We start from the raw sequence: 288,358 nt of genomic DNA, 5'->3' as shown, positions 1-288,358 counted from the left end.
ACTACACATAACAGTCCAAATTTTATACACTGTATCAGTACATACATCAGTCCAAAATTTTACAGACTTTATAAGTACACATAGGAGTCCGAAGTTTTACATGTTATCACTACAAACAACACTTATATTTCTCGGAAGAGGGAGAATCCTTTCTTGAAACACTAAATTATTTATTCCCTCCCCCCAATAAAGACTTATTTTGAAGAAAATGCATAGAATAGGCAACATTAGGCTCTGAAGCCATTATTTGGGCAGGAATGGGCGAAGTAGGCAAAATAGGCAAAGTAAAATTGGCTTAAATTTAAACTATAACTCCTCATATAAACTTTAAAACGTTATTTTTGATCATATCTTTAATACTAAAGAATAAGCATTTTTGCCTAACATCCGGTCTCTAGTAATCAATTTTGAATGTGAGAGAATTAATTTATCACAGCAAATGTTGAAATTCTTCATTCTCTGAAAACACAAACAAACCCGAATCACAATTTTCTGTCAAGTTTGCTGAAGAACATAAAAATAACATTAATTTCATCGCTGATTGTTTCGTGCAGTTCATCTAGCATCCTTTGGGCGATTTGTATCCACATTATCTTTCAAGTATCCTCATAAAAGAATGTCAGTAAAATCCTAGTGAGGTGACCTAGGACAGTTTATTTGAAATTACCTAGGTAGTATAGAAATTATAAACTGATAAAGTGATTGCAGGAATACAGAAAAGAGCATTTATCAGCATTTAAAAATAAGCAAATCATCGCACAACACGCTCTAATAATAAATATTGTTTAAATGTTGTATCATATCCTTCATGGACCTCTCGTTATGCAGAAGGATTCTGGTAACTTTTACATGAAATTAAGAAAAAACATCAAGAATTAATCTTGAATTAATCTTTGGGGCCGCGGTGGCTCAGTGGTAGAGCGTTCACCTCTGGTGTTTGGTGTCTCGGGTTCAAACCCTGCTCCCGCCAAGTGAACTTTGGGGTGGACAAGCACCGTGTGCGTGGGTTTTCTTAGGGTTCTCCCGTTTCCTCCCACTTTCTTCATTTCACCGTTTTATTCATCTCTCTCATCATCACCTTCTCCTTTAGCCTAACCGGCATAAGCGTGGGACGTAAAACTCAAAAATTTCATTTCATTTCATTTGAATTAATCTTGAAGAAATTAATCTTGACAAAACGAGACGAGATGACGAAAGCTTTTCGAGACGAGACGAGATTTCTACAACATTTACGAGGGGAGGTGATAAAATCTTTTCGTCAAATTAGTGCGTTTTTCAGTAGTTAAATGAGTGCTGTTTCGAATATGACGTAATATGACGGTTGAAATTATCCGACTTGTCTGTAAATCGTGCTTTGGAGGGCTTTTCTTAAGAGTACGAGGGATCTGAAATCATTGGCAATAACTCACTTGCTTTTAGCTTATGCAGTATCGTCAATCAATACGTTGTAATGGTCGGGAAATTATTTTGTCATAGCAAATGATGAAAAGTCCTGCAACTTTCTGTAAACTCAACCGAACCCGTCGCGAGGGTGTCTATAAAGTCACTTAACATTTTCCATTTACACAAACTTTTGCTTAACGATATCAATAGACCAAAAAAAAAAAAAAAAAAAAAAAAAAAGCATGTTCTTTATTTTTCTACTTCCGAACTTCTCTGAAATGGTCTCATCCTCTGAAATCGTATATATATATATATGAGGCTAACTTGAGCTCATCTCTTTTTCGAAATGGATTTTCAGTTAATATTAAAATTTTGATACGTTTCTACTTTCGTCCATCCTTTTATTGAATCCATTTCAGAAACTTTTTCCTCGAAAGTGAACTGTAAATAATTGTATTTTATTTTTACTTTTTTACATGTTGTTCCCCCACGATCGCTTCAATGGGTAGATGACATAATCACTTTGTTTAACATTATCTTTAATCTTAATTGCACTTTGTTTTAGCTGCTTAAAAAAAATAAAATAAAGCGTACTAGAATCACAACTTCTAAATAAGGATGACATAACTATATATGGATTCAGGATGATGTGGCCTCGTAACAGGGCGCCTACAGCCTTTCGCATGACTTACTCATGCCACCGATAAAAGCCAAACATAACTGAATTAAAATCAAAGTAACATTTTTTTTCTTTTAAATATTTGAATTCCTCCCGTTTCCTCTGCAAATGCCAATGACTGTCTGTTAGGCAATATCCATAACACAAACGTGTTATAACATGCAAATAGAAAGAAAACGAAAGACCACACCGGCTTCAGGATGAGTAAAGGATTTTTCGCCTCGAGTCGGCTTGAATCAGAAGATAATTTTGTACGTAAACAGTTCAAAACACTCTTCTTACTGACTTTAGTGGTTGGTTTGGTTGGAATGGAAAGTGACAAACGCATTCACTTGTGTGAGGAGGTGACGTGTGTGTGGGTTGCGTGGCATTCTTTCGTAGTGACGCACAAGGTTGAATGCTCGGTCGCTCAGTACGAGTACAGACACATCGCCTCAACCGTCAACACAGTATACTGTATTCCTTTTGTACTAATTATAATAGTGTTGTAATAGAGAAGTTAGAAGGGGTGGGGGGTCTGGTCACGCCGGTTTCAGAAGTCAGCAATACCACTTTTGGTGGATGATCTAAGTTTAAACCCACATTGCACTGATTCACAAACTGCAAATAATATTAAAAAAGAAGAAAAAGATACTCTGGACACTGGACATGGTTATAAATTATCTAAGTTCATGGCTGACAAAAATTCATCATCTCAGTAACAATACTTTTTCATTGGATTTTATTCTGTGCTAAAAGACAATCCATTCTAGATTGTAATTACTAAGGCCCGAATTTGTATTAAAAAAAAAAAAAAAAAAAAAACAGTATATGCAGGAAAAAATTGGAAAATACGCAATATACTGTAGGTAAAATCACGTGCACTTATGAAACAGCATATTGATTTCAAATTCACTTTTTATAATGTTTGCAATGTGCAGAATGAATTTTCACAGTACATTTCTTTTAGGTTTTCTAGTGTCAAACTCGTAGATGTCAAATATAGAAGTAGGTGGAGAGAAAATAGAGTAGGTGATCAGTTTTCGATACCTGGTTAGCATTATTAGTTATGATATAAAATGTGAACGTGAAATAAAAGCAAGGGTGAAAGAAGTCTTTAGGAGGAAAAGATTACTATTTTGTGGAATCTTGAATAAAGAGATGAGAGAAAGACTCATAAAATGCTTTGTGTTGAGTATTGTGCTGTATAAGTCAGAAAGACGGACATTACGCAAAAATGATGAAAAACAAGTGGAAGCTGTTGAAATATGTGTGTGAAGAAGAATGGATTGAATTAGGTGGATCGAGCGGAAAACGAATGAGAAGAAAGGGTAGAGGAAAAAATAACAATTTTAGATATTATTAAGAAAATGAAGATAAACTGGTTGTGACATTAGCGAAGAAGGAACTGTATTAGAAAGTGTGGTCGTGCTAGAAAGTGTGGTGGCAGAAAAGAGAGGGAGAGGGCGAAGGAGACTGAAATTAATGGATGATATCAAAGCAGAAAAATAGTACGTGAAGACGAACAAATTAGCGGAAGACAGTGGAACGTAGAAGCTTCTCTTGGTGCGGCAAGTGACCTGCCAATAATGGCACAGTTCCTGTGATGATGATGATGATGATGAGATTCAAACTTCGTATATTGTCTGTTAAGTTTATTGGCAAAAAAAAAAAAAAAAGCTCTCAATATCAAATCACGTGATTGAACAATATTTGTTAAATGAGCAAAGATTTACTGACTCCACACACATATTGTTTGATCAACTCGATCTTTCCTAATTCGTGAAAAGGTGAACACCTTATCCAACTTCTCTTTAACCATTTTTTCCAGTTTCACCTGGGACAAAATTTTAAGTTTTAAAGAAGTTGTTTTCTTAGCAAGTTGGAGAAACCTGTAGAGAAATGCACTTTGAGTTTCCAGACGTCTAAATGTTTCAACCAATATTAAGGGAAAATGAACATAAATAATATTAATATCTTGATAGACAGTATCATTTTCTAATGCTAAAAAAAGAGAATTCCAAATGGTACTAGGAAAAATAGTTTTAAAGGGATGTACAATACACACGAATCTGCTGATTCAGAACGTTAAGAATATTAAATGATTCATAACTTAAAGTATATGTAGAATATGCGAATACTCGTAGAATATGGACTAACTTTCAAAATACTCATTTGCATATATGGATAGGTATGCATTTTTAAAAAATCCAAGCCCTAGTTAGTCCCCACTTCATTAACATCCTATTTTATATTTCCCTCCATCTTCTTTTAGTCTACTCGAAAACCTCTTTTATCTAGACAAGCGTTTCTCAAAGTATAGTTCGCAGACCACACGTGATCCTCGTGGTAAGCTATTATTGTCTTCCATTTAGATTGAATATTGGTCAAAAGAAAGACAGAAAAGGTAAAATTGAAGAGAATTTGGTATATACATAGTACGTAGCAGTTGAGAATCTCAAACGGAATTAGGAAATTGCATTTAGTAAATGTCTTCGACTTTCTCTCCCAGGGCTTACATTTTATTACATTTAATATCTTATCTACTTTGTAAACTATTATTAATAGCTTTCAATTATTTAAAAAAACAACTAATACGTATTTTCTGCTATTTACATAATACAAAATAAGGGATTTTAATTATTTCTATTTTTTTAAAAAAAATATAAGTATATTTGTACTAACATATGATCAAAATATTTTTTAAATGATAAATTTGTTTCTGAAGGTGATAAGCCTATTGCCTTCCTAGTAATAAAAGTGGTCCTTATTTAAAAAAAAATACACGCCCTGTATTAGTCATGTGGCCGTCGTGGCCGGCACTCCCGTCATTTTACACGCCTGATTGTTCAAATACTATGGCATTTTTAGTTTTAGTCTCTGTAGGCTAAAAGAAGATTGTTAATGGATACAAATATCTTTTATTGCCCAAACTAATATCAAAATATCGATCCTTTCTTTAGGATCTTATGGCAAACTTTAGAGATAAATCTCAAAACACCTTAACGGATGTTGTGTTCGAGTTCGTAATAAAGTTTTTTTATTTCACGTACAGTACAGTACAAAAATAAATAATCTGGTCCAGTATAACAAACATTATCAATTATTCTTGGCAACGAATGACTGCACCTTGTAACAACTTGTTTAAGTTTAACGTCCTACAGTTATGTCCTTTAGACTAAGAGAGACGATGATTAAGGCAAGCGAATGATGATGGAAGGAAGAATTAGTGGAATGAGAAAGTGGGAGGAAACAGAAGTATCCCGAGAAAACCCACAGTCACAATGTTTAGTCTTAAGAGAATTTCCTCTTAAATGTGTCAGTTTACCCTCAAACCTCTACGTTTTGTTCAGCTCGACGTAATATATTGATTGATGTTATGTCTTATCTTAGGACACTTTTTTTTTTAGTTAAATAAGAATTAAACTTAAAAAGAATCAATTTTATGTCTCATTTAACCATACTACACTAACCAACTCATTTAGCCATATTGCACACAGTTTTGTTACTACTGTCATAACAAAAAGCTTTATGTGAGTACACTCCAGAATCAGTTATATCTTAAAATATGACATGATCAAAGTACAGCATACAATTTTTACGTTCATAAACAATTATTTTCTTCTCGATTTTCTCAAAAACTACGCATAAGGATTTGCACTCGTCTTTATCATTTTGTTCAGGATAATCTATCGGTTGGTTTAAGTCGTAGGATAACATTTTATTCGTTAAATGCTAATAATTCTGTAAGTTTTTTTTCTTCCTTTCCAAAATATTCAATTGTAGTTTATGTTGGCTCTATCTGGGAGCATTCTGGCTGTCAGTGGCGGTGTTTCCGGTTTTAACCCCTCTATCTTGAGGAAGGTATTATGTAATAAATAAACATTTACAATATTAAAATATGTATGCAAAACGCCTAAAATATGAATATGGGAGCTTGAACTTCCCTTGATAAAATTCTGCGTACGCCACTGTTTGCGGTGCATTATTTTCATAAGATTTGTTTTTGGCTAACGAATTCAGATCTCAGCATTTTATGTATTATCGTCTATTGTAACATGCTACAATTATGTAATAAATAAACATTTACAATATTAAAATATGTATGCAAAACACCTAAAATATGAATATGGGAGCTTGAACTCCCCTTGATAAAATTCTGCGTACGCCACTATTTGCGGTGCATTATTTTCATAAGATTTGTTTTTGGCTAACGAATTCAGATCTCAGCATTTTATGTATTATCGTCTATTGTAACATGCTACAATTATGTAATAAATAAACATTTACAATATTAAAATATGTATGCAAAACGCCTAAAATATGAATATGGGAGCTTGAACTCCCCTTGATAAAATTCTGCGTACGCCACTATTTGCGGTGCATTATTTTCATAAGATTTGTTTTTGGTTAACGAATTCAGATCTCAGCATTTTATGTATTATCGTCTATTGTAACATGCTACAATTATGAATTGCGCTTGTACTTTTTTTATTATTTCTTTACGTGTAAGACTCAGAAATCTTTGTTTCACTTTCTAAACTGATTTCTTACAGTTTCTTGCATTTTTGTTCATTTACTTTTTCCTGACCCAATTAATTTTTAAGTCTCACTTTCCACAACTTTCCCCTGAAACTTCGTTTCCAAATTACTGGAAACTCGCCTGATTTCCCTCTACTTTATACGTCGTGTTTACAGTGACACTCATTTATACGGCTCAAATATGCATCATTATGAGTCTATGGTATTATGTATTTCTTTTCTCCTGATTTTCCCGTTCCCTCTTAATTATTTCATCCTGCTATTTCGTTTAATATTTTCATCAGCGTCTCCCTTAGAAATAATAGCGGAAGGTTAAACTAAAAAAAAAAAAAAAAAAAAAAATCACTTTAGGTTATCATTTTTCTGTAAAATGAATTACGTCATTATTAACTTTTCAAGAGGAAGCACGGTGACTCAGTGATATTGCGTGCACTTCTGGTGTCTGAGCTCCTTGGTTCTATCCCAGCTCGCGCTAAAGTGCGCTTTGTGGTGGACAAACACCGTTTGTGTGAATTTTCTCGGGATACTCTCGTTTTTTCCCCACTTTCTTAATTCCACCATTTTAATTCATTCTCACCATCATTTGCCTCCTTTAGCCTCGACGCACAATCGTGGGACGTAAAACTCAAAGATTTCGGGGCCATGATGGCTCAGTGGTAGAGTGCTCACCTTTGATGCATAGAGTCCTTGGCTCGATCCTCGACCAAGTAAGTTTGTAATGGACAATATTGCTCTCGTGGGTTTTCTAGGGATACTCTTATTTCCTCCCACTTTCCCATTCCACCAATCCTTCCATCATTATTCACTTGCCTTAAGCATCGTCTTCCTTACCCTAAAGGACATAACCATGGGACGTTAAACTGAAATATTTCATTTCAAGGATTTCATTTCATTTCGTTTTCTACTAATCATTTACCCTTCTCCGTTATGCAACCAAAAATGTTCCGAAGTTGGCATGTACAGTATAACATCCAGGAGATCCTGATTTACTCCTGTTTCATATTGTAAAACTACAATAGACTTGTTTGAAGTGAAAGCATCTTGTAATAAAAAGTGTAAATTAAAAACTGTAAAAAAAATGTTTTTATAAAATGCAGTAAAATGTAGATCTTTTTGTGGAATAAAATGAAGAAATACGACTAGGATTAAAAGCGTTGAAAGCACAATTAAATGTTTGAGAGACCTCCGAATATACACAAAAACTTTAGCCCTTAAGCCTAAGAGAGTTCGATGTTTTTAATGTTCTGATATTGCTTTACTTTAACTCCTCTCCTTAAAAATATAATAATAATAATAAAATTAAAGAAGTTTTTATAGCAGTTATTTGCCTTACTTTATCTATTATGAAACAGTGATTAATATTTTCATAATTAATTCCTCGTAATTTACACTTTTGTTGGTGTCAGTGTTATATACAGAAGTCTGTTAACGAAAAATTATTCTCGCCACATCATCATCATAGGTATTCTGCAATCATTGGCAGGTCACTTGATGCAACTGAGAAGCTTTCATGCTACACGCTCTTCGGCTAACCTCTTCGTCTTCACGTACGATTTTTCTGTTTCGATTTTTCTGATTTTTCTGTTGTGCATTAATTGTAGTCTCTTTCATTCCCTTCCTCTTTTTTCTGCCACCATACACTCTAGCACTCCAATATTTCTAACACCCTCTCATTCGTTTTCCAGTTGATCCAGCTAATTCTCTCCATTCTTCTCCACACCCATATTTCAAAAATTACCAGTCATTTTTCATCCTTTTTGCATAATGTCCATGTTACTGATCCATACAGAATAATACTCCACATGAAACATTTTATGTGTCTTTTTCTCAACTCTTTATTCAAGTTCCCACAAAATAATATTTTCTTCCTCCTAAAGGCTTCTTTTGCCATTCCTATTCTTGCTTTCATTTCACGCTCGCACTTCATATCGTCACTAACAATACTATCTAGGAATCGGAAACTAGTCACCTGATCTTTGTTCTCCCTTCCTATTTCTATATTTGACACGAATAGCTTCGTTCCGATTACTATGACTTTTGTCTTTCTAACATTTATTTTCATCCCATATTCTTCACAGCCCTTCCCCAAGTTCTCTGACGTCTTATTGATTTTCTTTTCAGATTCCGCAACAAGCGTCATATCATCTGCAAACCGTATACACCTAATCATTCTACCTCCTGCTGCAGTGCCGTTTCCATTATGTAGGCTCTTTTTCATTTTCTCTTCTAGAGTGATTTTAAATACTGTTGGTGAGAGACAGACAGCATTCCTGTCGAACTTTCCTTCCAATTGCACTCTCCTCTGTCATTTCCTCGGATATTCTAACACTTACTTGTTGATTCATATGTAAGTTTCTTATGAGTTTTCGATCTTTCCATTCCAAACAAACATTGCAAAATTGAAAAGAAAAAAAATCATATTTGTGAAATAAGTTTGTCCAAATGATGTACCTCTCTGAAGCACACATGGCATAAATCCCACTAGTATGGTACTAAAATCTTAATTCCATTTTTAATAAAAAAAAATAAAAAAAATAAACAGTGTTGTTGGGGTAGTATTTATTTACAGGCTCGGATATATATTTATTTACAGGCTCGGATTCAAGGGGGTACTATAGGGGCTATAGGCCCCCCTTGACGCTCAGGTATACACTTGGTAAGATGAGCTTCAATCCTGCCTTACACTGGATATAGCTGCAAACTATGGTTTAGCCCCTCCCTTGGTCATATCCTGGATCCGTCACTGTATATATATATATATATATATATATATATATATATATATATATATATATATATATATATATATAAATTCATTAAAATTTTTAACTAATTCTAAGGCCTATGGAACGCGGAGCTTGAATGTCACTTTCACAAGAGTTCTCCATTGACTTCTGTTCTTAGCCAACTGGATCCAGTTTCTACTTTGTATTTCTATTTGACTATAATCTCCATAACCAAATTGTTTAATCATGATTTGGGACTATAATCTCAATAACCAAATTGCTTAATTATAATATTGTGTTATAATCTCAATAACCAAATTGTTTAATCATGTTTTTGGGCTTTAATGTTAATAACCAAATTGTATACTTGTGTCACAATGAAAAATTTGATTAGTATACAGTATACTATCAGTTTCATATTTATAGGTTGACGTAGGTTATCTTACAGCATCGATGTTTAGGTTTACCAAAAACTGGGTTTTTCTCTATTTTCTCAAAAACTACGCATGAGTATTTACATTCACCCAAATCATTTTGTTCGGCTCAATGAAATCTGTCGATTGATATATGTTTAATTTTCGGACTTTTTTTTTTTTTTTGGTTAAACAATAATTTTGTAGAATTTGTAATAAACCTTGCTGCAATAGGTGACTGGGATCTAGACTTGCACCCAAAAATTTTTAAGGTGGTTCAAGCTTTGAAGGAGGGTCCAATACTACATCTATGGAGTATTGAACGGATATTATTCTGCACTTGAAAAGACGATAAGTAATTGTAAAATACTTCCACCTTTATTTTCAGGGGCAAAATGATAGAATTAAGATTGTTTTTATAAGAGAAAGAGTACAGATGAAGTGTAAGATAAAATTTTAATGCTACATCAATTAGGCCTATTTCCCTGTTAAACAAGTATAGTTTTATTGAGAAGTGAACAAATGTATGTTAAATTAGGAAGTTTTTTAGTGGGAGGCGGAATCGGTGGACCCCTCGCCCAAAAAATTCACAACCGGAATTATAATTTGTTTGAAAGGAAGAGTATATAATAAGTGGCTCTGTTTTCTGCCTCAATAGCAAATGAAACTAGACATTGTCATGTTTTATTAGCTGACTAAACTAAGCATTTATTTATTCTACATAATACCAATTTCAGCATTCTGATTAAAGGTTCATTATTTGGCAATACTAGAAACAAAAAAATATGAAAAAAATAGATATTGTATCTGTATTTTTCAATCATAACCTTCGTAAAAACTTTTCTTTTTATCACGTTAGAATTACGTGCTTATTTATGTTCTCAGTCACCCGTGCAACTACTCACCTCACACAGTAAGCTATGTGTCATGTTATGCGTCATTGCTAAGGCCTATTCACATGCGTGCTCATATGTGCGTGACGAAGAATTCACTTCATTCTTACTTACTTGCGCAAATCACACACGTATGGACGTAAAACGTAATACACTACATACATACATACAGGTATTTAAAAACAAGCACTTGTAATGTAGAGGAACTTTTTACTGTAGCAGGTGTTAACTAAAACAGGAAAACTATTTTAAGTTATAATATAAGAACTATCATCAATGTAATTTCATTTCTGAAAGATAATTTTAATAGTATGTTTGAGAAGGCCATATAGAATACTATTTTTTTAAAAAAAAGAATTATAATAACAAAATTCATATTACGCTTATGCTATTTTACAACTTAACCGTTTTCGTAACCGTATTTTCGTATTTTACAACTCGTTATTATTCAGACAGAGAAACGTAACCTTGTCCTTCTCAAGACGAAATATTTTACGAGGGAAGGCAAGGAAGTTCTTACTGTCACTATGATAAAAATGAGCTACGAATCAGCAATTTGGTCTGTGGACGCGTTCTTCTCTACATATTCACCTCCTAAAACCTTACATTTCTTACATTTATAGATGAGCTGGTAACACAACTGCATAATATAGTAAACGAAGTTGGAAGCAAACCAAGTTTCCAGTCACCGCATTAATGACCTAATAACGCACAAAATGCCACCCCACAAATGTCTTTTTTGAATATACGTGGGAAGAGAAAGTAACCCGAGGGAGCTAGATCTGGCGAATATGATGGATGGGGCAAAGATACGTAGCCACATTGGGCCCCAAAAATGAGTGAGTCTTCTGCTAGATGCGTTGGTGCATTTGTCTGCTAGCAGCACTTCTGCCCGGAAACAAACTCCGTCCCTTTGCTTTGATCTCGATGTTGCAGCAGGTTCCTGTAATATTCCTGTGATTGTAGAACTTTTTGTGAGTAATCAGTCACCATAGCACCATTATAGTTCCACAACATGGACAACATGAACTTTCTGGATGAATGCTACATTTTAGTTTGTTTTTTTTTTAAGTGGGGGAGGAGAACATCCTATATTTTCCTCATTTCTTTGGTTTCAATCAAAGATACACCAAACATTCATCCATAGCCACTAATTTGTTTACAAAAGAATCGTCGTCCTTGTAAAATTACTTTGTGCTCATTGCCGCATTGCTGTTTTTGAGAAGATGATAGCAATTGGGGAAGCCACCTTGTTACCATATGCAGAATGTGATGTAATATGGTGTGAATGGATCCCCTACTAAATGTTTACCTCCTTAGCTAAACAATCAATAGTCACCTATCTATCTTTAAGCAATAGCTGTTCAACTTTCGCCAATATACTTGAGTATGTATCCGCTGAGTTAGGGGTCTTCTCTTGTATCATCCTGTACAATTAATTCTTACCAGTAGGCACTGTGAGCGATTGTACAGTTAGTGACAAAAGTTCTTTCCGTTTGGTAAAATTTATTTTACGAATAATGGTGGTATGGGTGGAACGTACAGAAAATGATATTGTTTTTAATTTACTGAAAACTGTGCTCAAATTGTCCTTCCATTCTGAAGTTATTTACGGAACTATGTAGTTTCATGAAACAGAAATAACTTTTTTTTTTTTTTTTTTGTCGCTGACTGCACCTGGCTTAACCCACCACTGCTGAAGTACCGCAATCAAGCATGGCATTTGTTCAATAGGGAATGACATATCGACTCATATTAATGTGTTATCTTTGGCCAATATTATATAGGTAATTGAGCAGGAACTAAAGTTTTAGTTAATCGTACTTTTGGGCCATATATCGTTCTTCAATACTGATTGTCTTGTAGCATCAACTTTTAGGCTACAAAAAGTTTTTACTATTTTCTCGAGAACTATGCATGAGGTTTTACACCGACACACATAACTTTGTTTGGCTGGATGAGATGGATTGGTATATATATCTTATCTTTAGACATCTTTAGAGAAAGTGATGATTTATACTTTCATATATAAATACTTTCAAATATAAAAATCAAAATCATATTCACGAAGAAATTAAATGTCGACTAAAAGTAGGAAATTGATGTTACTATTTAGTTCGAAATCTCTTTCGTCGCGAATTCTGTCGACGGATTCTAAGCTTGAAATATATAAAATGGTAATCATATCTGTTGTGTTGTATGGTTGCGAAACATGGTCGCTTATTCTGAGACAAGAACGTAGACTGAAAGTATTTGAGAATAAAATCCTGAAGCGAACGTTCGGACTCAAGAGGAATGAGAATCGGGAATGGAGGAAACTTCATAACGAGGAACTGCATAATTCATACCGTTTACCTAACATTCTTAGGGTCATCAAATCTAGAAGACTCAGGTGGGCAGGTCATGTAGCTAGAATGGAAGAAAGTAGAAACATTTTCGAAGTTTTAACTGGAAGTTGAATCGGAAAACGACCATTAGGCGCAAATGGGAGGACAACATTATGATGGATCTCTCAGAAATAGAAATACAAATTAGAAACTGGATCCAGTTGGCTAAGGATAGAAATCACTGGAGAGCTTTTGTGTATACGGCATTGAACCTCCGGGTTCCATAGGCCATAGATTAGTTTATTTATTTATTTAACCGCTAATAATATTGCAGAATTTAATGTTTAATTTCAATTTAATGTTTTACAAATCTGTTTCATATATTTTCTTCTAATTTGTGTTCAGAATAGCAATTAGTGTTCTCTCTCCCTCTCTCTCTCAAAACTTTGACGAAGTCCAAACCTCAACTGAAGGTCTGCACAGAAAGCACGTATTTCACAAGTTTACTAAAGTAAATCAGGTTATTTTTTTTATTTACCTTCATGCTACGTTTAGTCAATATTTTGATAAGTTCTGTAGATTGTGTGGGGCAGGGAGTGTCCATAGGCGGTTTCAATATGCACATTGCACCCTGATAATATATTTGGTGAACATTTTTTTTTTCATTGAAAACGAAAAACATACAACCAAACTAAAGAATGGGGAGGGAGAAAAGTAAATTTGCAGCTGGCTGAATGGTAATTTTGGGGGATTGAATAGTAAATTTGAAGAGAAAATGATAATTTTTTGCCCAGAATGGTAAATTTATGGGGAGTATGGTAAATTTGTGCCCAGAATGAACATTTGGAGAGAAAATTGTCAATTTGTGCTCAGAATGGTAAATTTAAGAGGAGAATGTTAAATTTGTGCCCAGAATTGTAAATTTAGGAATCGAATGGTAAATTTGTGCCCAGAATGATAAATTTGGAGAGAAAATGGTATGTTTGTGCCCAGAATAGTAAATTTAAGAAAACAATGGTAAATTTGTGTCCAGTATGACAAATTTAGAGAGAAAAAAGTAAATTTTAGAGAAAAATGGTAAATTTGTGCCCAGAATTGTAAATTTGGAGGCAAAATGGTACATTTGTACCCAGAATTGTAAATTTGGAGGCAAAATGGTACATTTGTGCCCAGAATGGTAAATTTGGAAGAAAATGGTAGCTTTGTGCTCAGAATGGTAAATTTGGGAGGAGGATGGTAAATTTGGGATGAAAAATAGTTAATTCAAGGAGACACTCCGGAGCTCTTAATGGAGATGTGCACCCTTTGCGTAGGATATGCACTGTTCTTGTGATTAAAAAGAAAAAAAAATCAAATGAAGATCGAAGAAGCAGATCTGAAGGAAATGGCGTAAGAAACATGATTGAGGTGGTTATGAGAAGAGTCAAAGACTAAGAAAAGCGATTATAGGAAAAACAAGAGAAAACGAAAAAGGTGGAAGATTTACACTTAAAATGAAGTGGAGAGAGGTGATGGACAATAACATCAGGGAGAAGAATGTAGATGTTGAGTGGGTGAAAGAAAGAGAGTTGACATATGCTCATTATAAAAAGAGAAACAACAGGAAAAAAATAGAAAAACTGATAGAAGAAGTTATCAGCATTGCTACGCGACCGATCCGTGTTGATTACAGCAAATTATAAGTCTACTAAGAACAGTAAGTAATGATTCATATTTTTCCACATCAAATAGTTCACACAAATGAATAATAAATTAAACTTAATTATTATAGAATGTACTCCAACAAAAAGTCTCTGTTCCGTCCCAGGTTCCCAAATGAATGGTTGGGTAATGACTAGCATACGTAGCTTCAGTGCGTGTAGTCACGTTTCGGTAATCGGAAGGGACACATGTGTTTCACAACCACGTTCAACACGTGTCCATATTTTATATAATGTTTGTTTCTAAGTGACTGAAGGACATCAGCAACTCTTGGAGCATCCATTATACGTATATACGTTATTCCACTATTCGTAGTGAAAATACAGGATGCTCCAGTAAAGTAAATCCTTATAGGCCCTACACGTAGGCTGATCCATGTCCGTAGAATAAGTATAACTTACGAGGGCAATACAGAATGTAGCAGGCAATGGCCCAATATGTGTGTAATTTAGTGTTTACTAAAACACCTTCACTTAATTAAACGAAACTTGAAATTTTTCAGCAGGAGAGGACGCGGTGGCTCAGTGGTAGAGCGTAAACTTCCTTCTTCGCGGTGTCTCAGTGGTAGAGAGTTGTAGAGTATTCTGAGGAAGGAAGTGCTATACTTCCGAAACCGTTACCTTTCTAGTTTTTTTTTTTTTTTTTTTTAATAATAAATATTCCAGCCAGCCTTGTAAGAAAGCTGTGTTTTTCTTTATTCAACGTAAACTTCTGGTACGTGGGGTCTCTGGTTCGATCCCAAATCACGCCTTTATGGAGGACAAACACCGTGTGCGTGGGTTTTCTCGAAGTTCCCCGTTTCCTCCCACTTTTTTCATTCCACCATTTCATTCATTTCTCATTGTCACCGTCTCCTTTAGCCCACACGGCATAAGCGTGGGACGTAAAACTCAAAAATTGCATTTCATTTCATTATTTTTCTTCAGCAGGAGGTGATATAAGACTCAATTGAATAAAATTATGGTTACATATCACTCTTGAGCAGGGCACATAGTGTACCAGAGTACTCTGTGCACATTTTGATTCCTCCCAGCAACTTTCGGGGATTTTTTTTTTTTTTAATGGCAACACGTAACAAATTAAATTACATGAGCTGTCATATTGTCATAACAGCATGTTTTTATACCTATACATTAAAATATCAATACATACACACACTAAACTGTAGTGATTACTATTATAAGCAATGTAATACGGATAAAATCTGTAGTCTAATAAATACAAATTTGCTCAGATTGCTTAAACTTGAGAGGCCTAAACCTCTAGTTTACTCTTGTTATATAAAGGTAACCAAGCAAGTTCTATCGATTTTCCCCCCACCACCTTCGAACATTGATATCTAACCTAAGACGTATCAGGAAGATCAAAAATAGTCCCCATCAGCATCGACGACCTTCTGCTAACGTTCTGGAAGGCAATAGAGCTTGGTGGGCCGAGAAGCGAAGAACGTATCAAGTTCAATTTTCACCGCTACTAGGGATTTGAACTGGCGTCCTCGAAGGTGATTGTCCAAGGAATGGAACAGGTGATAATAGGACGGTGCAATGTCTGGTAAGTATGGCGGATGCAATAGTGTTTCCCATCCAAAGCGTCGGGTCTGTAACAGGAGGACCCCTTGGCGAGTCCTGGCTCCAGAGTTTTGAGTTTTTCTTGAACACAGCTCAACTGGTGACAGTATACAGTTGCATTAATGCTCTGAGCAGCTGATAGCAGTTCCCGGTGCACGATGTCGCGCGCAGTCCAACAAACACACAAGAGGACCTTTTTCTGCAGTGCTGGCTTCGGTTGTTTTGGAACCGATACATAGGATGCTAACCAATGATGACGGCGCCGTGGAGCTTTGTACAGGACCCATTTCTCATCACATGTCAACATCCTGTTCAGAAATGGCTTCTTCCTCACACGAGACAGCAAAGAAACACAGGTGTCTGCTCGCATTGCCTTCTGGCCCGGAGTCAAATCATGTGGGACCCATTGACCCAACATGTAGTGCTTTCAAGTTGATGGAGGTGCTGTTGAATGGTTTCTCCACTCACACTGAATTGTAATCTCAGTTCCTCACATGTCTGGCCACTGTTCGCCTCAATTGTTGCCTGAAGATCTTCATTTTGTACGTGTTGGTATTCCGGCACGTTGTGCGTCTTTGAATGTTTCGTCACCGTCCTTGAACTTGTGAAACCAGCGCTGCACTGTCCGCGTAGTCACGACACCCCCACCGAAGGCCTGGCATATGTTCCACCCCACTGCAGCCGCGTTTGACCCCAGTTTGAACTCATACAGCATACACGTCCTTATGACACTCTGTAGAGGTCCCATGTTCATTGTGTCCTTACGCAAGTTCACGGTGCAACTGAACTGCCACAACCAGTTAGTTTGTTGGATATATCCACACCAACAAGTGACCTTCGCTTTATTTCCATTCGCATTCACCTCACGATGTGATGGTCAATTGAACACAAACCTCAACAAAAAGAAACAGAACTTTCTCGGTTACCTTTATAGATCTGTCCTGGACGGTATATCATTGGGTGTTCTAAAGATGGATGCAGGGTCGTACCCACCGGGGCAGCGGGTCCGGACCCCTCCCCCCAAAACAACGCCATAACTCGGCATACATTTGTACACTTGCTTAATAAAACTATGGTTTTTAGCAGAGATATATCTGATATAGACTAAAGATTTGACCTTACTCATCGTCTGTATTATTTCTTTTCTGATAAAAACAATCTAATGTTATTATTATTTTGTGAGAATATAGGGTCAGTAGTTAAAAATTAGTTATCTTTTTTTCTTTCCGCTGTAGGATAACATCCGTTTGATACTACATAAACATTATTAGACTCCTCCTAAAAAAATCTGCATGGATGTATAGACTTGGACCTTATGATACAATCTTAGTAGTAAACAGTAAGTAGTAGTAGTAATAGTGGAGAAGTAATAGTCATTGTTATTATTGCATGAGAGATTTTCCTTTCATATTTAAATCGAGCATTGAAGATCAGAGAGCGAGAGGGTGAACTGGGAGAAAAAGCCAACGAGATCGCGCCTGATATTTAGAAAGCTGTCTGCTGTGAATTGTTTCACACTAGAAATTCCACGGTGTCTAACCACGGGGTGAATGTACGGCCTTGTTGGGTGTCGGTGCAAGACACGCGCACTCGGCTTGCACTCTCTTACTATTGGGCTGATGCTGTTGTAATACTATCCATTATTTTACGTATTTTGACCGTCGATTGTTTCAAAACACTAAATCTCATCTTTTCAAAAAGAAGAAGAAGAAGGAAGAAGAAGAAGAAATATACGTATACATATTCCGTGCTCTATCAAACCTGGTTCCAGCTTGTGTTTTCATATAAATTATCCCATGTATAAAATAAATATGCGAACGTATATTGCCAACTTCAGGACACTGCATGTAACAGCAACACAACAGGGGGCAATGCTCGTGGGAAGTTTCTTTTCGTATAAATTGTTTTCTTTTTTATTCTGGTGGGAATTTAGAAACAAGGTATTGGAAGGGAGAGGAGGGAAGCTGTTCAGAAGATCAAGCCACTGAGCAAGAGTTTAAGTTTTGTAATCATCCTGAGCTTGCTACGCTGAGGAATGGATAGTGATTGCACAGCAGGTAAAAATAAAAGGCACTAACCTCCATAAATACATGAATTACCAGTTACTTACACACAAATCTAGACACAGCATCATCTTCAATAGTTGCATTGAAATAATCTTTCGTGTTTCCTCTTTCTTTTGCATAATAGATTATAAACTGTTATATATTCCATTCGAATTGAGTACATATTATAACGTTACACATAAAGAACTCGCGTGGCCCCGTGCAGCATAGTTGTTAAGAAGCCTTACACCGCCGAAATTAAAATACCGCTAATTTTACAGTAATTATGTGATATCTTCAAATAGATAAAAGATAATCGAAATGTGGAACAAGAGCGCCCTAGACAATATTACTTTGCGTGAGGTACCGTTATCGCAAGTCACCTAATGGCTTTCCGTTCTCAGCCGTTTAGAAATAAATACGCGAAAATAAATACCGATTTTCAAAATGTCTCGAAATCAAAAGTAGATAAGTGAATCGTGATAACGGTATCTTACGTGAAATGATATTGTCTAGGGCGCTCTTGTTCCACATTTCGATTATCTCGTATCTATTTGAAGGTATCACATAATTGCTGTAAAATTAGCGGTATTTTAATTTCGCCGGGCCTCTTAAGGTTCTCAAGGAGTCTCAGATTCGAGTCCCTGTGGGGACACTTGGCCGAAAAAGTGTGAATGCTTTATCAGACCAGTCATCCTGAATGAAAATTTTCCTCATTCCCACCAGACATGCCGGGATGGTACTTTACATAATGGTCCCGGGCAGCTTCCTTCTTTCCCATTCCTTTCTATCTACCTCCCTAATTTATACATATTTCTGGGTATCACAGGCATCTACAGGTCCGTCACTTATGAAGGATGACGTCTCTCAGGGAGCACAGTATACGGGAAACGCGGGAAGTAAGAAAGGAATAGGCGAAAATAAAGCGAACTGGGACCTGTATGTTAGGTAGTACCGGCGTTGGCCTGGTGTAAATGAGGAAAATATAGAAAAAAATCTCATTTAGGTTGGCTGGCCTGGAAAAAGTTGTTATAGCTTTTCGACTGTGTCCCCACCGGGAATCAAATCCGGGACCGCTCCCACTAAATTGCGAAAATATCAGTGACTACGCTACGCGGAATAATAATAATAATAATAATAATAATAATAATAATAATAATAATAATAATAATAATAATAATAATAATAATAATAATAATAATAATAATAATAATAATGTGAAGAAGAAAAATTTAACAATACATTACTTTTTTTTACTGGACCATTTTTATTAACAGGTACTTCATGAACTTCATTAGGCCCATTCTAATACTAATTGACATTCAACAACGGTCTTTAGTATTATATTTATCTACTGTTTTACTATTTCTCAGCAACAATTTGTCTGTAAAAACATTAGAAATTGATATCACGCCTGAAATTACGAGCTCTTCGTCATTCAATATTTAAAGTGTGTCATAACCGCACCATACATTACTAAAGAATTTGAAAACTAGAAACCGCTGAGAAGTGTGAGGGAAGATGTTTCGCTCGTTCTCAAGTATCAATTTCAGAATTCGAGTTCCAGATGAAGCTCGATTAAGATAAAAGAAATAATTTAGAGAGTGTGATGTTACAATTCTTCTAAGAAGTGAGAATACCCTCTTTGGTACGGTACGGACGAAAAATTTTGATTTTCGATACTAGTAAGCAAATACAGGACAATCCTGAATACACAGGACGTCTGGCAACCCTAAAATTATGTACGTAAGAACTAATTGAAATATTTATTTCAAGTCAAAATATTAACATTTCCTATGTACGATTGCAAGAATATGAGCTTTTAAAGACAAGTGTATGGCTACTTAAAAAGAAAATAAATAAAAATGGCTACATTCACCCCTATTCTGATTAACAACCCTTGTGAACTAAGCTGTTTAATCTTAGTTTCAAGGGTTTTCCCTCATATTTTGTTTTACTTTTAAAGAGAAAACATGAAGCCTAACAATTTGATTGTACAGTGTTTCAAGGTTGACTAGATTGTTGAAATGTCACTCGCGACTCACATGCACGGTATATCGCTCTGCAACACTGACCCTGAACCTTCTCCTTTAGTACAATCAATGTGGTGATTTCGAGATCTTCTCTGAGGGGAATTTCAATACACTGCGGGGGTGAAAAATGGTATTACGAAAATACTGGGAATTCACATGGAGTACGGTAGGTTATATGGTCCCGGGAGGGGGGAGGATTTTGTGGGCCGGGAAAATCTTCCGCGGGTCAAGGCCCTGAAATAATCACCGACTACAATCATTAGACCGCATGGGCTCTATAACCTCGCTCTGAGAGACAAAACTGCACATAGTTTGAAACAGGAATACTACACACGGGCCGAACTAGAATCATTGTCACCCGTGGCCAGTGGCGTGAACAAGGGGGTTCAGAGTTAATCGCCCCTTAAGCAAGATGATATGGAATAATAATGATTAACTACGTATATTATGTAATATATATAAACAAAAGTCACGCTTGTCCTGAAATGATATGAAATTAAGTATTTCAATCTCTTTGATGAAATTCTGCACATGCCACTCCCATGACATTATGGTAATTCCCGTATAGTTGAGACTAATGTTAATTTTTTAGTTTTCTTTAATTCACGGCTATTTGTATTTTCTTTATTAGAAACTCAGTTGGTAGCTGTCCTTTCCAAACTGAAAGTAATTAATTACATGTTCATGTAAGTGAAATACTGTATTAATTTTTAATTTTATATTTTCTAAATAAACATTTGTGCAATTACTAGTGTTTCTATTTCTATTGTTAGTTACATTTTGTCAGCTGAACGCTGAATACTCCTAAAGTTGAGATTCCAAACCAATGAATTACCTACTTACTGAACTTTAGCTTGACCAAGCATAACGGATACCACTGTCCGATTGTAAAAATCAAGCAAAGAAAATGATCGAGTTCAACTTTACATACCCATTAAAATGTCCACAACATGCAGTCGTAATTTCATTGTAATCGAACAGGGATTTCATATTCAATGCATATTTCTGAAGTCTTTTATTATTTGCATAAGGAATTGTTCATGATTCTTCATTAACATGACGAATGAAAGCGACATATGACAGAGGTACTTCATGAGTTGACTCTAAAACGGAAGATACAGGCCTGAATTTCCCCTCCCAGCTCCGCCTAAAATAATAAGTTTATTAACTTTTTTTTTTTTTTTTTTTTAATAACAGAATTGTTTGCATGCATTGTCTCTGTTTGATACGTCTATCTGTGTTGGCTGGAGCATTGAGAAGCAGCATAAAGTAATAACACAAGCTACTCTGTTGTGCAAAAGAATCTTAATTTCTCATTTTGCAGAAGGATTGTATCAAATATCTGAAATATGCTTCTATAGGGCACGTCTCACTGGTGGGTAAACTCCCAATTGTTCCTTCACTTAAAGTTCATTTTCGCTTGTTTATAAATTTACCATTTCACTTGCTGTTTAATTTTGTTATTTATATTTTTTATCGATTTTACTAGCTTACAAGAAATAATTGCTAAAGAAGGGGGGAATAAAATTACTTTCGTAAATGTTGCATTGAGATGATGTTAAATACAGATACCAAACTACTTCCTTATTCTTTTTTCACGTTTTTTTTTTTTTTTTCCTTACCGACATATCACGCCGTGTGCCATATTGCCACACAGTGGATTATATTATGAAGCTTGCACAACCTCAGGGATTTTGATTTCGTAAGTCGAAAATGTGGTAGAGCAGGAAGTGCGGTCAACGTATACAGTATATAGCACATAGCCTACCCAACCAACACAAACCGAGTCGAAAACACGTTCCGATCACTGAACTGTTGTGTTTTGTAGATTGTAGAATGTAGACGCAAAGGAAGGGTCTTAGAAAAAAAAAAAGCTCTCCCCGTCCGCAAAATAACGAGAGAGAGAGAGAGAGAGAGAGAGAGGAAAAATTTAAAAGACTTTCACTTCCAATCTGGCAACATTGCACCTTTCCCTATAACAGCTGCCGATCTCACTGTATATACTTTTAAAAAGTAGTAGATCGGCTTTATTATTACGACGTAGTAACCTACATACACGGTTTGTACACACACACACACACACACACACACATAAACATAAGTATATGCACATATAGACAATGTATATAATGGCATCGTTCATATGCGTAAATCGAAAAGCTTTTCTAAAAAGTGCATTTTGTTTGGTTGCAAGACAAAACGAATGGAATAGATTCACTCCGAGTGACCTTCAAGTATATATACTACGTACTTATTTCAAAGTGAAATCTGCAGTGAATAATTTTCATCAAGGATAAATGAGTATGAATCACTAAACGTTAAATCATATAATGAAACAAAAGAAGAGAAAGAAAGAAAGAAATGACCGGAATAATAATAAAAAAGTTACATCTCTAATATGAAGTGTGGCAACAATTTTATGACAAAATACAACTTAACTGCCAATGTGAACTCTCAATATCATAACTGAAATGACTGTTGTTAAAATTGTCCAAGTAAATTACACCAACTAACGCAAACCGGGTCGAAACACGTTCAGATTGTTGTACTGCTGTTGAGGTTTATAGAATAAATTCTTCGAACCATTCTCCTTTTTATTCTAAATCTATGTATTAAACAAGAATTTTAGGATTCAACCAAAAAATGGATTAAAAGATCGTCATCTTGGCCAAAAAATTTTAGGAATGATAAAAATGCATCAAAAATTGCGATCTTCGCCAATAATTACTTTTTGGACCAGGGCTACAAAATTTTTGAGCGGCCCCTAAATCGAGTTTTTGTATTTTCTACGGAATAACCACATCATACTGAGTTAAGTGATAGTTTGGTTTGCCTACACTATATGTAATTCTCCAGATATAAGATCTACAAGAAAATTTTTGATTCATTGGATCTTGGATCAGGGGCCACAACATTTTTGAACGGCCCCTATTTTCTACGGAATAATCACATCATACTGAGTTAAGTGATAGTTTGGGTTTGGCTACACTATATGTAGTTCTCCAGGTAAGGCGTACAAGAAAATTTTTGATTGAGATATGATGGATCTTTTGATCCAAAAAAAAAGTTCATGAATTGTAACAGAGTAAACCTAAAGTATACCGTGTTAAGTTTAGATGCAGCTTCCCCAGTTAATAGCTCTTTCCTCCTCCTCTCGGAATAACAGCCACTCCCACTGGTCTAGTGGCTATGCGGGCGCCTTTGGTGTACAGGGCCCTGGGTTCGATTCCTCGTTAGATACGCTTAAAATTTGATTGCATTATGGTGGTTCGGATTCCATCCTAAGCTGCAGGCCCATGTCTCATATAGATCATTGGCTTTGGAAAGGGCCGCTGAACTACAATAAAATCAACCAACCTGTGAATAATAAGAATATGTAACAAAACAAATATGTCGTATTCCTATGATGTCATTTATTCACTAAATCGTAGCAAGCAAGATCAACACATCCATAGTTACTCATTTAATCACCTTTTCTTCATCTTTAGAACCATTTAAACACGTTTTTAGAATTGTTCGTTGTATTATATCTAGTAACTGCTCGGCTTACATTTCATTAAAGTTATAATTGATTTAAGTTTACCATTCGTTTTCAGCACCGAGCAGGCGCGCACCCAGAACAGTAGCGTCATTTCAGATTTGGCTTGGGGGGGACAAGACCCTTGATATAAGTAAAATTTCGCGTTTTTCACTGACTTACTACTATTCTATTGATAAAATCTATATAAATCTCAAACTTAGGGGGGGCAAATGTTCCTCCCTGCCCCCCCTAAATGACGCCCCTGACCCAGAAACCTTTTTGAGAGGAGTGCAATCTTTGGTGGGTGTCCAATACTACAAGGCACTACGTCCATGTAAACGGCGTGACAAACAAACATCTTGGCATTTAAAGGCGGCGCTCCAAGTCCCCTTTAAATTCTGCTAGTAAATGAGAGGCCAGCGGTATTGCCACGTTTATTTTGTACACATCCTGGTCTAGCCTCTTCCACCTGATCGCGCTGTAGTTCGTCCGCTTAGCCATAGCCACTCGCCTTAGTACTCGGCAACATCGCGTCAGAGCTTGCGTTTTATTCGAATATCTGAAATGCCAAAATGTTTGTCACAGGCTTTAGTATTGAACGGATATTATTCTGCACCCGAAAAGGCGGTAAGTAATTGTAAAATACTTCCGGTTACAATAGATTTAAGAAAAAAAAAAGAACTAAATCGCTTTTGTAAGAGAAAAAGTACAGATGAAGTGTAAGATAAAATTTTCATGCTACATCAACCATTTTCTGTTAAACAGGTACGTACATCTGTATTGAGAAAGTGTACAAATATACAGTGTTCGAAGTGGTATGTTTTATCACAATTTTAACTCGACATACCCGCTATCTAAATGTTGAAACACAGTGATAGTATGTTGTCTAAAAGATTGCATTGCTATTTACATAATGACTGAAAACCATCAGAGAGCTTCTCTTTAGTTACGAAGGGGGCATAGAGAGATTTCGATCCTTCGTCAATTACTTTCTGAAAGAAAAAAAAAATCCTTATGTTGTATTGTAGAGAATTATACACGAAAATGCTCAAAAACCGAGTTTTTATATTAAAAAATTTCCTACGGGAAAGCTCCCGGAGCCCCCACTCGACTAAGGGGTATTACAAACCCCCGGAAGAATCGCTCCTATAGCAGACAAGCCCAAATACGCTCATGCTCAAAACACGACATTTGTATGAATTAAGACAAGAAGACACACATATATACATACGAAAGAAACAATTCAATATGACACATCAAAATATAAACTAGATGAACTTCATTGAAGACATCTCATTTTAATAACAAAAAGTAGGAAAAAGATAACAAAAATGTTGGTGTTAACTTAGAAATTACTCCTACATAAGAAATAAAATCTCTTTACGTGCAAAGCTATTCGTAAATGACGGTGTATAAAAATTGACTTATTAAAGGTATTTGGCATCTACTCTCCAGTGACGGTATGTCTTGATCACTGAAATACCAGAGGCGGTATGCCTTCATCAATGAAAAACCAGAGGCGGTATGGCATACCACCGCACACCGTCTCACACTACAAATATATGTTGAGTTACGAAGTTTTGAGGGTGTCCAGACCATGTACACCTCTGGCACAAAGGCTATATAAGACAGTGTCTATTAGAATTACCAGATTTTACGTTGTTCCCGTAATTTTTACGTTATACATTTTCATTCGTCGTAAAATGATTTATTCCAGCTTTTTCTTTAATAAATAAAAGAAATAGTACTCCTGTACACAAAACGTTCTTATAAGTTAGTGCGAAAATTTCTTTTCTTCTTTAACTCAGAGGATTCGATTTCACACACACTATTAACAACGCAACTCAACGATGTGGCTAAGTATTCAGAGAGGAAATGTAACAGGTTGCGTTTTTATCTTTTGTTTAACCGGCACCCCAACCAATAATTTGCTTTTAGCATCTTAACCTTCGTCTGTCAACACTGTCTCGTTCATATCGTAATTTCAATCGTGATATACTGATGTCAAGAACAGAAGCTATTGTGAACTAATAAAAGCAGAATATACTGACGTCAGGAACAGAAGCTATTGTGAACTAATAAAAGCAGAATATACTGATGTCAAGAACAGAAGCTATTGTGAACTAATAAAAGCAGAATATACTGATGTCAGGAACAGAAGCTATTGTGAACTAATACTGATGTCAGGAACAGAAGCTACTGTGAACTATTAAAAGCAGAATATACTGTTTTGAGGAGCAGAAGCTTCCTTTACTGCACCATATCTACAAAGTCAGGCAAGCGACAAATTACGACCTAAAACACTTCATACATTCCATATAATGATGCTATGACACGAAAAACTTCAGACTCAGATGAAGAAACGATGGCCATTTCCTGATGGGATTGTTACACCCAGGCATCAATCAATTTAGTCATAGCACGATAAGATAAAAGAGAAACCATAGAAACCTATATTTACGCTTATTACAAACTTTTGTGTAATGCACTATACATAATCAGTGGCGTACGCAGAATGTCTTCAAGTGGAGGGGGTTCAAGCTCCTTGAACAAAGTGATAGTATCTCTGGTCTAGAAAACATAAGTAAACGAGGTACGTCGATGTGCTGACTATACTACGGAACTGCAAGACGTCTGTCTGGTCATAGCTTCGTGAGCTGTAACGCCAAGGACTTAGTCTGAAAAAGATAAATAAACGTAATTAGTTTAATTGTTAGTAAAATTGAAGAGAAAAATAACTATGTAGTTTCAGTATTCTTTCTATATCTCCAGAATGCAACAGAACATCCATCTTTCAATACAATACACGGGTAGATACTAACTACATTTTCCTCCACTAGTAGATACACAATCAACAAAGAGTTTCTATGTATGCATTCTGACAACTCTTGCAGGTTCTAAAACAAGAGTACGGTATAACATGCATATGATTATTGACCGGTTTTGCAGCTGCATCTAGTCTTTCGAAGGTCTTTTGCAGGTGTAAATGGCGTGGATACAAGTTCAAACCTACTATGTATTAATTTTGAACCAGTGTAAACAGGTAAAGACAAGGGTGATTTCGATTTATTTTCAGCTTCATTGCCCATTATATCAAAGCTGGCAACTGGAAAGTTTTGTTAGTTGACAATCATAAATAGAAAATACAGTAAACTCGCTGCTAATCGATCATTACAGAACCAGGACCTGGTCGGATAATAAAATATCACCATTTCATAGCCCCTAAATTGTATAGCATCTCTATAGTGGGTTTTAAAAGGCATCACAGTATGATAACTCAATAGATTTTTAATCTACCAAAATCAGTAGTTTCAGCCACAAGCTTCACTCATGGCAGTCAGTTGAACGCAACACTTTATATTGAATAAAACACACTAGATTATCATACACTTATTTATGCTGTATGTGTATTGATTGAAGAAAAACACAAAATTGAATAAGTACTACTGAAACTACAATACAGACTGAAGTACGTTACTGTATATTTCTTTAAGATGGTCGGTTAAGATGACAGGCAGTAAGAAGACATAGCCCATTGTGGGAAAAGACAGAAAAGCAGCTTTTGTGAAAAAGATTTCACACAGTACTATACTATCAGCATTGTATGAGTTCGTTAATAAAATGGTGGTGGTTATATCTTATACACATAACCTGATACCATGAAGTTTAACTGACAAAACGGCGTGATGACAAATATTCAGGGATTTCGAACGTTAGTCACCGTAATGCTCTCCTTCTATAAGTGCAATAATCCAAAATTAATGAGGTCTTATACTCACATCTGAACAACATAAAGAATTGATACTTAGAGGAAGATATATTTCATTGTTGCCGCATCGTTGCGAGTATACTGCTAAACCATCCTCCGTAACTGGCCATTGTGAGAAAGGGTAGTTACAGTGGATACCTGAAAGGAATATCCGTGATATGACGACAGAGTAACTGGTCCTAATCTAAATATTAATTTGTTCCTTGTTTTGCTCCAAGTATAGCCTGTTTTCGAATACTCTCAGAGCTGTTTCAAAGATATGACTTAAAGAACTCGAGATCCCTAAATTGCGTATTATTAGACCGAAGTTAGAATCAATCACTTAAGTTATAAAGGCTAGAATTATAAAATCATTTTTCATTAACACTTTATTGACATAATAAATTAGTATCTTCTAAAGTTTCTAATACGTTTGTAATAGCTTCTTGTACATAACAAATATTTGTACAGAGGACATATATATTAAATATTCGTTAGGCCCATTGATGGTTTTAGGAAGTCACCCGTAGAATTTCCTCCAAGGAATGTAATCCTCCTTGGGCATACCTTTGATCGTGTTCAACGTGGTTTATCAGTATTTTTGCACCTCTATTTTAACCCTTTGTGCATAACCCTCCCCCCCGCGGGAAAATCTTTTGAAATCGTCACTGGTCAGGACTTCTATTGAGTTGGGATGGTTAGTTGTCATGACATCTGTAGTCGAAATAAGATAATAATCAGAACATAAAGGAAGAGAGTGGATGACAATAAGAAAACATGCTGTTCTATATTGTATTTTACACATAAAATACATAATTTAACATTTAAAAGTCCGAGGTTTGCTCGGTGGGACAGGATAGCAATTTAAGTAAGTCCAAAATCGTTTCCAAACTGCTTGCGCTTAGCCTAGATGAAAGGTGGCTTTCAGGCAAATCGTTACGACTGAATTCAAGATAAAAATTTACAGACAAACAATCAAGAATTGATTTCAGAATTTTTTTTATATACATATATACATGTATAAGGGCCTATTTAGGGAAAGCAGAATCATGTCATTCTAGTTAAGATATGTAGTATAAGTGGATAATAGTATCAGCAACCATGCCAATTCTTATTCATGTATGCGTACTCGCCTTTGGCGATTCCGGCGGGAGCTCATGTGGTTCGGATTCCACGTTAATCAGTAGGTCCACGTCTCATATAGCCTCGCTGCTGAAAGGGACGCTAAACTAAAATCAACTCAACTCAACTCTTATTCATGTGTATGGTGATCATAACTTCTGACAGCGAAAAGTGATATGCGTACCTCTTCTTCTTGTAAGTCTTTTCCCGTCAGCTAGGGTCAGCTTTTCGGATCGTTGTCCTTTCCCTGTTTCTATTTTGTATCATATGCACTGTGACATCACACTGGACCATATTTCCTCACTTATTCTTTGGCCACCCTCTCGCTCGCTTCTCGTTCAGTTCTATTAGCATCCATTCTGTGAGCTATGTATTCCAAATGCCTTCTTCTTACATGCCCAAACCGTCTCAGTTTACTTTTTTTTTTCTTTTTTCAGTTTTTCTACTACTGGTCTCATCTTTACTGTTCCGCAGACCACTTCATTCTTAATTTTGTCCTTCCACTTTACTCCACATATCTAACGCAGCATCTTCATTTTCGTAGCATGCAACTTCTGTTCCTCTCTCTTCTTCGTCGTTTCGTGTCCGTGGGTTTTCTCGGAGTACTCCCGTTTCCTCCCACTTTCTCGTTCCACCAATTCTTCTATCATCATTCATTTGTCGTAAATCCCCCGTCTCCCTTAGTCTAAAGGGCATAATCAAGGGACTTTAAACTGTAAGATTTTATTTCATTTTCTTCCCCACTGTCCAACATTAAACACGCTAGTTTTACGTTTTCCTTTATGGGTGTTGGTACCTTAAGAGTCTTCATCCCGGCGAAATTAAAAGACCGCTAATTTTACAGTAATTATGTGATATCTTCAAATAGATAAAAGATAATCGAAATGTGGAACAAGAGCGCCCTAGACAACATTATTTTACATGAGAAACCGTTATCACGACTCACTTATCTGCTTTCGATTTCGAGCCATTTTGAAAATCGGCATTTATTTTCGCGTTTCTAAACAGCTGAAAACGGAAAGCCGCTAGATGACTTGTGATAACGGTACCTCACGCAAAATAATATTATCTAGGGCGCGATTGTTCCATATTTATATTATCTTTTATCTATTTGAAGGTATCACATAATTACTGTAAAATTAGCGGTATTTTAATTTCGCCGGGATGAAGACTCTTAAGATCACACAATACTCAACCGCTTCTATCCAACCGAGACACTTGAAAAAAGCTTGTTTTGAGTAATACAATACTACTAAATGAAAATGTGTAACGACGCAGTGTTTATTCTGTCCTTGGAAATGCAATAAAGCAGTTGGTCGGAATTTAGCATTCTTTTTTCAGCACAAAGACTATATAAGACGTGGAACTACAGTTCGAATTTCAAGGCTCTCTCACCGGGAATCCGAGACCTTGAAGTAGCAATGCTACATAATGAACGTATAATTACATTACAATAAGTTAATTACGGTGCTTTGTAGTGACAAAAACGTGTGTCAAAATATTGCCATTAGTTCATTAATTATTGAAAGCGAGTTACGTACATTAAGTATTCCAATTATACTTGCTTAAAATTTCTATTTGTATTCAGTAAGTTAGTTTTACTAAATAACTATGAAAGCTGTTATAACTATTATGGTATTTCCTAAACTTGAATCAGGTGACCAAAACCCAGTTACTTAATTTTCCTAGTAATGAACCTGTTTCTCTCTCATCTGTAGACTTTCTAGTGTGGTTATATCAAGAGTAGATATAGCAGGCATGTGGCATCTAGATTAATTACTATAAGTACTGTGTAGTGTTTCGAGCTAAAAAGTTGTTAAATTCTGATCAGTTTCAATTAATAATTGTGTCAAACTAAATTACAAAGATTACACTGTTCATGTAATTTAAAAATCGGTACAAAATGTTATTCTTGAAGATTAAAAAAAAAAAAAAAAAAAAAAAAAAGATCAGGGCAATATTTTGTGCTCTGAAAATCGGAAAATCCCGATTAATCGGGATCAATGGTCACTTGAGTTAAAGCCAAATAACTTGTTCATGTGGAACAACCACGGACTCCCGCATAAAATGACTTTATAAAGGGAAGTAGGGAAATACCAGAGAATCAAATCATTACTTTTTATAAAGAAAAAGCGAACAAAGACGTCAAAAAGCAGCCAAGTGACCTTGAATTAGTGGACGTACCCAATAGTTTCTCCTGAAGCTGATTTTTTTTCTTATTGTGCTTGTGTGCGTGGTTGTTGGTGATGATTGCATCAGTTTGATTTTTATATATAGTGGACGTGGACACAAGCAAAAGCAAGTAAGCAACAAATGCCATTTGGCAACTGTGTATAACGTCATGCACCATCCGGGGAAATCACGTACAACGACCTGTTTCTTCAACTCAACTTCCCCCCCCCCACTCCTACCTATCGCTGTTGCTTGGTGAAATTAGCGGAGAGCGACGGGTTGGACGGGGCGGGTCAGAGCATGACAGGACAGGCAAAGAGGTGAAGAGAGAGAGACAGAGAGAGGGTAGAGGATTTCAAAAGAAACATGAAAGGTAGGAAAGAGAAAACAGAGGTCGGTGATTGTAACGCTTAGGTCGATGTTAGATTTATATAAGATGCATTGCAAATACACAGAAGTAAATATTCAGTAATGCAGCATATTATAAAATCAGATTACGTGTGCATATCTATTTTTTAAAATCCTACTGATTAAAAGAAAACCTCATCGATATCTTTGTAAGAATCGATAAAATGGTTCACTATCACATTTGCATACGTATGTAGGTTCTATAGAGGATTAACCAAGAATAGCATAAAAGATTAAGTAAGATGTGTACAAATTGTATTAATAGAGCCTGTCTATTCCACCTGTGCCCTCGGAAAATATGCGAACTACACTTCGGCCCCACCCCCGCCTACCCTCAATCCTCTCTTTACTTAGGAAAAAAGTGAATGACCTCAGCCGTGTTGCCAATTTGTCATTCAGTTGCTTGGTCTTGGCGACTGAAGATCGTAGGCTACTTAGAATGGCTAATAAGACAGATCACAGCGAAGTCCGTGAAATAATTCATTGTGACAAACTTCCGCATCCAACAATTGAAAGAAAGATCTCGGGCACAGCAAATTGTTCCTCTTCTTTCGAGGAGGGTGCGGGAAACCACATATCGACAGCAGCGCCAGCAAGGGCACAGTTGAAATAGATAGGCTCTAGCGTTTTTGCTTTTAGTTTAGTGTTTTCGCGTAGCGAATTTGTTGAATTTATGACTTTCAGGTGTCAAAAAGCTAATCTTCGTAACTAGACCTCGACTTTGAAAAGTCATTTAGGAAGGAGGGGGGGGGGCTTGATAACGTTCTTTTCGAGATGAAGAGGAAGTTACTGAGTTCCGTCAAATAGTTGTCAATTGTCATCAAATGAGTTAATGTATTGTTTCCAGGTGGCAGAGGACTTATTTTTTGAAGCGGAGGCAGTGACGACGCTAAAGGGAAAGGGTATAGGCGTCTCCCAGTGGTATCGTCCGCATGCTTGACTCCACTCAGAGATGCTGTATTGTTAGGTTAAATAATATAAAACTAACGATTTACAAAATATAATAGATTCCCACAAAAGTCTGCCTCCCCACTTGCCCCCCCCCCCCCCAAGAAATGAAATCTGGCGTCGTGACCGGGGAGAGGGAATCTGCGTCACAAATTATTTTCTGATTCAGAAGAGAAATATTTTCCATTTATTTTATTTATCTTGTATGGATCGAAAATGGGTAATTCTGCTCATATAATAAATATATTATGGTAAAACATTTCGAGAAAGAAACAAAACTGCAAATAAGAAGATACAATGGACCTGCAAAGGGATTTAATGTTTATTGTTCTCAGTAGCTCGCATTAAACGTGACAAAATTAACACGTAGATTGATATTAAAAACAATATGTGTGTTTCAACTCGAGTCCAACTAAGTTGGTTGGTTATGAAGCTCCGAGGCTATATGGGTCGTGGATTTGCTGAAAATCCTGGGTTCCCCGCTCCAAGTGTATACAACCATGAGAGAACTTGTGAGCTTCAAACGTAGAGCTGGAGCCAACATGTTCACTTTATTATGTAGTATTGAGCTTTCTTTTAGCTATATGGTCATCATACACGCTTCTGGAACGAGGAGACTCAGGTTCGATTTCCGGCGAAAGCACATTCGGTTAAATCCCACAATAAGCTGTAAATCCAAGTCTCATTTAACCTCGGTGCTGAAAGGGACGTAACTAAACTCGAATCTTACAAATTACGTCTATCTTATTATTACGAAACGATAGTGACACCGTGTGAATATATTTTATATAGTCGTAAAAAAAACGAGTGTGTACCTAGGTATTGTATTATTGACATACATTATCGCTACCTTAGCAATTTCCGATTTTGAGTTATTGTTAATACTATTTTAAAATATTTGTGAATGTAGAAAATCATAGAATGAAGCTCCTAAAATTATTCTTGATCTTGCGTTTCCCGCTGGGTAAACAAGAGGGCTATTCCCAGCCAGAATGCCTTCGGTTGGATGACATGCGGTCAGCACATACGTAGGATCACATGACGATCATTATTCCTTATTTTCTACAGCGAAGTTCGTTATGGTAAATAATGCCATCATCCAATCACATAACAACGAAAGTATCAAAATTTCATGTTTTATTATGAAATGAAATGGGAAAAATTCACTGAACTGCTTGAAATTAAAACAATCATGTCTTATTGTTATTCACTTAGTAACATGTGAAAGAAATGAGCTTCACCGCGATCTGCTCGAACCTGCTTACTATTACGCGGTGTTAAGTGACTAAAAGAAGGGTGATATAACACATAGTTTTTGTGCTGAAGGTGTGATGGCAAAAACTGTTTGGCAAGCATCACTCGTGCTATGCAGGTCATGGCGCGTGCTACACACGTCAAACTCATTTTAAAACACATTCACACACTACAAGACTACAACTACTATTTACTACGCTAGTCGCCTTTGCGGCAGACCGTGGCAGCGGGTTTGCCCCTGTCTGTCTATTCGTATACAAACAACCAGTTAGCTCCTTTTACTATGGACGGTGTATCGTAGCAAAGTTTGTTATGGTAGCGCGCGTACCGTAGTTTCAACAGATGTTCCACAGATCACAAGTAGTGTATCCAACGACGGGGCAGAAAATAAAACTAAACAGTTCATTTTGCATGTTCTGTGTAGCGCGCGGTGTAGGTCTAAGTAGTTCAACAGCCTTATAGTAGGCCTACAGTATATGGAAGTATATTACGTATTTTTATAGCTCAGCTCACGAATCTCTGCCGCGGTTGACGGCAAAAAAGAATTAAAATCGCGGCAGAGATTCGTGAGCTAAGCTTTAACATTTGTGAGCCAAAGGAAGCATAATGTTAAACTATTACTTTTTTCATCATAATATCCTAAGTGTTCTAGCAACTCGCTTTCTAGCTATATAGTGCACTGCCGCCCTCTTCTAGTCTCTTGTTTTTTATCTAAGTGGAATATTCTTCTTTCCTTCCCCTTTTACCTTACATCATTCTGGACATATTGTGGACTCAGTGGTAGAGTACTCACTTCTGATGCAGAAGTATCGGATTCGATTCTAAACCACGTAAGTTTGTGGGAAGGCAACGTAACCTATAATATCCACGTGTTTTTTGAGGTTCTTCTATTTCTTTAATTCTTCCATAATAATAATTTACCTGAAATTAGTACTTACCTGCTTCATTTAGCAAAGTGGCACAAACGTCGTTATAGTACCAAATATTAAACTATATTTTTCTGTCCTATCTCTAATAGAAGACAACTTCATCACATTTCTTCTCAGATACTGTCCTAACCAGCTTATCTAGTATTACTCTTCTCTCCTTTCAACTTTTCCTAATTCTTAGTCATTAGTTTTTCCGGTTTTGCTGATCTGATTGTCTCCATTCTTCTCCATACCCAAATTTCGAACACAGTTTTCGTTTAAATGATTATTTCATGGAATGACAAACCTGGGAACACTAGAATGGTTCTTACTCTTCAAAATGGAGGTTGTCAACTAATTATAAATAACCCACAAAAGGACAGAAATTCCGGATAAACTTGATGTTGAGATTGAAAATAATTTACTGAACATACGAGACTGATTTTTAAAGATATTGTGGGATAATATCTCAAGCTAAGCTGCAGGTCTTCGTCTCCTATAGCTTTAGTGCTGAAAAAGGATACTAAGAACGGCTTATGACTGACAACACAATTTCATTTAGTACAGCATCAAGGCTATATTAGACAAACCTAAAGTTTGACGTGAGATCCAAATTACATGAACTTCCGCTGGAAGCGAATGCAGGTATTTCACACAAAAGTCAAGAACTATTACATATAGCCAGCCTAATAATGCTAAACATTTTTGATGGGGGTATACACTAGACTGTTTTCAAAAAATAAAATAAAATAAAATAGTGTACTTCCGTTCCATATACACTAATTCTTTTGTAAATGTAAGGTGAATATAAGCTGGACTATAGGTGGATATATGTCATATAGGCTACGTTCCATTACATCTTTGCATATAACAGCGAGAAAACTTATTACATAAAGGTATTTTGGTTTTCAAATCGTTTTATGCCTCAGGGATTAACGCGCATAGTTCCGGTGCCGGGTTCTCCAGTTGGAATTTTCTTTGAATACAAGCAATAGTTAGTTATTCGGTACAGAAAAGGGGCGTTAATTTCAATCAATCAATCAAGTTGTTCCATCAAGAATAGAAAGAAAAAATACACGTGGCTCATTGATTAATGGAATTGACATCTGCACAGTTTATTGGCATTACTTTCCTTATTAGCACGTTACCGTGATGTCTACAAAACGGAAATATTTAGATGAACGTTCCACGGTTAAGGAAAATTCTTAATTAAATGGTTACCGAAATATTAGTTGTATAAAAACGTGGAAGGTAATGGGAGAACTGATAGAAACAATATTATCCAAGGAAAGTTCACTGGCTTAGAACTGAACCAGGAACCCCTCACAGCAGAGATTAACTGTCTCTACCACTCACCGCCATAGGACTAGTAGATAAGCTCCCTTGTGATTAAATTATGTCCTCGCGTTTGATGTGAAGGAGACCCAACTTCAATTCCCGATTGAGTCTCCGTTACAGATAAGAATGCATACATGTTTATTCTTTCTTTTTTGTGGTCCTCCCACTTTTAGTTTCCAGCCTAAGATTCAGATTCAACGTCGCGTACAGCGTTCTTGAGACAAACTCCGAAGACGCAGGTTATTAATAGTATCATAAAAACTCAGTTTGCACCACTGCACGTACTCGGATGCAAGAAACTACATGCTTGCCATAACTCTGGCACGGGACACGCTTGAAGCAAAACAAACGCATTTTATTCAGTCACAGTCAACTCAACATTCAAGTCTTTTTCTCCACCCTACAAGGCAATCCAGTTCCCACTCCTGTATGGGCAGCGTCACTCCAAATATGGCAACACAGGTTGCTTGCTTTTCGGATTTTTTTTTTTTTCTTTCGTGTTCTCCAACAGTCCAGAAAAGTTACCAAAGAAGCCGTCAAGTTAGGAGAGTTTTCTAGACAGAAACTGCTCGTGACGTCACGTTGAAGCACGTGATCCACTTCACCTCAGCGTCACGCACGCACGCAAAGGGAAGAGAACGGAGAGGAAAGGGATAGCGAACTGGCAACAGTGTGTTGCGTCATCACTTCGACATGGTGCAATGTTCTTTGGGCTTGGAGTCACGAGCGGCTATTAGTTAAACTTTTATTCCCTTCTCGCCCCTCGCTCTTTGCTTTCTGTCTGTCTACTGGGATATTTAAATCATTCTTCCACCCAATAATATTTCAATAATAATAATAACACTCAAATTTCTGTTAGTATAGTATATAAAACTTTATAAACACCGCAATTCTCATGCATACAAAATGGTTGGGGCTGAAGTTGTCTCATTTGTATATTTGAGGCCTATATTTTGATAGAAATCAGACATAGTTATTTTGATATTGCCAAAATGTTGCACAATCTTCTTCCCTTCTCTTATCACAATTAAATGCAGAAAATATAGTGCATAATCTGAATGGCAGTTATGATCATCTGTATTTTTATTTATTGTGTACACTCTTCAATCTCATATTCTCAGTGTTGCTTGAGTCTAGGTTCAAGAACTATACGTATCTATACCGGCTTGGTTTCAATTTAGTTTGAGCTTAGCAATTGAGTGCAACCAATGGCGTACGTAAAAGTTAATCAAGTGGTGTTTGTGCACGTGGTAAGTGATTATTTTTGCCCTAGGGGTTAAAATTTCGAACTGCTTTGCGTACAGCACTGAGTGCGAGTGCTATAAATGGATAGAGACCACTTCCAATCTCCCAGCATGAGTGAATAGGTTGCAGTTTAGTCTCTTTATGCACCGAGGCTATATGAGACGTGGACCTACGTTTTAAGTTGAAATCTGAAACACTACAATGCGTTTAAATTTTAAAGTTTTCCCACCTGGAATCGAATCTGGGACCCTATGTTCTGATGGCGCGCTCGCTAGCTATTAGACCTGCAGGGAGGGCTCTTATTCAAGATAATCAACCCGAGCCCTTAGTGAGCGTAAATTTCATAGAAATTAGTGAACCGAGCCACATTCAGAATAGTGAGCCTGAGTGAGATTAGTGAGAACAATCTAATTGTGAATACTTAGCCTATTTGAGATTAGAAAGCGCGAGCCTAATTGAGATTAGTAAGCGCAAGCCTAATTGAGATTAGAAAGCGCGAGCCTAATTGAGATTAGAAAGCGCGAGCCTATTTGAGATTAGAAAGCGCGAGCCTAATTGAGATTAGTAAGCGCAAGCCTAATTGAGATTAGAAAGCGCGAGCCTAATTGAGATTAGAAAGCGCGAGCCTATTTGAGATTAGAAAGCGCGAGCCTAATTGAGATTAGTAAGCGCAAGCCTAATTGAGATTAGTAAGCGCAAGCCTAATTGAGATTAGAAAGCGCGAGCCTATTTGAGATTAGAAAGCGCGAGCCTAATTGAGATTAGAAAGCGCGAGCCTGTTTGAGATTAGAAAGCGCGAGCCTAATTGAGATTAGCAAGCGCAGGCCCCGTCGAGAATAGTGAATCCGTTTGAAATTAGTAAGAATACTGAGTCAGATCCTAGATGAGTGTCCGAGTGAGCCTTGATTATGCTGTGGAAGTACAAGCAAGACCCTACTATTTATTTCTTTAGCCGAAGAAATAATAAATATGTATAGTTACAAGCGAGTATGTACACCATTATGCAAGTTCCTTTGTGAATGATTGCAGAACGAGTTAAGCAATGTTATTGAGCTGCCAAAATGTCTTGAGCCGTGGAAAAAATGCGAACTAAAGCTCACACCCTCACACACCCACGTGTTGAGCCAATAAGGGTTCAGCTGTTGCTAAGCGAGATAAAGCGAGTGGAATACCTTCAGCCGATAGCAGCGCTTGCAACGGAAGACTAGTGATCAAGTCAATGTGGTATATTTATAGTCTGATTCTCTTTCATGAAAAAGACATAAATCTTCATACGTTACATTAAAATGTAATTCTAAATGCTTTATTTCGTCCGGAAGTTATTTCCAAGAGAATTGGTCAAAAGGTGTAGATATCTACCTATCTTTTACCGGTGACTGTACTCACACAATCGCACTCAAAATTTTGTTGAGGATTATACGTCCAATTTCTTTCTAGAACCCAAGAAACCTTTTGGACCACTTATCAGACAGCAAAAGTGCTTATCCATCGTTATATTTAAATTATCTTCTTTTGCCAGCAACTTCGTTTAGCATCCCTTTTCAGCAACGAGACTATAGCTATAGGATCAATAACTTTAAATTACGGGTTTGGATAACGTACATGGAATCACGTTTGTCCTGTGATATTTTCATACGTAGAGTGTCTCAGTGAATTTGTGCCAAGGTTGGGAAAGCGATATATGATGTTAGATTGTAATATGTTTCCTGATAAACCCATATCCACTAGCATATCCTCGAGGCGCTACAGACTCTTAAAGTTACCAGCAGCAATCAGTTCGACAGCAGAGAACCAACACTCTTTGTCGTTTTACAGTTTGGACTCAAGCAAAGCGCCTGAAATGTCCGTCAACCCACTATACGTAGCTCTTATACTGGTTGCCTAAAACAATGACTGCATCCTGCTTGTTACAAACGTGCACACTCATACATCCCAGGGATATGAGTATCAGTTTGATTGAGTAGTTGAAATGGAATAATTCACTAATGGGACGTTTAGAGCACAAATGAATCTGGTCACATTGCCAGAGTTGTAAGAAAAAGAGACATTAAGTTCGTACGGAACGCTTAAGTGCTTGGAAAAGTTTACAGTTTTTTACATTATAAGAGTTATTTAGAATATCTGGACATGAATCTTTTAAGCTATGAAACGAGCTTCAGAGAGAGATCTTAAAGATGAATATGTACAAAATGACCATAAATGAACTTGACTCCCTTGTACGCTGAACGCCCCCAAATGCAGAACTTGCAGAGATGTATTTGGTTTATGGCAAAAATAATTGTAACAATAGCAGATAGTATGAGGGCCTATTGCGCTGCTATCTCCTTTCTCATACCTCACACCACTGATCTATTTTCGGTAGAGCTATGTGAAGAGTTTGGTGTATGAAATCTTTGTAAACAATGGAGAAATGTTGGTAGCCAAAATCATTCACAGAAGTCCAGGCACTGTTGAACGTGTTCAACAATCGAGTATATAGCGATACAATGCACGTAACGATAAAGATGGGCGCCAGTGTAAATACCTCTTCAAAATAACAATGGTGTCAGCTGTGCGTGCTATGTGCTTACATGCGTATTCAATTTGTACATAGCAATTGTTGTACTACGCAAGAATATGTTCGTTACGTACTTAAGTTTTTTGTACTCGTATGTGGTATATTAAGAAGTTTATGCATATTCATTGATTTGACTATTGCAACGACACTCGTGTGGAGATGCGCATTGCCATGATGCAAAATGATTTTTTTCTGATAAACTCGGTTTATTTTTCGTTATTTTCCCAGTAGTTCTTCACAGTACTCAGTGGTCATAACCATGAAAAATAGGCGGTTTCTATCTGAATACTAAAAACTAGTTGACTGCCAATCTCGGTGGTCGAGAAGTCTTCAGGAGGCAAGGAAGGACATCGTTCACGAGATTCTGGGTTTGAGTTCTGAAGGAGCAAGTATTTGAGCTCGATCCAAAAGTTGTTAAAAGTTATAGAGCGCCGACCAAACATGTTCAAAACTGCTCGACCCGGGTTTAGGGTTGCAAACGGATAGAGTGGCTCGGCTCACAACTTATTCACAATCGAGCCGGCTCGAACCGATGGTTCACCAGCGAAGAACTGAACCTAGCTGATAGCTCACTCCAATCGAGCCAGTTCGAGCCATCCACTCAATTGACCCGAGTCGAACTGAGCCGACGGACTCATTTCAACGAAGCTGGCTGGTGCCGATGGCTCACTGAGCCGAGTCCATGACTCATCCCAACCGAGCCAGCTCAATTGAGCGTAGTCGGTGGCTCATCCCAACTGAGCCGACTCGAGCTGTTCGCTCAGTTGAACCGAGTCGAGCCGGTTGACAGCACTCTGCCTCAAAAATTCGATCAGGGTGTAGGGTTGGGCTTCTGCTTGGGTTCAAAATGTTGACCGTGTAGGTCTCAGCCTTGATGGTAAGAGCTACAGTATATACTTACATTGGTGCTCACGATATTTGAGGCTGTCTCGTTATAAAAATCTATCGATACGAGGCGAGATGCGAGTGAGGAACACTTAACAGTATTCCACATGACGCTTACATTTCTCATGCCTTTCGCTTTTCAGTCTAATCAGGCCATGATTTCAAAACGAGATGAAACGAGCTGAACGAGTGAGCCATTTATCAAACTCGACTCGACTTCAAAAACAGTGACTCGGCTGAGAACTCGACTCGAGAAAATTACCTTTGACTCGATTCGAAACTCGAGTCGAGTCGAGTTTGAGCTCGACTCGTGCCCATCCCTAAGTACTGTATCTTACACAGAAAAGGTCGTTCCTCGAATTTCAAAATCAAGTAACCTTTTGTCATACGGGGCCTCAGTGGCTTAGTAATAGAGCCCTCACTTCTGGGGTATAGGATCCCTGGTTCGATTCCAGCTTGCGCTAAGTGCGCTTTGTAGTGGACAAACACCATATGCGTGGGTTCTCTCGTGTCATCCCACTTCCTTCATTCCACCATTTCATTCGTTACCATCATCACCGTCTCCGTTGGCTTTGGTGCATAAATAAATAATAATAATAAATCTTTTGGACTCAGTAAGTAAGAGAAAATAAACACTGCAATTTTCAGTTATGGTTATATTAAAACCAAAAATTTTGATGACTTTCCACCTTTTTTCTTTCTCTTTCTTTAGTAGAAAAAGAAACAATCCATTAAGTTTTCATTCTTGCTCTTATAATTTTAGGTACTGTTTATGTAGATTCTTGGACATGGTAGGGTATTAGAAAATATGAAGAAGTGGAGGCAGATGTTTACGGAGGCGAAAGTTCACGTAAAAGTTGTACTGCTGTATTAGGAGGTGAAAATCTAAAAAGGAACGCAAATATTTTCAAACTGACAATTTTCAGTACGGTTATATTTTATTTTCAATATCTTACAAACTTATTTTTTCTTTATTATTTTTAGTAGTTCTGTAGAAACCAGACTAGAATTCGTTGCACTGTACTATATAAAACACACATTCAACTGAATTCAGTTGTCGAACTTATGCAAACCGCTGTTTAACATCCTTCATGATTAATTGTTACAGAAGGATTAGCGTTTGCCAGCAAAATCTAAAAGTATACGAGAAGAAATCGTTGAGAAAGACAACAGTAAAAATAGCTTTGGAGGGTACGTTGACACCACAAGAATTGGACAAAACGGAAAAAGCTGCGATGGTGGGACACGAATATATATAGATAAGTTTTGAAAACTGCTTCCAGATGTGACTTCTTGTGGGTAACATTACTCATTTGGCTATATTTACATGTATTTCTTTGCCTCTTATCGCAAGATGTGCAACCGTCTGTCTGGTAGCGAGAAACAGTAAATGGTTTTCCCTCTTCTTACCTAATTGTTTTTATGTTGATTGTAGCCTGTTTTAAAATCCATTCCAAGACAACAGCCCTAACCTCATTTTACTAATTTTCTTTAAATATTGCAAAAGGCAAAGGAAAAATCTTTGAGTTTTACGTCCCACACTTACGTCGTGTAGACTAAAGAATATGGCGATGATGAAAAGTGAATAGGGATGCACTCGAGTCGAGTCGAGACAGAATTTTCCTGACAAAATTCGAGTGGAGACAGCTCTTCCAATAGAAAAATATATATTTTTCGAGTCGAGACATCACTTTTACAGCACATTTTCGAGACGAGACAGTCTCAATTCTTGTTTCGTGCACATCCCTAAAAATGAATGAGATGGTGGAATGAAGAAAGGGGAGGGAACGAGAAAACCCCGAGGAAACCCACGCACGCGGTGTTTGTCCACTACAAGGCCTATTTGGCGTGAACTGGGATTGAACTAGGGGCCCCACGCACCAGAGGTAAACGCTCTACCACTGAGCCACCGCAGCCCCCAAAAGTAAAAAAAAAAAAAAAAAAAATCGACAACAATATTATTGTATAATGAAAAAGAGTTTAAAGATGGAACCCATGTATATCTTGCATTTTTCACGCTCAAACCTAGCCATAGGAACTAAATACAGGTTTCTGATTGGTTGCATGGGGTCAATGTGGAACAAAACGAGCCCTGCGGGGCTTCTAACCCATTCCTCCTCCTCCTCCTCCTACTACTACTACTTCTACTACTTATATTATGGAAAATGAAATGAAATCTTTTGAGTTTTATGTCCCACGGTTATGCCGGTTAGGCTAAAGGAGATGGTGATGATGAGTAATGAATGAAATGGTGGAATGAAAAAAGAGGGATGAAACGGGAGAACCCCGAGCAAACTCACGCACACGGTGTTTGTCCACCACAAAGTTCACTTGGCGGGGGCTGGGATCGAATCCGGGTCCCCTGGCACCAGAGGTGAACGCTCTACTACTGAGCCACCGCGGCCCCTCACTTATATTACCGGTATGGATTCGTATAGCAAGAATGCACGCATAACCTAAGTAAATAACTTTTTTGAGTATTATTTTATCTTATGTTAATGAAAAAAGTGTTACTTATGAAAATTTAAAAAAAAAAAAAACTTTCCTTGGACCAGATTTGAACCCACGTAAAAAGCGATTATGATTACTAGCCTATTGCGCTAGTACGCTCGACAGCTAGCCTTTGATTTCTGCTATATGTATGCTACGTGGTCAGAAACAGATAATTTCATCCAATCAGAACAGCGTATTTAGTTCCTATACATAGAGTCGAGCGTGAATAGAGTTCAAGAAAATGACATGTTTGATGGTTAATCCTTTTGGGTAGCTTTCAAGAAAATCGACAAAAACGAAATTTTTACGTCATTCGAGGCCAACAAAACAGGCTCAAAAATAAGCCACCCATCAAGGGGAACTGATATTAAATTATATCCCACATATATATTAGTGTGTGTAATAAATGTTTATTTTTCCATATATCTTGATCAAGGTGGTTTAAATCCAGAAACCTCTTCCTTGTATATGCAATTGATGGGAGATATAAGAATGATACTAGGCTCAGTCTTATCTAGCCTTGGCGCTGCAAGGTTGAACTTCGATCAATCAACCTGAGAAATTTATTAGAAATGCAATCATAAAATACTGCGACTCAAAATATCATTAATACACGTGTTATTGGTACTCATACAATACAAGGATGTTTAACATATATCCATTTTTCGTCTCAAATATTCATCCTCGATGCTGACGTCCCCATTAATCCTCAATCAATAAATATTCATGTACATGATATTGATATCTGAATAATGTAATTACTAAGCTCCTCCACGATTTTCTGTTGACATTAACAAAGCACAGAAAGCAATACTAGTTATATTTTAAACAACACAGTTCTTGTTCATGACTATATAGTGGATCAATAATTCGAAGAAAGAAAAAAAATGTATCACTTGCGCAGAATTTCCTTAATTACAAGTCAGCTGCACCATTTCACAGCAATGGCAGTCATATGACCTAATTGACGACGAACTCACAATGTTTGCTTTATTAGAAGTAAAATGTTCTTTTTGATATGATTATGATATTTTAGGTCTATACCAACTGTATCAAGGGTGAAATGGGTAATCAGATACCTCCACGAAATTTTCAAGTTTACATTAAATAATATACCATTTTAAGAAATTTTAAAATTCCTGTACAAAGGTTATCCCGAAAATAATGCTTCATTTTTTATTGTTGTTTTGCAGAACACGAATAGCACGAATAACAGAGAAAACTGAAGAACACGAATAGCAGAGAAAAACAAGGAGCTGTGATTAAGTTCTTTGCAAATACAAAGTTGTCAAATTCTGGAGATCCATAGCAGGCTACAGGTAAAATAGGGTGAGGATGCAATTTACATTAACAACGTTAGAAGATGGATGAAGAATTTCGAGAAGGGAATCCCGGTGGTGAACAAACATCTACATGGCAGACCTGCAACCGAAATGACGGATGAAATCCGAAAAAAATATTGCGTGTGGTGTTACACGCTGCGATAGAGAGAGTGTAATCTGTACGTAATTATTTAAAAAAAAAAAAAAAAAAAAAAAGCGACGACGAAGAAAGCACATTTTCTTGTACAGCTTTATTCGCGACAATTCTGATTTATCCTCACCTGATTTCCAGTTGTTTACTTCTCTCCAAAACAACTTTTGTGAATAGAATTTTCAAGACGAGATTAAAATAACTCGCATACATTAAAATCATTGTGAATGTATGGGCCAAAAAAATAACCTTTTGATTTTTTCCGAAACGGATTTCGGCATTGGGTTGAACGTTGGAAGAAATGTATCGAAAGCAAAGCAGAGTATTTTGAATAGCCTTAATAGCTACCCATCATATGCAACTGTTTCGCATCTACCCTCTGTAGTAGAGGAGACATTACCTTTGTAATAACAGTTCTTACTTTTTGATATATCTCTGCGAAAATGGATGTAAAAGATTTCCTTTGAGTCTACACTTTACACTTCCATTTATTTATTTATCTTAGAAACTTCTAGATACAACCTATGATACCAATTGTATACTGTTATTAATAATCAAGAGCAATAACTATGAAATCGGGAAGTATCTATATTTAAAGGCATCATACCGGCATTCACTTCGTAGGAATTGAGGGAGAACGGCCAATCACCGGATTGGAGGCTGAAACCTGCCAATTGCAAAGCAGGAACGTTCAACCACTAACAATTCACATGATTCGAATTATATGAGCTTACAACTGAAATCAAAACATGATCTTACGCAGAAAAAAAAAAAAAGCATATAGCTAATTTAATCTCCTGTCAGACAGAAGATGGGTTGGTTTCGTGCATAATAAAGATGTAAACAACATTTCTACTAGTGAATCAATTCACGATATACAACAAAATTATGGAGTTTACAAGCAAATATGTTTAAATCAAAGTTTGTTTCTATAAGCCGACCTGTAAAATCAGAAGCAAACTAGTGTACGGCACAACTTAAATGTTCATTAGTAAGCTGTAGTATTTGTTTAGACAGTTAACATTTTTATAATTCTAAGATGAAGGAGAGCTATCAGAAACAAATTAATAAACTTTATTCTAGAATTTTGTATGTATTGAACAATTGATTAAACAAGTAAAGTTGTGTTTTTGATTTTACTTTTCGAGTTGTGTACTTGTAAGTAATTTTAGATGCAGTACAATCTCAATTCATGAATATTTGTTACCTGCAGGAAACACAGATGTAATTTCCATGGAAAATTTCTCCCACTATTACGATTGGTTGTTCTGTTCTACACCAAAATCAAACAGCATCAACAATTTTCTTCTGACATTACACATTCATTAAAATAGCGAAATGTTATTCTGAAATAAAGCTACAGAATCTTCGGTACTCTTGAAGAACATCTTTTAATATACATAGGGTAGACCATTCATGTGGAAACCTCTCTGTATTTTTTTTTTTTTAATCTATGAAACTTTGTACTACGTAAATATCGACAGGAGGTAATCTCCATCTATATATTAAACGAAAACTTCAAATAGTACAAACTAAGGACGCTACACTATCACAAACATGCAAAATTTGGAGGTCTTTATATTAATAATAACGCAAATGAGGCAGACGCAAGATTAAAAGTGGTGGGAAACACGGTAGGACGCCGTTCCCCCACTTCCAAAAATGCATGTGGCGTCCCTGCACTTCCTAAAAATTACAATGGGCAAAGATAGGCACGAGGAACGGCGTAACGTCATCTGTCCCCCTACCTTTTCAGATCCACTTTTATCCGTGGACAAACGTATCAATAGTATTGACTACTATGAGCATGATAAGACGTATTTCTAATGAGTGGTAACAAAGTTACAAGCGATTCAAAATTTTACATTCTCTTACTTCGAAAAAATAGCATTTTGATAATTATCACATCTAATCATAGACTATTTCCAACAAACATAAAGATCATAACGTAGTTTACAGCAATTTGAGATGTCAACCAACTCCGAAGATCCGATGAACATTGGAAAACTTCGCAACACTTCTTAAAATTATGAAATTGCGACAAGTATTACAACTATCAAAAGCTATTGATGTAATGTTATAGAAGCAGACAAAAGGAACGTTAAAAAAAAAATCCTACAAGTAGTCATTTTAAGCAGAAGTTCTATCGATGTTTTTCATATCTACGAATTAATTTTAGATATCAAGTTGCTGTAAACGGCATTATCGTCTGAAAACTATCTGTGATTAGATATAAGCACTTTTTCAAGATAAAATCTTTTGAAGAAAGTAAACTTTTCCATCACTCGTAACTTTGTTCCTAGATGGTAGAAATGCGTTAGATTATGGTCATAGTATATGAAATGAAATATTTCAGTTTAACGTACTAGAAGTGTGTCCTTTAGGCTAAGGGAGAGGATGATTAAGGCGACAGACTACTAAATATTTTTGAAAAACTAACATTTTTTTTTTCTATTGCCCATTTTTCGTAAGTGGAAAGAGGTAATAAAATGTAACTCACCACAATAATAGATAATGTTATTCTACACCCGAAAATATGAATCGGAAGAATTTTCAATGTTGCCATCCATAGAAATTACAGTGTGACCAGAATTTGAATTACTCAAAAATCTAGCTTAAGGCAGCAACGAGAAAAATGAACTCAACGGTAATTGATGACATATCATGCTATCTATGCTCCTTATTTATTAATTTTTAAATAATATTTATATTTATTTTATAAAAATTACATTAATAATTACAAAATAAATAAGTTATTACAAATTAAATAGAAACATTATTTAAAAAGTAGTAAACAAGAAACATAGACAGCATGATAAGTCATCAATTACCGTTGAGTTCATTTTTCTAGTCGCTGCCTTTACCTAGATTTTTGAGTAATTCAAATTCTGGTCACACTGTAATTTCTATGGATGGCAACACTGAAAATTCTTCCGATTCGTATTTTCGGGTGTAGAATAACATTATCTATTATTGTGGTAAGTTACATTTTATTACCTCTTTCCACTTACGAAAAACAGGCAAAAGAAAAATTATTAGTTTTTCACAAATATTTAGTAGTCTGCCCCCTTAAGGCAAGTGAATGTTGGAAGAATTGATGGAATGAAAAAAAAATGGGAGAACCCTGAGAAAACTCACAGATATGATGTTGTCCACCACAAACTTACTTGGCCTGGGATCGAACCAGGGACCCCACACAAAAGAGGTAAGTGCTCTGTCACTGAGCCACTGTGCCTCCTATTTTGGTCATAGTATTTGACACTAAGATACTTTCAGTGCGCAATGACATGATCTGCTCACTTGCATTATTAGTACTGTTGTATTATTGAGCCTTCCAAAATTTGGATTCACGGATGTTGGTGATACTGTAGTAACGTCAATTTGTAATTTTAGTAGTGAAAACTAAATGTAATATTATAAGTTTTTGTTTATTGTATAGATATGTACTAGTCTAACGTAATGCCATTTAAAAAAGATAAGTTTATGTTAGGTTGGTAACACTATTATATTTTTCAAATGGTTTTGTGAACTATATCAAACAATATCCGCCCCCCCCCTCCCGTTGTCGATATTTGGATGATACTAAATTTCAGCGGTTTGTAACCATTAGTTCCAAAGACAGTTCAAGATAAATGTCCCACTCTGTATATATTCTGTATGACATATACATAACCATATTACAAACACACTCCCAGGCACATACAAAACTGGTATCCTTTAGAATTTTTTTCCTAAACTTCCAAAGATATGAATCGATTTTGTATACACAATTGTACATAAATTAATACATTTTCTTTTTCTTCTTCTTCTTCTTTTTTTTTAATGTATAAGTTAGTGAAAGCTGGCACACTCTTGTCAGACAGTTTACTTAACACACTTGTATATTACCAAAATAAATCTAATAAAAATGAAAATAACTTTTGGTGTCATTGTTCATACAACGAAACGAACAAAAATGCACAAAGATAATCTACACACAATAAATTGGAGAAATTTGTCCAGTTTGTACTGTTTAAATAACGACATTGAGCGTCAGTGGTAGGGATGCGCACGAGACAAGATTTGTTGCTGTCTCGTCTCGAATATGTGCTGTAAAAGTGATGTCTCAACTTGAAAAATGTATATTTCTCTATTGGAAGAGCCGTGTCTCGACTCGTCTCGTGCGCATCCTTTGTCAGTGGCGTACAGGGGACTTCATCAGGGAGATTAAAGCACTCAATTTCATCTGAACCAATGGTAAACTCTACTATGGGCAAATCTCACGATCTTCCGGAAACTCAGTTTGTTAATTTATAGATTTAGTTGTCAAACAGTCATATCTGGCATGACTAAATATCTATTACTACTCCGTCGATGGTAACATACGTAAGCATTACTTGTCCTCTACTAAAACTTAACAGGATTTACCAAAAGCTCATACAGGGGCCGCGGTGGCTCAATGGTAGAGCGTTCACCTCTGGTGCATGGAGTCCTTGGTTCAATCCCAGCTCGCACACCATGTGCGTGGGTTTTCTTGGGGTTCTCCCGTTTCCTCCCACGTTCTTCGTTTCACCATTTTCTTAATTTCTAATCATAGGCTTCTTCAGCCTAATCGCTATAATCGTGGAACGAACAACTTAAAGATTTCATTTCAGAAGCTCATACAATTGGCACCAAGTACATGTTTCTGTTGGAACTAAGGTAGGTACTCTTTTTATTCTACGAGTATTCCTCTCACATACCTTGCTGACTTTGACTTCCTTAGATTCACACGTCGGACCATAATTTTCCATAATTTCACACGTCGGAGATAATATAAGGAAGCTCATACATGGGGAAGTGATTAGCACACGCGGAGCCGAAACGCTAGGTTCGATTCTCAGTGGGAGCTCACATATGATTCGGATCCCACGTTAAGATAGCTTAGGCCCACGTCTCATATATCCTCAATGCTGAACGGAACGTTAAACTTCCAAGTCAATCAACCAAATAATAAGCAAGGAAAGTAAACTGACTTAATATCCAATCAAAAATTGAGTTAAAGCTCTTCGCTCAGCTGCCTCCTCGCTTATACACTCTTCTGAATTTTTGTGCATAATATAAAAACAGTGAAAAGAACGTCATTATTTTATGAGCCTGATAGTAACTACAAATTCTTAAAGATCAGAAATTTGAGGGTTCTTTTTTTGACGTTATAAATACTACACTAAAGATCCCGAAAACTGTTATTAGTTCACGTAAACGCCATTAATAGTGTTTTACAAATGCTATCTGGATCACTCTAAATATTTGATTCTTTTTTTCTTTGTCTTCAACTTATTCACTACAATTCAAAACTGTGGAGCTAAGCTTAGCGAACGTAGTTTAGGTACGGGTATGGTATTGCCCAATATAATCTAGAAATGAAATGAAATCTTTCAGTTTGATATCCCACGATTGTGCCAGTTAGGGCTAAAGGAAACATGAATGATGGAATGAGAACGTGATAGGAAACGGAAGTACCCCGAAAAAAACCCACGGACACGATGTTGTTTACTACAAACTTACTTGACCAAGGGTCAAACCAAGGACCCCACGCACCAAAAGTAAGCGCTTTACCACAGAGCCCTCTCAATATAATCTATCGTCAACCTTAACTTAAATTAAAATACAGCTTATGGTACCGAAGGAATGCATTTGTCTTTCCCTAGTGGAAAGTAATGACAATCTTTCGAATGCCTTCTCTATGGTTTTATTTATAGTGTATAAATTCCATGAAGTAAACTCATATTTTTGAGCATATGCCTCTTAAAAATTAGTTTGTATTTTCACACATTTAGAAAGGCACTTCCAACAAGCAGTTTAACAATTTATCTTTTTCTAATCACACATACTTTTATATAAAATTACTCTTAACACAATTAATCACAAATCAAACATTCGTATTTACCCAATGAAAATAAAAACGTACACTTATCACAGAAATTAATGACTATCTGTACATATCGCTTTTTCAAGTGCTTGCATTATATGATCAGCTTTTGTATCCGCAGAAAGGGCTTTGTGAATCACTTGCATTAGTTCACTTTTCACAGTCATACGGCGAGATTCAGAAATTTTCTTAAAGTCTGCCAAAAGTGATAAAAAGAACATTCTGTCACCATCTTCTTCGATTCTTCGTTCTCGTTCTTCGATTCTTTTCTCAATACTCGAATACAAGGTAGTAAACATTTCCTGATCTAGTTCTTGTCCATAAGGACGTTTCTTTCCACGCCTCACCACCTTCTCCGTTGTGGACGATGATGTAGACGGTGGTTTGGCTTCATCTTCCACTATTTCACTGTCCAAGAATTCAGCCGGGGACGGTTCTTTCTCAAAATCTCGATAAGATGATTGGTCGTTACAATAACTTTGTTCTGACGGTGGGTTATTGTTAAAATTTTGTTGAAACGGCAGCTCCTGGCTAAAACTTTGAGACGATGACTCATTATTGTCATTGGTGGAAGGTTCACTTTTCACAACGATTGGTGATGCTTGATATTCAGGTTCAGGTGGCTCTGGACTGTCCTCTTTTGGCAGAGAAATCGAGCTACTACCCCCCAACGACGGCCTCCCTTTACTAAGAAAATGTAACTGGCTAAAGTACAAATAGGGTCTTCGTTTAGTATCACCAGGTTTCGGATTTTGCAGCCGGTTCAGCTCTCTGACATAACAATCTCGTAGGCTTTTCCATCTTCTTTGTAGGTTTCGACCTAAGAAACAGAAAAAAAAATATTGTATTAGAACACCTTCAACATATACTTTTCAAACAGAAAATATCCTTTTTTATGTATTCTAATAAATTACGTATTTAAATATTACCTCACTCATTTCTTTTTAAACTGCGATTTTCGGATATTTTGGGAAGTTATTACTCGTGTACAAGGACTTTATAAAGAAGTGGATATCCAGAATTTTCAACATGTTTACAAGCTGCTGGAGATTAAAGATAAAAACCAACAGAGAAGAAGTAGCAGCCTCAAATGACACTCATACTGCTTACGGCACAAGTATGAAAGAACTACATTCAGTGCTCTATACGATAAGTGAAAGTGTCACAAAGATCTAGAAGAAAATCCTGAGGTCACATAGCGCAGCAGCGTGTATGTCCACCGTGGTTATTCAGAACAAGTGCTTCAAGATGAGGCACTGAATGTCTTCTTGGTGTATTCAAGCCATGCTTCTTCGACCTGTTGCCAAAATTCAACAACAGTAGCTGAGTGGTCTCTAATGTGCAAGGAATTATGGACTCATGGACCAGATGTGTTCGATCGGTGAGAAAGCATAAGAATGCGCTCGCGAATGAAGCAGTGAAAGATTGTGCCTATCGAGAAAGTACAGGACGTTGTGTACCACATACGTTCCGCATCATTCTGTTGGAAAAAGACTCCCTGCAGGGTGGGTCCAATGTGGGTCCAATACTTCATTGATGCATTATTGGTGGTATGCGTATTAGATCGAGCGGGCATGGAGCCAAAAAGTACCGCTTGCCATAACGCCACGTGACGGCCCAGTATGTCGATGAAGATTGCAGGCACCGCCCAACTTCTTGCCAGAATACCGACAGGCACGAATGTGTCCACATGATTCTGTAGGCAGAAGAGGAATTCATCTAAGGAGATAACGTTCTAATATTTGGTTCACCATGCACGACATTGATGGCACCAGTACAACTGCACACGCCTATGTTAGCAGTCAAAGGGAGCCACAGCAACGGGTGCTGTGTAGGAACGCTCTGATTCACCAAACTACGTCTACCTCATACAGTTGTGAGGCTATTTTATGGTACACTGATCACTGTAGGCCTACAATAAAACTGAATTCCTGCTCGAGAGTTCGCGGTATGATTGTTCTATCTGTCATAGCCATACGCACAGAAGTCTGTCTTTCTGGTCCGTGGTATATCCTCCTAATCCTCAATCTCGTTGTATATTGGATTCCTGGAGCCTTCGATTTCACCTTCGCATCATTGTGACTCAATTCCGTCCAACACGAGAATAGGTGTCGTGGAATAATATTCCGTATCACGAAACGAGGTGAGAAACAAAGAAGTATTGTTTCACTGTTCAGACATACACACGTCACGCCGAAGGTCCATCACTACTGAACAGTGTCTCTCTCTTCTGTTGCTGTTTCCAGGCTGCGTCGCTGGCACAAGTGATGTGTTACGGAGCCAAACTGATAATTTACATTTTTTAAATTCTCTCCAAATGTGTGGTTAATCAGACTTCTTACTCTTGGCGTTGCGCTTTTAATGATTAGCAGTATAATTTGCTCCTCGATGCCTTTATGATGTAGAGTTATTATTATTTTTTAAAAATTTCATTATCTTAGTGTACTGTTTCTTAAACTGTTACCCGTGGATCACAAATCGACCTTGAGGCCTGTCCTTGTGGTCCTCTTAGATTAAAAAAAAAATCAAGGGAATTGTGTATTGTACTAGTAGTATGTTAAGAATCTCAAATATATATATATATATATATATATATATATATATATATATATATATATATATATTAGTAGTACTCCTACTACGAAAATACTGGTAAGCAGGGTTGAGTCCAAGCGCACAAATGCCCAGAAAGAAAATTTCGTAGCCCGGGTGGGAGGAGTAGTTTCCACCGAGCTGCCCCCTGAAATCATTACTGCTTTAAAGAAAAAAAAACGAAATATAGGATCCTTAATTGGCAATAAAATTATATTTATTCGGACACTAGAGCAATATGTCAGAAAATGGACCCTCTTTCAAGTTAACTGATAAGTTATCACTCTCTCAAAAGCTTAGGATACGAATTTTTAAGCATAAAATTTTAAATAAGCTCTACGTCTTATATACCAATGCTGAAACTCAACATTAAGAGCGTACTTTTTAAATATAGAGTATTTCAAAACAACACGGAACAGCACTCAAAAGGTTTGGGAGATGATTCCTGGCATTTACGTGCGCTATCCACTGCATCTTTCAGAATCATGCGATATTCACGCAACAATTTTTACAGAAGTTTGGTTACGGGCGTATAATTTGAAGTATTCACCAACTACCTCTATACAAATTGTTGCGGAAGTACCGCAGGATTCTGAAACGTGGATATTTGGATAGGGCACATACTAGTTCCTAAGTGAAGTCTTGATCCGACTACGCTAGGTCCCATAGTATTCGAGCTATGGACCTTTAAAGTTCATTTTTTTCATATTTTAAGCATCTTATAACTCCGAAAGGAAGCATGTGTGCACCTAGGTTGGTCTATACTTTTTGTCTTATCTTGGTGTCAGGTATCACTTCCCAAACGTTGTCGGTGTTGTTTTGAAACACTTTGTATATTGGTGCATAACTTAAAAGATAACGAATTAAATATTTAGAAAGTAAGCTTAAACATTATCTACAAAATGAAGTTAAATGGTCTTAGTAGTTAGATGATATTAGTTCACTACACAGCATGTTATAAGCACGAGTACTAAGTGATCTATTTACTAACAATCATATTCTGTGTTGTTATCTTTTCATCGTTATTTATTTATTTATTTATTTTTTAATGGCGAAAAACGTAGTGAAGAGAGACTTCTAACTCAATAGTTAAGTTACAAAATGAAACTTTTCGATTCTACTTAACTAGCCCCTTTTTTCTTTCTAATAAATAAATAAATAAATAAATAAATAAATAAATAAATAAAAGCTTTTACCTTCCTCTCTTCTCAGTGCGAGGGTTAGTAAAATGCATTATTATTATTATTATTATTATTATTATTATTATTATTATTATTATTATTATTATTATTATTATTATTATTATTATTATTATTATTACTAAAGCTATATTTAAAGGGAGATCTCAAATATTCTAGATTTTTCTCAGCTCTCTTGTGGCTATATGGCTTGTATACGTCCTTTGTGAGGGGCAGCTTGGGGTTCGATTCCCGAATGAAGCTCATGTGGCTCGAATATCCTATTCCGTCTCATATAACCCTGAAGCTTAAAAGGCATGCTACATTCAAAAACAATCAACAGTCAAGGCAGTATGTCAGAAATGACACGTGGTATAATGCACAAGCCAACCATTCCTGGTAATCTATCATTCAATAAATTAGATTTTTGATATTCTATTCGTGCCCCCCCCCCCCCCTTCCGACGTTTCAAACGCACTGTCTGTGTTTATCTTCAGAATTGTACTAATTTGGGGACTTGTACAATTATTGTGGCATAATTTTAATTTTTACATTCCTATAAATTTATATTTCAATACTTAATAATTAAATACTGAAATAGTTATAGTATAAATTCAAGTTTATATTAACCGTTTTCTTAATGTTGCTACTGCTTTTTTGTGATAAAAATATTCCAAATTTCAGTTAATTTCAAATCTTCTTTTCTATTCAACGTGTAACAGTAATTTTATTTCTATTGCATCTCTAAATATTTTTTTTACATCCATGAGTGGATCTACAGCACATATCAACGACGAATATTGAAACAAAATTTTATGATTTTCTTTTATTATATGTTGAAACGAGTTATCAAGGGAAGAGTTTTATAAAAGTAAATGTGATGATAGAAAAATTAGAAATAGTTGGGAAAGGAAGTATACAAGGAGGTGAAATCTATGGAATTCCGGGTATTACTATGGTGGTAGAAAATAAGAATGGGAAAATAGTAAGCGAAAGGACTTGAAGTCTTAGGAAGATGGAAAGAATGTGTTGAGAACTTGCACGAGAGTAGGGATAGACCCTAGAAAATGAAGTGCGCAGGATGATAAAGGGTTTAATATTCCTCGGAGTTTGAAAAACCTATATCCGAGATTTGGAATGGAAAGGCATCAAAAGAAAGAGGTGTATGTGGTGTTTGTTGATTTAGAAAAGGTTTTTGACCGGGCGAACTGTAAATTATTGTTGGGAGTTCTAATGAGAGTTGGGTTGGAATGGGAAGACTAAAAATTCATAAGAAACTTATACATGAACCAAAAGGTAAGTATTAGAATAGGGGAAGAAATGACAGGAGAGTGTAAGTAGAAGAGGAGTTTCACAGAGATGTTGACATTCGCCAAAATTATTTAATATTTATCGGGTGAAAAAGAGTCTGCGTACCAGTATTCCGGTAGGCGGTAGAATTAGGTGCATACGGTTTTCAGATGATATGGCGCTTGTTGCGGAATCTGAAAAGAAAATTAATAAGATCTTAGAAAACTTGACGAAAGGCTGTGAAGAATATGGAATGAAAATAAATGTTAGAAAGAAAAAAGCTATGGTGATTGGAACGAAGCGGTCGGTCAAAAAAAAAAAAAAAAAAAAAAAAAAAAAAAAAAAAAGATAGGAGGGAAGAAAATAGAACAGGTGACTAGTTTTTGATACTTGGGAAGTATTATTAGTGATTATATGAAGTGCAAACATGAAATAAAAACAAGGATAGGAATGGCGAAATAAACATTTAGGGGAGAAGAAAAGTCTATTTTGTGGGACCTTGAATAGAGTTGAAAATTAGACTCATAAAATGCTTCGTGTGGGGTGATGTACTGTATAGGGCACAAAATGGACATTACGCAAAACCGATGAAAGAAAAAAAACTAAAACCTTTCGAAATGTGGGTGTGGAGAAGTATGGAGAGAATGAGCTAGATCGAGCGGGAAACAAGTACTGGTAACAAAAGTGTTAGAAAGGTTGTGAAGTAAAGAACAATTTTATAGGTAATTAAAACGAGAAAGAGAAGCTGGTTGGGACATTGACTGAGAAGGAACTGTATTATAAGGGACATGCTTAAGAGTATGTTGGCAGGAAAGAGAGGGAGGGAGCGAAGGAGGCTACAGTTGATGGATAGTATCGAAACAGAAAAAATTGTATGTAAAGACAAAGAGGCTTGCTGAAGACCGTGGAGCACGGAAGCTTCTCAGTTTCAGCAAGTGATCTGCCAATAATAATAGAGCACCTATGATGATAATAATGATCTCTGACTTCTCTAGTTGGTTTAATCGTATCTGGTACATGTCTTATAATGTTCCTCATATCTAGTGTTAATTGCATGTGCCGTTTGTCCAAAGTATGTTAGTTCAATTCACATGGGATTTCACGGATGGAATATCAAGTCTTAATTATTGAATTATAAACATCCCTGTGAAAATTATATGGAATATACGAATTATCTACGAATTCATCTCTACTATTCGTTCTCATCTAGCCGTCGATTGCGTAAACGCTCTTTTACAAAATAGGCTAGATACTAGACCTAATTCAGTCCAAAGTGCATACAAAGAAGTTTAGCTTTACTTCTTCTAAACAGAGATAAACAGCAATACTAGCATCAGTACGCTGTTTAAAAATTATTGGCTAGTAATGCATTACTTTCACTCTCGCACGACGAGGAGCAAATTATACACATTAATTTTTAATTCTTGTACATCGTGGAAAGCAGACAGTGGCAGCTTCAGCGGGTAGGCCGGGTACGCACGGGCCTACCCCAAAATTTTTAAACATATATAAACGCTAAAAGATACAATTAAGAGAAAAATATATTTTCCACTATTTATATTGATGGTAGATAATTATTTAAAGTTTTTCCAGGAACACGAACTTTGTGGCGCTCTCTAAAGAGGGCAATGCCATCGCGGACTGACCGCGCACTCTGTGGCGTTTTTGAAAAGTTTTTCAAAATGTGTTAGGAGTAAAAAGCTAAGCGTTGCAATCTTAAAATCTTTCCACCAACACGGTCGAGTGTTGATCAAAAACACATGCGGATGTCTGAAACAACATACATTTCAAAGTAATTTGTTTTCCCACTCCCTCTCCCGTTGTTGGGAAGGAGAACCGGAACCGGTTTCTGGTTTCAAAGCATGTGGTAAAGAATAGGAAGACTGTGTGCGTAAAAGTATATGAATGGCATGCGAATTGTTACGAACTTATGAGTCTTGTATTGTTCCTGTGCTACCACTAACGAGGAGGAGAGTGAGTGAGTCCAGCATGCTGTGTCTTGTTCAGAAAATGGTGGTGACTTCAGAATTCTTTTCCATTATAAAAGTCTTTCTTCGATGCATAGTGTCTGATAAACATCGTTGCTCTGCGACAGTAGCGTAGCCAGGATGTGTGTTTGGGTGGGGGAAAAGTGCTGTTAGAGGTACATATAGAAACATTACAAACAAAAATATATAAACATAAAAATACATAAAAAATTACAAACATCAAAGTACATTGTCGGACCTCTTTGGGAGTGCCCGGCCCCTCTGGCCCCCCTTCCCTACGCCACTGCTGTGCGATGATGTACACCACAAAGTAGATGTTATTGGTAGTATTAGTTATAAGAAATACGAAATGAAATGAAATGAAACTTTAACGTCCCACGATTATGCCGGTTAGGGTAAAGGAGACGGTGATAATGAGAAATGAGTGAAATGGTGGAATGAAGAAAGTGGGAGGAAACGGGAGTACTCCGAGAAAACCCACGAGCACGGTGTTTGTCCACCACAAAGTTCACACGGCGCGAGCTGGGATCGAACCAGGGACCCCAAGCATCGGAGGTGAACCCTCTACCACTGAGCCACCGCGCCCCCTTATAAGAAAAACGAGTCAAAAAAAACTTTCGATGCACATAGAATTATTGCATATGGAACTAAAACCAATATTTTCATCTTCCAATGTAAATCACATTACACAGAATATCTACCTATATGTGCAATATACACTGTAGGTATGGGCACGAGACAAGATTTGTGGCTGTCTCGTCTTGAAAATGTGCTGTAAAAGTGATGTCTCGACTCGAAAAATGTATATTTCTCTACTGGAAGAGCCGTGTCTCGACTCGAATTTTGTCAGGAAAATCCTGTCTCGTCTCGTCTCGTCTCGTGCGCATCCCTAGTGCAATACTTACGTCAAGATGACAAGAATAGCACAGGACCGAAATGCCTGAAGGGTCCAGAGGCGTAGCCAGAAACTCGTCAAGGGGGGATTCACAAAGCATATTCTCTCTCTCTCTCTGTCTATATATATATATATATATATATATATATATATATATATATATATATATATATATATATCCAAACGCTGTGGGGGTAAGACACCCCAGTCATCTCTACGGGAGTTACAGGGGAATAATAAAAGTAAAGTATGTATGTGTATCCGTATGTATGTATGTAGGGGAGACCGGGGTATTCACGAACACTTAAGCTTTGATTATAAATAACTCCTTTGTTTTTAGAGATAAAACTTTAACATTTCTTGTGTATAGAAAGCTTGGAGCTTTTCCTTTCTACTAAAATGCAGAGGAAAGTCAAAAATAACATTTTTCAATAAATCAGTGAGATGTTTTAAAAATGTTCATATGTTCGGGATTGCCCCAGTGGTCGGGGTAATCCCGAACATACTGTTTACTTTAAACTTTCCTTTGCGAATGAAGGGAAATGCATTAAAATACATTAAAATTATACTGTAATTTAGTATTTTAAAACTTTAATAGGAATTATAATTACAAACATAACTCAAATTAATGAGAAATGTGTCCAGACCTCATTATCTTTGAAATTATTACACATGAAATCAATAAATAATAGGCTAAAGAAATGCAATCTTATGAAATAAATTCAGAAATAACGGTACATTAAGGAAAATATTCATTAAAATGAAAACATTATTTTGAACTGTAAAAATCACATATATACGCATTTATGTTTTCTCTCAAAGACAGTATTCTTTATTAGTCCAGTGTTGAAATGCGGTTAATGGCTGAACAAAATTAGCTAACTGCTAATGAATGCTACTAGGCTAAATAAATGTGTAAAACACTCTGTGAATCACACACAGAGAAAAAAAATGCAGCCTATGATGAAAGATCAGATATGTAAAATAGGATTACTATGAAATAATGAAGAAATAATTCTAAAAATAATAAATATAGTAAACTATTCTAATTAACAAAGCTAATAACGCTCAATACCAAGACATGATGTATTTCCCAAACCAATTTCATTAACGTATTACTTACATTTCAATAAGGAAAAACTATTTAAAAATTTTTGATAATTTATTTCACACTATTGGGCAATCCCGAACACTCCAGGTAATGGTGAACATTCTGTCTGTCGTTTCCCCATGAAGCGTCATTTTATTGTTAAAATTGAAACTAATTGTTGACTGCATACTGGCTAGTAAGATTACAAAAAACTAATGCTCAAATATAGGGAAATATATAGTCTTATCTGTAATAATACAGATAAGAGAAGAGCCAAGTTACGTTGCGCAGATTATTGAATCAATTTCATAAGTGAATCGACAAACACAACAAAACATCTTCTTCCTGGTAATCCACTCAATTGACTGTCATCAAATGTATGCTACACTTGTTCAGGTCTCTCCGCTAGCATGCAGCAAAATCACCTGTTTTCTTACAAGTTTCCTTCGGTGTAAACTTGGGTGTTCGGCATTACCTCAGTGTTAGAGAATATCCCGGTTTCTCCTATTCAGTCATGATTTCAGGGGGTGGTCCGGGGGAAATTTCCGTTTTATTCAAGTTTCCCTCTCTATATATATACATATACGAGAGCAGTCTTAGGGAAGTAACGTAACGCAAGTAACGCGTTACTTTTTAAGTAACGTTTCCTAGTAACGCGTTACATTTTTTCCAAAGTAACTGTAACGGTAATGCGTTACAAATTTTTAAGTAACGTACCTAGTTTGCGTTACTTTTTTCGCGTTACATTTCGGATGAGTAACTACAATATACTGTATGTATATTTTTTTCGGAAACAAATGTTTCTTTCCTGTAAGTGAATTTCTCAGAATGGAACAATGGAGCATGAACGATGGCAGTGAGTAACTACAATGTATGTATATTTTTTTTTCGAAAAAAAAATGTTTCTTTCCTCTAAGTGAATTTCTCAGAATGGAACAATGGAGCATGAACGATGGCAGGGAGTAACTACAATATTTACATAACAAAATATAGTGCCACTTGCTGTTTTTGGAAGATGAGGACAGCCTCAGGGAAATCACGAGTACTGATTGCAAGCACCTGGAAGATTTTGTCTTAGATTTTGAAAGTTCCAAATCAATACATTCAGTGAGTGAACTACGAGTGCAATGGTACTGGAAGTCTATTTTACTTTGATTGGTGTTGTTTTTATAAAGATGGAGAACGAAAATATTTTATTGTTCGAACATTTGAAAGAATACTTTTTCTTAAAAGCTGAAGATGATAGTGAACAGAATTTAAAAATAGTGCCCCGGCGGGAAATATTTATCAAGAACTAGGGTACCATAATTAACGACATTCATTAAGGAATTAATATGAATAAACTGTGTTCTGATGAGCAGGCCTACTTTGTTGATGTAATGTTGATGGTATGTAATATACAAAGTACAATATTACTCTTCATTACAATTTAACACAAATGTCTAAAAGAAGAAGAAAAAGTATAAAGAACAGAATGTGTGCGGCTATATACATATTTCTTGTTTTAAAATTATGTGAAACATATTTCACCATTTTATTGGTTATAATACTCCTTTTAGCACAGGGCTACAGAATACACATAATTCTTTTAAAATGCCAAACGACTGTCATTTTGGTTTGTTGGATCATGCTGATTCTCACATTTAACTCAGATATTGTACATACTCACTTTTGTGCCAAGTTTGGTTCCGGTCGGTTAAAAAAATGTAAAAATTACGATTTATAAAAAGTTCCACCTGTTGTCCAAGATATATGTAGCGTGTGCAGGAAAAACAGTATGTCAGAAAACAGTACGTTTTTCAGAACATGCTTTTTTCCCCTCTCTGATATATAGTGAAGCACATATACTATAATTTTCAAGACTTGATTATTCAATTCAGGTTTAGAATTAACTTACAAAAATTGGACCAAAGTAGGGAACCAGTTATAGATATCAAACATCGATTTATCTCATTTTGGCGAATTTCTAACATACTCGTTTTCCTCCGTACGCGAGATGTATGCAACTAAATTTTACGCCAAATTTGGTTCTAACCCGTTAAAAATTACGGCAGTTATCTAGTTCTAAAAAAAAAACATGATATATATCGACCCTCTCAAGAAGGTGGTATCTACTTGGAAAAAATCCTGAGAAAATACACATATCCAAGAGAAATAAATATACCTTTTGGCACACTGCAACAGCAGATGGATTTCTCAGAAAATTTTAAAAACAGACGCTATTTTGAACGTTTCTCGTCAGGTTGTATTTCTTAAAATAGTACGACCGGTGTGAGAATTATCAGGGAGGAAGGAGGGGGGAATCTTCCTGTCCAGGATTAGATAGCTTCCATAAGTTTGAATTTCCTCATGTTAATTTTCTCGGATGTGCACTTTATCTCCTTTGTAAAATGTCCTCGCACACTGAGTCTGGCATGAAGTAAGTATGTATATAATACTGGCCCGTTTTATCGATGTCCCGTATAATTAGCCTACAGGAAGTCAGTCACATACATTTTTCATTGTTTTGTCAAATACACTGACAACAGTTAAACATTGATATTTTCTTTCTTCCTAATGTTACTCATATTCAGTTATTTCCTTCATAGCTTCCTATGGCGAAGGGACAATCTAAAATGTCCCTTATAAATAAACAATAAAAATTAGTTACAGAAATTATTCTGCAAAACTGGATATCATGTTTTCCTTTGAAAATTTTATTATTATTATTATTATTATTATTATTATTATTATTATTATTATTATTATTATTATTATTATTATTATTATTATTATTATTATGTCCGTGTCTCAAAAGCCCATGTAGGTAGTAAAGCTTTCCGCGCAACCCCATCACTGAGAAAGTAGCTCAGACTTTACTTTTCAATGTAATACCGAAGATGATGGAATCATTTATCTGACCGCGTTTGTGACAGAAACTAGAAAACAGGTCTCTGCTCTTAGATTTACTTCGTGGCAGCTGTTTGGACTTCATCGTTTCGCGAGGATCTCCTAAAAATACACAACAAAGAAACCTTTCCTTGAAAGTTACAATGTCAGTGAATAGCTTGTCAAGAGGTCAGCCACCTTCCACCCCAAAAGAGAAGACGCCCTCTTCTCCCCCTCTTCACCTCGTTGAGAAAGGACGCCTCCTCAGTAGGTAATAGTTTGTGACGTCACTAAGCATTTATTCCGGGTTTGAAAACAATTTCTTTGTGTCTGACTAGGCCAGAAAAGGAGTTTTCTGTCCCTATTTGTTGAGTGCTGTATATTGAGCAAAGCCTTAGCTAAAACTGTTACTGGAGTGAGGCTGTTTTTATTTGCGTAAAAACCAGCCGAACACTTGTTTCTCCATATCAATGAAATGTTTATACCTATATTATTATTATTATTATTATTATTATTATTATTATTATTATTATTATTATTATTATTATTATTATTATTATTATTATTGACTTCTCTCTAATAGACCTCACATGGATACATTGGTATTAAAAGAATTAGGAAAGATACGAAAACTAGTTCGAAACTGGTATGTAATAAAAGTCATATAATTCTTAACTTTGCAACTTACAGCAGCATGGCGAAAATATTTGGTATTATGGTTCCATATTACAGCTCTAATGAGCAAAGAGAAAGAAAATTATGGTTCTTGTTATATACATACGGTACCATACTATGGTGGGAACAATAATAATTCTTATAATATACCAGTATGCTATTACAAGAATTTTCGCACTAGAAGGTGATAGTACCGTATATTTGTAGCACGAATCATAATTTCTTTCTTCGTACTCATATAAAGCTGTAATATCAAACTATAATACTGCATATTTTCGCCAGTTACTAGCGTTTTTGTTAATAATCAGAGTTACATAATTTATTGCTAATTTAAAAATCGCTCCGAATCATGGTGGGTGGGAGTTACATCTCCGGAAGTAGTTTCGGATTACGTCTTCAGAAGTACAAATTCTTACTTACAAGTAACTCACACTGGCTCTCTTCGCTTCAGTTGCATAATAAACAGGATATGTAGAGTCTATATGAAGTGATAATAACCACTGTTGTCCAGTTTTGTGAAACTCACGATAATAAACAATGGCATAAATGGAATTAGAAAAATACAGAATTTAGACTAGTGTAAGACGCCGATTGTGATAAGATTGCACAGACATAAAGAACATCGAAAAAGAAGCGACACCTGTTATATATATATATCGGCCAACAAGCACATTGAAAGTGTCAAATGGGGACATAAAAATGGGGTCAAAATGAGATTATGTGGAATATAGCGAGAACGAGAAGAGATATCAGAAAAGTTTAAATGTACGAAATACTACCCATAGTCGACGCATTTCAATGAGGTAGTAGGCACCCATGAGAAGAGAGCAGAACATCCGAAAATGGACAAATCACGTGTACAACATTGTCACAATGTGTTGCGGAAATGAGCGAAAAGGGTGATAAGGAGCAAGAAGAAAGAAGAAACGAAAACAAAAAATACCTGTTTTTGCTTTGGGTGCATGTTGCCCGTATGCGAAAGAGACGCAGATTTATCTCAATGCCCAAAGATGGGATAACACGCAGGAAGGATGCAAACGCCGTTCATATAGACAGCCAGCGAGACAGTACTGCTTGGTGGGTTGCATATATCGCGTAATGAGAACAACGATGAGATGGATGTTGGAAACGAAAATGTGTGTAGGCAGTAGTAACACAGAAACAAAATTGTTACTATTACTGTTATGTTGTACGCGTATTTTCGTAATGATGTAATGTTGATATTCATGTGTGGTAATGATATTAATGTTGTTGTTTATCTTACGTATGTGGACCACCTGCGATTACGTTCTACTGTGGTATGAATTTTTGTTTCCATTACCCGGTGTATCACAATCGGTGTGTTACACCTGTGTACTAGGGATGCGCACGAGACAAGATTTGATGCTGTCTCGTAACGAAAATGTGCTGTAAAAGTGATGTCTCGACTCGAAAAATGTATTCTTCTCTATTGGAAGAGCTGTGTCTCGACTCGAATTTTGTCAGGAAAATTCTGTCTCGACTCGCCTCGTGCGCATCCCTACTGGGTACCCTGCCTTGTAAGTTAATGGTAGAACAACTTACCATTCCAGACATGGGCGGCGATTAGGGAGGCACGAGGGGGCAGCTGCCCCCCACTTTTTTGAAGTGACGTCCTAATTTATATAATTTCATTTGGAAATGTAAACAGGATGTCCACACAATTTGGAGAAAAGATCTCTGACTTTTCCCTTACTTTCCATGACGAAAGTTCCAGATTTCCCTGACCCCTGAATAAGTTAAAAATACAGAAAAAAGAAAGAAACCCCAACCTCCACACTTCCCATAGTTGGCATTGTTCTCTTCCGCTCCTGTTTTTCTTTTTTTATTTTCTTTCCAAAGGAATGTAAATTTACAAACATATGCATTAGGTCGATATTGATTAGGCCTACATATTACACAAAATGTAAAGTTTCAAACGAAAGTGTGCAGTATACAGAGTACTTAAGGTATAAAAAATACACATTATAATACCAATTACACAGCATTATAATATTGCCTATAGTAATAAACAGTTCATACATGATTTTACTGATTATTAAAAAAACACACACACACACACATTATGTAACACATACTTTTGCTGGTGCAGTTTAAATGCAACCCATTTAGAAATTTGTTTTCATACTTTCTCGCATAGTTTTCTTCTCATTGATTTGAATATCCTTGTCTTCGCAGGTTAATTTTCTTTTCTTCCTCCAGCTCCTTTAGTTGTTGCTGAATCTTCCGTTTCTCTCTCCTCTTCTCGTCTCCAGCATTTATTTCTCTTTTCCTTTCCAAATACATCTGATATTGTCTCATTGGACTTCTCACTGAATTTATCATACCTCTTGTAATTGTTAATCCTGATGATCCACCTATTCTCATCACAGAATCATATATGATCCGTTGAGCCACCAGAGATTCTTCTTGTAAGTTCTCAACAATGAGAATTTTATTTATTGTGAAACCACTTTCAAAAAATGCGTTTCCGTGAAAGAAGATAAAACACAATTTCATAACTGACCATAAGTCAACGAAGTTCTTCCCATTTCCTAAGACTAAGTAAAAAACTCATCAAGTCGAATACCATCTCTGTCATTGGCTATGAATTCATTCGAGTGTTCCTTAAATTCTTCAGTCTGAGCTTTCACTGTGAGCCGGAGATACTATTTCTTCGCGTTCTCAGCCACTTATCCAGATATTCTTTTTGCACCATGCAATTCTTCTAGAACAGCGTCTACCCTTTTGAGCAAATATGCCAGGATGCACTTAGATATGTGTTTCTCGCAGAAAATTAGTTTCAACAACTATATCAGAGAATACTATCGCCTTCAATATCATTATTGAGAACACTACATTTTACATCCAGTAACAGGAAAGAAATCAACCCTATTTCATAAATTCAGTAATTGAACAATGGACCTAAATCGATTTTTCCCTGACTTTCCCTGACCAATCTGCCATTTCCCTGACTTAACTTGATACATTCCCTGACCTCTCCCTGACTTTCACTTATTTTCCAGAATGTGGACACCCTACAGCAGATTTCAGATGAGAAGCGGCATGGCCTTGAGTTGGCTTTACGCGGCGTCCAATTGGCTTTGAGCGATGTTGACAATTCGCGACAAGCAGTTCTGCACATTGACTTCTCGCGCTACTGCGAATCTTGACAATAGCAGAGGCGCTTATTAGAAATATTGTATTAGCACATTAACTGCTCACTTTACGAAGTAGAGAAAAGAATTACGAACACATACGTGAAAACTACATCTTTTTATGACAACTGGTTGTCATGATACACGTTTTGAAAGGTTTCCATATAAAACAATTAGTAAAACGAGCGTTGAGTCCCGTCTAATTTCCAGTGGATTTTTCTTCGATTTGGAAATGGAACTCAACTTTTATTAAAGGATAATCAGGGGTGTAACCAACAGGTTGTTCTAGGGGAACATTACTTTCAGGGGGAGGAAAGCTTTTCACACATTAAAAACAGAACAAATGACCTCTTTCAGAATATGAAAGCATTTTAACTCACCATGTATACTATACACATATTATGTTTTCTCGATGCTACCTCAACAAAAGACGGATCTTGACAGTACTGAAGTTGAAAAGCGGATTGTAAGAGATAAACCAATAAGCTATTCATAAGAAAACAAATGCTGTTTCTAGCAGTCTGTTTATCCGACTTTGTGTTTATGTAGGTTAAAATACTAAAGGGAAAAACCTCGAAAAAATATCAACTCAGATATTATTATGCAATAATATAGTAGTGAGAGATCCTGGGGGGACTGAGGGAGCCAGAGCCCCTCATTTTATTTGTAAATGTGCAATATTAGGCATAATTTGAATGCAATTTGTCTTAAAATCATCATACATGCTTTCTGCATCTGAATGCACCCCCCCTCCCCCAATTTACAGAGAAATCAGCGTCCTTGTAATTAGGTACAGAAACTGTATTGATGATGTTTTCTTTTTTCTTTTTTTAAAACTCGTATTTTATTATAAACGTTCCTAATTTGCATTAACTATTAAATAAGTTTACTAAACATATACTAGATGAACCTCATTTCGGGGCTGGAAATAGTTTGGAAAGTCAAGGCCCTCTTTTCCCCCGTTTCTACACCCTTGAGAATAGTAAGCGATCGAATTAAATAACAAGCCTCTGCAATTTGATTCATATATATATATATATATATATATATATATATATATATATATATATATATATATATATATATATATATATATATATTCGATTCCCGGCGGGAGCTCATGTGGAAGAACAGAAGGTATGGGACATTCGTAATATTGTTTTGAAATTGCCTTCATGCAAGATTCTTCCTTATTCGACAGAAGAAACGCAGTATGATTTTTTTTTCTTCGTTTCAATACCTTACGTATGTGTGGCCAATTACGTACTCCTTGTTTACTCCTCTAGCAGGGATGCAAAAGCATCAGGCGTCTGAGTGATGTCATAAATTATTGTAACCCAAAACAAACTCGACCATATCGTGTTGCTTACGAATCAGATGGATTGTTGTTGTGAGACCTACATCAAGTATAAGAGTATGTTATTATAGGAACAGACATGGAAGCAAAGGAGCTGATTGTGTGTAGGAACGCAACTTCTCTTCTAGCATAAACAGAATTCATCAGTGTCTAGGTTGCTTTCTTTCGTGGTAGTTCATTTGTTCTCCAAAATTATAGTTGACAATGTCTTTAAGGAAACCGAGTACAAGTGCGGAATTTTCTTAAAAAAAAAAAAACAAAGTGCTACGAAGTGAAGCTCGAAGAATTATTTTTTGTGTTTACAATTTTTGGAACTTATAATAAAAAATTTACAAGAGTCAGATTCAGACAATGGCGAAATATTAATTGACATAGACAATAGTGAAAGTAGTGTTGAAGGCGAACGTTTAGCAGTTCCACTGGAATAAGTTAATAGGTATGTTATTCAGTTGCTATATATACTTCTAGGATACACAGCCAAAATCTTTGAGTTTGCTGGAATAGCATATTTACATTGTGAATAATGTTGCCAATGTATGTGTAATAATCTCAACTAGAGGAAGAGCGAGAAGGGAAAGGGGAGTCCGAAATCCGGCAACACCGCGCGGAATATCGCACAGCATTGGCTACTGCCCGTGATGCTTTACATCTGAAAAACACAATAGTAAAGGTTTCGTATGTATTACTGTTCCATAGAAAAAAAATGGTGCCATATGATATTTGCCGTTGCGTGAATACGTATTGGATATTTGTCTTCCCGTGGAGTTAAGAAAGCTACAGGAATTGCGTTTTAATTGCAATTCAAAGCAACTAATATTGCAATTGCATATTTCTTTAAATGCCATAGCATATGCTTGCAGTACTTATTGTATTTCATTTTTTAAGAGTAAAAACATTGATTTAATGGCATGTGTGGAATTAAAAGTATAAGTTGTTCATTAATTCTCAGTTTCAATATAACTTCTGTAAAACAAAGCGTCATTATTCATTACTATGATTAATATTATCCCTTCTATTTATTTGTTTTGCAAATTTATTAAATAATCTGATCGCACAATTTTCCAGACAGAATTTTAAGATGTTCATGAGCAAGAACTCAAATCTCTTCTTACACTTTCGTTGTTTAAGACTATAAAGAGCTACTACCTACCTGTATTGCTCTCATGAATTTACTTAATAAAATAGAAATACGATATACAGCATTTTAAGTGAAAAAAGATAGTATCCTGTTAGTTATACAACCTTTCATCAAACAGTGTTAGAAACAACCAGGAAATCTAACATTGATATACAATTGTTAAGATCATGTCTTGCCCCCCCACTTTTAACGTCCAACCGCCGCCACTGACTCCAGAAACTGCATTATGTCCATGACTATAACTCCTTTCACTCCAGCCACCATCAACGTACACTGTTATGTATGGAACACCATCGGGGTCAACATGTCCCTTCTCGATTGCAATTTGTCTTTCTTTTTCTCCATTTTGTTTCATTTGAGACCATAGACTATCAGCCCAAACCTGCAGACAATTAGAAATAGAAAAATAAGGATGACTTCCTAGCACAAACTTAGTCGAAAGGTTTGTGACATAAATCCAAAATGCGTTGAAGCAATTTTGGTGTCTTTACTGAAAATGTAAAATCAACTACATATAAATAAATACAAATAAATAAATAAATAAATAAATAGAAAAATAATTTAAACTTTGGAACAACAATTCCAGTTTTCCATTATAATTTAAGAAATGTAAGTAATACAGATCTAGAAAGACAATTGCAAACGTAGTAATTATAATAAATTTTGAATGTTCAAATTTACAATGTTGTAGGCCCAAAATAAAGTTTAAGGAAGTATTCTAGTTTTCTTCAGAATGAGTTATTGTTAGAGGGAAATTGTAAGCCTATTCTTATTGCATATCAAACAAATGTATTACTTACCGTTTCTAGGTGCTGTTCAGTTTTACTAAACAGATCATTACTCATGCATGGAATGTTCATTACACTGAGTAGCTCCTGAAGATGGGAATAACCACTTCCAATTGTTAGAGTACCCCAAACTGCACTTTCATTTATTGTCATAACTTTTGACCTGGGAGTTTCTTCAGTTGAATGACTATTTCTCTGTTGCATACCCTGCACTTGAAATTGATATAACTACGGAGACCAACACGTCTTTCTTTGTGATACCGCAATTTCCCTAAAGTGCAGACTTCACGGTGTTTATCTTGTAATGTCATCGACCACCGAAGGACGTGTCCCAAATCAACAATTCTGCGGCCACTTAACTCAGATTTCTTGGTGACTTCCGTTTCAGGCTCGATAACATAGAATGGTTCGATTTCGGTACTGTGGAGGAAAAAGAACTCAATATGAGAATAAGAAACTTTCCCAATTTTATCATAAAGACACAAAATGAAATGTCTATAAATTAATAATCACAATCCGAAATTTAAATTTTAAAATGATTTATTTTTATTACTTAATCTGCTCTTATACCTTCCCTCCATGGGCACCCTAAGGGGGGACGGGGGCACGGTCCTCCCTTGACTCACGAAAACGTATAATGTATAGACCCAGCATTGCGACCCGGGGTTGCATTTTTCCCCATTCCACCAGCTCCAACTATACGCCCCCCCCAGAAAATTTTCTTCGGGAGTCGTTGCCCCCCTCCCCTTGTAACAAAAAATAAACATATCGCAGACCCGCCCTCTCTCCTAATCTGATTACGTAATAACTCCTTTGTACGTACAAAAGTATTCTGTGACAGTCTTTGTATGAACATTTAACTTGTTCATATACAAAGTTACTTTCTTGACAGGATATAGTTCTCAAACAGATATCCGAGTCCGGTGTGAACACACCACTGTCTACATACGATATGTAAAACGTAGTGCTGTAATTTTACTACATAGCTGTTCTCAGTAATATAATAAGCATATTATTATTATTATTAGTTTTGAAAGAAACATAATTCTAATCTGCTTTTTTGTGTAGAAAATATATAAACTATTAAGTAAACATCCTTACCTCATATTAAAACTATCTTCCTGCTGAAAACTTCTAGAAGAGCTCGTAGATTCTTCACCGATGTCTTGGTCTGTCCGAAGGCTATTGTCTCCCTGTAGTGGAGTATCTTCCAAATTCTCTGTAACGGCATTTACCGGTACATTATCACATTCAAGTTTTCGTAGTTTCCACGCTAGACGACGTGCTTTAAATTGCTTATTTCTTTTTCTCGTTTTTGACAGTAGTCGTTTCTTTCTAGCCATTATCACGGATAGAAAATCACGCACCACCTTCACAATAGAAAAGAGCAGCAAGTGGTTAGTAACACTGATGCTTTCTACGCTTATGGACGAAGTATGGCTACAGTTCACATGGCGGCGCCACCGTACGACGGGAAATTCAAAATTATCGAATGTTGTAATAAATTCCTACTTTTCTCGAAATACGTACAATTTTAAAAGTAAATAATTATTGCAAAAGAAAGGACAACACTCAGGCTATAGAACTATATATATTAATTCATCAACATATTCACTATCTTAGTGTAACGGAAAGTGAAAAAAGAGTGTTACTTTGCAGCGCGTTGTTTTGCCGAGAATTGTTGTAATTGAATTGCGCACTTCTTCAAAGAAAGTCACATAAAAGTTAAGTAAACAAGAACAAAACTTTGTAAAGTTACTAGATCTCTTAGAGAAAGTGTAGGGAGTAATATATTTTAGTTTCACTGTTCTTGCTTTATTAATTTAGTGGAAAAGTAGGAATAGCTTATCGTTAATTAATTGTTAATTATTTCATAATTAATTAATTAATCTTCGGAAAAAATATTTAGAAACGATATAAATATCATCATTATCAGTCTTCCAATAAAAATCAGAAATATTTTCCCATTATTTTACGAAAATCTTGAACGTCGTGTATGCCCTTAACAAATAGCATCAACCACTACTGTAAAAGTAATTTCCAGTGGCGGATACAGAGAGGGAGGGATCGCCCCCTCCAGAAGAGGAAAATTTCTTACCTTATATATAAATAAAACCCATCCCAGAGTTGGAGTTCCTAACTCTTTTAAATTATGGCTTTTTTGAGGTATTTTGTAGACTTTCACTCAATCATCTATTGCGTCAAGACCACCGCCCGCTGGAGTCACTCCTCTCGCGAGAGGAGAGTGACTCCAGCGGGCGGTGGTCAAGACTATTTATCGTACGATCATGGTTCATACCCCGTTTTGTTTCTAGTAAAGCAGTATTTCCAACTGCGTCCGTAAAATTTCCCTAAAGTGTACCAAATGCGGGAAATTTCCGCTCAGAGTGGGAAAAAGGGTTTTTCTTTTTAAAAAATCCTATTTTATCGCGAATATCTCCCCTTTGGTAAGGATACGATCGTGCGAATGCGACTAAAAAAACTTTGTTTTACGGTGAAGAGAATGAGATACAAGTGGCCCTGGGATGAATAGTTTTGATGCTTCAGCCGATTTACATATTTTCCCTTGATAATACCTTTTTAGTGAATTTCTATATTATCATCATCAGCAGGGGTGCCCACAAGGGGGGGGGGCTATGACGCAAACTGCGTCATTGAAATATTTGGGGGGGGTTAAAATCTATATAAATATGTTTGAGGGGGGTATAAAAATTAATCGAAAAGATTTTTTTTCATGGAAGAACACCTATGGATAGAGAATTGCGGGGGGGGGTGCGTCATGGACATAAGGGGGGGATGGGCACCACTGTCATCAGCATCAAGACTGTTCATTGTGGGAACATGAATTGTACCTCGTTTTCTTTGCCATAAACCAGTCTTTCAAACGGTACCACTCGCATGTCTCTAGCATGTACCATAGTAGAGAAAATTCGCGAAAAAGGGAAATTTTTGTCAAAAAATCCCTTTCCCCCGATTTTGGGCCCCTCTGGCCGGCTCCTGTGTCAACGCACAGAGCCCTTAAAAATCTCAAATATACTACATACTATGTGTAATAACTTTACGAAGTTTCAACGTTATATCTTGAAAAATAAGAGAGGACAAAAATATTGTCCCATGTGCAAACAGTATCAGCTTTCCCCCACGTGAGCAATGGATAACCCATTTTTATATAAAAATTTCCCGACTCATCCCTAATTATCGTAGAGACATGATTGATACCGGTACATCGTTTTGTTTGGCCAAAACCAGTCTTTTAAACGGTACCACTCGCATGTCTCTAGCATGTATCATGGTGGAGAAAATTCGCGAATCGGGGAAAAGGGATTTTTTGACAAAAAATTCCCTTTTTGCGAATTTTCTGTCGAGGCACTCCCGTTTGCTTCAATATTCCCATTCTATCAATTCTATCATCATTCACTTACCTTCATTATTCGTTCTCCCTTAGCCTGCAGGGCACAATCATGGGACGACAGGAGACTGAAGACACAAGCTATATAGTTAGAGCTTTCATCAAACTGAGTGATGATGATAGTTTATGTAACCAATCAAGGATCCACTGAAACAGCGCAAATCTGTCTTCCTTCAACACTGGGGGAGGGGGAGCTAAGACCGTTCCTATAATATTTTTCTTCTTTAAGCGATGTTCAGAATTTTTATGAAGTTGAAAAACAATGCTGTGGGGGATCAGGAGAGCAGAGTTATCTTCAACATTGAGAAGCGGGCAGATTTTAGGCTTATTCTGGGGTGACATCAATTTAATCTCACTTTTGTATGTGGCAATCGAACACAAATCATCACATTTCTTATCCAAAACACATTTCAAATCGGATTAATGGGGGGACAGTCCCCCCAGTTCCAAGATTGGAGGACATATCCTCCTCATCCCTCCGGGATTTGCGCCAGTGCACTGAAAGTTTCTCTTGATCAGTGTCGAACCCTGCTTTCTGGGGGGGGAGAGGCAAACGCGGGGGGAGAGCAATCTGAAAGAACAAGTATTGTTTTGTATACCGAAAAGTATAGTTTTATATTTCTAGAATTACATGTCGGGGGGAGGGGATTGTAGGGAACAAGCATAGCCACCTGAGAGGAGTACTTCCCTCCCCAAGTCCCCACTCTGGAATTCTCATTGCTATCATGGGAATTCTAACTTTCTCTCTTGGCACTGCTACTGCGACATGAGCCTCTCATGGTCTGGATTTGGATCACAGGTGATATCCAAAATCAAACGCTTGTGCTTTGAGTATGTGTGGTTATGGGTTCGAAAAATACAAAGTGACTGAAAATTCTGGTGCCTTGTCACCTGATATATTGGCATTAAAATTTGAACGCATTACGCTGGTTTCATTTTCACTTTGAACTGCAGGACCACGTCTCATACGGTCCAGGGGCTGAAAATGGACACCGAACTGCAAGCAAGCAATTGAAATATAATACAATGTCTTCCACAATCCATAAGAACGCGTTATATAGGATTACTTGCATAATTTCTTAGTATTTGTGACTAAGAATCGAGAGAAAAACTTTCCTGTGGTTAAAAAAGAATCGGACCGAAGACCTCTTTCTTGAATTAAGGTGATTTACTAAACTCCACAGAATTTACAGTAAAACTGGCGTAAGATTCCTTTATATTTGTGTCATGTATATGTATATTCCGTTAAGTGCATACTAATCAATACTTATTCTATCGCGGCATGACACGTTGCTAGCCTTGCTCCATACGTCTAATACCATTAACTTACAGTGGCTAGATTTTATGGGTTACAGAGATTTGCGACTGTATTTAAAGCCCAAGACAAATAACTACTTAAGAAATTGCTTCTTCCACGCAGGGTTAAAAAGAAAGAAAAAAAAATGCATTTAAACATTATTCGCGATCATCAACACAAGCCCAACAGTTTGCTTCCGTGTAGAGATCATGCGCAGTTAACACCCGTTTGTTTTGGTAAAGTGGCTTGATGCTCACACTGAGGGTGATGGAGGGGTGTAAAGGAGGCAAAAGAATCAAGAAACACTTACGCCCCCAATCTGATCTTTGCAATCCACTCGCCGGAACCGAGAATTAGAAATTACACTGGCAACACTGCACTCCCTCTCTCTCTGAGAGTTGAAAATGACAAGCACTCTTTTCTCCTCGGTCAGTAGCGAAAGAGAGAAAAATATCGCAGTGTCTGCTTGTTTTCAAGATTTGATTATTTGTTTTAAAAGCTCCTACATTGATTCAGTACTTACCTAATTCATTTTCTTCTGCTTCTGACAAATCTGTTAAACTTCCGTAAAATATCTCAACAAGGTCTTTCCAACATTTTCGTCGATTATTTCTATCTGCATAATCTGGTGATCTAACATCCCACAGGGCTGGACGCTGTTGCACTTCTTTAATAAACTTTACATTATCGAAGAGATCCATTTTAGCACACAACCACACATAAAATAACTTCCGCATAACACATTGTAATCTCGCTCACAGTGGCGCCACTGTTTCTAATTCCAGACGATCGGTGTGGCGCGGTGTTCTAGGCTCGGGAGTTGCAGAATATAGCCACCAGAGATAAGTGGCGCCACTAACGCGACTGAATTTTCTATATCACACAACGATACAAAGTACAGGAAAGCCCTGTTGCCATATTGTTCATTGTGTTGCGCGATTGCCGAGCGAGTATCTATCATTGCATGCGTGTCTTATCATATCGCATGGATTACGTTATGTTTAGACAGGAAATACGTAAATACGTGTTTTATTAAATTATCTGTAAACATATTATCATATAAAAGTTTTAAAACATTTTGCGTTTATTTATACTTATTAATTTTTTAAGGGTTGAATCAACTTGTAATGGGAACATAATTTAGTGGTCGCGTGCTCCTAGTAAATTTCTTTCGTGGTACTAAAAATTAAAATATAATAATAATAATAATAATAATAATAATAATAATAATAATAATAATAATAATAATAATAATAATAATAATAATAATAATAATAATAATAATAATAATAATAATAATAATAATAATAATAATAATAATAATAATAATAATAATTTGAAGTACATGCGCTGAGGACTGTTCACGAACACATACAGGTTTAACTAATTAGGATAGCATAAAATCCCGAAAGTTCAACGCAGCAGAAAAGGAACACTAAATCGGTGTATACCTTGTACTAAACCAATCCAGTTCGGATTGTTATTGCCAACCTCTCTAAGATCCTACTTTTATATTATTGGTGGCTTAGTGGTAGCCAATGAATGTAGTCGAGCGGTATGAGGTGTTCAGAGAAGAACATTTGGGGGTTCAAGTTTCTCCGTAGTATCTGCCAATGATGATTTCAGGGGATGGCCCGGAGATAAATTCCCTCCTAGAGCTACGAAAATCCTCCTACTGAGCATATGTCAACATTTCTAGTATTTTTGTAGTACTATTTTTACCCTTTGCATTGAAATTTTCCCCGGAGGTAAATCTGAAATCAACATTCAACACTGGTGTCAAAGGTGAATTCTACTTTTGTGTTCGTGTTCCTGTTGAGTACGCTAGTCCTTAACCATAAAAAGAAAAGTCAGGAAGTCTTTTTCTAACAGTAGAGCGGGGGGGAGGAGGGTAAGACCTCACTGGCTCAGTGGTTGAGTGCTTACCTCTGCTAAGTGGGGTCCCTGGTTCGAACCCCGGTCACATAAGCTTGTGGTGGACAACATCATGTCCGTGGGCTTTCTCGAGGTACTCCCATTTCCTCCCTCTTTTCATTTCATCAATTCTTCCATTATGATTTACTTGCCTTAGTCATCATCTCCCTTTAGCTCCTAGGGCATAATCATGGGACGTTAAACTGAAATACTTTCTAATGATAGAACACTCTCCTCTGGTGTGAAGGGTCCAGGTTCGATTCCAGTTCATGCCAGTTTCTAGTTTTTTCGGGGTTTTCCATTTGCTCCCATATTCTCATTTCACCAATTTTTCTCACAATTAACTTTTGTTAATGATCCGTCTCCAATTAGCTTACAGGGCTTAATCGTGGGACTTAAATTACCGTATATACTTTCTTTTTTATATTTCATTTTCTTGCTGTATTTACGTTCATATCCGTCACTTCACATGTTTTGTAGTCTACTCGGTAAGGATGTTGGCCTATGGAGATGCGTTAGCGTAGTCGATAAAGTATGTGCCTATCAACTGAAGAGCTCGGTTCAATCCCGGTAGCGGCGAGAATTTTTGGTTGCTCTACTCTCGGTGACCTTGTAAACCTTCATATTGTTGGAGATCTGTTGAACAATATGAACTCTCAGCGGGAATCGAACCATGGTCTCCCGAGTAGAAGAAGGACATGTTAATCATGACGAGGAGAGAGAACTTCCTTCCTTCCAGACAAATGTGTTTAGGCTTCGGGTTCCGTGCATGTAGCACCCGTAGATTTAGCGCCCAGTGTTTCTGGTTCACAGAAGGAATTTTCTATTGATCTTATCTCATAATCAGGGATGTCCAGTTCATTTTACCACTCTTTCCACAGGTCGTTAATTCCTGTTATTTTCTTACATCCATGTTCAGTGTACTTAGCGTCCACTAAGTAAAACTGTTATGAGGAGGGAGAGAGAGAGAGACACAGAGAGAGAGTAACCGATAGCACTGATTATGACGCTTCAATGAATCATCACCTCCGGGGGAGAGTGTGACATGCAGACAGGCTTGCAATAATCGGAATTAGACGGCAGTAAAACATCATAGTGTTCTTCTTGCCTCCATTAAGTTGTGTGATATTCCTGCTGCTGAATTTTGCTTTTCTCGAAACAACATAAATATGGCATAGCACTATGTTGTCCCAAGCCCTTAATGACCCCCGATATATATAATCATTTTATGTATATATGGAATAACATATAATTTTCAATAACTTTGTGGTGGACAAACACCGTGTGCGTGGGTTTTCTCGGGGTTCTCCCGTTTCCTCCCACTTTCATCATTCCACCATTTCATTCATTACTCATCATCACCGTCTCCTTTAGCCTAACCGGCATAACCGTGGGACGTAAAACTCAAAATTTCATTTTCATTTTCATTTTTTCAATAAATATTTGGAGGGAGAAGACAAGCTTTGGGAGGACCGTGCCCCCTATATATATTGTGTGTGTGTGCCTGTACTCAGTTCATCATTTTATTTGTATTTGGTATCGTCTAGCTTAACAATACAGGTTTTTTCTTTCTTCACTTGGTTCAGGAATTGAAAGAAAAGGGTTTTGATCTGGTGACAGAAGTTTGGAGATATGAAAATGTTAAGTCTGGTCTCTGCAAATTAAGAAGAGAAGCTTTAGGTACAGATCAAAATCCTGTAACAAGTTTGGACATGAGTTTTCCGGACGAACTTTTAAGTCTACCTGATTGCAGTAATTTTCTTGTAGTGGACGACGTTTTGGAAGATCAAAGAATATTAATATTTGCGGTTGAGGACGCCAGTATACTGCTGAATCGTTTTTCTATGGATGGAACTTTTAGTAACTGCTCCCAACAATTTCAACAATTATATTCCATCCATGTGGAGCTAGATAATACTAACGAAGTAAACAGCATTTTCCCCGTTGTATTCGCGTTACTACCAAGCAAAACTGAATTAATATATAGGAGATTCTTCAATTTGCTCAAGAGATGGGCTCCAGAGTGAAGTCTTCAGCTTTTAAAAATTGATTTTGAAGCGGCTGTAAAAAAGGTTCTTAATGATCTCGTCCCACAAACAAAAGTTTTGGGATGTAATTTCTATTTCATGCAATGCTTGTGGCGAAAAATTCAAGAGCTTGGACTTACACAAGATTATAGAGAAAGTGAAGAACTTAAATTATTTTGTAGAAGATGTAGAGCTTTAAGTTTTATACCCAAAGAAGATATAGATGAAGGATGGTTGATAACCATGTCGAACGCACCTGACTCGCCGAAAATGGTAGAGTTTGCAAATTATTTTGTAGATCAGTGTTTGGAGAACACTACATGGCCAATTGAGAGTTGGAATTTCTATAAAGAAAAGCATAGAACAAATAACGTTGTGGAAAAATGGAATGGAAAACGTAATTGCATCATAGGGAGAAAATATCCGAACATTTTTTGATGGTGAAGAAGCTGAAAGAGGAAGCTGTAAACACTACCTTTATGCGGAGGAGAATGAAATTTGGAGAGCCAGGCACCAAAAGAGCAAAAAGGTATATCAACATCGACAAGAGAATAAAGAATATTCTAGAGAAATACGAGGAAACAAAGGATCTGTTTAACTGCTTTGGCTTATGTTCAGAAGTTCGAACAAATTGCTAACTATGTAATTTCACTTTGACTGTAGTCAGAGACAATATGCGAATAGGGTAACAAATGAAAGCACGCTTCCTGTGAATATCATCACTGACAAGGGTAATATCTGCAAATTATTTTAAGAAAATTAATACATAAATATAAAGAAAATGCGTTTGATTGGCTAAAACAATAATCAAAATAGCATGGCAAGGTTCACTTAAAAAAAAAAAAAACTAAACAAGCCTATATTCCTGTAAGGAATGTAATCAGTCCTAAGTCTGGAGAAAGTGTGAAGGGAGGTTTATGAAATGAAATCTTTGAGTTTTACGTCCGATGGTTATGCCAGGTATGGTAAAATGAGAATGAATGAAATAGTGGAATACAGAATGTGAGAGGAAACGGAAGAACCCCTAGAAAACCAAGCACGTGGTGTTTGTCCACCACAAAGGACAATTTAGAGCGAGCTGGGATCGATTAGGGACCCCAGGCACCAGATGTGAACGCTCTACCACTGAGCCAGCGGGACCTCAAAGGAAGTTTATGGGCATAATTATCAATAACTAGTAACTAAACTATAATTTCCTGGCGCTATGATCGACCAATAACGACGTCAGCTTTAACGTCTTGGGGGGAGGCGGAGAAAATTTTAGGAGGGCAGTAGTTTATATATATATATATACCCAAAACTATAAGTTATTGTAACTTTAAATAAATTATGATACAACATGTCTGAAAGAACAGGGGCTGAGGGACAATTTGCCACTAAAATTCGACAAAGCGCACTATTTGCCACCACTTTTCATCGACAGAAGCAGTTTAAGAGACATTTTTATTTAATTTCTATCGAATGTATCAATGATGATGATTAGGAAAGTAACAAGCATATTAGATCCAAAGATTGTATAACTGTACGCCATGGTATGCAATGCTCTACCAATATTTAAATGTACTATAAACCAAGATAACATATGTAGCTTTTAATGTGAAAAATATGTAAAACAGACGTAATCTAGAATACTGCAATGAGGATAAGGCATACAAAAAACGGTGAACATATTCTCACGACTGAAAACCGGGACAAAATGTAAACTGGCGAAACACCGGGATAAGAGTCTTCATGGAGGCCACGGTGGTTCAGTGGTAGAAGCACTCACATCTGGTTCATGGGGTTCCTGGTTTGATCCCATCTTGCGTCAAATGGGCTTTGTAGTAGTCAGACGCTGCGTGTATGGATAAACTCGGGGTTCTCTCGTTTCCTCTCACTTTCTTCATTCCACCACTTCATTCATTCTCACAATCACCGTCTCCTCTATCCTACTCCTATCTCCTTAATCGTGGGATGTAAAATCCAAAGATTCATTTCATTTCAAGAGGTTCCAAATCGGGACTGTCCCGGTAAAAACCTGACATATGGTAACTCTGACTATATAACAACATCGGGTTCGATACTAAAAAAGAAAGTCATATTATCATATGGTATTATACAGTTTCAGAAAAAAACATCTAACAAGCTAGCCGCATTAAGCCTGATACTATAACAAAATACTTTGGCTTGTGTAATATTTACCTGTACCTTGGGCAGAAAGTACTCATACATATGCACTATACTTAGTAGAATGTTCATTTCATATTAACAAAAGAAGAATGTTTTTTTAATATATGTATGAGATTATTATGGGATAGTTGTTGATATGGATATGTTTTAAGGTTACCTAGTCAGTGAGTTTGTGTACTCAACAGTTTTAAGAAAAGGATATTATAAGTTATATCAAATAATAAACCAGTTTAACATCGTTTATAGACGTTGTCAGTTTTATTAAAAAGGTGAGATTAATGGTATTTAAATATCGAAGCTAATGTTTTTAATGTCAAAGAAATACTACCACTTCGAATTTTTACCTCAGCAAACGAACCAGGTTTACGACTATCATTTTGATAAGTCGTTGTAAAAATTTGGTTTACCTCACCCGGGAATCTGTAAATTCAATTCCCGAAGAAGAAGAGTAAGGTTGAATTTACTTTTATATTACAGTTAATGAATACGAACTTAACCATATTGCGAAGTGGTAAAGTAATCATAAGAAAAATGGACAACGAAACAATGCAGCAGGAATCAAATACTAGTGACCAAGGTGAAACTAGTGTAACACCAGGTTTGTCATCAGAGGATCGACTCTTGTTAGCTGTACAGCGACAAATAATGCAAATGTCTACCGAGATAAAGCAGACCATAGAGCAGAAGTCTGACGAAGCTAACAAGCGATACGAAGAATTAAAGCAGACCATGGAACAGAAGTTCCACGAATCTAACACGACCATGGAACAGAAGTTCAACGAAGCTAACAAACAAAATGAAGAATTAAAGCAGACCATGGAACAAAAATTCAACGAATCTAACAAGACCATGGAACATAAGATAGAACTGAAGTTTGACGAAGCTAACAAGCAATATGAAGAATTAAGTAGACGGATAGAACAGAAATCAGATGAAACGAAACAGACAATTGTCCAAGTGGTGAACGACATATCCTCACAGTTCGAGGAAAAGTTAAAAAGGATATCCGATGATTGTCAAGAAAAGCACAATCACCAAACCCAAGAAATTGGTGCTTTAAAAAAAGATTTAGAAGTAATAGAATCTTCCATTAAACAGCAAAAGATCCAGGTTAGCAACAACTCTAATAACATACGTGTAAATACACAGTTGTTAGCTACTATTCAAGAAGAGATTAGAACGTTACAGGCGAAAGACAACATTTACCGTAATAACTTGGGTAGTGATCGCTTTGAATTTCCCCACTCACCAGAGATGAACTCGCCTTCGCCGGGGTTTGATGAAGATATTATACTAGAAGAAAGTTGTCCGAAGAGTACTGATGAGCGAAACATGGATGGTGTGACGACACAGCATGCCACGGATAGGAACTATCACTCAACAAGAACAAGGAATGAGAAAAAGAAGGTCAAATTAAGTGTCAAAATGAGTGAAATTCGAGCTATGAGCAAATTCAGTAGTAAGTGTAATGAGAATGCTACTTCTTTCTTAGAGAAATTCCAAGACGAATGCAATATAATGTCTATCGATCGATCCCAATATATGAAATTAATACCCCATGTATTACTCCCACCTTGTTCCTTATGGTTTAAGGCAATACGTGATCACATTAGTACATATGAGGAATTCAAAGCGGCATTGATCGCTAATTATGAAAATGACTTTTTGCTGGCAAATAGAGATGCCACCCTTAGAAATCAACACTTCAATCCTCTATTGCACAAATCTGTTGTAGAATTTGTTGTAAATGTCTACAACGAATTAAAGGTCGTTAATCCTTTGCAATCGGAATCGAGAATAATAGCATCGATTCGAAATTTGCTTCCATTTAAATTGCAACAGATCTTATTTTCCACACAGTGTATGAGTTTCAGTCATTTATTGATGCTTGTCCAATGCTACGAAACTCAATACCATGCCATGAATCCACAATCAGGAATAGGTAAAAATAAGAATAATTCAGATCATTTGGTGCCTGTTCGGAATTTAAATATCCGAAGTGTGAATAATACAGAACCTAACCTAAGCCGAGTATACTCTAGCAATCCCAATGAACAAAATAGACAAGGTTATGTAGAGAATCCGCCTAACCTAACTAATCATGGTAATTATGATGTCAGATCACCCAACAGCAGTAGATATAAAAATAGTCGAAGTACTGAGCGAAATTCCAGAAACACAGCGAACTACGTGTATAGACGTAATTGGAGATCAAGAGATGGGACTTCATACCAAAATCAAAATCACTATGAAAGACGTGTACGACATGATGTAGAACCTAATCATGATAGCGCAGTACAGTGTACGTTATTAGAACCGTATGCAAGTTCGAATGTAACCTGATTACCGTTACTGAAATTAGGTTAAATTCATGTTAGTTATAGATTCTTGTAAATTTCATTTTAAAGTTTATGTGTTAATATCAATAATGAAAACGATTCTTAAAATTACTTGAAATGCTTAAATAGAGTTTTAAGTAGACTGGAAAATTGATTTTCAAATGATTTTTATTCAATTTAATTCTCTTTAATTCTCATTAATCAAAATTAATTTTCAAATGATTTTTATTCTTTCTTGTTAATATGAGGAATTATAATTCGATTTATAATTAATTAAAAGCAAAGATTATTTATATTAGATTGATTTGTGTTGAAAATTTAATTGTCAAAGATTATGTTAATAATAAGATCCATTCTATAAAATCAATTATTCAACGACTACCTTAAATAAGATTCTTCTTTATTATAACATCTTAGTGCCACTATGTATACCTTTAAATGCAACATCTGACTTGTTTGTTATTTAATGCGCCCGTAAAGATTAATATTATTTGTAACCCACGTTTGTCCTTTACATTTTTCGAAATCGCAACCTTCGACGACTAATTAAATAAGCGACGATATTTTTAATAAGAAAATGTAATAATAATATAGTAGATAATAATGAAATAAATATAATTAATGTAATTAAAGATAAATATTGATGAAATGAAAGAATTGTTATGAATGTATTTATATATATATGTATATGTGAAATATAATGAATAGATATATAAGGTGCGATTAAAATATGATGGACATATGTTATGTAAAAACACTAATGTAAACGGACCAGTGGTTCTTGAAGATAAAAGCCAAGCCTACTCATGACTTTTATATTCAGTCCCTTTGTCGAGCGACATTTTATATAACAAAATACTTTGGCTTGTGTAATATTTACCTGTACCTTGGGCAGAAAGTACTCATACATATGCACTATACTTAGTAGAATGTTCATTTCATATTAACAAAAGAAGAATGTTTTTTTAATATATGTATGAGATTATTATGGGATAGTTGTTGATATGGATATGTTTTAAGGTTACCTAGTCAGTGAGTTTGTGTACTCAACAGTTTTAAGAAAAGGATATTATAAGTTATATCAAATAATAAACCAGTTTAACATCGTTTATAGACGTTGTCAGTTTTATTAAAAAGGTGAGATTAATGGTATTTAAATATCGAAGCTAATGTTTTTAATGTCAAAGAAATACTACCACTTCGAATTTTTACCTCAGCAAACGAACCAGGTTTACGACTATCATTTTGATAAGTCGTTGTAATACATATTTCATAACTTTATGCGTAATATAAATCTATATAGTTAAGCAATTGATATCATACACTGCAAGCACTGAAAAACAACGTAACGTTCTATAATAAAAAGAACGTTACTTTACGAACCAATAAGTTAATCGCTTTACGAACCTTATTGTACACATTATACCCTAAAGTTACAGCCTTATGCAGTAATCAATTCCAATCAGATATTGAACGAGTATGGTGTTTCCTTGAGAATAATCCATCACTAAGTTGAACAAGCGTCTTTGAAGGCTAGTCGTCTTCCATTTTACTCTCTTCTTCGGTAATTCATCTCGCTACACTTGTTCGATGCAGTTGAAACCATGGCCTCATCCTTTTCCAATGTCCATCCACAAGGAAGGATGGACAGGTTCAATCTTTTGGAATTTCAAATTCGAAGCTTCTGTCAATTTACTCGTTCGTGTCTCTTTCTGTAATGTTGCTATATGAACGGGTATGTTGCGAGGAAACAAAAGAGGCTAGCGAAGAAATCGAAACGTAAGATCACCATAAGATGAAAGTCGCATACTCCAGAAACTACCTGATACGTAATGTTGGTCAAAATAAATTAGGAATTCTTCAGTTTCTTCTGGTACGATTTGCTGTAAGTAATCCATCCCTTCTGACCCTTGTCAGAGAGAAGGAAAACAAATCCGTCCACCATTCCATAGAAATCGAACTTTCTCATTCTCCCTGTAAAAATTCGCCAATCCCAACTGCTGCAGTATGTACTTCGTGTTCGTGTGACTTATTTCTTATTTCCGCGTAACAAAATTTAAAATTAATTAGTCACAGGTAATTGTTTTATTGCATTTGCGACAGAAAGTTCTTGTTTTGTGGAGAGACTTTCTTAGGCTGTTTCTCTTCAGTATGCTGGGAAGCTTCTATTCTCCGTGATTTCTTCTCAACGTTGGCGAACTGCTAACCAGACGAAATGAAGAATTTACGGCATTTCAAACTTTTTAATGCTTGTTTCTCGTTTGAAATTACGCTTTGATGATACAATACCTTAAATGTTGAGTCCACTTACATCAGTTATGTAAAATACTGTCATAGACCATTTTGTTCATTGTTTTGTAGTGTAACAGCGAGCTATATGATTGTTAGTGTGAACGTCTGATTTTGTTGTGCTGTAATATATGATAACTGAGTTTTAACCTCCGCTCTAGAAGTGACCACTTCAGGATAGTTGTGCATTGTGTTTTGCAATTGTAAAATGGCTCGCACCCAAAAAATGAGAAGTTGTTCGTCTACAGTCATATTATATGTAAGAATAAAATTATATTGCAGAGTGTGTGAAGAATCTGCAACTTCACGAATTAGGAACAGTTCGTCATCAGATATTCTAATAGCGCCGATGTTGTCATCAAAACATAAGGCAGCCCTTGTAGGATCGCTTTTCTCCGGAGTTTTGCTTTTTGCATTAGCACGTGCTTTTTGCATTAGCTATAGGTGCTACGCTTCAAACTTCTAACCCATTCTCTGAATAAGAAACTACTCAACGTCTCATTTCAATATCGGTACCTGAACAAGAAACTTCAGTTGCATTTGTATATAAGTCTGCTAATATCTTATCGTCTGTCGGGAATCAATTTCTTCATCGTTTATTGATTTACCAAAAATGTTCCCCCTCTTCCATCAATAGTGACGTGTATTGTTAGTGAACTGTTAGTCTACCACGTGCAATGATCAAAACACACTAACAATAAACAAAACTTTACATACAATTAGTGGCAAAGCCAGGATTTCTATTCGGGGGGTCAGTGTCCTACTCCGGAAAACTCTTTTTTGTCAATGTGGAGACTGAAAGCGCAAATTTAGGTTTTATTCTAGCAACTTTTTAAAATGTTGGTTCTTGGGAGTTCAGATCCCCGGAAACTCCCCCTGGATACGCAACTGCATACAATGGAAAAATTAATACAGTTTGATAGACAAAAGCTACTATTATGCTTCTGACAAGGGACTTATATAAGTGAATAAATAAAGAAAAGCTGCTACTAAAATAAGCAAAATTGCAAATAATTAAATCATTCAAACTACATAATAACACACAAAGTTGCAATATGTTATATCTGACTTCATTCGGACAGTTAGAAGTTTATCAGAACATTAACTCCGCTACGAGCCACAATCTCAATCTATCCTCATATTTCTTCATTAAGGCTCGAGTTTAATGGACCCACTCTGTACCCAATGCTATAAATTTTAAAAAACTATTACTTGACTCACGGAAATGAAAAAAAATACTTAAATGACATAATACAAGAACACAACCAGGGAAATGTCATAGAATCTCAACACTTACTAAGAGCAGCTCCGTGGCTAAGCGGTTAGCGTACGCGCCTTTGGCGCGGGAGACCCGGGTTCGATTCCCGGCGGGAGCTCATGTGGTTCGGATTTCACGTCAATCAGTAGGTCCACGTCTCATAGGCCTCGCTGCTGAACGGGACGTAAAACTCAAAATCAATCAATACTTAGTAAGCCTTAGTAATTATTAAAGAAAGTATGCGTACGAGTGCAATGGACCCACCTGGTAGTCCTAGGGTTAAAAGTGTATTCTTGTATGGATATTTAGATAGAGGAAATACTAGTTGTTGCCGAATTTCTTTAACTACTTGCGATATGTTCCATTATTTTCAAAGTAGGGTTTAAAATGTAATTGATTGCGTTTAGGGCGGCTTATAACAATGAAAGGAGTCGTTTTATAACACATGTTTATTAGAACGTTTTATTTTAATTTGATATAAAGAATTACCCAGCAAATTTTGGCAGCTGAATTTTTTAACACCCTGTATTTACGATAGGAAATGAAGTTATGCAATGTGCATAAATAATTGCTGTTTTCCATGCAGTAGTATTTGCATTAAGGTGCGTGTAATTATTATTATTTAAAACTATATAAATTTTAAAATAACACTGGCACATGAATTCATATCCATAGCTATATGAAAATCTCATAGGTGATTTGGTAATGCTCTTAAGGCGTAATTAAATTGTACGTAATTACAGATGTACATGAAAAGTCAGAGTGTTAGAGCTGACGGTGGTGATCAGAAGAGGAAGAAAAGAACCTATTTCTTTAAACTTGCCTAAGGGTTTTAAAAGTGACATGACAATTGTGCAGCAAGAATAGCAGGATCTTTCAAGTGAAAAATCTTTGTTCTTTAGTCGTCAAAAGAGAGTGGATGGGGATAGATTATATGAGTACGAAATTACATCTATACATATAAACTAGTTATCTCTTTGGTCAACCCTAGCACAATGATAAGCATCAAATATTTTCTGGGCGCTAAGTACACGATATTATATGTGGGCGCTAAATCTACGGGCGCTAAGTATACTCCACGAGGCTTCGTCTGTGAGCTACAGTATGTGCAGTAGTGGATCAGAGTAGTAGGTGTGTACCGCGTAAAGCATACAGAGTTGCTCTGGCAGTATGAGGATCCACGTTATCCTGCTGGAAGACAGTGTCATGCAAAGTGGTCAGAATTGGCGATGTCATGAATGTACGTAGGACGCACTAGTCGTTCTCCTCTGAATGAAGACAGGGATGATGCGGCCGGGATGTATAGCTTATTGATCACATATTAGATGCCAGGTGTGAGTCCTGTTTGGCGACTCCAAATATATTCTGAATTTTCTTGCTCATTTGTACCTCTACGGACACTTACACTGTCGCTGTACCCAAAAGAAACACAGTTCTTACACTGAATACCATCGCCCTACATTCATTTCGCCACTGTGGCCTCTTATGTAGGGTTGCCAACTGGCCGGAAATATTGCTGTTATTTTGATTAAAGCCGGTGACCGGTAATAACTTCTTTACGAGCCCCTGTATGACCGTTTTTTTTTTTCAAATTTGTATCTAGTTCGAAATATAGATTTAAAAAGCAACTTTCATTCTGTAAATCTAAAATTGTCACCTTTTTCCATCTATCAACGATTAATATACTTTTGTTAATCTGTTTCGATAATTTTAAAGAAATGGTAGTTACTGGTAAACACAATAAAATGATCAATGCCAATTTCAGTTTCTCATTTATAGCAAAATTAATGTTATTAGTGAATGTACTAAGGATATGCAGAAAACAGACTCCAATGTACTTTTGTTCACGATAGTACATTTTCTTCCCATGAATGGGTGCGAACAGAGATACTTCACTCTTAGATCTATATCATAGGGATTTTTGAGGGGGTGCCGGTTTTTTTTATTTTCCAGAGTTCGCAACCCTACTCTTATGACATCAACGACGACTTTCTTGGCGATCAAAAAAATGAAATGAAATTTTTGAGTTTTACGTCCCACGGTTATGCCGGTTAGGCTAAAGGAGATGGTGATGATGAGTAATGAAGGAAATGGTGGAATGAAGATAGTGGAGGAAACGGGAGAACCCCGAGAAAACCAACGCACACGGTGTTTGGCCACCACAAAGTTCACTTGACGGGAGCAGGGTTTGAACTCGAGACCCCTAGCACCAGAGGTGAACGCTCTACCACTGAGCCACCGCGGCCCACTCTTGACGATCAAAACGAGTCAGGAATTAGTTTATAACAATGACCATATGACATTTGCAACTTAAAAGGCACAAACATGGAACATTAAATTAAATATATATAGGGACGGGTTAATGTTACAATTGTTATATTTTCTTTTTTTTTCTTTCTTTTTTTATAAATTAACACGAAAGGTACTGTAATAAATTCGGGTACAAAACAATTGTTTTCTTTATCACTACAACCTCAGTGCAACCTCCACTCTCGGCAATTAAATGAAACTTTAGATCTAGGTGCCTAAGTACACCTACCTATGTGGGTACAGTGATAACTTGCACCACTGTAACGCTTTAATCCATATATATATATATATATATATATATATATATATATATATATATATATATATATATATATATATATATATATGTGTGTGTGTGTGTGTGTGTGTGTGTGTGTGTGTGTGTGTGTGAGGGAGAGAGTCATTTTGAATGAGGACGAATGAACTACAGCCCAGAAAATCAGAAGTAATGTCATTGGAAGATAATGCGCTGACCATGCAGTAACCAGTTGAATATGCTCTATCTGGTCAGCTTCTATCACTTTATGAGTTTATAAAACGCCACAATTTAATTTTATGTCTAGTCTCACGTGTAGCCGTAGGCCCGTAGGTTAGATAGCATGCCTTTGGTGTTCCCGCCTTCAGACTGGACATGCAACTTTCGATGTTGACCCAACAACATGAGGAAATAGGAAAGCTCGTACTTGTGTTAAAAGCTTATATTATTATTATTATTATTATTATTATTATTATTATTATTATTATTATTATTATTATTATTATTATTATTATTATTATTATTATTATTATTATAGTCTTGTAGTTCCAAACAATCACCACTCGGACCCAAGAGCATGCCTTAGTCACCCATTTAGGAAGTATCCAGGTTTACCTACCCTAATAAGGGTTACAGGGTCCCAACCTCTGCCTGCCTCGTTTTATGGAAAATGTATACCGTACATTACCAGTACGGTAATGTAGATCGTCTGTATCAAGCAGATATTCCCGGTTTGGAGGCGCCAATCGCTCTTCTCTGGTAGACGTGGCTGTCTCCTAAGACACCGTGGTAAGCTACCAAGCGCACTCCTGGGCCTAATGATCCGTGTCATTGGCCCATTTGGGAGCCTGACAGCCTCTTCCGATTTCTTGCATCTCCTTGTAAGGGATCTCATCACCACCTACACATGTCCATCGCTTGTCATCTCTGACTCAATGAGGAAAAGCCGAGCACAGAAGGTGATGTTTTAATTCTCATCAAGCCCTGCGTAATCAATTTTACCGGGAGTATTTGGCATGATGACCAAAGCATATATAGGCTTGAGTTTCCTCTTTTCTCAGCACGGGCTTGGGACCGGCTATGACGGGGTTGGAACAACAGCAATATAGAAGGACGACATTCGTTTGGCAACTTACAAATGTAGAATGTAAGAACAACGCTTCAACTTGGTAAAATGCAGGAAATCGCCGAGTAAATGCAGCAACACAACATTGAAATACTAGCAGCACAGGAATTAAGATTGGCATGTTACCGAAGAATCGATAAACCAAATTACATTCTTGTTTACAGTGAGTGAGAGAAAAAAGAGAAACCAGGGGCACCGGATTTATAATTAGCAAAAAAATGTAGCAAGCCGTTGTTAATATTTACTCCATTAAATGAGAGAATGTGCAAGGTTATATTGGAAGGAAACATTTAGAGTCTGTCGATAGCTTCAGTGTAGATGCTCGCAAAAGACAATGATGTCAATCAAACAGGGGCGTAGTGTCCATTGAGGCTATAAGGCTTAGCCTATCCATTTATTGATACACCAGCCTGAAATGTTGCTCTTAGACATTGATACAATTAATTTTATTAAAATGGATTTATTCTATAATGCGCTGTTTAAACATCACGCAAGAATAGATTGAAGTTTCTGCAAGAACGCATTGTAGGCTATGGGCCGCTAGCCTTCCGCCTTTCTCATGTACTCTTGAGAATGGGGCGGTGACAATCGCTTTCCCGTCACCCTCAGCAGACGAAAACCATGTACATGCTTGGGATTCTCACTCACTTGTTGTCCAGCAAGTTATTGGCGATTGAAGGAATTCAAATGTAGAGTAATTTTGTTTCATATTATGATAAATATAGCCTTCCTATACGTATAAAGTAAACATAGACTTTTGGAAATTTCATGACGGCCTTAGGGTGAGGTCCAGAAAATTGACCTATTACCCTTCTCCGCCCATTACATGGTAGTGAAACAGATATTTTTTCTGAAATCCGATGTTGTCAACAAATTCGAACTCCATGACAGCTCTCAGCTAAAATAGGAGGGGGTGAGTAAAAGCTGATCTCCGTTACTTGAGTAAGGAATGGAATGTTTTAAATGTTTTGGCGAAGAAAAAAGTAGCCTGGAAACTGCTAGTCCTTCGTGTTGCTTTGTTATTTGACACTTCAACAGAATATCTTTCTTCTTCCGTTAAGAAGGAGCGAACCATATGTGCAGGAGAGTTGGTCAATGTTTGTTCATCTCCCTGTTCTCTATACAGAAAGAATAAAATAAACAAAGAAGGCAAGAAATACATTTTGGCATTTTTTAAAAAGATAAACATGAATGCATCTATTGAAAAAAAGCACGAGGAAGATTTTAATCTATATAAAAGTATCTTCAATTCTAGTCGAATAACAATATCTGAAATGCATGATGAAGTAACTTTCTCATTTACATAATAGATAAGGCAACAATATATCAAAAATTTACGAATAGTGTATTTCAATTATATTTTACATTTTATTAAATTACATTATTTTTAATTATTTTATTACATAATTACACTATATTTTACATCGATTATTTTTATAGAATTCTTCACTAGAGCATAGGCCGTCTAAATTAAATTTCTTTTACTGAGTTTTCCTCATGACACCGGAAGAACATAGACATAATATTAAATTTTCTTCTTTCTCTTCGTTAATTGATAGTGTTATGTCTAGGCCACGGGGTATAGATCGAGTTACCCAGGATGACTATGGTTAGTTATTAGCGGAACAACTATTCTCATCTATTATATTATTATTATTGCTGAGAGGTATTTACGTATTTAATAGAGATCTAGGTATAGTTTGAATGAATTTTAACATTATAATGAGAAATGGGGGAAAAATTGGAAAGGATGCTGACAAATAATAAGTAAAAGGTAGTATCTCACAATTCGTTTGAGAGGAAAACGAAAATCGTGGACAATTCTGTCAAGATTTCTCGTTGCATAATTCTGTAAACTTTCCAATTGTAATGTGAAATTTAGCACCAGGAAATGTTGTTTTACTATTATAGTTAATTTAATATGCTTTGTTTCGGATTGATTCCCGACCAAACACAGAATTTTCAGTTTTTAATCTACATCTTTAGATAATTGAATTAAGAAAGAGGGAACCTTGGCCTAGAACAACAATCAAGAAAGCAATGTGATAACCACACATGACACAACTTGCCTTCGTTGTAACTAAATTATTATTTTTATTACCGCTAATCATAAAATTATTTATTAACTGGCTGAAGAACCGGCGTTCACGGGAAGAGTAGATTTATGGAGAATATTTGAAATGTGAATCATATTTGAACCCTTTTTTCGCATTTAGAACAGGTATTTAAATGGAAATTAAATTATAAAAGGTTAGACGACCCAAGTGCTATTTTCAAAAATAGATTTTAAACTGTTTAACAGCTTTTGACATATTCTATATTTGAACCTTTTCCCCCTAGGATACGCCTTTAATGAAAGTGACATGAAAGAAATCCGACTCTTATAAAAAAGTTCATGTATGTACACTTCTTATGAAAAGTGTAGGTAAAGTCACTTCTTATAAAAAAAGTCCATGTAGGTAATTTTCCTCGAATGAAATTTCCTCAAAACATGTCGCTCGTATTTCATGTTTAAGCAATAACTGCAGCATAATATGATATACTTTAAGAAATTGGAGTGAGAAAATTTAGTGGAGTGGCCTGTATCTTTTATTACATATTGAAAAAATAGTTATAGAATTTTTCCTCTTAAAGTGGAATTTCACAAAATGCTGTAGCAAATGTTCACTTACTTTTAATACTGAGTTTATATATTGTTTCATCTCCCTAACATGTCGCGAAATATCCTATTCTTGACATACATTTTAAACCCTATTCCTCCACCTTAGCATATACATTTTGATGACATAACAAGTGACTATCGTTTTACTGTAATTAAAACTTTCAAACTATGCGAATTCAAGAAGGAGATTAAAACATATTCTTGGGACACTAAATCGATTGCAAAAAGCCGTTTCTTGTTTTACTCATTTAAGAGCAAATATTTTACTCATTATTTAATTAATATTCTTAATTTTATCGAAACAAAGTTGAAATAAGCAAAATAAATAAATAATAACAGAATTCATTCTCCTTAATAGTTGAAAGTGGTGTATATTTTGTATTTTAATACATACTTTTTAAGAATAAATTATGACATTTGCATTAAATAGTTAATATTACACATGATTTCTTGCTATAGATAGATCAGACAATAAAAATATGGTGTACTCTGAAATATTAATGGTCGTGTACTTAAAAATCTTTTTTTTTTTTTTTTTTTTACTGGCATTAACAGAAAATAGAGCATGTACCTTTCGTTGGCGAGGGGGAGAAAAGAGCAAAGTGGAATCCCAAATCCACGGCAAAGGGGAAAAAGAAAGAGAGGAAAGTGACCTCTTAAACCACGTGTGTAAGTCATAAATCAGAGTATAACAGAGACCAAAACTATGGCAACGTTGGTGGATACACATTTACTTACAATGTCACTAGTAAGAGGATACGAGTGTTCGGACATTGCCGAAACCACCCACGGAGAGCTTTCTTGTTCTTTCTACGACTTTATTCACTGCTATTCGTGAAAATGTAGCCTTTTTTCATAATTTTAAGTTCGTCTTTCACAAGACTCACAGCTGCCACATACAACGCCATTGAAACTCCCTTAGCAACGACCTTAGCAACAGATTGTTTGTAACCAATATGGCTGCGCCCAGTAAAATTCACAGCAGACGACTTCAGCAGCGTATACACAAATTCAACACGATGCAACGAACGTGGACGAATGTTGTCGAAAGGCTAGCCTTTCGGGTGCTTGGGGAAACAAAAGCGACAGGACACGGTATTGCAAGAAAGTATAAAACAGAGAAATTTAGAAGCTCGCATTCAGTAACAAGTTCTGAGAAAGAGAAAAGAGAAAAGAGAGAGAGAGAGATTAAAAATCTTACTATGAATACATTAGGGATCTTACTGCGTACCAGTTTCGCTATCGAAGCGTAAAATTTGCATTTTAGTTGGCGATAATTGACATAGCAGTAATAATTGCTTGTAGCATTTTTTGCGTTGCGTTGCGACCCGCAAGTTTTGCGAAGATCGATATGAATGAGGCCTCAGATGAGTTATAGTGCCTTTTTTTGTATTAGCTTTTTCTGTAAAAAGTTCCTCTAAAACTAGATTTTTCTGTAAAAAGTTCCCCTAAAACTAGCTTTTTCTGTAAAAAGCATCAACTGACTGTGAGCTGCAGTACTACTGTTTTCCATTAGTATGCTGATAGATGTTGTTGTGGGTGAAGTGCTTAAGTTTGTGTCTATGATTTGGAGAATTTTAGCCCTATATCCGTTCTTATTTGTTTCTCTGAAATAGTAATACAGAGTATGTATGATGTGCGAGTATCGCATATGTAAGGAAACTGTATATGTAAGGGAAATATGAAGCAGAACTACTCTTATACTTTTTCTTTTATTGTATGAAAAATTTATTGCATGAATTAGCATTTTTCTGTCAAACATTACAGCCAGGTCCGTAGTCAGAACACTAAGACGTGATCGATTAAATAAGGGCGGGATAGTTTTATTTGGGGGGGGCGCAACTTGAATACACTTTATTATATACATACAACAAACAATTACAAGTTTCAGGAAACTCGGCTCCTCCTAGCTACCCTCTAGCTACGAATCTAAATTCAGCCTACCTATTTCAAAACTTCACGCTACGTTACTGCAATCAAAAGGATGAATTTTAAGGCCAACTTCAAACAGTAAGGGAAGGACTTGAGATCACAATAATAGCACGAGACTTCGACGAAAAATTCGGCAAAGAACCACAAATAATTTACATCACTTGCAAGAACTCACCTCATCGCGAGAATGAGTGAAGACTTGTACAGTATAATTCTGAGAAAGAAACAAAATGAATATCTGCAGTACACCCTTGGAAAGAAAAGATACATAAAGGAATATTGAAATCACTGAATAATAATACTGTTAAGCAAATTGATCATATAATAACAGACCATAGGAATGTAACTTGAACAATATACGTAAGGACATATCGAGAGGCAAACTGTGACAGCGACCATTATTTGGTGAGAGTAACAGTACGACAAAGATTAGCCAACATAGAATATGAGCAAAGGGAAAAAGAGAACTAAGTGGAACAGTGACAAAATAAAAGAAATGTCAACAGAAAAGCACACGAGAGAAACAGTGAGAAACTTAATGACACTCAAACCACAGAAAGTATTGATGAAATTGCAATGTTCCCTTTTCTCTTTTTTATCGAAAGGATAATGTCTTCTGTAATCTGACTCCACTAAGCTTCTTTTATATAAATCTCTTTCGATAGCACACTATAATAAAAGCTCGTATGGACGGGTTAATTCGTTTGTATGTTAAATTGATGCTCATTAATATATTATATAATTATATTTTGGCGTTAAATATTACAATTGTTACAATGTCGCACGGACGTCTTAACACTAGGATCATACCTCTCCAACTAACTTATTAGTAGAGACCGGATGTTTAGGCACTAAAAACCTAGAAAATAGGCAGGCAAATAGGCACTAAAAATTTAAAAAATAGGCACTAAAATGTAGCTCGAAATAATGAATATAAATACTCAATACCATTAAAAAATAGATTCAAGTCATAAATAATGCTCAAAGAATATAGAAACATACGTCTTTGACAATATTTTCTTTTATTGTGTATATATAAAAGCGAAGTTTGTTATGCATTCCATATATACTGGGTGAACCTGGAAGATGTGCACATACTTTGGGAGGTAATTCGTGACATCAAAAGAATACAAAGAGTCCTTTTGCAAGTTGTGGAATTCCACGTCGTATACGAGTGACAGGGGGGGGGGGGCAACTTGGAATCGAAAATCGAATCCTGACAATTGGAGCGAGACATAAAAGTGTGCACATACTTTGGGAGGTGATTCGTGACATTCAAGAGGACTTTTTATCTTCTTTTCAAGTCACGAATCACCTCCCAACGTATGTGCACATCTATCTGTTCCGCTCCAATTGTCAGGATTCGATTTTCGATTCCAAGTTGGCACCCCTGCCACTCGTACAGGACGCGGAATTGCACATGCAACAGAACTTTTTGTCTTCTTTTCATGTCACGAATCACCCCCCAATGTATGTGCATCTATCTGTTCCATTCCAATTGTCAAGATTCGATTTTCGATTCCAAGTTGGCATCACTATCACTCGCACACGACATGGAATTCGACAAACTACAAGAGAACTTTTTGTCTTCTTTTGATATCATTAATCACCTCGGAAGTATGTGCACATCTTTGAAGTTCACCCTGTGTAAACACAAGCACGTGTAACGTGCCACGTGCTTGTCTTTATAAACACCTAATATATGTATATATGTATGTATTATTTATGTTATATAAATTATATATTTTCCTAATGAAGGCTTATTTTGAAAAAAAATGCATAGAATAGGCAACATTAGGCACTAAAGCAATTATTTAGGCAGTAAAGGTCGAAATAGGGAAAATAGGCAAAATAAAATTGGTTTAAATCGAAACTATAACTCCCTATATAAACTTTAAAACGTTTTTTTGATCATATCCTTAATATTAAAGAATAGGCATTTTGCCTAACATCCGGTCTCTACTTATTAGACTAACTTTTCACACTCAGTGTATCCAACTACAATATAATACCACTAATTCATTTTTTTCTTTTTTTATGCATACAAAATAATTCAACTGATCTTTACAAAATATTAAACACTACAGGCTCTCCCTGCCTGAGGAAAATTTACGTAGTTAATTTTTCTTTTTCTTTTACTTCTAAATACTTTAAAACAATATTAACTTTACTATAAGATACAATAACAATTATATAAGTCTACATATACTATTATACACAACTTCCTTATAATCTATTTATCTTTTCTTTAATCTTTACCCAAAAGTTCAAGTTTTCTCTCCTCTGAACAATTAAATTTCTTCAAATTCGAAAAGCTATATGTTCCTAATTGCTTTTTACCATCCAATGATACCAAAGCTGCTGAATTTTGAGACTTTTTAATACCGAAAAAGGACCAATATATTTCAATAGGTATTTCTTAATTTTCCTGTTCACTGCTGAACTCAACTCACGAGACTTCACAAAAACAAGGTCTCCTTCTCTTAATTCTACCTGACCAATACTTGGTTTACATTTGTTCTTATTTCTACTATTGCACAAGTTGGATTCAACCAATTGATATCGTTGCTTTTCATTTATAAGAGACAATTCCTGAGGCCAATACATACTTCTTTTGTACGAATCTAAAGCATTAGCATTCAGAAACAACTCACAAGGTGCATAACCAGTTACCAATGAGACTGAATTATTCAACAAATGTTGAATCTCCTGTAACGTTTCACTCCATTTAGTATTATCTTCATGACAATACAACCTTATAAGCCGGGTTACCTCTTTATTTACACGTTCACATACATTTGACTTTGGATTGAAAGCAGTAGTCGTAATGTGTTTGATGCTATGTTCTTTACAAAAACTGTCCCACAGTTTTGATGTAAATTGTGCCCCCCTGTCGCTCGATATCTGCCTCGGAATGGCATAATGATAGAAATATTTCTTTTCCATCACTGTCATAGTCTCTTTAGTACTTACTCTTTTTAATGGATATAAAGGTACAAACTTACTATACACATCAGTCACATTTAAAATGTAATGGTAACCCTTAGAAGGCACTAATTTACCAATCAGGTCTATAGAGAGCTGCTCATTTCCTGACTAAGAATATTTTTTGCTACAACCTTTGTTTTTGAACACTCCAGTTATTTACAAATCGTGCTATATCTCTGCGCATACATTTCCAAAAGTACAATCTTTTACAATGTTTGTACATTTTCGCTATCCCAAAATGCCCTCTCTTATGCTCACATTCCAAAATTCTTTTAATTAACTCTTGAGGTACAACTAACAACCAACTTCCGGTATTCCTTTCGAACTTCATTCAAAGGACCCCGCACTTTTCTTATGGAAAGTGGCTTTCGGCTAATGTTGTTGAAACTTCGCTGGTTGATAGTTCTTAACATGTGGATCAAAAGTCTCAATGGGCACAAAGACCGAAATCCACTCCTTCCCCGCCAAAAACCGCCTCCAAGTAGCTGGGGGGGATTGAACTGATTTCAGCATGTAAAACAATTTGTTGTTTTAATCAACTCAACAAGGACCCCAAACAACCACATGTTAGACTATCAAACTACCCCACTTGACACCGCCCTTTGCCCCCCCCACATCCCCCCCCGCGAATTACCTTACGGATGTTCCATATTACTGTAGTTTATAGTTGCGCGTATGTGTTGAAATACCTACAGTTATGGTCTCACCGACGATATAATGGGTTTCACGTATCGCTGATTACGAATCTGAGGTGAGAGTTCTAGAATTCAAGATGGATGATCAATATGGCGGATTAAAAACACGAAACTCCTGAATGTAGCCACAAATAGCTGTTTACTAGGGTATTTTGGGTCGTTGGTTACGAATCTGACAGTGAGATCAAAATTCTTGAATTCAAGATTGCTGATTCAATATGGTGGATAAAAACGTCGAAGCCACAAATCGTAGTAGACTAGAGTGTTTTTAGATCGCTGTTTAAGTACGCAACATTCCTTGATACTTCAGCCACCATGTAGAATTATTCTGCACCCTTGTCCTTTACCAAAACCCACCACAGATATCTTAATGCTGAACGGTGTTAAAATAATTCATCAATTATCTGTTCATTATTTTCATCATTTCGGTTTGCAGCATCTAATGTGTTACTTAGCAATGAGTCATCGGGATATCTAATATTCTGTAAATGTCGTGCATGGCCTAAATACCACAAGACACTTGCAACGTGCGCACATGTACCTAATGTACAAGCACCGCTTTGACATGTACAGTAGTAACCTTGAATAACATTTTGATCATAATCCTGGTCATCTTCATCATTGGTTACATATGCTATGAAAACTTGATGCTTAGTTGCATTGCGGAACCTTGAGTAGAGACGTATGCGCAGGAATCCCGGTTCAGTTACGTTTTCGTCAAGCTGGAATTATCTCGCATTAGTTTATCTTGGACGTAAGAGGATGAGAGATCTACTTGATATGTGCCTACAGTCAAATCTCGTAAGTAGTTTAAGTACAGAGAAATCAATTAGGCCTTGATCATTCAGCGGTACCCATTGACTGTTCCTTCTAATAAGATTATCTACCTCCGCTCTTGCTTTAACAACGTTCGGCATGATTGATCTATTTCTCATTTCTCTAGCTAATTCAATGGTTGTATCTTGCATGAAAATAACGGGATGATATCTGTTCAAAATAGGTCCAGCTATGCGATAGAAACTATTCAGTTTCTTTGCATGTTGCAGATTCAACGTCTGTGCTAGAAACTTAAAAACAGATCTTAGATGCCCGTTTCTTGCCTCGAGTATCCATCGACTTTTAGTAACTAGTCGAGAAGTATTCGCTTCTTTTGTTGATAGTTGTCTTTCACGTGGTAGTAGGAGTGCGGGCATTCTATGATCAATTCCTAAATATTCCAGTAAAGGAACTGCATCGCGGTATCCTCTGTATACTAACACAATGACCAGGATTATGATCAAAATGTTATTCAAGGTTACTACTGTACATGTCAAAGCGGTGCTTGTACATTAGGTACATGTGCGCACGTTGCAAGTGTCTTGTGGTATTTAGGCCATGCACGACATTTACAGAATATTAGATATCCCGATGACTCATTGCTAAGTAACACATTAGATGCTGCAAACCGAAATGATGAAAATAATGAACAGATAATTGATGAATTATTTTAACACCGTTCAGCATTAAGATATCTGTGGTGGGTTTTGGTAAAGGACAAGGGTGCAGAATAATTCTACATGGTGGCTGAAGTATCAAGGAATGTTGCGTACTTAAACAGCGATCTAAAAACACTCTAGTCTACTACGATTTGTGGCTTCGACGTTTTTATCCACCATATTGGATCTGCAATCTTGAATTCAAGAATTTTGATCTCACTGTCAGATTCGTAACCAACGACCCAAAATACCCTAGTAAACAGCTATTTGTGGCTACATTCAGGAGTTTCGTGTTTTTGATCCGCCATATTGATCATCCATCTTGAATTCTAGAACTCTCACCTCAGATTCGTAATCAGCGATACGTGAAACCCATTATATCGTCGGTGAGACCAAAACTGTAGGTATTTCAACACATACGCGCAACTATAAACTACAGTAATATGGAACATCCGTAAGGTAATTCGCGGGGGGGGGATGTGGGGGGGGGCAAAGGGCGGTGTCAAGTGGGGTAGTTTGATAGTCTAACATGTGGTTGTTTGGGGTCCTTGTTGAGTTGATTAAAACAACAAATTGTTTTACATGCTGAAATCAGTTCAATGCCCCCCAGCTACTTGGAGGCGGTTTTTTTGGGGGAAGGAGTGGATTTCGGTCTTTGTGCCCATTGAGACTTTTGATCCACATGTTAAGAACTATCAACCAGCGAAGTTTCAACAACATTAGCCGAAAGCCACTTTCCATAAGAAAAGTGCGGGGTCCTTTACAATATTCTCTTTTATTTTTGTACACAATTTATCTTTATTCTGCTCGTCTCTCCACAACTTAATTTCATCATCTTCTTTCATTTCACTAAATACCAGGTTTACGAAAAGTTCCTCATTTTTACCCACAGAATCGTTATAAGGATAGCGTGACAATGTATCGGCAATAATATTCTCGCGTCCAGGTAAATGCTTTAATTCGTAGTCAAATCCTTGCAATCTGATAAGAAGTTTGGTTGTTCTAGAGTCTAAGTTTAACATAGTTTGGGCTCTCGTTACAGTTTTGTTGTCCGTATATATTACAATCTTTCTACCCAATACATAATCTGCAAACTTTTCACACAAAAAGACTAAAGCTAAAAGTTCCAACTGAAAAATAGAAAGTGTCATCTCATTATTTTTAATAGCCCTACTAGCATATGATATTACCTCAATCTCATTATTGTCATTTCTCTGCGCCAAATAACCAGCAATTTGATACTCACATGCATCTCCATAAATTTCAAATTCTCTAGAAAACAATCAGGTTGTGTTCACGCTGGTGCTGTTACTAACGCATTTTTCAAAGTATTAAAAACTTTCCTTTTCTTTTCGCCAAATACAAAGTTCACATCTTTACGTAACAAATTCACCAAAGGCTGACTAATTTCTGCAAAATTATCTATATGTCTCCTCCTCCAGGTTGCTAAACCCAAAAATCTACGAACGTCTCTCCTATTCCTTGGTTCACAAAACTTCAAAATAGTGTCATTTGTTTTCGGATCAATTTTTATCTCTTTACCATCAACAATGTGACCCAAGAATTTTACACTTCTAACAATAAGCCTCGTCTTAGCAAAGTTTAAAGTTATAGGCTATTTGCCTTACGATCAAAACTTAAAAAATACTCAAGATGTTCCAGATGTTTCTCATAGCTATCAGAAAATATTAATTGGTCATCTAAGTAACAACATAGTAATTTGGTAGTCTCTAACCCAAATAATTGATTCATTGCCGCCTAAAAAATCGAGGCGCTACTTTTTAACCCCATGGGTAGGCGTGTCCATACATATTGTCTACCTTCATAAAGAAACGCTGTAAATGCATACGAATCTGGATGCAAGGCTTGCTGCTAATACGAATCCTTCAAATCATAAGACGTGTAAATCTTACTACCTGATAATCGATGTAACAAAGTCTGAATAGGCTCAACCTGCACTTTAGGTGCTTCCGCTTTCTCATTCAAAAATATACAGTCAAGAACAGGGCGAGCTGTACCATCGCTTTTTCGTGTTGGGCAAGTTCATGCATAAGTTCGTGTGGGTTTCTTTTGGGCTGGCAACTGGGGTGTCATTTCCAAGGATCTTATAAAATAGAGGATCTGCCCTTACAACAAAATCTTGAAGCCATACGTCACAGTTTCGCCACCCCTACTCTGCCCCCTCCGCCCAATAGGATCGCAATGGTTTGAGCCAACAATCACGGCGGAAACGAAAGTAGCCAATCAGACGATGGCAGAAACGAGAGTAGCCAATCAGACGTACCGATGCTCGGTTGTTTTTTGGCTTCATCGATTTAATAGGATGAAGATACATATGGGCAGATCCTCTATTTATAACATCCTTGGTCATTTCAGACTTCGCTTGAGGGGGGCAAAAGCGCCACAGACATAAGACTTTCTCGTCTTGTACCAGTATATAAGTAGACAATCGATTAAAGTATATGTATTCCTCAAACCCTTGGGGGGGCAATTGCCCCTCCTGCACCCCCTAAATGACGCCCCTGGTTGGCAACAATGCGGCGTGACGAGATTGTTTATCGCTATTCCGTTGTTTTACCGTAGTTTGGAGTTTGTGTGTTGTGAAACCCAAATTTCCTTAATTGTGAACGTATTATTGTACGTATATATTTCAGATAAACTAATGTTGAATATCAAGTTGAGAAAAGTGATCATTTCCGTTACATTTTACTCTTAGAGTTTAACCGAGGATCCAGTGCAGCAGAAGCTGCGAGAACAATTTGTGCAGTGTACGAGAATGAAGCAACTGCTGAAAGAACAGCACAGAATAGCTTCTCTTGACCAACGGCTAACAGATTGCTTCCAGTCAAAACCAAAACAGTTCTACAGGCGAGGCATTCAACTGCTACCTGAACGTTGGCAGAAGGTCATAGATAGTGGAGGTGAATACGTCACTGAGTGATTGTGAGTTAATGTGAGTGACAGTAAAATATATGCAATGTATTGTTACACTCGTAGAATATCTTATTGTTATGTCTATGTTGTATTTGTATTTGAATTAACAGAACAGCAGAATAAAAATAAAATATAAGGACCGCACGAAGTTATGCATCGACCCTAGGTTAGGGTGACCAGACATACTCTTTTTAAGAGTATTATACTCTTTTCGAGGTTCATATACTCTATACTCTTTTTTCTTCCCCAAAATATCGAATTATACTCTTTTATGACATTTTCAATTTCATTTAACGTTTAATGCATTTTCCCATTGAAAATCGCATTTTTTCCCTGTAAAAACTCGGACGTTGACAGCACTGTTTAGTACTACGTAGTAGCAGACCCGATGCTCTGTGCTGCGTTTCTCGTCCTCGTTGCATTGTAGGGTTGCCAGATTTTCTTTTTGCAAAAGAAAAAAATAATAATATAACTGAACTGTTTTTATTAGTTAGTACTAAAACTATAGTAAAGACGGCAAAATTAAAGTGATCGATTTATCCAAACTTTAAACGTTTTAATTATTACATTGTTAATTAAATTGATTTGAGTACCTGGAATGATTTAGATTTTCGGAATTTATATCTGTTATTCCTACAGTTCATGGCAGTTTTGATTTCCCTTTAAAGTGAGTCAGTTCTTGGTAGTGGGAATCAGCAGTGATTATTATTCTAATTAACGTGCGTACGTACACTCAATCAATTATATTATTCGAGGATTGGAAGGATTTATTTTATTAACAATGTCGTGAGGAAAATGTCAGCATAATCAAGCGTTTGAAATAAGCTATCCTTGCATTAAAAGGGCCCGCAGTAACGATGTTTACAAAGCATGGTGCACGGTATGTAAGAAGGAGTTCTCTATAAAAATAAATAAATAAAGGTAAATATGATATACAACAATGTATAAAATCTAAGTCCCACACTGAATGCTCATCAACTTCCGAAGCAGGTAAGTTGGATAGGTTTTTTCACCACAGAATCTTCAGAAGAGCTAGATTTAATTCGACTAGAACTTGTGTGATCATACCATAATGTTAAACATAACCACTCTTTTAGAAGCATGGACTGCACTAGCAAACTTTTAAAATCAACAGTGAATAAAAAATTTGCATGTGCGAGAACGAAAACGGAGGCTTTGTTAACAAATGTGGTGGGAGTGTGGTCAGAAAATATTTTAAGTAATAGTGTTAAAAAGGTTCCTTTCGTTGTTGTTGCTTGTGATGCTTCCAATCGTAAAGCAACCAAACTCATGCCTGTTTTAGTTAGGGATGGCCAGAACCGGTTCCTAGTGGAACCGGTTTTCGGGTCTGAACGGATCCGGTTCTAGAAGATCCGGTTTTTCGGATCCAGGTCTGGAACCGGTTTTTCGGATCCAGGTCTGGAACCGGTTCTTCGGATCCAGGTCTGGAACCGGTTTTTCGGATCCAGGTCTGGAACCGGTTCTTCGGATCCAGGTCTGGAACCGGTTCTTCGGATCCAGGTCTGGAACCGGTTTTTCGGATCCAGGTCTAGAACCGGTTCTTCGGATCCAGGTCTGGAACCGGTTCTTCGGATCCAGGTCTGGAACCGGTTTTTCGGATCCAGGTCTAGAACCGGTTCTTCAGATCCAGGTCTGGAACCGGTTCTGAAACAGAACCGGTTCCGCTGGAACCGAAACTTTGTGACCATCCCTACGCTAAACCCGAGCTGCTGGCAAGCTGTGAACAGTAAGCTAGATGAAATGGTGGAAGCGACAGGCAGGCGCCCAGGCGGCGGCAGCTTGTCTCATTTGGCTAAATAAACTGGGTAACTGGCAAACTCATTGGTTAAACAGGCAAACTGGCCAACTCATTTGGCTAAACACCCACTGGTGGACCAAAATTTTTTGGGGGGGGCACAAGCGGGTCTGGGCGAGGAAGGCACAAGCGCATGGTCCTCTTTGCATTATTTTTGAAGGTGAACTTTATGCCTCCTTTACGGGTCTTTGGGGGCTTTCGGATCCAGGTCTGGAACCGGTTCCTAAGATCCGGTTCTGGAACCGGGTTTTCAGATCCAGATCTGGAACAGGTTCCTAAGATCCGGTTCTGGAACCGGGTTTTCGGATCCAGGTCTGGAACCGGTTCCTAAGATCCGGTTCTGGAACCGGGTTTTCGGATCCAGGTCCGGAACCGGTTCCAGAACCGGTTCTGAAAACCGGATCTCCAAGAACCGGTTCCTTGCGGAACCGGTTTCGCCGGAACCGGAACTTTGTGGCCATCCCTAGTTTTAGTGCGGTACTGTGAAGTAGATACTGATATTAATGGAAAAACATGTCTTCTAAAAATTCATAGCATGTCAAATGAAACCTCGGAAACTATGTCGAACGTATTAATGGGTACATTACGTCAGTTTTGTTTGGAAAATAAGGTCATCGGTTTTGTAGCTGATAATGCACCAGTAAATTTTGGAATCATAAAAAATAAGACAACAGGAAACGTGCATAGCGAACTAGAGTGCAGGTTGAAGAAAAATGTTTTGCCTATCGGGTGTGGGGCTCATATCCTTCAGAATGGAATTTCTGTGGCGTGTTCGAGAGTAATACCGATCGATGTTGAGAATTTGTTTTTTAAAATATACAATCATTTCAGTATTTTTACTGTAAGGACAGAAAATTTGAAAAACTTTTGTGAGTTCATTGGCTGTCATTATGAGGGTCTTTTGTATCACTCAAAGACGAGATTCTTGTCTCTGCTTCCGTGTGTAGAAAAAATTATACGTCAGTATGAACCACTTAAGGGGTACTTTTTGAGTGAAATATTTACTACTTGACACATCGGTTACCTTTGAAGAATTTCAGGAGTCGTTTGCATATTTCTATGAGCAGGTAAAACATGTAGACAGTTCGTTGGAATTCAGTGATAATGATAATTTTGACACTTACTGTGCAATACCCAGATGTGTTAATGAACACCTTGAACAATGGGGAGAGAAAAGAGAGACAATGATGGGCATATGGAAAATAGTGTACAAAGATTTAGTGCGGGCTGGGTCAAATTTAAAAGTGATTGTGTCACTCGTGCAATTCTTGTTTACTTTACCGGGCACTAATGTTGATTGTGAGAGGCTCTTCAATGCTATTAACACTTACTGGAGCGAGGAAAAAAGTCAACTCACAGTGTCGACACTGGAACAAGTAATGAAAGTGAAGTTCAAAGTAAGCATGACCTGTGAAGAATTCAGACTGGCAATAAAGAATGACATTAACTTACTCAAGGAAGCAAGATCGTCGCAGAAGTATGAATGATGCTGAAGTATTTAACTCATTTGCATGCGCTTTGGATAAAATACTGTAATTCATCTTGTCTTTATACTTACTGTCATTTTTTTTATATACTCTTTTGGATTTAAAAAAATCTGGTCACCCTACCCTAGGTGAAAATGGAGTGAAGCGTTTTTGCCTCTTGTTTAAAGATAGATGCACAGAGACGTTCATGATGAAAACCTAAATGAGGGACAGAGCATTGTGACAGATGAACTGGTCGCAGAAGTGAAAGACAAGATTCCTGAAAATCGCCATTTTATGATAATAGAGCTCTCGTTTGAGTTTCCACAAATTTCACGAAGCTTATTGCACGAAGTTGTGACGCAAAAGTTAGGTTACCATAAGTTTTGTGCAAGATGGGTTCCGAAAATTTTGACAGAGGAACACAAAAATCATCGGATGGCAGTCGCCGTGATATTCCTTTGGGCTTATAACAAAAACGGCGATTCTTTTACTGATCTTCCACAAGATGATCGTATCGTTATTGAGGACGAGACAGGTTAAGCACGTTAATTGTAAAAAAAAAAAAATAAATAAATAAAAAAATAAAAAAATAAATAAAATAAAATAAAATAAATAAAATAAAGAAAAAGAAAATGGTACATGGAGTGGAGATACCCCAATTCACACACACAAAATGCTTGCGAATCATGTCTGCAAGAAAACTTCCGTTTACGGATAGGGAAGGTGTATTGGGTATACTGCTAGTGGGCTTTTTGGAACGTGGCGCAACAATTACCGCTCAGAAAATATGAAACATTACAGATGTTGCAAAGATAAATTCAAAAGAAACACCAAAGAAGAGTGAGTGCAAGAGTTTTGCCGTTTCATAACAACGCCTGCCTGCATTCAGCCAAGCTGACTCAGGAACCCTTACAGACCTTGCATTAGGTTTTCGATCATCCGTCATATAACCCGGATCTAGCACCATGTAACTATAATTTGTTTCCCTATATGAAGACCTGACTAGCAACACTGCTTTGATAACGATGTAGTTTGTCAGGCTGGCGTGTAGGAAGATTGTAGTCGCAGGCGGTAACTTTTTATGATGTTAGCTTTTACACCGCTATGATAAGCGCCTAAACTTGTACGGGGACTATGTCGAAAAGTAGTGTAAGAATAGTTTAAAATGTAATTTAAAATGTATACTTTCACTTATCTTCTTTTTATTCCAAAACGTGAGTTGCTTTGTGGATGACCCTCATACTATCGAAAGAGAGAGAGAGAGAGAACGACCCAAGAGAAGATGAGCAGAAGACGAATGGGAAAACCTACGGGCAATGAGCGTTCTGGGATGGAAAGACAGAGCTAGGAACAGAATTCAATGGCGAGGCATTGTTAACTTAACGTTAAGGACGCCCTAGTCCACAATCGGCTGTAGCGTAACAGAAGAAGGCAGTGATGCATTGCGTATATGTGTGAATCTATAATTCTCAGATGATCTAAGTTCGTGCTCGAACTCTGAGTACGTTCGCGTTTACCTGCGTGTAAACGTGGCCCAAGGAGATGTAGGTCAAATGTCATGTAAGTGATTTGTTTTCAAGACTTGCTCAGCTATCGCAGTAACCTAACAATGCTGTTTTAAAGACGAAAAATAAATGACTCTCACTGCAACCTACGTACGAGCCCTGGAATGTTGATATTTTGTCACCATGGAAACGTCAGATACAGTAGGTTATAGCGTAGCGACGAACACGCTCAGTATGGTTGATGTATTTGAGTTCAAAATCAAAGAGAATATAGAAGAATCTCTTTTAATAATATAAGAACCTTTCACTTTCTACCATGTGTTATTATCTGATAATTCATTCCAGAGAATGTACTTGTAAAATTAATTTTATTAGCTATTCTAAAGATAACAGTAGCATTTTTGCTAAGCAGCACAAGACATTATCAAGAGTTTTATCACGTTTCTGGAATGACTACATCTGATGGCGGTATTGTTGTATGCACTTGATACTACACTAACCTTACTATAATAAATCGTAATTTTCTTCAAAACAGATTTTTGAAGAGAAAAAATTAAAGATTAATATAGTAAGAATGTGAATATTAATATTCACATTTTCCTTCTGAGAGTTAGTCTTAATATCATTATTTAAAAATCTTTCAATTACAGAATTTACAATCTGCCAATCTGCTTCACTATATATAGCTATGCGTATGCAGCGCTAACATTTTATCGGCAAAACAAATTAATTTCATGCTCTTGTGACTTTGCTGTAGACAACAAAACCACAAGGTCAACCCGCATTGTTGCCAAAGTTATATCGATACAGTATGGAAAAGTACAGGTCCATTCCATTCCATTCTCCCTCGCTCCGCACCGCTCTCCCATCGGCCTTGGGATCATCACACCACACGGTAAGTTCTGTTCTGTATTGATGCTACAAAGATATGTCTGTATATGTGTGTAACGGGCAAGGGTAGTGGTGAGGAGAATGTACCATTGTGTTTCTTCTCGTGCGTGCGTGCGCGCGCGCGGCTGCGACGCGACGTTAGCTTCAATGGTTGTAGAATGGGAAGAAGCAAACCTGCTTTTTCCTCCCCATCGTGGTTGTACTGCATTTTGTTTGGCGGGTTGCGCGGGTTTTTTTGGAATCTCACTCGGAGGGGAATTTTCCCGCCAAATATCGCACGTCCGCAGATCGCGTATAGTAAAACAGGGTTGCCGCGTTAGTTGTCGTCTGTGGATGAGGATTGTGCCAAGAAAGCGATATAAATAAACAAATATTTGGCACCAGCAAACTGCAGTGAGTATCAGAGCTGACTAGAATTCCAGTACGTCTGTTAACAAAAAATTGTGCCGTCAAAATTGTATTGTAAAATAGTATATACTTCATAAGCATACTTCTTAGCAATTGAACGAGAGAGAATAGAGGTAATGCTGTGAAGAAGGTTTAATTAATTTTTAATATTAAATTGCAGTTTGAATAAGATGCAAGATCTTAAGCGAAATTCACTCTAAAGCAGTGGCGTAATTAAAGGCTTGGGGGCCCTCCCGCAGACAGCATGGAGTGGGCCCCTACTCTACTTCCCACTTCACGATTTCGGGGTCCTGATTGCCTGCGGGGCCCTTATTTATACCCCTGCTCTAAAGATTACTTCAAGAAGGGAAATTCCAGAAGAGTTGTTCTGATAAATCTCCAAGTCGCGCAATTAAATCCTTCCTGAATAGGTTATTTATTTTCTATTTCAAGGGAATGAAGTCAGCTTTTTAATACATTTAGGTTTTAAGTGTCGTGTATTACTGCAAAAAATCCCTGAATCATGACAGTTATTTCTGCGATGACAAAAAAAAAAAAAAAAAGTTTGTGTTGATTGCCTATCAGCTCAAATAGGATCGAAGTTGAATTTCCACCAGAAACTGTTGGCTCTAGAATAAAACTTTTGATTATGGGACTTGGCGCTTGAAACGTTAAGATGAGTCTGAGCACAATGAACCCTCTGTGATATCGTCCATGCCCCCAGAGGGAATCAAATCTGCGACAAAGGGATCTGATCGGCAGCTTTAGTAGTCTTCTCGACCATGCCAGCCGGCAGGTTAGGTAATCGATTCCCGGTGGGGTTATATGTGATTCGTATCCTCCTCCAATCGTATAGGTCATGTTTCGTATAGTATTCTACTGAAAAGGGGCTGAAATTCAAACGAAATGAATAAAGGTTAGGTAGCTATCAGTCACCCGATAAATCTGGCAATGAAACAAGAGAGAGCAATAAACTATACACAATAGTGTTCACAGAGAAGATACTTATAAAAAGTACATCTGCCTAACATACTGTGCTCATGGGAAAGGAAGAAAGATGTAGATTTGACCAGAAGCATTGGGATAAAAAAAAAATAATGAAAGATTTCATAAAAATAGGAGCATTTGTGGAAATAAATGTCGAAAATACGTAGGATGTTGTGGGCTTTAAAATGTGAAACCAGTTCTCTATGGACTTAAAACAACTAACTTTAGTAACCAATAAATGCATTGCTATGTAACGTATTTATTTTATTATTTGTTTCTTTTTATAGCAAACGAGGCAAACAATATTTGATGTGGTTACAAAAGCGCAAATTTAAACAAAAGAAGTAAAGACCGAGAAAAAAAAAGAACTACTGGATTTGCCATTTAGAAGTTTCAAAAAACAAAAAAAGAATAAGAATAAGAAAATGCAAGGAGTGAGAGCTAACAGGCGTATCACATGACCATCTCACCTTGCTAACGTCACGTCACGACTTGTACGCAGATGACCCAACAACATAGCGGATGGCAACAAATAGGCAACAGTGAACAGCGAGAATTTGCTAGTAGGAACACGAGCACTCAACGCCATCTGTGAATGGAATCACTAAGCATAGAAGTTGAATGGTGAGTGGAAGAAATCCTTTATAATCCTATTGGATGATGCAACCTTTTTTTTTTTTTTTCAAGTGCGAGCAAAAGCGAAATAGCAGGTAGTAGCGCTAGGGCAACTATAGTGATACAGCAACTAATAAATCTCCCAACCTGACGCTATCCCATGTAGGGAGATTCGTATCTGGAGGGATAGATACAATTCAAGATATCTATTTCACAACCCGATATATGTTATTTAAATCTTTTGTCTCGGTTCAATTCTTACCATATTTTCCCCACTAATTCATTTGTTTCCGTTTATTCACACGAAGATCAACATTAAGATGTTAAATAGAAGAGATTCCCCCCCTCCCCTGTATTATACGTCAAATTGCTTTATCAATGGAAGATTGGGTTCAACAAGTAAATTAGTAATTCAAGCAATAACGAAATGTCACTCGAGTATGAGCTAACAGGACATGATGAAATGGAACGAAGGAAATCTTGTTTTACTCAGCATTACGAATTCTTTTTCGAGGTTCTGGCAACCGTGCCACAAAGACTTTTAGATAAAAGCATATAACTGTCTGCTAGGGTTTCTAACTCCTTGAGGTTATAGGAAGTAACATTGCTTTATATCGAAGGAGTTTAGTTGATTTGATTGCGAGTTTAATGTCCCTTTCAGCAGCGAGGCTATGTGAGACGAGACCTACTGATTAACGTGGAATCCGGACCGCATGAGCTCCCGACGGGAATCGAACCAGGGTCTACCACGCCAAAGGCGTGTACACCAACCGCTTAGCCGCGAAGGAGCTCCTTTATATCGAAAGAGTATTAATTGACACTTAAAAATGACTGATTGACTACGTATGAAATGAAGTCATAACTACACAGCTTTTGTATAAGTGGTACCTCTAATCCTAACTCTCAACCTGTCTACCCCAGGAGAACCACAGATGAAAAAAACTAGCCATTCTACTAAGGGCGCCCATGTTGTGGTTTCCAAGGGGGGCAAGTATAAGCGACGTTTCAAATAGAGTTTCAAATTTTGCTGTAACTAATGTAAAAATTCTATTGGGTTTTCGATATTCCCATGTACAATTTCCTCTTCGGGAGGGGGAGCAAGCGCCCCACCTTGCCCCCCTGAGGGACGCCCTTGAATTCTACCCCTGTTCTATTGGCTTAATGACCTATCTAGCTACGTTAGAGTGAAGTAGAGCATGGCTTCGGGCAAAACACTAATACACACACACACACACAACACCAACACACACATACATACAGTATAGAGTTAAATTCTCAAGAATTCTCGAAAATAACAAATTAAGGCCCTAAAACAATGAACCGTTGCTTATAAGGCTCAGTTTCTTATAGATGCGAGCAAGATTATTATTATTATTATTATTATTATTATTATTATTATTATTATTATTATTATTATTATTATTATTATTATTATTATTATTATTATTATTATTATTATTATTATTATTATTATTACTTTCGGGGTTTTAACTCCCACTTGAAGGAGATCTTATGTAAAAATAAACATATCATAATAATGTATGTAGGCCTATACAAAGACCTAAAATTATATGGGGTTCCAATGTATCAATGGTGCAGAGCACTCACCTCTGGCGTGTAGGGTCCCTGACTCGATCATTCAAGCCAAACGGGCTTTGTGATGAACAAACACCGTATGCATAGCTCAGTAGTGAAGCGTTTACCTTTGGTGCATAGGGTCCCTGCTTCGATCCCAGGTCAAGTAAGTTTGTAGTGTATAACATCGTGTCCATGGATTTTCTCGGGATACTCCCATTACTTCCCCATTTCCATTCCACCAATTCTTCCATCATCATTCACTTGCGTTAATCATAATCTTTCTTAGCCTAAAGGTCATCATCGCGAATCGTTTAACGCTAAACTGGAAGATTTCATTTTTCATCACTGTCTCACTTAGCCTTGGTGCATAATCGTGGGACGTTAAAAGAAAAAGAGGACTGAAGTTATATTAACAAAGAGCTTGATTTGACCCCCTTGATGAACTTTTGCGTACGCCACTGATTATTATTATTATTTACTAAATAAAGCTGGATCCAAAGATGTTCTGGAAATTAATTACTAGTTTACTGGATTTATCGATACTATGTGTGTGTGTGTGTGTGTATGTTTAAGTTATGTTTACTGTTGGGGTTGAACGTCCTTTTCCAGCAAGGATGCTATTTAACAGCTGGTGGACCTACAACGCATCTCAAGCGCATTTATTCTTCGCAGGAATCGAACCAGGCTTTTTTTTTTTTTTTTTTTTTTTTTTTAAGGATGTATTTCTGGACTCATTAATACGTTGGTTTTACGACCATATGCACATTCTTCACACACATACACAGTTTTTCACAGTTGAAGAGGGCCAATTACATATCAACTTACGTAAATAAGGAAGTAAAAGTAGTCATCATCATCATCAATACAAGTATTCTGCTGTTACGGGCAGCCCATTTGCCGTATATTAAGACCTTCAATTCACTAAGGCCCTCTTTAATATCATTATTTAATTGAAATCTTCTTATTCTCCTACTTTAACACACTAATTCTCACGTGAGTTGAAGTTAAGGCTAGTACACATTCACCAGAGGCAAAACAACCTAACCAAGACAGTGGTAGGTAGCAGAGGACGCGGAAAGAGAGAGGGTTGAATGTATTGACTCAATGTATTGCAATCTCAACTTGGAGAGAGGCATTTGCTCAGCGCGTGCTTGAGTGAATATGCGATACAAGACTTTATTGCTCACAGTACTAAACCTTGGCTCGGCTGTCCTGTCCCCTGGTAAATATACAGCCAGCCTAACTCACTCTAGTTTCAATCTCGGCGTCTTGTGAATCTCACACTAGGAGCAGCCTGTTGTTCAGGTAACGTTACAATGCTGAAATGTTTATGTAAATCTGATTATGGGTGGCTCCCTGGATAATCATTCATTAGAAAGAATAGGAATGTTGAAAGAAACCTTTAGGAGGAAAAATGCAAAGGAAATATTTGAGTTTAACGTCCCACGATAATATCCTTTAAGCTAATGAAGACAGATGATTAAGGCAAATGAATGATGATGGAAAAATTGGTGGAATGAGAAAGTGGGCGGAAACGGGAGTACCTCGAGCAAACCTATAAACACAATGTTTCCACCACAAACTTTAATTGGCCGTGGATCGAACCATGAATTCCACGACCAAAAGTAAGCACTCTACCACTGAGCCGCCGTGTCTCCTCAAGAAAAAAAATGCGTATTTTGTGGAAAGAATTAAGAGTCTTCATCCCGGCGAAATTAAAATACCGCTAATTTTACAGTAATTATATGATATCTTCAAATAGATAAAAGATAATTGAAATATGGAACAAGAGCGCCCTAGACAATATTATTTTGCGTGAGATACCGTTATCACAAGTCACCTAGTGGCTTTCCGTTTTCAGCTGTTTAGAAACGCGAAAATAAATGCCGATTTTCAAAATGACTCGAAATAGAAAGCAGATAAGTGAGTCGTGATAACGATATCTCATGTAAAATAATATTGTCTAGGGCGCTCTTGTTCCACATTTCGATTATCTTGTATCTATTTGAAGATATCACATAATTACTGTAAAATTAGCGGTATTTTAATTTCGCCGGGATGAAGACTCTTAAGGAAAAGATTCAACAAATATTTGTTCTTTTTATAATTTAACATCCCACATTTTTGCACCGAGGCTAAGAAGACGGTGATGCTGTTATCCATAATCAAAACAAAGGCCTCCCCTCTAGGCTAACGGCGGCACGGAAAATCCGAGTTTGATTTCCGGGGGAAGCTCATGTGGTTCGGATCTCACGTTAAGCTGTAGGTTCACGTCAGGTCTCATATAGCCTCACTGCTGAAAAAAGAATGCTTAATTCCAACCACAAGTCAACTCTAGTCTAGTGGCTAGCGCACGTGCATTTGATGCACATGATCCCGGGTTCGGGACTCGGTGATAAAACATTGAAATTTGAAACTCATTACCGTCGTTCGGATTCTACCTTAAACTATAGGTTCACATATAATATTATAGCCTTGGTCACAAACGAAACAAAATATAGGCTACTAATTTCTGCGTAATTTTACCGTCTGCAATGCACATCGATACCCGCCTCGCGGCTAAGTTTGCAAATTTGACATGATTTAAAAGGGATTAATTTACTGTTGCTCACAATTCCACGCAAAGTCCATCCTATGTTTCTAGCAAGATGAAAGGAGTGGTGATTTCAGAGGCAGCCCAGGAGGAAATTTCCCCCTGGAGCCATGCTGTTGTTCTCAATATGGCTTCTTAACTTTTTTGTACTATACTACGTTCACTCCCAATGTATTGAAATCCACCTCTCGGAAGAAATCTGAAATCATCACTGGGTGTAAATATGTATAATTGTTCCTCTCACAAATTTACGACTTTATGGTCGCTTTAGCTAATTTCTGAAGTCGATAGTGTCCCAAGCGTATAGTCTTATCCTCCGCTCTGCTTTTACATGACAAAAATGTAGACACTATGTTTCTTTATTTCGATGTTTAATGTTCCTTTTCAGCATCGAGGCTATATGAGGCGTGAACCTATAATTTAACGTAAAATCAATCCAAACCTTATGTGCTTTGATGATTTCAGAGGGTAACACGGTATGAAATCCTCTCTCTCAAAATAAGAAATTCCCTCTGAGGTATATCTCCGATCGTGCAGAGAAACGGTTACAAGTATTTTTGCGGTACTATTTGCATGTCTCGTGTATGGAAAGATCTCCCGTGTAGTATATCATCTGGGATCTCTACTGCTCATGAGTTTCCAACGGGAATCGGACCAGCTTACTAGTCCGCTGAAAGCGATAAATTTAACCATTTAGCTACAAGAAGTTCTGTAGATGATATGGAAGAGCAATAAACAGAAAAGAATTGGAAACATTAGGTATGTTGGTGTGGAGAAGAATGGATAATTGACTCCTTCAAACAAAAATGCAATGTCAAACTGTAGCAAAAGTTGGAGAGAAAATTACTAAAAACAAGATGCACTGCTACGTTTACATCACGTCAGGGAGTTTGCTTTGTAGTGTAATATGTTCTCAAATAATATCAAAACCGGAAGTAATATTAGATTTCTAGTAGGGGATACCCCCGGTTTTAATTGGGAGAGTATTGTGGAAATGGAATATGTTCTTTGGGCATATAATTGATCGCAGAGCGATCACCATTAAAACCGGAAATAGTTGATTTTCTCCCACTTCCGGTTTCAATGTGCAGTCGGTCGAAGTATGGCCCAAGTTAAATAAAAAAAAATAAAATAAAGAAGCGAATTGCTGTGTCTCAAACTCCAGTACGCGATCTTCAATAATACGGCAGTTTCATCATATTGTAAAACTTTTTTTAAAAAAAAGATGTATTATATATATTCCAGTGTTTCACTATCAGGTTAAAGTGACATAGATTGCAATTCATTTTTCTAGGAAAACAAATTCTGTAAATGGAACAAGAAAATGTTTTGACAGTGCTTTGAGCCATTGCTTTTTTTCTCCCTCTCTTTCTCTATTTCCATGTAATTGGTGAGCAACGTTGATTTTCGTAGAATTGTCATCTAATTGGAATGACGTTGGTTACTGGTTAATATCGTTTGGTTGTCCTATGAGTAGGTTGAAGAGCAAAATTGCGCAACCAAGTTTACGCAGATTGTCACACAGATAATTCCACAAGCAAAATTCAAAGGAAAGAAGTTTAACTTTTTTTTTTATTTAGTCCATTGGAGGTAGGATCAGAGAACAAGAAAGATAACCTTCATGCCTTTTCCTCACATATTAGACAAAAGTGTTCCATTAAAAGTTAATTCATGTAGAAAGTACACTGCCTTACTTCTTAATATGGAAATAACATTTTTAATAAAAATAGAAATAACTGCATAACTAGTTTAAGCAGTTTAATGGTTAAATAGTATTGCATAAATAGTTTGTCTCAGTCATTAAATCACGAAATGACAAATCGCTGGCAGGTGACTTCAGGGGCGGATCCAGGACCGACTTATGGAGGGAGCGGTGGGTTGTCATACTGCTACTTTTAAGGGCTCCAAACTTTGGGATGGGTTTTATTTATATATATAAAATAAGAAAGTTCCCTCTTCTAGGGGAGGGGGCGATTTCCCCGATCGCCCCTCCCCTTGGATCCGCCCCTGGGTGACTTGGCGCAACTGAGAAGCTTCCATGCTTCACGATCTTGCACTAATCTCTTTGTCTTCACGTACGATTTTTCTGTTTTGATATCGTCCATTAATTTTAGTCCCGTTCGCCCCTCCCTCTCTTCCCTGCCACCATACCCTCTAGCACGTCTTTTATGATACAATTCCTTCTTAGCGACTGTCCAAACCAGTTTCTCTTCCTCTTCTTAATAATATCAAAAATTGTTCTTTTCTAAGACCCTTCTATTCTTTTTTCCCGCTCGACCCAGCTAAATATTTCTATTCTTCTCCACACCCACATTTCGAAAGCTACGACTCGTTTTTCATCATTTCTGAGTAATGTACATGTTTCTGACCTATACTGTACAATACTCCTCACGAAGCATTTTATAAGTCATTTTCTCAACTCTTTATTCAAGGTCGCACAGAATAGCATTTTCTTCCTCCTAAAGGCTTCTTTTACCATTCGTTTCCGTGCTTTTATTTCATGTTTGCACTTCATATCATCATTAATAATACTACTCAGGCATCGAAAACTAGTAACCTGTTCTATTTTCTTCTCTTCAACTTCTATATTTGACACCGACTGCTTCATTCCAGACACCATGGCTTTTATCTTTCTAACATTTATTTTCATTCCATATTCTTCAGTCCTTTCTCAATTTTTCTAACATCTTATTGATTTTAATTTGAGATTCTGCAACAAACACCACATCATCTGCAATAATACAGAAGTGGTACAGAAGTGATTCTTGCTTAGATATGATGTTGAAAATAATACCTATTCTAAAAGTTGAGTCTTCTGTAAAATCATGGCAGGGAAGGTATGTAAACACTCCTCACCCCATCCCGAGAGCAGTTACGTCATTTGTCCGTCCCTTAGTAATTGCAGAAAGTAAATCTTCAAACGCTGTCCTGAAAATTTATGATTTTAAGCTGTATCATTTTTCTATGAAAGGAGCAAATGACTAGGGTTTAACTTCGGGTCTTAATTATTTCTGATGTAGGCCTAATCTATTTACAAGAAAAAAAAATATTCGAAATGCAGTATGTATTTAAATTATATTAACTTATACAGGGTGTTTCAAAACAACACCGACAACGTTTGGGAGGTGATTCCTGACACCAAGATAAGACAAAATGTATAGACTGACCTCGATACACAAATGCTTTCTTTCGGAGTTATAGGCTGCCGAAAACATGAAAAAATGAACTGTAAAGCTCCATAGCTTCAATACTATGGGACCTACCATAGGCGGGTCAAAACTTCACTTAGGAACTAATATGTGCCCTATCCAAAATACATGTTTCAGAATCCTAAGATACTCACGCAACAATTTTTGTAGAGGAAGTTTGGCTAGGGGCATATAATTTAAGTACTCACCAACTACCTCTATAAAACTTGTTGCGGAAGTACCGCAAGATTCATAAAATTGGATATTTGGATAGGGCACATACTAGTTCTTAATACGACTACGGTATCCCGGTAGATCCCATAGTTTTGGAGCTATGGACCTTTAAAGTTCACTTTTTCATGTTTTTGGCAGCCTATAACTCCGAAAGGAAGCATTTGTACACCTAGGTTGGTCTATACTTTTTGTCTTATCTTGGGTCAGGAATCACCTCCCAAACGTTGTCAGTGTTGTTTTGAAACACCTTGCATATAAAATAGTATCTAAGTAGGATTACCAATTATCGTCTGGTTTCTGCCAGACATAAGCTTTTCAGTTGTTTTATTTAGGTTTTTCTTTTCGGTATTTTTTTTCTAAGATATTCGATATTTTTCCGTGACTAAATTCCTAAATGCTGTATCAGTTGGCTTTAGGCTGATAAAAACCAACAACCATTTTATTGTGTTCCAACTAGATTGCACCTTTTATTGGCTGAGATAAATAATATTATCATTCGATGTATCAAAGTTGACTTATAGACATCAAATTTACCTACCGACGTAAAAACTAACTTGAATTGATTTACAATTTTGTGTAGACTCGAATATGAAAATTTTATTTAGGGTATTCATAAGGAGCCCGCTGTCTTATAATTTTAGCTTGAGAGTGTTTTACTTCCTTATGCAAGAAGAATAGAATATACAGTACTTATTAATGTAGATTCCGAAATATGAAAAATTTGAATCCGGTACGGTTAGTTGGGGCACAGAGACCATCATGCAAGATCAAAACCAGTGGCGGATCTAGATAAAAACTGGGGGGAGGCAGTCAGAACCCAAACTATGATATGCATATCATGAGTTTACTATAAACTTTCAAAAATATATAAATAATAAGCTTCAATTATTTTTGTCACTCAAGAAACTTGGGGGCCTCTGACCCCGGGCCAGATCCGCCGCTTATCAACCTTAGAGTATAGCCGTTTATCATAACAGTATTTTATCTGCAAGAGAACGGGAATACAGGACCATATTACCAGTCCCGGCTTGCTCATTGTATTAAATACGTTTATACGACTACAAATGAGCATTTCTTGATTCAGACTGAAATATACAGAATATATATATACACATATATGTAAAGTCGGACATGTGGAAATTTTCAGTTAGTAAGTTCTATATACCTGGAGGGTTTGCTTTAAACGCCATTACTGGTACTTGCGTAAGGTATACTCATGTGCAAAATGATTGTCGCATATCTATAACTGTCTTCTTATAAGAATAACTAACTAACTCTATGGCCTATGGAACCCGGAGGTTCAATGCCGCGTTCACAAAAGCTCTCCACTGACTTCTATCCTTAGCTAACTGCATCCAGTTTCTACTTTGTATTCCAATCTATGCGAGATCCATCTTAATATTGTCCTCCCATCTGCGCCTAGGTCTTCCTAATGGTAGTTTTCCGATTAGTCTTCCAGTCAAGACTTTGAAAGCGTTTCTACTTTCTTCCATTCTAGCTACATGACTCGCCTACCTAAGCCTCCTAGACTTGACAACCCTAACAATGTTGGGTAAACCATATAACTTATGTAGTTCCTCGTTATGAAGTTTCCGCCATTCCCCACTCCCGTTTCTCTTCGGATCGAATATTCGTCCCAGGACCTTGTTCTCAAATACTTTCAGTCTATGTTTTTCCCTCAGATTAAGTGACCATGTTTCGCAACCATACAGAACAACAGGCATGATTATCGTTTTGTATATTTTAAGCTTCAAGTTCCTCGACAGAATTCGCGACGACAAGAGATTTTGAACCGAATAGTAACACGAATTCCCTGCTTTTAGTCGACATTTAATTTCTTCGTGAATATGATTTTCATCTGTTAAGAATTTGAAACTATTCACTTTATCAAAAGTATTATTTAATATTTTAACGCATCCATAATTTGCTGTATTACGGTCCCGACGCACTTCTATGTATTTAGTTTTCTCTGCATTTACTTCTAAACCCATGTCCCTGCAAGCGTTTAATAAGATCTCTATATTTCTTTCTATTGTTCTCCTGTCATCCCCTATTAAATTTACATCATCAGCATATGCCATAACCTGGTGAATACCGTTCAACTCTAGGCCCTGGTTGCTATCTTTAATTTTCCTTATAGCGTATTCCAGAACAAAGTTAAATAATAATGGCGACAACGCATCTCCTTGTTTCAGGCCATTTTAGACGTGAAAGCTCGTGGACAAAAATTTTCCTACCCGGACTTTACTTTGGGATTCATTTAAACATATCTTAATTAATCTAATTAGCTTTCTCGGTATTCCAAGTTCTGTAAGAACATTGTATAATGTTTATCTCCTAACCGAGTCGTACGCCTCTCTAAAATCAATAAATAGTTGATGTACCGGGGATTGTATTCCCACTTTTTTTTTCGAGTATTTAGCGAATGGTAAATATTTGGTCGATAGTTGATCGATTTCGTCTAAATCTGCACTGATAATCTCCAATAATTTTATCTGCGTATGGGGTCAATCTTGCTAATAGAATATTTGAAAGGATTTTATAGGATGTTGACAGAAGAGAAATGCCTTGATAATTCTGTAATAATATAATTTGATAATGATTTTGCAGGGTACTTTTAATATTGATACTATGTGTATAATCGAGAAATGTATATTTGTGGTAAATTCCATAGGAAAAGAATTATAAATACGAAAATTAGGATGAGTAAAACAAAATGTTGCTAAATGGACAAGAAAATTTTATTTTCGTTTCATTGTTCTTATTTACTGCTCTTTTGACATGAAATTTGCCACATACATGTCTTTACACATACACATACTAGCATACTAACATATACACATACTAACATTATAATAAATACCGAGCGAATTCGTTATCAAATTATATTCCTACAACAACATATTTATAGACTTGCGACAATAATTTTGGACATGAGTGTACATTTAAAATTTCTTCTTCACTAGGTGATTCTTTTTTACATAACAAGAGATTGTGTTGGCATTATACATTTACTTTTCCTTGTACAGTGAAACCTCTGAATAACGGACACTAATGGGACATGAATTTTTGTCCGCTATTGAGAAGTGTCCGTTACAGAGAGGTTACAAAAATGTAATTTTTCACAATGGTAATTGTATGCAGTAATATACAGTAACTGCATTATGTATGAGCGTAGATACGTAAAATTCAATAAGAAAATATTCTATTTAGTACACATTTAAATTACTGGGAGGGATGAAGGAGAAATTCATTTCTGTTAAATAATATTATTACTATGGAATGTGTTATATTCGTTTTTTGGATGAAAAGGCAAGTTATTGGAAGTGCATATGTTTATTGACCCAGTCCCAATCACAAAGAATATACTCTTAGTGAAAGTGAAAAGAAAGCCGGGAAAACCCCAAACCCAGACTTGTTCCAGTGTCATAAGTAAAAGAAAAATGTTACTTTTCCAAAAAAGTAAGAGAGGAAACATTGCTCGTTGAAAATGTTATTGTAAAACAAACATTATTTTGTTATTTACGAAATTGTCGGGAAAGATGCAAGGCTCAGATGAAAAACGACTAAATTTTGTTAGGGAAGGGAAGATCTTTCGCGTAGAATTCTTGGCCTTACGACTGACCTGCATGAGTGTTATTACTTATTAAAGATTTTCTAGGATTTCCATCAGAAAGCAGTTTATTGCGGGCATAAACAAAGAAAAATTTCAAGTTCAGCTTGAAGCTGTTCTGTTTGATGGTTCACCAGGTCTAGATTCATGATAGATACACTTGTGGGGAAAAGACTTTTCTGTCTACTGTAATATATTACGGAACCGAGAATAATTCCTGTCCGTTATGAAGAGGTTATTGAAAGTTTGGGAGAAGAAAGGACTGTCCGCGTCCGTATCTGAGAGTGTCCGTTAAAGGGAGGGTTTTGTTCCATAAGAGAACATATAAATTTGCCGGGACAAAAAACTCTGTCCGTATTATAGAGGTGTCCGTTATTGAGAGGTGTCCGTTAAGGGAGGTTTCACTGTATCCGGTTTATGAATCATGATACTCACTCTTGAATACGAATTAAAAACAATTGCCATTTCCTTGTATATATATTTTCCTATTATTGTTAGGACGGTGCAATTTCTCTGAATGACAAGGTACGGTACAAACTTTTACGGTGTGACCTAGGACTATGTAAACACGTAGTTATGCAAGTTTGTAACCGTATGTTAAAATAGTAGTCCTTTTTTCTTGACCCTCCTTCCAATTTGTTTGAACTTTTACACATGAGTTGTGAGCGTTATTTTGCATACAACACATGCTATATGTGTATGTGCTAACTGCTGCTTATTACTACCAGCATTCTCAAAGCATCGAACAAACCAGTGTAAATGTGTACAATACATGTGTAGGCATGGGACGTCACCAGCTCAAATGGGCTTCATGCCAAGTGCGTTTGCCTTTCGGTTTCTTTGGTACTATTTGCGTCACAGGAAATGCTAGTGACGTATGTGCTATATGAGGAGACGCAAAATAGAAATAGACACCACTTTTTTCCTCTATGGCTTTAATAGAAGTAAATTGTATTGGTAATAATGATTTTAATGGATTCTCTTTCTCTCTCTCTCTCTCTCTCTCTCTCTCTCTCTCTCCCTATTATTGTTAAATTTGAACCGAATGAGACTTTAGCGGTTCCATGCTGCCTGCCTTTTGATCTTCTAATCTTCACAGTTACATATTGTTATTCATCACGAACTACGACCCACTTTTTATTTATTTATTTATTTATTTATTTATTTATTTATTTATTATTTGGCAAGGATAATACCAATATTGCGAGAAATTGACATTGGGTCTATATCTTAGTGTGGGATTCGAGCAGTATGGAACCTCTTACCAGAAATGGAACCAAGATATCCCACGTCCACTTACCCGCGAGGAAGCTCTCAGTGCTGTTTTGGATAGCATTACTAATCAATTACTTTAATTAGTGAGCAGTTGATTATTAGTACGAGTGGTAATTTATGAGTTACCTAAACAATACCAGTATGTCTGTTCTTTCAGCATCGCTACCACAGTCACATGATGTAACCAATAGGTCTGCCGATATCAGTGCCTATGAATATTCGATGGACATTTCTTGGGACTTTCAGTGCATGTTTTTGCTTGGACGTGTGAATATCTCAATGCTGGACACTGATTGGACATAAAATGAACATTATTATTAAATGTTGGCAGGTAATGGGACTAATACATTTTCATTTATTTATTTGTTTTAGATTTGGGCCTGAATATGTTTCTTTCACATTTTTTGATCTTCAGCTCTCTCTTTTAAATTCCAGTATCCTTTTCTATTTTTCAAATCATCGATCAGTTGTATTATTCTTCTTCCTATTCCTCGTTTTCCTTCCATCTTTCCTTCTACGAGAGTATGAAGAAGACCATTTCTCCGCAAGATATGTCCAATCCAATTGGCCTTCCTACGAAGGATGCTGGTTAAAAGCGTCTTCTTCTCTCCTATCAGTTTTAAAACATCGTTGTTACTCTCTTTCTGCCCATTTTATCTTATCCATTTTCCTCCAACACGACATTTCGAAGTTCTCTAAATATTTCTTCTGTAACTTCTGTAATGTCCAAGTTCCTGAACCATACTGTGCCGGTGCTTTGCCATCAGTTGTAGCTCAGAATAACCTCTAAAATACTCATAGAATAATGTAACAATTGGGGATGAAACTGATGCACAACACGGTACTTAAGTGCGAAATTATGATTGTATTTAAATAAAATTCAAATGTTTTAATTTTGAAAATGACTAGTTGGGGAAAAAGTGAGAGAGAGATAGGTTATGATTAAGTAATAAAGAATGAGCAATAGCCTGACATTCCGATGAGACTGGTGTCGTCCTGATCATCTGGATGATGAATGGTTTTCCCTGGAGAAGCCTGGATATACTGGAGTCAGCCAACAACTGGAACTCAATCCTGCTGGACTGCTAGGGGCGTCGAGTTCTCTCTTTACGGTACGTCTTTTACGATGTTCTTCTTCACTTTCATTCCACTACTCAGATGTAAAACTCAAATGTGTCTGTGGCGATGAACCAACATAATGATATTCTCGTGAAATGGAGTTGGTTGTCCTCCAATGGTGCGATCTGCTTCTCTCCACGATCCTGCACCTTCCTAAACCTTGTGGCGAATACCCCTTATCGATGTGTCCTCCGTGGTTTTGTTTAATCAAAAAACGATGAGTCTGATGTTCAGTAAAATAGGAAATGTCAAGCTAGGCGGAAAAGAACGCGGAAAGGCAAGAATGAAACTAGTAGCGTTTATTAACAATTTCAAAAGCGAGAATTAACAAATACATGATTATACAAGCTGTCTGGAAATGTACAACATTAATAAAAAGTTTTTATTCCGTAGAATTTTAAAGAGTTCATGATTCTGTAGAAGATAATCGTAAAATAATAAAATCGAATTTAACAAATTCAATCAATAGTTCATAGTCATCTCACTCCCATCACTGTTACTACACAGATACTTCACAATACAGTGTAATACTCTATATATAGGGTGGCCCAAAAGTAGGTATACAGTCTCGTACTGATCAACTCATTGTTATATATATATATATAATTGTTATCCATCAGGTAGACAGTTTCTTTAATATTTGTTCTTAATATATTTTTACTTATATCTTAAGCTCGGAACAGCCAAAGCAAATAGGCCTATAAGCTAGAATGTTATACTTGATCAATGCAGGGGTGTATACCTACTTTTGGGCCACCCTGTATACACTTGACCAACTTTTTCCTTAGTCCAATATTAAGCCTGCTAGTTAAGAGTGATCTTTTCTTGTTCAATGCTTCTGTGGCTATGCAATTCTTGACATGACCTCTTTGGTGCAGTAAGCGTCTCTCGTCAAAACACTTCCCAGGCACTATAGTGCTGCCAAAATGTCTTGAGCCGTGGCAAAATGTGAACTAAACTTACACCCTCGACACACCTGCACGTTGAGCCAATAAGGGTTCAGCTGTTGCTAAGCGAGAGAGCCCTAGCGAAAGGGAGTGGAATTCCTTCACCCGATAGCAGCGCTTGGATGGAAGACTAGGTATCAACTCAATGTGGTATATTTTTAGAAATTATCGACCTCTTCAAGTCTTTATGTTCTACTCTGACCCGTAAGAACACGTTTCCACTTATTTTCGATTTTTCAATGTTGATTTCCATTCCATATAGTTTCCCAGTGTCAACTATTTTGTCAATCATCTCCTGTAATCTTCTTTGATTCTTGTTATAATAATAATCATATCATCTGCATATGGACATACGGGACATTTTATGGGAAAGGCTTTAGGAATTTATAGGCCTACCCCTGCCAACAAAAAAACCTTGGTAGACATTGGAAATAATTTATTTCCAGGCGTGCCTAGTTGTATTTTCCTTGTAGTTAACTGAAATGTTAATTCAATCCATACCATAAGACGAATAGATATTACTAAAATATTCCTTGTAATTTGTAGACGAGATGTTTGTGAGACAAAAATAGAAGCACACAAGGTTTGCTTTTTCGGCGACCGGCGTTTAATTTTTCAGTGAAGATTTCGATTTGTGCATTCTTCTCCAACATCTTTTTTTTTCGGCATATAGAATAGATGAAAAGAACCCTATATTTCAATATGGGACCCGACTAGTGTTGTAAAAAAACGGTTTTTTTTCTGTGAAGTTTTTTTTCAATAAAAAACATCGTTCTTTTTCATGTTTTTTTTCAAATGTCTGTTTTTTTTCTGGCAACTATTATTTATTGATTTACGTTGCAGATTATTGAAATAATCAACAGAATTGAGTCGAAGCTCTCGTAACTTACAAATCTTTTTGTTTCTTTGTACCTATATACTAGCAAAATTGTGTGATTATTCCTTTCGGCCCCAGGTCATTTTTGGCGTTTTCCTTCATTTCTAGTTAGTGACTTATTGCTCAAGAACCATTCATTCGATTGGTATGGTTAAGGCCTTGTTTTTTAGAAAATGGATGTGACTATTTTTTGGTGTAAGTTGCATTGCAGTGTTGCCAATGGGTGGGAAATTATTGAGGGAAATGTAGTGGTGAAAATTTACAAAAAATTCCCTAACCGATTTCAAAGTTTTTTGTATCTAGTACCACTCCTGCTATATGGGTTCAAATCACCTAAAAGAATCTTTGGTATGTTGACAAGGTACAGTGAAATCCTGAAGTGGCTTGCTTCCATCCAAAGAGAGAAAGAAAAAATTCTGTCATACACAGGAAATTTTGACACTTTTTGCGCCTCACAAGCAAAAATCAAATATGCCGGTGCTACAGCTTCTCTAATTATCCTATTGAAACTTTTTATGGTGCGTTTTGTAGAGCAAAGAGGAAGCTTTCAGGTAGTGGTACGTTTGTTTCAATGTAGCCAGTAAGAGGGTAATAATAGAGGGGAAAAGGGAAATTTTCCGAATTTTTCACGTAAAAGCGGGAATTAATTGTTTTGGCTGGAAACAATGCCATCAGACAGACGAAAACTATCTGAAAATAAACCTTAGTACTCCAAGAATATATCCTACAAGTATCATGGCGATATATAACAAAGTAAGCATGAAATTTAAAAAAATCTCATTCTACCTCAGAAATTCACTATTTTCTTACCATTTACAGAACATGGTTTATTATAAACCTCAACTGTACTTTCCCTAATTATTCTAGTGAAACTTTTTATGGTACGCTGTGTAGGCTAAGAATGAGGCTGTTAGACACTGTTACGTTTGTTCGAATGTAGCCAACAAGAAGGAAATAATAGAAATAAAAAGGGAATTTTTTCCAGAATTTGCTCCTAAAATCTGGAATTAAAATTTTCTGTAGCTGGCAGCACTACTATCAGACACACACAAACTATCTTAAAATAAGCTTTGGTATCCTTCTAATATATCCTACAAGTATTGTGACGATATCTAATAAAGTAAGCATGTCAATAAAAAATATCTCATTCTACCTTCAAAAAAATAACGGTTATCTTCCCAATTAGAGAAAAGGTCTACTGTAAACCTCAACTGTACTTCCCCTAATTATCCTATTGAAACTTTCTATAGTGCGTTGTGTAAGGCAAAGACGAGACTTCCAGATACTGGTACGTGTGATCCGATATACCCGATTATATAGGGTAATAATAGAGACAAAACAGATATTTTTTCCAAAATTTCCCCCTAAAATCTGGAATTAAAATTTTCTGTAGCTTGTAACACTGCTACCAGACAGACGTAAACTATCTTAAATTAAACATTGGTACACCACTAATATATCTTACAAGTATTATGACAATATTTAAGGAACAAAACTTCTAATTACCAAAAATATATTACGGTAAACAGAAAAGTAGGGAAAAACTAGAAAATCAAGGGTTAGAACCTAAATACGAATTTTTCGTGCGTTCCCTAATTACCCCATTGTAACGATCTGTACTTGCGTTTGTTAAGTAAGGAGAAATGTTCGATTGGCGTAAGTCGACTTGCACTCGGACGTATAGGTACGGATTTATAAACAAAAATTTCTAATTTTTTGCCCAAATTTTAGGAAATTTTAATTTCCCTAATTGGCATCACTGCGCGCAGGCCCGTCCAATTGATGCCAACAGTTAGGTATCCATCCGAGGTATCTACCTAGCAAGTCTTAAAGAGGTCTTTCTACTACGAAGGAAGCTACAGGGAAAAAAGAAGTAAAGGAAATTCGAAATCATAAAATTCTCGGATTTTTGACTGGGGTGAAATTTGAGAAGGAAATTCGACACCAAAAGAAAAAATTAATATGATAAACTATGGTCCAACCATATTTTGCAAGAATAATATCCCGATATCTTAATTAGTGTCCACACAGGAGTGGATTAAACAAATGACACACCCGTGTGTGCCACTTTGGCCATCTGGCCGAGTATACATTTGATTACATTTTTTAACTACTAACTCGTGTTGTTGTTGTTGTAGTATAGTCTCGACTAATAATAATATCGTTGTAAACAATAACTTTATAAGGAAAATTTTCTCTCCTTTTTACATCTTAGTTCCAACACTGTTGGTGAGAAATGCAGGGTGTTTCAAAATGAATTTTGGGGTTTTAAGTCTTCGTAGTACAGTACTTATTACATTTTACGTACAATTATAAGCAATGCATCAAGTAAAAGAGCACCTCAAACAGTCTTTGCTGCAAGTGTCCGATGTGAGATTCATTCGTCACATGGTACACATCTAGTCGATAGACGAGAAAGGCCATATGGCACAAAACACATTCAATTTAGGGGAGTCTTGTTTCAAGTGTACCATCTCCTGAGGATTTGCTGACGGCCAGATGCAAACATTATCAGTGTTCACATTAGCTCTTAGGTGAAATGTCGATTTATCACTGAAGACGACACGATCCAGAAAATCTTCATTGTTATGCAGCAATATTTCACTTGCAAAATTGACCCGTAAACTGTAGTCTGTAGGCTTTAGACCTGTAGCAATTGCAAACGGTAAGGACGTAGTTGCAAGCGTCTCCTTAATATTCTTAACACAGACCGTTGCACTATACAGATTATAACGATGTAAAATAATATTATCAATAATATTATCAATCTGTACCTGTTTTATGTAATGATCAGAGGCGCAATAATTGAGCAGAAATATGCATTTTGAAAAAGAAAAGGTTTTGTCGATAGATTTTGTTGATATGGTTGTTATGTAAAGAATAGTGGATTTCACTAAGAAGGATATTTGGAATGTATTTGTAATGTAATGGTTTCAAGGAGTCATCTTTTGGAAATAAAAAGAAACGTAAGCTGTTAATATCGTATAAAAATGCTGTTGTTGCTATTATTATTTAATAATACAGATATAGATATATAGATTTGTAATATTCACGTTACAAGATTCAGTCTTTATTAAAACACACACAAAAAAAAAAAAAAAAACTTTCTGCTCTAGTCTACATCTTTGCTGCTTGCTCTTTCTAACGGCAGGTAGAAGAGACAATGCATGTACATGCGTGCGTACAAAACTGTTTGAGTTGCTCTTTCATTTGATATAATATTTATAATTGTAAGTTAATTGTAATAGATACTACAAAGTTTCAAAACCCTAATATTAATTTTGAAACACCCTGCATTACTTCAAATTGTATCATCCTATATTCATGTCTTTTATATACATATCATCGGGGCCGGTCCTAGTCAATTTGTCGCCCCATGCAATGGCATAATTTGCCGCCTCCCCCTTTGTCCAGAAAGAACAAATCTTAAAAGTCATGATTTTAAGTATGCTACTCCAGCATGAACAACGAAGATGAGGGTAAGTGCAGTTACACTCAGAAAGGCTTAAATACTTACTCTAAAAATGCAATCACGTTGTGTCTTTTTTTTTTTTTTTGTTGTTGTTGTTTTGTTTGTTTTTAATCTATTATGTTAGTGAAAGATAAAGCAAACATACCTGCAGAGGAAAGATGGTAATCCTTTTTATAGAATTCACTATCGAGCTTCAATCTCAATGTATCAGTTTGCAACTCCAGTGCAACTAGCTCTTTTATCTTTATTTCTTGATTTCTCTTTTATATCTGTTAACATTTTTTAAAGAACTTGTTTCTATGTTCAATGATAAGGAACTTGTTTCTGACAAAAACAAGACTAGTTGTCATATCAAAACTGTGATAACTTACTAAATGGAACAGATATTCACTACTATTCGAGAATTGAATTCTTGCATTTGGCAACAATCAAGCAATTTGTGCTCGGATTTATTCGACCATTTGCTTTAGCATTGTCCATGTGGCCTTAAACTAATGCAACCTAAACATAATTTATGAATGTAGTATTCAAATAGAAGGTCAGCTTAGTAAATGTAACTACCATCATCATGAAGTCTGTTTCCAACAAGAAATATTTAATTTAAATAATATACTTATGACAGATTTTGCCGGACCATCCAAACTTGCCGCTCCACGCAAATGCACGTGTTGCATATATGGTAGAGTCGGCTGTACATTTCATATATATCTTGTCGACAAATTATTTACATATGACATTTAGAAAAATACTATTAGGCAAATTAGTATTAGTTTTTACCTTTAGACAAGTTATTTGAATGTTATACTGTTGGTGACATTATTTTCGTACTTATTAAAGGCCTGCTTTCACGAAAAAACAAAATTTCATTTCTACTTTTATTTCTTAGTTGATATTGATGAAAACTGCTGAAACCCGAATTGTTAATAGGTATGGTATTCATGTAAATTATAAAATATTTGAAGCGTATCAGTATCTAGCATTTAATTTATATTGCATTTTACGGTGATTATACCTACATAAAAATATTTAATACTTAAATAGACGTAAGATGCATTACAAATGACTATTTGAAAAAAAACGAAATTTAGAAAAAAAACGAGAGGCAATGTTTTTTTTTCTAAAAAAAACGTACATTTCTGAAAAAATACGAACGGTTTTTTTTCTATTTACAACACTAGACCCGACTCATATCGAACTTGAGCCCATGAGGTAGCAATCGAAGCTCGGCGAATGTACTTGTCACACGTTAAAATATCGTGCTGATTATGACAAAAAGTTTTTGATGGTCACGCTGGATATGACTCGGACCAGCAAGAAAGGGACACAATTCTGACTTCTACGTACTGCTTTTGTCTTGTTCTTCGTTTTGTTATAAAATGCTTACTGCAATACATTAGCGACCTATCTCCGTTTTTGTAAGATATGAAAAGGGCAAATAATATACAAAGTGAGTTCAAAGTTCTGATATTAGGTTTAGTTGGTTCTAGCTACAGCATATTAATTTCACGGTGAACGAATAATGTTTTCTGTCTGTAAATATGAATACCCAGTTTCAAATCGTTCATCACTGGAATATTTTCCAGGATCCATAGCTCCGCCAATTGAAAGTTCGAATGCTGACTTGAGATATGGATCCAGAGTAACTTACTTTTGTAGATTCCTTTTCAGGAGAGGTATCAATTTGATTCCCTGACCGTCTCCATTAATCTACCGGATTATTAAGTTTAAAGAATGTGTCGTTTGTAATAGTCAATGGACGGATGACACGTTCAACTACGTAAGTAACGTTTAATAGGGACGTCAGCAGCGAGTCTGTTTGTCACGTTCATCTACGTGACGAGTAACATAAACTCCCAACATTTCTGAACCTTTGAACTTAAAACTCTCTATCTTTTATTGTTTGTTCATTCAATTTTATCGTCCCTTTTCAGCACCGAGGCTATATGAGACGTGAACCTACAGTTGAAGGTCGAATCCGAACCACCATAATGCGTTCAAGGTTCAATGCTCTCCCAGCAGGGATCGAACTCGGGATTCAGTGTACCAAAAGTGCGCCCGCTAGCCACTAGACTAGCAGGAAGGGCTCTCTATCTTTTATTCAAATTGCTCCGAATGATTTAATGATCTTGGTTCAACAAAAATAATTTTGTTTTGTATTGAGAACCAAAAATATAGGGCCATCTTTTCGCTATATGGAGGCAAACACGACGGGTTTTGCAGTATTTAATAAATCCTCTTGTTCTTCATCTCATGAAGGTCAATGCAATGGATTTCTTTGAAAAATGAAAATAAATCTCTCAGTTTAACGTGCCGATTATGTCATTTGGACTAAGGAAGACGATTATTAAGGCAAGTGAATGATGACGGAAGAATTGGTGGAATGAGAAGGTGAGAGGAAACGAGAGTACCCCGAGAAAACCCACCTTCACAATTGTCCATTACAAGCGAACTTGGCCGGGATCGAACCCCACACACCATAGATAAACGTTCTACCACAGAGCAGCCACGCCCGCCCAGAGATAAACGCCCACTGAGTTCCCACATTAGCCTTACCGTTCTTGATCAATACCGAAAGTTGGTTCCAAACGAGAATTGAGCCCGGAAATACGCCATCAAAGACTAAAGAGAAGTACTTTTCGGTATCCAATATTAATGTTTTAAATAGTTTAGCTGTAGATATTTTTTTTTTTTGTTTAGTTACGGAATACGTTTTCACACAAATAACTAAGGACTGCAGTGCCTCAGTGGTAGAGCGTTCACCTCTGGTGCATGGAGTCCCCGGTTCGATCTCAGCTCGCCCCAGGTGGACTTGTCGTGGACAAATACCGTATGCGTGGGCTTTCTCAGGATTCTCCCGTTTCCTCCCCCTTTATTCATTCCATTATAGACTGAAATAGTGTGACGTCACATCCGTCTTATTGCTATGGTGATCGTAGTTTTATTTTCTAAACAACATGGCCTTAGAACCTAAGTACAAAGCGAAAACAGTGACGTGTTAACTTCCGGATTACAAACATCAGAGTAAAAGAAACACTTGTATATATTTAAAAAGATTCCAATGAATGAAACTACAAAAACACAGAAAAAGCAAGCAATTAGGTAAATAATATGTTAAAATATGTCAAGCGTTGAAAGTGAAATTTTTCCCCTTATATCGCAGATTTTGTGTTTTATACATTTATAGTTCTTACGTTGTGTCAAAATATATTTAGCTTATTTATTATCGGATATTAAATTTAAATAATTGTGGAAAATAATTAGTACCATCGGTATCACACATTACATTCCAAACGTGTAGGTCTACAAAAATAGTGTTTAAAACTTGTGCTGAACCCCTCATAATTGGATGTTTCCTTGTTATTATATTTTTAAGGTAAGTAGGAAATATAAGGAAAGGTCCGATGCATGTTAACCGACCAGAAATTGGTCCGATGCATGTTAATCGACCAGAAATTGGTTTAGATTGAAAATTCTCAAAACGTATATGGTTACAAGCTCCGTATATATATATATATATATATATATATATATATATATATATATATATATATATATATATATATATATATATATATATATATATATATACAGATGGTGATCAGAAAAATGGAAACACCTGTAGTTGGCAACACGTCAGATGTATGGGTTGGCAGTGGTGTCGTGGCGCCCGCAGCGCCGGACCGCTCGTGGTGGTGTGTTAGGTCGGTCTCCATACTACGTCAGGCGCAGTAAAACAGCAGTGTTCAGTGGCTGCAGCAGACGGAGGTAGTGTAAAATGGGAGACCTCTCAAATTTTCAAAGAGGGCAAATTGTTGGTGCGTGGTTATGTGGAGTGAGTGTGACGGCAGTGGCTACTGTGTTAGGTGTGCCCCGTGGGACAGTGTCGAAGGTGACGACGGCCTACATAACACACGGGAAAACCACATCGGAGAAGCGGAACAGTAGGCGGAAGAAAATCATGAGTGACAGGTCACGCCGGGTATTAAAGCGCATTGTCACGCAGAACCGTCGTGCCACTGCGGAGCAAGTGACGGAGGGACTCAATCAGCACCTCCCCCACCCTGTTTTGACAATCACAGTTCGCCGCGAATTACATGACATGAACTTTCGGGGTCATGTTGCACGGGCCTAACCGCTCATCAGGGACCATAACGCTTTCGCACGCCGCAAATGGTGCCGCGACCATGCAACTTGGACCGTTGAGGACTGGAAACATGTGATATAATCGGATGAGTCATCCTTCACCCTATTCCCAACCACGGGCCATGTTTATGTGTGGAGAACGCCCAAAGAAGCTTATGATCTGCAGTTTCTTCGCCCAGCTATGAAATATGGCGGCGGCTCGGTGATGCTGTATGCCGCCATATCATGGTTTTCATTGGGTCCTGTGGTCACACTTAGCGGACGAATCACTGCCAACGATTATGTCGCAATTTTAGGAGACCACTTGCATCCTATGGTCCGGATGTTGTTCCCAGACATTGTCGCCATCTTCCACGATGATAATGCACCCATTCACACAACTGGCGTTGTTGCAGCGTGGTTTGAGGAACATCGGGATGAAGTTCAACACCTACCCTGGGCCGCCCAATCCTCAGATCTAAACATAATTGAACATCTATGGTCCGTCTTGGAAACACGACTCCGGCGACGATTTCCACCTCCATCCTCTCTCACAGAACTGGCCGATGCCCTGCACGAGGAATGGTGTAAGATTCCACTTGCTGTTGCTACCATTCACGACCTCTATGCCTCCATCCTACGTCGCATCAAGGCTGTTCAGAAGGCGAAAGGTGGCCCGACACCATATTAATCCGGTAAGTTGCAATTTCGTTTAGGTGTTTCCATTTTTCTGATCACCATCTGTATATATTATTGATTATTTCTTTATTTTGTAGCGACTGCAACTATGTACTCATATTTTAAAGTGTGGGCGTAAAATATCTGAATATGCCAATATAATTAACATCAAGGATTTCAAAGTAGACTATTATATTTTCTTGCAGACAAATCAAGTATTTGTTCTATTTTCATTGTGCTGACAGCTTATCGGTCTGTACCTTACCAGTATTTGCATTGCGTGTAGTTGCTTTTGTTCATTGTGCACTACCTGGTAATGGCGTTGCCATTACTTATGCAATTTCTATCTTATCACATTACCTTATCACATTTTTTGTAGAGATGTGCCCCCTGTAGAAAAAGGTTCCTTATATGTTACTTCGTTAATTACTAGACTTCACTCGTAAATTTTCTAAATAGTAGACCCATATTCTTAATCTGTAACTTTTCCTGTCAACTTTACTTTGTTCTCAAAATATTCTAAAATTATTATTAAATGTGTGTTCTTATTAGCAGTATACTTCATAGTATTCCTATCGCTTCATGCGTTTGTTTAGAAAACAACATGGCGATCACCATGGTAACGAAGAGGAAATGACGACATCACTATTTCAGTCTATTGCATTTATTTTTCATAATCACCGGCATAATCGTGGGACGTAAAGCTGAAAGTGTTCATTTCATTTTCAGGTAAAATATATATATATATATATATATATATATATATATATATATATATATATATATATATATATATATATATATATATATATATATATATATATATTTAATGGCTGAGCGAGAAGTAAAACACAAGCTACACATGAACTTCAACTTAATGCTCAGGAAACGTTTCTATAAAGTTAAACTACAATAATCTGAGAGTGAACACGCTTCACATCTTCCACGAATCACATACAGAGAGGAAAAAAAAAAAATGAAATCAAGGACAAAAATATTAACGAAGGAAAAAGAGTGGGATAGATCCAAATGATATACCAATGCTAGTCTGACGTCAATATGACGTCAGTTGAGGGGGGCTCTGTAGGTGGAGGGAATCCTCAGAGGAGGAATTCTCTCCCGAATGACGTTCGTGGGTAGAGAAGCCATGTATTAAAATACATGCGTTTTGACACGAAACCTCTTGATTTCTTTGCCCAATTTTAAAAGGTTCCAAAACACTCTTATAGGCTTAGCGTATGTAGTAGATAGGATAGGGGAAGGAGAAATGGATGGTTTATTGTGTCTGCACCAACAAATGTCAAAGGGGATTTTCGGAAGCGAAACGGAAAGGTTAGTGGTCGCTGTTTAGTAATGAAACTCCCACATCTTCTCCTAAGTAACTTCTTACATAAGAAATAATAGTGATATAAGAAAGTGTTCCATGAAAGTAAGTTACGGAACTAACTTTAGAAAAAAAGTTGTTAAGGTTAAGAAATATATTGCATAAGATACGTAGTGACGCACTTATCATACACTCAAAAAAGCATCTCAAGGAATACATTGCATTTTCAATATATTTATTTTAAGAATGTTTGAATCTCTCTCTCTGGCGTGATGGATAATTACCATTCTCGTCTAAAAATCTTGAAGGACCTAGCTTCGAATCCCGCAGCTGGCTATTCTGTTTAAGCTTTTTCTTCATGGTTTACTTTCATCCAATCAGGCAAATGCCAGAATGGTATCTTTAATAGATAGTATATGCTACTTTCAAAATTATCTTCCCATTTTATGTTATTAGTTTCCAACGTGAAAAAATCCTTGCAGCTTTGTTTGAACTTACACTACTGAAATTGCCTTTAAAATGGTGACCCTAAACCGCGTAACTAATTAATATAATGGATTAAGAATCTTTAGATCCATAGCCATGGTAGCTGAAGGCTAACTGGGATCCTATTCCATAGCTATACAATTCAAGTACGCGTATTTTCACATTATTATTCCGTGGCAGCTCTGGCGTTATATACGAGGTGTGATCAAAAATTACGGTAAGTCATGTGAATAGAAACAAAATAATGAGCTTACATGGAATTTGATTTAATCTCCTTCAAAGTACTGTCCTTGGCTAGCAATGCATTTATCCCATCGTTGAATCCATAACTGGAAGCATTTTTATAAGGCTTTTTTTTTTTTTTTTTTTTTTTAAAGAAGGGCATTCAGCTGCTCTGTCGTGGCCCTCTCAAAACGTTTTCCTTTAATCACGATTTTCATTTTGGGGAAGAGCCAGAAGTCGCATGGCACTAAATCTCGTGAGTTGGGCGGATGTGGATAGACAGGAACACTTTTCCCGACCAAAAAACTCGTGGATCAAAAGCAAGGTGTGACTCGGCGTGTTTCCGTGGTGAATAAGGAAGCCATTTGTCCATTTAATCGGCGATTAAAATGCTTGCTATGGACCCATACGAAATGTTTAGTTCTTCGGAAGGCTCTCGAATAGTCATTTACCTCTTTGAGCAAATCATTTGTGCCAACTTTTTGCACGTTTTTGACATTTCGTAAGCTTCTTTGACGCTTTTTGGCAGCGTAGAACAAAACTTAATGTTGACGCGCAACAGACAATCTTAACACATCCTCACTTTTCTGCCTCTGGAAAAGCCAACTAACATGTCACAACTCGTTCAAACTGGACACTGACTGTACCAAAGGTTTAGGCTATCGGGTTTACTAGTTTGAAATGGATATAACATTGATAAATGGCACTGTGGAACTACATTCATCGTACTTTTTGATCGCACTTTGTATATTCGTGTCTATAACATTACTAAGTGAAGCACAAAGCCGATCACGGGCTAGGGTTGCCAGTTAGTTTCTTTCACCTGAATAAGAAAACTGGAAACTAAGAAACCAGAGAGGGGAATATATGAGGAACTACAGCTTCATCATATATGTAGTTATTGACACAAGCCAATTTATATTTCTTCCACAGAAGGCATTCTTTCTTCTTGAAATATCACAGGGCTAGATCATCTGCAAAGGATTGAGGTGAATATAAGTTAATTCTTAAGGAATTTAGTGTACCAAAACTCCTTTATATATATTCATCCTGTCTGTCCGTCTGTCCGGGAGACGAAAATCTCAAGAAATACTTGATGAATCATCATCAATTTTGGCTAACATGTAGAGGGTTAAAAGTGTGAAATTGAGTTCATTGCTTAAGGTGATCCGTTCACCGGAAGTGGCAGATATTAACCATTTCCGGTTTTAACGTTGGTCCCATACTGGACAACGGGAACTGATAGAAATCAACTACTATTTCCGATTTGGATATGAATTGAGAAAATACCACGCTATATAAACCAAATTATTTTACGTGGTGTACAAGTGGCATTACTACTTGTTAGCTCTCGGTACATGGTAGCTTACAGTTTCACTTCAGGTGTATTTGTGTGTGGGGGGGAGGTACTTTATTTCTCGGTAACTACTGGCCGAATCTGAACGAAATTTGGTGAGCAAGTAGCCCATTGTCTAAGGAATAAAGCTCGCTATATTTGGTGGCAAGAGACAGGCTTGGCCCGGAAGAAAGGCTGTGTTTCACATCTTTGAACGCCACCAACATCTGAATTCGGTTCACCTAGACTTACTTTATTTATGTAATCACTGATGTATTTTCATCATGCTCTGCAGAATCAAGAATGGTAAAGTTAAGAGAAACTGGTCTGTCATTATGTAAATTCCTTTGTATAAGGGGAAGGACACGATTCCTCAGTTGTAAAGCACTCACCTACGGTACGAGAGGTCCCTGGTTCGATTCCTGACCACGTAAGGTGTTCGAGGGCTTTCTCGAGGTGTTCCCTTTTCCTCTCACATTGTCATTCCACCAGTCATTTCATAACCATTCACTTTCACTAACCTAAAGAGCATAATCCCAGCACGTAAAACCAGAAACTTCATTTTTATTATACTACGCGAGAAACCACGGTTCGATTCCAGGTTGGAGCTCGTATGGTTCTGATCCGAAGTTGTAGATTCACGTGTCATATAGCCTCAATGCTAAACGAAACGTTAAACTCTAAACTAACCAATTCAACAATAACGGTATGCGACAGAAAACACGAGGAGGATGAGAGTATATTACTTGCTGTGTAAGCTCAGAGGCAGGAGAAATGAAAATGGCAATATATCGTTTAGAACAGGCAAAGTGATACATAACAGTAAGGTGATGGACAGACACCTTTATTTATTTACTTTAAAGAAGTTGCAGATGCAGCCCATTTTTACACAGGAAACATTAAGATTGAATGCCATGCGAGTTATATTTAGTGGTGTGTTTGTCCAAGAGGTTGTGAGTGCGTGAAATAAAACTCACCAACCATGGACTGCATTGTGAATGAACGAGCAACACATTTAGATTTACTACATGATGTAAAATGTAGGCAGGCACTTTCTGCGTGGCCTTCCGAACAACCATTCGATTTCAAGGACACAAATCAAAACGAAACTTATCAAATCTTTATTTATTTTCAACAAACTTAAAAAGTTCGTTACTGAATTCTCTACGTCTGTGTGTGTGTGACTGTTATTTGTGATTTTTTTTTTTTTTTTTTTTCAATTTTGAGCCTTCCATTCCATACAGTATCAAAAACTATATAAAAGAAGTGTTGGAAATTTTTCGCGTCTCTGTTCCCGCCGACGAGATTGGCCAAAAAAGTTTCGATTTGCGGAGATTTAAGGAGCTATATCTCGAGAACTGTACGTCATAGAGAGATGATATTTTGCGAATTTTTCAGTTCTGAGCCCTCCATTTTGAGCATGTGTCCTTCGTAAAACAACATATTGTAGAATGTTTTAACAGAACGTGTGCGAAAAATTTAGTAGGACCTACTCTAGATATCTTAAAAGAATTGTTTTATTAGTATAATAATAAAGTACAATTGGTATAAAACCTGTAGAAGTTAATAAGAAAAATTATTATTATTATTATTTTCAAGTTCGTTCTGGCAACGCTTTTGGAATATTCTCAACTGGTTAATTATATGAATATAATACGCTATCAAAGCGAACGAACTAATTATATGGGCATTGGGGCTTCTTTCTTTACCGGAAGCTAACGTATTAACAATGTAAAGTTGGAACGAAATGACTAAGAGAAGTAAGCCAGGACCTCATACATCTCATCTCCCATTCACCCGAAGGAACTAAAAGCAAATAGTTCACTGAAGTACTAGCAATCTGGATGACTGGTCTTGCAATTCAGAGAAACAGTATTGTAGTTTTTTTCTAATTGTTTGTAGGAAAAGTGATCTTATTTTCAATACAATTTTTATTAAACAAAAGCAAGTTTACAGAAATGTATATGTCACACAACATAACTTTTTCTTTTCTGGAATTTGCCCCAATAACCCGGATTTCCATATGCGAATAATGTCTACATCTCGTTAGTTCTTAGCTATAATTTAAGTTTCACTGTATTTCGTGATATGCAAATGGATAGAAGATGAAATAGAGGGGGAAATGAAATGAAACCTTTCAGTTTAACGTCCCACGTTTACGCCCTTTAGTTTAAGGGAGACAAATGATTAAGGTAAGTGAATGATGATGGAAGAATTGCTCGAATGAGAATGTGGGAGGAAACAGGAGTATCCTGAGAAAATCCTCCGGCATGATGCTGTACGTCACAAATGTACCAGGCCGAGAAGCAAACCAGGGACCCCTCAGTCCAGAGATAAACGTTCTACTACTGAACCACCGACCGTGCTATAATAAAAGAGAAGAACATACTATTGTTATAGATCAGTGATTGCCAAACTGTCGATCTCGAGCTACTAGTAGATCGCGGGGACATTTTCGGTATGTCGCGTTAACACTCCGGTTGGCTAACCTTGATTCCTCCACTGAGCTGACGCTAACGACAGGGGCGCTGACGACAACTCCCGCGCAACTGCCATTGTCAGCCTCATCTCACCGTTAATTGTATAGTAGCCTCACTCTAAAGACAGCCGCTTGCTCACAAAGGGAAGCCGCCCCAGTGTGAGGTTTCTTTTCATACTGTCCTCTTTGGTTTTCCTCTCCCTTGAAAACTGACTGACGGGCAGTAAACTAAACCCAAACTGTTGCCAAATTTGTATCAATGATCCTTTTTCTTTGACACAACCTCACCCACACACACTATTAGACACATGGATGGAAGAGAAAGAAAGGGAGAGAGGAAAGGAGGAAACGGAAAGGAAGGAACTACTTATGGCAACGTTTAGTTTTTTTTTTTTTTTTCTTTCAAAGAGACCACAAACTTTATGACGGCTTCTTTGTGCTAAATTCAGTCTCCCGACTGTCTATCATTCGGACGCGCCTTCTATACCTGTGTATACGCGTAGGGTTGTGCACGTCATGTTTTTCGTGTGTATATTAGACATGTGCTAACTTGGATTTCATATTTACTAGAAATGTAAGTTTTTAGAGAATAAACAAATATAAGACCTTCAAAAAATATAATTTGGTAGGCTTAATTCTTTTGGTTAGTAGCTCACAGTAGGATTTAAAAATGGTACGGTAGCTCAGATGATTCATAAGTATTGTTATACAGATGAACATCGTATATTGAAAGTAATTTCGATTGGGCAGCTTCTGTTTGTGGCGGAGTATTTTCATCTCCAGTGTTTGATATCCAGTGTCGGAACGGACTTGGATGAATAGCCTTTAAAATTTTTTTATATTACATTAATATGATTTTTTTAAACTGGAAAAACACGATAACCATCCAGAAGAAATCTCCTGCAACATCAGAATATTTAAAGAAATTCGTTATTAGGACATATATTCCGTATATTACTGATCTGCATTATAAGACAACATGTCTAGGGGTAATGTGTAGCTACGAAGGGGACGTTTGTAACCCTTGTGATGTTGTCTCTGATAAGCACAAGACAAGAAAGGGTGTCTCGTCTCGAAAATGTGTCGTGAAACTGATGTATTCACTCAACGTAAATATATGTTTCTATTAGAAGAGCTGTGTCTCGTTTCGAATCTTGTCACGAAAATGGCATAATATTTCGTCTCGTCTTGTCTGTAATTCTAAAACTTACAACGTTTCTAATAATTTTGGCATCCCATTGAACAAAGGCGCCGATTTCTCTGTAAATTTTCGGGGGGGGAGGGGGTCATTCAGATACAGAAGGTATATATATTAACATTTTAAGACAAATTGCACTCAAATTATGCCAAATATTGTGTATTCATAAATACAATAGGGGAGCCCACATGAACTTTGGGCCCCCTCGGCTCCCCCAGGATCGGCGCCTTTGCTATTGAATATAAAACTTACTAAAAGAAGACAAAGAAAAAGACGCGTTTAGTTTTTAAATACCGCCACATAAAATTTCCATATACCTTACAACTGCAAAAATGCAGTGATCAAACTTCTAGGTAGATTTCATCCAGTATAGAGTAATGTTAGCAATGTTTCATTGAAGTACTAGCACGTTTTCTGTTTTGTTTTATCAACACTGACCTTGCATATTTCCTTTGTAAGGACACCAGATCGCGTCATTCATTGTTATAAATGTTTCCCGTGTTTCCCCCCCTCCTTTCATCTTACTTTTCGTTATACTTCCCGGATACAGACTGACTAATAAAATGGTGAATGATAACATTTCACTAATTCGAAACATTGTGCAGTATATCAGTCAGGTACTTTTTAAAATTACAATTAAGTCTACACACCATCACTGTTGTCGCTACATTCTGGAATAAAAAAAAAAAAAAAAAAAAAAAAAAAGTTGCATCACTGCCAAATGTGCTGTGTCCAGCGGCGCAAATCTGTCTTCAACATTGGGGGGGACAAGTAAAATCGTTCCTTTGTTTGTTTGTTTGTTTTTGTTTTGTTAAGCAATGCTCAAAATATTGTGAAGTTGAAAAACAATCTGTGGAGGATCAGGAAGCAGAGTTGTCTTGAACATTGGGAGGCGGGAGATTTGAGACTTATTCTGGGTGGACATCAATTTCATCTTACTTTCCTTTGTGGCAATCGAACACAAATCATCACATTCCCCCCTCCCAAAAAATTCAAATCGGATTATTGGGGGGACAGTCCCCCCAGTTCCAAGATTGGAGGGGACATGTCCCTTTCATCCCCCCGGGATTTGCGCCAATGGTCTTGTCATCAATATTAAATTACAATGTAACATTAAAAATATGGCGGGTGTTTAAGGAAACCATAATTGAACTATATTCTGATTTAATGTTTCTTTAATTTCAATTGTTATTATTTTAATATTTAACGTATTCTTTATTATTTTAATACAATTTATTAGCGTATTTTTTTAACGTCACTCGTATTCTTCCTTATTTTAATATCAATGAGTATTATATTAATATAATGCTCGCGCTAAGGAAACTTTGTAGTGGACGAAAACCGTGCGCATGGGTTTTCTAGGAGTTCTCCCGTTTCCTCCCATTTTGTTCCTTCCACCATTTCATTAATTTCTCATCATCATCATCTCACCATCTCCTTTAGCCTCGCCAGCATAACCGTGGAACGTAAGATTTTATTTTTTTCATTTTTCACTACCATATTAAATCGATTCTTTGTTATTTCAGTATTAACTATTGCCATTCTAAAACCAACCACATTCTTTATCACTTTAATAGTAATTATTGTTATTTTAATGTCAACCGTGTTCTCTGTTAATTTCAATAGTAATTATTGTTACTTTTGTGTCAGCTGTGTTCTTTGTTATTTCTGTATTAATTATTGTTAATTTAGTGTCAATTGTGTGCTTGCTTTCGTTATTTAACGTCAGCTTTATTCATAGACAGCGTTATTTAACGTCAGCGTCATTCTCTTTTGTCAACATCCTATAAAAATCCTTTCAAATATTCTATTAGCAAGACTGACCCCATACGCAGATACATTGAAGATTATCAGTGCGGATTTAGACAAAATCGATCAACTATTGGCCAAATATTTACCATTCGCCAAATACAAAAAAAAAAAAAAAAAAAAAAAAAAAAAAAAAAAAAAAAGGAATACAATACCCCGGTACATCAACTATTTATTGATTTTAGAAAGGCGTACGACTCGGTTAGGAGAGAAACATTATACAACGTTCTTGCAGAGCTTGGAATACCGAGAAAGCTAATTAGATTAATTAAGATATGTTTAAATGAATCCGAAAATAAAGTTCGGGTAGGAAAATTTTTATCCACGAGCTTTCACGTCGAAAGTGGCCTGAAACAAGGAGATGCGTTGTCGCCATTATTATTTAACTTTGTTCTGGAATACGCTATAAGGAAAATCAAAGATAGCAACCAGGGCCTAGAGTTGAACGGTATTCACCAGGCTATGGCATATAATGATGATGTAAATTTAATAGGTGATGATAGAAGAACAATAGAAAGAAATGCAGAGATCTTATTAAACGCTTGTCGGGACATGGGTTTATAAGTAAATGCAGAGAAAACTAAATACATGGAAGTGCATCGGGACCGAAATACGGCAAATTATGGATGCGTTAAAATATTAAATAATACTTTTGATAAAGTGGATACTTTCAAATATCTAGGATCAATATTAACAGACGAAAATCATATGCACGGAGAAATTAAATGTCAACTAAAAACAGGGAATTCGTGTTACTACTCGGTTCAAAATCTCTTGTCGTCGCAAATTCTGTCGAGAAATTTGAAGCTTAAAATATACAAAACGATAATCATGCCTGTTGTTCTGTATGGTTGCGAAACATGGCCACTTACTCTGAGGGAAGAACATAGACTGAAAGTATTTGAGAACAAGATCCTGAGACGAATATTCGGACCCAAGAGGAACGGGAATAGGGAATGGCGGAAACTTCATAACGAGAAACTACATAATTTATATGGTTTACCCAACATTGTTAGGGTCGTCAAGTCTAGGAGGCTTAGGTGGGCGGGTCATGTAGCTAGAATGGAAGAAAGTAGAAACGCTTTCAAAGTCTTGACTGGAAGACCGATCGGAAAACGACCATTAGGAAGACCTAGGCGCAGATGGGAGGACAATACTAACAAGTAAGGGACCATATGGTTGTCGCGCAAATCAGATGCAGACATACGCCATCTGATTGAGCATGAAAAGATATGGAGAACACAGAAATTTAAGGTGCTAAGGGCCATAGGGAGCTGAGCGAGGAAAGAGGAAACATTGAATGTCGGCAAAATTAAAGAAAGCCAGGAATGACGGGAAAAGTTAATTTCGTGCAAACAGGGAAAGAAAGTCAACCAAAAGAAAGAAACTAAACATAACAAGGGCATCAAGGACGAAGAAAGATCATAATCAGGGTTGCCATTCAGACCGCAGTGTTGCCAGCTCTGCATAACATTGATATGGAAGATATAACACAGTATAGCAATTCATGCACAAGGAAAAATATTAGTAACACAAAAGACAATTTAAAAGACTCTGTACACGTGCGTAAAAAGGTTTAACGTAGTCGTGAGTGAATATTACACCTGCGTGAATACAAATGGAGGAAAATAGAGAACAGTACGCACCATTTGTAGTTTAATTGCAGTTGACGTGAAGATCACGAATGAATGCGTGGTCAACAGACAAACATTTCTCGCAGTGAGCACAGCGGATGAAAGCAAGCTGGTCACACGCGTCTCTGCAGCATTCCTCTGTGAGTCCTTTTTCAAAGCAATATGCGGAAGGTGTTTCAAACTGTCCAGGTTGTTCATTGGAGTAGCCACATTTGAAAAACGCAAAGCGTATCATATTTTGGAATCGCCTAGAGGAAAACTGGTAATGAACAAATGACTGAAGGCAGAAAAAGTTCTCACGTTGCCACACATTAATACTGGAGAACACTAACGTATCTGTGATGAACGATCATCATCATCATCACGGAACGATGCTCCCAAACAGTTTCGTTTCTGTGTTATCATGTGTACCCCCTTCACTTTCATGTCTATATTTGTCCTCCCTTATGTACACTATTCACTCACGACTATCGTTAAACCTTTTTTACGCACGTGTACAGAGTCTTTTCAATTGTCTTTTGTGTTACTAATATTTTTCCTTGTGCATGAATTGTTATACTGTGCTATACCTTCCATATCAATGTTATGCAGAGCTGGCAACACTGCGGTCTGGATGGCCACTCCGATTATGATCTTTCTTCGTCCTTGATGCCCTTGTTATGTTTAGTTTCTTTCTTTTGGTTGACTTTCTTTCCCTGTTTGCAAGAAATTAACTTTTCCCGTCATTCCTGACGTTTTTCAATTTTGCCGACATTCAATGTTTCCTCTTTCCTCGCTCCGCTCCCTATGGCCCTTAGCACCTTAAATTTCTGTGTTCTCCATATCTTTTCATGCTCAATCAGATGGCGTATGTCTGCATCTGATTTGCGCGACAACCATATGGTCCCTTACTTGTAAGATGGATCTCGCAGAGATTGGAATACAAAGTAGAAACTGGATCCAATTGGTTAAGGATAAAAGTGATTGGATAGCTTTTGTGAACGCGGCATTGAACCTCCGGGTTCCATAGGCCATAGAGTTAGTTAGTTTTATTCATAGACTCGGTCAATCTTTCTTTGTAATTTTATTGAAATATCATTAACCATAAATGCAGAATCAGCCTTTAAGTGTTTTATTTACTGGAATTTAAGTCTCATTTTAACATGAAAGCTATAATATATGAAGATGGAACCTGTTACTCGAAGAAAGATCTCAAAGCACAACTGGGGTTTGTAGCTAATGCACGAACTTTTACCAAGGATCAAACCCGGACAGTGCATGCGTTAGCTACTTGACCACGAATGGGCGGGAAACATATTACTTCTTCGTACTGTAAGAAGTCAAACTTACTTATTGCCTAAAGAGCATTAATTGTTATATACTAATATACAGGGTATTTTTTTTTAAACTCACGGATTTCATTTGGGTCTAGAATTTCTAACTGACGTCCGATTTTCATGCGTTTTGTGGCAAATGATCAAGGAAGGATGGGAGACTTATGGAACTATGTTTACTGGTTTAAATTCATCCGGGGTAATATCGGCTATGCCTCAAGAAAAACAGCAAATATTCACCAGTGTATCTTACAATTGGAATGAGGTGTGCTGTGGTGTGGAGATTTGAGTTTTCTTCGTTATGGCAACCTCGCCAAGGTCAATAAGAAACTGGGCAGTTGTTTTGGAATTGTGCTGTACAGTTCTGTGTTACTGTGTGAGTATGATCAGAACAGAGTGAGAATACTGTATTCTTTGGAGCAACATGAGTTTGTCTTTAAAAGATTTTGGAGAATGGAATCTGTTGTTGCTACACAAAGGGAATTTAGAAACAAATTTGCCTCACATACTGAGGAAGGAATATAATATGGTAGCTAGTGAATAAATTGGAAGAAACAGGGTCGCTTCTGAGTGAGTGAGACAGGTAAGCATCAACCTCCCAGATGGGTGTTATGAAAGATGTCAGTTATCGACTCCTTAGGTCGCCCAAAAAAATATCTCCGTCTTTTGTCTCAAGAAACCGGCTATAGCTATTCTACATGTGATTTATGGGTGTTACCACTAACACTTAATTTATATTTCGCTTCGAAAATTCAAAACCTCATTCCAATTGTAAGGTACACTAGCGAATATTTGTTGTTTTTCTTGAGGAGTGGTCGCGAATGAATTTAAACCAGCAAGCATAATCCCATAAATCTTCCATCGTTCCTTGACCATTTGCCAAAAATCTCATGAAAATCGGACTTCAGTTACAAATTCTAGAGCTAAATGCAATCCGTGAGTTTAAAAAAAAGTCACCATGTACATACAGTTGTGAAGAAGGCTATAGTCGAGCGTATACAGCGATATACACCATACTCTATCATCTTAATCAGTACTTTTGTTTCGCTTGTATTTGTTACGACTCAGGATCATGACTCCAGTCATAAAGTACCTCTAGTGCATGGGGTCTTTGGTTCGATCCTCGGTCAAGTAAGTTTGTGGTGGAGAACATCGTGCACTTGGTTTTTCTCGGGGTACTCCCGTTTCCTCCCACTTTTATATTCCACCATTCTTCCATCATCATTCACTTGCTTTAATCATCGTCTTCCTTTGCCAAAAGGGCATAATCGTGGGAATTTAAACTGAAATATTTCATTTCATTCTACAGTGATAAAGTGACTACACACTTTCTTTTCTATCCTATTCTTAAGTCGTTCTTCAAGTATATTATTGAATTGATCATGTGAAAAGGACAGTTCTTTCTCACTACTCTGCGATCACAAAAGAGATTAGCTAGATAAGATTTGAATTTAGCATTTCTCTCAGCATCGAGGCTATATGAGACGCGGATCTACATCTTAATCTGGAATCCGAACCAATAAGCTCTAGTAGAAAATTGAACCCAAAATTCCAACGTCGAAAACTCATACGTTAATCATACAACCACGAGGGAGTAGAAAGAAGGAGAAATTGAAAGATTGCATGAGCTCTGTCCCTGTACAAGATTACATGAGCTCGGTTTCGTGTTGTCTTGATCAGAGAACATCAGTATGAAAGCTTTGTTTAACTAATATTCTTAGTTTGACCCTATTTCTCACCTCTGTTTCTTCTCATGTTGGGTTAGTTCTTTCTGGTACTTACACTCATGTTATTAATAGAATGATTTACCTAAAGAGTATCATCAAGATAATACCATAAAATGCTTTTACACTAGAAAACTGTATTGCATTTTACATTTTAAAGAAATTATTAAACCAGCTTCTACATTTTAATAGAATTATTAATACATGCGTTTTAACTTATCAATTAAAAAAAAAAAATTCTATTGTCATATATGCCTTTTATGTTAATCATAGAGTTTCATAAAACAGCGTTTCCTCTGTGGAAATTTTAAGATTATAGCACTGGTTGTGAATGAAGTCATAATTGCTTAGTTCTTGGTATACATAACAACTAATCCTATTTCCTATTCTGTCCTTCCATTACCCCAGTTGAGAGGAATCTGAAATAATAATAATAATAATAATAATAATAATAATAATAATAATAATAATAATAATAATAATAATAATAATAATAATAATAATAATAATAATAATATGTTTCGTAATATCTGCAAATGTAGTAACCAAATTAGTGTAGCTTATCCTCTCTCTCTCTCTCTCTCTCTCTTTTTTTTTTTTTTAATGGCTACGTCACTGACTGACAAGACAAGATGAATCAGAAGTGTGAATTCTATATTTGAAGTTCATTGATAGGCAGCTCTCACTGTTCCTGAGATGCAATGTATTACCACGATGAACAGAAAAGCTATTATAAAAACAGCTTTTTTCGTAAGGCCTCCCTAAAATTTAGATCATAATAGACACAAAATTTAATTTTTCTACGTTACTCACTGAGATAAAAGGAAAATAATAAGATTAAATTCGTATGTGCCATACAGGTATAACTAGTTCCCGGAATCCACGTGGCCAGCACGTGTGAGGAGAAAAGGAAGTTCAAGCTCCCTTAGATATGTTTTGTATGCTAAAGCAGACGATGATAAATAAAAGTGAATAATGGTGAAAAAGCTTCTGGAAGTTGGAGAAAACCGAGAATCAATCCCAAGGCATTAGAAGAAAATTGGAAAGACCCACGTAAAGATTGTAAACTCATGAACGTCCATCACAAACTCATACATATGATCTGAGATCGAACCAAATACTAATTCCTTCTAGACTAGCAACGAATGGTGATCTACCGTTCACACACCGTGCCTTTTCTCTCTGTGTGCGTAGTTCTTAGTTTGAATCTCAGCGCACATGTATTGTATTTTTTTTATTTATTTAATTTTAAGCTTCACGTAAACACCTTAGAGGATATTGGAGTCTGGGATTCCCTACTCTGCCTTTCCGAATTTTCCCAAATAGCAAGAAAGTTTTCGACCAATTGGCGAGTGCTTGGCTTTCTACGCTTGCATTTGAAACGCATGCTTTCATACAATCTGCCTTTTGTTGTACTTGCAAGCGATACTTCAGATTCTTCGCAGAGCGTCATAAATCACTGGCCGTTCATTGGCTAGTGACTTGCAGCCAACGTAAAAAGCTTGCGTCAAGCTTGAATGGAACACTGAATGCAAGGTTGCCCCATGTAACTTCGTTACTGGAATCCAGCTTGCGGCATGCTTGCACGCTTTTCAATCAAGCCAGATGCAAGCTTGCCGACTTCCAATTCAAGCTTACAGCAAGCGGTTTGCAAGTTATCTCTGCTGCTACGGTTGAGTTATAAACATTTGGCCTCTTCGGAGCTCCAAATGAAGTACGATAAAGAATACGTATATAAGAATTTTAATTTAGAAAAATTGGAAAGTTCTCGTGTGTTCGAATAATTAGCGCACATGTCTTTGGTGTTAATGACGATGCCGGCTGTAATTTCTTGAGGGGTTGAGACATTTTTGGGGCAGCCTTTTGTTGTATACCTAAAATAATAGTGTTATATTGCTTGACCTACGTTGCAATACAACATGATTGGGGGACGTTCTAGGGTTGGACACTGCCACCGTCTGTCTCCTGCCTCCTCTAGCATCGTCACTGCTTGATACTCTTCATTCCGAGTTTGATCTGTAGTACATTTGGATAGCAGCTTGAAATAAGAGATATCGAACTTTAGTAGTAAAACTAATAACAACAACAAAAAGAAACAACTGTGATCACGATGGTCATTTTGCAATCGGGGCTCGCGAATTGACATTTCTGGTGTTTGTCATACATCACCCAACTAAATGTAAAAGTACTCTGGACGGTCATAGACCTTCGTATATCTCTTAGTTTCATTAAAAAAAAATCCTTTTGGGTTTTAGTAAGTTAATTGAGTTTAGTTCTGTCACATATTTTCTCTTTCATATACAAATTTTCAGACAACTGAGAGTCCATGTGGTTGAAAGAATAAGCATATGTATATTTGTGTGACGCGATCTTTCTCTCATCTCTTTGTGTAGCCCCACCGCCCTCTGGAGCTTCAAGGTGAGCCAGTAGCGTTCAATGAACGCTTTCGGCGTCGAGAAGATCTAGACAGACAAGAGGTCATTTCAGGACAGGGCAACGGAAGAGGAAAGAGTTTCATCAATTCTACCTACCAAGAAAAATCATTTACTCGTACAATACACACAGCTTTCTATATTTTGTGCGTGGTTACCAGTTTTGTCTTACGAAATCATATTTTCACATAGATACAGAAATAGATAAATTTCCTTTTGAAGATTCTTGGCTTGGTTGCTCAAAAAGCGTCAACCAAATATTTACATCTGTGGAATGAGGAGAGGACCTCCTTCTAGAGTCATTATGCTTCGAACTTCGCACGTAAAGAAACAACGAAGTCTGGCCTACTCACATTATCAAGGCACAATTCTGTTATTCCTTTTGATGTAACATCAGAAATGATACTTGTTGGAAAATCGAATCTTTGGATGTCCAACCACTCCTCTTGCTAATTTCATACACATGGACAATAGAATTTGGCTAAATCTTTCCAGATTACAATCGTTGGTCTAACTTGTCCCACACGTGTTCTATGTGATTGAGGTCGGGACACTGTGCAGGTTAATAAAAGAATTGAATATTCTTTTTATCACTCTGTAACTCGCAGCATGATGGATCTAATTAATGAGCATTCTATGTTCGGTTGCGCCATTTGTTTCTAATGACGGAGGAATCGAATTTATGGCAAGATAAATTTGACTTTCAGTTGTGGTTTCGGAGAGTTGCTTGAGTAATTACATTGAAATTAATATGGGATATGGCAAATAATATTTATGACTATGCAAATTAGCTTTGCATATTTACTTTCCACTCTGACAAGTTACAAGGCGTTAGGAAAATAGGTGTGTAGTTAATTAGGACCTATTCACACAAAATCCATAGATATATTCACATAATACATAGCTGAAATAAAGCCACTATTGTATCTTCGATTAAAAATAGCTACGCTGATCATCATTCCGGTAGGCAAATTACATTGTTACATAAATTAATTTGCTTACCAGAGCAATAAATTTAAATAAATGTAAAACTGAAAGCCAACTGTTAGTAACTGTACCTGTAAAGATTAATTCAATTAGGTTTCCAATTATTAAGAAACAATATTATAAACAAACTTCCCTAATTGGCCTAAAATAGTTGGAAAATCTCCATCATTTTCATAATGACAACAAAGTTGAGGTAACAGTAATAAATTTTTAATTACCCGAACTGTAGTAAAATTTAAATGGAATGACAATCACTTTAAGCTGAAATGTATTATGAGACTAATGTCACTTAATTTAAATAATGAAAGCAATAAGCACTTTGACTGAATAATCTGAAGGATTCCTGTTTCTCATGTTGTTCCAAAAAGCAAATTTGAACTTAATGAGAATCTCACAATTCCTGTAATTTCTTGAGTAGCTACAAAATAAAGATAACATAAATCACAAACAATATTTCCTATTATTCATTATTTAAGATGGAGATTCCAGATATTCAGGTAAAAGTTAAATATACAATATCTATTTTATCTTTATCATATAATCCTATAGTAAGCAAATTATTTGGTCCATTAGGTAACATTTTATTTAACAACCATATGAGGAAGTAAGGAAACAAGGAAATAACTAAGTTAGAGAAATAGACAATGACAAAGGGGGAAATTATATAATTTCGAGCAATTGCTTCCTAACTAACTAACTCTATGGCTTATGGAACCTGGAGGTTCAATGCCGCATTCACAAAAGCTCTCCACTGACTTCTATCCTTAGCCATCTGGATCCAATTTCTACTTTGTATTCCTATTTCTGTGAGATCCATCTTAATATTGTCCTCCCATCTGCGCCTAGGTCTTCCTAATGGCCGTTTTCCGATTGGTCTTACAGATAAGACAGAAAGCATTTCTACGTTCTTCCATTCTAGCTACATGACCTGCCCACCTAAGACTCCTAGATTTGATGACCCTAATAATGTTTGGTAAACCGTGTGAATTATGTAATTCTTCGTTATGAAGTTTCCGCCATTCTCCATTCCCCTTCCTCTTGGGTCCGAATATTCATTTCAGGAACTTGTTCTCAAATACTTTCAGTCTACGTTCTTCCTTCAGAGTAAGCGACCATGTTTCGCAACCATACAGAGCAACAGGCATGATTATCGTTTTATATATTTTAAGCTTCGAATTCCTCGACAGAATTCGCGACAACAAAAGATTGCTCCCTCCCCTCCCCAATTGACGCCCTGGCCAAAATTAATTGTGACACAAGTAGTTCCTCAGAATTTTTGTCTCCCGGGCGAACGGACACGCGGACAGACGGAGTAGGTACATAAAAGAGTTTTGATAAACCAAACTCTTTAAATATTAAGTTTTAGACGTCAAAAGATGTTATAAATTATACCCTTATGCAAATACTTATAAGTACAAATGCAAATATATTAAACGTTTCAGTACTAGTTATTTGGTTTGTAGGCATTGTTAAAAGACATACGTAGAGAAAAGATAAATGTTTGCAAATTAAAATTTTGAAGAATAATATTTCTTTAGAGAAATTGTTTATATCACGTACCTGGTACCAGGTAATCCTGTAGCGCTTGTTGACCGTATACCTTTGATGTTTGTACGAGTGTATTAACATGACAGAACCATCTGACTACAATAACAATGAAGCAATATGTGTAATACTGGTGTATATTACACTGTCTTTGATCGATGTGCTTTATTTCTGTATTTTTCAGAAACAAAACTTTGTGTACGGATTTTCATTTTACAGAACTGAAAGCGTTCTGCGCACTTTACTGTTAATAAACAAAAATATGTCCTCAGTGTAAAATATGAAGAAAGGATAAAAAAGATTCCAATTCAAAATTTCTCGGAAAATCTTCATCAGTACGTACTTCTGGGTTAAGGGGTAGGGTTCCTACGAAACGAGACGAGACAGAGCCCTTTCAATAGAAACAGATACATATTTTCCAAGACGAGACATCACTTTCACAGACATCTTTTCAGAACAAGACAGCTTCAACTCCTGTCTCGAAGGCCACCCTTATAACAGATTTGTAGTTCTATTTAGCGCAGGTCAATTTGCGGTGGACACTGTTTTTTTCTTTATGATTTTTATTTTTATCTTCATTCTATCAAATCTTCCGTAACCGTTTATTAGGATCACGATAACTGGGCCTTTTAAGATTATTATGTTAGCACATCTGTCTGTCCGTTACTCACGATATCTCTAAACGAAAGCGATTTTTTAAAATTATGATTTTTGCAATAGATAGCTAGAGCCAGTGGCGTATTTAGAATTTTGTTTCGGGGAGGGCTATGCACAACACGGGGAAGCAGAGGCAATTGCCCACCTGAGTTTGAGCATTAAATACGTATACTTTATAGGAAAAAGCGTAAACCTCGTGGAGGATCTTACACCCTAAGCTCTGAAATGACGCTCCTGCAAACACACGTTATATATTTGTAATCACATTTCAACTTAACTGATTTCATTTTAGAAAAAAAAAAATGGAAATATTCAGTTTTATCTGAGTACGTTTTTACCTAAAAGAAAATTTTGAGACAAGTTGAAGTTGAAATACACTGATTGCACTTTTAATGACAAGAATTGCAGACTGATGAATCTTATGTGATATGATACACACAAAAATTTAGCAGTGAAGCTAAACTTTTATTGTATTCATAGAAGAAAAAACAAGCATCCCTTGGCATACCAAATTTCCCGGGCTACTTATTCCCCTTCTTGATTTTCTTTAATTCAAACATTTACCTCTCTTTATAACTAAACGATCTAAATATTCCTTTACTATAATAACTAAAGTCCCGTTATTTTGATGTTGTGGAACACCAGTTTTGCTTATCAACTTCTCTTAGTTTTGAAGTTACTGACGACGGCCGAGTTGAATCACAACTAACAACGGTCGAAAGTATGGTAGGAGAGATTAAAGAAAACTAACTAAGAAAAAGAAACAGAAGAGTAGAATGGGTGAAAGAAAGAAAAAAGAACGCATTTCTTACATGGAATGAAATTTGACAAATATAGTGTTATTTCTGAACAAAGAGCATAAGAAAATGGAAAGAATGAAATTCTTAGAAAAGATAACAAGGATTATTATTGTACATGGAATGCGAAAACTAACAAATTTATATCAGGGAGGCTTGAGCCCTATAGCCCCCTCTAAATATGCTACTGGTTAGAGCGATTACTTTGATCGAGTTCGTTCATGAAGAGAATCCGTTAACATCTTCACGGTCAACGGGGACTGCAAAATTTAAAATCACACTCCCTAGCTCCCATGCAACCTGAATAACAGCAAAACATTGTTGGTTGCCTATGATAGAAGGATATGCAGCTCTTCTTACTGTAAAAAATTCCTTAGTCTTCAGTTTCGGTGCTCCGCTTTACTATTTTTACCATTATATTGTCACATTACATTACACTGTTTCTTTAGCCTGTAAGTAAAGTTACCATTTCTGCTATTGTAAATCGGGGCACTTTGTTGGAAAGCAAATCTTCTAAATTGAGATACTTTGGTGGGAGGTTTACTTTCACTTCTTCCATGGGTGGAGACTACGTAATCAGCACAAGTACTATTTTTATACCAATCATGTTAGGCATTTTAAAAATATTAAAAAAAAATCGGGATCAACTGAAGATGACTCATTCGCAACCTGTATATAGAACAACGAGTGTGAAGTTGCGCTTGAATCAACGAGAGACCAATAGTGTGGAGACTGGAAGAGGAGTCAGACAAGAATGTAGTATGTCATACAATTATTCAACATTTATAGTGAATGCTTAACGAAGGAAGCATTAATGGGTGTTGGAAATTTCGAGATTGGAGAGCAGATCATTACCAAGGGGAGGTATGTGGATGACACGATTATAATAATTAGAACTGAACGCGTGGAAACACGTTCATACGAATCAGAGTAGAACAAAAATAACTTGAAGAGGTCGATCATTTTAAATATCTGTAAAATATTTTGACGAGAGATAGCTATTTAATGCATCAAACATATCAGATGAAGAATTTCAATAGCCAAAGAGGCATTCAACAAGAAAAAATGAATTGTAACCAGCAGGCTTAACATTCGACTAAGGAAAAAGCTGATCAAGTGTTCTATATGAAGTATTGCTTCGTATGGTTCGGCGATTTAGACATTACGGAAGTTAGAGAAGAAATATTTAGAAAGCTTTGAAATGTGGTGTTGGATTAAGATATAGAAGATAAAATGGATGGAGAGAGTAACAAACGAAGCCATTTTAAAACGGGTAGGAAAGAAGAGGACACTTCTAGCCAGCATCCTTCGTAGGAAGGCTAAAGGAAGGATTGGACTGGACACATCTTGCAAAGAAATTGTGTTCTACATACCGCCATAGAGGAAAAGATAGACGGAAAGCGAGGAGCAGGAAGAAGAAGAATACAACTGACTGATGATTTGAAAACTATAAGAAATTTAGAGTTAAAAGAGGAAGCTGAAAATCGAGAATAATGGAAGAAACAAGAAGAATAAGTTATTCTTCATTTTCTTGCATTATGCCTTATTCCGGCGAAATTAAAATTCCGCCAATTTTACAGTAATTATGTGATATCTTCAAATAGATAAAAGATAATTGAAATGTGGAACAAGAGCGCCCTAGACAATATTATTTTGCGTGAGGTACCGCTATCACAAGTCACCTAGTGGCTTTCCTTTTTCAGCCATTTAGAAACGCGAAAATAAATACTGATTTTCAAATTGGCTCGACATCGAAAGCAGATAAGTGAGTTGTGATAACGTGGGTTTCCGTTTTCAGCCATTTAGAAATGCGAAAACAAATACTGACTTTCAAATTGGCTCCACATCGAAAGCAGATAAGTGAGTTGTGATAACGGTATCTCATGTTAAATGATATTGTCTAGGGCGCTCTTGTTCCACATTTCGATTATCTTTTATCTATTTGAAGATATCACATAATTACTGTAAAATTAGCGGTATTTTAATTTCGCCGGAATGAGGCCTCTTAACCTTCAGTAACATATTGAAAGTCAATGGAAAATGCGCGGGAAAATTAAACAACAGTGAAAAGGATTTCACATGGTTTATTATTATTATTATTATTATTATTATTATTATTATTATTATTATTATTATTATTATTATTATTATTATTATTATTATTATTATTAATAATAATAATAATAATAATAATAATAATAATAATAATAATAATAATAATAATAATAAAGTGAAAATTCACAATTAAAGTTGCATTTTCGCTAATGCTTTCTTCCCATTTGAGACACCGATCGATATACGTGGAAGAAGTAGCTGAACGTACGCAAAAGGGACAAGAACTAAATGCCCTCTGGACATGCTGGACATAAAAGAAACACATTTTTTAAAAAAAGAAGTTATAGCAGGTGGTGCAGTTTCGTTTTTCGACGACAGGTGGTGAGCAGGTGCATATGTGACGGTGGTGGCTTCTGGCTTGAACCTGATGCCAAGTGGCCAAGTAACTTTTAAACAACAAACTACCTTTTTTTCTTTTCGTTTTTTTTTTTTTAAGTTAGCTTCTAATTCTTGACGGCCCCTCCTTAATCTAGTTCCTTATTATTAGTCTTCAAGGAAGAAGACTTCTTGCGATGACGTCTGGTCCATTTCAATGTCCTTTGTAATTTAGTTTTTCCTTTATGAGTTAGGAAATAACCCATTGTAAATAATTTCTTTTGTCCGCCATTTATTTAAAAAAATCATTTTTGTTTCCTTTTAAACTTTAAATGTCTTCTAGAAGAAAGCGTAAACTCATTTGTTCTTTGCAGACACTATTCAAATCGGATGTAAAAGAAGAAAATATAACCTTTTTGGGTGATAAACGCATTTGTACAGCTCTGAGCAGATAAAGCTTTCCGGTTTGAACCTGATTCCCGACTATATTGTAGCCAGATCAGACATTCCAAGCACTACATCTATAACTTGCCTATACCAGAATAAATGCAAGTTATGTGAGTAATGACACAACAGCCATTTTAGGGGTATCTGGAAATTGTTTCGTGTATCTTGATTGGCTAATTGTCTGCTTCAGCGTTCTTCATTGGTCATTTCATTCTCGATTGGGAGAATGGGTTGAAACGTTTGGCATTTTTCGTATAACTTGCATTTACTCTGGTCTGTACGAGGGGTGGACATTTTGCAATTAGGACTCGCTTAGGTTTGCGTGAGCTTAGGCTCGCTACACACAATTAGGGTTCGCGCTCCTAATTTCAATGAAGCTCACTCTATCTCAGGCTCGCGTTCTCGATCTGGCGTTCACTATCCTCATCAGGCCTCGAGCTCGCTATTCTCAATGGGGTTCGTACCCGCTCGAGCTCGCGCACACTACCCTCATTGGGACACGGGCTTGTTCAAACTTGAACTCTGTCTCGCTATCCACTTTATAGCGCTTATGGTCAATTATCTCGAAAGCTAGATTCGCCTAGGGATGCGCACGAGACGAGACGAGACGAGACAGAATTTTCCTGACAAAATTGGAATCGAGACATAGCTCTTCAAATAGAGAAATATAGCTACATTTTTCGAGTCAAGATATTATTTTTACAGCACATTTTCCAGACGAGACAGCCTCAAATCTTGTCCCGTGTGCATCCCTAAACTAGCTTAAAATGCACGTTTTTCGCACGGAAAGGAGAAGGTTTACGGAAAATATTTGAAAAGTATAAGAATATGTGAAAGAAGTGACTAGCGAAGTGCAACACCTTAATCATCTCCTGTTATGTAAGCCTGCGTAGCAAATATGTAATGCGGGTTGACTACCGGCAAGGCATTCTCAGAAACAATCAAAAACGTGCATAAATTTTTACCTATCTCCGCAATTCCGGCTTTGTATACGATTAAATCTGGTGAAGATCTATCTATGAGCAGAATTTAGTGGGTTTAGATGATCCTTTCTATGCAAAAATCTGAAGAGAGATCCATTTTATTATTATTATTATTATTATTATTATTATTATTATTATTATTATTATTATTATTATTATTATTATTAATATTATTATTATTATTATTATTATTAAAGAGTGTGTTGCCTCCTCTCTTCTTGCGTTCTATCGGTTTGCTATGCCATTCTCACCCCTTTTTACATGAATTATACTAATTATACTATTATATAAAAGAGTAAAAATGTCTCAGCAACTCCATGCCCATAGAAATATGAAATTTGGATAGAAAACTCCACTTGTCACACACACACACACACACACACACACACACATTATATATATATATATATATATATATATATATATATATATATATATATATATATATATATATATATATATATATATATATATATATATATATATATATCAGGATGTGATCAAGGAGGGGCTAAGTCATAGTTTGCTACTTTATTTAGTGTAAAGAAAGTAGGATTGAAGCCCATTTTATTCAGTGTATGCCTGAGCGTCAAAGGAGGGGGGAGGCTATAACCCCTGTGCGATATATATAAAGTCCTATATATATATAAAATCCTATATTTGATTGTTTTTGTTCAAGACATATCTTTAATTGCTATTTAGATAGTACTACCGTAATACTCGTTCTTCGCACGGGGATAATAGTTTCACTTTGGACATAACGGGTTAAATTTGGATATAAACGACATCGGAAGTGTCACTATTCGTCTTAGCGATCTCAAAAACTAGGAATTCAACACTAATATTGGTCATTTTGGATCATTTTTAAATATCTTCCCCCTTTCCTACCCTCCCCTAAGTTGCACCGTCAAAGTAAAATAATAAAAAAACGTCTCAGGCCCGAACCTCATCAACAGTGGCGTATTCGGGGGCTATCGGACTCAAATCCTCGAAATAAATTTGTTATATGCACAACTTCATTAAAATTTGTCGGCACCCAAAAGGAAAAATACAGTATAAGTGCTTATCCACGTGTTGTGCGTAGCGCTCTCCCCCTAAACAAAATCCTAAATACACCACTGCTCACCTATGTTGAAAATTTGACCGAGGTCTATCAGGTGGTTCAAGAGTCATTAAGTCACAAACATAGTCACTTTCATTATAGATTTATTTTCTTTTCTGTCCAAGACTGACTAATTGCTATTTAAACAATATTTATTATGTTTTTATTATGCCCAATGTATTTGATTTAGAGCTTTGTGCATAACTTAGGAAACAAAAGGCTGCACAGCTGAATTATTTCATACGCTTGATTAGCAGGGTAAGGCCATGCCAAGTTCGATTCAGAATCGAATGAGTTCAATTGATGTTTTTTTTTTTTTTGTTTGTTTGTTTCTTTGTTTCTTTCGAAAATGTGACCCCAAAATGTGTATCCCATAACTCGAGAAGTCGATCACCATGCAAAGTTTGATCCTAATCGGATGAGTTCGGTTGAACTCGTTCGATTTATATAGCGTCTTTGATTTTAATGGGAAAATCAACTTAAGGGCGAAATATACATATCCTAAGAAAGGGGAAAAAGCGGGGTCTCTCTCTGTCTCTGTTTTCAAGAATACATAATATCACAATTCTCTGAAGCTAGAGATATAACTCATTATTACAAATAACTGAACACATTTTTCAGCGTTTTCTAAAATTAATTTCTTACATATTTTGGTAATATTCTAATGTTTTGCAATACTTGTTTTATTAATTAATTAGAGTTTGAAATACAGTAAAATTACAATATTCCGCGGTTGCTAGGGGATATTCCTAACTCCCTTATAATCTTACCGCGATATATCGAGAAGTGGACCGTATAAGTGAAGAAAAAAATGATCTCGCTGAGATGGAAGAGGGGAAACATTTCTGCTGTAATAAATTACAATATTATACAGTAATATCAATACAGTCTAACTGTGAAATGCACTGCAAAACCGCTCTTTGTAGAATTTTTACTGTTTCAACTCAGCTTTCAGAAGTAAATTTTTATTTAGGAAAAACTATGGTGATTTTTATTGAGGACATATTTTCTCTAACGTCGCATCCGAATCCGCGCTTCTTCGGGCTTTTACTGTAGTTAAAATTGATCAGTCCGATTTTATATTAACAAAATGCATAATGTTAGAATTTACTTAAGGTGCAGATATGGAATTCGATATATGTAAATTCTTAATTAAAAATAAGGAGTATGTATTTCAGCGTTTTTGAAACACTGCTCCTAAAGGAATGTCAGAGGGTAGGAAAGAAGTAATTTCTACAATATGCAAGTATCTGGATTTATGTTTTCTTAAATCTTGTTCTTCAAGTACGAAGAATGGACACTTGTAGTAGATTTTTATATTCTCTCTCTCTCTCTTTTTTTTTTTTTTTTAAAAGTTTTAAGTTTTAAGTTTTGGAAAAAGTGCCGTCCACATCAACCTCAACATTGCAAGTAGTACCCGACAATACAGTGCGTTATTTTTACAAACATTCAAGAATTTTTTTAAAGCATGTATTTTTCTACATGAAAAGTTCTCAAAGACAACGTCCAAGAGAAAAGAAGAAATTGATTTTACGTCAACACATCTTTTTCAAACATTGCGACACTTGTCCTTGGAGTTGGTTTATAGAATGCGTGACAGGAAACATACGCTGATAACCAATGACGTCACAAGGGCTCCCTTTACTCTTGTGCCCTCTCTCCGTAGATACATAAATATGTATATACAAACTTAGCACTTAAAAAGTACGTACGAGTATCTACTATGTTTTATAAGTAGCACTGACATAATTGCCCTTTCATGTTAGATATACCCTATAAAGAAACCCCAAACAGTCTATTTTTGTATTTTGGTTGTTTACTTGTTACGTGTATATACCGCATTTCACACTTTTCCCTTTGTTTCTTCTCTATTTATAATGTTTATTATCGCGTTATTAAAATTAGGACTTCAAGAAAAAACTACCTTCTCTCATATGTATGTTAGCATTGATATCACTATGACGTCAAAAACAGTGCAAATGAGTGTATTTTCCTATTTTAGTATTAATTATTTGATCTAAAATAACATATTTTCTATTTTTCTTTTTTTCATTTCTTTTCTTTTTCTTTCTTTTTCTTTTTTTTTACCTAAATTAGTTAAGTTTTCCTATTGGTCTTTTCTAGAGAAACCAAATCTTTACAAGTAGTGTATGCGATATTGTTATGAAAAATTGATTGATTGATTTTTTAGTTTAGCGTCCCGTTCAGCAGCGAGGCTATATGAGACGTGGACCTACTGATTAACGTGGAATCCGAACCACATGAGCTCCCGCCGGGAATCGAACCCGGGTCTCCCACGCCAAAGGCGCGTACGCTAACCGCTTAGCCACGAGGGAGCTCGTGTTATGAGAAATCGAACAACATACAATCTGTTACTTCATACTATATATTTTAATGTGCACTACATAAGCAAATAAAGAATCTATCTCAGTAGAATTAAAAAAAAAAAACTATCAGCCGCATCACAATGGTTACGATCGACATACTTCTTAGCCATAGAAAGGTTTTCTCGAAACTTACACAATGAGAAGTTATCCTCAAGCATGTCATGTTATTCGGCTCGGTTTGATCCATTAACTGATTTATACGAGGAGTAATCAAAAAGTAAGGTTACAAAGCTTGCAGTTGTATGTCTGTATATTATTTCATACAACCAATACAGTCAACAGATAATAGATAGGTTACTTTTTGACATAGTCTCCATGACAATTGAGGCACTTATCGCATCGTGGGGTGAGGTTGAAGATTCTCTCCTGGTACAAATCCTGTCCTTGCGTGTCCAGCCACGTTAACACGAAATGTTTCACTTCCTCGTGTGAACCGAAGCGACCACCTCCTACATGCTTCTTCAAGTACGGGAACATGTGAAAGTCGCTTGGAGCGAGGTCCGAGGTGTAGGGAAGGTGGTCAATGATGTCCCAACGGAACTGCTTCAACAGCGTGGTGGTCTTCTCACTGCGCTTCTCGTTGGTGACGTTTTGTCTACCATCCGCAAATTTTCGACACCATTCTGCGACATGCTGACGAGACATTACAGTCTCTCCGTAAACCTCTACCAGCTGCCGGTCAATTTCAACCGCGGTTACATGTTTCGCCCATATAAATCGAGCAACTGAGCGAACTTTTTCGCGAGAGCAATTTTCCAAACGAAAAACGAAAAATGAAATGAAATCTTTAAGTTTTACGTCCCATGGTTATGCCGTTTAGGCTAATGGAGGTGGTTATGAGAGATGAGTGAAATGGTGGACTGAAGAAAGTGGGAGGAAACGGAAGAACCCCGAGAAAACCTGCGAGTACGGTGTTTGTCCACTACAAAGTCCACACGGCGCGAGCTGGGATCCAATCAGGGACCCCAAGCACCGGAGGTGAACGCTCTACGACTTAGCCACAGTCGCAATTTGTGTTTACCTACAACTAGCATCGTTGGTGGCTGAAACTCTGCACAGTTGCCAACTCCATGCATTAAAATTACCGCACATTCCTCATTCCTCTATAACAGATGAAACTCCAGAAATATCGGCGCTGTAACCTTAGTTTCTGATCCTCCCTCGTATGTTTCACCTTTGAACAATATTTTAGTTCAACAGAGATTAGTCTAAGAGCTAATGATAATTTTCGGTTAATCTCATTAGGTATATTGCGGGGGGGGGGACAGTGGCTCAGTGGTAGAGCGCTTATCTCTGGTGCATAGGGTCCCCGTTTCGATCCCCAGCCATGTAAGTTTGTGATGGACAACATCGTGTGTATGGGTTTTCTCAAGGTACTATCTTTTTCTCTTACAATCTCCACCAATTAATTCTTCCATTATCATTCACTTGCCTTAATCACCCGTCTCTTTTAGGCTGAAAGATGGACATTAAACTAAAAGATTTCATTTAATTACATTTCAAGACATAATAAAATGTAGAAATTTTAATACGCATTCACTGCACATTTAACGAATTAATTATTATAATAGAACCAAATATTTTAGATGTGGTACAAACTTCGAAGTTGCAAACGCATTCTCCAAGATTTATATTTGTTTTAATAAATATATTTTAGTAAAACTGATCAAAAAAATACTTTTATCGCTGCCATAATTTGAAAAGTAAAATTAAAATAACACAAAAAGCCATTAGATCGCCAAACATAGAAGATATTAGCTAGAAATAATTTGTTCTAGACAGGGGCGGATCCAGGACGGACTTCTGGAGGGGCGGTGGGTTGTAATATTGCTACTTAGAGCTACTTTTAAGAGCGTCAAAAAATAAACTATATATTTTATTTATATATAAAATTAAAAAGTTTCCTCTTGTGGGGGGGGGGGGCGATTGCCCCGATCACCCCCCTTCCTAGATCCGCCCCTGGTTCTAGATAACCTATTGTGTATGAATATCAATGCGATGATGCCTTGGCTTATAATTTACGGTTATCATAGAAGACAGGCTATAACATTTTACTTACTAATGAATTTATGTACAAACCAGGGGTGCCCACAAGGGGGGCTATGACGCAAACTGCGTCATTGAAATATTTGGGGGGGGGTAAAAATCTATATAAATATGTTTGATGAGGGGGGGGTAAAATTAATCGAAAAGAAGATTTTTTTCATGGAAGAACACCTACGGATAGACAATTGGGGGGATGCGTCATGGACATAAGGGGGGGCACCACTGTACAAACACACATGAATTTTGGAGATTGCAATGTAATGAGCCTCTTTCTTATTGCAGGTTTAACGAATGATGGCAGCTCGAATAATGAAATTAATCTGACGTAAGAAGAGGACTGCAATCAAACATCTTTGTTCATAAAGGCATGGTAGCAAAGGAAATAAATGATGAATTGCGTCTCAAAGTATGAATGAACAATGTTCTTCATACACTACTATCAAGAAATTCAAAAGATACAGAAACATCGTCCGAAAACAATTTATGTGCTGGATGACCGAGATGTGGATGCTGTGCATGATCTAATACTAGCGAAGACAGACAAACTGCCTTCTTGTGTTATTTTAATCTGCTGAATGCATTTTTTCACATTTATCAGGAGCTGAGAAGAGAAAGTGACTGTGAAGTAGGTTCCCAAACAGTTGAACGTCAACGAGAAACAGCAACGATTTTGTCTCTTTCACAGAGATTCCTGAGACTTTCTCTGTCACGTGAAGACATTATACGAAACTAGGATCATTATCCTAAAAATGCCTGGCGTTTAATGTGGAAATTTGTTTCATATAATTGATGAGGAGAATACCATCTGAATATCAGAAGATTGACCCCCGTTACATTACTAGCGGATTTCTGACATGGGTGAATTTTGGAGGCAAAAGTAGTCCATTACTACATTACATCGACTGTTTATATTTAGATCGATAAACAATCCATATATAAACTGTAATGAAATAAAATGAAATCTTTAAGTTTTACGTCCCACGGTTGTGCCGGTTAGGCTAAAGGAGACTGTGATAATGAGAAATGAATGAAATGGTGGAATGAAGAAAGTGGGAGGAAACGGGAGAACCCAGAGAAAACCCACGAATATGGTGTTTGTCCACCACAAAGTCCACACGCGGATCGAACTAGGGACCCCAAACATCGGAGGTGAACGCTCCACCACTGAACCACCGGAATTGTCGGTAGAGGCGTGTGTGTGTGTGGGTGTTCGTATCCCGAAATATTTTTCGTAAACCAAGGAAAAATGTTCATAAAATCTTTTAGTAAACCGAGGGCTTTGTAAACCTGGGTCCACTGTATTTTATGGTATATCCTACACGGAATGAATATTGCATCTCCCATAATCAAAACATATAATAGAGAAAGTATATCACAGTCATACACAGAATTTGAGTACAATACTACATAGCCAAACAAATTGAGTTCTGGTCGTTTTTTAGTGTACTTCGTACGTATTGTTTCCGGGTAATATTTCTTCTCATTTCCAAGTCTCTGATTTTCGGACTTCTAGACGAAATATTGTGTATTCCAATGTTGAAATATATATATTGTCGGATGGGCGCCCATAAGGGAAAACTAGATTATGTTGACTGTGTGACGTTTACTCAGTGTTGTGAGAATAACTAGAAAATTAACTCACCTAAAAAGTAATAGACTCCGGTCAAAAAATCAGAAACGACTACGCGATCTTTCAGTTTTGCGTTCAAGGGAGTTTTAAGATGAGAGAAACAGCTAGGAGAATAAACACACAGACAAAAAAATCTTCAATGCGTCGTTGCAAGTGAAACTTGTGTGCCTTTACCTATTCTTAAACTATGGAAGTGAAAGAAATACCTACATTTACTCAGAAACTGAAACTATCCGCCTACATAAAGACCTTAGAAACGGAAACTGAGAGAAGGTTGGAAGGGATGTAAATATGATTTTGTGTATGTAAACGATCAAAAAATCAGAGTAATGAAAAGAGAAACGTCTTTTTTTTTTCATCTCCACGCCTCCACACTGCGTGCTGTCTCTCTATAGAACACCCACAACATCAGCATCGCCTACGCGCCTTTCCTCATTCCACTTGAAATTACCTCCAACGCAAAGAGCAGTTGACGAGAAGAAAACTACAGAGAACAGTCAGTGGTGCCAGGGTATGATGGATTTTGTACTTGTTTCTGTTTTATGTTGTCACAATGCATATCACAATATGAGCAATACAGAATAAAAATTTCTGCATTTACATGATAATGTGCAAGGTTTTAAGGTAATTGAGTCTTTAGTACGATGCGTGAAAGTGGGTGTGTGTATGATTGGGGACATCTGTAGGATTTTCTCTCGAAGGCGATGGCAAAAGATCGATACACAACTCACAATCACCTTGATGCGCCCGTGTGTGTGTGTACATAATATTTAATGTGAAATAATTATAATTTACATGTATTTTATAACTTTAGTAAATATAGCAGAATACCCCTTCTTTGCACGGAAAGAATACGTTTAATTTTGGACATGAAGAGCACCAATCAACTTAGGCACCCCAAAAACTATGTATGGATTCGACACTAATATCGGTCATTTTTATACGTCTCCCCCTTCCCCTCTCCAAGTTGCAGGGCTGAATTTAGTTTTAAACGACACCGGAATTATCAGTGTTCATGTCAGGGACCTCGAAAACTATGGATTCGACACTAATATCGGTCATTTTCGATCATTTTTAAATATCTTCTCCTCCCCCTTCCGTAAGTTGCGCTGTCAAAGTGAAATGATAAAAAACATCCCAGGCCCGGACCTCATCTATGTTGAAAATTTGACCGAAATCGGTCTGTCGGGTGGTTCAAGAGTTATTAAGTCACAAACATAGTCACTTTCACTTTTATGTATATAGATTTTTACCCGCTGTTCTAGTGACTAGTGTGTGTGTCCTTTTGTGCATGTCGTCCCCGCTTCGATTCCCAGTAGGAGAACTTTAAACATTTGAGCATAATACGGTGATTCGGATTCCACTTTAAACTGTAGGTCCATATTTTATATAGCCTTGGTGCTAAAAAGAGACGCTAAACTTTGAGAAAATAAATAAATACCGTGGGTAAACAATTCTAATATGTTTTGATATGTATTTTGAAGGAGAGTTGAATTCCTTTCGAAAATCAAAGGGAGGACAATTGCCTTCTCCTTGCCCCACTCTGCGGGTGGTTATGTGCAAGGGCGCCGATTTGTCTGTAAATTCAAGAGGGAGGAGGCATTCAGATGCAGAAGGCATATATGAGGATTTTAAGACAAATTGCATTCAAATTATGCTAAATATTTTATTCTTAAATACAATAAGGGGGCCCACATCAGCTTTGGGGGGGGGGGGGGGCCTCGGCTCCCTCAGGATCGGCGCCCTTGGTTGTGTGCGTGTTAACCCTTGGCCACCACGACTCGTGCTTGAAGCCTGGGCTCTACACGAATTATAGAACTGCTTTCCCTCACGTGTGATGCATCGGAAGAATTCGGAGAGATTCGTGGAGCTACCTTCCGACGCACATAGAGAAAACGTGGGACAGAAGGGCACCAACAACGTTGCCAAATTTAGAAGACATGGCGAACTAGCGACAAAAATATAGTACTTAATGAACTATAACACGACGGTTGTGTTTATTCAAATTAAATTAAACGGTGTTTATTAATAATAGGAAAACTGTAAAACAAAGATACCAACTAAACGAAACTTAGCGGCAATCTGACAACACTGCATCGTCAGAAGATGTTCTCTGTATAGCGAGAGAGATGACACTGGCAAAATATCATGGGTGGGAGTTGACGACCGGGACACACCCTCGCGTTCAATTGGGTGTTGAAAGTCTTAGATTTAGGTCAAACTTCACGATTCCTCGCGAGCATTATAATAAGAATATTTTTTGTGCGTGTCCTAGCTGCTAGGTTCTATTCCCGGTAGGGAATACAAGGCCGAGTAGTATTTCAGATTGCACTTTCAGCAGTAGGTCGTCTGATATAGCCTCTATGCCAAAAAGAGATGTTAACTTAGGCTTCAATGAATCAATCAAGACCTTATTTCTTATTCTGGTGAGAGAACAGATTTTGATCCACAAAACTTATAAGAAGTCCGGAATGTATTTGAATGAACCATACTAGAAACGCCATATAGAATAAATTGTGATACAACTTAAGGGGCTGATGCAATGATAGAGTTATCTTTGGTTTGAAGGGTTCCGGTTTTCGTTTAATCCATAGTTGTATGATGAGTATGTAGTGAAGAACTTTGAATTAGTGGGGTTTTCGGGGCTCTCCTATTTTCTTTTGCTCTCCTCATTGCATCAACTTCTTCATCATTCATCTTTTTTACTTTAAAGCAGATACCTTCAGTGTGTTACTTAATTCATAAAAAAGATACGAATTAACACATTGGTCCTAATATTCATTTATTTATTAAGAAAGTTTAAGACACAGTCGAAAGGGTATTTTGTACTGAAACAATTAAGACAAACAAAAAACTTGATAATCAAAAGTACGTATCAGGTTCCAATATTATTAAGACATGAAACGCCCTGCCACTATCAGAGAACTAAAACTTTTAGCAAATTAAAAAAAAAACAGCTGAAAAAGTATTTCAAAATTGAAACACTACCATGTTTGTGTACCATTATTATTATTATTATTATTATTATTATTATTATTATTATTATTATTATTATTATTATTATTATTATTATTATTATTATTATTATTATTATTATTATGACCGGCTGACAGGAGAAAATTGATCGACTCTGTATTTGTAGAAAAGATATATATATATATATATATATATATATATATATATATATATATATATATATATATATATATATATATATATATATATATATATATATTAAATGTTGATTATAAAGCTCCAACATATGGGAAAAGGGTAAAAATGTTATAGCAACCACATAATAGGAAACATATTTTAATCTCTAAAATTTTAAGAAGCTCTAATGCATGCATATCCTAAAATATGACTTTATTTTAGAATCTTAAATATAACTTAGTAGTTTTCATTTCTACTTTTAATTTTTTTCATCTCATTTTCTTTAGTAATTGGCATAGACTACACTGTCAGTGTTTTTATTAATTTATCTTAAAGAGATAATCATAATTTATCAATTGTACTATATTATAGTGCTAAAATAATGCAGAATAAGTCAAAGTACTTTATTTTAGTTGTTCTCAGCACGTAAAAATAAAGTTTATTATTATTATTGTTGTTATTATCATTATTATTATTATTATTATTATTATTATTATTATTATTATTATTATTATTATTATTATTATTATTATTATTATTATTATTATTATTATTATTATTATTGTTGTTGTTGTTATGAACTTATTAAGTATTTATAACCTAATGTAATTTTGTGTTAGCTCGATTTGTATTATGTTTCCACAAGCACTCCAGAAATATATTAAAAAGTGATGCTGTTTAACCTATGTGATAGTAGGATAACTGTAAAATTATGATTCTGTCAAAACCTAAATAGAAACAGAAACACTAAGCATAGCACAATAATAAATTTACGTATTCCGTGAGTGTTTGTGCTCAAATTGGTACAGGACCTATATAAATAGAATATCAACAATTTGCTCCTTTGTCGTCAATCCCTCTGTTATCGGATATGCATGATTTCGTGTTTACGTGAATGCAACGGCTTCCAAACTATATCCGGTGATTTCACACGAAAACACGAGTGGTCATTGGTGTCGACAGGTAGATGAAATCGGTTAGGTTTATTTTTAGTATTCTTATGTTATGTGATAAAATAAATTACACATTCAAGTAGTATTAACTCTATAATCTCTTGGGAGATGGTAGTTGCTTCAGATTACAAATTAAAACTTGAGAAAAGTTGAAAGTCAGTCCGAAAAAAGAAGAAAAAGGAAAAAAAACTAGAGTCACATATAAGGTGACGTATGTAAACAACTTCTATAGAATTAAATAAATAACATGTACAATATGCTCGAAAGCTGGTTTGTTTCTAGGAAAATTGTGAGCTTGATTACAATTTATATTTTTTCTTAAGCTATTGTTACTATTATTACATTTCTTCTTTGGAGATTTTCTTCTTAAGTTCATTGTGCGCAAGAAAGAAAAATATATAAAAATTGTTCAAAATACTCATAATAATGTGAGGGATTTAAATTTAAAATTGACAATCGTAGAAAAGATTAAATTTCAAAACTCGTGGAAAATTCATAATTCTAGATTATGTATGATTATGTCTGTTAACGTGAAGATAAAAGTGAAAATGTTACTCGAACGCCTGTGTGAAAAGTTGTCCTCACAAATATTTGGACTAGTTGATTTTTTTTTTCTTGTCAATAGGCTTTTCTAGTTCTAGAGTCCACCGTAGGACGTAAAACTAAAAAATTTCATTTTTCATTTTAGGATTATTTTGTATAACTGGAGTGTGGAGTGATTCTAAGTATTGTTGAGTTTTGATGTATTCCAAGAAAGTGAAAACTGTGCCTAATGAGAACGAACATGTTTCGGGAAGCTGCAAACGTATTTCTTTAAATGTCGCAGCATATGCTTGTAGTATTTACTGTTTTCTAAGAGTAATAAAATATAATAGCATGCGTGGAATTAAAAATATAAGTTATTCATTAATTCCCAGTTTCAATATAACTTTTGCAAAACAAGCCTCATTTTTCATGACTATTCGATTAATATTACCCTTTCTGTTTATTTATTTTGCAAATTTGTTTTAAATAGGCCCCTAATCTGATCACACGATTCTCCAGACAGAATTTTAAGATGTTCATGAGTAGGGAATCAAATATCTTCTTACACCTTCGTTGGTTAAGAGTTCAAAGGGCTAGTACCTACTTGCGTTGCTCTTGTCAATTTACTTAATAAAATATGAAACACGATATACGGTATTTTAACTGGAAAAGACAGTATTCTAATAGTTATATAATCTTTTGTCAAACAAAATATTAGAATCAACCAGGAAAACTAAGATTGATATACAAATATTGAGATCATGTCTTGCCCTCCCCCCACTTTTAATGTCCAACCGCCGCCACTGATCAAAGGGATCTGTGATTTTAAGTTTAATTACTAAAATTTTCACAGTTCTTCTTGAAAATAATTAATATTTCCTCGAATCGATTTTCACTATTTTAACTTTATTATTATTATTATTAAAGTTCAATATTTCCAACTGAAGTAAGAGGGATGCACGTTGCCTCAGTTCAAGAGTATAAAGTATTCACTTCTTGGGAAAACTGTTCTGGTTTCATTTCGGACCATGTCAGTTTATAAAAGTAAACGAAATTATTTCAGTTTAAGGTCCCATGATTGTGCCCTTTAGGCTAAGAAAGACGATGATCAAGGCAAGCGAATGATGATGGAAGAATTGGTGAAGTTAGATTGTGGGAGGAAATGGGAGTACTCCGAGAAAACTCGCCTACACGCTGTTGTCCACCACAAACTTACTTGATTGGGATCGAACCAAGGACTCCACGCACCAGAGGTAAGCGTTCTACCACTAAGCCACTGTGCCCTTGTTGTGAGTTGATAGGAGTTAACATCGTGGTCATTAGTTTTGTCAAATTCTGTTACCTCCCACATTTTCATTCGAAGATTTTTTTTCATACTATTCACTTTTTGTAACACTAGTTAACAAGGATTTCACAAAAAAAACTATAATAGAGAAAATAGGCGGAATTAAGTCACTGTTATGAGCTATTGATAAATATGGACATAAAAATATTCCGTCACCCTCCACTTTAGAGTAAATTATTAAAATCCATTTCATACTGAGATACAAGTATAATCATTCTTCTTCTGTAGTTTACAGAGCATAGATCGGGACGTAAAACTAAAGATTGATTTTTATTCGTTTCAAGCAAAAATACAAAACTTCCGCATTAAACTTAAAATTTCTGAAATAAAACCGGGTAAATTGTCTCACGAGATGGTCATATTACACATTTGATCTCTTTGCTAAATAATTTACAGAATTTAATTCTTCCCAGAAACCTATCTGAATAATCTGTCTCTCCTCGACAGGTTCCTTCTTATTCTGCCTAATTCCTGTTCTGCCTAATAACCCTCTAGCACTTTGTAACACAATTTTTATTTAATTTTATCTTTAGGCAGAACATGATTTAATTTTATGACATTAATAGTATAATAAAGCTTTTTCTTATATATGACTCTACCAACAAAAAGATAAATTCTATTTGAAATTGAAACAAAATTTATATGTACTTTATTAGTGGAAAGGCATTTAAAAAGTAATACTTAATCATATTTATCATTTGAATTTTCGAATACCTTCCAGAACCCTTTAAATTAAACTCCCTGAAATGGAAATATATATATAATTCGTGGCGCAAAAACAAGTCATACAGTCATATTCAAAAAATTTACTTCCCAAAAGCCCTATTTTTAGCATACATCTTCCGTGGAAGATCACCCTCAAAACTGTTCATTGTAACCTAAGTTTTGCAGTGAAAGCAATTGTAATAAGTTGTACACTATGGTGCAGTTGCAGTACACCTACAGTGTGTTATAAGTATAAGGGACGAAAATCTAGATTTTGCTTTCTTTCAAATGCTACTATATTATTGTACACCAACTCATATTAGGTAAGATTTTTTCTCATGGCTTATTTCTCTCATTTTATTCATTTTATGATCATTAAGTAGAAAACTATAGCATAATAAAACTTCTTATGTATAACTCTACCAACAAAAAGATAAATTCTATTTGAAATTGAAACTAAATTTGTATGTACTTTATTAGTGGAAAGACATTTAAAAAGAACACTTAATCATGTTTATACAACAGCTCCGATTATTCTAAGTAATTTAGTATAAATAATTCAATTTACGTAGCTATTGGCAGCTAGTAAGGACAACTGAATCTGAGGCTGTATATCGCTAGACTACTAATGTGATTGATATACAACACACAACGTATGCAGAGACCAACACGTATCCATTCAGGGATGTAGCCAACAAGTTGTTCTATGGGGACATGATTCAATGTGTTACTAGTGAAGAAATAACAATGCTATTTTCAGCTATGAGTGACTTGACAAATAGTTATTGGAGAAAACAGACCTACATCAAATATTTAAAAAATATATATTTCTACAAGTTCCATTTCAATATTATAAACAGGCAATCAACCAATCAATCTACATTCTACCTAAATTTGTTTAGTTTTCTAATTTTGGCCAATCACAAACAAGCATTTGCTTACATCTTTGAGATGGATAATTCTTTTTATTATTGAAAAGTATGTGTTTCCTTAATGGTAAAATACTACATATTATAACTGTTAAATTCTACACAACTGAAAAGTTTGTATATATACACTACCTTACTCTGACTATAAGTAATAATTGTTATTTAGACTAAAGACAGAGGTGGTTAAATTAACCATACAGTAAATGAATGGTTGTCCGTAATTTCTTTATAATAATTAGGTCATCTTGTTCCAATTTATATATTTATGTTATCATTATTCTTAATATTTCGACTTCTGTACGAGGAAATGTTGACCAAATTACCTTATCAAAGTAACCCGATTTTTTTTTAAATACAAATTTTCTTATTACTTTTAAGAATTTTCCGTGTCATGCGAGAGAATAAATTCATGTTTTCCCAAGGGTAGTTACATATTTTTAATTATGTTATTGTTCAATTAATTGCAACCAGAAGAATAAGATCTCCTCGGTAAAGTTGTAGACGGTCAACAGATCTCCCATAGATATATACTCGTGGTAAAATAATGATGATCTATGATTGCTAATTTAATTTCAGAGAAGCTGAAATTATATAAGAAAATCAAGAGGTCCCGACAGGAACTGCAATTGACAGGAAAGTAATTAGTATTGTTTCCCTTAAATTTAAATATTCCTTTTTAGAAGAGGAGACAGAGAGGGAATTAGGCAGAACAGGAATTCCTGTTGTGCCTAAAGATAAGATTAGATAAAAGATGTGTTACAAAGTGCTGGAGGGTCGTTAAGGAGAACATGAAGACACCCCTTGACATTATAAGAAACCAGAGTCCTTAGTTCTGAGTTTTTTTATTATTATTATTATTATTATTATTATTATTATTATTATTATTATTATTATTATTATTATTATTATTATTATTATTATTATTATTATTATTATTGGGGAATGCTAATGTTTATGTAGGCCTATAATCAGTGGTGCTATTCAGTCGGTTCGCACCGGTTTGCTCCTCGAACTGGTTGTTAAAATTGCCTCCACCTCTAGATCCAGAACTTACGAAAGAAAATTAATTCACTACAATAGTACTATTTTTTAAAACTCAATATTCAAAATATTAACGTAAGTAATATACTATATGACGTAATCCAAGTTACCACTATTAGTATCATTGGAATAAATAACAATAATATTATAGTAATAATTATAACACTAGTACTATAGATATATTGATCATAGAATCGGTTGTAAAATTATTTGAAGACATCGCTGCCTATAACTAAACTGTAGTTACTGACTTTCCCAGTAGTGATATATTGTAATCCTAACCTATCTTCTCACTCAAGATTTTTGAATCTCTATCTTCTCATACACTATTTAAACCATAATGAAAAGAACTGGCCACCCTACTACTGCCTTATTGATCTTATATAGAACTGTTATCAGGACTAGAACCTGCTATCGGGACTAGAACCTGTTGTTGGGACTAAACCCTGTTATCGAAACTAGAACCTGTTATCGAAACTAGAACATGTTATCGGAAAGAAACACACATATACACAAAACTTGTTTCTGCTGTATATCTAATTCCCAGTTTTTATCTGACCTTTTGAATCACAAGGGGAAGTATTGGTCACTCTACTTCTGTTTTACTAGCCTAGATACGTTAGGTAAAAGGGCAAGAACCTGTCTTGGGTAGAACATTCACATTGAGACAATTGTCGATATACCATAATTTTCTCACTTTATTAACAATGTTTGTCATTTCATCAAAATTATGCGACTTTTAATATAAAATGCATCTTAAGGAAGCATCACAGAATTTACATAATCGTTTCTGTGAAAATTACAACAGAAATAATATTTTAAAATTTTTTGACCTTATTTCTAAAAATGGATACGCCTCCGCAAAATGTATCGATCGCCCACGCGTTTATGCACAGGTTATTCTAGTAGACAAGATTTACTTGTTCACGTGATACCTTACTATTTACACAAACAATACTTTACGCGTCGATTAATACACAAAACGTATACACACGCACTGAACACGCTTCCCTCCTACAAACCGGGATCATTGCGTAGAGAACGCTACCACTCGTTCTCCCACGACAAGTGAAATAACCACATCCACGCGTAAAATACACACTTCCTACATCGTTTTCTTTTAACAAAAAGTCATTTCGCGGTTTGTTCGATCAGTGATGTCAATGCAAGATCTGCTGTTAGCAAATACTCTTATCTGTTTAGGAACATAACTGCACAAGTAACCTAATATAAACAAAATAAAAGAGTTTGTTTTTGTGTCTGTCTGTCTGTCTGTGTGCGGCCTGGGGACCAGACGAGTGGATCGAGAGTTACCAAGTTTTGGTCAGCAATATCTTGGTCGAAGCCCCAGATCAAGACCAAGTTTTTTTTTTTTTTTTTTAATTTCGAACCATAGGGGTCTCTGGGGGACGTTTACCTGGACCGGCCTGGGATCTAGGCTGAGAGTTACCAAATTTTGGTCACGGGTACATTGGTCCAGACCCCAGGCCAAAATGAAGCGGCTTTTTTAAAAATTCGAACCAGGGGAGTCTCGGAAGGGGGAGCGTTTACCGGGACATGTAAAAGTAATAGAAAATGACCGATATTAGTGTCGAATTCATAGTTTTCGCGGCTTCTGAGAACAATGGTGACACTTCCAGTAACGATGATTTGCAAATTCAGCTACCATTGCATGCGGGACGGGGGTCAGCGGTGGAGGGGAGACAATATCGAGACATGGAAAAATAGCCCAAAATGACCGATATTAGTGTCAAATCCATAGTTTTCGCGGTCGCTGAAATAAATGATGATACTCCTACAGGCATTGGCTTCCAAATACAGTTCCCATGCAAAGAATGGAAATATTCAGCTAGTAAATAATGAAGTATATTATTATTATTATTATTATTATTATTATTATTATTATTATTATTATTATTATTATTATTATTATTATTATTATTATTATTATTATTTTATTTTAGATTTGGGCCTGGATATGTTTCTTCTACGTTTTTCGATCTTCAGCTTTCTCTTCTAACTCCCAATATTTTCTTTTTTCTTCAAAATCATCGATCAGTTGTGTTCTTCTTCTTCCTATTCCTCGCTTTCCTTCTATCTTTCCTTCTATAGCGCTATGAAGAAGATAATTTCTTCGCAAGATATGTTCAATCCAATTGGCCTTCCTACGTAGGATGCTGGCTAAAAGTGTCCACTTCTCTCCTATTTGTTTTAAAATATCTCTGTTTGCCACTCTCTCTGTCCATTTTATCTTCTCTATTTTCCTCCAACACAACATTTAGAAGCTCTCCAAATATTTCTTCTCTAGCTTTCGTAATATCCAAGTCTCTGAACCCTACAGTCCAATGCTCCCGATGTAGCACTTGATCAAGATCTTCCTTACAAAGTCCAATATTGAGCCTGCTGGTTAAGAGTGATCTTTTCTTGCTGAATGCTTCTTTTGGTTATAGCAGTTCTTGACCTGATCTCTTTGGTACAGTAACCGTCTCTCATCAAAATACTTCCCATGCTTGAAATTCTCGAACTCTTCAAGTTGTTTATTATTCTACTCTGACCTGTAAGGGCGCGTTTCCTCGGGATATTCTCATGACTTTCGATTTTTCGATATTGATTTCCATTCCATATAGTTTCCCAGTGTCAATTATTATGTCAACCATTTCCTGTAGTCCTTCCTAAAATCTAGTTTATTATTTATAAACATACACTTGTTTCCAAAAATATGAGAAACTAAAGAAAACATAATGTTATATCAAATTTTCGAGTAAACTGTGAAAGTAAGTTCAACATTTCATGCAATTCAATGCAACGACTTATACCAAACAAACTTCCCCTGCCATCTGCAGGTACATTTTCGAAATTAAAGTACCTACATACTCTTCTGTGGTTCGATCACAACTCATTCCACCAAACAACTCCGTTGCGCCAAACAACTCCATTATATTCGCCCCTGCCGCTTATACATGAAAAAATCTTAACTTTCGTTTATTGGGATCACGCTGATGGTCCGTTACTCCACATAGGATTGTAATGTTCGTACGTTGTCCGTTCGTCCGTTACTTCACACGATAACTCTTGAACTAGAGCGAATTTTTGAATTATGTTTTTGTGCAATAGACAACTAGATCGATTATCTCGACTGAGTTTGTTAATGGAATCAATTCATTAACATTTTCATGGTATACGATGATTTGAACGGTTAGTATCTATATCCGTTACACTATACACGAAATACTGACTGCTTCGACTACCATATTATACTTCCAGTGGCGTACACAGAAGTTCGCCAAAGGGGAATCCAAGCTTCTAAGTTCATATAATTTCAGGTATTTAAGCCTATATAGCCTATATATCTTAATACGTCAAATGTTTATTGTTACGTAATATGTTGCTCAAAGGAGCTTAAAATCCCGAAAGCTCCCCTTGCGTACGCCACTGGATACTACATTCATAAATGTAGATTTCACGATATCACCTTTACTGTTATTACCAGACTTTATTTATATCGCTTACAGTCCATAGCTAGGAACAGTAGCTAATATTAGAAAAACATTTTGTATAATGGCCAGCAATAACAGATATCAGCATACAGGGTCCAGCAAAAAGACTATTCGTATTTGGAGAGGGCGCTGTGTGAGTTGTGGTGGGAAAACGGCGGCGGAGGGGCTATCGATCGATATAGCGGTATAGTGCTGTTTTCAGTAGATGCAATGGCGTGGCGCGCTGAGTATCGTGCGTTTGTTGTGGAAGGGTATATTTGTAATGGTAATTCTGTGATTAGCTACTACTCAGCGGGTATTTCGCACTCGGTTCGGACTTGGCCGACATGATTCTGTTCCAGATAGAAAAAAAGAACTATTCAATTTTGGGCTTCAAACTTTAGAGCAACAGGTTCTGCACTGAGAAAAAAATCACTTGGCCGACGTCGGATCGTAACAATGCCAGAAAATGTGGCGCGTGTGAGAGCGCCTATCCACCAATCTCCAAAGCGTTGTCATATTCTTGATAAGAATAAGATCCTGAACCAGAAAATTTCAGCTCCATAGTTAAAGCAGAGCATCTGAATACTGGTTTCGAATTTGGATTCAAGATTCAAATTATAGATACGAATCCGGGCAGAATCTGGATCCGAGATCCGAATCTCGGATCAAGATCAGATCCGTATCTTGACGGATCCAAAGTTTATTGGCCAACTTTATTCCTTAGCCTCACTGGTGCCAGAGGACGTAAATGCAAATAAAAGAAATGAAATGAGTACACATATTTGGATATCATATTTTTGATATCCACGCAGTAACCACTATATATTCCACATACGTACATGAACGGGATGAATATGGTATGCATATTGGTTGCTGTTAGAGACCACAATTTAAGAAAATCATAATGCAATTTCAACAATTGTTTCTAAATGGAACAAAAGGTATGATTTTGGCCACATTTTCCAAGTAGTGTACGAAAAACTACTTTCGTACATCTTCAGTCGACACAAATTTCCTATTATCAAAATCTTAAAAATTAAAATAAAAATAAAGATGCAATTCTATGTTAGCATCTGCCTGGGTACTTGACCTATAATAGGGTAAAGGCACCGAATATGGAATACTTTTTGTTTCTCCTTCATTTCTCAGAAATGCGTATTCCAGAATAAAAATATTATACATCATAATACTTGTGGTACCTTTGCAAAACAAAATACAAGTATGAAAGTGTGTTCCACATTATTGATTTTTTACAATATTACAAAATTGAAAGAAACTCAATTTCCCATATTAGGCACACCCCGCTCCTAATATGGAACACTACCTGTTCTTAAAATGGAATACTAGAACAAATGTATGTGTCTACCTACAATACGACATTTAGACAACTCGAGCATGGGCGATGCATTCGAGCAATTTATTTGTTTATTTAAGGAATAAATTTACTTAGATATTAGTTCAAGGAAAGAAGCATATGAAGTGTTCAAGCCTCGAACTCCGAAATAACATAGGCCCTTAATATAAGTCTACGAATTGAAAAGGACTCGGTCCGGCCTCCAGAAAAGTACCATCTCTTCATACGCCTGATGGGACTGAGGAAAATAAGGGAAAATCTCACTCAGAATGGGCGGTCTGAGCAGTGACCGTGCCCATGCTCGAATTATCCAAATGTCGCGTTGTAGACATTGCAGCCTATAGGTTTATAAAACAAGTAAACAAAAATTACATAACATTCTTAAGATAATTAAAACATACAACAGCAGAAATACCAGAATTCTACGTAGTACAAAGATAATTATCGAACTTGACTGGACTTATTCATTAAAACGCAATAGTCGGGGAAGCAAAACTACGTGCGACAAATAAAGTATACAAAAATGTCCTATATGAAGAAAAAGTTCAAACATACTGGATTAGTGTCTCTCAAGGCGTCCAAATTTTTAATTACAGTTTTGCTTTGCAAAACACTGGCCACAAACATATTTTTCTCCATCTTTCATGGGACACGTTTCGTGGGACCATCTTTTACAAAGTGTCCACTTTAAAAAATCTCCCTACCGTGCACTAAGCGACCATAATTTACCACAGTGTCCACATTCCTCATCATCGTCATCATCAGTAGGATCACTTAAACTATCACGATCTTCGTTCAAATCACTCACTGACTCTTCAGATTAACTTTCTAACTTGTAGCCACTTGATATCCTTATCTTTGGCTGTTTCGATTGGATTTTTTTGGGAGGGGCTTGAAAAGTTAAACATTTTTTAACTACTTGCAGAGATGGGGTAAACGCCCGTTGTGATGAGGTAGAGGCAGCTTCTAAATCATTTTTGTCTAGAGTGCTCGTAACTACTTTAGCCTCACCTGGCTTTCGACCAAATGTGTTGCAATGCTGTGGCTGTAGTTGTGGACTCACAATGCTACAATGCTGTGGTAGCAGACTCACTATTTCAATCGGTACTGTCGTGCTGTTCTCTTCACTTTGCACTGTAGACGACATGGCATTTGGGACATTTGAACTAATACATAATTTGTGAAAATTTCATTCAAATCGGTTCACGCGTTCAGGAGTTACCGCGAGACACACAGACAGACAACACAAATACCAAACGTCTCGAGTAGGAGACGTTCGGTGACGCTTGGTCTAAAATAATATGTCAGGCCTGTCAGTCCGCGTCACTCGATTTGGCGTATGGAGCAAACCAATAGGCTCGCAGTGCGCTGATTCCGAACCTTCAGTAAGAAATTTAATCTTTCGTAGTTGATTTTGTTCATATTTATGGTCATTTACGAATGATTAGAAACCTCACTGAAGGTTTGCCAACAGCGCACTGCAAGTTTATTGGTTGACGCCATACGCCAATTCGAGTGACGCGGACTATAATATAACTTACAATTCAGTTATTCTTCTTCACTTCTAGTTCACATACGCATGAACCTATTTAGGAATATTCCATATTAGGATCCTGCTAGTATTCCATATTAGGGAGATTGCTATTTTGGATAGTTCTCTTCCTACACGCGTTTACGTGATTCTCAGTGTGCTGAATCTTTATGCCCTTATGGTACACTATATATGTAATCTAAACATCACAAACTCAAAGATAATATATGCCTTTTTGCGTACATTCAGCAGCTTTGAAGGGCACGTCCGGAAAACTCAAGTTCTTCAGAAAAATATTCTGCAACAAAAGAAAATGTTTTGTTATCGTCCGGCAGCAAACCACTCATGCGCAGACTGAGGGTGTCACTGTGTACAAGTTTACGTAAAGTCTTCTCGGCGGCAGCACATAGTAGACGAAATAGTCTGGTATTTCAAATTAGGAACGTATTCCATATATAGCGCACCCACCCTACTATTTCCTTAATTAATTGGCCTAAATACATTTATGAATTTCGATTACATTTAAAAGTCATTAAAAAGATATCTATCTATTACGTATATTACATACATACGTATGAAGTTAAGGAAGCAGATATTTTAAGATCTTTCGGAAAATATTCGTTCTACTGTATTTTTTTTTCAAGCAATAAAGAAAAAAAGTAATACTTCCGGAGGAAATCAACAACATGCATTCCAAATAGTCAACATTGCCAGGTTCAGACGCGGCAGGTGGAAGCAGAAACATCGCCAAAGAACAAAGATGCCTACCATTTCAGTTCCTTGCTCTATCTTTTTCTCCCTTCCTCCCTCTCTTTCCTTCTCTTAGTAGATTGTTAAAATGAAGGTAACTTTTTGTTTATTTTTATATTCTTCTTAACTTCTTCTTAGTATTACGCATGTTTAAAAGAACGAGAAGAAAGGAAAGAAACTTAAACAGACGTGAAAGCAGGTGCTCCAAAAACATCTTTCATCTGGAAGGTGCGAAAACTTACCACACTTCCTGCTCCTTTAGCTTTGAAATTGATTAGTTGGGACTTCGTGTGTACGTTAATTATCCAAAGCACAGACGTTTGGACATCAATTGCTTCTTCTTCATCATCTTCTTCTTTTTCTACAACTGTTATTGTTGCTATCAGAACAACTACAACCCAAAACGACAAATCATACTGAAAACAGTGTTGAAATTTCAAGTTTACCATCCATTTTTAGACTGCAGAAGATTATTATAATAAATGCCAGTTGATTGGTTGGTTGGTTTTCAGGCTTACTTTCCCTTTCAGCATCGAGGCTATATGGCACATGGATCTAAAATTTAACGTGGCATCTCCACGATTACTCAATGATAGAGCACTTATTTCTAGAATAAGTCTTCCCATAGTTTGTGGCGGCCAACATCGTTTACATGAAATTCTCCCGTTTCCTCCTACATTCACATTACACTGATTATATCATTATCACTCACTTAGTCTACAGGACCTAATCATTAAATATAAAATAAAAAGATTTCATTTCATTCAACATCGGAAAATCGAAATGCTCCCATACGAGTCAGAATAAAACAAAGAGAACTTGAAATATCTCAAATATATGGGAAATACTTTGACGAAAGGCGCGTACTGCACCAAAGAGATCAGGTCAAGAATTGCCATAGCCAAAGAAACATTCAACAAGAAAAAGATCACTCCTAACCAGCAGCCTTAATATTGGACTAAGGAAGAAATTGGTCAAGTGCTATATATGCAGCATTGGACTATATGGTTCAGAGACTTGGACACGGAAGTTAGAGAAGAAATGTTTAGAGAGCTTCGAAATGTGGTGTTGGAGGAAGATGGAGAAGATAAAATGGGCAGAGAGAGTAACAAACGAAGATGTATTAAAACTGATAGAAGAGAAAAGGACGCTTCTAGCCACCGTCCTCCGTAGAAAGGCCAATTGGATTGGACATATCTTGCGAAAAAAATATCTTTTTCATACCGCCATAGAAGGGAAGATGGAAGGAAAGCGAGGAATAGGAAGAAGAAGAATACAATTGATCGCGGAGTTAAAATAGAAGAAAATATTAGGAGTTAAAAGAGGAAGCTGAAAATCGAGAAACATGGAATAAAAGTTTCCAGGCCCAAACTGAAAATTTGAGAAAGAAAAAAACGCTCATTAGTTCCAGGACTTGCCAAAAGGCAGAATACTTAATAATAATCATAATCATCATTGACAGTTCACTTGCCGCAAACAGAGGGATGAACTTCAATTTGAGCTACGGTCCTCAGTCAACCTTTTCATCTTTACGTTGAATTACAACCATTTTAAGACTGTCGGTGAGTTGAAGATTTTCACTCTTTCCTCGTTTTCATTCTACCATATCTTCAATTACGTTCAACAGAACACATTTCTTCTCAGCAGTGCCCTAACTTCTTTCCACTTTATAATCGTTTCCAACTTATCTATATATTTTCTATATCTAAAAATGAAAGTCACTATGTATGTGATTTAATAACTCTTGAACCATCCGACCGATCTAGATCAAATTTTCAAGATATATATGAGGTTGGGGCCTGGGGTGTCTTCTATCATTTCACTTTGACGGTGCATCTTTGGGGGCGGGAAGGAAAGATATTTAAAAGATGATCAATATTAGAGCCGAATCCATAGTTTCCGAGGTCACTGAGATGAACACTGACACTTCCGATGCTGTTCAAATTCAAATTCGGCCCTGCAACTTTTAAAAATATATGTAAAAATGATCGAAAATAACCGATATTAATGTCAAATCCATAGTTTTGGGGGTCGGTGAGACGAACAGTGACACTTCAGATGCCATTGAAATCCAAATTCACCCTTTTATCTCCAACATAAAACTATTCTCCCCGTGCGAAGAACGGGCATTCTGCTACTACAAGATAAATATGAAAGCTGGATCATGGTGATTCAGTGATGGAGCTAGAGGTCCCTAGACCGATCGCAGAATAACTCAGTTTATTGTGGACAATATTATATCCGTGGATTTTCTTGAGAATCTATCGTTTCCCCTCACATTATCATGTTACTAATTCTTTCAAATAATCAATCACTTTCATTAACCATCCGTTTCTTTAATCTTAAAGAACAGGAAGTTAATTGAATAATACATTTCATTGCATTTCAATATGGAATTTATTGTACTTTTAAAAAGTACTGTGCACTCTTTACAATTCAAGCGAGTGTACTTCGGATTAATTTACATTAGATATCTCTAATGTTTGAAATAGAATCAACTCTTATCCTGGCAGTGGCAACACTATTGTTGTTAGTATTTTGAGAGAGACAGGGCTAAAGGGGGAGAAGCAGAACCAAAAGGATTGGGAGATTCACGTGGATGGAGTAAAATAGAATGACGTCAGTAGTTCACGTGACTATATTGATCCGTTTCCTGATACTTGGAAACCAAAAGGAAGATTTCGTCTCCCCCTCTCCTTCCGAACTCCCTTTTGCCATCCACAACGTTAAAAAAAAAACACCCCACGGAAATTTCCAGAAATGAGAGAAACATAACATACACACACAGAGAGACACAATCACAGAGGGAGAAAGGTAGAACAGTATAGAAATGATCTCTTTTCTGTTAACCAAAGGATGGGATAACGGGGAAAGGGAAGTAAAAGGAGGGGAATTGTGTGCGCAGTCGCTTAAAGCACCTCAGAATAATTTTCTCTGTGTTTCTTTCTCTCTTTTGATGGTTTTCGTACTTCTGTTGTCACACAATTTGTTTTGCCATCCTCTCCACTCGTCCTCTGTATCTCATACATTATTTCTTGGATATATAACATGGATTTTCAGCTACAAAATTTGATTACCTAAGATATATAGATGGATATGTTTCTCATGAATTATTTCAAGTGTTCTCTGAACGATCGAAACAGTTCTACGCAGCCAGGAAATTTGTTCTTCATTTCTAGGTGATGATAACGCAAATTTCGAATATGATAAAACCGCACAGTCCTATAGAAGTGTGATAGAAGTCATGCCATGTTTCAAATACGTGTATAAAGAACTTACTGGATACTGGAGAGTCTTATTCAAAAGAAATTTTAATATTTATATGTACACACAAACATATATATAATCTTTTTACATACTTGAGGGCTTGAGGCCGAGGTGGCTCAGTGGTAGAGTGGGTTCACCTCCGATGATCGGAGTTCTTGGTTTGACCCCACGTCGCGCCAAGTGAGCTTTGTGGTGGACAAACACCATGTACGTAGGTTTTCTCGGGGTTGTACCGTTTCCTCCCACCTTCTTCATTCCACCGTTTCATTTATTGCTCATCACCGTCGTTTCCCTTAGCCTTGGTGCATAATCGTGGGATTTTAAACTAAATATTTGATTTCATTTTTTCTTTTTTCATACTTGGCTTAGTTGTTCATAGGTAATCATTATCAATGAATGGTGTTCTATCAATACTGATAGATCATTTGCCGCAAATTGAGTACCTCTATGCACCACGCATTACCATCCGCTAATATGTACAGTCTTGTTAAAAGAAACTAGCCACACGCTTCTCTTTGATAAGTTTTACACGCTTACTTATAGCTAGAATTAAATCAAACGTAGGTGGATTCTCTTTGGCCAAGTGAAATCTTTATTTACAGCCAAAGTATTAGATATTTCTACATATCGTTGCCAGAATATTGCATTCTAAACCGAAATGGGTGGACAAGATCTTTTGAACAAGACTGGCATCCTGACATAGGAATTATCCGCTTTAATTGCAGTCTTCTTCATCCTGTCACTCTTTTCCCTTTCGTTTCATCTATTATCATATCTGTTTTAGATCACAATATCTTAAATCAGCGTTTCCCAACCGGTGTGCCGCGGCACACTGGTGTGCCGTGAATGGACCGCTGATGTGCCGCAAGGAAATCGAAACAAAATTATTAATTCTATAGCAACCAAATTGCAAGACATAGGAAAAAATATATATTTTTGTATTTCACATTACTATGAATTTTTACCATGGAAAAATTACTGTAATTGTAATATATTATTCTACATCTATTACTGTGTAACAGACAGTATTTCAGGTCGTACATATTTCCACGGTTAGCTGCTATGTTACGCTTCAATTGCGAGTCATACTAACACCGAGAAACGGAAGCACTTGTACGGTACGCGTCAAGTGAACGTTCGTAGAACACTCATTCGCACGTGAATGACAGAACAACACTTTGTTCAATAGCTGTGTTTTGACTTCGACGCATCGCAAGCTGTGTGACTGCAATAATATACACCGGTTTTGGTTAAAACAGCAACGTTAAAAGACATTTTTTTATTCGTTCGTTATTTAGTAATCTTCGTTCTTAGTGAAAGGTTGGATACAGTTTTCGAAAAAGAAAGCGTATTTTTAAAAATCTGAGTCCTATATTTCATATCAATTGTTTTCTATTTTAAAATTAGAATAAGAATAAGCATAACGAATTAGCATAGGGGAAAACCAGTGATCAAGCTTTCATCTCTGTGAGAAGAAGATCAGTAATCACAGAAAAAAAATACCATGGTATTTTATATTTGAAAATAATAATAATAATATCTGTGAGTGTGCCGCGAGAATTCAAGTTACACCCGTAGTGTGCCGCAAGTTGAAAAAGGTTGGGAAACGCTGTCTTAAATTGTCGCAACTAATTTCTATTACTATCTTTAAACATAATTTGTATAAAATAAAAGACAAATTCTGACCAAAGCATATACTATTTAATAAATGATACTGTTACAGTTTCGGCAAAATATATTTGCCTTCATCGGACACATTACCAGATGTTTCGTCAGACACATTTTCAGATAATGTGTCTGATGAAGTCAAAAATACTTTACCGAAACTGTAGCGATGTTATTTATTAAATAGTATATGCTTTCGTCAGAATTTGTCTTTTATTTTATACAAGAAGTTTCAAAGCAAGAATGAGTGACAATCAGGTGATATTTTTCCCTTTCATTTTTTTAGCTTCCTTAGTTTTCCGTTCAACGTGGCTAATCTTCTTCATATTCGTATGTTAAAAATTTCTAACTGTATTTTTCAATATTTTTAAAATATTATTTGTATATTTTTTGAATGTATGACAATTCTACGCGGAAATATATATACATGCCTAGGTTATTCAAAATATTCTTTTCATTTCGTTCTAAATGTATGTTTTGGTGTTCGTAATCTTGCTTCTATTTTCTTTCATACATCATATCTTCAGTAATAAAACTGGTGCATGCGGAGAACAACTTTATATATATATATATATATATATATATATATATATATATATATATATATATATATATATATATATCCTTCCTGTTCTTAGTTAACGTAGTTTCCATGTACGTCTATCTTTCCCTCTTTTATTTTCATCCTTCAATTATACACAATCTTTTGCTCAAATTTTCTGCCTTCAGTTTCATTTTCAGCACAGATTCTCCAAGAAGATGTATGTCATCTGCTGCTCTTCTAGCTCTTACTGAAACATTCTATTTCCTATCAGGCCCATAGCCAGAACATTAACATTCGGAGAGGCCGAGATTATTTTCGAAGGGTTTATTTGAGTTAACCTTACATTCTTGACTTCTTACTTTTTGAACAATTTACAAGGTTTGTTGAAAAAGTGTCCGACCTGAATTTGTTTGGAGTAAATAAATGTAATTGGGGAGGTGTGGTTTGACGTACGTTGTAGATGATCCTAATGAAAAATCTTAGTTTTTTCCAGCCTGCAGAGGGCAGCTCAATGATGACTGAGGAGGTGTGAATGAACGGAGTCGGAATTTCGATTCTGATAAAGTGACTGAAAACTTGAACAACGCCAATGCGTTAAACTTTATGTGAAACTTCTAAAAAATCTCAAGTGGAAACGATCCGTAAGAGTCGACAGGTCTTCGGGAATGAAGCAATGGGCAGCAAAAGAAGTGGTACAATCTACCATTCTTCACATTTGCTGGCCAAAGAAAATACACATGTTCTTCGTCAGGCCCACTGCTGTCCCGGCATGACTTCATGTGATTTCTGGCTTTTCTCCAAGTTGAAAGTGTCCCGGAAGAAACCATATTCCAGCCCAGGGAAGACGTCATCCAGAATGCGACGGACCAGCTGCACGGAATCCCAAAAAAGACTTTCCAACACTGTTTTCAACAGTAGGAGGACCGCTCGGAGAAATGTGTGGCAATGGCAAACCAAGGGACTTTTTTGACGGAGATTAATGTACGATTGAGACACATTTTTTTTTTTAATGAATATAAGTCGGGTACTTTTTCAACAAACCTCGTATATTTATTTTTATATTTATAAACAACTGAAAGTTTCGGGGAGTTGAAGGTGGTCGGAGGAGGCGCTGATCCATACAGCCAGCCCCTAGCCTCATTCCTATTCGGAATCTTGTTTCAGAAAGCTGGACATGGTCAAAAGCTAACGTAAGAGTCGAGTTCATTAATGGAGATGATATTCAAACCGGAAGTGCTAGAAACCAACCATTTCCGGGTTTTACGTCGGTCACTATAAAGCTAAAACAATAATAGGTAGCGAGAAGCGGTTTAATGCAGTCCATTAAGCGTCACAAGAACACAATTCTTAACTTTCTGCTCAAACTGGAAATGATGGAAATTCTCTAGATTTTGATCAGAGCAGAAACAGCGTTCTTTCTGATGTCGTAACCAAATTCTCTTCCCCTTATTACTTCAAGTTTTTTCAAATCTTTGACGTCACAGTTAGCTGCCCCCCTTCACAGTAAACCACACAGAAAGTGGATAGAGCAGTCAGTTCACCTGACTTGATGATAGAAGAAGACAAACAAGAACATCGATAGTGCAGACAAACTACTCCAATAGCATTCCAGACAGAAGCTAAGTGTGTAGTCTTGCCCAAGCTTATATTTACATGGCCACAGACCTAATCAAGTCCATAGCAAACTTGCTAGTTCTTCAATCTTCAATTTTAAGCTTGCTTCAAACTTGCCACTAATACGTAATATAATGCTAAGTAAAATCCCTTTAAATTAACACAACTACTAAGCACGACTCAAAATTTACACTTAACAAAGCTATAGAGAGAGTAACGCATACGCGTTTTTGCTCACCCTTCATTCTTAAATCTGGAGTATATAAGTTTATACGTCAAGACTATCTGCACTCAAAGCATGATCTGAAATTTACACTTGGTTGTCAAAACCATACACAGAGAAAATCTTACAAGGAGACTTACGGAAGTGTCACTCACCGATCTGAATGAAACTTTGCACACTTGTAGAACATTGAAAAATAATCGACATGTATTTTTTTGTTTCGGCAAATTTTACGGGTATACGGACAACCTTTACTGTTTACTTATTTCATTTTCTTGCCTCATGGCCCTCCCTCTTTTCCTCATTGTGTTTCTGTTACTTCTCAGATTCCTCCTACATCATTCATTAGCCAGACGGAAATGATTGCGTTAAAGACTACCAATATTAATCTTTTCTCCCCTAGTGTTCATACCATTTTGTCATTGGTATTCCGTTTCACACAGTAAATTTATTTCATTTTTCTCCTTAGTTGTGTTTCAAACGCCTGTAGTCGTTTCTCGCCAATTATGCGCAGTGGTGGATCCAGGGGGGAGATCAACCCCCCCCCAAGAAGAGGAAACTTTTTTAAAAAATATATATAAATAAAACCCATCCCATAGTTTGGAGCTCTTAAAAGTAGCTCTAAGTATAAGTATTACAACCCACCGCCCTCTCCCAGAAGTCTATCCTGGATCCGCCCCTGATTATGCGTAGTATCTATTTCGTGGCCCATAGAGTAGAATACTCAGCACGAAACATTCGGTGAATCGTTTGCTCTTTTCTTCTTTCTGAAAGTGCTAAACTCCGAGGAGTGATTGAACTCGGTGCAACGACATTGCGCAAATTTTTCTAAAGATTAGATCGTTGATAATCTAAGTAATTTATGTCTTATTAACGAGGAGCAGAAAGTGCTGAAATTGCGCAAATTTCCGCCGCGACGTTGCCAACAACAGGATTTAAGGAATTGTGTGAAATTTTGCATCGAAATGAAATGTATAAAGCTATTCCTTTATGAGATATATTTTATTGCATTCTAATATTTACAAAGCAACATACTTATTTACAGAAAATTTCATTTTACAGTTTGAATGCTTGAAATTTAAATCCTACAGCTTTTAAAAATGTCATACGTGCCTTCTCATAGTTTCTCTGCGAATTCCTGAACTCAGCATACTTCCTCATGACAAACTCGCTCCTTTTGACTTCTGCTGGTCTTTGGGCCTTTGAAATTCCTTTTAATATGGACGTTATTTTCATGGCAGTTTCCGTTTGGATCTCTAACAAAGCAGAAATCACCGTATGAATATCAGGAGCAGGGAAGTAAAATTGACTATTATAATGTCTGTGAAAAGCTTCTGGTCCATTTGTCGTCCGACGCATCGTGGATGGTATAGACGCCCACATGACAGGTGGATACCTAAAATTAATAAAATAAAAAGATCCTTAGTTCATGCACACAATTATTGACAATTTATATAAAACACTAAAACATTTATAACACTAGATTCAAGAAATATTTATAGTCTTGGTCCGTAATTTGTTTACAACTATCAAAACCTGCATTTTAATCTACGTCTTACATGAAGACAGAAGAAAATTTCACTATAATTAAGTTGCATTGAGAGAAAATACCATATCAGCACAACCATTAATGTTGTGTTCAAACTAGGACAACAGTTTTTGCAGTATTAAGAGTTATTGAAGCATGTGCTACTATAGATGAAATTCAAAAGGAAGCTACTTACTTGCAACCGTCTTCTATGTAGTTTTCTAGGACGTAATCGGAAAATTTATGCCCTGTATCATCCGGCGTCATTGATATTAGTTGAGTAAAGGCATCTGATACTTCTGTTGGATGTAAATATGGCAACCCAAAAAATGCCTTTATCCATGAACCTGTAAGAAAAGCAATAATAATAATAATAATAATAATAATAATAATAATAATAATAATAATAATAATAATAATAATAATAATAATAATAATAATAATAATTTGTTAGAATAAGCAAGCATTGGGAAAGTAGTGAAATTGATGGATCTTACTGTTGGCTTTATAATTTCTTCATTTCGTACATTATTAGAACAGCAGTTTATTTGCTTTTAAGAATGGTGACTGAATTAAGATTCTTCAGTCAAACAGAATAAGATTCTATTTTCAACTGTATTCTGTATTAATATATAACAAAACAAAGTCCACATGGTATTATTAAATTAATAATAAAGAATAATAGACCATAATAATATCAATAATACCTAGTTCAGATTTTGGATCCATATATGCTTGTCGCAGATCATTGTCGGCTTGAATCCTCCGCCACCATGTTTGTCCCAAATGGAATCTGCAGCCACGAATGTCACAATTTGGAAACACATTCTTGATGGCTTCGTGAGCAGCTGTTTCAAAATCAACGTAAATGATTTTCAAGTCGAATCTACTGTCTAAGTTTCTTATCATCTTCCACATGGCCACATACGTATTCTTGTCTTTCTTCGGCAAAAATGCAAAACATAGAGGTAGATAATATCCATTTTTATATGCATGTATTGTATATAACTGTGTGAAATGCTTAGGAGCATAAGTGAAAGTTCCATCTGCAAATACTTCTAACCCGCTGAACTCACACAGAAAACTGAAAAGAAAATAAGATTAGTGTCAGAAAAGAAAATAGTAAACAAGACTGTAGTGTCATATCGTTAGGTGAAATGCTATGTTACGATATATTTTGTGAGAATCAAAAAAAAAAAAAAAAAAAACTATTTTACTATAATTTGGAAATAAGACGGAAAAAGGAACTTTTCTGTTCAAGCAACTACTTCCTATTCTACTTCTTGATGCTGTAAATGAAACTCATTTCAAAGTTAATGGTTATAAATGAAATTATACTTACTCGATATTTTTCTTACACGTGAAAAGAATTATATTAGCTTCATCATCAACAAAGATGAATCTTTCTCCGTCAATTGCTATATCATCCTGCTTCTGAACCATTTGCTGTATAGCCTCTACGGTGTTTCTGGGTAGACGAGGAGTCACCTTTCTTCGATTTTTATAAATAACGTCTCGGCATCTTTTAATTTCTTTATGATCAAGTGTGTCATGATGTTCCAATTTTGAAACTTCCTGCCTTATAATTTTATTTGGCTTCTCGTTCAATTGTTCAGTGGCTCGTCGCTTACAATTCTCTCTAAGAAAATGCCGTTGAACACCATCTTCATCTTCACAATGATTATGAATATCTTTCCTTTCTAAAACTTCACTTGTATTTTCATCCATTGTTATACTAGCATTACAGCTTTTCTTAGTACATCTGAAAGAAAGGAAATAATAATTAAATCGTATCACGTGTTCTAAACTTACTATTTAAAGAAAAATGTATTCACTATTTCACTGGCAAAAATGTTATATCTTCCATCACCTTTTAACAAAGTATAGGTCCAATTGACTGACATAAATACTAATGCAGGCTTACTTATTCACTTACGAAAGTATAGGACAAATTGCCTGGCATAAATATTAAAATAGGGACTAGACACATATTTTAACAAAATATAGACCCAACTGACTGACATGGATATTAATGTAACTTTCCATTACTTAACAAAGTATAGAAGCAACTGAATGGCATAAATATTAATATAGGTTACATCACTTAACAAAATATAGGTCCAACTTCCCGACATTAATACTAATAGTGTGTTACATCTTTTAACAAAGTATATATGGATCCTATTGACTAGCATAAATACTAATATAGGCTTACAGAACTTACTAAAATATAGGTCAAGCTGACTACTGAAAATACTAATGTAGGCTTTGCATAACTTAGCAAGCTATAGGCTTATATACATGCAAAAATTATGTACTACATTAACTTACCTCCAATTTGAGCCTTTTTTTCCTTGGCGAAAGAAACGATACTTAAAGCCTCCCATTAATACACAAGGTACACCTTTTTCTGTTTTCGTCAATGTAAACTCCATTCTGAAAGTTTCACTTATGTTTCTCCAGTTTATTGCTTCCTGTTTATATTACCCTCCTCACTAAAACTTGCGATTAATTCTCGATCCTGATTGGCTCGTTGTGATTCTCGTTCCTCATTGGCTTGTTCTATTATTGGTTTATTATATCCGCAATTCGTTCGGGGTTTTAACAGAACCTGAGGAGGTCTGACATACAGTTGCTGGTGACATTTGGGAGAGTGCACAACGGAGAAGAATAAGCTTTGCAGAGAAGAATTGCTGAGATGCATTGCTTTCCTGAAGAAGGTGTTCCAACCACAACCAACATAGATAACATCAGAGATGCATTAAAACAGCAAAACGTACAGTTCACGAACCTCATTCGTGTCCAAACAAAGGAGGGACCAGCACCCATCTTGAGAATGTTTTCAACATTTGCTCTGGCCATATACGTTGAACACGCTTTGCCGACAGTCGGCTAACGGAAACGCTTTGTTATCTCTCTGGGAGTGAAGCAAATACACAGTAATTAAAGAACTGAGGCCCTTTTCAGGCCCACAAACCAATTTCAGGTCCAAAACCTTTCTAATGTACACTGTCCGGTAAATATCTTCAGGATAAAACAGTTGAGAATGCTCTAAGAGCATTGCCAGAACGAACTTTAAAAGAATGGAGAGATCTAGCGGGAAGGATAGCTGTAATTGTTCCTAGATGTAAAGGTAAATCTTTTTATCCGCACCCTCTTCTCTTTCTCGCAAAAATTAACAAAATATCATCTCTTTATGACTTATAGTTCTCGAGATATGACTGCTTAAATATCTAGAAATTCGAACTTTTTTAGTCAGTATCACGGGAACGGTAAGTCATAGAGAGATGATATCAGTGTTAATCCCTAATAGAACATTAAACATTTTCGTACTGATATTAATTGATGGCCAGTTGCACAGTGGCCACCGGTTACTATTTGCTACCAAAATATTTACCACCCTTTTAGATATTGACCAACACCAATATGACCTCTCTATGACTTACGGTTCCTCAAATAATGCTCCTTAAATCTCTGGAAATCGGCCATTTTTGGCCAATATCATGGGAACGGTAATTCATAGAGAGACGATATTGGTCTTAATCAATACCTAAGAGGATGGTAAACACTTTGGTAGCAATATTAATTGGTGGCCATTGGCCAAACCAGAACTCTTTAAGTTCGTTGAAAACCGCGGCGAGACACAACATTCGACATGCTGCTTTAGAATTCTAACTGCATGTAGGAGGTACACGTAGATATAAGTTGCTGCATCACTCAAGGGGGCGAGCTTTCTTGCCAAGGGGCCCTATTTATCTCTAATACACTGACCACTCATTCTTGTAACAATTTATACGATAATACCTAGGTAATATATAACAAATGTTTCTCACAGCACCTAAGAACAACTAAGACGCAAATGCAAATCTAAGTATCATTTATAGAAAGGTGAAAGGATAGTTATTAAGATATGTGGTAGACACACCTGAAATATGTATACAAGTGCTTGTTTCTGATTGGCCAAAACTGGAAGATATAGACAAATCTTTATTTCTGATTGGTCGAACGTCTGTTCACGATATTTCAAGAGAACTTCTAGAAATATTTATATATATTGTTTATTTTATATATGTTTGTTTTCCTTACAGTATTTCAAAACTATTTGCTTTCAATAACTATATTCTTACAGTTTTAATCTTACGTTAGATATGATACGGAAAATGAATGACTGGGACACATTCCCCAGTCACCCTCTCTAACGACGCCATTGCACACATATAATATAGATGACTGAAAATGCTATTGTTATCCATTACTTTGTATTTTTTTTTTTTTTGTTAAAACGACTTGCATTTTGGTGACTGTTTTTATTAGTCGATATACTTATGGTAATGATGGCAACGTTGCACAAGATTTTTTTCGCAATTTCCAATTTTGTTGCCTGCTCATTAAGGCTTTATCTGTGTCAACAGATAAGCGTGGGAAAATTTGCGCAATGTCGGTGCACCCATTGAACTCAGAATGAGTGGAAGCTCTTGACTGAAGCCACGACTAAACTCAGAATGAGTGGCAGCTCTTGACTAAAGTCACATAGGTAAAAATTCAAATTTTGTTGTACAAGTCAACAGTATAAAACTTATTTAATGTACTACTTACTAATTCTGATATACTGCGTATGAAGTCTTTATTTTTTCTCTCTCTTTCTATTATTTCCTATTTTCCAAGACAGCTATTACTCATCGAAAATAGGATAATGGCTATATTTCAGCTATGCAGGATGTGAATATCTCTTGGAATACACATATGTACTTTGTGGGAATACGACCTAATTAATATACACCAATCTTCCTAACACCTTGGAGTACCGTGTGTGAAAAAAAGGACTTTGCAAATCTATGCTATGATTACTCTTTCTATATTTGCATCAACAGCTGCTTACTAGGCTTGGAGGCGTAAAGTTCGAGTCTCGTGCGATGTAATTTAGTTTTTCAAGAACCAGCGCATGTAAATTTACATCACAACTCATTAGGCAGGTTGCGCTTGTCAGAGCGGAGAGCAAATATGCAAAGCCAATTTGTATATTCATAAATAGTATTTGGCGTACTCGATCTTAATTTCGATGTAATTATTCAAGCAATTCTCCGAAATCAGGATGGACTGAAAATAAAATTTAAGTTGCTTTAAATTTGACTCCTTCAGTCATTACATTCATACTCTCCAGAGTTGGCTCCGTCGGATGTTAATATCTTTCAATCGCTTTCAAATGCTTTGTGCAGTGTATCGTTCAATAATGGTATTGAATTGAAGGCTTGGTTGGACTAATTCTTTCAGTCAAAACCAGAAGGTTTTTATTGCCGAGGTGTCGAAAAATTTATTGAACGATGAAGGGAAGTTGTAAACAACAACGGAGAGTATATTAATGATTAATTTGTTGTAGTTCATTTGTTTAAATGCATTTTTTTTAAGAATGCTCATGAATTATTCCTCCCCGCAATACAGCTCCTTATCAATTTAACGGGCATACGGTGGGCACCCATTAGGCGTTTGTTTACCATTCATATACTAACGTGCCCGAACTCATGAGGTCGGCGCTCACGAATTCAAAACTCACGCTCACTTGACCTCAACCTTACGAAGTCAGTGTATGGTGTCGAAGTGATGTTCTGAGTGCAATGTCGAGTACACATGATATCAGGCACTCAAGATTGGTGATGTCGGACTTTTGTAAGGAGCGTGAGGTTGAGTGGGATTAGGTCAAAGTGGGGACTTTTAGCCACTGGTAGGAATATGTGTGTCATTATTAAAAGAATTTAACCATGGGACGTAAAACTCAATAATTACAGTTCATTTCGTTTCATTTTCTTTTCAATACACAGTAGATAAATAAACAATGTATTTCAAAATAATAATAATAATAATAATAATAATAATAATAATAATAATAATAATAATAATAATAATAATAATAATAATAATAATAATAATAATAAAGCTCAAATATTATTGCCAGCAAATGACTTACATTAGCGTCATAAAAATTCTCTTTTCTCGATGTATTTTTAAAGAACACGGATCAGTGTTCGCAGGTTTTCTTAAGAAAATGTCCCTCGACTGACACAAAATTTTTCCCTTTTCTTATCAAAAACTGAAATGAAACCTTTGAGTTTTACGTGTCATGGTTATGCCGGGTAGGCTAAAAGAGACGGTGATGATAAGAAATGAATGAAATGGTGGAATGAAGAAAGTGGGAGGAAACGGTAGAACCCCGAGGAAACTCACGCACACGGTGTTTGCCCACCACAAAGTTCACTTGGGGCGAGCTGGGATCGAACCAGGCACCCCATGCGTCAGAGGTGAGCGCTCTACCACTGAGCCACCGCGCCCCCTCCCTTTTCTTATCAAATTTTCCCTACTTTGTTGAGTGTCGAATTCCTATGACAGAAGTTGTGTGATTAAGAATAATTTAGCTATATTAAAGGAAGTACAAACTACATTTGTTTTATTTATTTGCTTTTTGCTTCTACTACAAATACACCCAGTCGACAATGGGTGTAAATTATGCTACTTTGAACAGACACACAAATAATCGCTATTTTATTGGTTTATTTCTGAAGAAGAAACAAAAATTATCACAGCAAGAATTTCCCTGGATTTTCAAGTTTAGCCCAAAGAAATTCCCTGTTTGGTAAATTTACTTGCGAAATTTCCCTCAAACTACGAACACTGCTACGGATGGGAAGTTATCTTTAAGTATGTAATGTTGTGTAACTAGGTGTCATCTATCTATTGACGCAGTCGTATCTTTGCATAATATTATAATTATACATACATATTAGAATGTAAGATTAATAATAACCATAACCAAATGCACTGTCACCTTGATAGTGTCATAATAAAAAGCTTGATCAGGCTGTATTTTAGTCTTAGTTTAATCTTAATAGATGGCGTGCTTATCGTTCAACGTATGTTTTTTACAAAAAAGTTTTTTTTTATTTTCTCGAAAAGTACGCATGAGGATTTACACTCAGTCATATTATTTTATTCAGCTCGATAAGATTTATCAATTAATCAGGGCTTATTTCATATTTTTCATCAATCCTGAGTCTCTGGAGGCCCGGGGCTATAAAATATATGTGGCCCCTGCTGACTTCGCCTAATACACTTCTGTGAAAGTACGGGAGGAAAGTTAAGGGAATAGTTTCATATTTTTGGTTATATTTTATCTTATGATGATCATTGTATCTTTATGATTCTTTTTAGATAGCTATTGAGAATTGGATCAGAGTGGAGGCCCCTTTCAACATGGAGGCCCGGGGCTAGAGCCGTCGTACGCCCCTCCCTTAATCCACCTCTGCTCCTGAGACGCTCTAGGACTGGAGATTAATCTGCATTTTTCTGTTCTATATTTTGTTGTGGCATTCAGGGCCTTCACTACAGCGAAATTAAACTACCGGTAATTTTAGAGGGTTTTTTTTTTTCTGTAATATCTTCAAAACAAATAAAGAATATTCGAAAAGCAGAAACGCAGTGAACTAGACAATACGATTTTGCATGTGATACCTTTAACACAATTCACCTATCTGCTTTTGGTATGCCGCTATTTACAGAACCCGGAAAACAATGCTAAATCTATCTACAGTTGTAAATCGAAAGCGGATAGATGAGTTGTGATAAAGGTATGACATGCAAAATAATATTGTCGAGTGCACTACGTTTTTGTTTTTCGAATATATTTGTTTGTTTTGAAGGTATTACAGAAAAACTCTAAAATTAGCGGTAGTTTAATTTCGCTGTAGTAAAGACCCCACTCCACCCCACTCATCACCGTTTATCCATTCTCGCATTTTCTGCGATTTTTGTTAGTTTCAAATTATTGTCTCTTATAGTTTTCAACACCTTTCTTATCTTTTGTATGTGCACCTCTCTTTACTAGTTTGTTATTATTGATATATTATTATTATTCATGTAACTGTTGGAACTATTTTGGTTTTTGTTAATGTCTAATATCAATATTTCTTTCGCAGCTCCTTGGCCAATTGTAAGTTTCATAAAGAAAAATTTATGCTCTCACACCCCTGGCCAAGAGAGAGAGCGAAACCCTCCAGTGGTCGATTCTTTGGACCTGTTGTTTTTAAGTTTCCCAGCAATCAAAAATACCTTTCCAAAAAAATGATGCCCGTCCACTTCCAACTCAACACGTAAAGTATTATTACTACCCACCACTCAAAAAAAAAAAAAAAAAAAAAAAAAAGGCTCATCTTTGGATATTCTTTCTATTGTTGTTGTTGTTGATATTTTACAAACACTAAAAATATTGCAGAATTAATTTAAAATATAAATATGGAAGTTAAACACATCTTTTATCATATTTTCTTTGAACATTGTACATTGTTTTTATTCTAATTCTCGCCTTTTACAGCTTCGAACTGATCAGCCTACAGAAGAATAATTCCATTCCTTTGGGTCGAGAGTGCAAGGATGCTGTAGAAGGTGGAAGAAATATGCAAGGCCAGTTGAAAGAGAGAGAGAGAGAGCAAAATAATTTTTGCATTGTTGCCAGATATCCGAGGTCGATTGCGAAATAACGGGAATGTTTTCTTTTTTTTTCTGCCGCCCGCATACTCTAGTCTGTCAGAAAGTCACGTTTTCCTAACGGAATTAAGAATTACTCAAGTGAAGTGATTTCGTCAGTCATTGTTATTAAAGATCTGAAATGCATCTTTTTGTTTTTCATAATCATTCTACAGAGTAAAATGTGTGAGAATTTTACGATACTTTACACAGATGCAGTTTGGAACGGAGCACTTTTCTTTCTTTGTTATATCGGTCAACGATAGTGCTTGATAAATCTAAGGTTAAGTAATAGGTTACACTCTCGTTTTCAGTTTACGGTTGATGCCAATCATAAAGTTTGTGTGTGTGTGTGGGGGGGGGGGCGGAGGATCTGGGAAAAGGAAGAGCCGTATAAATAAAGATCATTAGAATGTTTTATCCTCTGATTGTTTACATTTAAAAAAATACAAGTAGTTTTCGGAATTCTGCCTGAATGATGTTTTAAATATTTCTCGGGGGGCTTTCAATACACGGGGATTTCAATTTAGTACTGATAATCCACATAGGGGATGAACAAATATATAGCTCCGGGCGGGAATTATCCTCCTTGGCTACTTACTCAAATCATAACTGACTGTATACTATATATATATAGACTACAGAGTCAGTTATGATTTCAGTAAGTAGCCAAGGAGGATAATTCCCGCCCGGAGCTATATATGTGTTCATCCGCTATGTGGATTATCAGTACTAATCTATTATCAGTTAGTGACCATATATATATATATTCTCAACAATAGAATCAAATATCAATTTACTATAACTTCCAATATATTTATTGGTATCCGGAAATGAAATAGACATATATTTTATGGCATGATTTGGAAAATGTGATGGTAGGGTTCTTAGATCACTTTTTGTAAACCTCGAGATACATTATAAACTTTTTGTTAAAAATTCAGTCTTTTCTATTTTGCTAAGTATCTTCGTAGCAATAGTCTGATCTTTCCTCCCCAGAACACGTACTTTATATCCTCCATTATGCTTCAAAAACGCCCTTCTGTACGGGGATGGATGGATCAGGCACTTTTGAACTTTACATTTCCAAAGTCTCCATTACACCTTCCGTCAGTGGCGTAGGGAAGGGGGGGGGCCCGGAGGGGCCGGGCCCCCCCCAAAGAGGTCTGACAATGTACTTTGGTGCTGTGATGTTTGTAATTTTTTATATATTTTTATGTTTATATATTTTTTTGTTTGTAATTTTTCTATATGTACCTATAACAGCACTTGGCCCCCCCCCCAAACACACATCCTGGCTACGCTACTGCCTTCCGTTAACTATAAAATTCTGTATGTACAGTCAACGAGACCATGTAGGCGCCTGTGCTGTGGAGGATCAGGGGAGCAGAGTTGTCTTCAATATTTTTCACTCACTTTCCTTTGAGGCAATCGGACACAAATAATCACATTTCTCCTCCAAAAACACATTTCAAATCTGATAATTAAAGGGAGAGTGTCAAGATTGAAGGGGACATGTCTCCCTCATCCCCCGGGATTTGCGCCAGCGAATTTGGATCTAGAAGGTCATTATAAATAACGACGATGAGGGCCAATGTACTGACTGTACATCAGTCAGGTGAAAGCAGTGTGAACCGTAGAATATTAAGTGACCATTTATAATGGCAGAATACTTTGATAACTATAGTAGATTAAAATATGTAGATTGTTGGCAGAATACTTTGATAACTATAGTAGATTAAGACGTGTAGACTGATGGCAGAATACTTTGATATTTATAGTATATTATAAAATATGTAGACTATTGACAGAATACTTTGATAGCTATAGTAGATTAAGATGTGTAGGCTGATGCCATAATACTTTGATATTTATAGAATATTACAAAATTTGTAGATTATTGACAGGATACTTTGATAACTATAGTAGACTTAGATGTGTAGACTGATGGCAGAATACTTTGATAACTATAGTAGATTAAAATGTGTAGACCTTTGGCAGACTACTTTGATATTTATTGTATACTAGCTGAAGTACCCGTTTCTCGCATGGGGGAAATATGTTTATAGGAGATAGGTGACTCACTATAAATTGATTTGTTACTATTTAATAAGTTTCGTACTTTTAAGTATGAAGCGCACGGCTATGCAAGAATGGAACATTTGATGAACGGAAATTCATTTAAAAAGAAAAGCAACAGTAATGATATTAAATTCGAATGAATAAAATTGTAGTGAAAGGAAAATATGGTTTGTATTTAATGTTATTTTCATTTTATTTCATACTTAACTAAGTTATTTTATTACAATACTTGCTTATAAACTACATTTGTTATCTTATTGTTTGGTGAGTAGATAGGCTATATAAATTCTTTGAGTTTCCCACTCTAGAGCAAGCTACATATAACTGACCGTGAGAAAAGCATGATTCTTTTAAGTTAATACCACAATATGTTAACGTTTGCCCTTGTGCCTTATTTACCGTGATGCTGAATGCTAATCTTACTGCTCAGACTCCGGTCCATCGTTCTCTGTTAACTTTCTTTGGTGCTATTTGAGCACATTGGTGCCAAAGAGCATTAAGTAATTTGAAGATGAAACTGACATATATTTAACTTTCTGTCAATGTACCTCCCAGAAAAGTTGTTTCTCAGTAATCTGTAATTTCAGTTAATTATGCTTCTGAATAAGTAATTCTTACCGTAACTCTGAAACACGTTTCTTTGTCGAAATAGTGTCGCTACTCAATATAGACTCTTCTTGCGTTGGTGCATGGCGATACTCAACCTGCAACAGTAAACTTCAGGGGTGCCACAGAGACAATTGTGTTTAGATATGGGAGGCAGCCTTTAGTGGAAGTAGTAATAGTAGTACAAATAGTGATAGTAGTAGTTGGTAGTAATAGTGGTAACAGTAGTAATAGTAGAACAAATAGTAGTAGTTGGTAGTATTACTAGTAGTAGTAATACAAACAGTAGTAGTAGTAGTTGGTAGTAGCAGTAAGTAGTGCTAGTAGTAATACAAATAGTAGTAGTAGTTCGGATTCGGTTAGGTTAGGTTAAGGTAGGTTCTGTTGTCTGGCTCCCATCATCTAGACATAACCCCACCAGTTTCCTTTAAAACATTGAATAGGTTGAGAACCTGAGCATAATGATAATGATACCTGTAAACTTTAATAAAAATGACCCCGTATTTTTAATGTATACCTTCCTAGTGGTGCACATTCTAGAACATTTTTGAACCTATAAGAAAATAACACGCTGGCATATTCTAAAATTTCGAACATTTTGGAACATTCTAGAACATCCTGGATCATTCTAGAAGGTTCTGGAGCATTCTGAAAATTCTAGAACATTCTCGAACCTTTGGGAAACTTTTATAACAGTCTGTAACATTTTCCAAGATTGTTGATAATTCTAGGACATTCTGGAATATTCGATCAATAATGATTTGTGTAGAAAGAAAAGCAACACTAATAGTAGTAGTTGGTAGTAATAGTGGTAGCAGTAGTAATAGTAGAACAAATAGTAGTAGTAGCAGTAGTACAAACAGTAGTAGTAGTACAAACAGTATAGTAGTAGTTGGTAGTAGTAGTAAGTAGTGGTAGTAGTAGTGCAAATAGTAGTAGTAGCTCGGATTCGGTTAGGTTAGGTTAAGGTAGGTTCTGTTGTCTGGCTCCCATCATCTAGACATAACCCCACCAGTTTATTTTAAAACATTAAATAGGTTGAGAAGAACCTGAGCATAATGATATATGTAAACTTTAATAAAAATGACCCCGTATTTTTAATGTATACCTTCCTAGTGGTGCACATTCTAGAACATTTTTGAACCTATAGGAAAATAATATAACATGCTGGCACATTCTACAACAATTTTGAACATTCTAAAACATCCTGGATCATTCTAGAAGGTTCTGGAGCATTCTGAAAATTCTAGAACATTCTCGAACCTTTGGGAAACTTTTATAACAGTCTGTAATATTTTCCAAGATTCTTGATAATTCTAGAACATTCTGGAATATTCGATAAATAATGATTTGTGCAGAAAGAAAAGCAACCTAAATAGTAATAGTAGTAGTTGGTAGTAATAATGGTAGCAATAGTAATAGTAGAACAAATAGTAGTAGTAGTAGTAGTAGTAGTAGTAATAGTATTTAATAGTAGTGAAAATGAAATGAAATCTTTGTTTTACGTCCCACGGTTATGCCGGTTATGCTGAAGGAGACGTTGATGATGAGTAATGTATGAAATGGGGGAATGAAGAAAGTGGGAGGAAACGGGAGAACCCCGAGGAAACCCACGCACACGGTGTTTGTCCACCACAAAGTTCAGTGGCGGGGGCTGGGATCGAACCTGGGACCCCAAGCACCAGAGGTGAACGCTCTACCATTGAGCCACCGCGGCCCCGTAGTAGTAGTAGTAGTACCTCGGATTCAGTTAGGTTAGGTAGGTTATGTTGTCTGGAACCCATCATCTAGACATACCCCCCCCCCCCCCAGTTTCCTTTCAAAACATTAAATAGATTGAGAAAAACCTGAGAATAATGATAATGATATCTGTAAACTTTAATGAAAATGATCCCTTATTCTTAATGTGTACCTTCCTAGTGGTGCACATTCTAGAACATTTTTGAGCCTATAGGAAAATAATATAACATGCTGGCACATTCTACAACAATTTTGAACATTCTAGAACATCCTGAATCATTCTAGAATGTTCTAGAGCATTCTGAAAATTCTAGAACATTCTCGAACCTTTGGAAACTTCTATAACAGTCTGTAACATTTTCCAAGATTGGTGATATATTTAGAACATTCTGGAATAATCGATCAATAATGATTTGAGTAGAAAGAAAAGCAACATTGAAATTGAAAATAAAGAAATGTACGCATTGTCGTTAAAATTTAACCCATTTTTTTTTTTAAAGCACAGTAACACCGTTGCTAGGGTGTTTTCTCCCTCAAGGACCCCTGCTGGTTCAAACCTAAACCTTCTTCATGGATGGGAGATACAGGATTACAATACCATATAACTCCTATGGGGCTCCGGGTCTTGGTTTCGGAGCCTTTGTGGTACGCACGGACAAACCACAATACTTTTATTATAGTCGAGACGTTCTATTGGTCCCCAACCGGCTTCCTTTGTACTCAAGCAGAAAATTTACCCTAACCGCCCTCATAAATAACACTCCAAATAAGCCATAAACGGCACGTGTTCGGTGTCGAAGTAATACGTTGTTGCCATCGTTAAACTTTTATTATCGATGGATACATTATATAATAATAATAATAATAATAATAATAATAATAATAATAATAATAATAATAATAATAATAATAATAATAATAATAATAATACAATCATTAAAGGAATTCAGTATAATAGTATGGACAAGGGCGGTCAAGGACGGATTTCTGGGAGCGCAAAGAAGATTGTATTTTTTTCTCATCACGCTTTCGCAGCACTGCCTTGCGGGGCGGAGGACAGGGGCGAACTACTTAACATGTTTGGTTCGTACAAGCGTTATCGTTATGGAAGTTACATAATATTAACAATATGCTATATTTAAGAGTAATATAAGCACATATCATGAAACTAATGATTGATTTCTTTTTTCTCTTCATTACAACTAATTCAAATTAAATGAAATATTTCACTTTAACGCCCCAGAATTATGCCCTTCAAGCTAAAGGAGATGGAAGGAGGAGGATGCAATGAAAACAAAAGTAACAAAAAAACTAGATAAATCTGTCTTTCTGCGAAGACTACTGAAGAATCAGTAAGCAAGAGGGTGAAAATTGCAACATCGCTTTCTTTTTCAGCAGGTCAACTGGCAGGCCACCCTCAACTGGAAGGACATGTTCAATTATCCCTCCCATGTAACAAAGAAACACGCGGTTTCCTTCAATTGTGTTCCGCTTCCTTTGTAGCCGCCTGGGGATGGTTCGAGCGATTTTACTATATATACTAGCAGCGTTCACCCCGCTTCGCTGCGGTCACCCCGGAACGCAATAAACTTTGTTACTTAGATAATTTTTACTTTTTCGCTTTCAAGTGATATGATAAAAACCATAGAAGATTGCAGTAAATGTTAACATTATATCGCCTGTCATTTATGTTAACCCGCCCCGCTTCGCTGCGGTCACCCCCGAACGCAAAAACTTTGTTACTTAGATAATTTTTACTTTTTCGCTTTCAAGTGATATGATAAAAACCATTATAACGCCTGTCATTTATGTTAACCCGCCGAGTGACACGGTCATGCGGGTTGCATATACATACGTTTATTTTTATACCTATGATGAACTAACAAAGGATTTGTACGTAATGGACACCTGAATGGTCAATTATCTCAAGACACTGGTAATTGAAAATTAAAGTGATATGATAAAAACCATCTAGGGTCCAAATCCTAATAACCCCCCAAAAATAAAAGAAATTGGTTCAGCCGTATTAGCGTGATGAGCGGACAAAGGATTTGTACGTTCTCTTTTATATATATAGATAGATAGCAGCGTTCACCCCGCTTCGCTGCGGTCACCCCGGAACGCAATAAACTTTGTTACTTAGATAATTTTTACTTTTTCGCTTTCAAGTGATATGATAAAAACCATAGAAGATTGCAGTAAATGTTAACATTATATCGCCTGTCATTTATGTTAACCCGCCCCGCTTCGCTGCGGTCACCCCCGAACGCAATAAACTTTGTTACTTAGATAATTTTTACTTTTTCGCTTTCAAGTGATATGATAAAAACCATTATAACGCCTGTCATTTATGTTAACCCGCCGAGTGACACGGTCATGCGGGTTGCATATACATACGTTTATTTTTATACCTATGATGAACTAACAAAGGATTTGTACGTAATGGACACCTGAATGGTCAATTATCTCAAGACACTGGTAATTGAAAATTAAAGTGATATGATAAAAACCATCTAGGGTCCAAATCCTAATAACCCCCCAAAAATAAAAGAAATTGGTTCAGCCGTATTAGCGTGATGAGCGGACAAAGGATTTGTACGTTCTCTTTTATATATATAGAAGATAGATATTGATTGATTATAAAATATGTAGGCTATTGACAAAATACTTTGATAACTATAATAGATTAAGATGTGTAGACTGATGGCAGAATACTTTGATATTTATAGTATATTATAAAATATGTAGACTATTGACAGAATACCTTGATAACTATAGTAGATTAAAATATGTAGATTGTTGGCAGAATACTTTGATAACTATAGTAGATTAAAATCTGTAGACTGATGGCAGAATACTTTATATTTATAGTATATCATAAAATATGTAGACTATTGACAGAATACTTTGATAACTATAGTAGAATAAGATGTGGAGACTGATGGCAGAATACTTTGATATTTATAGTACCGGTATATCATAAAATATGTAAACTGTAGACACAATACTTTGATAACTATAGTAGATTAAAATATGTAGGATACTTTGTATACTGCGGTACAAGTATAGCAGTATGACAGAATACTTTGATTATCATGAAGCACAGGTGGACATTCAAAAATTTTGGTTCCTTCAGATTTCCAGCATGAATTTCGGAACGCATTTTCAAGCAATTGTACCGCGTTGGTGTACCAATGTTTTCTGGAGACACCATTTATGTTTTGATGGTGTTGTAGTTCTGAGGAACTTTTTTTTTTTTTTTTAATTGAACGAAAGTTCTGTTTATGTGTCAAACATTAAAATTTTATTTGGTTTTCATTTTATGTTTAATTTCCTTTTTGACAGGGTCAACCTATACTACTATATTCAATGTATTGTAAACCTATGGCAGAATATTTTGCTGATAGTGTATTAATACAATATACAGTATATATAATTTTTTGGGCTGAGTCAATATTATGGTGAGCTAAAGCATGATTTTCTGGAGGTTATATTAACTTTTGTCCTTCATATGTTTAGGAATATATATATATAGTTTCTTTATGGGAAGAAAGGCGTTTTCTTTTGCCTTTCCTCGTGCAAGTGGAGAAAGCAGGTCATCAATAAACGAGGTTAAGAAATTGTTTCTCTCCCTCATTCATTTTCCCATCCTTTCATTTGCTTGATCTCTGAGTGAACAATAAATGACCATCAAAGCAAAACTATTGAATGAAAATTATTAAAGTGATGCTGCATTTATTCAATCTTCAGAACACCTTCAATCTGAACTACTCTGGAGACATCAATTGCATTAAAATTCTGAACAAAAGTGTTATGAAGTTACTCAAGACTCGATTTAAATCTTATTAGAGTTCAGTAGTAAATGCATCGTGTAACATAAAACATTGTTAAATATGCATACATAAATATATGTAGGGCCTATGACCTGAAACCAAGCGAAATAAGTTTTAGTAAGAAAATTAATTGAAATACAAGTATTTTTAAAACTTATAAGAAAAGAAAGAAAAAGATCAGTTTTGAAAGGTATCAAGTTTATAAGCAGTAGAATATATCAAAGGCAATTCAAAGAATTACTTCGAAATTGCAGCCCATCGTAACTAATTTTATAAATTGCTGATGAAAATATCGTCCTGCTAACAGACTGAACAAAATAGCAAACTGCAGTACAGTAGAGTACTTTAAGTTGTCTAATTTGAGGGATTTCTAAAAAATTCTATTCTATACAAATTCTGAGCTATTCTATACTTTTTGAATCCCCAGAATGTGTGACCCCAATACTCCCTTCAAGTCGAAAAATTACCCAAAGAACGTTCGTACGCGATTAGACCTTATTTTTATTGTTGCAATAAATTCTTCATCTATTTTTGTAACAAGACACCGTGGACCCAAGAATTTTATTTTTCTAGTGTGGTAGTCAATTTGAGAAGACTTACATCCACATAGTCCTTGCAGCATAAAGTGAGCATATACTGACGTATTTTTCCGTCGTAACCATAAAATTTAATACGCTAGTCTTGTTAGTATCTGTCAATACGTTAGTGTATGGGACCCATCTTAATTATACGTACTGAATTTTTATAATAGCGGATCGAGAAAAATTTTTTGAAAGGGGCGGATCGTCGCTGGACGATTAATGTAGGTATGAAATACGGAATTTAAATAAAATCAGAATAAAGTAATGAAATAGATTATATGGGAAGTACAGAGCATAAGGGAATCAAATCCAGTTACCAAAGATGTAAGAGAAAGAAGAGACGGTACGCTCAAGTACATGGAAACTGTTAGTATTGTGTTTTACATTATAAAAGCTATTTACAATATCTTTTAACAGTCTTCATCCCGGCGAAATTAAAATACCGCTAATTTTACAGTAATTATGTGATATCTTCAAATAGATAAAAGATAATCGAAATGTGAAACAAGAGCGCCCTAGACAATATTATTTTACATGAGAAACCGTTATCACGACTCACTTATCTGCTTTCGATTTCGAGCCATTTTGAAAATCGGCACTTATTTTCGCGTTTCTAAACATCTGAAAACGGAAAGCCACTAGGTGACTTGTGATAACGGTACCTCACGCAAAATAATATTGTCTAGGGTGCTCTTGTTCCATATTTCAATTATCTTTTATCTATTTGAAGATATCACATAATTACTGTAAAATTAGCGGTATTTTAATTTCGCCGGGATGAAGACTCTTAAGCTCTGAAAGAAGCTTTTTAATAGAAATCTTAAAGATTAGATATATCCAAAATGGCCAAAAAGTGGATCTAATTCGCACTTGCACTAATCTCTCCAATAGACCTATCAAAAAGGGTTATTTGAGGGGGGAGGGGAGCGGTTGCACTCACCGCTCTTCCCATGAATCCGCCCGTGGCCAAGATAGGAGAAAACGAACACCAAATTTAACATAACAGAAACAGTTATAAACCTTAGGTATACACACAATAATCTGTTGAAATTTTCATATTTTTGTTCTAGGGACACTGGATTTCGATATCTGTGGAAGATTTCGTCTCTCGAGAAAATATTCTGAAAAGAACACCATACTTTGGCCTAACTTGGCCTGTATGAACTTTCAAAATTTCTGTTTATAATTTTTTTTCTTTTCAGTTTCTTCCGTTTGCATTTTTTTTTTCTTTTTCCGAGGGAGGAAGTAATTAGGTACTTCTGTGTCATCATGGTTTCTTAGATTCGGAAGGAAAGCTTATTTAGTAAGATGTTGAAAATCCCGCGTCATAGTTTTGTACAATCTAATGCCGCTATACAGGCCCGCAACCAGAGGGGAGCTAGAGGGCCTTCCCCCCTAAACTTTTCGTGGCCTCTCCAGAGCTCAATACAAAAAACACAATTTAGATATTTATAAGAGAATTTTTGATGACTTGGTCCCCCTAACATATTCATGACCCCCAACCCCCAAAGCTCTGTGGCTGGTTTTGGACCTGTTTCTATACTCATTTAACGAGAGTTTCATGAGCTCAAACTGAAATTTTGTAATATTTTCCTTACTCTAACAGTACGACTCATGAATTAGAACATAAAATTGTAGAACTTAACTAGTGATGAGCAAATGCAAGACCAAGACAAAGACCGGGGTGGTCTTGGTCTTGGTCTTGGTCTTGCACACCCAGTCTTGGTCTTGGTCTTGCACTGGAATCCTTGGTCTTGGTCTTGGTCTTGGTCTTGCACACCCAGTCTTGGTCTTGGTCTTGGTCTTGCATGCAAGAGTCTTGCAAATCTTGCATTTAAGAAACCTCAAGCTTTTCATAGGTAAATTTTACTATGGATATAAGGGATAATAAACTCTACAATGCACCAGTAGTAACGGAAAAATACATGTATGTTTCTAAATGTAATATAGTTTAACTTAAGTATGATGATAGTGTACAACATAGGTGACGACCTTTATTTTTAATGGGTGCCCACGCTTCACTACTTATAAGATATGCCTAAATCACAACGTTTCGTAATCTGTTTATATTTTTTTAACAGATCCAACACTCCACTTGTTCAGAAACTGGGGAGGCTACCCCTGAGACGCATGAAAGAAAATCAAGACGGCACAGATTATTGAAATATCATGAATTACAAAATTATTTTTTAACTCTAAAGGCGCCAGATTTTTCTTTTCAACCACGATTAGCTAATCTTTGTATTAAACAAACTTCCAATTAAATATTGAGATTTTGTTTTACTGATTCCAATATGTACTCTATGGGGCATAAACATGGACATTACGCAAAAGCGATTTAAAAAATTGCAGGCTTTCGAAATGTGGGCACCTAAAAAAAAAAAAAAAAAAAGCATAGAATGAGCTGTGTTGAACGTAAAACGAATGAGAAGGTGTTAGAAATATTAGCAGTAGGGGGGAAAAAGAACAATTTTAGATATTGTTAAAAGGAGGAAGAGAAACTGGTTAGGATATTGGCTGAGGAGGAACTGTATTATGAGGGACGTGCTAGAGGGTATTGTGGAAGGAAAGAGTGGGAGGGAGCGAAGAAGACTGTAGTTGAAGGAAGGTATTAAAACAAAATTGCTACGTCAAGACGAAGAGACTAGCTGAGGACCACCGAACGTCGAACCTTGTCTGTTGAAGCAAATAACTTGCCAATAATGGCAGAATAGCTATTATGAAGATGATGATATCTTTAGCAATATTGACCAAAAAAGAGGGAGAGAAAATTAAAATAATAATCATTATAATCAAACCTCTTAATATTTTAAAATAATTTGAGTGAAGACTAAAAATGACTCAACTGTCTGTCTTGTATAAACTCTATTTATATGAATACTTTCGACCTGTATTAGAAATACAAAATAACGGCATCAAACTCCGTTATTTGAAGTCTCACTTGTAAATATGGATTACTAGCATCAATTACCCACTTCGTTGAGTTAAACTTAAAAAAAAAAAAGTGATATATTTCGTTAGTCAGTCACTTTTTACTATTAGTAAAGCGCTCTCTGATATCGATCATTTTCCATTATTTTTATATTTATTTTATATTTTCCATTATTTTTGACCGCGTGAAATGGGAATTGTTGTTGGGAGTTCTAACAAAGGTAGGGTTGGAATGGAAAGATAGAAGACTCATAAGAAACTTATACATGAACCAACAAGTAAGTGTTAGGATAGGGGAAGAACTGACGGAAGAGAGTACAATTGGAAGGGGAGTTCGACAAGGATGCTGCCTCTCGCCAACACTATTTAATGTCTATCTAGAAGAGATAGTGAAAAAGAGCCTACATGATGATGATGGCATTTCGGTAGGAGGTAGAATGATTAGATGCATAATATTTGCAGACGATATGGCGCTTCTTGCAGAATCTGAAAAGAAAATCAATAAAATGTTAGAAAAAATAAGAAAGGGCTTTGAAGAATATGGGATGAAAATAAATGTTAGAAAGACAAAAGCCATGGTGATTGGAACGAAGGTGTCTGTGTCAAATATAAAAGTAGGAGGGGATAAAATAGAACAAGTGAATAGTTTTCGATACCTGGGTAGTATTCTTAGCAATGACATGAAGTGCGAACGTGAAATAAAAGCAAGGATAGGAATGGCGAAAGAAGCCTTTAGGAGAAAGAAAAGTCTGTTTTGTGGGACCTTGAATAAAGAGTTGAGAAAAAGACTCATAAAATGCTTCGTGTGGAGTGTTGTACTGTATGAGGCGGAAACGTGGACATTACGTAAAGGTGACGAAAATCGACTGGAATCCTTTGAAATGTGGGTGTGGAGAAGAATGGAAAGAATTAGTTGGGTAGAGCGGAAAACGAATGAGAGAGTATTAGAAATGGTGGGTGAGAAAAGAACACTTTTAGGTATTATTAGGAAGAGGAAGAGAAACTGGTTGGGACATTGCCTAAGAAGAGATTGTATCATGAGGGACGTCCTAGAGGGTATGGTGGCGGGAAAGAGAGGGAGGGGGCGAAGGAGACTACAATTAATGGATTATATTAAAACAGAAAGATCATACGCGAAGACGAAAAGGTTAGCGGAGGACCGTGGAGCATGGAAGCTTCTCAGCTGCGGCAAGTGACCTGCTAATAAAGGCAGAATACATATGATGATGATGATGATTATACTTCTCTCTCCTTCTCCTCCCCAAGTTGCAGGGCTAAATTTCGATTTAAACGGCATCAGAAGTGTCACTGTTCGTCTCAGAGACCCCAAAAACTATGGATTCGGCACTAATATCAGTCATTTTCAATAAACTTATAGCTATATCTCCTCCTCCCTCATGTTGCGAGGCACGGCATCGGAAGTGTCATTGTTCATCCCAATGACCTCGAAAACCATGAATTCCACATTGATAATAATCATTTTAGATATTGTTTATATATCTCCTTTCTCCCCAAGTTGCGGTGGTGAATTTGCATTTAAACGGGATAGGAAGTATCACTGTTCACCATATCGACGCCGAAAACTATGGATTCGACACTAATATTTGATCATTTTTTATCAATATTATGTATTTCCCTCTCCCCAAGTTACGAGGCTGAATTAAGTTCTACCCTAAGTTCTACCGCCAAAGTGATTTGATAAAAACCACCACAAGTCCGAACCTCATCTATGTTGTACATTTGATTGAGATCGATCGGCTAGATCAAGAGTGATGAAGTCAGAATGACAGTCACTTATATTTTTAGTTTTTAACATATATCTCCCTCCTCCCCCTCTCCTACGTTGCACCATCAAAGTAAAATTATAAAAATCGCTCCAGGCCTGAACTTCATCTATGTTGAACATTTGATCAAGATCGGTCGGGTGTTTCAAAAGTTATTAAGTTTTCTTTATTATATATATATATCCCTCTCACCTCCTCCAATCCTACGTTCTACCATCAAAATGAAACAAATTCTAAAAACCTTTCCAGTCCCGAACCTCATACATGTTGAAAATTGGATTGAGATCGGTTCAAGAGTTATTGTCACAAACTTAGTTACTTTTATTTTTATTTATAGTGATTTTTGCACATCTCCTCTTCCTCCTCCTCCTCCCCTTCGTTGCTCTGTCAAAGTGAACTGACATGCAACATTCCAGGCTTGAACCTCATCTATGTTAAAAATCGATCGAGATTGGTCGTTTGGTTCAAGAGTTTGTAAGTTTTATTTATTATTTTATAACTCCCCCTTCTCTCTTCCCCTAAGTTTTACCGTCAAAGTGAAATAATGAAAACACTCCCAGGGCCAAACCTCATCTATATTGAAAATTTGATCGAGATCGGTCGGGTGGTTCAAGACATTAGTGGTTACAAAAATAGTCACTTTCAATTTTATAAAATAGATTTATTGTTGTAGGATAATGTTATATCGCTCAATCCTCGATGTGTCGTATACCTAAGGACGCTAAAAGTTATATTAATAAACAGTTATTCAACGTACAAGCATCCGTCCATGAAATCAAACTTGCGGTCACATGCACTAAGTTTTTGTCAATGTCATGAAAATGTTATTTCGATATTAATTTTATGAACACATATTAAAAATTTCCAACGGATGCTTGAGTCTCGGAGCCAAGGCCATACCCATGTAGTCGACACATATGGTGTACGGTATTACCGATGTTCAATATTACATTTCTCTTTAGTTTTGGAAGAAGAACACCACTAACATAGGCGTGCGCAACGTGGGTGCCATGGGTGCCTTGGCACCCCCATTAGACAAACCTTTTTATGTAAAATTACAAACTGAGAAGAGATTACGTGTAAATTATTTCCGTCTGCATGTGTGCCGTGCGTCGCCGACGCAGCGTCGGGTGCAATGACGCTATCTTTTCTTAGGGGAAAGGGGGAGGAGGACGACATTCCATATGGTGGTACTTTAGATCTGGCACCCACATTCCCAATGTTCTGCGCACGCTAGTGACCACTAATATGCTTTGAAATGAAATGAAGTATCTAGTTTAACGTCCCACGATTATGCATCAAGGCTAAGGGAGACGGTAATGATTAGAAATGACTGAAATGGTGGAATGAAGAAAGTGGGAGGAAACGGAAAAACACCAAGAAAATCCATGCACACATTGTTTGTCCATCAAAAAAAGCTCACATTGTGCAAGATGACACCTGTGTGGCTTGAGAACGAGTAATAATTACAGAAAACGCGAACAACTAATTCAGGAAACGACATACTGTAGCTATATGCTACAGGGGGACATCGACTCACACGGATTGCATAAACTACTGGGAACACATTCACTCCAGCAGCATTTTTACTGAAGCCAAGAAATCCATCTTCTTTTTTACATTCTATATTTAAAAAATCAAGTAGTGTCGGTACTTGTGCAAGACTCTTGCGCAAGAGTCTTGGTCTTGCACCCCTTGGTCTTGGTCTTGGTCTTGCATCGGGATTCCTGGTCTTGGTCTTGGTCTTGGTCTTGGTCTTGCATGCAAGACTCTTGCAAAATCTGCAAGACCAAGACTCTTGCGCTCATCTGCTTCAACTTGATATTGGTGAAGAACTGCTATAAACTTAAGCTCTTATGTCAGACAACTTTATTCCTATGTTTTGTGAAAATCATTTGGTTAACATTTAATACGTTCGAGCTCCGGTGGAGGCAAGTAAGTTTTGAATTGACATGACGAATTCTAATAAATAATGAACAATTTCTTTTAGATAATCTGTATCAGATAAAATTCAACTTGAGTGGTAAAACAATCTTATTGGCTCACCGGGCATGAACCAGGGACTCCTTGCACTGAAAGTAAGGACTGTATACCATTGAGCCATTCCGTCCCTTTACAGTCTACATAATGATAAGATCGATTGATTTGTTTTAACGTCTGTTGTCAACATGAAGACTTATAACTTAAGGTTAGATCGAAATTAACGTAGTGCATTTAAAGTTTTCTCTCACCGAAAGTTTTCTCTCAGTATAGTTTTCTCTCACCAGAATTCAAACCCGAAACCTCGTGCATCACTGGTACGTTCGCTAGCTCCTTTCTGAAAAGTGATGTCACCTATTGGGGTTCGAAACCATTAACTTCCATTTTAACTGCACCTCCACTGGCATATACAAGATTTGTTCAAAAAGTATCGAACCTTTGATTGACAAAAAAGAAAAAAAATATTGATTTGGAAATCCGAAACATTAATCTCCTTCAAAGTAGTCTCCTTGGTAATGCACACACTTCTCCCAGCGCTTCCGCCATTGTTGGAAACACTTCTGGAACGTAGTTTTTGGAATGGTGAGCAACCGTGCCGTCGCATTTCGCATGATGTCTTCCCTTGAGTCAAATCGGGTTCCTTTTTAGTGGCACTTTCAGCTTGGGAAATAACCAAAAGTCATACGGAGTCATGTCGGAGAGTAAGGAGCCTGACCACACACAGGAATGTTGTGTTTAGTGATGAAAGCCTGAATCAAATTGCACGGGCACTCTCTTCATGCCCGAATTCTCGTTCAAAATTGAATGTACCGATCCATTGAATAGTTTCAACTTGGGCATCGTCAAGCTTTTGGCAAAATTTGATGCAATATCGCTGCTGAAGTTTTTCTGTCACTTTACAAAAAACTGAAATTCGACAACCGCTCACAACAGATCTACACTCGTTGACCAACTACGGGTGAAAAAAAAATCACGATTGCGCATGAGAGTCCCCTCTACATCTACACTGAAGAAAGTCTTCCGCGTTTCATTAGTTTACGCGGGAAAAATAAGATTCGATACTTTTTGAACCCACTTCGTATATAAAACGATGCTTTTCTTTAACTGTTATGTGCACCGACGAAATTCAACGTAAGTCGCGATCAAGTGGTGAATTGAACTAGATTTTAACTTGATTGGCTGAGTTTTTGAGTTTTTTACTTCGTTCATCTTCAGTAGGGCTATTGAACAAAATATACTGAACTTCGATTTTCAATCATGGAACAAAATTCCTTGAATTACGTTCAAGTTAGAAAGCTCAACTTTAAACTTGTTTACATGAAAACTCATTTGAACTGATGAAGACAACGTTAAGTTGTCGAAACCGTTGCACTGTAATTTAGTTTTTAATAAACAAGTGTTTATACTCTGGTCAGAAGTGTTTATTATAACTTTTTGATATGGATTCAGAGCGCCCGAGGAATAGGTTCTATCTTTGATGTTATTGATCTATTGCAAACTAATAGATATAGATGCACTACTTCAAGTTTGAGTATTGCGTTCCTATATTTTGGAAGTCTACTGTAGTTTCACACCCTGAAACGAAACTCATTAATTGCCATTATTGTCACCATTGCTTTGCACTAACTAAATAGCCCTTTTTGTTAGACAACCAGAAATGCTGTGGAATTGGCAATTACAGTATAACATTCAGAATACCTTCATAAATTACGTTTCTGATTGTGAATGCATGACAAATTTCAAGAATTGATTGAATATTAAATCATCTTGTAACAAAAATAAATATAAACTAATTATTTGCTGAGCAAAACTATATATTTTCATTAAAATTCAACACGTGTTACAGTTTCGCCACGTGTTTATATTTAATTATAATTAGTTTATATTTAATTATAACAAAGCAAAGCTTCTACTTATGAAAAATTTATAAAGTGCACAAGAAGGAGATTTTTTGGTGGGTAAAATTTAAAAAAAAAATGATCTAGGATTATAAAAGCATTGGGAACGATTGACTATAAAGGATCATAACAAACCCCTTATAGCACATAATTTTTTTTTTTTTTTATTATTTTTTAGTCACACGGAAATGAAGCAACTGGGTAGTGGAAAACTATTTCAGTTTAACGTCCCACGATTATGCCCTCTATGCTAAGGGAGATGGATGATTAAGGCAAGTGGATGATGATAATATGATGATGATGATGATGATGATGATGATGGGAGATTTGGTGGAATGAGAATGTAGGAGGACAAGGTAGTACCCGAGAAAATCCAAGCTCACGATGTTGTCCAGCACAAACTTACTTGGCTGGGGATCGAATTAAGGACCCTACACACCAGAGATAAGCGCTCTACCACTGAGCCACTACGCCCCCCCCCTCCCGAGGTAGGAAATTTAGAACACAATGTATGACATTGGGGAAGGTTCAGCGAGCTATATACGGAATGGAAAATAATTTATATTCTGTGCCCCACCGGAAATCGAATATCCCAGAAGCACGCGTAATCATTCGAACATAATTAATCATGAATGCTTCATTGTCGCGGATATACTCGTACTATTTGTGTGCTCTATAACCAATCCATTGGCAACTATTAAAAAAAAAAAAAAAGTCAAGGCGTTATAGTCAATCCATCCAGCACAACACACAGAAAACGTGTGGGCGGAGCGAGGGAACGTTTTAATTCATACCGCGTATATTAATGCCAGAAATCGAATACCAATTCGTGTTACTTGCATTGTGTTGTTATGTTGGGGGCTGGCTTCCTTAGCAACTGTTGTCTAGGTATGTTTTCCTCTGTTACTATAGCAACGCAAAGGTTATATTAAAGGAGGGTAAAGGGAAAGGTTATAGGGAGCAAAAAAAGACAGAAAAAATGACTACTGATTTATATATACATGCGTTTGAGTGGAGAGAGAGACAGAAAATGGGGAAAGGTGTCTCATACTCCCGCCCACCGCCTTTACACACCCGTTTGACGTCATCAAAGATTGATTTTATTCTTGTTGGAAAAATACAAAGAAGAAACAGTCTCAGAATCATCTCTTTGGTTATTCCCTCTCTCATTTCATGAGAGCTTCGAATTAATTTCTGCAAAAACATTTCGTAGCTTCCGGACGCCCACATGTTGACTCCATTCTTTGTACGTTTAGGGGAGGGAAACATGAAGTGAATTCGTACAAATGATTAAAAGGAACCAAATATCCAGGAAAATGACGTTGGCATATTGGATTGGATTCGAATGTGCAGAATGTATTATTACGTACTCGCATAGCATGTTTTCCCTTAACAACGCAATCGAGCAGTCACAAAGTCTTGAATATACCTTTTTGATTACACCACGCGGTAAGACTTTTCTTTTTTCATCGCAGTACGTGGGAATTTCAATTTCAGCTTCTCACTTCGCGTGATTTCTTTTGAGAATCTATTTTTATAAAATATTTCCACTCTCATTTTGTTTCAGGAGCAAAAATAACGGAAAGCGATCATAACGTATGACTAATTTACATATTGTTTGTTATACACAGACCTGTATTTAGATATTTTATTCCCCCGGAGTCAGTTCGTAGGTAGAAGACTAATCGAGTACACCACAGCGATTCTAAGAGTGTAAACAGAGGAGGACCCACGCCTAAACTTCCTAACTCAACATACATTTGTCCACTTTCCCAATAAAACTATAGCCTGCTTATTTAAAAGCGAAATAATTGTTGCAGGGGGGGATCCAGGACCGACTTCAGGGGGGGGGCGGTAGGTTGTAATACTACTACTTAGAGCTAATTTTAAGAGGTCCAAACTCTGGTATGGGTTTTATTTATATATAAAAGCTTCCTCTTCAGGGGGGGGGGCAATCGCCCCAATCTTCCCCCCTGGATCCGCCACTGGATTGTTCTAACATGAAAATTTGATCTCACACTTCATCTGTACTTTTTCTTTCATAAAAACAACCTAATTCTACCATTTTTTTTCTGAAAGTATAGGTGGAAGTATTTTAGAATTACTTAGTGGGTATCAAATAATACCCGTTCAATAATACTACATAGGCGTAGTATCTTGTAGGATTGGACTTCCTCCCCACCCCCGAAGCCTTAGAACCTCCCTTTAAAAATTTCTAGGGGTGCGCCTGAACGTAAATAATAATTTCAAAATCTGTGCCCGAAAAAAATACGTAAAAAATACTACAATATTCTTAACGTTATTTTTTTAAAAAATAAAATGTCCAAAAGTGAGATAAATCAGTGATGAGGCGGGTCAGGTATCATTTGGGCCGACTTCTATGCACGTAATCTGGACCAACGCCTTGCTTATGAGACTTGGTCTGACCTGTTGAAAGCCCGACAATTCTTTCTCCAGTTATGTTTTTTTTTAATATAAATCCGAAATAGTTTTATAATTTCGACATTTTTTATAATTCCAGCTATTTTTATAATTACGATATTTTTTTATAATTCTGATATTTTTTTATAATTCTGATTTTTTTTACAATTCCAACATATTTTTATAATTCTGACATATTTTATAATTCCAACATATTTTTATAATTCTGACATTACTTTATAATTCCCACATATTTTTATAATTCCAACATTTTTCTTACAATACCGATATATATATTTTTTATAATTGCGATTCGGAGACACAGAATCAACTAAAGTATCAGATCTTCTCCATTATTACGAGATTGGACATTCATTTGTATGTTTCCCAGTGATATTTCTTAAAGAAGATACCATACTTGAATATTTCAAATATAATTCATGTTTATCCGGCCTTCCATACAGAAAAAAAATACAGCAGTTTGCTTTTTTTTAACATATACTTAAAAAAATAAGAGAACATATTTCCGTTCAGCGGCATCTTTTATATTCTAAAGGGCAGTGTTGACTCGATTAAACTTTGACGATCTGTCATACGAAAATCGTGTTGCTTGTCTATTCTGTGATTTTTATACTCTGATAAGCTTGTAGTTATCTTTTAGTGTAAGGATTTGATACACACAAACGCCACAACAAGCGAGAAAGAAAATTAGTGAAAGGCAGCAAGAGAAGAAAGCATCATGTTTCTTAGAGCTACCTTAGTAGCCTCTCACACACACAATTTCTATGTCTATGTCTATGATTCTTCGCCTCCGTATCATTGGTCTGACTGCCTCTAGGTCTTCTGGGTTACGAACTTCGCGATCTGTTCTATCACTGTAAGCCATACACCAATTAATTTATCTCACTAAGCTAATTAAAATGTATAGGTGATTGAAATTTTTCATGCGTAGTTTTTGAGAAATTTGAAAAAAATGAACGTTTAGTAAGCCTTAAAAAAGTGCTGTATGAAAATAGCGGTACCTGTTAAGTGAATCTGATACAGTATACACTGCTTTTCATTATGATACCAAGAAGACGACAACTTTCAGTATGGTTAATGAGATAAAACTCAAAATTGTGATACAGGGTGTTTCAACACAACACCGACAACATTTGGGCGGTGATTCCTGACACCAAGGTAAGTCGAATAGTATAGGCCAACCTGGGTGCAAGAACGCTTCCTTTCGGAGTTATAGGCTGCCGAAAACATGAAAAAATGGACTTTAAAGGTCCATAGCTCCAATACTATTGGACCCACCGTAGTCGGGTCAAGACTTCACTTGGGAAATAATGGGTGACCTATCCAAATATCCACGTTTCAGAATCCTGCAGTGCTTCGCCAATAATTTTTACAGAAGTAGTTGATGAGTACTTCAAATTATATGACCGTAGCCAAACTCTCTCTATAAAAATTGTTGCGCGAGTACCTTAGGATTCCGAAACAAGTATTTTGAATGTCGCACATATTAGTTCCTAAGTGAAGTCTTTACCCGACTAGGTAAGCCCCATAGTTTTTGAGCTATGGACCTTTAAGTTCATTTTTTTTCATGTTTTCGGCAGCGTATAACTCCGAAAGGAAGCATTTGTGCACCCAAGTTGGTGTATACTTTTCGTCTTATCTTGGTGTCAGGAATCACCTCCCAAACGTTGTCGGTGTTGTTTTGAAACACCCTATATAACTAACTCATCAAATTTAACAAAATGATATTGGAAGATAAATTGTCATGTGTAGTTTTCTTTAAAAAAAAAAAAAAGTCGGGAAAAACATTTGTATACTGTTAGAAAGCATATCCTTCGTGTGGCCAATCTGATGCACTAGATTGTTTTAATTTTGTTGGTATCGAGTATTTATTTATTTATTTAAATACGGAAAATATACATTGCTAAGTAGCAGATTTGTTTTTTGGTGTTTGATATCTCCTAGCAGTGACGCAATATTCGCAACAGCAACGTATTTAATCTACATATATAAAAATAAAATGTAAAAATGTTTGTGGGCTGATTCCTGCTAAGCCACTGATCCTATTCTGATTATTTTTAGTACATAAGTGGACCATGACGTAACTTAAGAGTTTGTTACATTAGTTTTCCCGAAGGGCGTATTCCAAAGGAGGTAGAAGCATGGGTGCCCAAATAAAATTTTCTAGGGGACCTATCTGCATGGTTGCCATATTACGTCTGGTATACGTGGCTTGTTATACTAGGTATACATTTTCGTAAACCTGGGGGGCCCTCCTGTCCGCCTTCGGGCGTCCATGGGTAGAAGGGATTCAATTAATTTATACCAAAAAATACAGTATTTCATGTTCCCTTCAAGTTAGATGGATGAAATTCGCTGTATAAATGCTCACTAAAAATAAGGGGACACAAGTCCCAGCGTTTCCTATATAAATAAAAATGAATGTAACGGTGTTTGGCGGCCGATTTCTTCTAGACCACTGCACCGATTTTTTTTTTTTTTTTTTTTTTTTTTTTTACATGAGTGGAACATGGTCTAACTTAAATTTTTACCACATTATCCCATGAGCTGAGAAGAGGTAAGGATTAGAGGTTAGCATGTCAAAATAATCGAGTACAAATCATAGTTTTTGGGGTCACTGAGATGAATAGTAAAACTCACGATGCCGTTTAAGTTCAAATTCAGCAGCTCTCGGTATGGGAGCTGAGAAGGGGTGAAAATAACATGTTCAAAATCGACGTTATTCTCTCGTGCAAAGAACGGGAATTTCAGCCCTAACAACACAAGATGTGCTAGGCATGTGCCATTTAGGTGTCCCAGTTACTTTTTAGGTACCCGACACTTGGCACATATGATATTCATGTGCTAAATATGTACTTCAGCTATCTACAGTTTTAGGTGCTTGTTACACCTAATTGATATTTGCAACTATGTATCACTAATATAGCATTTATATACCTGGCTCAGTTTCGCACTCTAACAGCCATTTGTTCTTATGGCGTCACTTGGGACATATACAGTATCTGTCATGTTCTAGGTACGTTCTTTAGGTAAATATTGTTTCAGATACCCTAACAGCACAAGATGTGCTAGGCATTCGCCATTTAGATGTTCTAAATTCATCCCCCACATTTGATGCATTTGTTGCTTCTGTTTCTAAGCGATTGTGTACTAGAAGCAATAAACGCATCAACTTTATTAGATGGCAACTGTCGCCGATCATTTGAAAGTGAACACGGAAAAACCATGAAATAAAGTAAATAGACACTCGTCAATTTGTTATAAAATTACATGGCGAGCAGGTTTAATCTGATCCCAAACGGTTATAATCGAATATATGTGGTTAAAGAAGCACTCTGATTAGCCGAATGCAAAAGACCTCAATAATTTATCCCTCTACAAGCAACGTTCTCTTTATCGCTTCTGTGGCCAAGTCGTAAGAGCACGCGGTTAGTAATCCAAAGGTTAGTGGTTTGCGCTCACCCTAGGATATCCCTACACTTTTTTACTTGTTTAAAGTGTTTTTTAGACTCACTTTAATTTACTTATTTATTTATTGTCAACACAACAGGCTATAGAACAATTACAAAGTTGTAAATTACGCATTACATGTTCATAACTCTTGATAACATAGCTTGAGTTCATAACTCTTGATAACTCATGATAATGGCATTTCTAAATATCACATATATCAAATTCATGGTTATTTGAACACATTCTATTATACAAAGCTGTCGTCCTCCAGGTTGGTGATTTAAGCATTATATAAGTTCTTCATTTTTTTTGCAATAATAAAGACCAGTGTTTCTACGTACTTTTAATGTGAGGACATGAAAATTCAATAAAGAAACTAAATCAGGACAATCCAAAATCTTTTGCGTTACTTTTTGAATTAATAATAAATCAATCATATGTCGCCTTTGTTCTAGTGTAGGAAGATTAAAGTTAGCAAGTATGGTTTTACAGTTGTCATAAGTAGGATAAATGTGAGTTTCTTTATATGTTAGAAATTTAAAAAAAACTGTCTGTATTCTTTCTAATTGCTTACGATGTTTTATGTGAGTCGGATTCCAAATAGTAGAGGCATACTCTAACTTTGAGCGAACATATGCATTGTACAACTTTTGTAATGTTGAACAGTTCTTAAATTTTTTTCCCGTTCTAATTATGAATCCTAATAGCTTGAATGCTTCACTTGTTATATTTACAATATGATTGTCAAACGTTAACTTAGAATCAAACGTAACACCAAGATCTTTGGCTGAATCATGCCTATTTACTATATATTTATCATTTCATAATTAAAGTGACCAGGTGATTTGCTCCTAGTGAATGATAATACTTTGCACTTGCTTGCATTGACCCCAAGTTGATTCGAAGAGCACCAGTTACCAATATGATCTAGGCCTTGCTGCAGCTTTATGTTGTCGTCCACAGAATTGATTTTAGCATATATTTTTAGATCATCGGTATATAGTAATTTTTCATGGTCAAGAATACAGTCAGGTAAATCACTAATAAACAAGAGAAATAACAATAGTCCTAAATTTAAACCCTGAGGGACTCCTGAGGATGCAATATATTCTTTAGATTTGTATGCATTAAAAAGAACGGATTGTTTACGATTAGATAGGTATGATGAGAAGAATTTAATTAGGGACGGAGAAAAGTGGAAAGCTTTAATTTTTCTAGTAATATCTTATGATTAACTTTATCAAAAGTTTTTTCAAAGTCAATATAAATCACATCTACTTGGCTGTCTACATCTAATGAATTCGCTATAAAATCTGTAATAATTGCAAGATTTGTTATTGTGGATCTTTGTGAAATAAAGCCATGTTGTTTAATTGAGATAACCGGTTTGACGTGATTAAAGATTCGTCGATACAAGATATGCTCAAATACTTTGGCAAAAGCAGGTAATATTGTTATAAAATTAGGGAGCATGATAGTCATATGCCTGCTATGTAATTGTGCTGTTAGGGAGGTAGTCCTTGTATAGACCAGAAATTTCTGCTTCCGATTTTGTACGTTATAAATTGATTGAATCTATTTAGAAAAGAAGTTGCTGAAAGAAATTATTACTTTAAGGTAAATGAAAAGTCTCGACTGTCACTGTTGATAGCACCACTTTTCGCCTATTTCAGGGTACGGCAAAAATATCTGACAGTATTGTAATTCTATACTGTTCTCCCGTTTCCTCCCACTTTCTTCATTCCACCATTTCATTCATTTCTCATAATCACCGTCTCCTTTAGCCTGACTGGCATAAGCGAGGGACGTAAAGCTGAAAGATTTCATTTCATTTTTAAACAGCGGTGCCTATCCTTCCCAAGGTTCATGTCGCTCCACCCTAAAATTTCCTAGTGATGTATTACTCCAAAGAAGGACTTCTATCTTTATAATTACAGAACAAATCGGACTACCTGATAACTAAAGAACGGATATTTAGGCATTAAAAACCTGGAAAATAGGCATTTAAAATTTAAAAATAGGCAGTAACATAGGCATTAAAATATAACTCGAAATAATGAAGATACATATTCAATACAGTTAAAAAATAAATTCAAATCATAGATAATGTCCAATGAATATAGAAACATACCTGTTTGTTAATATCTTCTTTTACTGTATATATAAAAAAGAAGCTTGGCATGTATTCCATATATATTTGGTAAATACGTTCTCTGCAGCACTTTATCAGTACACATAGCAGTCCAAATTTTATATACTTTATCAGTACACACACCGGTCCAAAGTTTACAGCACTTTATCAGTACATACGGCAGTCCAAAGTTCTACATCTTATCACTACAAACAGCACTTATACAGGGTGTTTCAAAACAACATCGACGTTTGGGAGGTGATTTCTGACACCAAGATAAGACAAAAAAACATAGACCAACTTGAATATACAAATGCTTCCTTTCGGAGTTACAGGCTGCTAAAAACGTGAAAAAATGAACTTTAAAGATCCATAGCTCTTAATATTATGGGATCTACCGTAGTCGGATCAAGACTTCACTTAGGAACTAACATGTGCGCTATACAAAAATACATATTTCAGAATCCCGCGGTACTCACGCAACAACTTTTATAGAGGGAGTTTGGCCACGTGCACATAATTTGAAGTACTCACCAACTACCTCTATAAAAATTGTTGTAAAAGTACCGCAGGATTCTGAAACATGGATATTTGTATAGGGCACTTACTATTTCCTAAGTGAAGTCTTGGCCCGACTACGGTAGGTCCCATAGTATCGGAGCTTTGGACCTTTACAGTTCCTTTTTTAATGTTTTCGGTAGCCTATAATTTCGAAAGGCAGCATTTGTAAACTTAGGTAGGTCTATACTTTTTGTGTTTTTCTTGCTGTCAGGAATCACCTCCCAAAAGTTGTCGGTGTTGTTTTGAAACACCATGTATTTTTCGAAAGGTGCAGAATCCTTTCTTGAAATACTACATTATATATATTTTCCACAATAAAGTCTTATTTTGAAGAAAATGCATAGAGTAGGCAACATTAGGCACTAAAGCAATTATTTGGCCAGGAATGGGCGAAGTAGGCAAAATAGGCAAAATAAAATTGGCTTAAATTAAAGCTATAACCCCCCATATAAACTTTAAAAGGTTACATTTGATCATATCTTTAATGTTAAGGAATAGGCATTTTGCCTAACAACCGGTCTCTACTAATAACCCTCCACTTCTTGGGTATTGATTTGTTAAAATCTGTTTCCTTGTATAACTTTTTAAATTTTTAAGGAGTTTAGTATAGCAAACTCCTTTATATATTTATCGTGTCTGTTCATGTGCGTGTCCGTCCGTCCGTCCATGAGAACTGTGTTTGCCCGTCCATGAGACAAAGCATGTGTGTCCGCCCAGACCTGAGACAAAAAATGTGTCCACCTGTCCGAGAAAAAAATGTGTGTCCGTCCGTCTGTGAGATAAAAAAATATGTCTGTCAGACCGAGAGACGAAAAATATGTGTCCGTCCGTCTGTCCGAAAGACAAAAATGTATCTGTCTGTCCGAGGGACAAAAATGTGTCAACTGTAACAGGTCATTCTGATTCTACCCTTCCGACGCCGGAAATGAAAAAAAAAAGAGACCTTGAAACCCTGACTGGCTCACAGTATGATTTACAAGGATGTTATTTTATAACATCCTTGATGATGTATAACTCTGGCGGGGGTAACGCATCGGAAGCGCATCCTCGTATAGTCATAGCCTAAGTGCCTCAAAAATGCGTTTCATATCCATTCCAATCTCTCTACTAAAACCAGACATGGTAGAAACCTATTATTATTTTCGGTTTCAATATTAATTGAGAAAATGTCGTCATACAAACCAAACTTTTCACGTGAAATTGCTACTTGTTTATACAAATATTTAGTTGTATAATATAAATTGTTGCAATATTTCAACTATTTTCTCTCGTCCTCTCCCTTAAAATTTCAATTAAACATTTCGCGTTATGATTTCTCCTTGCGGTTACCCCTGCAAGAAATGATAACTACGTACGAGATTTATTCATTGATACAGTTATGAACATCTTTATACAAAACCAATGAAATTCGCCCATTAAAAAGTCCAAATTTAACCTAAAATTTGCACATCACAGGGCAAAGAGAAAATTAAGTATCAAAATATGGGAATGAATAAAATTTGAATATATATATATATATATTTAAAGAAGAAAATTAATATATTGGATGTATCCAATATATTAAAGAATATACATAAAAATACATGAACATATTAAATTATAAAGTAACAACATACAAAATATTAATGAAAATAAAATAAAAGAATAAGAAAAATAACTGTTACAGAAATTAACAAGTAAATTTTCTACTTATAAGTGCTATTACTTCTCTAAAGGAAATCGGACTTCCTATATTCCCTTTATTAGTAGAGTTTAACGTACCCGGTATTCAGAGATGACAGGACTTCGGACTTCCAGGAGTCATGTCTATCTCCCAGTGTCGGGTAACTTAATTCAATGCACTTATTTCTATATTGCGAATTTTTTGTATTTTTTATGCAAAGAATAAAAAAGATAGAAAATGGCTCACATAAGCAAATGCTTGTGTGTGAGCCTGATTCTCGTGTTTTATTTATTTTATTATCGTAACATATGAGGTTTATTCTTACTTTTAGCTAACAATAGTTTTTTTTAAACACTTTTTAATTCTTTTAACCACTGTAAAATTAACCTTTTATATGTTTTGAAATTACTTTCATCTTTGATTCGGAGTGGGAGTTCATTATAGATCTTCGGAGCTCTGTAATATGTTTGGTATTGAGTTATAGATTTATTCGTTGCTCTAATTTTTAAATTTTTGTTTGTCACATTTCTGGTTATATACGTATGTTTTATTTCTTCCCATTTGTTTCTGTTCTTTTTAACATATATTAATACCTTCTGCAAATATAATTTTGAAAGTGGTAATACTGAGAATTGGTCATAGAGTCTATCTAGTCTACTTTCAAGTCCCCTTTTTAAACATATTCTTACAATATTATTTTTCTGAACAATCAGAGGTTTTAAATGAGTAGGGTAAGCAGCACCCCAAATTAATATACCATATGTAAGTATACTATTTACAAGAGCATAATATACAGTTCGTAATATTTTTATGCTTACAATGTTTCGTAATTGAACAAATTTATATACAGTAGAGCGTCGATTATCCGAACGTCGGTCAACCGAACGACCGCTTAACCGAACTGTGTACTCGCTCGCACCTGTTACTCTCCCACCCTACCGTCCATCATCCCCCTCACTGCCAAACCAAGTTTCCCACAGGAGGGTGGGGTGCTGACTGTCACAGCCAATTATTGGTGCTGATTGCCACGACTGGCACTGATTGCCAATATCAAGGTGCTGACTGCCACGATGGCGTGCTGATTGCCACGAGCCTGAGAGAAAGTTGCTAGACGTAACATTACCGGACGCCAAGAAGCATGAAAGAAACTAGATGATCCTTAGGATCGTGTTGTTCAAACAACACCTAACAAAGGTAAACAGGTCTCTGTATGTACACTCACGTCCAAAATTATTGTCACATGATTATAAATATGTTGTTCTAGTAATATAATTTGATAACGAATGAGTAATATGAGAAAATGAGGATATACGCATTTATACGTGTTGAGTACAACATAATTAGTAACGAATATTGACATACGAATTGAAAGCTATCGAACTGAAAGCCATGGACATTTTATATGTGCAATTGTGTTGCATCCGTCAAGAGAACAGTTCGCAGAACCAAAGCAAAAAACAAATTCGACAAGTGATTCAAAAGTTATAGGCCTATAATTTTTCGTAACCTGCCTTGCAGAACGCAAACTGAAACAATCCAATGTAACGCGGTGATCGGAAGTGATTCGTATGGACACGAACTTTATTTGATTGTTTCGTTGGTACATTATAACGTCCAGATGAAGAAGATTCATACTATGTACAAATCTCCTGCCATAATCTTTGATTGATCGGAATCAAAACGCATCAAATGGTTGCACAAATCGTGTGCAATTCTTTGGTATCTTCTCAACCATTACGTCTTTGCTATCCGTCATGCAACTTGTAATGGACAATTTGTCTGTGAATGGACCCCAGTGATCAAGCAATAGCAAGTTCAAACCATCAGGCTTCGCCATGGGTGAGAATACTTAACGCATTAAAACGTGCATCCACTCATTTTCTCATATAAATTTCCAAGCTGAATATCTCGAACAGTTCTCAACGTACAGGAGTTTTATTACCTGTTGTAATCAGTATGAATTGATCCTTCAAATGACATGCTTATTTCTCTGCAGGCGAGTGCTTCTCCCAAACTTCCCTTGTCAGCTGGCTTCAGACCATCATATCCATTACATAATACAATAAAACAATTAATATAAACAATGAAATGTGCAAATTGTACATATAACAGACAAGACAATCCCTTTATAAACATCCAAGTGTATGTCGTTCCACTTAGTGAGCAACTTTGTAACTTATAGGATGCCACATAGATTTGCTGCGATGGTTACTAAATTAATCCCTATTAAATTAATTAATAATCATAAATTTAGTATGAGGGATTAATTCCTCTCTTTCCAAATACAGTTTCTTCCAGGTTCGTGGCAGTCAGCACGCCGTCGTGGCAGTCAGCACCTTCATATTTGCAATCAGCGACAGTCGTGGCAGTCAGCACCAATAATTGGCTGTGGCAGTCAGCACCCGTGTCAATCAGCACCTATCCCCCACAGTAGTCGCCGCACTGAGCCACCGCTGGCGGAACATTGCTTCTAATGGGGCCTTCATAAGGCGCTGCTGACCGGCCAAGCCGCCAGTTGCTGTGTTTCAACAATCAGCACACTTCTGTCGGTTTGGCACTGGCTGTAGAAGTAGCGACAGTATCAAAGCTGACCACAGCAACAGCAGCGCCAGCTTAGAGTTGAGGCGTGCCGCTTCGCGCATGGCAAATAAACATGTACAGTTTGATTATCCGAACAAACCAGTTTTCCGAACACCCATGTCCCCCAATTACTTCGGATAATCGACGCTCTACTGTAATAATTTTCTTAGTATTGTGGCGATATGTGTAATGTGAGAAGACCATTTTAGATGCTTGTCAATAAATATACCTAAGTATTTTACTTTATTTTCACTAATAAGAGGACTACAGTTACATTTTTCAGTATTTTGACAATAATGCAATTTTAGTGACATGTTTTCTGGCTGTCCTGTTATAGTTGGTGAAAACGTTATATACCTGTTTTTTTTTTCAGCATTTAATGCTAACTGATGATTATCAAGCCATTGTTTTACTTTCTTCATTTCTGCTTCAGTTTTTTTTAATACATCTGTCCATGTTTTACCAGTAAATATAAGTGAGGTGTCATCAGCAAATGATATATATAAAACTGTTTCTATTAGTAATGATATTCAGCTCCAAATTCGCATAATTCACGAAACTAGAAGTGTTACTGGGACAGATGGAACTTCATTTTCAACTACTATTCCATTCCATGCTATTCCATTGGTCTAGTGGCGAGCACATTTGCTGCACGGGGTTCCGCGTTCGATTCCCGATGGGAAGGAATTGAAATTTGAACACAATATTGTGGTTCATATTCCACCTTAAACTAAAGCCCCATGTTTTATATAGCCTCGGTTCTGAAAGGGATGGTAAATTCCAATCCAACCAACGAATCAATAGATTACCTAATAAATAATGATGTTAATATAAACTGAAAACGAAATTATTGACTTCTTTATATGAGCCTATATGCTTGAAATGAGATCTCTGAGTACAGAACAGGTGGGCATCCAGATTTTTTTTTTCTTTAATCCGGAGGGGTCCAAAGTTTGAGGGAGTCCAACACTACAAGACACTACGTCTGTGTAGTACAGAACTAGTGTTATTCTACACCCGTAAAGACGATAAGTTGTTGCTAAATACTACCACTTATATTGTCAGAAAAATTAATAGAACTAAATTGTTTTTGTAAGGAAAGAAGTTACACAATACTATGAAGTGTAAGATCAAATCTTTATATTACATTATCATTTTTATTATCATTTTTTCTGCTAAACAAGTATAGTATTATTGAGAAAGTATGCAAATATACGTATGTCGAATTACGTAGTTTTAGGGGGATCCGGACTCGGTTGACACCCCGCGAAGGTGCGCCCCTGGTATATAGCCATATAATTCTTGGTGTTTGCATTTTCCTCAGCCAACTATTAGTATCTGACAACAAAGAATGTGTTGGCTACGTGATTCTCTGCATACACACAACACACCTTACAGGTACACAATCTGTTGTCATCTAATCTGGAAATGTCATCAGTTGTTGCAATACCTTAGCAATACTTCCGCCTGTTGCTCAACAATCTTAGCTGGGAATTTTTCCTTCTGCTCCTGTCGCACAAGTAAATGGGATATGATTTATAGACAAATAAAATAACTTTGAAGTCTGGTCCTTTAAAAATGGTGGCGTCCTTTAAAAATAAATGACACATTTTATTCCAAACATTTCTTGTGACAACATGATAATGGACATAAGCTCTAAAACATCTTTTAATGTGTATAAGATTGTCCAGAGACTACTGATGCACATTTCAAAGCTTTGATCAGTGGTGGCTTTAGCGGCTAGGCCGGATAGGCACGAGCCTACCCAAAAATTTTCAAAAATATATAAATGCCTAAAGGTAAATAAAGAATAAATATATTTTCCACTATTTATATTAATAGTAGATAATTATTTAACAAATAGCATTAACCACTAAAGTAATTTTCTACTGTTATTAATCAACAGTAGCGTAACGCAAAAATGTCGCCCCCCGCAGGATTATTTATGAGTTCCCCTTCCCATGCCCATTAACTTCCTACTGTAGACCTATTATGTCCCTGTAGAAGACAATTGTTAATAAATCCACGGAATATAACAAAATTACAATTAAAATTAATACTCACCGAAAAAGGCGAAAATTATTTTCCCTTAACCTTCGAGTGTTAAGATAATTTTTTAAACTGGTGTTGCTAGAATGGATGAATTTTCACAGAGAGCATTTTTTTTTCTTTTCTAAAGTAAATAAGTTGTTCAGGGAAATGGATATTCCATTCCGTATTCACCTCACTTTTTGAAACCTAGTTCTTGGTATTTGCTTCGCAGTGGACCTCCAAACACTGCGAGCCTCCCTGCACTGCAGGCCCTGCGGGCCCCTTAGTTACGCCACTGTGTGTATATGTAACCACAAGCGAGGGAGCGGGCCTATGCGGCTCCTGCCTTTGATATATATATATATATATATATATATATATATATATATATATATATATATATATATATATATATATATATATATATATATATATATATATATATTTGTTAAAGATCAATGAATGTGACATGCTTGGCAAATAAAATGCGGATTTCGAAGAAAGAAATAAAAGATAAGATTAGATTTTGAGTTCAGCAGTGAGGCTATATGACACGTGGACATACATTTTAACGTGGTATCTGAACCACATGAGCTCCCGTCGGGAATCGAACCCGGGTCTCCCAAGCCAAAGGCGCATACGCTAACCATGAAGGAGCACAAATGAAAGAAAGACAGGAACACTTTTATATGTTATCTGAAGTGCTCCCTAAAAATAAAGTAATGTTTTAAGAATAGTGTACGAAGTCTATTTAGAAAAATTATATTAAAATTCAAGGAATAAAGGAAGCACTTTTGGCTCAGTTATAAAACGCTCACTTCGGGTGCGACGGGTCCTTGGTTCGATCCCAGGCCATGTGAGTTTCTGGTGAACAACATTGTGTTCGTGGGTTTTTCCTACGTTCTCCCGTTTCCTCGGAGAAGTTAAACACAGTACAGCTACCAGATGTTTCAAGAAATTCTGCTCTAATTGCAAGAACCATGGGCGGCGATTCGGGGAGGGGGCAAAAGGGGCAGTTGCCCTCCCCACTTTTTTTGAAATTACCCATTAATGTATATAGTTTCATTTGAAAATATAAAGTTTTGTAGGTATTATTTCGCGCGCGATGTTTCAACTAGCAAGGAACGGAAAGTTGAAGGTGCAGTGCAGGTGTTCTCCTCGAAGGTCAAGAACTGGTTTCAGCATGGGACCAAATGCTGACTAGACTAAAGGAGACGGTGATGATGAGAAATAAGTGAAATAGTGGAATGAAGAAAGAAGGAGGAAACGGAAGAACCCCGAGAAAACCCACGCACATGATATTTTTCCACCACAAAGTTCACTTGGCGCGAGCTGGGATAGAATCAAGGACCCCTTACAACAAAGATGAACACTCTGCCACTGAGCCACTGCGGCCCAATGGGACCTAAGATTTGGACGAAAAGAGGTTTCAGAGAGTACAAAACGATGGGCGCTACATTGGGTGCTGGGCAGCTTTCGTTGTAACTTGACGCATAAAACAAGTAAAGTAGCGAAATATTGTAGAACTTTTGACTCATCATTCTATCGATTTTAGAAAACATTGATGAATTATTTTGACCAGTGAGAATTTATATTGCATTTATTCCTAAAGTTTAATTAATGTAATGCGCATTTACTATTGGAAATTTCATGACGGCCTTAGGGTGAGGTCCAGAAAATTGACCTATTACCCTTCTCCGCCCATTACATGGTAGTGAAACCGATATTTTTTCTGAAATCCGATGTTGCCAACAAATTCGAACTCCATGACAGCTCTCAGCTAAAATAGGAGGGGGTGAGTAAAAGCTGATCTCCGTTACTTGAGTAGGGAATGGAATGTTTTAAATGTTTTGGCGAAGAAAAAAGTAGCCTGGAAAGCTGCGAGTCCTTCGTGTTGCTCTGTTATTTGACACTTCAACAGAATATATTTCTTCTTCCGTTAAGAAGGAGCGACCCATATGTGCAGGTCAGTTGGTCAATGTTAGTTCATCTCCCTGTTCTCTATATAGAAAGAATGAAATAAACAAAGAAGGCAAGAAATACATTTTGGCATTTTTTAAAAGATAAACATGCATCTATTGAAAAAAAGCACGAGGAAGATTTTAATCTATATAAAAGTATCTTCAATTCTAGTCGAATAATAATATCTGAAATGCATGATGAAGAAGTAACTTTCTCATTTACATAATAGATAAGGCAACAAGATATCAAAAATTTACGAATAGTGTCTTTCAATTATATCTAATGTGTGTTTATTTTTCCCTTCCCTACTTTGGAGTGTGCATTCTTTTAAAGTTATAAACATGAATACATCTATTGAGAAAGAAGGATGGGATTTTAATCTATACAAAATACTCTTGAATTCTAATCAAATAATATCTGAAATGTATGATGTAGAAGTATCTAACTTTCTCATTAACATAATAGATAAGGCAACATCAATAAAGTAGCCAGGATGTGTCTGGGGGGGGGGCAAGTGCTGTTATAGGTACATATAGAGGAATTACAAACAAAAAATATATAAACTTAAAATATATATATAAAAAATTACAAACATCAAAGTACCAAAGTACATTGCCGGACCTCTTTGGGGGGGCGGCCCATATGCCCCCCTTCCCTAAGCCACTGGGCAACATGAGATCAGAAATTTATGAATAATGTATTTTAATTGTATTTTGTATTTTATTACATAATTACATTATACGCGTATTACATCGATTATTTTTATAAAATTCTACACCAGAGCATAGGTCGTCCTAATTAATTTTCTTTAACTGATTTTCCTTGTGACACCAGAAGAACGTTACTATAGTATTAAATTTTCTTCTTTCTCTTCCTTATTCGATAAAGATAAGAAAGATGCTTAGTGCTGTGTTCAAGCCATGGTTGACGGAAAGCTAGTCTGAAAATGAAACAGTAAAACGAAGAGAATTCCATCCAGCCGTTCGAGTCAGTGCTGGCAAATATAGAGAAGAGAAGGAGAAGAATGTTAAGTGCGTTCTGGAGAAGTTGTATTATAATGAATACAACATAGGGTATGACAAGAAGAAGAAGAGAAAAAGTAAGCGAGAGTATGCTTTAAAAAAATATAGAGTAAATTTAACCCTAATCCTTGACTGATCTCAATTCCAAGCGATATGAATAGTTCTTAAATTTCAAATGCAACATACAAGCACAGACTCATACATAAAACATATTTCATGAAAATTAGAAAATTTTGCAGAAATTGTTAATTAGTTAGATTTGAGAATAGCACTTTCAGCAGAAAGACTATATGAAACGTGAATGTACAGCTTAGTGTGGAATACGCAGATGAGCTCCCGCCAGGAATCCCACACCGGAGGTGTGTACGCTATTTAAGTACCGACGAGAAAGCTCACAGCTGCTGTTGTGACACACATTTCTTATATTGAGAGACGCATTTATTTTCTTACTTTTCACCGAGTTCAATCACACCATCAACAGAGGATTGGTAATTCTTAAATATTTAGTACACCAATTTTAATATAACCGGTAATAATAATATGGTAAATTTATCGAACAAAAAGACACATACGCGAGATGAGATGGAACAAAATTTTCGTGACGAGATACATTACGAAACAGAACTCTTCGAGTAGAATCAAATATACTATTCGAAACAAGACAGCACAAAATCTTTTCTCTTAGGCAATACTACAAGCATCACACCATGTCGAATACTAGAAACTTGCTTCTATAAATGAACATAAAGCGATTATGTAAAAACATACTTGAAAAATATGAATCGTTGAAACCCCAGGTTTTAATGCTAAACGAAAAGTAAAAAAAAAAAAAACCTTGCGTAAGACTTTAGACTCTTGTAAAGCCCGAACACGTGAACATATGTGATATATGAGAAACAGACGAAGTGAAGTGTCAAATTAGAGAACAATGCACCGCAGGACACCACGAACTTGTTTCGTTCGAAGGACGACCCTTCTCTGCACGGACCTGAATTTACTGTTCTTCTGCACTCCTTCAGAGGGCATTTAGCTTTCTCTTATATCACAGCTAAGTTCAAAAAGCTCTCTGATAAATACGAAATTTTTTTAAAGTGTTTAAAGCACTTGTGCATTTCTTTCAAGCATTTATGTGTGTGTACATGTGTACTTAACTGTGGTGTACATTTGTGCGTATATGTATCTATTTAAGTGTGTATAAATTAAGTTAAATTCATTTTTACTCTTGTTCGTGTGTTGCAAGTGAACAAAGATGTCGGACTATTTTAGACCTTGGGAACAAGGACAAGCAATGACTCGGGAAGTCCAAGAAGATCCTCTTCCCGGTCCTAGTGTACATAGAACACCGTCGAAGAGAAAAGTTAATGTCATTGGAAAAGGAGCAAAAGTAAGCAGACAGAGTGTGAAAATTATTCAAAGTGTTCGTACATTTTTTAGCGGTATCGTGCACGATGGGGGTTCTATACCGAGCAAGAATATTAATGAACTAACGTCGCAAGCTACAGGAGTTAGTGTTTCGACAATTAAGAAAATTGCACGTTTGGATGCTGCTACGTACCGTACCCCAACTAAAAAGAAAGTTCACAAGACAAAATTTGCGTTTTCTAAAATCGATGACTTTTCCCGGGATTTGCTGCGTAGGACAGTTTATGAATTTTACAAGGAAGGGATTTCACCGTCAGTAAAGTCATTGTGCGAAGCAATGCGCAGGAAAACCGCCAACACCGATTACGAATTTCCTTATTGTGCTCGGACATTATATACATTGTTAGAAAGTATGGGATTTAGGTATCGGAGAGCAGACAGGAAACCACGCAGGATGGAATCACCAGAAATTATTTCTTGGCGATATCGTTATATTGAAGAAGTAAAAAAGTATCGTAGTGAAGGGTTTCGAGACGTTTATTTAGACGAAACATGGTTCGATACCAATACGTGTAAAATGAAGAACTGGACTGACGACTCGGAGAATTGTTCGGTAGCAGTGTCAGATAAAAAGGGAGAACGAATAGTAATAATTCATTGTGGGGGCCGTAATGGGTTTGTTGAGGACGCACTTTTCGTAACACACAAGAAGATGGAAAATGCTCCTGCGGACTACCACGGTACAGTGACTGCAGCCATCTTTGAAGAATGGTTTGAGAATTCCGTGTTAAAACGACTGGAAGAACCATCAGTGATTATTTGTGATAACGCGTCAGTGCATTCCCGTGTTAGTAATCCGAAGCCAAACTCTTCTTGGCGGAAGGAAGACATTATCAGGTATATGAATCAACATTGTATACCTGTACCTAATCCCATTCCAATTAAACCAGTACTCGTAGAAATTGTAAACAAACATGTCGGTTTTCAAGAGAAGAGGTACGTGATTGATGAACTTGCTCTTGCATACGGACACGTTGTGCTACGTTTGCCACCTTATCATTGTGTATTGAATCCCATCGAACAAGTGTGGTCAGAGTTAAAACGGCGAGTGGCGGCCAGGAACTTAACAGGGCATTCCGTCAGTGCTCTCATAAACATAATAAAGGAATCAGTTCAGAACATAACGCCGGAAAAATGGAGAAACTATATTACGCATGTAGAAGGTATTGAGGACAGCTATCGTGCTCTGCAGTGTGTTTTTGACAGTGACGAACAAGCAAAATTTGTTATAACAACGGACGGCGATTCAACAACGGACGAGGAAGATGGTAGTGAAAGTGAAGAGCGAGACTATGGATTCGAAGAATTGGCAGATGATGATAACGACAATAACATATAAAGGGAAGTATAATTTATTTGCTGTTATTTTATACGATTTTCTTCTGAATTAAATTGCAATAAAACTTCCATGGGAATTAAAATAAAATGAAATGTAAGGTGAATGTAGGCTAAAAGAGACGAGGATAAATGTAAATAAATGAGTAAAAAATCATTGGTGAAATGGCTGTCGTATTTACGCATGGGCCATAAGCCCTGGGCGACAAATTTTGGAGGCGGAAAATTTACTCTGACCAGATATTACTCCAAAAAAATATTATTCTCTATTATTATTTATATATTATTTAACGATATATTATTAGTCTAGTAGTATGTTAACAGTAGTATAGTATTATTAGTATATATTGTAATATATTATCTAAATATTATTTATTGTATATATTTTATAAGTTTCCCCCTCCACGCAAATAATGATTATTCATTTCACCGTGTCCAATTTTCTACATCAGTATTTATTGATATTGAGGAAGCAGCAAGTTTTGGATGGCTTATGGAAGCAAAAATGTTATAAATACTGTACAACAGATACTGTACAACAGATCTATAATGCTAACTGTACAACAGATGATTTTTAAGAAAAAAGTTAGAATAGTCGTGAGACCTGTGTGATTGAGTACACTTTACGTAGTACGTAAATATAAGAAGTTGCGTTAGAAAAAAAACTGCAATTATATTCTAAATTTTAAGCAAATGGATAGATAGGATTTAAAAGATACGCTTTATCTCAGTGATATAAAAGTATTTGAATATTTTAGAGAACCACTCGTTGTACAGTGTTTTATTTATTTATTCACAAAGTTGAACTTATTAAGTCTAGAGAAATCTCGTTCCAGGTCCAGAGCAAAGGATGAAGAAGAAGCCAAGCTTATATGGGAAAGGAAGTGTAAAATACAAAATTATCAACATCTCATATTCATCCATCATTAAACACCTTATTACCATCTTCATCACAAAATTAGAAGTGAGCTCCCTCGTGACTGAGCAGTTGGCGCGCGCACCTTTGACGTGGGAGAACCGGGTTCGTTTCCCGGCTGGAGCTCGTGTGTTTCGGATACTGCATTAAGCTGTGGGTCCACGTCCCATATCGCCCCACTGCGGAAAGGGATGCTAAACTCAAAATCAACAAAATTAGAAGTAAAATTAAAAAGACAAAATAAAATGCATACTAAGGTACTTGCACAAAAAATTAAAAGACAAAAATATTTTTAAAATTTGAATATCTAAAGATAATTTTAAGGCATGGCATGGTAGATCCCTACTAACTGCATGCTTTTTATCACGCCAACCCAATACTCAATAACCTCATTACAGTGAATCCTGCAGTTAATTCATAGCATGATTCAAAACACTAAAATCCTATTCGATCATATTGAATTCACCTCATGACCAGCAGTAGGGCATCTGGCTTTCTGCCCTTCGTTGTTCAGCCTTCAGCTGGGCATCGCAGTTTTTCCAGATGTTTGAATCTAGACGTGTGATGGTTTTCTCAGCTTGCTGAGTTCTATCCATCTACACCCTTCCGAAATTACTAATGCTATTAGGCGCCGTTTCTTCCTCTTTTTTCTTCCATAACCCTGGTAGATAGCCTCTCGCGAGTGCTAGAAGCCGGGAACTAACAATCTCACACCACTGCATGTTCCTTGTAGAATAATTGCATGGGGACCTGGAAACTAGATTGAGGTCTGTGTCCAGGACCGGGTGCTGCGAGATTTGCGGGGCAGTGCCCATACATATTTTTCTATTTCTGATTTTTCGTGCTTGCACTCTATTCCATCTATATTCACCTCTCCTATAACGCTATTGGACGAGGTTTCATTGATCTTCTCTTCGAATCCCCGGCCGAAAAACTGTTCGCGAGTGCTAGAAAGCCAGTATTACCAAATCCTACAATATGTATGATACTTGTGATATCATTGTATGGAGACCTTTGGTATAGATCGAGTGTGTCCAGGATCGAGGATGATTAGTTATTAACGGGACAATGTTCTATATTATTATTATTATTATTATTATTATTATTATTATTATTATTATTATTAGTGCTACGGGGTGTTTATTTAATGAAGTTCTAGGAATAGTTGGAATGCATTTTGACATTAACAATGAGAAATGAGAAGAAAATTTTGGAAAGATTCTGACAAGGAATAAGTAAAAGATACCGTGTCACTATTCGTTCAATGGGACGAATCGTGGAGAATTTTCAGTCAAGATTTCTCGTTGCATAGTTCTTTGAACTTCCGGTTGTGATGTGATTTTTAGTACCAGGAAATGTAGTTTTACTATTATAGTTATTTTTAATATACTTTGTTTCGGATCGATTTCCGATCAAGCGCACATAGTTTTCACAGTTTTAAACCTACATTTTTAGACAATTGAAAATTTACTTGAGTTAAGAAACAACAATCCTAGGCTTAAAACAATGTGTTGACCACACATCACACAACTTGTCCTTGTTAGTCCTTGGTGATCTGTAACATTTGTAAATTATTATTTTTATTACCTCTAATCATAAAATTATTTATTAAGTGGCTCAAGAACCGGCGTTCACGGGAAGAGTAGATTTATGTAGAATATTTGAAATGTGTATCATATTTGAACCATCTTTTCGCATTTAGAACAGGTATTTGAATCTAAATTAAATTATAAAAGCTTAGGTGACCCAGTACTATTTTCAAAACTTGATTTTGAAGGGTTTAGCAGCTTTCAATATATTCTATTTTTTAACCCTTTCCCCCTAGAATATACCTTTAATGAAAGTGACATGAAAGAAACCCGACTCGAGTCAACTGCTACCTACATTGCAAAATCCATTTGAAAGAGTCTATCAGTTTTTCTCATGATGATGGGATAAATAACAGATGAGTTTGAATGTGGAGAAAAATACCTCTTAGGATATTCATTATAATGAAAGGGATATGAAAAATCCAGCTCCAGCCAAGCGCGGTTTCAATTTTTTTTAATGGTTCAGCAGTTTTCTAGTGATGATGGGACAAGACAGTCTCCATGGTCTTCTTTCCAAAAATTTTATTTTTACTTTCGAGCAACGATAGGAGATAAGAAAGTATAGCAATATAATGGAAAAATCGAGATTTAAAAGAATTTGTAAGTTGGATCGCCTCTACATGCCTCAAAACGGAGTTCTGGACGTTTGTTCGTCCCAATGAAAGTATGTTTGGTCGCCTAGAAGGCATAACTACGGTTCAACGTATCGAGACGTAATTTTAAATTTAAGGTTTCTATAAGATTCTCTAACGGTTTTTTTTTTCGATTTTTTTACTACTGCCAAAACTACGAGTAGTTTACTGAACATGAAAATAAAAATTTGTGATTTTCTCGGAAACGCCTCTAACGATTTTTTCATGTTTCATAAATACATGATTCATAACATTATGATAATATGGGATAACTCATTTATCCTGAAAAATCGGCAAGGGGTAGTTCACTTTTGGAGTGAGTTTTTTTTCGGACGATTATTTCAAATGCGAAAAAGGCGATATATAATAATTTGATTAATAACCCTATAATAGGGTTAAGTAATTTCTCCCGAATAAATCCGCAAGGGGTAGCTTCTTAATAGGAGTGAGTTTATTATTGGATAATATTCTCAAAAGCAACTCAATCGATTTTGTTTATATATCATTAATAATTCTGTAATGTTGCGTAAATCATTTTGTTGACACCTCATAAATAAATATTCTATTAATAACCCTGATATACGAGGGTTCCATTTGTCACTTCTTATAAAAAAGTTCATGTAGGTAATTTTCCTCGAATAAAATTTCCTCAAAACATTTCGCTCGTATTTCATGTTTAAGCAATAACTGCAGCATAATATGATATACTTTAAGAAATTGGAGTGAGAAAATTTAGTGGAGTGGCCTGTATCTTATTACATATTGAGAAAATAATTATAGAATTTTTCCTCTTAAAGTGGAATTTCACAAAATGCTGGAGCAAGTGTTCACTTACTTTTAATAATGAGTTTATATACTGTTTCATCTCCCTAACATGTCGCGAAATATCGTATTCTTGACATACATTTTAAACCCTATTCCTCCACCTTAGCATATACATTTTGATGACATAACGACTATCGTTTTACTGTTAATAAAACTTTCAAACTATGCGAATTCAAGAAGGAGATTAAAACGTATTCTTGAAACACTAAATCGATTGCAAAAATCCGTTTCTTGTTTTACTCATTTAAAAGCAAATATTTTACTCACTATTTAATTAATATTCTTAATTTTATCGAAACAAAGTTGAAATAAGCAAAATAAATAATAACAGAATTCATTCTTCTTAATAGTTGAAAGTGGTGTATATTTTGTATTTTAATACATACTTTTAAGAATAAATTATGACATTTGCATTAAATAGTGAATATTACACATGGTATACTCTGAAATATTAAAATATTGATTTGGTCGTGTACTTAATTTTTTTTTTTTTTTTTACTAGCATTAACACAAAACAGAGCATGTACCTTTCGTTGGCGAGGGGGGAAAAAGAGCAAAGCGGAATCCCAAACCCACGGCGAGGGGGAAAAAGAAAGAGAGGAAAGTGACCTCTTAAACCCACATGTGTAAGTCATAAATCAGAGTATAACAGAGACCCAAAACTATGGCAACGTTGGTGGATACACATTTACTTACAATGTCACTAGTAAGGTGATACGAGTGTTCGGACATTGCCGAAACCACCCACGGAGAGCTTTCTTGTTCTTGCGAGTTGTCTACAGTATTTACTGTATACAAGCAAAAATATATTACAAATTATAGGTAATAATTGCTATTTTAGAAAATAATTTTCTCGCTAAGGTGTTACATATTCGAGAGAAACATGTTGAGCAGGGTTATGCAAGGACGAAGTTACGCAATAATTAATTTATCAATTACTAACCGATTCACTTAAACAAAACTTCACAAAATAGGATTGAACTGACTGACAATCAGATGCAGAAAGTAGTAAATAACAGAGTGCTTTGAACTGAGTGTAGATTATCGCGACATCTTTTGGTGGAAATGTAAACTGGAAACAACGTAGGGAAAGGGAATCCGGGAGGGGAAATTTCCATTTGGCAAATTGCCAACAACTTCCCTTCCGATGCTGAGAGACTGCGACTCGGATTCGCGTCTTTCACGTATTTATTGGTTTTATGGATGCTAAGGGGTCTTGCACATACATCGACAAAACTATCGGTTGTAAAATATCAAATTTCATCCGACTTCTATTAAATTGTCACAGATATTTTCTTCTTGTGAGAGTAAGCGCCAACCATTAATCACTTTAACGTCATTTGAAGAGGAGTGCCATTTGGGGAGAGAAGGGTGTAATTGCTCCTGAGCTTGAGAAACGTATGCTTTTTAAAAAGTTCTATATTAATGTACTAATATAAATGTGAAAAATTTCTGTTGGGGGACAATCTTGCCCCTCCAACCTCCTGCAAGATCTGAAATGACGAAACTGATTTCAATACAGCATAATGATCGGGAATAAATATTATACACTATAAACAAGGTGACATGTTTGTTATGATTAACATCACGGTAAGGTCAATCCAGAAGCGTCGATTTAGAGGTTATACCGGAAGGAGTAAGATGCTCCACAGACGTAAGTGTTTCGTTTTTATTTACAATTTATTAAAAGATATGGAAGTCTGAAACTCAGGGATGCAATTGCCCTTCCCAAATGACACCCTTGGGTCAAATAAATTTTTCAGATGAAAATAGAATTTTCAGATGTTAAAATGTACACTCCATAACCACACTGAAGCTAATTGGTGGACAGGAAACAATTTTAGATTAATACAGGTAATTATTTGGAGTTATTATTATTATTATTATTATTATTATTATTATTATTATTATTATTATTATTATTATTATTATTATTATTATTAAGCATGTAAAAATTGTAATTTGAAGTAGGAATTCTGAATACGGTCAGCCATGGGATTCGAGCCTAATTGCAAATCAGGATCGCTAACCAGCGGCGTATGATCGATTAAAAGCTATTACGAATTGAGGTGGACATAAATTTGCTGAATGTAATTCAAAAACTGAAAAAACTACCTCTGTTTACACTTCCCTAATAGGGAGTTCTTTCGTTTCCTCCCGCTTTCTTCATCCCACCATTTCAAATCATACGAAACTCTGCTAATTGTTCGACACATTTTAAATGTTTTTGTTGCTCTTTGAGGAAAGTATAATATTTCATTATAACAGAATTTACGTATTAAGGAACTATGGATGTAAGATAAACTCAAGTTAGCCCCCCTCCCAGGGATGAATTGACTCTATAAAATAAGAGCAGAGGTACGGGTATTGGAAGAGTACCTTGAAAAGAGCGGTGTTTCAGGTTGCGGAGGGACGTTATTTGGTCGAAGCATTATGTCATTTATAGATGTCTCGCATTATAATGTAATCACACGTCTTAACTATAAGACATGATTTTGAAATAAAGATACTTCAAACAGAAATGCTATATTAGTTTGATCAGTGGCGTATTTACGATTTTGTTTCGGGGAGGGCTTTACTAACTTTCGGGGGGGGGGGCTTTGCCTGAAAATGTGAAAATTCTGCAAGATATTTCATATACTTTACTATAATAAGTAAGATTTCGGGGGGGCCTTAAGCCCGGAAGAACCCTAAATACGCCACTGAGTTTGATATTTGATTACAGAAGAAAAATGAAATATTTATTTATTATACCTTTTAGGCTAAGGGAGACGATAATTAAGACAAATGAATGATGATGGAAGAATTACTGGAATGAGAAAATGGGAGGAAATGGGGGCGCACCGAGAAAACCCACAGAGACGATGTTGTCCACCACAAATTTACTTGGCTGGGAATCGAACCAGCGATCTCTCCTTTCGAAAAAAAGCGCTCTACCACTGAGCTACCGTGCCCCCAATTACAGAAGACAGTCACGACGCCCCCAGCGTTATTTCAGTTTAGTCTATCTTACACGTGCCTTGAAAACTTACCCTACCAACAAAGATTCATATGATACGCATATTATTTTGTCCACCTTCCCGGGAAAATAATATAAATGTGTCCGAGAAATCTATTCATTTTATTTTTGTTATTAAATAGAGTTACTCTAAGGGAAGAACGTAGACTGAAAGAATAAGATCCTGAGACGAATATTCGGACCCAAGAAGAATGGGAATAGTGAATGGCGGAAACTTCATAACGAGGAACTACATAATTGTTCAACACATTCGTTTACAGTCGTTCCGTTTACCGAGCATTGTTAGGGTCATCAAATCTAGGAGACTCAGGTACACAGGTCATGTAGCAAGAATGGAAGAAGATAGGAACGCTTTCAAAATTTTAACTGGAAGTCCATTTGGAAAACGATCATTAGGAAGACCTAGGCGCAGATGAAGGACAATATTAAGATGGATCTCGCAGAAATAGGGATACAAAGTAGAAACTGAATCCGGTTGGCTAAGGATAGAAGTCAGTGGAGAGCTTTTGTGAACGTGGCATTAAACCTCCGGGTTCCGTAGGTCATAGATTTGGTTAGTTAGTTTGGTGGTACAGTTTTCTTTGTGGAAGGCGCACCGGGCATTGACCAGATCGCTTGGCGGGTCCTCCTGGACTCTCCTCCCCCAAAATTATCTCGTTCCCCCTCCCCTGTCTTAGTGTTCTGGCTAAATCTGAAAGACGCCCAATTTTTGTTTTGGTATCGTATGTTTCCTCATAATGTTGGATACTGACGAACATGAACTATGTGTGTGGGATATATACACGTTACAAACCATTTAAAGAGAAAAATTAATCATAACTGTAATTCCCAGTTATACTAATAAGAAGAAAATGCAGCCACATCATCCAACAGAAAAACCAACAGACAAGACACTAAAAGGCCGCTTAGACGTCCTTGGTCGAAGAACATGACGTCAGCGACTCTTTAAAGAATAAAATAAAATAATAATAATAAAAAAAGCCGTCAGAATCTTGTTAGCTATCTGTGGAAGACTCCGATTTGAAGACAGTTCTATTATACATGTGACACTTGTCCAATTGGTCAATAATATTACACGAGAGAGTAACATGTTCTTGGCTTGGTGTTATTAATCAGCCACGCAGACGGTTGAAAAGTGAGCATAAGTAAACGTTATTCAGATTTAAAAAAAAGCGTGAACTCTGTGGACCGTAGTAAAATTGCCTCAGTGTAACATACAACCATTTGTATGCCTCTAACGGTATAAAAACAGTACTGTGTTCTGGTTGTAACAGTTTTGGATGAACCTTATGGTTTGTTATTCCTCGTTTTCTTTTCACTGCTTTTACCTCTCCCCCAGCACACACACTTGGCAACGTTTTAGAACACAAAACCGTACATTTATGGGAAAAAAAGAAACAAAGAGAGAGAAAACGTTAAAGAAATATCAGAAGGTCATTTAGAGTGCCCAACATTGCAGTAGCCTTTCATAAGAACTAATTATCGGATTTATCCATCGAAACTGTCTTTTATCAAAAGGCCAACAAATAAACGATTGGAATGTTACGATGTCCATTTGTAATGAGTATAGTCATCTCATTTTAATCGCCATCAAAACATAATAACTATGTGTGTTTTCAGTGCTTCCTGATCAAAATTTGATCCACAGTAGTACACATATTCGCTGTTTAGAAGAGCGAGATTACCAGAAAGTAGTGTTGAACCTTTGGTTACTTTTGTGCACTACTGGATCCAGGAGGGTCATTTGGAGGAGCAGATCACCTCTTGGAAGATGACTGTAAGCTTGACATATGGAATTTTACAACAGAATAAACGAGTACAATATTAACCAGTTTAAAGCCTTAAAACAAGTGAACGTCATTTATAGGGAAGTCTATTAGCATTAGTTGGGAGGGAGTATGTGGTTCTGTGCATCGCAAAACCAAATGAACTTAGGAAAAAGAAAAGAAAGAAAGCCCTCTAGGGAAAAAGGGAAAATTGCACGGCTCTTGTGCAATTTGGAGCTAGTAGTTTCAGGTACTAGCCATTACTTATTTCAGGCAATCTATATGTACACTCATGTCCAAAATGATTGTCTTATATCTATAACTCTCTTCTTGTAAGAATATAATTTGATAATGATTTTGCAGGGCACTTTTAATACTGATACTATGTGTATAAGCGGAAAATGTATATTTGTGGCAAATTTCATAAGAAAGGAATAATAAATATGAAAATTAGAGCGAATAAAACAAAATGTTTCTAAATGGACAAGAAAGTTTTATTTTTGTTTTATTGTTCTTATTTACTGTTCTTTTGACATGAAATTTTCCACATACATGTCTTTGCCAATTATACACATACTAACATTGTAAGAAATACCGGGCGAATTCAATATTAAATTATATTCCTACAAGAACATATTTATAGACATGCGACAATAATTTTGGACATCAGTGTACTTCATAGAAATAAAATATTGTCTACGTTCTAGGATTTTGAAGTTCGGTAGTACTGTTGTGATAACCACGGGACGTGAAAGATACCATTTCATTTCAAAACTAAATTACAGCTAGCTACCTATAGAATGTGAAATCAAACACAAACTGATATGTTCTGACAAATAGAGGTTGTCAGAATGCATAAATGTCTTTTCTGCCTCCCCTCTCAAAATTTTGCTCCAAGCCACAGCACGGCTGAAATTTTTTCTTTACCCCATAACCCCAAGATTTATTATTTGTTTATTAAAGTTCAGCGTATCTTTTGAGCACTGAGGTTACATAAGACATACATCTACATTTTAAGGTGCGTTCCGGACCATCGTAACGTGTTGAATACTTTCCAATTGCAAATCAAAACTTTTTCTTTTTCAATAGAATTTTCATAAGATAGAAAGATACTACGGTGTTACGTATGGTATTTGTTTACTCTTCTTGTCCCTCGTTTACCTGCCTGTGATTAAAGCATTTCTACTACTACTACTACTACTACTACTACTACTACTACTACTCTACTACTAGTACTCTACTACTAGTACTACTACTAATAATAATTATAATAATTACAATAAATAGTAACTTTTTTCTTTTTTAAATTACAATTTTCAATCCGTCTGGTTTCTTCATGGAGACCTTTGCGTTGTGTTGAAGTTTCTGATCGAAGTTCAAGCTGTACTCTTATCTGGTTTTGCAAGAAACAACTATCTTTGTGATTTACGTGTTGTCTGTTTAAAAGGACATCGTTGATAAAAGAAAATAACGGTTCTGTACGTATTTGAACTACCTATGAATGACTTTTATACCTAAAACAAAAGTTTTCTATATTGTAATGGACGCCGTAAGCATGTTCAAATAAGCATCCTCTGATTAAAATTAAGACAAAGCTGTTTTTTATTCTTTCTTTTTCCTATCGTTTATTTAATTGAAGACGGGGAAATGTGGGAGTCAAATTCTTTGAAACCTATGAACATCTCTTATTTACCTGGTTGCTTTGGTTCTTGTTATTGCATCATTTTTCCTTGTCAAACGTAAGTAGCCGAATAAGTTCAGGAGATAGAAGCTTAAATTGTCAGTAAGACAATACTCTTTTCGAAATGAGTAGGTTGAAAAGAAAAGAAAAGAAGTCTTGATTAAAATATTACGTGAAATGTAAACACAAAAAGGTAAAAAGCTCTCGAGGGCGGAGAGATTGAGCTACTCCTGAGAAAGAAGGAACAGAGCGCCGAAGTGATGTTCCAGAACTTTCCACCAGAGTGAAGCACAGTCCAGCAACACACTGCTGAGAAAGAAAGGAAAAAAGTGCAGAAGACTCGAGTCGACACTCCGAAAGACTCAATGACGTCACATCACTTGTGCATCTGCTTTCCCAACGCGCGCTCTTGCATTATATCGCCAAGCCAAGAATAAAAACGTTTCCTCTCTCCATCCCCCCCATTGGTACATTGCCCCCCTTCCAAATAAAGAAAGTTTAAAAGGTATGGCAACACTGTTGTGTTGTGAGTCACACTATTAGCTTGTAGCGTTAAATCATCTCTTTCTATTATAAATAAGTTAGGGTTCTGTAATGTGTTACACATTATGGTTAGTTGTGGATGTACCGGTACGATTTAAATTAGATAATTTTATCGTAAAAGTGTATGGATACATAACTCCTTAAAGTTGTAGTTCCGATAACGCAGCGTGATCAGGCAGTTTGTAGTGCATTTTTTTAATCCATCATGAGCAGTGGTTAGGACATGATAATAATAAATTTAGATAAATTAACTAACATGAAAATCTGCACGGACAACTAATTATGGTTAGCTGCTTCAAGTAACACAACAATAGCTATAACAAAAGAAAGAAAAAAATTGACCATGCTCAAGTGAAGTTTTCATGCTGTGGTATTGCAAATCCTCTTTCGAAAGAGCTTATAAAGCCCTTTGCAAGCAATAAAAGTCCCTCAATTTACAGCAAGAAAGATGAATAAATGTATACTACAGTATTTAGTGAACTAAGATTTTTGGCAAACGGTAGCCTTTCTCTTTCGTAGGGTTCGTAGTTGTGATGTCGAAAATATTAAGCAGTTATCAAGGTATATAAACTTAGATTTGGTCTTCAGGTCATAATTTGGGGATACAATGACTTGATAGATCGCTCACTTCCAGTGACGGATCTAGCCCGGGTCCGGGGGCCTAGGCCCCCAATTTTCTGAGTGGCAACAATAACTGAGACATTTATTTATAAATTTTTGAAAGTTTATAGTAAACTTATGATATACCTATCATAGTCTGGGTTCTGGCTGTCCCCCCAGTTTTTATTTTCTATATCCACCACTGCTCACTTCTGGTGCAAGGGCTTCCTGGTTCGATCTCAATCCACGTATCGTCACCGTGGGTTTTCTCCAGGTTCTCCCGTTTCCTGTCATATTTGATGGCCTATGATGGAGTCTAGTATGACATACTTCTTTAGTATATCCGCTATCATTTGTTTCCAGTGGGCTCGAAAGATGTGTGTTACATATGGAACTTTACAACAGTTAAGGCGGATTTTCATGCAAGGTTACTTTGCGTTCTTTGCTTGCAATTTCTATGTGTAGCCAATTGGCTATTCAGCCAAATCGCAACCAATCGCAATTGCATGAAAATCCCTCCATAAGGTTTATGTTGAACTATAGACGTTATAACCCAGTGGCGTACGCAGAATATCATGTAGAGGGAGGGATTCCAGCATTTAATATCATATACTTCCAGGTCAAGCGTGATTTTTGTATTACACAGGGTGACCCAAAAGTAGGTATATAGTCCCGTACTGCTTGCTCATTGCTTTTTATATCATTTCTTATTGTTATCCATCAGGTAGACTTAATTTCTTTATTATTTGTTCTTAAAGCCTTTTTTACTTATGTCGTAAGCTCGGAACAGCCGGAGTAAATAAACCTATGAGCTAGAACAGCGTTTCCCAACCGGTGTGCCGCGGCACAGTGGTGTGCCGCGAATGGGTCGCTGGTGTGCCGCGAGGAAATCGGAACAAAATTATTAATTCTATAGCAATCAAATTGCAAGACATACAGAAAAAGGTATATTTGTATTTCAAATTATTACTATGAATCTAAAATTTAAAGTTTCATACTGTGTTACTTTTCTGTAGAACATTTTTCTGTACATTTCTAATTTTGAAAAAAAAAAAAGTATTTGTTATCATTGTTATGACCATTATTGCTTCTTTATTGTTGCAGACTATTTCGTAACTTGAAATTTTAAAATATTATTCAATCCTTCCGGCAAAGTAAACATGCATACGAATTACCTATATTTGTGTTTTAAAAGTAAAAGAGATTCGTTTGTTCGTTCGTTATTTAGTGATCTTCCTTAATGAAAGGTTGGATACAGTTTTCGAAAAAAAAAAAGTGTATTTTTAACAACTTGAGCCCTATATCTGATTGTAATTGTTTTCTATTTTTGAATTAAAATGAAAAATAAGCATAATGATTTACCACGGGGAAAAAACAGTGGTCTAGCTTTCTTCTCTGTGAGAAGGATGTCAGTAATCAGACAAAAATACTACAGTATTTTGTATTTTCAAATAATATTAATAATAATAATAATAATAATAATAATAATAATAATAATAATAATAATAATAATAATAATAATAATAATAATAATAATAATAATAATAATAATATGTGTGCCGCGAGAATTCAAGTTACCCTGAAGTGTGCCGCAAGTTGAAAAAGGTTGGGAAACGCTGAGCTAGAATGTTATACTTGATCAATGCAGGAGTGTATACCTACTTTTGGACCACTCTGTATTTCTCAACATGATAAATGCTTATTTTCTTTGTAATATATTGTTGATCATGAAGGAATTAAGCCCCGAAGGCTCCTTGAGTACGGCATTGCTCTAATGGAAGATTTTTTGGGGGGGAGGGGGTCTCAATTTCTGGAACCAGGAATATAGAGTATACCAACTGGCGATAGAAAATTCGGATTTGTTGGATTCCATAATACATTTCTGTACATTTATTATAAAATTAAATGAAACGAAATTTCTACTTTTATGTCTCACGATCATGCACTTTAGGTAAAGAAGCGCGGCTGATTAATGAATGTGAATATTTATGGAGTAATTGGTGGAATGATAATATAAGAGGAAACAGGGGAACCCCGAGTGAACCCATGAATACTACTACGTTGTCTGTCATAAACTCACATGGCCTGGGGCAAACAAGGAAAAGCACCCTATCACTGGGCCACTGTACCACGATATTTATTATTGTATGCAAGACTCGAGAGACCCTTGGCGTGAGATCACCATAGCAACTGAAAATACGATTTTTTTTATTTTTTTTTTATTTATTTATTTATTTTTTTTTTACGTTAGTGTCTCCAGTTTTGCCTGCCAATACTTGTGAGTTTTATGTGTTTGGATGGATTAAGAACAAATTATAATCAATTCGCTATAAAATTCAGCCTCCAATTTACCTCTAACATGAACATGAATGACACCATTAGGGGATTTTGATCCATTCAAACAGGTGAACAATTGATATTTCAATGCTCAAAGTACAAACCTTCACTTGCGTTGTCTTCAGTTGAAAAATAGCCTGTAGACTGAGGTACTTTTTAAACCAGTAACTATAAATTAAGGACGAAAGGTGTAGACCTACGTATCAAATTGGATTTGTATTATTGTGACACATGGTTTTCGGAACTGACGCCTAGATCAGATTTTTTTTCTATCGCTGATTATGTATATCTAGATTAGTTCCTTGCAATTGTATAAATGTATTATTTAAAGTATTGATATGCTATGAAAAATATCAATATATAGAACTGCTTGATTTCATTATTATTATTATTATTATTATTATTATTATTATTATTATTATTATTATTATTATTATTATTATTATTATTATTATTATTATTATTATTATTATTGATGTAAAGTAAAAGTCTTGTATTCACGGTCAATGTAATTGGACTCAAACATATTTTCTCTTCTTCTAATACAGGTCACGATGTAAGTAACATGTGATTTCACCCTCACCACTTTTACTCGACATGAAATGTAGGCCGTAGGTTGGCCGGATAATCTTTAAAAAAAAAAAAAAAAAAAAAAAAAAATCTACAACAGAACACAGTAGAATAGAGTCTCAGATGCAAAAGTGGATGGCGAGGAGACAAAGCGTATCATCGCTGGCACGTTCTCTCTTTCTCCAAGTGACGTCATGTGAACTAATTCTGTTCCACAATTTTGCACATTTACGAGTTGCAATTTCTCTCTCTCTCTCTCTCTCTCTGCCTGTTTTCCCCAATTATTTTCCCTTGATTGTTAATCGCTCACTCAATTGTTTTACTGAATGAATGAGTAAGTGCTGTAACTCGATTATTAAGGCTATTCATACATCAAATTATATATGTAGTACGTCCAGTCTACAACAGCAAGCTGTCTGTGTTCTTTTCTCCGTCCTCAAACAGTGACGATACCAGCTTTAATTTCTTGGGATGTCAGCTATTATTTTGTAAACCAAATAGAATATTTTATATTATTTTAGCTAAATTATGTTACAATGTGTCTGAGGGCAAAGTACTCACTCCCTTGCCCTCCTTCTGTCGTCGTCTCTGTTCTGAAATAAAGTTTAAGAAACTACTAAAGTATGTAGCGTTTTTCAAATAAGTTACATGGCCTTGAGTGGGCTGTCTGGTTTCTCCAATCACAGTTACGTGATGTCAATTTGTGGCAGGAAGTACTGTGTACTGACTTTTCACACCACTGCGAGCAAATGTTGTCAATACGAGCTTTTGACATTAAACTCGTTACATAATTATAAGGGATGACATCCCTCTACAATCACAATAACCGGAGAAGTAAGGAGGAAAGAAAGTAGTTGTGATCTTTATGTTAGGTACTATCCCGGTATTTGCTTGGTCTGAATGAGGAAAACACAGGAAGGACCTCACTCAGAATGACTGGCCTGAAAAGGCTTTTACGCTTTTTCGATCGAGTGTCCCCAACAGGAATCGAACCCAGACCGCTCACACCAAAGGTAAGACCGTTAACGACTCATGGGCAGTGGTCAAACTATAAATATGCAGTGGTCAATATATATACCGTATTATCGAAATGTTCCTACGCATAAATCGGTCTTAGAAATATATATATATACGGTACTTCAACTAGCAAATCACCTCACGTGATATTGCATGCAATATTTTATGTTTCTCCTTTTTGGTCTTTCATATACAATTCGTCTGAACTCGAAGTCTCTTATAAAATTCGAACACCACCTATGGGTATCTTAGTGAACCACCCTTACTACTTTTTCTTCCCTTCTAAGACACATCAGAAGACGCTGAAACAAACTTACAACACTGGAAGTAGTCGCATGAGCCGCCCCTGAAACCAACGAATCCAAGCGAAAAAAGGACTATTCTTACCTCAAACCTAAGAGGTTAGCGAGGGACAATAGTTTATAAAAGTTACAGCAAGTGATCTGGCAAAGATGACAGAATGAAAGTGACTATATTTGTGACATGGCACCTCTTGAACCACCTGACCGATGTCGATCAAATTTTCAACATAGGTGACGTTCGGGCCTATGATAGTTTTTATCATTTCACTTTGATGGTGCAATTTAGGGGAGGGGGAGAAGGAGATATTTAAAAAGATAGAAAATGACCGATGTTAGTGTCGAATCCATAGTTTTCGAGATTGCTGAGTTGAACAGTGACATATTAGTGTCGAATTCATAGTTCTGGGGATCATTCAGACGAACAGTGACATTTCCGCCCAAAATGAAACCTATTCTCCCAGTACGAAGGAGTATTCTGTTAGTACAATATAATGATGATCTATTCATATTCCTACAGCACTCACACTGAAATATCACATGTATGCTGACAACATTACAACAACGTAAAATAAAGTGCTGACATTCTAACAAGCTATTACTGCTGCATTATCTCATTGTAATGGCGCATAGCTAGTTTTGTTTTAATCCGAGATTGACCATCGAAGTGCCAATCAGCTGGATAGCACGTGATGATAAGTGCATCGGCTCCGATCATAAAATCATTTCTATGATTCTTGACTTATTAATGCAAACAGCTCGAGAATTACTTCACGAGTGTTTCAATATTGTCTCAACCAAGAATCAAACCTGGCACCACTCTCGTTGGTTAACCATTTAGCTACTCGATTGCAATTACGAAAACAAAAATATAGCACATTTACTTTAAAAAAAAAAAAAAAGAGAGAGAGAGAGAGAGAGGAACACTTAAGTCTTATAATAATCTTATCAGTGTTACTAGGTAATGAAACACTTCTGGGCTTCAGGGATTCCAGGCATAAAGGTATTTATTTAACTTCTAACGTAACAGTTTACAAGACAAAAGAGGATTACGCCAAATATTCACGTAACATTAAAAAAAATATACTGTTAAAATCAATAAACACCCTTGTTGGGTTCTGAATTTCTTCACATTTTCTTGCGTCAGCTAGGTCGCCCCATGACGTACTTCTGGTTTAGTTTTGCGTCATCCTAAAAGACATCCATGTCATCATTCGACTACTGCAGTTCTTTCACACGTGTTCGGTGGTGCTCTTGCCTTTCTTTCGCCGTTCACAGTTCAGTCATGAAAACTACTGTGTAACGATTTACGTAAGACTACCATGACTACACGCTTTCATTATTTTTATTCTATCGACAGTGCGCAGATTCTGTAGGATTTGGTCAGTGGGAGGAGGATCAAGATTTTTTTTGTGTGTGTGTGTGGTGACAGGTGAAAAACCTTGCATTGGTGGAATGATGTAATGATTTGCGAGTGGGAAGAATCAAATCAGTATGCTTCTTTTGTATCTTGAGAATCAGACGAAACTAAAGAAAGAAAAAAGAAAAAAGTTCTTTACGGGTTTTCTTAATTTCATAAATACATATACTCCCATTCAATAACTTTTATAAGAGTTGCGGTGTTGTAAAAGATTAGCGTTCTTTCTTCGCATTTGGAAGGTTCAGTGACCAGTCATTGGACGGAGGCCTTTTCACACCTTTATTATTATTATTATTATTATTATTATTATTATTATTATTATTATTATTATTATTATTATTATTATTATTATTATTATTATTTCCTGGGTCATACTATGTGAATACTGAAATGGTACCTTTACATGTAACTCTGGCCAACTTCTCCCATATTCCGCTATTGTTTCTAAAGCAAAATTGCTGTATCTGGAACTACAGATATTAGTAAATTAATAAATAAATCCATTTTTGACTACTAAATAAAAGAAGAATGGTTCACGCTTGAAAAAAAAAAAAAAAAAGATTGGGTCAAAATACGGTAATCGTTAGATGGTTGGCATGGGGGCCCGAAGGAAATTTTCAAGGGGGGCCAATCTCTCTAGTTGCTATATTACGTTTGGTATTTTCTATTTGCATTAAGAAAATCTTAAGAAATTTAATACATTTTCGTGGACTAGGGAGGGCTTGCCCTCCCTTCGGGCGTCCATGACGGTCGGTCTTTTCATTGAATCGAAAAGTCTATATAAGCACTTCAAGATTGTCAATTCGGAAAATTGCAAAAGTTAAACAAATACGTAGACCACATGTTGTATGTCCAAATTTGTATTGGACGACTAATGATGGGAAACGGTTGGGGACGACTAATGACCCTTTAATGGTCCAATATAGGATATTTTGTATATTGCCGCGTTGTCAAATTGGTAAGTCGCCGTTGGCTTAGCGTTTTCGAGGCACTACTACCACTCTTCGCTCAAGTTCCTTTTATGAACATAAAACCAAAACATAAGACCAAAACCTTTTTTCAATAAGAGTATTGTATTTGGAGGAAAGGAAGGTCAAGTTGACTCAGTGGTAGAAAATGAAATGAAATCTTTCACATTTACTTCCCACGATTATGCCATATAGGGTAAAAGAAGACTGATAAGAATGAATGAAATGGTGAAATGAAGGAAGTGGGAGAAAACAGAACCTCGAGAAGACTCACGTATATCATGTTTGTTCACCATAAAACCTGGTTAGTGTGAACTGGGATCGAAACAGGGACCACAGACCTATCGTGCTTAATGTGAATTCAGAGTACTTTCGTATTACACCCCCAGTGTATTGAGGTTCTTCCCCAGGAAAAAATATTTTGAGAACATCACTGTCTATGAGTTTTCTCGGAGACTACGACAGTTTGGTCACTTCCCCAATGGATCAGTCTATGATTTATCATCTGATCGTTTTACCCTAGACCTCCCTCATGGCTAAGCGGTTAGCATACGTGCCTTTGGCGTGGGAGATCTGAGTTTGATTTCCAGCGGGAAGTCATGTGGTTCGGACCCAACGTTAAGCTAGGTCCACGTTTCATATAGGCTTGCTCCTTATAAATGTCAAAATTTTATCCTACTGGGCAATAAACATGGGAAATTGAACTACAGAATAATTTGATTATATATATAAGAGGGACTCGTAATGATAATAATAAATAAATTAACATATATGGGTACTTTTCTGATTTTGGTTTTAAGATAGTGAAGATTTCCAGACGTTAAACTTATTACAATTTCCTTAAAAATAGCTGCATCAACAGTGGGACTTTCTAACAGCATATTTTTAACACTAAATGCAGCTTTAGCACTAGGTATAAATATTCTATCTGTAAGCATAATTACCTGGCGACAGAATATCAACATTCCGTTGTGATGTATGCCTGCACACTCGAAAAAAAAAAAATAGCGAGGCATTGGTATAGGTTAGTAACGGACAATGAAAGCCTACCATTCTCATTCGATTCCCTCGTTGCACGCACCAAGTGCTATTCTTCACAACCCAGCGCTCTCAGCTGGTTCGTTTTTACTCTCTCTCTCGGGGCGTGAATGACGGCGTAGTTCCCTCGGTCACGTCAGCTGTACTAAAAACAGCGGTTTGCTATTCATGCACAGGGTTGCCAGCACAAATGTAAACAACTCACTAGTTGTAAGCGTCGATTTATCCTTGACCCAATTACAAGTGAAGAAGAATACAATCACAGTTTTGATTTTTAAAAATGATAATAATTGAACGTCTATTTAAAATCAAGAACGTATGCAGTAGAAAGTTTTCATAAGACAGGACTAAAAGTTATATTCATGGTCCCGCGTAGCGTAGTCATTAAAGCTCTCGCCTCCTGGGTGAGAGGGATCCTGAGTTCGATTCCCACTGGGGACACTCAATCGAAAAAGTATATCAGCTTTTTGAGGCCAGCCATCCCTGAGGTTTTCTACCACTTGGCGTAACAACCCCTTGTGGGCCTGTTAGCGTCTAGCCTTGCTACGAACACGTTGTCAGCGCGCTACATCATTCTGTCACTAACTGGCGTATCAGGATCTTTCTAGACCTAGTGCCCGTGACATCTTTTATTCACGTGACTTCCCAGCTCGCCTCACGATACTGGGTGGACGCCGAAAATTGGGGAGCATCGGCCAGGAATCGAACCTGGTACCACGTTGAGGTGAATCCAACACTCTAACCACTGGACTACGGTGTCCCCTGGTTTTCTTATTCACACCAGGTAAATGCCGAGATGGTACGTACCTAACATTCAGATTCCAGGACGCTTGTTTTCTTCCCCATTTCCGAGGAAGTGTACTCGCCGAGAGAGATCATTTCCTCATACGGACCGGCTTAAGGCCGTAGAAGTCGGTAATGCTCAAAAAATTAATTTAAATTTGCTCACATCAAGTATTTATAGAAATATATCAAAAGACACTTTTTCATGCATTTTTCTTTGTTGAATGTATGTCATTGTTAGGGGTACATGTGTAACTGTTATGAGTATATGTGTCACGATTAGACTGCCACTTAGTGCATTGTTTACGTATACGGCAAATGAACTTTTCGTTCCAGCAGAATGGAAGGTACCATAGTAGTAGTAACGAACGACATACTTTTTCCCGATCCTACATGAAAAGTAATTTTTCTCGGTTTTCTCGAAATCTACACATGAGAATTTACCCTCAAGCATGGCAATTTTGTTCAGCTCGATTTAATTTATTGATTGGCAGTTTATATGTATCATCTTGAGATAACGTTATATTTAAACAAAAATTAGTTTCGGATTTAATCCTACTTTTTGATCATATCTTATTAATCATAGTATTTACTGTCATCTGGTTTGTATAATAATGAAAACACTTGATAATTCTATGTTTATCAGTTTAATCTTAATAGGTCATGGTTACCTAAAACATCAATTTTAAGCTTTACAATATATATATAGGGTGTATCAAAAGTCCCGTGACATAGGGTAACTCCGTTATTATCACAGTTACAACAAAATGTAAGAGGGAAAATCGTCTCCAAATATAATGTTTTCAGTCTAAAATTGAGGATTTTTAAAATCGAACTAGGCGTTTGGGCTGTACACTCTTTATGGGCCCATTGTTAAATGAAAATGCAACGTTGCCATTTATCTGGACCCATAACATAAATGAATGAAGTTACTGTTTGAAATGCGGGCTGGCCATCGACACGTTAGCTTACAGACGTATTCAAATTACTAGACTCAACATTCAGTTTCCGAATATTTTCATGTTCTTACAGTATTACGTCAGAAAACACGTTTGAACCTAGTTCAAATTACTTGCTCTGTAACTCTGTTCTAATTTCTTGTGGTCATGGCATGCTTTTCAATATCAATAAAACAAACGCATAATTACGTGATATTCAAATATAAATAGTATACAGTGTGTATCTAAATTGGAAACAAAAAATGAATACTTAAAAAAAAATGACTCTCACACAAAGATTAATATTTGTTTGAAATCCGTTATTCTTTCTTTTTTTTCTTTTTTTTTTAAATCCTTTGTGGCATGCTATATATGAATTTAGCACATTCTGACTTCAATTCAGCATCATGATATCACAAATTGCTGATGTTCTCGATCAATTGATGTTTGGTTGTAATATGCTTTAGTTTTTCCTTCATGAAGCTCCAAGGATTTTCAATCGGGTTCGTATCAGGACTATTGCTCGGCCACAGAAGAACAATAATTTCGTTGTTCTCGGAGAATTTTGTAACAGTTTTGCCCCGGTGGCATAGGGTTCCATCACGCATAAAGATGAAGTGTGTCATCATCAAACCAGATTGTAGTCTGGGGAAGCAGTTCGTTTTGAAGAACTTGTAAGTATTGGTCATGCTTCATTGTTCCCTCTTTTATATAAAATTTCCCAGGCCCGAAGACAGACATCACACGTCAGACCATGACCGAAGTAGGATGCTCCACAATTTGTTGGAGGCATTCCAACTTGAATTTCTCCCCAGGTCGCGTCGCACATATTGTGAACATTAATTAGACATGAAGACACATGATTCATCACTGAAACACCTATTCTTCAATCATCAGCAGTCCAACGTTCTAGGCCTCGTGCTCATTCGAGGCGCTTCTTTGCCATGATTGGAGTAATTTTTGCTTTCTTTCTTGGCCTCAGTGATTTTATTCCTTCAGCACAAAGAATCCTTCGAACATTTTCAAGCGAATTATCTACACCATACTCAGCCCTTTTTATGCTTAAATCTCTAGAAATTGCGTTTCCGTTTCCCAGACCCAATCTTTTAAGTTTTCTGATACCACTTAGTGACAGCTTTTGTTTTCGCCCACACTTCCGAACCCTGATACATTTGCTTCTTGCCCATCGTAATGGAGAATTTACTCACAGGTTTTCGCCCTACCCCAACTCTACTAGCAATTTGTAGTTGTGTATATCTTCCCTCCGTCAGAAATGTTTTGATAACTTCCGCTTTACGCGGAGAAAGGTCTCTGGCTTTTCCCATTAAGCCGCGATTACAGTACTTCACAGAATAAAAGATTAATACACAAAACATGTCACGATAACTTTAAACTGGCCCATTCGAACTGTTGAACGCTTTGAATGTCGTAACTGCTTACGACTGCAACCACAATACTTCGAATTATAACTTATTAATAGAAACGACAATAGCTGTCTACAACTGAAATACCACTTTTAGAACTCCCTCCCTTCTATTAATTCCATCTGCTGTTCAATGGTGATATCAGCACTTCGACTGTACAGTAAACAAATGAAGGATCCTATGTTGATGGTTTAACTATTAAATTACATGTTCTAGAATTCCGAAACTAGAACTGAAACATCAACTTTGCAGTTTTCAAACGTGAGTCTAATAGTTTGAACACATCTTTAAAAGACAGTAACTTCATTCATTTATGTTGTGGGTACAGGTAAATGGTAACGTTGCATTTTTATTTAATAATGGACACATAAACAGTGTGCAGCCCAAACAGCTCGTCCGATTTAAAATATTCCTTCACTTTAGATTGAAAACATCTTATTTGGAGCCTCTAACGTTTTGTTGTGACTCTGATAACAACAGGGTTACCCTATGTCAGAGACTTTTGATATATATATATATATATATATATATATATATATATATATGAAAATTTTCACTCACCCGTATCACAAAATCAATAAAATGTTAGAAAACTTGAGGAAGGGCTGTGAAGAATGATCTTGCATAGTTTGGCCTAATCCTCGTTTCGCCTAACCAATTATCTGATACTTTTATGACAGATAAAAGATAAGCTTTATTCCCGCCATTTTAGGCGAAATAAGGATACTCGTTTGGCCTAATCCTCGTTTTGCCTAAAATGGTGGACTATAGAAAAATCGCGGAGATAAAACTGGAGGGAATTTTTTCGAAAAAAAAAATCCCTACTATGTGAAGAACTGAGAAATACAAATTAGTTTTCCCATAACTAATTTGTAATAGGACTATTTGCTTTCGGAAAAGTGTTTCGACAATTGTACCAGATTTCATTCCAGTTTCAACGCATTTTTGTAACTGTTAATGCATTACAAGGGATCCTATTGTGATTCTATTGTAAGTACAATTCGTATGAAATTTGTAGCTATTTCGAGCTACATCTGGCAAATGATCCGTAAATTTGCTCATAACTTAACAATGGACAACTGTGATCGAAATGAGTGATTTGTGACAAATCGCTCTGCTGACAAATTGCTCTTTGGATAATTCCACAATTCAAACATCTCAATGTGTTACTGACAAAGAAAGAAGAAAAATATATTTCATTTCTTATTATTACTTTTGAAATTACAACTTTTGAGTTGAATTTCCACTCGTTTCACACACTACCGGGAATGTCCATAGCATAAGTCTCTGAGATGTACAATGAGACTGAAATCCGGGCTTCTCGGTGGTTGTTTCAGCAGGAAGAAGTTGAATGCTCCTCCAAACAGATGGTGGCCAACCGGGATCTGTTACGATGGTGGTTGTCCTGCTGGTACACTCCATTTCCACTCGTATGACAGAAATAAAGATATAGTTGACTCTGGTGATCTTCGTACTTCGATACAATACGGGTGAATAGTAGGTACCAAAGGTCCAAAACATTACTTACAGAAAAACACTCTATAAATCAACATGGTCTCCGTTATTTTGTACAATTCCAACCTGACATGATTTCGTTGGGCTGGCACCAAATTATAGATCACTATCGGCGTAATAAGATTGAAAACGAGACTCATCGCACCAGGGTTTGCTGGTTTAAACCAGCTGTTAAAAATAAATAAATAAATAAATAAAACTGGTTTAAAGCAAAACACGAAAAATGTTCGTAAAAGTGTAAGAGTTCGTAATATCTTGATGAACACACACTTATGGGTTATTACGTTTCACTCCCGTATATTATTCGTATTATATTCAGACCTAAATTTCCCATTCATTACTCAAAAAGATTATACTACAAAAGCAACTTTTGTATTTTTTTATAAGTTTATGAATGCTTCTTTTTGTGATTTTTTAATAGTTTGTTATTATTGTTATGCAATTTCAATCAAAGAAAAATTCTAAATATTGTTTCGTTCTAATAATGTTTACTATTGATAAAACACATCGAAATGCTGTAGTTTTGGGGGGAGGAGGGTTCATACAAATCCCATGAGAGCCATTTATTGAAATCAGAAGTATCTTTGGTATTTATTTATGTATAAATAGGTCAGAGCCAAAGTGGACTCAAATAATTCGTATCTTTATTCACTTTTCTTACTGATATGCAAATTAAGTCTATTTCTTCTTCTTCTCGTTGTATTTCTTTAACTTGGACTAATATAAGTCGTAATGAACTAACTTGGACTAAATCAGTTCTTCTGTACTCTGCAGCATTTTGAAATTGTCCATATGTAATTCTGTATAATGGTTTCACTTGTGCAACTGGTTATCTTTTTGTCCTTTTGAATTGACTCTTGACAGTTACATTAACAAGGACCTAAAGATCAGCACAACGTATTTTTACCAGGAGTCGTTCATGAGTGAGTCGGCAGACATATCGCATTTGTGGTCAATTAGTCCCGGTTTCGAGTTCAAATGGAGGACAATTTCTCTCGGATGTAAGCCGAGAAGCGGTTTGATTCCGCTTTAAGCTTATGTGACCTCTTCCAGCATAACCCGGTTGTTGCACAATAACCCAAGATGAAACAAACTTATTTCTCTATATATGTGATATAAATACATACAGCAAATTATTTAAACAAAAAACCTGGTTCAAACCCAAAAAATACCCGGTTTAAACAACTACAAAAAAAAAAAAAAAACAGGTTTATTGTTTTGTTTTTTTAAACATGGTTTTTGCCAACCCTGCATTGCACCATGTTACTTGTTTCTATGGTCCAGTCACAGCATTCTGTTGCCAGTGTAAAACATTAACGGTAGTGACATATAATGACAAGTAGTAACCTCGTGGGTTATCAGCTTCTGAAGTCCATACGATGAAGCGAACGTTGTCTACTAACTATCTGGCTGAACCCCTTATTCAGTTAGGTGTCCGTCTTGGCTAAGGTTTACTGGTGTTCGGTACAGTAAACAAAGTTATAAAAACATTTATATCTTGTTCTCTTACATGTGAGTTTCTTTTTACATTGTTAAATTACTGTAGATTTCCAAATTATGCAGATTCAATATTGAAACCGGAAATATATCTATAACTTACGGCAGGAATAGAGTGATAGTGTGAGACATGCAACCTGTTTATCGGAAGCTGAATTCTCATCAAAAACGATTTCTCATTATCTCTTACGATTTTAAATATTTAGGAATCAATATTGAAACCGAAAGTTGTACTAGTTCTTACTTTAATAGAAGACTCAAGCTGAGATGAAATATATTCTTAAGATTTGGAATCCATACCATAAATCGTTTGGATCGTTAGAGAACGTGTCGATATATATGCGATATATGAGTAGGCCAATGGCAAAACCCGTTAAAAAAATGAGATAGTGGTTGCTCTGGAAACCTTAGTCGGAAAGCTATTATTTCCAAACAGTATTCAGTAGAAAAAGCCATTTTAACTAGTTGAAAATTGAGATTGAAATATGTGCCAATTACCAAAACTTGTTAAATCCATCATGACAACAGATGCAAAACCAGTTAAATTCCTCTTCCATATTCAGTTTCATAAACTGTTAAATCCCAAATCTGCAAATAACCTCATGAGAAAAGCAGAATCAAACCCGGTTAATTCCATATTTCAAACAATTTGAGGTTTCGTACTGTATAGGATTATCTGAATTTAGTTTAGTATATGAGTTTATGAGTTCAGATTAAACTATATGAGTTTAGTAATCTGAATATTTATTGCAACTCTTCGTAAATCATTCGAAATTTTATTTGGAAGGATTTGAAGTGTGTTTTTTCATTTTTTTTTGACTGAAAATTAAAAAAAAATGAAAATGAAATATTTAGTTTTAAGTCTCACGGTTATGCCGGTTAGGCTAAAGGAGACGGTGATGATGAGAAATGAATGAAATGGTGGAATGAAGAAAGTGGGAGGAAACGGAAGAACCCCGAGCACGGTGTTTGTCCACCACAAACTCCACACGGCGCGAGCTGGGATCGAACCAGGAACCCCAAGCACCGGAGGTGAACGCTCTACTACTGAATCACCGCGCACCCTGGACTGAAAATGAAGACACTATATGTCTTAACCTAACTGTTCGTGAAACATTTCTGTGCTTATATTCTTTTCTCTAATAATTACTAGACAAATGCACGCAAAATCGAAAGAAAACGATACTCTAGACAGCGATGATCATAATTTTGTTATCAGACAACAACAAAATTGTCTAGAAAACGTACAAGACACATGAAAAACTGGAAACGAAATGTAGCCTAAAAGACAAGGTGAATGGACTGTCCTATGCTTAAAAGTCGTTTGTTTTGTATTTCAGGGTAACTCTTTACTTTGACAAGAACATTGTTGGATTAGGTTCTTCTCTAAACAGTCTCTTCAGCTTTAGCAGAACCTCTTTCTTAAAATGTCTCGTGTCAATTATCATTCAAAATTTTAACATGCTTCTGGTACAACATGTTTTTAAAAAATTGCCACTTATTTACCATTTCTGATTCTCTTTCTGCCGCTGTTTTGCTCAAACTCAACATTTGCACATTTTGTTTTGCTATATTTCAAATTCATATATTGGGATAATTGGCAAATTAATATTCACCCTATGTTAGTCCATAAAAAGTTAAAAACTCTTCCAAAATATAGTCATTCAGCTTAGAAATGTATACAGATAGGTATAATTAACTCTGCTTGTAGTTACGAAGGGTTTGACGATTGAAAGCAGCTCAAAGCTCACGTTTTACAAAGAGGTTTTTGAGGAATAGAAAACCGAGAAAATGGTGATGCACCAGAGGACGACGACGATATGGATTTCCATTTAGTAGATGATGATGGAGAGGAGGTTACATAACTCAATTTTTTGCACATTTGAGTCGATTGTTTTCAATTTAGAACAAAATTAATGTAGCATTTATGTATCCATATTCATTTGTGCCAATCTTGTGCAATGTATAGTTGATAATACATTCCTACCTTCCCCAATATTTTAGTAGGTATAATACTGATTTCTGACTCTGGCTCCCTTTCTTTTTGATAGGTTTTGTATCTTGAGCCTCAACAAAAATGGCCGCTAGTCCAGATGCAAAAGCTGTTATTTCCATTTAAAGTCTTTCCAGCCTTAGAACAAAGTAGATGTAAACAAAGCGAAACGTATTACTCCGCGGCTCACTCGTGCTTCGGTAGCGAGAGACGTGAAGAGCAAGATCGTCTGCTTACTTACTGTCGTCGCATAATTTCCAAAGTGTAAGGCTACAGTTGGTTTAATTAACGCACTGACACTGACTACTGCTATGTTGGAAATGTGTATTTTCTTAAATCCTTATATAAGCGAGATTGCCTCTGTTCCTGTAGTCCTCTTTTGTGTTTTAAAACACGAGACGAAAATGGATTATTGTCACACATCATCGCCAAGGAACTCTGCTTTCTGCAATAATTTTAAATGAGTGGGATAGGCGCGCGAACGCATGCGCATGCGCAGTAAATACCGTATGTCCAAATACGGGTGACGTTGAAATAAAGCTACATCTGTTGTTAAATATTATATATATTGTGTTTATTATCACAAAATGCAGGATAAATTCAGATATCTTTATTTGAAATTATTATTTTAGTAGGGATTATATTGCGGTAAGATACTAGTGCAGTGAGACCAGCAGCCAATCACCGGTCATCGACCCACACTGGTAGTCAGGTGGGTTTGTTTACATCTACTTTTTTCTAAGGCTGGAAAGAGAATACATACGCAAAACCTGTTAAATCCAAACTATTTTCTTCAATAACGCAATTCACAGACTAATGTGATTATACAACTTTCCACAGACCAACACTCACATTATTCTTAATTGTTTAATGTTCTCTAGTTTCTAATGTTATTTTACAATTATGACGTGTTTAAACAGTTTTTCTTGATTTGTCACAAATTTTAAAATGTAAATTTAACGGGTTTTGCTAATCGCTTGCTTATATATATTCGTATATATCCATGGTCCTAGTAAATACATAAACAAGTTTTGGTAATCCTAACTCCTCGAAAATAGTTAATATAATATTAATCTATATATTTTGCATTTCTTAATTCTTTATATACTAGGGAATTTTCTCTTATATAATTTCCCTGTGTTGAATTTGCACGGTTTTTTCTTATTGTCCACCATTTTAGGCGTAGCGAGGATTAGGCCAAACGAGGATCCTTATTTCGCCTAAAATGGCGGACACAAATCTTATCATTTATCTGCCATAAAAGTGTCAGATAATTGGTTAGGCGAAACGAGGATTAGGCCAAACGTGGCGACACGGTGAAGATCATGGGATTAAAAAATGTTATTGGTACGAAGGGGTCAGTGTTAAATATAGAAGTAGGGAACAGGTGACTAGTGTTCGATATCTAGGTAATAGCAGTAGTAGTGATATGAAATGTGAAAGTGGAATAAAAGCAAGAATAGATACACAAGAAATTAGCCTTTAGGAGGAAGAAAATACTATTTTATGGGATCTTGAATAAAAAGTTGAGAAAAATACATGAAATGTTTCGTGTGAATTATTGTACTGTATTTTTGAGAAACATGAACATTTTAAAAAAAAGGATGATAACCAATTGGAAGCTTTCGAAATGTGGGAGTGGAAAAGAATGGAGATAATTAGCTAGGTCAAGCGAAAAACGAATGAGATGGTGTTAGAAATGGTGGGCGGAAGAACAGTTTTAGATATTATTAAGAAAAGGAAGAGAAACTGGTTGGGACGGAACTGTATGATGAAGGACGTGCTGGAGGGTATGGTGGCAGGAAAGAGAGGGAGGGGCAACGGAGGCTACAATTAATGGACGAATTTCCCAAAACAGAGAAATCGTACATGAGGACGAATAGGTTACTGGGAAACCGTGAAGCATGAGAAATTCTCAGTTGGAGCAAGTGACCTGCCAATAATTGGAGAATACATATGATGATTTTGATGATTTTCTAACCAATTTCTAAGGAAACAATTTGCTTTCAAACACAATCCCCTAACCAGTTTCTTTCCACAATGCTTTTATTAGGTTATCAAAACAGAAAAATCGTACGTGAAGATGAAGTTAACTAAAGACTGTGGAGCATGGAAGCTTCTCAGTAGCAGCGAGTGACCTGCCCAGGGCCGGCGCTAGAAGTCTTGCCGCCTTGGGCGGTTCTTTCATGTGCCGCCCTTTTATTGTTTTCTTTCTCAAATTTTGCCGCCCCTATATTCTTTTCTTTTTTTAAATTTTGCCGCCCATCAGACTTGCCGCTCTGGGCGGTGGCACGGCTCGACCCCCCTCGCGCCGGCCCTGGATCTGCCAATAATTGCAGGATATCTATGATGGATGATGATTCTCAGAAACTACGCATGAAGATTTTCATTCACCGATATCACTTTGTTTAGCTCAATGCGATTTATCGATTCGGATATCGATCGATTTATTGGGATATGTCTAACTTTTGGATAATTCTGAATTTGAGTACAATAGTGATCTTACCAACATGAATTTATAAATGAGAAGCAGGGGTTTGAAGCTTTTCATTCTCTTCTGAAAATTATTTTACAGAGCTTATATTTGGCGGCTAATGCAACGACACTCTCAACTTACATACTGCACTGTAGATTTGCACTATAGAAGTTGATATTTATTTACGTTGCAATTTATTATTATTATTATTATTATTATTATTATTATTATTATTATTATTATTATTATTATTATTATTATTATTATTATTATTATTATTATTATTATTAATTTATGTTGTGAACTTAGAGATGCGGGCGGATGTTGGTTAAACACTATTGCACCCTGGTTCACATTTTTTTTTTATTAAAAGCTAAAAATAAATATTTTTGTAGCCATTTTCTTCCGATAATGAGATCTCGGAAATAACAAGCTCTAGGAACGTGCCGTTTTCACTGATCGATTCCAAATTTTGTGTAGATTTGCCAGTTTTTATTGAAATTTTAATAATAATAATAATAATAATAATAATAATAATAATAATAATAATAATAATAATAATAATAATAATAATAATAGTACTGTTATTTTTATTCAACGTTTTAGAGGTCGTTTTGAGCCCATAAGGTTAAACATTGTCGCTAAGGCGTTGCTAAGCTTGATATCCAAGCGTTAGGCAACCAGTTGAAGAGTTACGTAAAGCGGGTTGAGAACATTGCAGGTGCTTTGCTTTAATCTGAATGATCGAATCGATTGCATGCTCGCAACGAAACTACATAATTAAAATTTCTTGCATCTACCTAGGTATAATAATTCACTCCCTTTGTGTATTAGGTCTATCCCACCCTTCACTTGTATCTGTAAAAATATATATACAGATATAGTGAGGGAATGGAAGAAGATTAATGGTCATATTGGAATTACACAGGTTCAACTAATATTGTAAGATGTAATACATTATACATATCAGGTTTTCTAATCGTAAATCTCAGTTTCAGTTTTACATTTACTCACTTGATCACATAAGAAAAATATCGGCCACACTATACCTGCTGTATTAGGTTAGTAATCCATGTAACTTCGATAAATGAATTGGCTATAATACCATCATTTGCCCATGATATTGGTCCGACATGATAGGCAATGGAATGAAACATAAGGACAAGTTTACGCAACTCTGTGGGTCCATTTCTTAAATTGAATAGTGAATCACTTCTTACTATTCAGTAGATCTATTACTGCAATATTTATTTATGGGGTATAAACAATTTTTTTTTTTTGTAGATGTTTTTGGAAAGTTTTGTCAAAAAAAAAAAAATCGTTCTATCAGTAAATTGCTATTTCTGGACTTGTTCGAAAGAAACTGATTTAAGTTATACATACTATAAGTATAGTAGTGAAATGTGAATAAAAGAAAACAATATTAAAAAACGAACAGAAATAACTTCAGTCCTCATCACTGGTTTAGTGGCTAGCGCATGTATCTTTTATGCAAGAGGTTACGGATTCAATTCTCTGAGGAAATCTTGAATGCACTACAGTGGTTCAGATCCCACAATGGGGGACACGGTGGCTTAGTGGTAGACCGCTCTGAACATATCTCTTTCAGTTAATGTCTGATGAAGACAACGTTAAATTGTCGAAACCTTTACACTGTAATTTAATTTTTTTAATAAATAAGTGTATATACTCTTGTCAGAAGTGTTTATTATTACACTAATCAAATTTTTCATTACGACGACTGTATATATTAGTATGGTTAATGGAACATAGCCCAAATTTATAATCTTTCAATATGACATTGTCCAAAGATAATACATAATACCAATCAATAAATCACATTAAGAGGAACAAAATGACATACGCGAAGGTGAGTTTTCAAGCGTGGTTTTCGAGAAGTTAAAATGTATGTCGTTCACTGCCAGGCGCGCACCTAGAAATTCTTGTTCGGAGGAGGGGCCCAAGCCGTGGAGGAGGATCCAACACCACAAAGCCACCACGTCTATGTAGTAGTGAATGGGCATTATTCCGAGAAGATTATAACTAATTGTAAAATACTTCCACCTATATTTTCAGGGGGGGGGGGAATGATAGAACTGGGTTGTCTTTATAAAAGAGGACAGGAAGTGGTGTATTTAGGGGGGAGGGGGAAGCTATCGGGCTCAAGTACTGTATGAGAAAGTTCCTATTGGATCCTATAAACGGACTCATCGGAGAAAGATGGTTCATCGGATCACACTATTGGACTTATGGGAAAAAGTCGACTCATCGAGTTATTAGGTATAATCGAATCATCGGGTCATATAATCGGAGTCATTGGAGAAAGATGACTCATATAATCGGACTCAGCGAAGAAAGATGACTCTGCGAATCATATATCAGACTCATCGGTAAAAGATGACTCAGCGGATTATATAATTGGACTCATTGGAGAGAGATAATCGTCAACAGCCAATGGTTTGTTCTATACAGTCCTTTACGACAATCTTAATCAAGGTTCGGCTATTCGTGTCAACTAGGCTCGTTTTTTTGTACATTATCCCTATTCCCAGATAATATCTTTTCACGAGATCTGTATTCTGTCATCATTTCGGATATTATTTCTCACAGTACACTTAACAGACTCCCAATTTTGGATACAGCCGACCGACATCGTATTCACAATTTGTACCCCTAACGCCTTGTTTACTGCACACATGAATCCGAAGAAAATCTTCCGCGCACAAGTAACTATCGCCAAACACACAAACCAACACAAGACAGTCACAATGCACGAATGTTCAGTATTAATAACTCAAAAAGATTATGTACTCACAACATGGATGATTCCATTGGTTTCAATAACTATCTGACTATAAATTCAGTAATAATTTCGTAAACAAAATAAATCGAAATTAGTAACTGAAGTTTAGTATCGACAAGCCAAAACACATTCTGTCGCAATTATAATAAGGTCGTGTCAAATTTTAACTCCATCTTGAACCTGTTTAATCCTTAACCACATCATCTCTATTATTCTTCAACGTCACGCTATCTAACTACACCTCAACTAAGCTGACCTCTAACCTCATTTCGCATTATTGACGGTTTTTCAAACACATCATTAAGCATACGAGATATGACCGCTCTCTACATCACATTACCAGCCTTATTCTTCATAACTGCTTAATACCAATGGCGGAGCTAGAAGATAAAAGCTGGAGGGGGGGGGCAGCCAGTACCCAGGCTCTGATAGGTATATATAAACTTTCAAAAATATATAAATAATAGCTTAAATTATTTTGTCACTGAAAAACTGCCGGGCTAGCCCCCCCGGCCCTGGCCTAGATCCGTCACTGCTTGCTACCTTACATACTGGATTTGAGGTTAAGATCCAACTTCATTTCATTGCGTTTAACCTAACAAAGATATAGATATATCCATACACACTCGGCAGGACCGGATTAACCCATCTGGAGGCCTGGGGCTAGGAAAAAATATGTGGCCCCTACTGACTTCGTCTAATACTTTTCTGTGAAAGTACAATAGGAAAGTTAAGAGGCCTCATCCCGGCAAAATTAAAATACCGCTAATTTTACAATAATTATGTGATATCTTCAAATAGATACAAGATAATAGAAATGTGGAACAAGAGCGCCCTAGACAATATCCTTTTACATGAGATACCGTTATCACGACTCACTTATCTGCTTTCGATTTCGAGCCATTTTGAAAATCGGCATTTATTTTCGCGTTTCTAAACGGCTGAAAACGGAAAGCCACTAGGTGACTTGTGATAACGGTACCTCATGCAAAATAATATTGTCTAGGGTGCTCTTGTTCCACATTTCAGTTACCTTTTATCTACTTGAAGATATCACATAATTACTGTAAAATTAGCGGTATTTTTATTTCGCCGGGATGAAGCCTCTTGAGGGAATATGTTTCATATTTTTGGTCATAGTTTATTTTATGATAATGATGATTGTATCTTTATGATTCTTTTTAGATGGCCAGTTGGGATTTTGATCAGAGTAGAGACCCCAGTGCCCCTGGAGGCCCGGGGCTATAGCCTCCCTAAGCCCCCCTTTAATCCGGTCCTGATACTCGCATATGTTAGCATTAGTTTTGTCTCTTTGCAGTACCAATAAATTATAATTGCGAGTTATTGATCTACAAGTGGTAGCGGTCGTAAGAGTAATGGTTTTATTTCATAATATAGTCACTTCCTAATGATAAATATAGAATGAACCTGGTTTTTTTTTGTTAAGTAACACATATGGCCAGTGTCTTCAACCATGTTATATCAAGAAAAAGTTACATAATAAAATTTGCATTGTAACCAATCACTAAGCCAGCAAGCTGCATAACTTGTTTTTTTTTCTGTCCTAACATATAGAAAAAAAGAGGGAGAAAGGAAAAACATACAGAAAAATATATCGCACAAGATTTTTTTTCTAAATAAGAATTATTTCATGCTGAAGAGAAATTTCTCCCCCTTCACCGGAGAAAGTAAAAATGTACCCACCCGTGTCATATGCAGCTTTTCCATTCCTAAAATACTTGCGTGAGAGAGAGGAAGATTCTTGGAGAAGGTTATTTCATGTCTTCGATGAGCTATTTCTTTTATAGAATTATATTTCTGACTTGTCTTTCACCATTGTTTGATAGTAAATCAAAAGCAGATCGAATTTTACGTTACGTCATCTTAGAACTTATACTTTCATCTTCACTTAGATAAAACGGAAGAAGCCATAAGAGGAGTCGGTAAATAAAGAATGAGAAAAATGCCTGTTGAAAATGAAATGAAATCTTTAAGTTTTACGTCCCACGGTTATGCCGGTTAGGCTAAAGGAGACGGTGATGATGAATAATGAATGAAATGGTGGAATGAAGAAAGTGGGAGGAAACGGGAGAACCCCGAGAAAACCCACGCACACGGTGTTTGTCCACCACAAAGTTCACTTGGCGGGAGCAGGGTTTGAACCCGAGACCCCTATCACCAGAGGTGAACGCTCTACCACTGAGCAAAAAAAAAAAAAAAAAAAAAAAATGCCTGTTGAATTATTTGGTTTATTATTCTTATTCTAGTTCTTGTTATTAACGAGATTCTTTCGTATCTAAGTTTAATACGGTCCAAATATTAAATAATAATAATAATAATAATAATAATAATAATAATAATAATAATAATAATAATAATAATAATAATAATAATAATAATAATAATAATAATATGGGCGTCATTTCAGGTTTTAGTTGGGAAGAAGGGACAAACCTCTCTGATAAAAATAGTTTCACTTTTTTCACTGACTTATTGTAATGCTATAAATTAAAGTGTATATGTATAATTATCTGAATCTCAGGAAGGGTATGTCCCTGCAGATCCAAATGACGCTCCTGCTGAAAATGTTAATATTTTCTGTAAATAATAATAATAATAATAATAATAATAAAATAAAAGATTTTGAGTTGATTTTGGATTTAGCGTCTCTTTGAGCAGCGAGGCTGTATCTATCAGACGTGGACCTACAGTTTGACGAGGAATCCGAACCACATGAGCTCCCGGTAGGAATCGAACCCGGGCCTCCCATGTCAAAGGGCGCGTACGCTAACCGCTTAGCCACGAGGAGCTCGAAAATTAAATAAGGAAACAATTTTTGTTTCAAGACATCATTGAATCGAATTTAATCCTTGTTGCGCACGAGTCTTCGGCCCACTGTATGCTATAGGTTAATTTCATGCTCCATTGAAAATTTTTGTTATATTTATTTGGTGGGAGACCCGGGTTCGATTCCCGGCGGGAGCTCATGTCGTTCGGATTCCACGTTAATCAGTAGGTCCACGTCTCATATGGCATCGCTGCTGAACGGGACGTTAAACTCAAAATCAACTCTTCAACTCATTTTGTTATAGTAACATATTATTATTATTATTATTATTATTATTATTATTATTATTATTATTATTATTATTATTATTATTATTATTATTATAGTTTGCCCACCTACTGAACTCCATACTATATTGATGCAATCATTCAAGAATTTCATTATACGGGAAAGTGACAACTACTGTCATAACTTTATAACTTTTTACTATCAGGCAGTGGCGTATTTACGATTTTGTTTCGGGTGGGGCTTTGCTTGAAAACGTGAAACTTCTGCAAGATATTTTATATACTTTACTATAGTAAGTAAGATTTCGGGGGGATTAAGCCAGGAAGCCCCCCCCTAAATACGCCATTGCTATCAGGATTAGCGTGACACACAAGCTGAGACGCTTGCCATTTATTATTAGAATAGAAACATTATGGAGATTCGTTCGTGGTCATATTTAGTAATATTGATACTCTGAACAAATTCGAGATTTATACATATTGTTTGATTATACACGAGGAACATTGATAAAAGATGGCAATTAATCGAATATGTTATTATTATTAAGTATTTTGTCTTTTGGCAGATTCTGGGACTAATGATTTTCTTTTTAATTTTAAGTTTGGACTTAGAAATGTTTTTTCTACGTTTCTCGATCTTCACTTTTTATTTTAATTCCTATTGCTTGCTTTCCTTTCATCTTTCCTTCTATGGCAGTATGAAGAAGACAATTTCTTCGCAAGATGTGTCCAATTATCCAATTAGTCCTCCTACGAAGGATGCTGACTAGACGTATCCTCTTCTCTCCTATCCTCTTTAAAATATTTTTGTTTGTTACTCTGTCCATTTTACCTTTTCCATCTTCCTCCAACACCACTTTTCGGAGCTCTCTAAATACTGTATTTCTTCTCTACCTTCCATGAGATTCGAGTCTCTGAACCATAAAGTCCAATACTCCATATCTATATGTATAGCACTTGACCAATTTCTTTCTTAGTCCAATATTTAGGCTGCTAACTAAGAGTGATCTTTTCTTGTTGAATGCTTCTTTGGCTATGGCAAGTCTTGACAAGATACTTTATATTTTAAAAAACATGACGTATTTTTTCCTATATCTTACTCTCTTTATCCTGCCATAAGCGTCTCCAAATTCTAGCACTAATAAACTTGCAAGGAAACTTTAAATTCGGAACAATGGTGTCTGAGAGAAAGTGTTCTTTGAGTTTTGAATTTTTCTCAAGAGAATATTAAAGTTTGAGGAATAATCTTTAACTCACCTTAATGTTTCATAGGATTATTTTTTAAAATCTCAATCAATATCTAAGCGTTTTGTTCTTTCCTTATAGAAAATAGTGGCTGATTACGAGAAATGCCTAAAACATTAACGAAAATCCGACTTATGTGTTTGTAAGGTTACCAAATGTTCTACATTCTTTCAAACTTACCTTTTAATAAAGTCATTGTATTTAATTCCTGTAAATCTAATTATTATCTAATCATATTATTTTGTAATGGTACGAAATAACGTTACAAATCAGTTGCAAGTATTGATAGCTGTTGAGCAAAGCCGTACGTGTTTACAAAATTGTCAACAAAGAATTAACATTCAGTTGTACTTGACATGAATCGGCTCCAAACAGGAGATGGAACAAGAGATGCAATATTTGAAATAACAATAATAATAAATTTAAAAAGAAATACCTTTCCCATAGCTTTTCTGTCTCGGAAGTTGTGAACATTTTAAAATACTTTAGATTTAGTAGAGAAATAAGAGCACATTCCATGTTTCTTTTGGCACGTTAACAAAAATTATTTTAAAGAATAATTACTATTCTCAAACAAAAAATAAATAAATAAAAATAAAAAAAATAAAAAGGTAAAGAAACAAAGGAAATCGATAGGAAAGAGAAAGATCGAATCGGTGAATTCAGTGGATATCCTTTTAACGAATTTCTTTGTACAGCTATAATTAGAGTAATATTCACCGGCAAAAATGTTTAAGTAAAACAATCAATAATGTTAGTGATAGCCAACTTCCTAGCCGCAGTGGGATCTCGCTTCTTGTGTGATCAGCGAAGACAAACAGTGTCAGGTCTGGTCAGAGTAGAAAATGTAGGACCATTTGTACCCACCAGATGATGTTTTCATTGCAGCGTTGACCTAACGTCGTGAGAATAATTGGGGAGCTATTTGAAGGAAAGAAGTAGCGAACTCCGATCTAGAAAACCAGCATTAACTACAAGGGAGGCTAATGTGCTGACCACACATCACCCTAGAAAGCAAGAGGGACACAAATCGTCTCTCTCAGAATTGCTTATTCATATTACTAGTAATGATATGAAATGTGAACATGAAATAAAGCAAGGCTAGGATAGCGAAAGAAGCCTTTAGGAGAAAGAAAATGCTATTATATGGGACCTTGAATAAAGAGTTGAGAAAAATACTCATAAACGGCTTCGTATGGAGTACTGTACTGTATGGGTCAGAAACATTGACAATACGCAAAAATGATGAAAAACGAGTCGAAGTTTTCTAAATGTGGTTCTGGAGAAGAATGAAGAGAATTAGCTGAATCGAGCGCAAAACGAATGAGAGAGTGTTGGAAATGTTGGAAGGGGGGGGGGGGGAAGAACAATTTTAAATTTTATTAAGAAGAGGAAGAGAAACTGGTTGGGACATTGGCTAAGAAGAAACTGTATCAAGAGGGACGTATCAGAGGGTATGATGGCAGGAAAGAGAGGGAGGGGCAACGAAGACTACAATTAATGGACGAATTTCTCAAAACAGAGAAATCGTACATGAGGACGAATAGGTTAATGGAACACCGTGAAGCATGATAAATTCTCAGTTGCAGAAAGTGACCTGTCAATAATGGCAGAATAGCTATGATGATGATTATTATTAATAATATCTCTGGAAATACACGAAATGTCATTTTGAATCGACGTATTTTCAACAAAACGTGGTGGTCTCCATTATTGATACACTGATATAGCCTCTGTAGGTTGTCGTCTACGTCCTTGAGAATCATTTCAAATGTAATATTAGCAATTTTCTGACGTATCACATCTTTCAAAAGCTTCTAAAGTTTAAGAACGTTGTTCATAAGCCTTTGTTTGAGGTAGCCCAAGAGAGAGAGAGAGAGAGAGAGAGGAAAACTGTAGATGAACATCTGACGAACGTGGTGACTTACCAGCGTACACACTGCGTTGGTACTGGTGATCTGCCTTAGTTTGCAGTACTGTATGATAAGTGTAGTACGGTATGTTTTACTTTTACATGTAGATTAGAAATATGTAATAAACCTAACGCACTACCACTTGAAAAACTACATTATGCTGGGTTGGTAACACTGTTAAACTTGTGATATTACAGAATATGCAAAACAATGTTACCCTGTCGGCATTTGCATGGTACAATATGTCAGCGTATTTGTCCATTAGTTTAAAAGTTACAAGGGCGTATCAAGATAAATGTCCACCCTGTTTCAGGAGCGGATCCAGGGGGCGATCGGAGCGATCGCCCCCTCCCCAGAAGAGGAAACTTTCTTATTTTATACATAAATAAAACCCACCCCAAAGTTTGGAGCTCTTAAAAGTAACTTTAAGTAGAGATGCAAGGACTCGGAAAGAAAACAGGCTTTTTTGAAAAGAAAAAAAAAACTAGTTCTTTTCTGCTTCGCTTTTTTGCTTGGGAAATTTTGGGCTTTTTTTGAAAATTCTGCTTTAAATTGATAAAGCAGACTTTGTTTCGTTTCTCTATAACACAAAAAGTCATTTAATTAGTGGTTGATGCCGATAATAATATAAAACCTCGAAAATAAACAATGAATTTCGAAAAGATATTTCAAACAATTTTTCTTCAACATATTTACATTATGAATTCCAAAGGATTAACCAATGTATATAATAAGAATTTTTTAACCTCCTATATATAAACATAAACAGGGTTGGCAAGAACCATGGTTGTTTTTGAAAATGCCAAAAAACCGTTTTTGGGGGGAAGTTTAAACCAGATTTTTGATTTAGATATTTTGCTTTATGTACTTATATTACATATTCACAGAAATAAGTTTGTTTCGCCTTGGTGTTATTATGCAACAATGGGGTAATGCTGAAGAGGTCCCATAAGCTTAAAGAAGTCCGGTCAGTAAATTTCTTAAATTAAGAAACTCCCGCCCTAGCCATTGGGTTTATCCCGTCATTACTTTAAATGTAAAATAATAACGGAAAAATCCTGTTATTGCTTTGCATGTAAAATTGAAAGGTCAACGTATCATAATCAGTGCGCTAAAACTGAGGTATTAAATTACAAATGTAGTATGTAGATATCATTGAAAGTCCAATCCAAGCTAATGTTGGAAGCTACCTAGGCAGTCGATAAATTTTGCCAATTTCTATCAATATATTTAAGCAACCTTGGCTTCGTTTCGTATGTGTAGGCTTACATCCTTACGTAATACCGTACATCCTTACGTAGGTTATCAAGGAGAAGACTTTCGCTTAAAGTGACATCCGAACCGCTACTTGGTTTACACATGAAAGAAGGGTTATGGTTCGACCGAGAATTGAACATGGGACACCTTTATTAAAAAATGAAAAGGAAATAAAACCAATACAGATAGTTTGATAAATAGAAACGTCACCATGAAGTTCACAAGATTCGCATTTTTCGTTCTTTTTATTTTTTTTGGTTTAAACCTGTTATTTTTTTGTTTTTTTAAAAAAAGCTGTTGTAAACCAGCTAACCCTAAAAGCAAGCACTACTTTTAAAAAAAATACACAAATAACTAGCAAAATTGTATGTAGTATTTCTACTTCAAAATATTCCATACTTTCTTTATGAAACAAAATAAAATTAAAATAAAACATAAGAGAAATACTAAGATTTATATGATACACTTAAAGGCTGCACATCTAGAGCGTTGGGTTCTGTATGTTCTTGCCATTCTACAGTTAAGTTTTATATAACTACATCACGGTTTACTCAGTCCTCAAGTTTTCTGAATTTTTAACAAGAGGGATTCAACATATCATTACGCCCCCCCCCTACCTAAAAAAATGGACTACGGAATATATTTAAGTTAAGCTAAATACAACTGCACAACAATCATGACTGCGTGGTTACCTTTTGCGCTTCTATTGGGAAATCCGGGATTCAACCCAGCATTCGACCATTCTGACAAAGCTTTTCTTCATTCCATCTGTGAATGTAGAAATAGTGCGTGTACTGTGAGTTGGTCGACTTCCTTTCTTATTGTTTTTAAATCGTTATTACCAGCAGTGACGGTTTTGCGAAGGTTAGGGGGCGGTCTTTCGGACTGAAGCCTGTTCTCCAAAGTTACGGAATGTCTAAAACAAACGAAATATCTATTGGTTATGCCTTTACTTATAAACTTTAAGCTCCCATCGAATAAAAATTACGAATGTTTAGAAAAACTAAACATTAGTAAGAAAAACCTCTCCTAAAATACTTTTCTAAATCCGCCACTGATTCTCAGTATGAAATGATCTTCAAGGTTGTATCCGGAAGATTATTGCTAAATATATAAACGAAACGAAATTTTAGTTATGCTTGTTCTCATAAACTTCAAGCACCTCCCAAATAAAATTAGGACTTTTTAGAAAACGAAACAATCAGAGAAACCCATCCCAAAGTACTTTTCTAAATCCGCTACTGATTATTTGTATAAATTGGTATTCAAGGTTGTATCCGGAAAATTATTGCTAAATCATTGCACAGCTACAGTATAACAGAAATGTGGAAGTACGGTTTGACGGATATATTGAAAAACGTACGCTTTGACGGATATATAGTAAAACGTAAGTTTAACTTTTGCGCTAGAAGCTAGAGTACTAAAAGCTCTTAGAAATGAGACACGGATGGCAAACTAAAATGATCTAGAGAAGAAAAAAAGGCGATAACTCAAAAGTTAAAATAAAGTTAAATAGCTTCTAAAATTGCCCTCAAGTACTACATTCTTCATGTTAGCTTTAATTCGTAAAACATGTGCTCCATCCATCTTGATGTTGAATTTTAGAGCGAAATATGGCATTTAGGTCATGGAATTCTTCTCTAACTATAGAATATACTATAAGAAAGCTATTTAGATAGAAAAATCATGAAAATGAAAAAAGCCAAAATTTCCAAAATTCTCGTTTTTTCTCCAAAAAAGCCGGCTTTTTATGAAAAAAAAACATCGATTCAAAAAAGCCGGCTTTTTGCATCTTTAGCTTTAAGTAGCAGTATTACAATCCACCGCCTCCCCAGAAATCCGTCCTGGATCCGTCCCTGCTCTGTTTATTATACCATGTATATATACGAGCGCCATCCAGAAAGTAAAGAACGCGGTGCCGACCCCCCACCAGGGCGATCTTGTGCGCGGCAGTTAGCTCCTTCCTTCACCTCAGTCTCCGCTGTGCAGTCACGCTACTTGTTGTTGCAGCGATTCAAAATGGCGGCGCCAATCGAAAACCCCGCCAAATGTGAAGTACAGAGTGTCATTGGTATTCTGAACGCGTGAAATTTATAGACAAATAAAGAATGTTTATGATGATAGTGCAATGAGCGTGTCACCAGTGAGGAAATGGTGCATTATGTTTAATCAAGGAGGGACCAGCGTGCATGATGAAGATCGAAAATCTAAAGTGGGAAATCTTTGATCATCCTGCTTACAGCCCTGACTTGGCACCAAGTGATTGTCATTTATTCCCTAATTTTTGGATTGAAAACAGTTCGCAAACGATGAGGAACTCAAGCAAGCAGTGACAGCCTATCTCAAATCTTTGGCGGCAGATGAGTATAACATCGGCATTGAAAAACTGGTCCCACGTTATAACAAGTATCTTGACAACTACGGTAATTACATAGAAAAATAGAAAAGGTCCTGTTGCTTTGTAAATAAAATTTTGTGCTGATATCTTTTGTTTTTATTCAGTCATGCCAAAACGTTCTTTACTTCCTGTAAGACCCTCGCATTTTGTTTCACGGCCCCTTGTTATTTGTCTGGCTTGCCTCCTACTTTTGTAGGCGGCCCTAATGAGTTGTGAGGATGTGGGTTTATGGTTCATTGCGGAGGGCGAGGGCCCACCACATGCACTACTGCCTGATAGATGGGAAGAGAAGTTGGAAAACGTACAATAATTTCCATAAACGAGTTATTATTTCTTATTACAAGATAGTCTTGATAACAATCTATATTTCGTTAGTATTTATCAAGGATGTTATAAATAGAGGATCTGCCCATATGTATCTTCATCCTATTCAATAGATGAAGCCAAAAAACAACGGAGCATCGGCACGTCTGATTGGCTACTCTCGTCTCTGTCATCGTGTGATTGGCTACTTTCGTTTCCGTAAAACATTGCGATATTATTGGGTGGAGTGGGCAGAGTAGGGGTGGCGAAACTGTGACGAATGGCTTCAAGATTTTGTTGTAAGGGCAGATCCTCTAGTTTATAAGATCCTTGGTATTTATAAAGGAGAAAAGATGAATGCGAAGAAGACATCTTTGACCGATACATCACTACACATTACCTACAACAATACGTACTTCGCTTTCATATTGTTCTGCCTTATTGCATACAGCATCCTACACAAGGTTCTTAGACAAGGTGTGTTGTGTGTAAAGTGTTTATGGGGGGGAGAGGGAGTAAGAAAGGAAGAAAAGAAAAATTCACATAACCTTGACATGTAACAACAGTTCATGATATGAAAGCTTCAAAGTTGTCTATACTTTGTCTGTTTATTTTTTTTTTCTTCATGCATATACACACGTACAAACGAATGAAACAATATAAATACATCACGCAAGTAAAGTTCACATTTTCATTACATTTTACCAAGCTGGTTACGTAACAAAGGTAAGCACGAACAACCAATTTTGCTGGCACCTACTAGGCTATTTTCTTCTTCTTGTTTGAACTATAAATTGAGTAATTTAAAGACACAGAATCACGCAAAATAATTTGTCCTCTCTGGTTGAAGTTAAAGTCACACAAGAATGTATAGTAATGTGTATTTGTTTTAGCAGTGGTGTGATCAAAGAAATGAAATGGGAGGAAACGGGAGAACCCCGAGAAAAGCCACGTACACGGTGTTTGTCCTCCACTAAGTTCACTTGGCGCGAGCTAGGATCGAACTAAGGGCCCCTGTACCAGAAGTAAACACTATCACTGAGCCACCGTGGCCCTCATGGTGTGATCAAGAGTTGACTAGTCCCTTCTCCGTGCCTCCTTCGCAAAAAATCTGTTTAATAACGAAAATAAAATGAATAAATTTCCTGAGATTTTTACATTATTTTTCTGGAATAATATACAAAATATGTCAACGAACTTCTAGTAAGGCTTATGCACATAGAAACCTAGCTCTGTTCAAGATTTTTACTGTTAAACATTTGGAATCCTTATTTCTGATGAAGTCAGAAAGAGATATTCTGGCTAAAATCAATAATCATGTCATTATAGACAAAATTTGTAAGAAGAGACAGAATTCAAAGATCTGCACATTTAGGATAACTTCGCCTCTAAATATAATATTTATTACTTCTATTTTCCTAATATTTTATATATTTCTAATATGTGTTTTTTTCATAATGATAATAATGCTTATAAATATTGAATGAAATTTTTAAAAAATCATTTAGACTTTTGTTTGAAATGTCTTTATTTCAAAATTATATTTTACGGTCTGGAATGTAGTATTGATTAAAATATATACACACACTCTGCATTTACCCTATACCTGCAACTCCAAGACGCTTTCATTTTTAAGATTATATTTTAGGCCACATTTTGAAATTCTGAGGGCATAAATGCATGGCGTATTTTCAGAGATGTTAGGTCATAGAAATCCGAGTTCTACTCCTAAGTAGAAAACAGGTTGTTTTTTATTATTTTACTGAAATTTATATATAAAAATCTACTTTTGAACTTGTTTAAAACAAAATGCAGACGGCAGAATATTAAATAACGCGAAATAAGCAAAGCAAAATATATATGTAAATCAAAATCTGACAGAAAGACGAAGTTCTTGACAACTTGATAATGAAGCGACAGGTTGTTGCTTAACAACTTATTTCTCTGTTTTATTTTCACATTTTTTTCTTATGTACAGTAACAGTAAGGAAACACACCACCTTATTTTCCTAGTGATTTTTGCAATTATGATATGACCTTGATTTTTTTTCTTAACGTGCAATTGCTTCCCATAATTCCAGTGAACATATCTCTCTTACGACTAAACCTTTTAGAAATTCTCTCTGTCTCTCTTTTTACGCGTCTCCTCTTGCTTGCTGGTTGTCATAGTAACTTGAGTTCCGGATCTAGGAAGAAAGAAATAAAAAAAAGAAAAGAAAAAATGTAAGTGAAAAAAAAAAAAAAACCTTGGCAACAGCAATTCCAATCTAAGCTCAAGGTCGTTCGGAAGAAAACAAATCCAGAAACCTATCAATGTCACACATTTCGTGTTGCTGGAACTTGTAAGGAAAATTGATTTGTTTAAGATTACCGCACAAAACAAATCTTACAAAATAATAATAATAATAATAATAATAATAATAATAATAATAATAATAATAATAATAATAATAATAATAATAATAATAATAATAATAATAATAAAAACTGTTACAGTATACCAGTAATAGTAAGCCTATGTGTTAAGTAAGAGATTTTGCGCTATTGTAGGTGGACCTAATTAGAAACTGCTTCTATCTTTCTGTTATTCAATGTGTTTCGTGTTGTTTCTCTTATACAGAATCAAACTGTTGCTTAATGATTTCGAGTTTAAGAGGTTTTCTGCGAAGGTGCTATACTGTAGACCCATTTCTTCATCTTTATGTAAGCTCCATCAGGAAACGAACTCCTTCCCCTTCGAAAAAAAAAAAAAGATGTTAGATAATTCTGAGTGATTGTATAAAGCTTTGATAAGCTTGGTTTGGGCATTTTGAACTTCAACATTCCTTTATATGAGATGTGGAACCTACGGTTATTTCCAACTCGCCGATGCAAAACGTATGAGCATGCTTTTACGATCTGAGAAAAACAGAGAGAAACACAATGGGCAAAGGAGGGGGAAGAGAAAGTTAGGAGAATGAGGCAGTGTACGCATAGTAACGGATTCATGAGTGGTACGCCTACAAAGCAACAGACTAAGCTATCGATGTTTTAGTTTGCCTATCATATGGGTTCGAGTTGCAAAAGTGCAATCCTATGTAGAAGACCACAAATTTTTGGGGCGGCAATTTTTTAAAGAGTGCCAAATTCATAATGCTGTTTATTCCACAAACTAAAAATAATGAAAACCTCCTCAACGTTGTTACAATAAACGAAACAAAATGAAATTATAATAATGATTAAAAAAAAAAAAACTTGTGAAACTGCTTTCATGTCTAAAGCATGGGATGCCGTTTTGGAAAGTGTAAAAAGACCGTGAAAAAGCTGGAAACATAATACATAGGTTCTTATGAAGTTCAAGTTCTGGGGAGATAAAGGAAGAGAAGATTTTTATTTATTCATTTATTTATTTATTTATTTTTATTTATTTTTTGACAATTCTGATTCAGAAAATGACGAAATACATTATGAAAGTACTGTGACTAACGAAAAGAAAACGAAATCAATTTTCAATGCATACTTGGTACACTGGGCGATGATCTATAAAGGTAACCAAGAAAAGTTCTGTCGCTTTTTGTGGAGGTATGTGTTCAATTGGCCCTCACACTGTGAGTTCAATGCGAATGCAGATAAGGCGAAGGTAAGTTGTTGGTGTGAGTATATCCAATATACTACCTGGTTGTGGCAGTTCAATTATACCGTGAACTTGCCAAAGGACAAAGTGAACATGGGACATACACAGAGCGTCATAAGAGTGTGTATGCTGTACAAGTTCAAACTTGGGTCAAACGCCGCTGCAGCGGGACGGAAGATATGCCAGACCTTTGGTGAGGGTGTCGTGACTACGCGGACAGTGCAATGGTGGTTTAACAATTTTAAGGACGAAACATTCGAAGACGCACCACGTGCCAGAAGACCAACACATGTACAAAATAAAGATCTTTAGGCAACAATTGAGCCAGACATGTCAAGAACTGGGCTACAATTCAGTGTGAGTGGAGAAACCATTCGGCAGCACCTGCATCAACTTGGGAAGCACTATAAGTTGAGTCAATGGGTCTCACTTGATTTGATTCCGGGCCAGAAGCAGCGCGAGCAGTGTTTCTTTGTTGTCTCGTCTGAGGAAGGAGCCATTTCTTGACAGGGTGTTGACATGTGATGAGAGTGTACGAAGCTCCACATCATTGGTTATCATCCCCTGAACCAGTTCCAAAACAGACAAAACCAACACTGAACCAGAAGAAGATCCTTCTATGTGTTTGGTGGACTGTTCGCGGCATCGTGCATCGGGAACTGCTACCATCTGGTCAGAGTATCAATGGAACTGGATACTATCAGCAATTGAGCCGTGTTCAAGAAAAATTCAAAACTCTGGAGCCAAGACTCGCAAAGGGGTCCTCCTGTTATAGGACAACGCTAAGCCCCAGGTGTCTAGGATGACACGGGACATCATTCCTTGGATGGGAAAAACTATTGCATCCACCATACTTCCCGGACATTATACCTTCCGATTATCACCTATTCCATTCCTTGCACAACCACCTTAGAGGAGGCCAGTTCAAACCCCTAGCAGAGGTACAAAATGCACCTAATATCTTCTTCGCTTCACGGCCTACTAAGTTCTACCGCGATGGAACCCATGGCCGTCCAGAACGTTAGCAGAAGGTCGTCGATGCTTTTGGGGACTATTTTTGATCTTCCAGGTACGTCTTAGGTGACATATCGATATTCAAAGGTGGTGGGAGAAAACACAACAGAATGTTTTTGGTTACCTTTATAGAAAAGAATGGGCCATTGTCTACAAAGAGCTTTCACGAATGTTTAATTTTCTAACAAAATTAGAAGACATTAACCATTACAGCTTATTCAAATCAGCAAAAAAAAAAAAAAAAAAAAAATGTTGTTGTACTTGTAAGTAAATGAATATTTCTCTGTTTTGTGCAATATGAAGTCTTTTGTAATTAACAATTTGAATACGAATTTGACTTCTTGTCTGATGAAGGAAATGAAAATGATTCTAGAACTCGTAGTCGTTGTAGAATCGTAGCACGGTATAGGTCAGATCATTATTCTCCTGCAATATAAGACTGTAGGAAGCTACCTTGTTTGAAGTTGGGAGGATTGGAGGATAATGCTAACAATTGTGATACGTTATTATACAACTACCTTGAAATTATTAATATTCTGTGATGAAGATTTCTCGGTAGTTTTCCTTTAATTTTGTAAGATTTTTAAAACCGTTTTTAACATTAATTTAAACACAAACTTAGATCATCTTAAATTCATTTTTAAAAAATGTTCCTGCAATCTATACATCTTATCTCCTGTGTCTTCCTGTTTGGCAGATTCCTGTTTCGCCGAACGCCTTAACCTACAAGATTATCGAACATCGAGGCTGTCGGCCATGTTCGGCGGAACAGAAACTCCTGTTTGGCCAAACTCTGTTTCGCCGATTAGTTCAATGAAATTTATTCTCAAAAACGGATTTTCCCCAGCTACTCCAACTTTTGTGGTTTGATTTGTGTGTGTTGTCAATTTTCACGGACGTTTATGCTTATTATGGAACAATACACTCCATTCAGGTTTTCGAATATTTCATCCCACAAAATTCCTAAATTAAAAACACTGACACCTCATTAACTATTCATCTTCTAATTACATTTTTAACGTTTTAATTTCTTCACTTCGCCATTGAAAACAATAACTACCATCTACTGGTCATAGGCTTCGAGCCTTCAAGATTCCGAATAGTTCACCACACCACACCGCACATTGCTAATCTTCATAAAGATAACTTGTTTCAATCTAATAATTGAACTTCCTTGCGGCTATATGGCTGTATGGCAAGTCTTTGGCGCTAAAGAACCGAGTTCGATTCCCAGTGAGAGCTCATGTGATTTAGATCCCATGTTAAGCTATAGTTCATGTCTCATGTCATGAACGAATTACCTGGAAATATCTCATGATAGAAGAATACGGGACTTGAACTTGGAATCGACCGATTCAGAAACAAGAATGCCAAGAGCCCACACCTATTGGATGCTCAGTTTACGCTCAGTCAAAAAACTGAAGATGAAACTTATCCCCCTACCCGCCCTATACAATGGTTGACATAGTGAAAAGTTATCCAGTACATCACATATTGCGTTATACTTCACACAAACAAAAACTGTTAAGTATCTTCATTGTATTATCATAAGAATAATGTGGCAACACCGCCCTCAGGGTCACACTCAAGAGTGACACGGAAGTGGATCATGGACGATGGAGCGAGTCAAGCGTGCATTGTTCGTGTGACGTCATGTTGTTGTCCTGGTTATCATTGGTTTCTTCCTGTTGCATGAGTGTTTCTCACCATCAGCACAACATTGATGCATTTCACTTATGTTACAAGTGCAGCACTCTCTGCCCCATCTTATGCCTTCGGCTGCAGAGAAAGGATTTTTTTTTTTTTTTAAATAAACATACTTGTACATCATTTCAGTTTATTTCGCAACATCACGTGTGAATAAACGTTTCTTTTTGGTTAAGCCGCAAATGCAACCTGTGTTGCTGCTTACTCACCTCCGATGTAAACTCGAGTAAACTCGGTTCAGATCCCATTTTGTTTTTCTCAGCTTACTGGGCGTTTTATCATTCTAGAGCCTTCATTTCATGCTATTAGTAGCCTTTTCTTTCTCTTCTGCTTCCGTTCCCTGGTATTAGCCGAGAACTAACGATCCTGACACCTTTACATGTTTTTCTTAGTAGAACAACTGGATGAGGAACTGAGAAATAAAGATTAAAGTTTGTGTCCAGAACCGGCTATTGCAAGACAGTACAAAACGTGCATTTCTGCTTGTGCTTTGGATTAAGCACTATATTCCACCTTATATAGTATAATCTCAGTAGGGAAAACTCCAATCAATCGATTAGTTCTGAATAAGAACAACGAAGATGAGCCTAGTTCTGCCTTATTTATGTAATTTAAGTACGGGAATAGAGAAAATGTACTAGTTTTGAACACCATCTTCAAATTCAACCATCTTTATCCCTATCTGAATGAATTATGTCGTACCCGCGGTTTAACATCGAAATTTGACTGATAAATCTTTTCGGCTTACCATCATAAGCGTTCTGCCATCATTACAAGATCACCTGCTACAAATTAGAAACCATCGTGCACTACAGTCCTCCGCTAAATATGGTATTTGTTTTGCCTTAAGAGGCCTCATCCCGGCGAAATTAAAATACCGCTAATTTTACAGTAATTATGTGATATCTTCAAATAGATAAAGGATAATCGAAATGTGGAACAAGAGCGCCCTAGACAATATCATTTAACATGAGATACCGTTATTACGACTCACTTATCTGCTTTCGATTTCCAGCCATTTTGAAAATCGGCATTTATTTTCGCGTTTCTGAACGGCTGAAAACGGAAAGCCACTAGGTGACTTGTGATAACGGTATCTCACGCAAAATAATATTGTCTAGGGCGCTCTTGTTCCACATTTCAACTATTTTTTATATATTTGAAGATATCACATAATTACTGTAAAATTAGCGATATTTTAATTTCGCCGGGATGAGGCCTCTTAAGAATTGCCTTTCAATATTGTCCATCAACTCACATTCTTCCGCTTACCTTTTTACCTTCCACCCAGTGTTGTAACAAACTTCTGAATCCGGGGGGCAGGAGTTTAATTCTTCAGTAATAAGTAATATGAGCTTTAAACAACTTCATCCGGGGGACCTGGTGCGCTGCACCGCTTGCACCACCGATTGTTACGGCTCTGACCTTTACCGTGCCTGTTATCACATCCCTAATAAAGAGAATTTCATTTCAAATGAATAATTTCTTTCCCTTTCTTCTGTAAATTAAAACTCCATTATTGCTTTTGTTTCCCCAACCTTCGCAAACATATTCGCTTAGAGTTTCCATAGTTTTCCTCCATAAATTCGGGACAAAGGTATAAAGACTACATTGGATAGCCAGGGGCGGATCCGGGGGGGGGGCGACTGGGGCGAACGCCCCCCCCCCAGAAGGTGAAATTTTCTTATTTTATATATAAATTAACCCATCCATAAAAAGTTTGGAGCTCTTAAAAGTAGCTCTAAGTAGCAGTATTCCTACCGACCGCCCTCCCCCCCAGTAGTCCATCCTGGATCCGCCCCTATGGATAGCATATATATTTAGAGGGCTATCGGGCTCAAGACCTCTCGAAATAAATTTGTTAGTTTTTCGTGTTCCACGTAGACCTTCTTACCATTTCGGAGAATTTCATTGACTTGTGTTTTTCTTATGCTCTTTGTTCAGAAACAATATTGTATTTGTCAAATTTCATTCCATGTAAGAACTGCGCTCTTTTTTTCTCTTTTTTCGTCCATTCTATTTTTGTTTCTTCTTCTTAGTTGTTACTTTCGTTCGTTTCTCCTATCACACTTTCGACCGTTGTTAATTGATTCAAGTCGGCCGTCGTTGTAAGAGGTGTTGATAAGCAAAACTAGTGTTCCACACCAACTTACACGGATATCTATATAACGGGACTTCAGTTATTATAGTAAAGGAATATTTACATCGTTTAGTTATGAAGAAAGGTAAATGTTTGAATTAAAGAAAATCAAGAGGGGGAATAAGTAATCCGGGAAATTAGTTACGACAAGGGATGCCTCCTTTTTCTTCTATGAATACAATAAAAGGTTAGATCCACTGCTAAATTTTTGTGTGTATCATATCACATAAGATTCACCAGTCAGCAATTCTTGCAATTAAAACTTCAATTTATGCATGAGTTAAGTATATTTAATTCTCAAATTCAGGTGGGCAATTGCCCTTCCTGCTTCCCTATGTTATGCATAACGCCCAGAAACAAAATCCTAAATACGCCGCTGTATATAGGCACGGATCCAAGGGGGCTATAACTCCCTTGACGCTCAGGTTTACACTAGATAAAATGGGCTTCAATCCTGCTTTACACTGGATAAAGCGGCAAACTGATTTCAATCTCTTAAAATAATGACGAAGTGTTTTTGCGTTTTCTCATATTCGCAGTCGTTTCGAAGATACAGTGGGTGCCACCGGACTTTATGGACACGAAATGTAAACTCTCGTCATTTTAGATGGGGTGAACATAAGGACTTGAAACTTTCGGCAAAATATTTCTCTTGTCGAGATCTTTCCAACGATATATTACTCGACCCCCTTTGCCATTTAAAATTTTCAAGTTGACCCCACGTACCCCTATATGAGGTTGTCTGTGGTAGACCTTTTATAGCTCAAAATTCAAGCCCCTTAAAATAACGATGGACGTGTTTTTGCGTTTTCTCATATTTGCAGTCGTTTCGACTATACACTGGGTGGCAACGGACTTTATGGACACCCTGTATAAAAATTTGCTTAAAACCGGTATTTCTAAACAGTAAATAATAAAAACCATAGAGATCAGGTCAAGAATTGCCGAAGCCAAAGAATTATTCAACAAGAAAAGACCACTCTTAACTAGCAAGCTTAATATTGGACTTAAGAAGAAGTTGGTCAAGTGCTATATCTGGAGCATTGGACTATATGGTTCAGGGACTTGGACATTAAGGAAGTTAGAGAAGAAATAATTAAAGAACTTCGAAATGTGGTATTGGAGGAAAATGGAAAAGATAAAATGGACAGAAAGAGTAACAAATTAGAATATTTTGAAACCAATAGGAGAGAAGAAGACGCTTGTAGCCAC

At 36.2% G+C, this 288,358-nt stretch overlaps 2 protein-coding genes across 3 annotated transcripts; both read right to left on the bottom strand.

The window, feature by feature from the left end:
• Nucleotides 1–47,933: 47,933 nt before the first annotated feature.
• On the bottom strand, nucleotides 47,934–255,077 carry LOC145672372 (uncharacterized). 2 transcript variants are annotated; one of them, XM_081741549.1, is made up of 2 exons: nucleotides 254,959–255,077; nucleotides 47,934–51,070 (listed from the first exon to the last, which is right to left on the bottom strand). In XM_081741549.1, the coding sequence occupies exons 1-2, from the start codon at nucleotides 255,071–255,073 to the stop codon at nucleotides 50,304–50,306; spliced, it is 882 nt and encodes a 293-aa protein (XP_081597675.1). In that variant the 5' UTR covers nucleotides 255,074–255,077; the 3' UTR covers nucleotides 47,934–50,303. The 2 variants fall into 2 exon arrangements, with proteins under 2 accessions (XP_081597675.1, XP_081597674.1); XM_081741548.1 differs by lacking the exon at nucleotides 254,959–255,077 and adding an exon at nucleotides 74,494–74,816.
• Nucleotides 68,329–69,482, bottom strand: LOC145679679 (uncharacterized). The gene is made up of 2 exons (XM_081750253.1): nucleotides 69,277–69,482; nucleotides 68,329–68,858 (listed from the first exon to the last, which is right to left on the bottom strand). Exons 1-2 carry the CDS (start codon nucleotides 69,466–69,468, stop codon nucleotides 68,616–68,618), a joined length of 435 nt encoding a protein of 144 aa, XP_081606379.1. The 5' UTR covers nucleotides 69,469–69,482; the 3' UTR covers nucleotides 68,329–68,615.
• Nucleotides 255,078–288,358: the final 33,281 nt, after the last annotated feature.

This window comes from Thermobia domestica, chromosome 2, assembly GCF_964235325.1.
Source record: "Thermobia domestica chromosome 2, izTheDome1.hap1.1, whole genome shotgun sequence".
In the NCBI taxonomy this organism is placed as follows: Eukaryota; Metazoa; Arthropoda; class Insecta; order Zygentoma; family Lepismatidae; genus Thermobia; species Thermobia domestica.
Note: the sequence above shows the minus strand (reverse complement) of the source record. Positions and strands in the feature narration are given on the sequence as shown.

Coding starts and splice junctions, on each gene's coding strand:
- LOC145679679 (XM_081750253.1), bottom strand. CDS start 69,468: ATGCAACAGAGAAATAGTCATTCAACTGAAGAAACTCCCAGGTCAAAA. Junction 68,859..69,276: donor CTGAACAGCACCTAGAAACG/GTAAGTAATACA, acceptor AATTGTCTGCAG/GTTTGGGCTGATAGTCTATG.
- LOC145672372 (XM_081741548.1), bottom strand. CDS start 74,707: ATGCGGAAGTTATTTTATGTGTGGTTGTGTGCTAAAATGGATCTCTTC. Junction 51,071..74,493: donor AGCAGAAGAAAATGAATTAG/GTAAGTACTGAA, acceptor TCTGTTTCTTAG/GTCGAAACCTACAAAGAAGA.